General features: G+C 39.3%; 2 protein-coding genes across 4 annotated transcripts; both read right to left on the minus strand.

Annotated features, from left to right (window-relative positions):
* Positions 1–9660: 9660 nt before the first annotated feature.
* On the minus strand, positions 9661–234008 carry UNC79 (unc-79 homolog, NALCN channel complex subunit). 3 transcript variants are annotated; one of them, XM_045561653.1, is made up of 52 exons: positions 233896–234008; positions 198606–198726; positions 191690–191994; positions 188269–188439; positions 179713–179805; positions 172476–172531; positions 171668–171797; positions 147507–147571; positions 142864–142952; positions 142247–142287; positions 139923–139951; positions 134031–134260; positions 132114–132285; positions 130320–130550; positions 124669–124859; positions 123970–124093; positions 121863–122003; positions 119540–119761; positions 117278–117505; positions 115570–115711; positions 113092–113171; positions 112859–113007; positions 107534–107691; positions 104395–104576; positions 102009–102210; positions 101201–101380; positions 99672–99737; positions 91841–92127; positions 89515–89697; positions 88782–88944; positions 86093–86242; positions 84297–85514; positions 77575–77682; positions 74148–74264; positions 71273–71356; positions 67860–67962; positions 65722–65862; positions 63108–63146; positions 56459–56571; positions 56285–56370; positions 55156–55329; positions 52067–52135; positions 48817–48927; positions 39175–39279; positions 32297–32374; positions 28015–28104; positions 25862–26037; positions 24723–24909; positions 23108–23305; positions 20932–21009; positions 11935–11976; positions 9661–10232 (listed from the first exon to the last, which is right to left on the minus strand). In XM_045561653.1, the coding sequence occupies exons 1-52, from the start codon at positions 233915–233917 to the stop codon at positions 10032–10034; spliced, it is 8121 nt and encodes a 2706-aa protein (XP_045417609.1). In that variant the 5' UTR covers positions 233918–234008; the 3' UTR covers positions 9661–10031. The 3 variants fall into 3 exon arrangements, with proteins under 3 accessions (XP_045417609.1, XP_045417617.1, XP_045417626.1); XM_045561661.1 differs by lacking the exon at positions 99672–99737; XM_045561670.1 differs by lacking the exons at positions 86093–86242; positions 99672–99737; positions 191690–191994; positions 198606–198726; positions 233896–234008 and having other exon boundaries at positions 188269–188356.
* Positions 234009–265040: 31032 nt separating this feature from the next.
* Positions 265041–266240, minus strand: LOC123645117 (cytochrome c oxidase subunit 8C, mitochondrial). The gene is made up of 2 exons (XM_045561685.1): positions 265962–266240; positions 265041–265364 (listed from the first exon to the last, which is right to left on the minus strand). Exons 1-2 carry the CDS (start codon positions 266094–266096, stop codon positions 265272–265274), a joined length of 228 nt encoding a protein of 75 aa, XP_045417641.1. The 5' UTR covers positions 266097–266240; the 3' UTR covers positions 265041–265271.
* Positions 266241–288358: the final 22118 nt, after the last annotated feature.

Raw genomic sequence — 288358 nt, forward strand, 5'->3', positions numbered from 1 at the left:
GCACCCACATGTTGGCGGGCAGCACCCCTGCACCCGGGCAGCTGCGTGGAGAGTCGAGGCTGCCCTGCACCCACAAGCAGAGGGGCCCAGAGGGCACAGGGCCCAGCCCAGGCTCACCTGCTTGCTGAAGGCAGTGGCACGTGGGCAACCTGCGAGGCCGTTCTGCCCTTCCGGCCTCACCCTCAGGTAAGCTCCACCAAAGCAACCAACCCCCAGCGCTTCTGGGGCAAAAGCTTCCTGGCCGGTAGGCTGGGCGGGCGGAGGAAGAGAGGGACAGTTGCCCTTGTGGAATTGTCATCCTCATCTTTGGAGTGAGGAAACCGGCCAGGGCTGGACTGCGACAGCCAAGGTCAAGCAGGTACCAGGAGATGGGGGTGGGGCTGGGCTTTGAACCCAGACCTGGGGCCTTCAGTGCCCAGTCACTGGTCACAATCGAGGGGATCCCAGCCCAGACGCTCCCACTGTTGGTGTGTTGCCGGGCCCACCGCCCCTGCCTGGGTCCCCGTGGCTTCAGACTCAGTGAGGGGCAACTAAGAGGGCCCTGTGTGCCGGGCGCTAGAGCAGGTATTGATTGCCCCAATCCTAGCCCACAGCCCACGGGAGGGTCAGCTTGGTGCTGGGACTCAGGGAAGGGCCTGTGTCCCAGGCATCAGGGAAGTGCAGGGGAACCATGGATGTTCTCGCTGAGAGCCAGGAGTCCCTCCTCTAATCCCCTACCGGATGCTATGAGCGGCCATTTATGGAGAACCGCCATTTGCGAGCATACAGTAGGCACTCAGTAGAAGGCAGCTGTCATTACAGTTATTGTCACTGCCATTGTTAATGAAAGCAGTCTGTGCCATCTGGGTGACAGTGAGGGCTCCTCTGCCCACTGGCCACCCATGTGGGTCCTGCCTTGGAGCTGGTGAGGAGTCGGAGGGACCCCTCTGACCTCCTGCACACCCCTGTGCACCCCAGCCTGGGTGTCCTCAGCAGCAACCCCGGAGGTCAGCAGGGGACTCAGCCAGGAGCAGCAGGCCTGTGTGCCAGGCTCTGCCCATTTGTGCAGGCGCCCAGCACGGGGACCGGGGACCAGCCTGGGAGAGGGACGAGGGGACCAGCCAAGCGTACAGGTGCTGGGGAGCTGTCGTCACGGAGCTGCGGGGCCAGAGCCCTCCTAGGTGCCTCCTGCAACTCCCCAAACCAACACAACAAAGTGCGCTCCGGCCACCTGAGAGCCTCATGTCCTGCTCTGGGGTCCTGCTGCTGCCAGCGAGGCGTGAGACACAGTGGGACCTACAGGGCACCCCCGCCTGGCACCCACAGGGGTGGCGGAATCACTGTGTTGGACCCACGGGAGTGGCAGTGGCAGGAACGCTTTCCCTCCTTCCTTCCCTAAAACACGGCATGAGACACACCGAGGCGCCACGTCAGGGAAGATGGTCCTGTGAGGCTGAGCCAGCTGTCGCAGTGGCTCCCAGTGGCAGCTAGCTCACTAATGTGGCCTCACCCTTGGGAACACTCCTCCACCCCACCCGGCTAGGGACGCCCCACTGGACCCCCCACCCCCCCCCTCCTCTGCCACCCCCGCCCTGCCTCCGCCTTAGTAACACGTTGGACGCCCCGTCTCCACCCCCAGCCCCGCGGTGCCCCCAGCCCCGGCTCCAGGCGCCAGTGTCTGCCTTTTTTCTGGTAGCGCCCACTCTGCGAGGCCCCAGCCCCCACCAGTGCCCCCCCCCCCGCCCCCAGGCCGTCCTCACCTCGCCCCTGGGCTGTCTTGGACATGTGACCCCAGGCTCCTGGCTCCAGCTCTCCATCATTTGTTCATTCTCTGATCGGTCAGTCCCCAGATGCTGACGGAGATTCCACTACCTGCCAGGTCCCTCGCCGAACACTGGCTTCGGCTTCCCCCACCCGAGGGCCACAGTAATGTCCCCCTTTTCTGGGAGGCACAGATAGCCCTGAACTCGTAACTGTCACTTCCTACCTCTCCTGGGGATATGTCCTGCCTGTCATCCTCTGCTGCCCAAGCAGGGCAGTCCTTGGAGCCTCTGCCCACCCATCCCGTAAGGGCTGACTGGGGACTTGTGCTCTGTCCCTGGGATACGGAGAGAAACAAGACAGGGCCCCTGCCCTCCAGGGTGACAATGGGCCCACAGTGTGCACAGAATGGTGACACCAGTGTGGAGATGAAGGGACTTCATATACCTTATAGCTTTTAACCCTTCCCTCAGCCTAGGAGGCACAGAGATCACCCCCAGTTTACGGATGAGTAAACTGAGGCTCAGAGAGGTCAAGGAGCTTACCAAGGGTCAAAAATGCGGTAAGTAGCAGAGCTGCAACTCAGACCCAGCTCTGTGTGGCTACAAATTCTAGGTCTTTCCGACGCAGACAGGCCCTCAGATTTCAAACGCTCCATCCCAGCCAGATTTAATGCAACTATCTTCCCAGCCCATAGGAAGAACATAGGAGTTGCAGTCAGGGGTTCACAGACCTAACGCGGATCACTTATATGCAACTTCTGGCTCTTCCCCTCTCAGAGCCTCAGTTTTCTCATCTGTAAAATGGGAGACGATTGCCTGTGGCTCTTTCCCCGATTACCTCCTTGTGGCTTTCTTTGAGCACACCTCATCATTCTCTACAACCTTGGTTTATTTTCCGTAGAGCACTTCTCGCCACCTAAGAACAACCGCTGCCCTGTGCACACGTCTGTCTGTCTCCTCCCATTAGAGTACCAGGGATGTGGGCACAGGGACCTCCTCTGGCTCGTGGTGGTCTTATTCGTGACCAAATCTCCAGCCCTCCGAACATCCCAACATGCTTGGCACAGGAAATATTTGCTGAATAAATTAACAGTGGGTGACAAATTTAACATAATACACAGAGGCAGAAAGAAAAGACTATAGCATTTTATTTCATATAACTGTTTGGAGTCCTCACCCCACCGGGTGTGGCGGGGAGGAGGGAGGAAAAAAACCCTGAATTTGCAAGTTGATGGTATTTTGGCCTCTTCCCCTTTCTCGTGTGTCTCCTGGCTGGCTCAACTCCTTGTGGATAGGTGCTTGGCCTTTGCCCCATCTCCCCTGCACCTGCTCTCTCTAGAAGGCACCTACATGTACCCCGAGCAGATGTCTGTGGCCTGGGGCAGGAGAGCTGGGCTGGACCCCCTGGCGTCTTCTGGGTTCTCACAGATCTACGCTGCAGAGGGGCTGGCCTGGGCTGCTTCCCGGACAGGTGACTGTGGGGCTGTGCCTGGGCCCTTCTCGCCTTTTAGGGTGACCAGCACCACTCCAGGTGCAAACGTCCAGGCTGTAGCAGTCCCATCCTCCTGATGGCAGCCTCTGCCCACGTTCCTGCTCTCTCGGCACCAGACCCGTGGGGACTTCTGAGCTCTGAGCACTCACACGGGAGGGGGGAGGCCTGCAGACACTTCTGGAGGTTTATGTGCCACCATCTTCCGGGGCTCCCTAGTGCATTCCAACGGGGCATCTCTACAACGTCTTCAACGTCCTCAACCCTTCGCAAGGGTGAAGACATGACCACCTTGTCTCCCAACCCCACCCTACATTTATCTCTTTTTCTTGTGCCAGTAATCCCCTGGGGTCCAAAAGAGGTGGGTTCTCGGCTCCCTCATCCTGTCTGACCAGAACTTTCCCTACACACTAAACTCCTCCTGCCCCACGCCGTCCATGGAACTAGACCAGGGCACGTGGTTTCCTGGAGAAGAATAAAGAACATATCCATTTATTATTTGCAAAATATTATCCCCGTTCCAAACCCAGCGGTGTGCTCACACCACGTGAAGTCCCAGTGCCGACAGAACGCGCCGGGAGGAGGAGGATTCCCCAGTTGCTCATTCACACATGGAAACGCGGGGGAGCCTTGAGTCACCACGCGACGCACGGCAGTGTGGGAATGCCACGCTCGAGAATCGGAGCCAAATGCCCAGTGCAAGCTGCGATCTCGTCGCAGCAAAACACCAGCTGTCACGGATCGCTACAATCTGCAGAATCAATGGCAGCGTGAACGCAAGGTGTGCGAGGCAGAGCCGGCGCACAGAGCGGGGAGCACCGCAGCTCTGCTCTCGCTCCCGTCTGGGATTCCCTGTCTGTGCCAAGTCCCCGACAGACAGCCTTTCCTTTAGTCTCACAGGAGAGAGGAACCATCTCCATTCTGCAGCTGATGAAACTGAGGCCTAGTGAGGTTAAGTGACTTGCCCAGGGTCAGAGAGCAGGTCACCGAGAGAGCCCCGAACCCACCCCTGAGAACCCACCTGGCTGCAAAGCCCTGTCCCGTTCCCGTCCACCTGCCTCCCCTGCCTCAGCCCAGCCCCAGGGCAGAAGCTGTCTGCAGACACCTGCTGTCTGCCAGGCCTCCCTCCTCGCCGCACCCGCTGGGCAGTGTGATTGTCCTCACCTGGAGAGTGTTTCTGTCCTTCACGCTTGATTACTTGCCGGTTCCTTTCCTCTCCAAGTGGCCACTTCAAGGAGCGGAAATCAGGACGTCTGCCAGGCAACCCGGGAGGGAGGCTCCCTTCTCCACTGGCCTGCGGGGGCCTGTCTAGGCTGCATAATTAAAAAGCCAGCACTTTGTTCCCAAAACAGCCAAATCCGTGGCTTCCCCAAAGGTCCTGTGCACCCTGCAGGGAAGAGCTGGTGCCAAGGGCTCATCCTGCCCCAGCCCGACCTCAGCTTCCCTGAGTGGGAAGATCCAGTGGTCGGGCAGCTGGGGGCTTGTGGGCTGAGAGAACAGCCCTGGCCTGCCACGGGGTTGGGGCTGACGGGTGGGCGTGCGGAGGGGCAGGTGGGGCAGAGGAGCGAAGCCCAGGAAAGGAGGGCCAATGTGGGGCTGAGAGCATGGCCCCACGTCCTGCTTTGCCAATGGCTTGCTTGCTGCATGATGCTGGGCAAATCCCACCCTCTCTTGGCCCATAAAATGAGAGGGTCAGCCTAACCCGAGGAGCAAGACCACAGGCCTGCAGGGCCAGGCAGTGGAGTGAGCAAAGCACGCTGGGCCTTGGAAACCAGCCCAGAATTTCTACTCCGGGGTTGTTAGGTTGGTTCTTCTTGATGAGGAGGCTGAGGTCAGTGGCAGGAACTGAACAAAACCGGAGCCCGCATGCTCCACCGGAGGTATTCAAACCTAAAGAAGTTAAAAATTCCAGCTCCTCAAATCAAATATGCTGTGGACCATGTTCAGCCAGCAGGCTGCCAGCTGGTCACTTCTGGAGTAAATGATTCTGGGTTACCGTGTCGACCAGACGAGTGGTGAAGGACTCCTATCGTTGAACCATCAGTGTTAGGTGACACAGAGCCCGGGCTGTGGCGGCACACACAGCCACATTCAGAGTTTGCTCTATCACCCAGTGAGTGACTCCTGCCAATATTTAATCTCTCTGAACATCTCTAACGTGGGGTTAATAATAGAAGTGTGTACCTCACACTGTTGTTGTGAAGATTAAATGAGATTATTTATATAGAAAGCACCTGACATGCAGTAAGCCCTCGTATACAGTAGCTATGATTACAATTACTTAGGGTCTGGTCTCCCGAGGGCGGAGTGAACTCTCAACAGAGTTCACCATCACAACCTTCAATTCATATGATTCTATTCTTGTTTCCTAAAGCTGTTATATTAAGTGGGAAACTACATGTGATTTAGTTTGTGACCCAATATTTGTTTCATATAAATGAATTCCCAAAGCAAGGGGAAAACACCTTTGTCAGGTGAAGTGACTCTGGCTTGATCAAAGCTTTGATAGATAATCAATAAACAGAGATGTCCGTAAGATGGAGGCGCTTCAAAGTACGATTTCTTGTGCCACACTGCCGGCACACGTTAGCCAAAAGAGCCTAGAACCAAAAAAGGGAGGAGAAAATAACACCTACCGAGTGACGCTCTGACTTGGAGTCAGATGTCCTCTACTCTAACGCTGCTACTGCCTGTGCATGACCTTGGGTAAGGCTCTTAGCCTCTGGGCCCCCATCGCCTCACCGGCAAAACGGGAATAATAACAACACCTGTCTGATGCAGGGGAGGAGCCGAGGGGTATGTCAAGTGCTTGGTACCTAGCACATGCTCAGTAAGTGCTGGCTACCGTGGTTTCTCTGGGAGCCCCGTCACAAGAGGCTTCCCGCCTGCTCCTAGCCTCTCACTAATAACATATCAGCCGTCTCCCAAAGGGTTCGACTTTCATAAAAACACGGTTTGGTACTGTTCCATTGAGTTCCAACCACTCCCTTCATTCCTCTTAAGAACCCACCGTTACACTCAATTTGCCCAACATACATATTTGCAAATTAATTCTATTAAAAAGTATAAGAGATTATCTGCATTGTCCAATTAATGCCAGAGGCCCTTCCATCCCAGCTCATGAGAGTCTTGGTGGATAACTCATCTTCTCTGATTTAATCCAATCCTATTTGGCCTATCGAAGCTTGGAAATGGAGATGAAGTTGCTGCAACCACTTGGCCTCAGATGAGATTCGTAGGGAAGAGATTTGCTGGAAACATCCCAATGTCGGGCAGAATGACACACTTGCAAAGAGATGGTACACAATGGAGACTGGACCCTCTTGGCTAATGACCATGTTCTGGAGGCCACAGGTCTTGGAGGTCTTGGTTCTGAGGCATTGGCTGAAGGAAAAACCAAATGAGCCTGCAGCTGTGAGTCGTCCCTTTGTGGGGTCTTCATAAGGTAGCAAGTCTTCCCAGAGGTCTGTAGATTCCAGGACAGTCTCCCAAGCACCCCCACAGTCCTCTGCCCATTTGAGCTGTCCATCCCCATGGACAGCTTCACTTTACAGATAAAGAAAAACAGAGGTCCCGAGGGGTTTCATAACCTGCCCGAGGTCACCCGACTAGTAAGAGGCACGCCCATGGTGAAGAATCATCGAGAATGCAATCCACACACTTGGAGACTTGGGCAGTCCCACCCGTGGAAGTGTGCTCTGCTGACTCTAAAGCCAGTAATATTCCATGAGGGGAGGAAAAGTGAGTCTGCCCCTTGGCCCTTCTCCAAGATAATAATGAGTTCTGGTCAAATCTGGACCGGGTCAAATTTTGTTGGGCTCTCTCTGCCTTCTGTTCCACATTCATCGCTGTCACCTGGGCCAGCGTGAGGTGCAGCAGGGATTAACAGGGCAGCAGCCAGGAGCACGATCGTGGGGGTCATGTCCTGGCTCTCTGCCCCTTACCAGAGGTATGACCTTGGACAAGTAGCTTTACCTCTCTAGGCTTAAACATGAGAATAAAAATCATAACCAGTAACTTACGAGTGCTTACCACGTGCCTGGTGTTGCCCTAAGCTCTTGTTTTGCATTCTTTTATCATCTCAACAACGCTATGAGGTAGGACGTGTCATTGTTCCCATTTTACAGATGAGGAAGCACCACTAATGAAAACACAACCCCGCACAGAGGCAGGGAACATGCGTCCCTGGAAGGGCCCCAGCTCAGGGCTGCTCAGTGGTCTCCGCCTGCCCCAGGGGTCAGCACGGTGTTTCCATAAGGGGCAGATGGTGAATAATTTAGGCTTTTCCAGGCCATGTAATCTCTGTGGCAACTCTTCAGCTCTGTCTGCCGTTATAGCACAAAAGCACGCACAGACAATATGTAAATGGCGAGTGGGGTTGTTTCCAATAAAACTTTACAGAAGTAGGCAGCAGGCCCTGTTTGGCCTGTGGGCTACAGTTTGCGGACTCCTGACTTAGGTGAATGGCTTCTCCCTCTAGCTGTCAGAGCCAATCCTGCTGAACTGCTACACGCCCCCTCTCCTCCTGTCTTTTTTTCTTCTACGTGCCGGAGCCCGACTGGCTAGACGGCTGACACAGGTAGCAAAGAAGATGAGGACACTGGATTGTGGGTGCAGTCTGGGCGGGGGTAGCTCACTGGTCTCTATCAGCCCGTGAATCGGCAGGGTGCCAGCAGGGAGAGTATTTGGGTCAGGTTGGCAGGAAAAAGGGTCCCAGTTCTCAAGAGCAAGGAGAGAGATTTGCCTGGGTAGGACCAAGACCCCAGGGAAAAGAAATGGGTCCAGACAGTGGGAAGCGCTACATGGGGGCCCGGCCAAGAGCACCACGGTAAGGGCTTGTTTCCAGCCCTTGCGGGGGAAGCAAACGCAAAAGGAAGTCAAGACGTTCATTCAAAGAACCAGGCAAAGACGACGGGGCTAGAGAAGAACCATGCGTAACTCTGGCCCTTGTCTGCTGGCAGGATGCGGCCGCCACGATCCTGGCTGCCTGGGGCAGGCTGGGCTCAGGACCAGCCAAGAGCCAGGCCCACAGCTGAGCCCGCGTGGGGAAGTCACAGGGGAAGCAGCCAGAGCCGCCTCCTCCAGGAACCCCCCCTGCACAAAAAGACAATGTCATAATTCAGCCCTCGCTGTGCCCACTGGGTAGCTCAGGAAAGACCTGTTGCTTCACTGAATCCATTCAATTCAATACACGTTAATTAAACACGTACTACGTGCCAAACCCCACGGACGCACAAATAGTGCACACCCTCAAAGCTGTCACAGTTTACAAGTGAGATAAATATATGTACAGCTTCACTATAATACAAAACAAAATGTTCACAGAAGCATAGCCAAGCATGACGGGGACCGAGCAGAGTGCTGACCGGGCGAAGGCCTTTCAGAAGAGTTCGTTGGTAAGATACGAAGAACGATCACTTCTATACTTTTAATATAGAGCTGGATTGGTTCCCTGCAAGTTTTCAGAAGAATGAAGACCTGCCACTCTGCCTTTCTAGGACTCATGGGAAACCCTTAAGCCTCCGAGGACTTGTTCTCCCCTGAGAAGCACTAAGATATCAGACGTCCCAGAAGAAAAGGGGAGCCTCTTAAAACCAACGTGAAAAAAAAATGAATGGTCTCACGTCTCACAGTCCTTCCTAGAGAATGGACTTCAAGTGAGTCACGTATTCCTCTCACCAGATGACCTTAAAGAAAGCCTTTTCCTCTTTATAATTGCAGTTTTAAGGGAAGTTAAAAGTTGTACAAGTTTAGAAGACATAGTTGTCAGGAACTAAACTCTAGCTCTAGAAACTGATTTTTAAAAAACCCCAGGCTCACAAAGATAATAAAAAATGCATTTAATAGCATGTCAATATACAGCTTAAATGTGTATTGAGTCTTCTCTTAGTCAGTGCATTACAGGGATAAAGAGGAGAGATTTCATTTGGAATGCACAGTCCAACGCTAGGTGTAAGTGCCAATGAATCTGGGTGCTTGTACACTGTTAAAATCCCATTTTATGAAACATCTCTCCAGGTGCAGTGCTCTGTGCCAGTGTGGGGTTCGTCCGGTCCGGAATGCAAGCTACGGTTTTAAATTGAATTGTATACAAGTATTAACAAAAGGATAAAATTTATTATTCACAAAACTAAAGGGGTTATCAGAAAGCTTACAAGAAAGTACAGCCTGGAACTAATGAGTTGAAAAACTAGTTTTAAAAATAATAAAACTTACTGGACAAGTTTTGGAAAATGATATTATAAAACAAAGAAAACAATTGGCACAGTTTAACCACCTAATTTCTAAGTGCACTTTGTAATGTCCTTGCAAGCTGCCACTTTTCCCAGGATAATGACAAAAAGCTTCAGTCAGGTGTCACTAGCTTATGGTGACGGGTTTTTTTATTGCATTGCCAAGAGTGGATTTTAAGAAAAAACACTACAAAGGTTTCAAAAACCCTATTTATTCTCTATCATCAAAAATAGCAACAGGGGGACTTATACAACTTTTCTGTGAGTACCCACCAGTCTATTTTTTTTTTCTTAAAAAAAATAGAAGTTAGTTAAAGAAAAATGATTTGGTTTTTAAAAAATAATGTAAGGAAACACTTAATCAGATAGCCCAAGGAGTCATCAGAAATATGTGTAGCAAGAAAGCTTCATTGCTTGGCCCTCTCCGGCCTTCGCACGTCTGTTACTAAACTAGAAAGAGAATGTACAGTACCAATATGTTCCCCAACCTGCTCGGATCAAATTGTTTTGTTTTTAAACCCATTATTGCTAAACCAGAGTGTTGACACTGAGCGCCGAGGAGTCCACTCATAGAGGATAAAATTGAGAGGCGGCTTCCGAGGACTGGATTTCCACCTGGGCCATTTTGAACTGGGTGCACTGCAGCCACTTGCGGAGGGCCGCCAGGCCAGCACCGCTCTGGCCCGAGCCCGGCAGCGTCCTTAGGCTGTGGTGGTTCACGTTGTTCTGAATGGCCTGCAGGCGAAGCTGGAGTCCGGCAGATAAGTGCTGTTGAGAAAGGGCAAGACGGTTTAGTTTCCTTCCTCGCCGGCTGTTCACGGGCAACCCAGGGAGTGTGGACCCGGGCTGCCTCTGCAGGCAGAACTTAGCTTAACTCAGGGGCTGTTTGGCCTGAAAAAGACACACTCTCAAATTTGGCAACGCTCAGGGCAGGGGCCTGCACCGTGTTTCTAGAGTCACCCTGGCCCCAATCCATCTGAATAATGACGCGCCCATCACGACTGACTCACTGCAGCGGGAATGGAAGCTGACACAGCAGCAGCTGGGATGACACATAAACTTGTCCCCCAGGAGCTGTGCACCCCACGGGCTGGGTGAGGCGGGATAGTGCCCGGGCTCTGCCCTCAGGCTCCCCGGGTTCAAATCCTGGCTCCTCTATGACCAACTTTGGGAACAAGCTGTTTTGGTCTGTGTTGGGTTTTCCCATGATAGTAACACTCGGAGCTGGGGGAGTGGGGTTGTCAGGACATTCATAGAGTGCTCAGAACAGAACTCGGCACATAGTGAGTGCTTACTGCTTATTACATTCTAATTATTACTTAATCTCTCTGTCTCATGCCAGTGTGCGTGCGAGGTCAGGTTGAAAGCTTCTCTTCTATTTCCAAGCTTCTTATTGAGTCCTGTCGGCCTCCTCGTAGCACTCTGGGCAATGTGAAGTCGCCCCAGATTGCCAAAAAGCCGGGAAAGGGGTGGGAGAGGCCGTGTGGAATGCTTCGAGGCGGGAGTGCAAGCAGCTCACTGTCCACAGGAAAAGCCGGCGCCGAGAGAAGGGTGTCAGCGGTGCCTATGCCCCCGCGGTGGCCACAAGCAGCACCAGCACAGTCATCGGGACTCACAGGCTGCCGTCAGTCACTGCAGACAGCCCCGCCTTTCTCTTTTGGTGTCTGGGTACCCCGAGTCCACACTCTCTTCCTTCCACTAGCATCCCTCCCCCAGGAAATCCCTCCCCAGCTCAGACAGGAGATCCAGCAGGAAAGTTTCCATCCTCTCCCCGCGTCCCCCCAGCACTCCCAGCGCTGTGGACAGGACCAGTTTGGGACGGGGCAGGTAGCTGGCTTGGCCCTCGTAAGGTCAAGTCCAAGAACTGTGCTTGCTAGTCATGGAGTGTGTTTGCGCCTGCAATGACAAAGCGCCACTCAGGAAAGGCCTGGGATTGGGAAATACATTCAGGCAGGGTCTCCCCACTCCAGGCTGTGGGATCCTGTCCAAGTCACTCTTCCTATGGGCCCGACATTTCCTCATGTGTGAAATGAGGGGGCAGGTTTCTTCTGGCACCCAATTCTGCCATTCACTCAATGTTACCCTTTCTTAATAGAATTCCTCCCATGACAGAAAATCAATCTCAGTGGCAGTATCATTGGATGTGCCTGGGACCAGATTCCACGGGTATCTTCCAGAGATAGGGTAGCTTTTTGGCCTGTATTCTAATCAGCGGACTGAGCCTGGCATGGACTCTGGGATGCCCCCTCCAGCTGCATCCTTGTCAACAGTGAGCAGGACAGCGGCTCCTGTGCCACCCTCTGCCGGTAGGGCCCTTCCCTGGCCCACAGGGTCTCCTTATCGGCCCTCCAAGGCCAGGAGCAGGTTGAATTCATCCTGCTCCCTAGTAAGGGAACATCAGCAAGGCCTATGAGTGTCATGATCTTCCCTGGAGGAAACTGAGCTCCCAATCAGCCCGAGGGTGACTTACCTTGATATTTGACTGAATCATAGGCAACCACATAGGTATCAGCTGTGTGGAGAAAGACAGAAGCCTTGTTATTACTGCCCTCCATGCCCCCACGAAAGCTTCGACTCCCACGAGGGACACAGGCCACGCTGAGTCCCTTTCGCATCATGCACGGATGTGGGCCCCGGCTGCAGAGCTACCTGTTATCAGCGGAATGTCTTTCTGAGGCCAGACCCTGCTGAGCTGGCAGCATTTGGACGTTAATAAGTGCCCCATGAGTGCCTGAAATACACACTTTAGAGTAAATGACTGACTGTCTCTTGAAAGCCACCAAGCATGGGAAATTAAATGTGTATTTATTTAATTAAATCCTCACTTTCTTGAAATAGAATTTCCTCTGCGGGAGCTTCAGAACTGAGTCTCCGAGTGGAGTGGTGACTCTATTTGCCTGTAGTCATTAAGAAAATATCACTGGGCAGTGGTCACAACACTTCAGTGATTGAAAAAGACCCCCCCCAGGGTTGCCTGGCTGGGATACGGAAGGTGAAATACAGCAGGACGGGGCCAGGCGTTTGTAGCATGTGGGTGCAAGTCCCTGCCGGGTGACCTGGCCCTCTGCCGCCTCTCTCAGTGCCCCTGAGCTCTCCGATGGGCCCTTCCTTGGAGCTCACAGGGGGCCTGGCTCGGTGCCTCCAGAAGCAGCTCCCCTCACTCTGCTTTGGTCTCTGGGCCACGTGTCAGTCCTTTAGAATATAAGCCGATGTTTATGGCCTTGTAAACCCAGAAGTTGGAAACAGAGTATGGCATTTTCCAAAGCATGTTCCACAGAATTCTAGTCTGGTGAGATTTTAAATGGGGGGTCGGGGGATGATCTAATAAGTTTGGAAATGCTGGTTTCTTTAGTTCAGTCCTTCTCAGATCTTTAATGTGCTAATAAACATCCTATCATTTCACTCCATATTCCTTCCAACCCTCCACTCCGATCAAGGAGTAGCGTTGTTGTGGATTGAATTGTGTCCCCTGAAAATCTATGTTGTAGTCCTAACCTGCACTGCCTCAGAATGTGACCTTATTTGGAAATGGGGTTGTTGACAATGTAATTAGTTAAGATGGGGACATACTGGGGTAAGGGGGGCTCTGCCCTAATCCAACGTAACAGATGTCCTTATAAAAAGAGGCATGTGGACACAGACGCGCACACACACAGGGAGAACGCCGCGTGAAGATGAAGGCAGAGATCTACACGCCAAGGAACACCCAAGACGCCAGCAGCCGGGCGAGAGGGATGGGACAGACCCTCCCTCACAGCCTCAGAAGGAACCAACCCCGCTGACACCTGATCTCAGACTTCTGGCCTCCAGAACCTCGAGAATAAATTTCTGTTGTTTAACCCCCCCAGACTGTAATACTCTGTCATGGCCGTCCTAGGAAACTAATACTAGGGCATTCTCGGATGCAGAGCGAGTATGAAGGCTCAGAGGTGGGAGTGTGCAGAGAGATGAGGGGCCGGAGGACTCACGTGAGGCTGGGGTGTGAGGGTCTTAGGAGAGGCTCATGGAAACCGAGTGCAGAAAAGCAGAGGCCAGGGCCTCTCATCACCAGCCCGCAGATACCCTGACTGCCAAATTAGGGCATTTGGATTTTATTCCGAATTCAGTACCACTCCGAAGGGGGAGCTCCATGCACCATGAGCAGAACTGTGCTCCAGAGAGATGACATGGCACAGTCTGCAGAGCAGGGTGAAGAAGGACACGAGAATGGAGGCAGGGGCCCAATGCTGAGGCTGCCTCGATGGCCCAGGTAAGAACAGGGACAGGCGCTGGGGATGGAGAGACAACCTGTGACAGTCTGAGCATGAGTTTGCTCTTCCGGGTGAGGGGAAGGTCAGAGAAGAGGCCGAGGCTTTCAGCTTGGGCGAACTGGGGGACACACACAAACGAGCAGAGCCAGAGGAGAGAGCCTTTCAGGACAGGGGCAACGAGGACATGGCCTCGCGGTTCACAGTTAGCCACAGCCAGAGGCTGCTGGTCTCACTGAATTCATCACAACATTTGCTTAAAATAAACTTGGGAAAGTGATAAATTGGGTTTCTCTCACTGTTTTTGTTCCCAAGGCTAAATCCGGCCGTTGTTTTACTTGGAGCATTCTGTTGCTGTACACAATTTGCTCCCTTGACTTTCGTCGATGTTTACTCCTAACCACTGCTAAGCAAGGCGTTCATGCTGCCGCCAGCTAACGCTCTGTCTACCATGGCATCGTGTTCAGAAATGGGGTATAGTGTGCACCAGAAGGCGTAATAAGACCAAAACTCAAAATATCAGAAAATGCCACCCTCGCCACGCCTCCTCAGTCCCCCAACTCTCATAACGAAAACCGTGGGATGACAAAGTTGGTGCCAGATAAGGCTACGCCCTCTGACCCTCACCAGGACTGGCTCGTCTATTAGTAGATATTCTGAATGAGGAAAAGTAACTAGTCTCACTGTCTCCCCCCACAATGTCTGTACAGCAAAAAGCAAGCCCTGGATGTCCTAATGCCTACAAACTTTGTTGATCTTTGACTATTTAACATGGAAGTGGGCCCTGTATGCCTCTTCATATTTGGGAAACACCTGAACTAACGTCTTGTTAAGAATTTTGAGGGATCTGGGAAGGGACCGCTGAGTGCACTGACCCTGGAGGGACAGACCCTTTCCTCGTGCTGTCACTGGGCCAAGGGCCCGTGTGTGTGAGGTAAGCAAAGGGCACAGTAACGTTGGTTCAAAAAGGGTTTTTGTTATGTCCCCATTGATGTAACATGTAACTGTGTGATTCTAAAATACACCTGCAAGAGACCTTCAGGTATGTGGTTTACGAATCACATGACTGACAGCATCAGGTTAAAGCTCATTATTACCGGTGGCATTATATAACCCAGCAGTCATCCTACTTCAGGAATGCTAATTTGACTTGTTGAATAACATCCATTTTAGTTCCCTTTTGCTAGTGGCTCCTACAAAGCTGTCAGTTAGAATTAGATGTCATCTATTTCAGGCTCTGTAATGTTATAATAGAGTAAAGTTGGTTGGGCTTTTTTTTCCCCTCTCCAGAAACAATATCCAGAAAACTCAAGGACATTTTTAAAAATAGGTTGTTTTTCACCAAAATAAAAGGGATACCCTTCCTCGTATCTTGGTTTATGCTACAGAATAAATGGAAGACTTCCTGCTTGGTTGGCGTATATTCATTTCACCCCTTCCTGTTCCAGCCCTCAAAATTAAAACTGGTGGTGAAATTTGCTCTTTCAGCCAAGATGGAGTAACAAAGACCAGGTTTACCCTCTTGCCTGGAACAACTAAAAATCCAGGCAAACTATATGCAATAATGATTTTCAGATACTGAACATCAGGCGGTGCAGGACAGAGATCACTGAGGGAGAGGAAAAAAACAAGGTAAGCCCCGCAACTATTCTAGGCACAGGGAAGAGGACCCCAGGTGGAGCCCGGCAGTCTTCCCGAGTGGAGGAGATATAGGTAGGAGTCCAGGGAGGCCAAGGTGGCTACTGCAAGGTAGAATACTGGACAGGGGAGAGCTGCAGAGAGAGACAACTCCAAAGATCTGCAAGGGTTTCCCCTTGAGTCTTCAGCTGAATACTGACCACACACAGGTAAAACAAAACAAAACAAAAAACTCCCTAACACTGAAAAAAAGAACAACTCAAAAATATTAGAAGGAAAATCCCTGGTGATCACATAGGGCCAAGAATAGTTTATGTTCCTACTAGTCAAAGAAGAAAGATCTTGTGATTCATAAAATGCATGAGAATATTCCTAAGGATGGCGATACAGTAGGAGTAGTAATATTAGTCCTAGAAAAAATGCTGCTCCAATCCCACCTAACAAAGCTTAAGTGGTAGCCTCAAAAGGACAAAAATATTTGTAAGTAATGTAATTATATCACAGAATACAGCTTAAAAATATTTATATGAGTACAAAAATATTCAGCACCCAAGAAAGTCGGATTACAATGTCCAATAAAAAATTACCAAGCACGCAAAGAAACAGAAAAATTTGAGCCACAAATGAAGAGAAAAAATCAATCAATAGGGAAGAAAATGACACAGATAACAAAATTAGTAGACAAGGACATTAAAACAGTTATTCTAACTATATTCAATATGGTCAAGGAGGTAAAAGAAAGATTGAGCATGTTGAGTAGAGGCACTGCAGAAAATATTTGAATAAACAATGGATTTGTTTTACTTTTCCAAATCTAATGAAAACTATAAATCCAAAAAGCCAAGAAGCTCACCAAACCCAAGCACAAGAAATATGAAGAAAACTATCTCAAGGTGTATCATCAAGTTGCTTAACAATGTGGCAAAGACAAAATCTTCAAAGCAGCTAAAGAAAAAGATATATTATATACAGATGAGAAAAGATAAGAATGACGGAGATTTCTTGTTGGAAACAATGTAAACAAAAAGACAGTGGAGGAGCAACATCTTCCCAGTACGGGGCGGGGGGTGGGGGGGACCAAAACTGTCCATCTAGAATTCAATACCCAGTGAAATTATCCTTCAAAAATGAAGGCAAAATAAAGTCTTTCTGAGACATACAAAACCTAAAACAATTAATTACCAGCAGACCTACACGGGAAATGTTAAAGAAAGTCCTTTGGGCAGAAGAAAAAGGAAAGATAAAAGATGCAAGTTTAGAGCTATAGAATGGGATGAAGAGCACTGAAAATGGCAAATATAAATACAGCAATAATAGCAAATATAAATGAATATAAACCATGTTTAAAATCTCTTTAAGAGATAATTGACTGTTTAAAGCAAAAACAATAAAAATATATGGTTTGCTCTATAATATATAGAGAAGTATGTCAGGTGTGGTGGCTCCCGCCTATAATCCTAGCTCTTTGGGAGGTCAGGGCAGGAGGATTGCTTGAGGCCAGGAGTTCACAACCAGCCTGGGCAACATAGTGAGGATCTGTCTCTACAAAAAAAAAAATTTAATCGGTCATGGTGGCATGCACCTGTAGTCCCAGCTACTTGGAAGGCTGAGGCAGGAGGATCACATAGCCCAGGAGTTTGAGGCTGCAGTGAGCCATGATCATGCCGCTGCACTCCAGCCTGGGCAATAGAGCAGGACCTCATTTCAAGAAAAAAAAAAAGGTTAGCAGATTGAATTCAGCAAGATATAAAGATATAAAAAGGATAATACTTGGCCAAGTATGATTTGTCTCGGGAATATAGGTTGGTTTAACATTCAAAAATCAGTCAATGGAACTCACCATATTAACAGTCAAAAAAGAAAAGTCACATGATTATCTTAATGAGTGTAGAAAAAGCATTTGAAAATCCAACATCCACTCCTAACAAAAATTCCTAGCAGACTAGGAATGGAAGAGAACCCTACTCAATCTGATAAAGGTTATCTGTGAAAAACTAACAGCTGACATTTATATTGAACAATGAAAGACCGAATGCTTTCTTCCTAAGATCAGGAACAAGGCAGTTTGCTGCTCTCGCCATTTCTATTCAGCTTGTACTGGAGGATCTATCCAGAGTAATGAAATAAGAAAAGGAAATAAAAGGCACAGAGATTGAAAAGGAAGAGATAAAAATGCCCTTATTTGCACATGAAGTGATAATCCACATAGAAAATATAATGAAGTCGACAAGAAAGCTACTGGAACAAATAAATGAGTTTAACAGGTTGCAGGGTAGAAGAGCAATACAAAAATCAGTTGTAATCCTAAATATTATTGATGAACAATCAGAAATAGAAATGTAAAACATATACCATTGACAATAGCATAAAAATATTATATTCTTAGGGTAATAAATATGACACAATTATACTAGGCCTGTATATGACAAACTATAAAATATTGCTGAGAAAACTTAAAGAAGACATAAATAAGCGGAGAGATCTACTGTATCCATGAATCAGAAGACTCAGTATTGTTAAGATTTCAATTCTCCTTAAACTCATCTACAGATTTAATGCAATCTCAGTAAAATTCCCAGCAACCTTTTTGTAGAAATTGGCAAGCTGATTTTAAAATTTATCTAGAAATGCAAAGGACTTAGAATAGCCAAAACAAGTTTGAAAAAGATGAATGAATTTGTAAGACTAACACTACCTGATTTCAAGGCAGATTATAAGACCACAGTAATCCAGACAGTGTGGTATAAAGATAGACAAAGAGATCAATGGAAGAGAATTGAGAATCTAGACATAGAACCATACATACATGGTCAATTGATTTTTGACAAAAGTGCAAAGGCAATGTGATGGAGAAAGGATAGTATTTTTAACAATGATGCTGGAATAACTGGATATCCATACCTCATGCCATATACAAAATTTAACTCAAATGGATTACAGACATAAACCCAGATGAACATAGAAAACACAGGTAGCACCTAGATTAAAACAAAAAGAAAACTCTTTATGAGCTGGAATTAGGCAAAGTTTTTTTTTTTAAGAGACGGGGTCTCACTCTTTTGTCCAGGCTGATCTCAAACTCCTAGGTTCAAGCAATCCACCACCTCAGCCTCCCAAGAGTAGCTGGAACTACAGGCATGTGCCACCATGCCAAGCTTAGGCAAAGAATTTTTAAAAATATGGCCAGGCGCGGTGGCTCACGCCTATAATCCTAGCACTCTGGGAGGCCGAGGCGGGTGGATCGCTCGAGGTCAGGAGTTAGAGACCAGCCTGAGCAAGAGTGAGACCCCGTCTCTACTAAAAATAGAAAGAAATTATCTGGACAACTAAAAATATATATGCAAAAAATTAGCCGGGCATGGTGGCGCATGTCTGTGGTCCCAGCTACTCGGGAGGCTGAGGCAGTGGTATCGCTTAAGCCCGGGAGTTTGAGGTTGCTGTGAGCTAGGCTGACGCCACGGCACTCACTCTAGCCCGGGCAACAGAGTGAGACTCTGTCTCAAAAAAAAAAAAAAAAAAAAAGGAATTTTTAAAAATACAACATAAAATGCATGATCCTTAAAAGAAAAATTTGGTAAATGGTACTTTATCAAAATTAAGAACAGTCTTGTGCCCTTTACAAGACTCCCTGAAGACAATGAAAAGACCAACCACAGAGAAAATCTTTGTAAATCACATAGCTGATAAAGGACTTGTATCTCAAAACTCAATAATCAAGGAAAAAAAACAACACAATAAAAAATGGGCAAACAATTTTAACAGACACTTCACCCACCAGATATATGGATAATAGCAAATAAGCACATGAAAAGATGCTTAACATCATTTGCAAACAGGAAAACACAATTTAAAACCACAATGAAATATGAGTATACAACTTTCAGAATAATTAATATTAAAGACTGACTGTATCAAGTGTTGACAAAGATGTGGAAGAACTAGAGTGCTCATACTCTGCTAGTGTGGATGTAACAGGGTACAACCACTTTAGAAAATGATTTGCCGATTTTTTAAAAAGGTGAATATACACCTATGGCCCAGACCTTCCACTCCTGGGTATTAACTCAACATACATGAAAATATATACATGCATTCTTTATGTTCATGTTCATGTTCATGAATATTCATAGGAGCTTTATTTGTAATAGCTGCAAACTGGAAACATCCCAAACGTCCATCAACTGATGAATGGATAAACAAAATGTGGTATATTTGTACAATAGAATCCTACTCAGAAATAAAAAGTAATGGTCTACTTATACATGCAACAACATGGATTAATCTCAATATCATGAGTGAAAGAAGGCAAAAAAAAAAGTATGTACTGTGTGAATCCATTTGTAGAAAATTCTGGAAAGTGCAAACTAACCTGTAGTGACAGAAAGCTGATCAGTAGTTGCCTGGGGACAGGGAGTTGGGTACAAGAAATGGTGCAGTAGAAGGATTGTAAATGGGTACAAGAAAACTTCTGGAGGTGATGGATATGTTCATTATCTCGATTGTGATGACGGTTTCGTGGGTGTAATATAAGTCAAGACATACCAAACTCTACATTTTAAACATGTACAGTGTATCATATGCAAATTATACTTCAATAAAGCTATAAAAAATAAAATCAAGTATAACCATCTGATTGTCAGTCATAAAGTTTCCCTCATAGTGTTGTCTTTTGCTCTACCAAACTAGATAATGATATATTCGTCTCATTCGAACCAATGATCTTGCACTGTTCTGATAAGTCAAGTTTTTCCTGAAAATGGGTTGCTTTTCTTCAGCATAGTGTGAGTTAATGTGGCAAGTGTCCTTTACTGAAGAGTGGAGTCAACCAAGGAGTGAAATAGTAAGTTATCAGGCTCCAAATGGATACAGTCTGGTGGGGGGTGGTGACACAGTTCAAGATAATAGAAGACAGAAGCAAAAGGTAAAGAAGGAAGATGTACAAGAAGAGGAAAGAAAAAGGATCACTAGGACAAAGAAGTGGAATGACAAGAAAGAAAGGAAAAAGAGGGGAGGTAGAAAGATAAAGGGAGTGAGGAATCAAGTTCTCCTCTGCCCTTCTGTTTGTTAGCACACTAGTGTGTTTCTGATGTCCCTGGGCAGATGACAAATGCTTGAATTACTTTCATACACTGTATAATGATTTAAAATAATATTATTTGAAAGCAAATTAATTTATCTTAGATAAAAGCACCTGATAACAAGTCAAACAATTACAGACTATTTCCCTTGGTTTTCTGGATATCTTTTGCAAGGTGAGGTACCACCAACCAAAGTATATTACTATCAGGTCATTTCCACAGCAGTGTTGCCCAGGAATATTTTAATTACTTGAGTTACCTGCAATCACGGTCTGACATATTTAACCAGGTAGAGTTGGTCACAGCAGGAGAGTAAGAGCAACATTACCACAATAACCATCTGGTAAAGGGTTGTCATGGGAGCCTGAATCCTCCAGCCCGAACTCTGAATGTTAAAACTGAATCATTTTATTTTCCTCTTTACAAAGTACATTCAAAGTAAATCCACATTTGTTTTTAGCAGTAAGAAATAAATGGTCCATAAAAATCATAAGATTTTCCTACCTTGACAAAAATGGTTGAATTGCATTCTTGCAATGCCTCCATTAAACTAATCACATGGAGACACACCATTTCTACCATCTGAAACAACAAACACGAAAGTCAATTCCATTCTCAGTGATTCGGAAACCCTGCAAACTAGTCATCACAGAGGACTGATGTCCCGTGCCCATGAGGTCTTTCTGCATAATGGCCATAGGGGACCACAGGGAGGGGTGTTCATTCACCTCTAAAACTTCAAACCAGAAACAGATTTTAGAAAGCTCCAGAGATTTTATAATCGTCATGCCTTCCTCCCTCGGCTCCAGGCTGCAAAGGAACTCAGGCATCGATCTCACTAATCTGCTCTGCACTGTGACTCACACAAGAGGATAAACGGCTTCTGCTTCCTGCATTTCCAGCTACAGAACTGTTTGGGCTTAGGTCCTTTTTCTCTGTCTTGATCCTTTCTCCACAGTGTCTTCATTGGGAATGGCTGTTTAAATTTACTGCAGATCTGCCTCTGAGGCTTTATTCCCTAAGGAACAAAGTAGCCATGCTTATGACAGTTCAAAAGTACAGGAGGGATGACATCTCTCGTTAGAAATTCCTAAGGCTAGATTTTCAACACTCCAGGGGGATTGTATCAGACAGGCTTATATGGTTTAACAAAATTTTCGGAATAGAATTAATTCAAATTCATTGGTAACATCATTTGTACCAAACTCATTTGTACCACTGGAATATCAAGAGTGATTTGGAGGAGTAGTATTATTGGTATCAAAAAACGAATGATGATAGAATGAAGATTTTAATCTTTAGTGTGAGTTGAAGGTACCAGTTACATTCTCTATAAAATAACAGAATAGAATGCTTGATTCCCGAGTTCTTCAGTCCTAGAATTTGTGACCCAATAAATGCAATTATTTCCATAGCAGTCAGAGCTATTTGCAAACCCTAAAATTTTCACATAAATTTCCCTTAAATTGAACTAAAACAACTCTCTACATATAGAATTGCCTTGTAACATCTGCTTCTCTAAAGAAAAGAGAGTGCTTCACTAAAGGACATATATTATCCCCTTTCCAGTTAGAGCTAAAAGAAAATATTTCTTAGACTAATATTCAATCAATTAAAAAACCATTTCCCGAATGCCTTTTGTGGACAGTGCAGTGTTGGGCTTCTGGCACACTGGAATCATCATCAAGGTGTTCTTCCAGGTCTCCTGCTGCTCACGGACAAGAGCTCTACAAGAACTCTGATGATGCCCCCACAACCAAGACACTGGCTGCAGCTTCCCCAGCACAGAACCTCCTCCAATACAGCAAATAGAACCAAAGGACTCCCTTGTAAATTTCTTCCATACACCCTCAAATCTTGACTCCAGGAGGAGCAATCCAAGCTTGTTCAATGAAGTGGGCTCAGGCTAACACACAGCCTCCTGTGAGGTTTGATCAGCCCCTCTCTTGGTGAGCCATCTACATTACAATGGAGCTGGATTTCACGATTGGGGCGCTTAGGTCCTCATAAGGCAACTCAAAAAGGTGAGGCTCCTTTTAGGCTTTGAGCCCTGAGTGGAATGAACACCTGTGGTCAGACGGCTCTTAAACCACCTCAAATATCTATTACCGAAGTGGCTAAGGTTTCCCAAGTTGCTTTGGAATCCAAAAATAATAGGAATCTCATTTCTAACCCTCTGACTTTATAGCACTGATACAGCACTTAAAGGAAGACTTTTCACATAAAACTCATCTGGCATTAGGCGGAAAAAATAAAACTTGTTTTTACTAAATGTACTTGTTTGCTTTGAGGTTTTTTACAGGTATGATGTACAACATAATATTCTGATACATGTCTACATCATGGAATGGCTAAATCAAGCTGTTTAATATATATATTACCTTATTTTTTGTGTGTGGTGAGAACATTTAAAATCTACTGTCAGCAATTTTCAAGTACACAATCCATTGTTACTAACTGTAGCCACTATGATGTACAATAGATCTCTGGAACTATTATTTGCTTTGCTGTTAATCAAAATTCTTATGCAAGTAGAACGTGCAGTTTATAACTTAATAAATCTCCAATCCGTTGCTATAATCTTACAACTGAGACCTGTAAGAACAGTAGTGTGAGCACTAGGAGGGGTCTAGACATTTTGAGATTCCATCCCAGAGGGGCAACCTCTCTGTAAACTCACCACTTTGTTGTGGGCCATTAGCTGAAGGATGCTGGGTGTCACCCTGCTCCAAAATTCTAGTGCTGTCAGTATCGCTGTGAAGCTGAATTCATTCTGATTTTGGACATTCGTGGCTACGGCGCTTTGCTCACAATACACCGTCCAGAGCTGGGCAAAGACAAATGCGTGGAAGAGGGAGCACATATGCAGCACGGAGGTCTGGAAGGGAAGAAGACAGTGTCGTTGCGTCCTAGGGGGCTGTGGCCCTTCACAGAGCCTGCCCCACGTGGCTTGGGCCTTGCCAGGGAGCACAGCCAAAGCACAAAGGAGTTATCTCAGAGCTACAAACTTGTGACTCCTCACCTTACAACAATCTGCTCTTCACGCAGTCAGTGGGAGTGCGCTCCGAGAACAAAGCCTCTTCTCGAAGAGAGGACACCTTAATTTGTAGAATAAATCTACCCACCCTCTTGCCCTTTAAGGAAACTGACATTCCCATCCCTAAACTAGATTAGGGAGAATAATTATTCTACCACAAATTGGGGATAATTGTAGCATCTTCAAAGGGTTGAGTAAGGAGTAAATGAGGTGATATACATGAGCATACTGCCCAGCACTTAACAGTGACAGCGGAAGCAGCAGTGACAGTCCTCCTTCTAGTGTCAAGCACGTGTGCAGTGAGCACTTGCAACATGCCAGGACATGCCAAAGACTTTTCATAGAACACCTCCACAATTCTCAACTCATGCCCTCCTATGTTTTATAGACGAAAATCTGAAGCTCAGAGAGGTTAAGTAACTTTGCCAAGCTCCCAAAATTCCAAGTACCGTAGTTAGGAATCAGACACAGATCTGGGCTGAAATATTAGGAACTGACCACCTAATTCCTTTTGCAAACATCATTCAGGTCAGTTACACGGGTGCTCTATTGTATCACACAGTCACCCAGCCCTGGCCTAACTCTCAGCTGTCCCCAAACTCACTGTGACCTCCCAGAATCTGCCTAAGCTCTGTGAAGGGTCCTGGGCTCCTCAGGGCTGGTTAGTACCAACGCGTCCGGTCTGCTTGCACAGGCTGGTGACCAATGCCTGCCTTGGGTTCACTTTATTCCCTTAAACACAGCATCTGTCTCTACAATGTACAAAGTTCCTCTGTGTAGGTGATTCCAGTGTGTGCTTTAGTGAGTTCCCAGCTGGGCTTCTTATTTTCATTTTGTATCTTCATGCTTCTCTAGAGACTTGAGTTAAAGAGATAGTGCATGAAGAATTAGATAGAGAATAAATTTTCCTCCATTTTGTCTTTGGTTCTAAAGACTGATCACAGAATTTTGATTATGTTTCTAGCCTTTTATTTCTCTTCATTATTTTGAGATAGAAATGCCTACAAAGCCAACTCTTGCTTGCCTCCATAATTTATCTTCATAAAAGTAAGCCAAAAAACAATTTAAGGGGAAAAAAAGATAGTCTGGGAATTTAAACAACTTTAAATGAGGCATTAGCACAAAGTTGCTTTTCTAACATCCACAGGAGGGCAAGTGATAAGATGCATTTTCTTCTCAAAAGAAATAAAATTGGCTGATAAGGGTTTCCATTAGCAATTTCGATGCATATGGTCTTAATCTTGCAGAAATCACTTACCTTTGATTGCTCTGGAAATCCAATCAGGATAACAATAAGATGGTCTGCAATATGGGAACCTGCATCCAGAGGTATGGGCAGGCAGGGAGAGGAGGCATTTGGACACACCGCATTATGAGTGAGGGAACCCAGAAGCAGCCACGACAACAGACGGATGTGGGAGACACACTCAATGAATTCTTTAGGTCTGTTAGAGAAGGAAGTGATAAAGATGATTTTATGCTTCCTGTTTCACTGGGTACACAACAAATGCTTTTTGAAGGAAGGGATTGAAAGGGTGGTTTTGCAGGCAATCACATAAAATAAAACACAAGGCAACAGAATGTCAACCAAATGATGTATCTGTTTTTCTTGTTTTCCTCTCTAATCCTGAATCTTAGCTTCTTGAGCAAAGAGCAGCCTTTGGTGACACAAGATTAAATAGCATTCTTCCAAAAACCTGGCTGCCTCTCTGACTGGCTTCTTTTTCTAAACTGTTTCCTGTCCTGTCACTAGTAAGTTCTTCTCTGATATCCCCACTGGAGGGGAGGGAGCAGAGGAGGAGACACAGCACAGCTGCCCATTCTCCTGCTCCCCATTCCCTCCCCCTGCTCTCAGCCCCCACTGCCCACCTTTCCTCTGCCCAGGAAGGCCAACTGTGCCCAAGGGTGGGGCTCAGGCCGGCCCTGAGTTCCCAAGAGAACAAGTCCCCATGTGCCTCTCTCTTCCTTGGCCTCCCTAAGCAGCAGGATCAGGCCTTGCACCTCCTTGTGTTCTATTTCACTCCTCCTATAGCTTTTGTTCCAGCTACAATCTAAGCTGCTTGAAGGCAGTGGCCATGTAAGTGCTCAAAACATACCTACTGATTTATCTGAAATCAACAGTTAAAGTGGCAGTTCTAAGCTCTGAGTTTTCATCATCCATTAGGACCATTGAGGGTTTCATAGGAGAGCAAGTTTGTTTTACCAGCAGCATGACACGGAGCGCTCTGGGTCAGCAAGAACCTATGGGGATGGGCCTCAATTTCCATCTTCCTGAAACTAATCATCTTCCACTCTCATAAATTGTCAATGCACTCACTAGGTCTAGCTGAGCCCCAGGAAACTCAGGGATGTCTTCTGCCTTATTTAGCCTCTTTCCTGGAATAAGAGGGGTCTTACCCTTGCTGCATCGCAGAAGGGGGATGATAGAGCCAAGGCAGATAGCGGATCACAGCTTTGTTATCTCTGTGGTTGCCCCGAGAGATTTCCATGGCTGCAATCTGAGCCAGCCCAACTTTGAGATGTCCACCAAAGGTGTCTTCATGCAGAGGCTGGGAACATGTCTTCATGTGGCTCTACAAAACCAAATGGTATTTTGAAACTTTGGCAGATACCTGGAGACATTCTAGGCTACTCTTGAAAAAATCAGGTTGTCATTTCCACCCCTCCTATCACCATTCTGAGCACACAACCCACTTAAACTTCTTCAGTGGCTTCCCATTGTTCTTCGGATACAGGGGGGGAAATTTCCCTAGCATGGCCAACAAAGCCAGGAATGATCTAGCCACTGCAGACCTCTGCATCTTACGCCTTCATCCTGTGGCTCCAGTCTTGCTGGCTCTCTGTGTTCCCTTCCACCGCTGTTCCCTCTGCCTGAAATATTGTTCCTGCCTCTCTTCGTCTAATTGTTCAGATTTTAGCTCAAGTGTCACTTCCTCCAGAAAGCCTTCCCTGGCTAGGTCCATGCTGCTGTCTACCCCTTCTTTGCAGCAATTTTAAGACACATTTTTACTCCAGTTTGTGTGAAATGTTCATTAAATTTGGCCTCCACCACCACACTATAAATTAAATAAGGGCAGCTGCTGTGTCTGTTTATGCTCATCGCAGCAACCCTGATGCCCAGAACAGAGCCAGGCACATTATAAGTCCTCAACAGATATCTGTTGAATTAATTTATAAAGATTTCTTTGTTCAGGGTGGCAAGAGCATCGAACTAGGAATTCAGACCTAGGTTTTAGACCATGTTCTGCCCTACTTAGTCACATGGCCTTGGATAAGCCACCTGTCACTTGACCTTTCTGATCTGTTTCCTAATATGTAAAATCAGAGGGTTAGATTATGTCTGTAGTTCTCAATCTTTTGATCATCATGGATCTTCTTCTTATTTTTTTTTAAAGTATCTGCAAAACAAGCTAAAAATGTTTAGGTAATAACTGTTTCCTCTTCTCATACATCGAAGTCATTTAAGTGTGGGCAACCAGATTTGGCAACCAGTAACCAGCGTACGAGCAAATAAAAGGGAGCTTAATTAGAAATGACTGGGTTTAGATATTATAAGATATTATCAGCATAAATTTTGATTCTACTTTCTACATAAAAACATTTTGATCATCTGAGCAGAGTCTGGAAACATTTCGGTGATGAAGGGACCATATTCTTAACTGACAGACTTCGGGATCACCAGGTTTCCGTTTATCAAGAAGGAATCCTTCAGTGCCAGAGAGCAATCTGGCTGTTTCCTGGACCATGTTTGGGTTCTCTTCTACTCTCTGTCCAGGGCCTTCCTCAAATCTCTCAAACTATTCACTTTTTAGCTCCCTAGTCAAGTCATGGCAGGGACCTGCATCAGCGATTCATTCCACCCTGCAAAATAATCAATAAACTCAACAACTTCGCTGGGATTTTGTACATACACAAATTAAATTTTTTTCTATCCCCTTTTATTTAATTATTTTCTTGAAGAAGATAGCTTCAATGCAGATAAAAATAATAAATAGGTTATGTTTGCATAATGTGCTACAGTTTATGAAAGTCTCTTCACATACATTAGTTTATATCAAACCTTGTAAGTCAGGCAAGGTGAGTAGTATTAGACTTATTCTTCAAATGAGGAAACTAAGGCTCAAAGTAATTAAACCTTGCTATGTGGTATGGAGAAAAGAGAATGAACTAGGAGTCACAACACAAGGTTCAACCTTGACTTCCCACTTAGGAGTACTGTGACTTTGAGCAAAGTACTACACTATGCCAAGCCCTTAGTTTCTACATTTGTAAAATGCAGATAGTATCTTAATCGGGGCATTGTGAGAATTTAATAAATGGCAAAAGTGAAGCTATGCACACAGCTGATGCCATGTGAGTATCCTTTCTTTTCTTCTTTCCCTCTTTGCAGAGGTAGCTCCTGGTTCTTCGGACCCCCAAGACATGGGCTCATTCAACAGGACCACAGCTGCCTCCCCAGGTAGCAATAAATTCCCGTATCGGTCTGCTTAATTCTCTAAAAACGCCTGTGTTTTGTAGACAGATGGAGGAGCAGATGGAAGCCATTCTACCTTCAGTTTGGTCAGTGTGTGCATGTCTGCCATGAAATCCAGCACTTCGTTGATGTATTGCCGTACACACTCCATTGCTGCTGTCCCGCACTGAAAGAAAAGGACACAGCGGGGTCACAGCTTCATTTTTGCCCTGACTGCAATGATTGCCTCACTCTGGTTTCATGCTGCTTACTAATGAGTTGTTTCGTTTTCTGAATTTCTGACTTACTCCATTACTCTCAGCATAGTCTGTGGTTGTCTGCCCACAGTGTGGACAAAAATTGATGGAAGGTTAGTGGTGGAGGGCAACGAAACAGGGTTAAATGCTTTTATCCACTGGGTAATTGAACTGATTTTTGTTTGCTTGTTTTCAAGCTGGTTTGTATACAGATTCAGCCTCTGTAATGCCATCAGCATGAGTCTTTACGACATGAATCGCTCCAAAGCAACAGTAACACATTTATCACTCTAGGGAAGTCTTAGATACACATAAAATAAGTGCCACCAAATTCTACCACCATAATCTTGAATCTTTTTCTATCAAAAAGTATACAAACAAACATTGTGTTTGCTGAAAGAGTAAAAAGTTCTCTTTCAAGTCAGGTCACTTGCAAATTAACTTCTTATACATAGCAGGTACACTACGAAATAGACCAATGTGTTATTGTCAAGTTCTTGCTAGGGATAAATAAAAGAAAGACATGAAATGGTCATCATCCCCACATACTCAAATTGTATTTGAGAAGTTCTAAAGGAAAAGAAAGCAAGCTTGTGTTTTAGGTTATTAAATGGCATGGACCTGCTCTCTCAGGGCAAGGCAGCAAATTTAGGATTATAAGCAAAGCAGAGGAAAATGAACAAACAGGCTGCTACATCAAAGCTGTATGAGGGAACCCACACATCAGGCAGGATATAATGTGGATCAAAAGCAGGCAGTCTTTGAAGCCATGTGAATACTATGCAAAAGGCCTTTCTTGGCTTTCTTTAGGAAAATCTGGAACATTATATACTTAACTAGCTCACCCAGTGGCTCTCATTTTCCCATATTCATGTAAATCTGCACAGCACTGAACTATATCACCTTCTCTCTCTTCTAGAATGTTACGCTTGTCAGTTCTTCTGACAGGATAACAAACAGTAAAATAAGGTCATTGGCAGTCTGTCAGAGTGTTTTCCAAGCATTTCATATGTTCTAAGGTTTTTTCCTTTTAATTTAAATCAAGTGAAGGAATTATAAAAGGTTATTGTGTTTCTGCTTTTGAAATATTAATCCTTTAGTGCAAGAAAGGATTTCCCCCCGATTTATTCCATTTTCTCTGACCTTTCACATGTCATGCAAATAGGAGCAGAGACTATGCTCCTGAATTTCTTGAAAGGGATTTGTTGCTTTCATAGGCAATATTTTATACCCTTTCAACTTGGCAAATGTCACCGAAAATAATTACTAGGAGCATTATTCAATATTTGTCTTTTAAGTTGGAATCTCAAAAAATGAGAGCAAAGAACTTACTATTACCTAGTTACTTTTGTCCTAGAGACAGAAACTACATCAAATAAAAGCCTTAAAATCCACTGTTTGGCCAGGAGAAGCCTAGAGCCACCTATCCTTAGGAAACGAAGTAGAGAATTTCCAATCCTCCCCCTTGACCCAGCTTTTTTTTCACTTTGCAAAGCACAAGTGTAACCTTAGGTATGTTATTTAAAAAAAAAAAAAAAGGAGTCAAGCCCTATTTGTTTCATAAGGCATATATTTATTTTAATGGGAAAACTGATGATAAAGAGTTAAAAACATACTCTAACCTCAAACACATGAATTGAAGCAAATCATATCCAACTCTTCTCCCAAATTTATATCTGATTGTAAAGCTACATTTCTCAGATTACAAAAGTAACACATGTTCAATGTAGAAAATTTGGAAAATATAAATTACTAAAAAGAAAAATTAAAATCATCATAATACTAATTCCTGTCCTCCACCTCTGCGAAAACCACTGTTAATATTTTCTTTCAAGTTTTTTTTTTTTTGGATGCAAACAATATACACATATACATATAATTTTTAATAAATTGAGATAACTTTTTCTAATATGCTTTTTAATTAAATCCATCATTGGCATTTTCCAATTTATTAAATATTCCTCGAAACCTTGATTTGGCAGCCACATAATAGTCTACCTTATGTATGCACCTTATTTTATTTAAGTAATACCCCAGTGTTAGACATTTAATTTGTTTCCATATTTATGCTATTTTAAATGATGCTTTAATAAATATACTTGTACGTAAATATGAGCATATTTATTTTCTCAAACATATTCCTAAAAGAAGATTGTCAAACTGTAGTCCAGCAAGGTTGGTTTCACTACCACTAATACCTTTTTTTTTCTGGGACATGGTCTCACTCTGTCACCCGGCTAGAGTGCAGTGGCATTATCATAGCTCACTGCAATCTCAAACTCCTGGCTGAAGCAATCCTCCTGCTCAGCCTCCCAAATAGCTAGGACTACAGGCATGTGCCACCACATTCTGCTAATTTTCAAATTTTTTTGTCTTGCTATTGCCCAGGCTGGTCTCAAACTCCTGGGCTTAAGCAATCCTCCCGCCTCAAGCAATCCTCCCGCCTCAGCCTTCCAAAGTGCTGGAGTTATAGGTATTAGCCACTGTGACTGGCCGACTAGTAGCATATGAGAATGCTTGTTTCACTTCACCATCAGTAAGTTTAATCATCAAGAAAAATCTCCTGTGGGAGGGAGAAATAGGGAGATATTGATCAAAGGGTACAAAAGTTTCAGTTATGCAAGATGAGTAAGCCCTAGAGATCTATTGTGCAGCATAGTGTCTGTAGTTAGCAATACTATATTATGTACTTGAAAATTTGTACTTGAAAATTATGCACTGCTAAGAGGGTACATTTTATGTACAGTGTTCTTATCACTAATAATTATAATAACTAATAAATAAATAGGTTGGGAGGAAGCCATTGGAGGTGATAGATATGCTCATGGCATAGATTATGGTGCCGGTTTCACATATGTATACTCATCTCCAAATTCAAAAAGTCACACACATTACAGATATGCAGCTTTCTGTATGTCATTCATACCTCAATAAACTGATTTTTTTAAAAAAGAAAAAAATCTGCTCATTTGCCAGCCAACTTTAATTTTTATATTTCCTATTACTTTACAATTCATGGATTGCTTGTGAGAGTTAAAAGGATTATTTTGAATGGCTTACTGGTCATTGGAAAGGGCTCTATATGTGATCCCTGTAAGTGTTGCTTTTTATTGTTGTTGGAATGTTCATATTTTACTTACTGATTTCAATAACCCTTTTATATATGAGGGATGTTATTTTTTAGCTATCACAAAAGTAGCAAATACTGAGTTTTAAAGAATTAAACAGTAAGGAAAGAGTGTGTGTGCAGCAGAGACTGGCTAGCTACTCCCCCAGGCTCATTTGTCTTTTTCCCTAGTGCACAACTAGACCACGTTTCCCATCATCCCTTGCAGTCAGGTGTGGTCATGTGACTGAGTCCTAACCAATGGAATGTGAGTAGAAGAAATATGGACTTCTAGACCTGGCCCATGAAAACCCCATGTGTCATACTCTCTTCTCTTTCTCCAGCCACCAGCTGATTGCAGAGGGGTGCACATGATGGAAGAAACCTGATCCCTGAGCATCCACGTGGAAGTTCTCCTTCCCTTACTAATCAGGATACCTGTTTTTAAACTTCACATGAGCAAATAATAAACTTTTGTGTTAAGTCACTGAGAATTGGGATTTTATCTCATAGCACCTTGCATTACACTATCAAGAACCCTTAAAAAAAAAAACCCATAGCCTAGTAATTCTACTCCCTGAAATCTATTATAAATAAATAGTCTAAAATATGGACAAAGGTTTAAGCACAAAGATGTTCATTGCATATTAATTACAATGGCAGAATATTGAAAATTAAAATATCCAACAAATGGTAACATTTGTTAATATTATTTTTAACAGATAACATTTACTCAGCACTTACTATGTGTCTGCATGTCTGGCGCCACACTAACATGATTTACATGTATTATCTCCCTCGACCCTCAACCTATACACTTAGCCCTATTATACCCCATTCACTGGATGATACGAATCAAAGAATCATAGGTTAAAATACTTTCATAAAACCACACAGGTAGTACACGGCAGGTCTCAAACCCTGGTGCGAGTCTAAGGCCTGCGCTCTTACCACTCTACACTCTTTATATTGTATGAAATATAAAAATGTAGACAATTCATTTGGTCAGGACTTACTCCAGGCACAGAGGCTATCATCTGCTTGCTCAGGATTGTTGACTCAGCTAGTTTGGTTCCAGCATCTGCACAAATAAACTAATAAAAAATTGAAAGCACAATTATTTTTAAGAGTACTTGGACAGTAATAAGTAATTTATAATTTTATTAACTGGGCTTAAATTCATTAGTGTTTACATTCATGACGATCTGCCCTGGGTATATCAGCCTTGCTAATCATGATAGTTCATTCCTATCTGAAACTCAGATTCACAGAACCCATATTAATGCGCAGATTCTTACTTTACCCAGACAGTTAAGTGGCACTGAACTGATCCATTCAATCAAGGAAGAAATAAAAGATGTCAGCATTGTCAGATTTATTCTGAAGTCATTCTATTTATTCTTTAGCACTTTTTGACAGTTACTCTAAGCACATATTCATAGATTTTCGTGATTCCTATCATTATATCATAAATTTAGAAAGAAAACAGAAAAACAGTCAACCACAGAGTGGGTATTCTACCTGTTTATTCCCCTCCGAGGACCCTCAGCATGTCACCTTCCTCCCTCCCACTTCATCCACACCTACACTCTGTGCTGATGATGACACCCACTCCTGCTTTGTGCACCCGCAGGACTTTTCACATTTCCACTGTAACAGTCATCACAGTAGACGGCAGCGACCTACGAGTCTATTTCTCAACCTGCTATGAGATCTTTAAGAACACAGAGCTGAGGCACCTCATTCTCAGCACTAGCTTAGTGCCTGGCATCTCAGAGGGGCTCAGCAAGACTTTATGAAATGAATGGATTTACCAATTATGATTTGAGATCATGATAAAGGATGGGTTTGCCAGATTACAACTTAATTTGCCTCATTACAGATTTTGACAGGTGTGTCCCACTTAATGCAATATTCAACTATTTATTAATTGTTTTAGGAAAAAAGTTAAAGATGAAGTAGGACTTGCTTTGAGGAATTAGCGCCTGTTTAATTTTTCTTTCCTGGCCTCTGGTCAGTGGCCCTAACAACCCTGGCATCCAAAACTGCTGCTGTGCAGAGTTCAGAGACTCCAAAGAAGTTTCGGCACCAATAGCTCCACCTTCTCTCTCATTCCACACATTCCAGAAGGCACAGGGAAGCCGGGTGGATCGAGACCACGAGTTCAGCTGGGAAGGCTTGGTCCCTGTCATGCTGGGGAGAAGTAACAGGAATTGGGGTTGTACAGAAAATCTTAGGGAGGCCTGCTGAGGAGCTATGGAAGAAAGGAGCAGAAACCAGCACATCGTCAGGCTAAACAGGAGTCTGAGCCTAAGCTTTATAAATGGGCAGCAGGTTCCGGCTAACAACGTGGAGCTCTAAGCCAAGGGTCTTCTGAGGCCAAGTTGCCCGTAGACTTCTAGTTCAGGGCCAAGAGCTGGTCTTCAGGTGCAGGAGGTGTGGTCCTTCGTGAAAGGCATTGCAGTGTAGGTAACCGAGCTGGGGGTGACATTCCATGTCCACATTAACATTCTGTCACCCCATTTGCCTCAAATACAGTTACAGAAAGCTGAAGAATCTATTTGGCCATTAACTCAGAATCTGGCAAAGAAAATAGCTGTTGGGAACATCCTGCGAACACCTAAAATTTTCCACTGTTTCATTTAGGTAAGCTCACATCTGCTCACCTAACTTGGACTTATTTCTAACATAAGGAAAAGTACATACATTGGGTTTTTTTTTTTTTTTAAATGTAATGCTTTTAACTTTGGCCAAAACTCGTACATAAAAAAAGTAAAATCTGAAATATTTTAGTGAAAAGAAGGAACACTCCCAGCCCAACCTCCTGGTAGAGATTTGCATGTTTTCCCTTAAAATTTCTTTTCAGGCCGGGTGTGGTGGCTCACGCCTGTAATCCTAGCACTCTGGGAAGCAGAGACAGGAGGATCATTTGACATCAGGTGTTTGAAGCCAGCCTGAGCAAGAGCAAGACCCCATCTCTACTAAAAATAGGAAAAAATTAGCTGGGCGTGGTGGCAAGCACCCGTAGTCCCAGCTACTCGGGAGGCTGAGGCAGGAGGATCACTTGAGCCCAGGAGTCTGAGTTTGCTGTGAGCTATGATGATGCCACTGCACTCCACCCAAGATAGAGTCTCAAAAACAAAACTTTTTTCAAAAGCTAATTGTGCAGTCTAAGATAAACAACTTATAACTAAGTTCCAAAATCTGTTAGGACACCAGCGTTAATTTTCATTATTAATAATTTCTTTACAACGGAAATGAGACTGCAAGGCTAAGAGAGGCCACAGGAAGATAGAGCCATATCTACTGGTGAGCCGAGAGGAGCGCAGAGAGCTGCGTCTTTAAGGATGGTTTACAGTCCTGGACACCCTCAAGTGTGCCGGCATGGCCCGCAGGGGCCCTCGAGGGCAAGATAAGACTTGTGAAGAAGCAAAACTTCAGATGTCTGTATCTCCCTGCGGCAGTTGCCTTTCCAACCTACCACACTCAGCAAAGTGGAACGCGTAGCGAAATATAAGCGCGCTGTCAGCATGTTCAGCAGCTTCGCCCCATCAAGATCTGAGGTCAAATTCAAATGTCTGCTTTGTGATAACTCTTACAAGTCAGAATTAATCAGAAATCACCCTAGAAGTCAACAAGCCTTTCTGTCTCTGTTTTTTATGGCTGCCAACCGTGAACTGAAAAAAAAATCCATCACAATTTTATAAAGCTGCTCAAAGTATAAAGATATAACTAAATTCGGAGAGGGAAACGATGATTGCTGTAGAAGGAAAAGTTCCATACTTTCAGAGAGAGGCATGCCTCTGCAATACGCACTCCCCCATGAATGCACAAGAATACAAGAGAAACGAGATATCCATTAAGTGTCATTACTAAATTCAATATCAAAATGTTACCCAAAATAGTGTCTCTACCTCTCATCTCACAGAGTGATCAGATTATTACTAACTCAACTAATATTAATAACCCCACTCAACAGTAACTCCATGAATTAAAAACAACAGCTGTACCTCTACCATTTCTTTGTCCTCCGGCCCACAACTAACCTATCTTTAAAAGAAAACCTTTCACCAGCACGATTTCTCACACTTTGAATATGTGGGTATATCCCACAGAGTGGGAGCGGTACATGCAAATTAGCAGAATATCTACTCTTGACACATAATAGGAGCTGAGGAAATTCTTTTTGATTTGAACTTAAATAGTCTTTATGGTGGCTTTTAATGAGTTATCACTCCCTTATGAAAACTCTCCTTTAACCCACCTCCAGAACAATTATAATAACCTGTTACACATAAAATATCTACAGCAAGCCAGCAGAAGAGAAAATGCGGAAGCAAAAGCAAAAATGTCAATAGATCTGAATTAATATATAATATAACATGATAGTTATCTGTCCAAAGTGCAGAAGGTCATCTGTGTCCTGGTGGTCAAGAATTTAGGTTCTGAAGAACATAATTATTTTTTCCATTTGGCAAATTCCTTCCTGACTCCATGCCTCCTTTTCCTTGGGAAAAAAAAAATCCAACTGGACATTTAAGGCCACCTGACTTCATACAACATTAAAAACAAATAATAGCCATCATGGCTAGACAACCACAACATAGCAAGCTGGGAGATTCCCCGTGACGCCAGGCCTCCAGGGAGAATTTCTAGGAATTAAAAACAGATTGGTTCCTGTGACTGCCTTGACATGTTTAGAACTTGGGTGACCCCACATTCCTTGAGCAACTGTTCCATTGTCCTTTCAGGGGCCTCTAGAGCATTTGCTAAACAGCAAAGGTATGGTCTGTCAGTGAGATGAGAAGAATATAAATGGTTCCATCTCAGTGAGCTCATCTATCCTCTGAGTGAGTTATTAAATAAGTAGTAGATGAAATACCAGTGGCTCCTTATGGGGTGAAAGAATGAATGGGAAACCCAACATTGCAGCAACTGACTCTCTTTCTTTTCACTAATGGGGCCAGAGTCATTTACAATGGATCGCCTAGGGGTGGGTTTTCTCCCAATTACTACATTCTTCTATGTTTCCAAGTTGCATTTACAGTTAAACAGACCCACCCCACTGCTTTCAGATGATGGTCACTGACATCCATGAAGAAAGTCACTGTCTGCCCCAGACACATCATCTGTCCACACTGTAAGCCTGGTTACACAGGTGCCAGGAGCTGATACTGCCAGTCAGTAAAAGGGAAAGCTTCCTTTTGACGCCAGCCTAAATCCTCTGGCCTAAGAGAAGCTGCCAGAGCACAGACGATGACGTCTGCTGTTCTCCAGAGAACACCTGGAGGGCCCAGGCAGCCAAGGGCAAGAGAGAAGGAACAGAGAAACCCTACAGAAAGATGCACTGTTCATGAAGAGAAACAAAAACGCTTCTCCCTCGTCCTATGTGTGGCCCATGGAGGACTTCTCTCCACAACTTAGGCAGGACGCAGGGCAGAAAAGGAAACTGCTCTGTTTTTTAAGGTAAGCTTCACATTTATTTCTTTCATTAGTAATGAAAATGGTTTACCCTAAGAGTTCATAGAATAAGGATATGTTACTTCACAATGGCATGACATTTAACATCTTGTGTTGGAGAAGGTTGAAACATTATCCATAAAGTTGTTTCTCCTGGGCACGAGCCCAGAATGGCTCCAAAACACTTCTCCAACTTGAGCAATTTTACAACTTGACTTTTTTCAACTTAATGATTCAGTGACAAATATGTCTTTGTTTTAAAAAGATGAAAATGTTATACATTTGGAATGGCAGATGAAAATCCATAAAGCACATTTAGAAGTATCTTTTTGCCTTCTTTCTTCCTAAAACTAATTTGTTTTGTTATTTATTCACCTAACTGTGAGGCAATAATCACTGTTTTCATGGTTTCTTTAAGCACTGGGTAATTTAAACTGTCAGTGTTCCTTTGTGGATTGGTGACAAGTGCTTATTATGGTTGACTAATGTACTTCATAGAAAAGCAGCCCCCGGTAGTCAGAGCATGGGGTGCCAGACCCCAAGAAGATCAGCCGCACAGGCCTGCTCTGCTCAAGACCAAGGGCAATTAGGAGACCACCGTCCAATGCCCACAGGAAAGCACCTTCGGGGCCCTGAAATCTAGATTGCTTTGCGGTGGCACATCCCCAGCAGAAGCACTAACAGAAGCAAGTGACCTCCGGACACTCTCAACCTGCTGACCTTAAATCCCTCCTGGTCTCTTTCACTAAACTCTGTTCACCTGCTCTCTCCTCCAAACCAGCGCAGAGCCCGTTCATCTCCAAGGTCTGTGTGTCAGCGTTGCTTGTACTGAAGGCAGCGTGGCTGCTGATGCATGGCGACGCACTGGGAGGAATTCAAAGTTTGCCCCTCCTTGGGAGCATAGATGCTTTCTGGTTGTGACTTTGCTTCTGTCTCCCTTGGGCTGTCTAGCATCCTGGTGCAATGGGGGCATTTCATTCTGACAGCATCACACCCAACGTCCACTGCCGCCATGTTCCAGCAATCACCGGCGAGCGCCAGTGTGCCCTGGAAAGCTCTTCACAGACCACTCAGACAATTCTTCACTGAACTCACACCAACTTTTTATTAAATCGCAAGCCTTTGAGAGAAACTCAATTCTGGTCCTAATGATTGGTGGGGGAGGAGGGAGACCAGGCAGTGGACGTTAAATGGTAAATGACAAGTGCTTTCCCCCTCTACTCTTCGGGTAAACTCCTGAATCCCTGTGCATTTTTCCAGGTCCACGTGGGCCCTTTTCTACACCACTTCCCAGCTGATACACAGCTCTACTCCTGCACCCTCTGCACCGTGTGGGAATGTTTTGTTTACGTGTCAACTTCACCTACTAAACTGTGAACTCCTGGAAGGACAAGGCCATGGTTTATTCGTCTCTGTTTCCTCAGCATCCTGCACAGCAACTAGGCCATGTTAGCGCTCCTAATGCTTCATGAGCCTTCTTCCATCCCCAGCCTGCTCTTCCTCAACCTCATCCTCATGTCAATATCCCTAAATTTACTCCACTGTCCTCCCTAAGCCTCCACCATTGCTTGAAGCCAGTCGACCTCTGGGCTGAATCTCAATCCTAGGCAAAAACATTTGCCTGCACCCACCAGGCCTTTGTCACTCAGCTCCATCGCCACTTCCTTCATGAAGTCTTCCCTGATTTCATGCCATGCAGGCTGGGATCCTTCCTGCTCTCAACTCTCCCCTAGGACTTTGTTTACCCCTCTCTCTCTCATGGCACTACTCATAGCCCATCTTGGGTCACCAAAACCTGCATGTTTGCCTAAGATGCTGACTTAAGGACATGGGGGATGCAAGGCTGCAGGCCTTCACAAGCTGCCCTGCAACCAAAAGGAGAATCGCTGCCCGTTCTCCAGAGCCTGCTTTATATGAGTTCAAGCTTCCCTGCCTGACTGGTCCCACTCGAGCTGATTCACAGGGTACCCCGACCGTCGTTGACTCAGTGCTCCCTGTCATTTGACCATATCTGACGTGGCTCTGCCTCACCTTCACCTCTGCTTCACAGAGATTTGGTGACCCCCTCCCATACTCATCCAACTCTGCAGTCAGACCTTGGCCTGCTTCCCCGTGTCTGGTGTCAGTAGTCCTGTCTCAGCTGTGCTGAGTGAGCTTCCCTCGACCTACTAGAATTACAAATTTCAGTCTTCTTTCTATCCCTTGCAGAACTAGTTCCACAGTAGGAACAAAAAAAATACTCCTTTTGTGTCTTTGTTAGACAATAGAAATGCCAAGTGCATACTATTAGTTAGATCATGAGCCTAATAAGATACATTATTTCTTACGTCTGGGTGAACATATTTGGTTTTATGTATATGCTCCACACCTCCCTTATTTTTTTCAAACCCACGTGGATTTCATAAGAAGTTGTACGAATAAGGTATAAGCCTACCTGGACAAGCAGAAGGAGGTTTGTATCCGGTAAAGGAGATTTGAGCTTCAGGGCCTGCAGAAGTTCTAGAACAACACTACGAGACAAGTAGAATTTATCCCGCTCCTAAATAACACAAAGTAGAAGAAGGTAAGTGATTTTAAAAATTCAATTAGAGTAGATCTATGTCAAAAGAGCTCCCAAAAGATTCACAGATCAGAAATTAAAAAAAACAGTACTTAAAAGTGCACAGTGGGCCGGGCGCGGTGGCTCACGCCTATAATCCTAGCTCTCTGGGAGGCCGAGGCGGGTGGATCACTTGAGGTCAGGAGTTAGAGACCAGCCTCAGCAAGAGCGAGACCCCATCTCTACTAAAAATAGAAAGAAATTATCTGGACAACTAAAAATATATATAGAAAAAATTAGCCAGGCATGGTGGCACATGCCTGTAGTCCCAGCTACTCGGGAGGCTGAGGCAGGAGGATCGCTTAAGCCCAGGAGTTTGAGGTTGCTGTGAGCTAGGCTGACGCCACGGCACTCACTCTAGCTGGGCAACAGAGCGAGACTCTGTCTCAAAAAAAAAAAAAAGTGCACAGTGAACTGTCCTTAAGAAATAAAATTAAAAGAAAAAAAGCATTTTTGTGTGTGTTATAAATTTACTGAACCATTGAGAACATGTAATTTAATGGATAAGAAAAAAACAGGCTATCTATTAAATACTGAAACCACAGGATTTGGTTCTTATTCACAGGAAACAGGTTCTAAGAACTGCCACAATTAAACAAATCTAAAAGAAATTTTAATATAAAATGACTTAGAGAGACACATGTACAACTGTTTAAAGTGTTCCATGTTCTCTCCAAGGAAGACTATTTCAAGCATACAGAAAAATAGAGAGAATGACATATATTATGTACCTACCGTCTATCTTTGTCAAAGAGTATCATTTTGCTTTATTTGATTCATCTTTTTAAATAATCAATAAAACATTACAGAAACAGTTGAAGCTACATATATAGTGCTCTCTTTTCTTCTTTCCTTCCTCCCTTCCTTGAAGTAGCCACTGTTTGGAATCTGGTGATTATTATTTCATGTATGTTCTTATACTTTGCATATTATGCCTCCATTAATACGCAATGTCATTTTGCATGTTTTTTACACTTTCTGTTATATAATGATACACCGTGCATATTGTCCTGCAACTTATAATTATTCACATTATACTTTTGAAACTAATCCCCATTGATACATGTAGCTCTAGTTCTTTCAACCCAACAACTTAACATTTTATTATATGGACATACAAAAATTCATTGATCAGTCTTCCTATTGATGAAATGTTGGATTGGTTTCAATTTTGTAAGCCTTTCCTTGTGTCAAATATAACACACATGCAATAAAGTACATACAATATAAGTGTACAGTTAAATGGATCAAGGTGCATTGAACACTCATGTAACCCAGGACAAACAACAGCACATTGGGAGCACCTTAGAGGGCCTGTGTGTCTTTTCTCGATTCTTTCATAATCAAGTAACTGGAGTCCCTGTTGGTCTGTAGCCATTGTCTTTTTTTCCTACTCATTTTCACTCATTGTATCCTGCCTGCTCATATGTCTGGTTATCTTTGTGTGCTGGATGCTTTATTTTTTTTTAAAAAATTTGCAGAAATAAATTGTCTGAAATGTTATCTATCTTCAAAGAGCTTTCTGTTTGTTTTTTGCCAGGTGCCTGGAGGCAGCAGCGGATCCAGGTTACCTTAATACAAATGCAAGCCTTGTAATATCTCACTTCGGGCCAGCACAGGGCTTGCCACTGAGCTGTGTCCATGGGAAGGCAAGTTTACTTCTGGGTTTTCTTTACTTTGTGATCCCAGCCAAACGTGTATGGTTGGAGGGTGCAGAGTCAGGGTCCCCACCTTTGGTAGGGTCTGGATTATGACTTTTGTCCCCCTAGCCTCATAGGGCTTCCAAAATTGCAGCTCAGCCTCTCAGTCACATCTTCCAGATTGACAAACACTCCCAGGGCAAAAATGTCCGTCAGTGCTAGGCTCACAACTCTGCATTTCTGGGCTCTCCCAGCTCTTAGCCTCATAATTCTATATTGGATTTGCATTTTGATGCTAAAAGCAAGAAGTTTTCAGAAAATATTTTGTTCATTTTTTTTTTTTCCTTTTTTAGGATAAGTACGAGGATGGGTTCAAATTATCTAGTCTGCCACTATCAGAAGAGAAAGTCAGAAATTTTTATTGGAATTATAGTAAATTTATAGGTTATTCTATGAAAATTAGATATCTTTATTATACTGGGTCCTCATCCACAAACATGAAATATGTCTCCATTTATCTAACATTCTTTAATGTTCTTCAATAAAATTTTCTGGTTATCTCCAAAACGTTATTGCACATTCTTGTCAGATTTATTTTTTTGTCATTATAATAAATGAAATTTTTATTTTAAAGTACATTTTATAATCATGTGTAGCTGAATATTAAAATAGGTGATTTCTAGGTATTTATTTGTATTCCAGCATCCTTACTGAGGTTTCTCGTAAGTTCTCAAAAGGTGTTTATAGATTATCTTTGGTTCATTTGTAATCACATCATCTATGGAAAACAAGAGTGTGTTTTTCTTTTATAATCCTTATACCTTTGATTTCTTCTTCCTGTCTTGCTGAACTGAATAGGACCTCCAGCACCACAATGAATAGAAGAAGTGACAATAGACATCCTTGTCTTATTTATGATTTTAAAGGGATTGCTCGTGGCATTTCACCACTAATATCATGATTGCTAGAGGTTTCTGGAAGACCCCTTTATCAAGTTAAGGAAGTTCCCTTCTATTCCTAGTTTGAGAAGAGTTTTGATAAATGAATGTCAAATTATAAAGAATGCTTTTCTTGCATCTGATGACATAACATTAAAAGTTTTCTCCTTTAATCTGGTAAAATGGTGACATTTATAGATCTTTTAATATTTAAACCATTTACATATTTCACGAAAATTCCAACTGAGTCATGAGGCTCTATTTTTAATGCATTGATTTGCTATTATTCATTCAGAATTTTTGCATCTATGAAGAATACTGACCTATAATTTCCCTTTCCCCTATTGCCCTTGTCTGGTTGGTATCAAGATTCTAGTGGCCTCACAAAATGTGTTGGGAAGTATTCCCTTCTTTCCATCTCATTAATTTGTATAAAGTACAGATCAAACTCTTCCAAAATGTTTAGTAGAATTTGTCTCTAAAGCTGGAATGGTTTTTATGGGTAGATTTTTAACTACTGATTCCATTTTTCATCATTTAAGTCTAGTCAGATTTTTTTTTGATTGTTACATATTACATTTTTCTAGAAAATTGTCCCTATTATCCAAGATGGTATCAAGTAGCTCATTTTTAAATCTCTATTGTGTCTGCAGTTATATTCCCTTTTCACTGCTGATGTTCTTTATCTGTGCTTTCTATCTGCTTTTCTTTATCAGTCTTGCCAAAGGTTTGTCTGTTTTATTAGTCCAGTTAAAGAGCTATCTTTTGGTTTTATTGAACCTCTATGGTATCTATGTTTTCTATTTCATCAATTTCTGCTCTTATATTTACTATTTCCTTCCTTTAAACTTTTTTGTGTTTGTCCTGTTATTCTTATTTTAACATAAATTGACTTGTTTAGCTCATTTAGTTTTTCTTCTTTTCTAATAAAAGTATTTAAGACAACAGGCTGGGCGCGGTGGCTCATGCCTGTAATCCTAGCCCTCTGGGAGGCCGAGGCGGGTGGATCGCTCGAGGTCAGGAGTTCGAGACCAGCCTGAGCGAGACCCCGTCTCTACTAAAAAAAAAAAAAATAGAAATAAATTATCTGGACAACTAAAAATATATATAGAAAAAGTTAGCCCGGCATGGTGGCGCATGCCTGTAGTCCCAGCTACTCGGGAGGCTGAGGCAGAAGGATCGCTTGAGCCCAGGAGTTTGAGGTTGCTGTGAGCTAGGCTGATGTCACGGCACTCACTCTAGCCCGGGCAACAAAGTGAGACTCTGTCTCAAAAAAAAAAAAAAAAATAAGACAACAAATTTTCTACTAAATATCTCTATAGGCTATACCTCTCACATTTTGGAATGTAGTATTTTCATAATTGTTTAGTTCTAAATATTTTTCTAAGTTCTCTTATAATATTTCCTTTGATCTATAAATTATTTAAAAATATATTTTTAATTTCCAAATATAGCGATGCCCAGACACCATTAACCCACAGCACCTTGTATGAATGGGAAAAAGTACGTACACAGACACACACACACACACACACACACACACACACACACACACAAATATACGACTGCAAAACCTGAACAACGTTATGAGTTTTCAGAGCGCCAGCGGTCAACAGCCCTGGCTGCGTGAGTACATGTGCAATCTCACCCACTCACACCTACCCACACTGCCACACATTCACACACTCAACACACACACACCACTGTGCAGGTAAAGTGACTGGGTCAGAATCTGCCAGGGGGACTGGATTCAGACATCTGAGAATAAGGGACAGTCAAGAAAAGAATCTCAAAGGCTCTTCGGGTATAGTTGGGTCAGGGCATAGCCATGTACATCTGTGTGTACCAGTGATGTGTACATGTATACTCTTCTCCATGTTTGCAGGGCCCTACGACCTAGTGTGGCTTTATATGAGGAGAGCCTCTTCCAGCTGTTCTGGGACTTAACCAGGAGGCCCCATATCTCTACACCTGCCTCCATACTCAATAAAATTTAGTATGTCTAACGTGAATTGTGTCCACTTATATGTGAGCCCTTGTTTAGGCCACACTTGGACACCTATATGCAGTCATGGTTTTGTTATGGATTTACAATTTAATTGCATTGTGATTAGAGAACTTAGTCTCCTTGAAACTGACTCGCCAGTATGTGTTAAGACTTACTTTGTGCCCTATTGTCTGCTCTATGCTTTAAAATGTTTCATATTTTTCAATATGTTCTCAGCTGGTGGATTCAAGATTCTTTTTATGTCCATTGGATCTAATTTGCTCATTGTATTGTTCAAACACACCATAGTCTTACTCATTTTTCATCTGTTTGATCTATCAATTACTGAAACTACGATTGTGAATTTTTCAATTCCTCCTTTTAATCCTATTAATTTTTGTTTTATGTATTTGGAGGCTTTATTATTAGCTCTATGGAGTTTTAGAATTATCACATTTTCCTAGTGCATTGTTCCTTTTATCAATATATGGTGACTTACTTTATAAGAATGCTTTTCAATTAACATCAGTTTACTGACTTCAGCTTTCTTTTAATTAGTATTTCCCTGGTATATCTTTTTTCAACCTTTTTCTTTCAAATGTTCTCAGTATTTCAAGCATGTTTTAGATGGGTCTCATAAATAATATGCAGCTTGATTTTTAAAATCCAACCTGACAATCCATAGCAAATCTAACAAACTTATAATTCTTTAAATTACCGGAATATTTCAAATTTATTTCTATCATCTTACTTGGGCTTATTACCACTTGTTCTATGATTCTTTTTGTCTTAATTGAAATTTTCTTCTGTTTTATTCTCTACTTATTTGGGACTCATATACTGTATTTCTGGTCTTTGGAGTTTACATTTAAAACATTTACATGTATCCTTAACAGTTTAAAGTTACTCATTATCTCTGCCCTTCTTGTAAACAATATATAGAATGCTTTAATTCCAATCTCCACCCCCCAGCACACACACACCCTTATCTTATAGGTTATTGTTATCCACTATTTTAGTGCCATTTTGTCTTTATACCCATGTGATTAACATTATTATTATTACTGCTTTATATTGTTAATGATCCCCTAAATTTCCACACTTTACTGATTTTTTTGAGCATCGTTCCTTCCTACATTTCACTCCTTCCTTCATGGCTCAATTTCCTTCTTACCATAATATATCTTTTAGTAGTTGTTTCAGTAAGAAGATGTTAGAAAATTTCTTATTTTCCTGATAGTGTATTTAGCCTTCATTCTTTTTTTTTTTTTTTTTTTGAGACAGAGTCTCACTCTGTTGCCCAGGCTAGAGTGAGTGCCGTGGCATCAGCCTAGCTCACAGCAACCTCAAACTCCTGGGCTTAAGCGATCCTACTGCCTCAGCCTCCCAAGTAGCTGGGACTACAGGCATGTGCCACCATGCCCAGCTAATTTTTTTCTATATATATTTTTAGTTGGCCAGATAATTTCTTTCTATTTTTAGTAGAGACGAGGTCTCGCTCTTGCTCAGGATGGTCTCGAACTCCTGACCTCCAACGATCCACCCGCCTTGGCCTCCCAGAGTGCTAGGATTACAGGCGTGAGCCACTGCACCCGGCCAAGCCTTCACTCTTGAAGGTAACTTAGCTGGTAGAGAATTCCAGGTAGATGATTCCTTTTCCTTATCATTTTAAAGACATTTTTTCCCATTATCTTCTGGCTTCCATTGTGCTATTGGGAAGCTTGTTGTCAGTCTATCTTTAGAGTGTCTTTTCTCTTAGTTGTTCTTAAAATATTTTCTTTGTCTCAGCTGTTCTGCCAAGTTGTACCTACTCAAGTAGACTATGACATGAGAAGGTAAAACTTTATCTGTAAAACTTTTAGGTCTCATTGTGCTTCCTGAATCAAAGAATTAAAAATTAATTAATTGATAAAAAGCCTATTTTCCTTCTCTGAAACACTTATTAGATATATAATATCTAGATCTAACATATAATATGTTAGATCTTTTCTTCATATCCTTTATTTCTTTATCTCGTTTTGCTATATTTGAGGTAATGTCTTCAGATCTATTTTCCATTTCATCAGTTCTCTCTTTGGCTGTGTCTAATTTGCTGCTTAACCTGTTCATTTAGGATTTTTTTATGTCAGTGACTATTTTTCATTTCTAGGATTTCTACTATGTTCAAATCTATCTGGTCTGTCTGTCTGGGTCTGGTTGTTCTTTCTACTTTCTTTCTTTCTTTCTTTTTATTTGAAAGTGACTAGATCTGTTCTTGTGATTTTTATTTATCCTTCATATGTTTATCATGTAAAGTATGGTTTTATAGTCTCTATTGCATAGTTTTAATACTGGAAGTCCTTGGGGGAAATAATCTTGCTGTTGTTGATTTTGCTAACTTAGGTCAAGGTAGGTTATTTCTTCATTTGCTTTGTAATTTTAGATTGTGAGTTTATGTTCATCAAGATTTTAACTGTGGGAATCCTGTTGGGCCTAGGTTGAAGGCATATCCTTCCAGAGAGGTTTGAGGCTTGCCTTTGAGCTTGCTTCTCACAGACACTCCAAAGCTAGTACTTGCTCAGCACTAATATTACTTGACTTTTCAACTTGGGGATTCCCAGAGCATGCAGGTATTATAAATTCAAACTCTAAACCTCTTCAAAGATAGGCTCATGCTTACTAATTCTCAAGAGGTACAACACATCTTTCTCCCAATTCCCAGGCTGAAATAGATACCATTCTTTGCCACTTCCATATAAGAATATATTCTTTCCAAACCACCCTTTTACCTAGTATATAACCCTTCAACAGTTTTGAGCTTCTGCTGGGGTAAGTCAGCTCCAACTACCAGCCTGGATTAGTCCCAAGACTTCATCTCCTTTCCTTGTGTGGGCTTTTAAAACTCAAGCCACTAAGTTACCAAGACCAGCAAACCTCCCACCCCCAGGAATACTTATATGTTTACCACTCTAGTTCTCAATTCTTTCTTCATTTTTGTCCCTTTCATTCTTATAAAATTAGCTACACATTTAAAATCTTGTTTATTACATTTTATCCCACCTTTATAGTATGTTAAGTGGGACGGTTTTCAGGTTATCTAGACTATCATAATTGCCAAAAGGGGGAGTCTCCGAAGCTCCTACCTTTCCATGACTTTTCTTTTAATTATATAGTGAAGAAGTCCCAGTCAGATATAGCTACTTTTTAACTATTTCTTATAGTTTGTCATTATCTATGAGAAAGGTGGGAACACCCTGGATTGAAGCTTTCTACAAGTAATACTCATTTTGTGTTGGAATGAGAAAGTGTAGATGACAGTAAGAAGGGAGAGGCCACTACAGTTATGATGGATTGTGAGGGGGCACCATGTACAACGAACATTCAAACCAAGAATATCTTGAACTCAGAATACTGGAAGGTCCCCTGTAATCGATACCTATAGTGCACAACATAAACAGTACAAACTTATTATGATTCTTCTAAAAAAAGATATAATTTAAACAAATCAAACGTAAAGACAATAAAGAAATAAAATGACTTCTAAAAATAGAATAGCTTTTTATTGTATTTGGTGATGTACCTTATAGGTCTACTTTTTAAGTGAAAAAAGAAAAAGGAAGAAGTTATCTTTCAAGAAGGATTTGAAAAGAGAAAAAAAATGCTGATTATCTTGGTAGTTTGAAAACATATTGCTCCAGGCAGGGTAATAAATAGTTTATAATCAGAAAAACCAAAAAAAATATTACCATGAAACACTTAACATGGCAGAATGGACACAAGTCGGTAAGAAAGGAGACAAGGGCATTTTAAACAGAATAAAAGCCTTAGTATAAAATTAGATTTTTATGAGGAAAATAAAGGGTTTATAGAAGTGGACATGAATAAAGGCACATTCTGAATGTTCAAGAGAGAAAAATAGAAACAGAGACCCCGTTGAAAATAAACTTGGAAAATTTGGACATTGGAAGGGTAACATTTGTACATTGTTCTTAAGGACAGAAATGCTCCCAATTTGTCCTGCCTTCTGATTTTCCATTAGGACAGAATCTACCAGCTCCAGCAAGGCTGCTATGTCCACTGGGCAGGCAGTACTTTTCCACTTTCTCAGTAGGGGGCTGGGGGTGCTAAAGATAATGCAATAGAGAAACTATGATTAAGGCAAGATGACAAAAGATGAGATTACAATCTCAGAGGCCAAGAACTCAGAACTGGGGAGACAGACAAATGATGAGAATGAAGGAGCTATCTATACGCTTTGTAAATGACAAGGCGATATTTTTCTACTTTGAGTATAAAAATGATATGTAGTGATGGTGTGCCTACTAATCATGGGATGGTGAACTTGAAAAGGACCTTAGGAGGTCACAGAGACCATTATCTCATCTCATTCAAAATACCTCTTCTCTCCTAAAGCACACAAACCTCAATTCTCCAAATCTGCACATCTTAGACACAGCTTATGTACATTATGTGTAAAGTGTTTCCTTCTTATGATATTTACTAGATCTCAATAGAATTACTCTTTTTTTTTTTAGAGACAATGTCTCACTTTGTTGTCCAGGCTGAGTGCAGTGGCATGATCATAGCTCACTGCAGCCTCAAACACCTGGGCTCAAGTGATCCTCTTGCCTCAGTCTCTGGAGTAGCTAGGACTACAGGCACACACCACCACACCCAGCTAACTTTTCTTACTTTTTTTTTCTTTTTTAGAGACAAGGTCTTGCTATATTGCCCAGGCTGGCCTTGAACACACAATTCTCCTGCCTCAGCCTCCTTGGTTGCCGGGATTACAGGTGTGAGCCACCATGCCCAACAGAATGACTCATTTTTAACTATATTGAAGCAAATGACCTAAAAGGGATTTGACACTGATTAGAAAGAAAATATTTCTGCCAGGTTTCAGTTTCACGAGAACACACCTGTAGAACCTTACCTTAGTGAAAGCTCGGTAACACAAGCCACATAGCTCTACCAGGTAGGCCAGGGTGAAGACAGCATTCTGAATTACAAAGCTGAGCAGTTTTGAAAATGGTTCCAACAAACTCTGCAATGAGATTGGCACCAAATAAAGTCAATTGCTGACTCTTTCTTTTAAAAAAAAAAAGCATTAAAATCTTATGATACTTTAACTAATGGAATCATATTATTCTTTTTTTATTTAAACTCTGTGGCCAGGTGGCTACTGTAGCAACCTTGTTGGTCTAATAAAAACAGAACTGCACCTTCAATCAATAGCTCAAAGAACATGATTAAATAAATCATTTCATTGCTCAAAGAGAATTCATTTTTCCATGAGGCATACATTTACAAACCTATCTAACTATGATGCTGACTTCATGTCCACCCTGAGCAATTAGGACTCTGTGAGGTTTGCATTAGGATCTTCCATTCTTTCTCTCAGAACCTCTATTATCTATGGAAGGGTTCATCAGATTCATATCTTCTTGAAACCTGTCTTCTCGGTGAAGTAGCGCAAACCACCCTTGTGTGTAAGTGCCAAAAGACTACAGCTTAAATAAAATGCATCACGACGCAGCCTCCTGCCAATGTTTATCAGGAAGGCATCATCCTGCTTTGGTCTTTCCGTGTGAATCCCCCCCACAAAGGGTCAGTTTTAGTTCCACATGCTTTCTTATTTAGAAATATTTATTGAGCAGCTAATGAGTGACAGGCAGAGTTAGATGCTTTCATATAGTTTATCTCATTGAAATTTCTTATAATTATCCTGGGAGACAGCATGTTATAATATAGGTCATGACACAAGTGCTAGAATCTGACACAAGTGTTTTCAAACTCTTGCTCTCTATGACCTTGAATAAGAGATTTAACCACCCTGAGACTTAGTTTTCTCCTCTGTAAAAGAGGGATAATAATGGCTTCCACGTCATTAGGGTTGTTGTAGAAATTAAAGGAGAAAATGTAGTAAAGCACTTGGCAGCAGTCAGGTCTCTCCATCAATGTCAGCTATGATCTTCATCATTAACCCTCTGAAGCTTTAGTGTCCCTCCCTACTCTGCAGCTGAGGCAGTTAAGTAGACAAGCAACTTGCCTAAGGCCATAGAGCTATCAAGTGCAATTCAAACCCAAGTTCTGGGGCAATTTTCCAGAAGTAGAATTGCTTTGTAGAGGAGATAGGATTCTAATTGGATTCCAAAAGACTTCCACACCCTGATTTCCACTACTTCTCAACCTCTATAGTGCTTACTGTCTGGATTATAAAAGTAACACACCCTCAACATGCAAACTCAGGATATTTAGGAAAGTACAGATCACATTTGGTATAGTGATAACATTTTGCTATATTTCCCTTCTTCACTGTATACAAGTTTACTTAGTTGAAATCTTCACATATACAATCCTATATTTGGGTTTTTATGAACTTAATATAACAAATTTCTAGTGCCATTTAATTCTTAATACTCATCCATTTTAATGGCCACAAAAGTCAAATTTACTATAAATAACAACCCAATAAACTCATTTTTGCATAAAATTGCATTTTCATTTTCTTTCTTAGAATAGATTCCCAGAAAAGGAATGACTGAATGAAAGGATATAATCATTTTTGAGGTTCTTTTTCCTTATTGATACAAAAATGAATTCATTACATATTTATGGCCCCTGAGGGTAGGAATTATGTCTTTTACTTGTTTTTGTGCCCCACAGAAAAACATCTTTCCACATACAAACATCTGAAAGAAACTCTTTGAAACAGCATGGTTGGTTCAGTATTCTTTGTTCTGTGTAACTGTTGTTGTCTTGAAACACTGACAATGGATGAGTAGGGACAGGAATGTCTCAAGATGATATATAATGCATCCTTATTGGTCAAAAAGACATACCTGGATTCAAGCCTACATAGAATCTTGCTCTTACATCTATAAGTAATGCAAACCACCCCTGTGTGTAGGTACCAAAGCGCTACAGCTTAGATAAAATTAATCACAACATCATCTCCTGCTGACGTTTATCAGGAAGTCATTGCCTATTTTGGTTTCTCCATCTAAATCCCACCCATAAGGGTCAGTTTTGGTTCCATACGCTCTCTATATACTATTGACTACCAGAAGCATGGTGAGGGAACACTATGGTACAAAAGGAAAACTAAGTAATTTGGACTCAAAGGACCTATGTTCAAGTCTCAAATCTTCTACTAATGAGCTATATACCTTGGCCAAGACACTTCATCTTTCTTAGCCTGTTTCCTTGTCTATAAATGAGCAGATTGAACCAAATAATCCCTTTATAACTTTCTAGCATAAACTATGAGTCTATGAAAGCATAGTCAAGTTAAATATCTGCAAGAGATGGGCATTGTTGATATATTAACTAGTAATTACAAGCTATTGCGATACAAACTGTTGCACCACTACATATATACAATGCAGCCCAGAAATGACGGTAGGAATACAAAAATGAATGAGACACAGTAATGAACTTCATGAAGCTCACAGTCTCATCGGGGAGACTTCAAGACAATGTAAATGCTCAGATAGGGAGCTTGATCAAGTATTGTGGGAGCTATTATAGAAGGAAGTTGCTACAGATAATATAAGCATTTTTCTTTAAATGGGACCTTGAAGAATGAGGAGCCGTTCACCACAGGCGCAAGGTATAAAGCATTTCAGACAAAGGAAATGGCCTTGGCAGAGGCAAAGAGCTATGAAATTGAATAAGTTTATATATGTAAAGCACTAAGCACAATGCCTGTCATATGGTGCACTCAACAAATGGCGGTGGTTATGTTGATGAGGATAATAATGCTGATACTAGGAGAGGGGGCATGAGGATGGGACAAGTAGCCAGAGATTAAAGTGGAAAGGTAGGCTGGCAAGTTACAAAGTAGCTTCTTGTATGTCACGTTAAAGAATTTGAATATTATCCTGAAAGAAATGAAACATCATCAAAGATTTTTAGGCAAGGAACCAACACAATGAGATCTGTGTTTAGAAAGATCACCTAGTTAATAGCATGGGGGATGGATTGCTAGGCATCGCCCAGGACCAGGAGGACCAATTATAAACAATGACATTGCCATGCATTAGAGCTCTTCATACTCGACACTGATGTAGCATGAGTGGTAAGGAGTGTAATTATTTCTTTAGTATTGCTACGTGTCTGTCTTTGTAGGCGAAAAAATAATTGACTGACCAAGTGGTTATGCTTCTCTGAAACATACATACCCGTGTGGCATTGGTAGAGGGGATCTTCAAGAGGCAAATCATAATTCTCAAACTGGAATCTAAAGAACACTGTGAATAAACATGAAAAAAGTTAATGTCAGTTCCTTTCCTAATACGAATATTTTTGCTTCAAATATTTCCTGAAAGCATTTATTTTAGCAAAAAGAAAAAATATGAAATATGGCCACCTCTCTATAGTTTCCTGTACCATATATTAATGTTGAAAACAAATCATTCTCAGGTCAAAACAATTTTAATTAAACAATTAAACAATGCTAAACAATTAAATAAACATAGTTCCTAAACTATTCTTCAAAGATATAGCACTAAAATTAAATCAGAAAGAAAGCTGAATAAAGAGATGAATGGATGCATGGATGGATGGATGGATAAACGAGGGACAGACACATAGATGACAGGTAGATATTACATGTATTCAACTTTAAAGAGGTACACAAATTTGTGAAAGGCAGTATTAGGAAAATATGAGTATCTATGAGTACTAATACTTAGCTCTATTTAAAAACCATTAGTCCAAATAAGAACCAGTTTCACCTGCCCTTTCTCCGCTACGAAAAGACATGACAAAAACCTGGGAAAAAGCAATAAAATTTCTACAAGAGAAAGTCATGTCTTACATATTTATTAGAGTTTTACTTTGGCAAGATTCCACACCAAAATGTATTTTTTAAATTGAGTTCGCTGGGATTGGGGGGAAAATGTTACAGCATGAATACACAATGATGTTATTTAACATTGTAAATATATCACAATAGCAGGCTATAGTTAAATTTCTGCAGCTGTGTGTATTAATTAACCTCTTCAAGATTAAGCCAGTGGTTTTCCAAGCGGAATCCCTCGGCCGGTGGCATCTCTATTACCTGGTTCTGCCCAATACCCATCAGAGCAGATGTGATATTTACATTACTTTAAAAAAGAGTGATTTAAAAATCAGGAAATGCTAGAATGCAAATCCTAGGCCCCACCCCTGCTGAAACAGAAACTCTCTAATCGGGCCCAGTAATCTGTCTTTTAGCAAGTCCTTCAGGGATATGATGCATGCTTAAGTTGGAGGTCTGCTTCTCTAAACCGATCAGAACAAACTGCAGAAGGTTCTTCAATGGCTTATTATTTTTCCCAGAGATTAAAAACAAAGGCATAAGATGATCAGAGGCAGTGCCCAGATCTGCCCGGATCTGCCCTAGCAGGGCAAATTCTTACACAAATCCTGAAAATATTTCACAAGTACCTTTTAAGGGAACCACTGGTCTATTTAATCTGCTCAATACCCATCAGAGTAGATGTGACATTTACATTACTTTAAACCAGAGACTGAAAACTGGCTGCTCATCAGGCCCCCACAGTGATTTAAAAATCAGGAAATGTCATCTTGGAAAAAATAGGGAGATCGACAACATGAGGCCTGTGTTCCCTCATGACAACAAGCAGCAGGAGAGTAGCAGCTGACTCCAGTAGAAGGACTGGTGCATTCCAATTCTCAAGTCTCAATTCTTATTACCTTGTCTCACTCCACCTCACTCATTAACCTTGCAGGCAGAGTCCCTATGGGCAGGGCTGATTGTCACAAATTAGGTAAATCAGTTGTTTGCAGCTGGCAACACTTTCCACGCTCAGTGTTCTAGTTAAATATTTTGATTATCACATCTGCATATAGGCATTGGACTTTGCCATACCTGTCCTACCCCTTCTCTAGAGTGTGTGACTCTGGCCCTGATTGGCTTTCTGGTTCGAGGGAGGCTCTGTGTGTCCATGTTAAATGTAGACTTGATTTCCTACGTGTGTACACGTACGGTAGCTATACACATACACGGTTTCAAAGGGCTAATCTTCCTTGCTTGGATTTATTCAGTTACTCCAGATTTGTGGGCAAACAAGGATCTCAGAATGTGAGAGGTGGTAAGATCCATCCTGTGAACCCCTGCTCCTCTTAGTAACATCAAACTCAAAGCAGCACACACCAAGCTAAGGGTCCCTGAGTTATCTCCCCTTACAGATCCTATGAGTAGTATCTGCTGATTTGGAAAAAGGTATTATCACAGGTGGTTTGTCTTTATCAAGGATTTTTATATACATATAATACTCATTTCAGAAGTGGAGCTACCAACATGTAACATCACTTGTCAGATCAACAAGTGATTTATCTTGTTGTGAGTTAAATATTTCTATATGTGATCTGCACAGAGAAAGCACAAAAAACCTCAAGGAGAAGGTGAGGTTCAAAGCCAGCAGTGCCACTGCCAGCCATCTCCTCTCTCCCTGCTCGAGACGTAAATGCCTTCAACTCATCCCACTTTAAAGGGGCACTCTAGGAGTCTGTTAGTGGAAAGAGCACTGGACTGTGAGTCGGGAGACTTGAGTTCTAATCTCTGCATTATCACCACCAAGCTGTTTCAGCAAGCCACATCATCTCTCTGAATTTTCAGTCCCCTGTTTGGAAAATGGGTGCATTGGAAAGTACGATTCTTGCAGGTTTCTCCCAGCTTCATCAGTATAGGCTTCTTATTTGCATTTACTGGGTTCACGTTGGTAATGACCCTTGGGCCACCAGATTTCCAGCTAGGTAACTGTGTGTTGATTCTTGGGGGATGGTATGGTGTGGGGGGTAAGCAGTCAAACAGAAACATCATCTTGGTCTTGCAAGGACTTTATTGACAAACACACAAGCAAGCATTTCTCTCTATATAATTATCTAAAATTTAAACTTTATATGTCTGGGTTCCTTTTAGACAAAACTATTTATTTCCTTATTTACTTAATATCCACCTGAGAAAAATTTCTAGATAAACACAAGCTACTAATGTCTTCCTGATCCTTCTTAAATCACCTGGAGACATGCAATCACTGATCATATTCATAGAGAGCAAAATGCCCACTCCATATTGCTGTCATTCTAATATTGGCGAGAACAACCTAAATAATTCCCTTCACTCCATGGCTGACAGATTCCTTATAGTTCTTTGGAATACATTAAATCACCCAAGACGCTGCTTCTTGTCTTGTTCTCTGTAAACAAATGGTCTGAAAACGGTAAGAAAGTCATTTAAAACGAGATCCTAAACTCAGCTTACCTTCAGAGGTAAAACACAAGGCAGCTTGGCAAAAAATGTCTGAAACTGGTTGCTGATGGTGGTCCAGAGGCTGCTGGGAGAATCCATGGGCAAAGCTTCCATGAAGGTAGCAATGTTTTCCAAACAGCGTATCATAGCACCCCCTGCTGGTAAATTCTTTTTGTTATTTAGACCCTAAAAACACAAAAGCATAGGCAATCAACTGCTGAAACAGCGCGGGAACTCACACAGCTGTCTGGCGAAGATCAGTTTAAGAAATCACACATTCACGCTATAAACGTGTGTTGAGTGCCTACCAAACAGACCCATCACCGTAACAGACTGGAGCCATACACAGAAAAATCCACCAGTTCGGACGGACTAAGGGGGAAAATTGGGGATCTTTCGCTCAGTGAGAGGTGAAACGAGAGCAAGAAACAGGAAACATCTAAGGATCTGCAGTTGAGTGGTTGGGTGCTAAGAAGACAATGAATGACGTTTGAGGCAAAGCATTCCCCGGGACAAAGACTGGGAGTAAGAATTACAGGAGCAGCGGCTCTCTTTCAGCACTCAGCATCCAAACCCAAGCTCACGGACAAGCGGTGACCCTGAGATTTGAATCCAAGTCTCGCGATACAACACCCCACTACAAATAAGCAGTGGAGCTGACCTTGGACTCCAAGTCTCGCGATACAGGGAATAAATGGCGCGCAGCCTTGAACCCAAGTCTCACGATACAGCGAATAAGCAGTAGCTCTGGGACGCGACTCCAAGTCTCGCGATACAATGCAAACGGCTCTACCCACTCTGTATTTGGAAAACCGGGTAGTTTTGCGGAGGTGAGCGCACTACACTGGTACCCGTGGCTTAGTTGAGAATGTTTAGAAGCTTTAAATGAATAATGAATCCACACAAAACAACAATGTCTGACACTTTCCTATGCCTTGATAGTTTTTTAAATTAACTTGTTAAAATTTAAATTGTTTAAATTTTAGCATTTAAAAGTGAAATTTTAAATATAAAAATTTAGATTTAATTTTTAAATTAAATGACCTTGACCACCTTCCTCAGCAGCACTCTACGGAGTGGCTTAAAGAAACAGGGCATGCCGTTTCGGCTGGGACTTGGGGTATCATTACAGCAAACCTACCTCCAAGAGCTGACTGAGGGCAGCAATAGAGCTCAGCTCATTGAAGTCCATCAAAGACGTGGCTAAGGTCCGTAAAAAAGTCCCATCTGCAAAGTCAACAGTCGGATTTAGTAGTGTTTGGGTTTCAGGGCCTAGCCAAATTTGTGGTGTCTGCATCCTCAACGGATGAATTACCTTTGATGGTGCTTTGGAACAGCTGCGGGAAGATGCCGTTGGGGGCCAGCTGATGGAAGATACAGCGCAGGAACTGCTTGGCCACCCCTGCTGCATTGCCGGGAACCATCATGCTGGGGTTGAACAGGGAGAGAAAAGACAAGAAATCATGGGCCAATGAGCATGGGTTCAGGCATTTATTTATTTAGAGTCAGGCATTTACACACGAGCCCTCCCATAGAATATCTCACTGTCATTTTCATCAGTGAGAAGAAATATTCTGGTCAAACCTAATCCCCATTAACAATATGTTTTCAGAAAGAGAGAACCATGAAATGACAGAGCAGTCCTAGACTTATTCCAGGCCCCCAATATACTGATGACGGTTTTGAAGCCAAGGGAGAAAAGGTGACCTGCAAAGGTCACATGTCCAGAGAATGGCAGAGTCAGGACTAGAACCCTGGATAAGGGTTATCAGCAAGAGCCTCCCAGGAAAGTGTCATTGACTAAGAGAGAGCTGCTCTGAGAAGAAAATGCAGTGAGGGAGATGTTCATTCTCACTGGGACATCTGGGACATTTTCTTTGAGCATCTGAGCTGGTAGTTGTAAAAGGGATAAGACTTTCTTAGGTGCAACTTTTCCTTCACCCATTGTGTACCTCTGCATGTCAAAAAGGAGAGCCAAAAGATCTATTTGTGGCCCTGCTCCTTAAACCAAGGTGCCAAAAAGGATATTTCCTGAGATGGTTATGGGGTAAGTTACCAGAAGGAAGAAAGAGGAAATCCAAGAACCCAAATGGATAAAGGGTGAAAAGTCCTGTTACCTAATTATGCCAGTTATTGCCTCATTGTGCCATGTCTACACTGGAATGCTAGTTCAAATTAGGTCAAAATGTTCTTCAGGGAAAAAAGTAACACCAAATTTACAATAACTTCAGAAAATAGAGGAGAGATCCTCTATGATAAAGCCATTATCAAAATAAATGAAAACAAAGAACAGGGCCAGGCACAATGACTCACGCCTGTAATTCCAGCACTTTGGGAGGCTGTGGCAGGAGGATCGCTTGAGGCCGGGAGTTTGAGACCAGCCTGGGCAACATCGCAAAACCCTGTCTCTACAAAAAATTTTAAAAATTAGCCAGGCATGGTGGCATGGGTCTGTAGTCCTAGCTACTCAGAAGGCTGAAGTAAGAGGATCACCTGAGCCCAGGAGTTCAGGGCTACAATGTGCTATGATGACACCACTGTACTCCAGCCTGGGTGACAGGACATCACCCTATCTCTTAAAAAACACAAAAAAGGAAACAAAAAGAAATGGAAAGAGAAAAAACAGACACAGACCAATAGTCCTCATGGACATTGAACATTGAGTCCAGCTGTAGATTAAAAGAATGATACATCATGACCAAGTAGAGTTTATCCCAAAAATGTAAGAATAGTTTAATACTCAAAAATCAGTCAATGTAATTCAATATATTAAAGGACAAAAACCTTTTGATTATTTCAATAGATGCAGCAAATACATCTCACAAAAGTCAACACACATTCACAATAAAAGTTCAAACTAAAAAAGAAGTATCTCAATTTGCTAAAGGGCATCTATGAAAAACCTGTAGCTAATGTAATTAATAGTGAATATTGAATACTTTCTCTGTAAGATAGGAAACAAAGCAAGGATGCCCACTCTCACACCTCTGTTTTTGTACTGGCAGTCCTAGCTATTGCAATAGGCAATAAAAAAAACAAAGGGCATAAAGATCAGAAAAGAAGTAGTAAAACTGTCACTGTTCACAGAAGGTATTTTTTTGCCATACCAAATCCAATCCTAAGGAATCTACAAAGCAACTACTAGAACTAATAAGTGAATTTAGCTAGGGTACAATGTTAATATATAAAAATTAATTTTTTAATATACAGCAGCAAAAAGTGAAAAATGAAATTTTTAAAAATTTCATCCACATTAGTATCAAAAACCATAAAATTCTTGGGAATAAATTTAACAAAAGATGTGCAAGACTTCTACACTGAAAACCAAAAAACATTGTTGAGAGAAATTAAAGAAGACCTAATCAAATGGAGATATATACCATGTTCACAAATTGGAAGATTCAGTATTTTTTATGATATCAATTAGGCACACATCGATTTATGCTTTCAATACGATCCCAGCATGCTTTTTTGATAAAAAATGAGAAGCTTATTTTAGAATTTATGTGAAAATATAAAGAATCTAGATATCCAAACCAATATTGAAAAAGATGACTAAAATTGGAGGATTCATGCTACCTGACTTTGAGACTTGCTATAAGGCTATTGTAATCAAGTCAGTGTGGTACGAATTTAAGGATCAACATATAGATCAATGGAACAGGATAGGGGATCCAGAAATAGACCCACTCTTACATAGTTTTTTTAGTTTAACAGACACCATAGTGATCCAGTAAGGAAAGCAAACATCTTTTTCAAAAAATGGTGCTGAAATAACTGGATATCCCTGTGGATAAAAAGGAACCCCTTACTTTACACCATACATAAAAATTAATTTGCGATCATATAAAAGCTAAATATAAATACTAAAACCACAAGGCTTTTAGAAGAAAACAGTAGAGAATATCTGCATGACTTGGAAGTAGACAAACATTTCTTAGACAAACAACAGGAAGCAATAATTATATCTATTTTTAAGTTTTAATAAATTAGAACTGATCTAAATTAAAAATTTCTCAACAAAAGATACCATTAAGAAAAGGAATAGGCAAACCCCAGACAGGGTGAAAATATTCTCAAAACATATTTAACAAAGGGCTGATATTCAGGATATATAAAGAAGTCCTATAATAAAGAGATAACAACCCGATTTAAAATATGCAAAGGTTGGAGCAGACACTATACAAAGGAATATATACAAAGCGTCAATGAACACTTGAAAAAAAATCTCATCAGAGAAATTCAAATTAAAACTACAATGAGATACCCATTACACACCCACCAGAATGGCTAAAATTTAAACACCACCACCAAAATTTGGCAAGGATGTAGAACAACCAGAAGTCTCATGCATCGATGATGGGAATATAAAATGGCATAACAACTTTAAGAGAAGTTCTGGCAATGTCTTATAAAATTAAACATACACCTATCCTGCGACCCAACAGTTTCATTCCTAGGTGTTTACCCAAGAGGAATAACATTTGTTTACAAAAAGGCTTATATAAGAATGTTCATTACAGGTATATTTATAATAGCTCCAAACTGGAAATAACCCAGAAGTCCTTCAAGAGGAAAATAAACAAAGACACTATGGGATACTATTCAGCCCTGAAAAAGAAATAAACTACTGATACAAGCAACAATATGGATAATTCTCAAAAATGTTATGTTGTGTAAAAGAAGTTAGACACAAGAGAGCACAAACAGTATGATTCCATTTATATGAAGGTCTAGAATAGGCAAAATTAACCTATGATGGAAAAAACATCACAACAGTGTTTGCCCCTGTGGGGGTGAAAATTAGTTGGAAAAGTACATGAGGGAACTTTCTGGGAGTGATGGTGATGTTCTATGTCTTGACAGGTCTTTGGGTTACACAGACATATACATTTGTCAAAACTCATTGAATGGACATTTAAGATTTCTGTACTTTCCTGTATGTAAATGTTGTGAAACAACCACACTCAATGTACAGCACAGTGACTATAGTGAAAAATAATGTATACTTGAAATTTGATAAGAGAGTAGATTTCAAGTGTTCTTACCAAAAAATCAAAAGGTAACAATATGAGGTGATGAATATGTTAATTAGTGTGACTGTGGTAATCATTTCACAATGTATGCACATATCAAAACATCATGTTGTACACCTTAAATATATAACATTTTTATTTGTCAGTCATACCTCAGTAAAGCTGGAGATGGGGGGAAGAAACAACCATGTATAAAATTGAACTTCAGTTAATGCTAATTTTGCTGATGTAGGGGGAAAAGTATACTAATGTCTGAAATTTACTTTGAAATGCATCTGAAAATAAACTGGAGTGATGGATGAATAGATGTTTGGACACATGATAAAGCAAATAAAATGTTTGTTTAGAATCTAGGTGACAAGAATATGAGTGTTCACTGCAAAATTCTTTCAACTTTGCAGTATGTTTAAAATTTTTCATAAAAGATGTTAAGAAAAGAAGTTTAAAAAAATCCTTCATTGAATAGGGGATGAGAAAAAAAAGAAAACATCCCTCAAACCGTAAGTTACCTAAGTGCCATGTGACAATAATATCTGATGTTTGTAGGACCTGCTACAGTTATGCTATCACATATACTCTACCATGGACCCACAGAATATACCCCTTTAGCACAAGAAAGGCATATATTAGTATCTTTCTTTTTACAGATGAAAAAGCTAAGGCAAAGAGATCAATGTGTCCAAAGTCAAACACAGTATCCATTCCTGCCCTCCTCTGGCCTTTCTCCGCATTGCAGCCAAAGTACCCTTTCTACATGCTATACATATGCATCTCATCGCTTAAAAATCCTTCAATGGCTTTCCACTGCTGCTAGAAGAAAGCCCAAAATATTTAATGTGGTTTATAAGCCCTGCGCAATCTGGCAAGCCAGTCTCAGCAAGAGCTTGCATCTCTGTGCTGTGATCATACTGACTTTTTCATAGTTCCTCCTGCACACTAGGTTCTTTACCACCTCAGGACCTTTGCACATGCTCTTTCCATAACAATTTCCACAATTAAGTTAAACCCTTTTTTTCTTCAGGTCTTAGCTCAAACATCACTTCTTAAGAGGAGCCCTTCCTTCCTTCCCCCCTCCCCTACCACTTCTCAGGCCAGATCAGAACTGCCTGTTTTACCTACTCGTGGCACCAGCTCCCATCTAGGCTTGCTCATCTCAGCAGATGGCACAGCCATCCATCCAGTTGTTCAGGTCAAAACCTGGGAGTCACTCTTGCCTCGTCTCTTTCTCTTGCACCCAGCATCCAATATATCAGCAAATTATGTTGTCTCTACTTTCAAAAATTTTCTGACTGTATCCTGTATCCTCACCACCTTAGACCACTATCCCCTCACCTGAACCACTGACCTGGTCTCCAAACCGGTCCCCTGTTTCCATTCTTACCTCCCGTGACCTACTTTCAACACAGGGACCAGAGTGATCCTTTTTAAAAAAATCCTTTATTTTTTTTAAAAAGAATTATTTTATGTCAGTAAGAACACTTAACATGAGACCCACCCTCTTACATTTTTGTGCGCAATACGTTATTGTTGACTGTGGGCACGATGCTGCACAGCAGATCTCTAAGCCTCATTCATCTTTCTTAACTGAAACTTTATGCCCATTGAGTAGGAACTCCCCGCTTCCCAGTTCACTCTGATGCTGTGATAGGGCTAGAGAGCGATCCTTTCAAGCACAAGCTAAAGCCTGTTGCTCCTCACTCCAGTGGCTCCTTGTTTCATTCATAAAAGCCAGACTCTTCCGATGACCCACAGGGCTCCACCCAGCCTGGCTCCCGCTGCCTCTTCCATCTCCCTCTGACCACTCTTTTCTCTGCTCATTCTGCTCCAGCCCTATTAGTCTGTTCCCCAAATACACGAGGCATTTTCCTGACTTAGAGACTTTGCATTGGCTGCTCCCTCTGCCTGGAATGTTCTTTCCATAAATTGCTGCTTGGATCACTCTCTCGCTCTGTTCAGGTTTTTTTTTTTTTTTTTTTTTTTTTGAGACAGAGTCTCACTTTGTTGCCCGGGCTAGAGTGAGTGCCGTGGCATCAGCCTAGCTCACAGCAACCTCAGACTCCTGGACTTAAGCGATCCTACTGCCTCAGCCTCTCGAGTAGCTGGGACTACAGGCATGCACCACCATGCCCGGCTAATTTTTTTGTATATATATTTTTAGTTGGCCAGATAATTTCTTTCTATTTTTAGTAGAGACGGGGTCTCACTCTTGCTCAGGCTGGTCTCGAACTCCTGACCTCGAGTGATCCACCTGCCTCGGCCTCCCAGAGCTAGGATTACAGGCGTGAGCCACCGCGCCCGGCCTCTGTTCAGGTTTTGTTCAAATATCACTTCCTCAGAAAGGCTGCCCTTGACTGTTCTATCTAAAATACCACCTCCAGTCACTCTCTGTCTGCTTGACTACTTGATTAATTCTCATAGCACTTAGAACTAAGTGATATTAAATTACATCATCAGTTTTCTTATTGGTTAAATTTGCTTATTTTCTCCCTCCTCAAGGAGAATGTAAGTTCCATGAATGGCAGGATTTGCTGTTTTGTTAACCACTGTATTCTCAGTACCTAGTAATCACTCCACAAGTATTTGTTGTATGAATGAATGTTATGTAAGTCTCTCTGTATTTTTTCTTCATAGCACTTAGCAGTTTACAATTACAAATTTCTTATTCATGTTGGCCTCCCCAATAGACTGTAAGCCCCATAAGGGCAGAAATTTTGCCACCAGTTAAGGCCTAAATATCTGGCCACAGAGTGGGCTTAAAATTATTTGTTAGCTAAAATGAGTGAATGAATGAATGAAGGCATGAACAGTAAATGAACAAGTAGTGCTCTCTGGAGCTACAACTGGAACCTAACAATATAATACTTCCATGGACGAACATGCACAGGGGACAAAAAGAAAGTGAGATTTGGGCTCACTTTAGGACCTTACCTTTCTGCTTGATTAGAAAAAGTAGTGCTGGAAGCCAATCTAGGAAATAAAGTAAACAGAGTCACATAAATATCTTAGGTTTTCATGATGAAATGCATCAGTATTGCAGTAGGACCTGTTGCAGCTCAGGTTTAGATGGGGAGACATGTACAACTGTTGACAATTCCCTTGACTAGGGACAGAGGGCCCATGAAGTAGTCAGTCCCCAGGGTGAACTTACTCCCTTAGACCTGTCTGTGTCAAGTCAGGTACTTTCAGGGAGAAGCACACAGTTAAAGTTGGTTTTCTGCCACATGGCCAATCCACACCGCGGCATCTGCAGCCAGGTTACATATTTATCAGAGCAACGTTTGACCGAGCCCATCTCCACAGTAATTCAACTCAGAATTTGTTTCCTTGTATACAACCTCTGAAAGCTAACTACAAACAAACTGCAAATTATAAAAGCCTCTATAAGATGGTAAAATTGATAACAGGAATATTTGTCAGCTAACTGTTGGGTTGAAATGAGGAAAGGGAAATCTCTTATATTGAGAAATCTATTGGTTAAGTAATCGATATAAAATATGTAATTTCTGAAACGTATAATTATACAGTTCTGTATCATGGAAATATTCTATATTACCATGTAGAAAGAGAATGTACTAAGTTGGTTGGTTTAGAAGAACATGTCTTGACCAGTAAGATGCTGAATAAGCAAATAAGGAGAATGCTGCACATTTATTTACTTTATTAAGACTACAAGCATAAGAGTGAACTGAGCCAAGAACCCATTTGGAGAGAAACAGAGGGTCTGGCAACCGCTAACATCAGACACCATTCCCAGATGCTTTGTTTACGGGCCCTCTCATGCTATGGACACTAAAACGAGTAGATAAGCATTGACCAATGAACTAAACAGTAATTAGGGGTGCAGCAAATGTGATCTTAAAGGCTGCATCTTGAAAAAGGGATAGGTAAAGTTTAAGAGGTATCCAGTTAGACAGGAAAGTGCGAGATCACATGAAAAAGCATTGGTGATGAATGAAAGGGTTATGCTGAGCTTACAAACTCCTAGAACACCCTGGGAATGGTTCCTGTGGTCATAACTAGCATAAATAAACTAAGTGTTTGTAAATCCACATCACCTCATCTGTCCTTTGTGGTGGAATTGAAGCATGCAAGGAAGCCCTGAATTAGGTGACTGTTCACTCTGTTTTCTTGGTGCTTTGGTGATTAGGCTGAGGTTGCTTAGAACTGAGGCAGCTTGCATTAAATGCACTACCTGTCTCTTGCTAGTCTTCCCAAAGGAGGGAGAGATTTAAATACATGTGTCGGTAATTACATAAAAATGTATCTGCTACATTTTTCCCTTGCTTTTCTTCAAAGCTCATCTGTTTCCATCCTAATAGTTGACAATGCTTGAACATGGATTACTCTTGCTTATGTTAAAACAAACAAAAAACTAAAACAAATTCCCTATATATCTATAAGAATTTAGGTCAGCTGTTTCAAAGAGATAGTAACAGATCAGAATAATAATTCTACCTGTTCCTAAACTAAAAAGTAATGATGGTAAGAATTGTGACCTTGCATCAATAAAACCCTCAGCTCCCCAAGTATTGCTGACAGCTGATACAACCTTTATTCCACAATTATGATTAGGTCAAAATCAAGGGCTTAAATGAAATAATTCATCTTTTCTTATCTCTCCACCTCCCCATATTCTTCACTTACTTTGTACATTGGCTACTTCAAAGTTTAAAGGTGGAATGGTTAGACTTGCCTTTATACTATTTCTGATGATATGACTCCTAAGGATACTACAAAATAACTAGGAGGGATAAGGGAATCATACACTTTGGGGATGAAGGAGTTTATATTAAATTTTAGCTCCATTAAGATTCATTTTCTTTCCCTTCCTCAGATGCCAGGAATTTGCAGAATCCAGTTCATGTCCTATCTATCTCCTCCTTATAGACTTTTCCTAAGAAATCTTTTCCATCCTAAACTTGTGTATGAGACTTAGCACTCCTACCACTCATTACGGCACTTAATTGTGCCCCGTCTTGCACGGCTCTTCAGTGATTCCATACAGTAACTTTCTTCTTTGGCAACTAAGCCACAGAGTACTTGAGGGCAAGAGTGTAGTCGAATGCCTGCAGCCTAAAGGACTCAATGCTATGTTAGCACAGACTGTAAACTTAATAAATTTATGCATCACTTAATTCAATCCTCCCTTATAAGTTGTGCATGCTAGGACTACAGTTTGTTACTGAATTTGAAGTTTATTCACATCCATGAAATACATCGTTTATCTTCTAATGTCCTACCTACTAAATAAAATTTTCTTAACATGAACACCCTCAAAGCAGCTAAGCTTAATCTCCTCTCAGTCTGGCGGAAGGGTCCTGTTCCCCAAATGTGTACATCCTTCCTTTATCTCCTGCACAGCTGGAGAACTCAATCGCAAGCTCAGTCCAATTGGTTTTCAAAGCTAATCTGAGTTGATCCTATATATAACATGCATCTTCAAGGGGACTGAATGTTTCACTTTTGAACTGGCAGTTGTTACTTTGAGATGTAGATTGAATAAGGAACCTTCCTTCCAAACAAAACAGAAGCTGACACTCACCGCCCCACAGACTGCATGATATCCAGCAGCAGCGGGGCTGCCAAGTCCGGGCTCAAGTGGATGAATGTGGAGAGGACCACGATGGCCAACCCGAGTGTTTCTTCATCGTATTCTTCAAGAATGGCCCCACAGTCATGGCATCTGCAGAGAAAACAGGGCGATGGGTTCCATGAAAGAAACCACAGTTTCAAGACATAACAGACACAGCCATTTCTAGTGAGTCTTGGGAAAGGCTTCAAAAGGAGATGAGTGGCCCCATTCTGACAATAAGTGGGAGACTGCAGTGCCACCATCACCATAGGGGGACACAGAGATAGTCTGGGATCATGAAGTTTCTTTGCCTACTGAAAACGTTCTTCAGTTCACAAGCACCTGGCCTATGCATGAGTTCGTGCTCCCTTTTACAATGAGTGCCAGTTGGATTGACTATGGACTGTGGTTGGATTTTATACATGGGAAATTACTGCTAGGGATAGTCAGTAACTAGATTTTTTTCATTTGTCAAAATTAGAAATGAAAACTGCCTAGATGCAAATGGAAGCTTTCAATAAAATGCTCTATTTGTGGGTGAGAGACAGGGTAGTCAAGTCAACAGAACAATCTAGAAAGCCTGGGGAGTCTGGATGGAGTCTCTTCTCTACCACTATTTTAGATCTTTCTTGTGAACTCACCAGGCCTTCCTACCAAGTGTAATATGTAAAAACACAAACAATGGCCCCTGCTCTCAAGTAACTTACACGTTATTGCTCTTTGTAGTGTCCTAATTTGGATCCATTTACTTCAACTCAACCAAAGCCAGCTTTATAAAGTGAGCAGCTTTATAAAGAAAGGGGGAAGTCTACTGGGCATAGCAAGGGAAACAACTACTACAATTGCTGCTGTGACCTTTCCATCTGAAACTTCCTAAATATAAGCAAAAAAAAAGATAAATTTCTTACAAGTTGACATTTTAAAATATAGGGTTCACATTTGAAATCAAAAAAGAAAGGAAATGGAATGCACACACAGGCACCCGGAAAGACTGGGACTTGGTTGGGTGCAGGTGGCAATTACACCAAAAGAAGAGCCATGGAGAGCCTCCCACAGGCAGCTCAGTGTGTCCCATGTGCACACTGCAAGGCAGCCGTGCAGGACAGACACCTTTACCTCTGTAGCCACGACTGTCAGCTCCTCACTGAATGAGGAGTGAGGGCCAGCTGCATGGACACCCACACTAGCCCCCTCCACCTCACCCTCCTCACCCAGTGTCAATTTGGTCACCGTTACCAAGAAACTTTCCTAGTCCAAGGGGATCTCTCCACACTTGACATCCTACAATGTCTGATTTTTTATCATATTCACTGAATAAGCATCTATGAATCAGACAATATACTGGAAGCTTGGAGCATAAAATATAGAAGAAATGGCCCTAGTTCCTAAGAAGCGCACAAACTGTTACAGAACATGCAAGTATAAACAAATAATTAAAATACAATGTGTTAAGCGCTAGATTAGGGAGATGTACCAAATGCTATGGAAATTCGAACAATGGCATGACTAATTCTGCCTAGTGAAATCACGGAAACTCTGCCTTAAGCCAGGTCTTGAGGCATGAATTGGAGTTCACCAAGCAGAGAAAGTACAAAGAGAAGGGTACGTATGAAATCACAGAAAAGAGAACACATCAGGCATACTCTGGAAAAGGTAGGGGAGCTGGGGAAAGAGCACCTGGTGAGGAGTGGTAAGGCCATACCTTCACAACGTAAAGGGCCTTATCTAATAAGCTAAGGCATTTGGACTTTATCCTAGAAGAAAGCTGGAGATCTTGAAGGCTGCCAGGCTGAGAGGTGACATACCCAATTTGAGATTCAGAGAGCAGATTCTGCTGGCAGGACGGAATAAGAATTGAGGCTCATCCTTATTCCCATCCTAACAGTTTGAAGCTTCTGGCTGAGGGATTTTATTGGTGTGAAATTACTGCTAGGGATAATGAGTAAATGATATTGTTTGCATTTGTCCAAATTAAAAAAGGAAAACGCCTAAGCATAAATGGAAGCTATTCATACAATACGGCATTGTGCACACCAACACTATGGCTACCATGGTGACCAAACTCTAATTCTGTAAACACGGTAAAGAAAATAACCGTGCGAGCTTACTTGTCTGTCATCACCGTGGGCTGTTCATCAGTGAATTCTTCAGGTGCAGGCACAAACATACTGACTATGCTGGGTGCTGACAGCAGGCTGGATTTGGTGGCACCTAGGTAAGCAGCAAAGGGACAACCAGTGAATAAATACCAGCTTCTGGGGGGCAGGAAAGGCCCCGTTCTCTTACAAACCCTCCAAAGATCACATTTCCAGGAATGCAACTTGACATCCCAATTGTATTGTGAAAAACCCTCAATAGCAAAATGAAGTCAAGAAAGATTGTGATTAGTTTCTGTTTATATGCTTTTAAGAGCTAGAATTCTATCTGTCCCTTTGCTTCCTGACTCTGGAAAAATCAGAAAGAGTTCAGGTGTGCCAACGGGGTACAAGGACAAAGATGAAAAACAAAGAGGGAGATCTGCTCAAGGGTACCCTTAAGTGAGTTACAACCCTTATTTTCTAGGCACAAACAGAAGCTGCCCATACAATACTACATTTCTAAAATCACAGATGCATATCAACATTTAAAGTATTGCTAATTGGGGAAGGGAATAAGATCCCAGAACTCCACACACTTACACAAGGGTAAATATTTAAGTTAAGAAATATCAGTGCCATTTTTCTACCCTGGAAATCAATATCAGAAGCACCAAAACAAAAAGACTTCATCTTTCAAACTGAAGTATTTATGAATGAAATATCAAGTGTTTTGAAAGAACCAACCAGTGACTCATTCTGCTTCAGCCAATTGACACCACAGTGTTTACAACTTTGGGTTTTGATGCCTTCAAACACGCTCCAGTGGTGAGTAAATCTGTCTGGAGAGTCAGGAGGGCTGTTCTCCATTAAGACAGCCTCTAGTGCTGGACAGATTCCCCGGGAACTATGGAAATGAGGCACTCCAAGAAGAATCCCAGAGTTACAATCCAGAATAATGCCATGTTCTACAATAACTGAAACTCCAAGTTCTTCAAATAGGAAAGAAGGCAGAAGAACTCAGCGGTCATTAAATAATCTGTTTCTCAGCAAGGAACTGGTAACTTGGTGCTGGGGGGAAAAAAAAGCCTGTATGATCTTTCCTTAAATAGAAGGAAAATGGTTCAGAGGATTGGTTTCTAAAGGAATCAAGATAAAATATTTAGAAACCTAGCCAAGTGGGCAATGTGTTTCAATTTGAGGGGAAAAGTTGTATTAAGTCTTTGAAAAGTCAAGATGCTTCTAATACTGCAGACTCCCTTGCCTGGTCAAAGGTTACAAAATGTATTTCTAAGAAGTAGAAGACCTGCAAACCCAACTGGCAAAGGAAAATATCTTAAAATATCTTTATGTCATTTCCTAAGCTCCCAAAAGGGAATCCAAATTGTCCTACTGTATCTGTCAGCTGTATCTGAGATAACATTCCTGAATATACCTAAGGGTGTCATTGACAAAGATCCCCGATTGTTTCACAGAAATGTTGTTTTGAGTGGAAGCAACAGTATTACAAACATAGGTGTAAAATTATTAATAGTAGAAAAAGCAAGAACTGGGCCAAGATAAATGAAGACACAATTGATTATTAAATAGTATGATAAGCACGATGAAGTTGCTTCCAGAAACCAAAACACAGTTTAAATCCAATACTCCATATGTTTTTGAGCATCGACAGACACATTAACTAGATGTCAAAATGCCTGTGCTAAAAGTGGAAAAGTTAAGCCCATAAGATATATGGTGATGTGTACACAGATTTACTAGAAACCCAAGAAATTTGATTTAAAAAAAAAAAAACCTCTGAGTCAAGGGTTTCAGAAGATTATTGCCAATTACGCTTATAAACGAAACACAGTTAAAGTCAAGGAAAGGGAGGGATTCAAAATCAGTTTAGTGGTTTCAAACCAATTATTACCTAATACGAATGCCAAGAAAGAGGTATTTTTGACAAGAGCACTGTGAAGTTGTTTTTCTGTGTGACGACATGGAACGCATGACGCAGTATTGACGGTGGTCATCTGTGAGGGGAGATGGGTGATGTATCGGGCATTGGCCCCCACGGGGCAACATTAGCTCAGTCAATGGATGCCTAAATACTGCTGCTGACGTGGGAGCACAGAATAGGGACAAGGAGAAGGTGGGAAATGCAAAAAGGAAGCCACAGACCTCAGCCACCTTTTGTTACAGCAGAGTCACGAGTCTACAACGTTAAAGGGAGTCCCCAACATCCCCCGGTTGTTGCCAACACTTCTGATGCCACTGCTACTGGTTCCCCTTTGGAATACCCAGCATGCACCCTGTACGGAACTAGAAGCAGAAACAGAGCGTCTTCTGGAACCTGCATAAGGAAGGGCCCACATCCAAAGCTCCACTTTGAAGCTGGAGATCTTGACAAAATCCCCTTTGAGAGTCTTGGAGATAGAAGAACTGTAAAGGTGTTTGTATCAGTCCCCACCTGCACCAACGGACTCTTCAGTTTACCATGAGAGAGACCAACTTTCCACCTTTGTTCCCATCACCTCACTCCATTTTTGCTGCTACTGAGTCACTAGATCATGAACAAGCACCCAAGATTTGTTCGACTACCCTGACTTCTACTCATCAAAGCTTTTCCTAGCCCCAAAGATGAGAAGAGTCTTACCTCATCTGATACAGGGACTAAAAACTGCTGCTCATTACCAAAGAAGTGTCAGTCAAAGCTGGAGACAAATATCTGCTCATTCCTTAGGAAAATTAGAAGACTGATGTGGTCTAGAAAAATAGGTCTGCTTGATTTAAGAGACTAGCTATGACATGTGATCATAATTCTTTTTTTTTTAACCAACGATAGGTTAACTTGCCTTCTGAATTACAAAAGAACAAAAGTGATGATTAACTAGTTTGGTAGTTAAAATTCATGGGATGAATTCTAAAAATAAATATTCTGATCTTAGAGCAGATTTATGCTCAGCTTGCTTTCATGAGCAGCATAAGGTCAAGTGGATATTTGGAATGTTCACTTCAGATAGCTGAAAAGAGGCTGTTCGCCCATGACCTCAACATTGTAGAAGCAATACAGATAAGTTGGACCAAGCCCAGAAAAGCAGGTACAGGATGACATAGAAAACTGATATGTATTGGGGGGAATACTGAAGGACCCAGGAGTCTACAAAAGACTGAGGGAATTAAGCAATGGGTGGCTATTTTCAAATGTCCAAAAAATTCTGTGCGAAAGACTAGACTTGTTTCGTGTGGCTCCAAGGGTTAGAATGTCACTGTAAGGAAGAACTGTCGGTCATGTTCAAAGATGAGATGTCCTCAGTTCCCAGTCCCTGGAGTGTTTGAGCGAAGGTTGGCCCCACTCACGGAGCTGCTAAGGAAGAGGCTGTAGCAGCTGCTGGGTGACCAGATGGTAGCCATGTCTGGTCTCTCTCAGCTCTTACAGTCTGAGACTCTGTGACTCAACTAACCTCTCATTCTCAACGGCTGTCCCTCCAGGTCAGGGTTTAGGCACGTTGACACATTACATTGACGTTTCCCAGGCTGTATCTGTTCTGTGGATAAATAGAGCATTTCAGTCTTCAGTGTGATCAGCTCAACACAATTCAGAATACAAAGAATTTAACCAGTCATCTCTTACGGCCATTTTGGGGGGGTCATTGTTACTGTTGATTATTAACATTTACAGGACACTTCCTAGATTTTAGGGTAGGGTTGCTTGGGGTTTCGCTACCAACCTGAGGTTCAGTTCTATGAAATGCAACTAAAAGCAAGAGAGCATCTAAAACCATCCCCAAAAAGTCCAGACCACCCTTCCACCCCCCAAAAAGCTCAAATCTCATATCTCCTGATAGAAAATGAAAGGCTAATGTCATGGCCATGAAAGAAATGTTTTATGCAAATCAGTAAATACATAAGTGATCATTTGGAGAAATGGCCAGAAAAGGTCACAGAGAAAACATGTGGGACTGGTAGAAGGAAATGGCAGGCGTTGGACTGCGGGATGGGGGTGAGGGGCAGGGCAGAAATGGAGGAGTGGTGCTTCAAAACCACGTGTTCACACGAAAGATGAGGCAGAGGAGCAAGTCATCCCGATGCACATGGATGGAGGAGAGGCAGGCACGCTATGAGTGAGCTGGCGCACGTGGAGGTGGACAGACCATGACCCATGTTTTGGGCTGCCTTTCTCAGTGTGCCTGCGTGGCCAGATTTGTTCTTGTGGAGACGAGCAAGTCCCTGCACCAACGTGTGGTTTAGAGTGACATGCCACCTGACACTGTGCTGCACAGTCATAGGCTCTCCTCTGGGCTTGCATTTGGCCTTTTTTCATGGCACTAATAAAAATGAGAATATTGAGATGAACTTCTAATAGGACTTGGGGTCTAGAGGACCAACTTGGAGGATGGAAAACAAGCCCAGGAAAACTCAGGTGGGAAGAAATTCAGACAGCACATAAGTGGGAAGTATTAAATGAGAAACCAGGCCAGGCAAGGTATTTCACGCCTGTAATCCTAGCACTCTGGGAGGCCGAGGCAGGAGGATCACTTGAGGTCAGTAGTTTGAGACCAGCCTGAGCAAAAGCAGGACCCCTGTCACTACTAAAAATAGAAAAACTTAGCTGGGCGTGGTGGTATGCACCTGTAGTCCCAGCTACTTGAGAGGCTGAGGCAGGAGGATCTCTTAAGCTCAGATGTTTGAGGTTGCAGTAAGCTACGATAACCCCACTGCACTCTAGCCAGGGTGACAGAGCAAGACTCTGTCTCAAAAAAAATAAATAAATAAAAAATAAAAGAAACTAGGGTGACATGAATAAGATTGAAGTTTGGTTGAAAAGTGAAAAATTCAGTTCAATGGGTTATTTGGCATCGTGTAGATTTTTTTCAGATTCAAATTTGGATTGGAAATTGAGATCAATTTGCTTTTTGATAACTACCAAGTCAATCAAACTAGATTCTAATTATAGTCAGAATCTAAAATGGTTAGCTTAGGCTGAGCTATTTGCTGCAGAAAACAATAGTATGGTAAAATAATCTTCAGAGCCCCAGATCAGCCTAACAGAAGCTGGGCATTTAGTTATCAGAGACGTCACCAAACAAAAGCTGCCATTCTCAGTTCCTCATGTAGCTTCATCTCAGTAAAGAGAGAAGCACGGTCCTCTTGGGTGTGGACAGAAAAACTCTGCTCAAGGCCTATACATTCTTGAGGTTAGCTATTAGTATCAAGTGTCTTTCTCCTCTTTTTTTGCCTGTTGGTTTTTGGTTCTTCACTGCTCACTACTACACATCACTAAAATGAACAGAAAACACTAAACCTTTAAAATGTTAGGAACTCTTATAAAGTCCTGAAGAGTTGAAACTATCTGTTAAATATGAGCTTGGGTGTGGAGTGTGAGATTTAGTTATCTAGGCTAGCACTCTCTCTCTCTTTAAGAATAATGAGAACACATAAGCTGACATACTATGGCTTTGAAAAAAATAACAGTATCACAGGATTTTGGTTTGGTGGACATTGTAATTCATAATCATAAGGAAGAATATTAAAAATCAAAATACTAAGAGCCTGATCCAAGTGTTGCCCCCCAGAGCCTATCACAATAATAAACCCTTGTATTTTCGTAGTGCAAGCATGTTTCAAAGTGCTTTCACATATATAATCTCATAACTCAAATGACCCATTTAATTAAAGAAGAACAAAAAGGAAAGGCAGGCAGTACTACTGGCTTAAGAAGGTAGTACGTGTGCAGAACGTGGTAATAACAGAGTTTACAAAATGCACAGTGGTCATGTTCAAAATAGACACGTCATGGCAGGGCAGTCGATTCTTACTTTAAAGCTGAGGTTAGATGCAGTTCCATCTTATGAGCATGGGGATGCGCCTCTGCTACCTGGTAACCCTGCTGGCTAAAACCCAGAACCCTTACTCCCAAATCTGCTTGCAGATCACAACATCACTAAGCTGACATTTATTATTACTATTATTATTACTATTAATATTCCCTTATTTTGGGGGTACTTTAGAGTTTATAAAACAGAGAATATTGGTAATCTTTTTTTTTTAATTTGCACCATGAAATCATAGTTCCATTCCCTCCTCCCCAGACTGATAGCCTAATACCTGGAATCTGGGTCTTAGAGAGAAGAAGAGTTGGGCCAGCCTAGGTGGAAGAACGTGTCACTCTAGAACACTTGGGAAGTTTAAATAGACTTATTAATTACCTTGTTTTAAAATTATTTGAAGCAAAGAACAGGACAGGAAATCTATTCCTTAACAAGGGAGCAGAGTGGACACAGAGAAAGTGGCATTAGCTAATCTGAGAGATAAAACAAGAAGAAAAACTCGACCCACCAGTGTCCCAGTTGCTGATGTTATGGGGGGCGCTAGACTGATGTTCCAGCTGCCGCTTCATTAACTGGCCCATTGTCAGAACTCCCAGGGATCCCCTTTTCATCTGCCTATACTGAGCTATATGGAGGAAATTAGGAAATGATTACTAGGGGAAATAAATTTCCACAGCACACAAAGGCTCCACACATCCATACAGAATCTTAATTGAACCTTCATTAGCTAGTTATAATTTTCGGTACATTGTACGCTCCTGTCCACATGAAAAACTAAGGCGCTGTGCTGTCCCGGGGCCTCGTTCCCAAAGGGAGGGCAATAACGGTGCCCGTTAGCACTGATCTGTAGTCCAGAAATATTTTTCCCAGTTACAACTAAATAAAATATTATTTTCACTTACTTTTTATCTTATATACTCTGCCGTGTTCCAAAAAGGATTTAAGACAGATAATGCTATTTTGAGTTTATATAATAGCTTAACTTTCTTTAATGGAGCTTGTGCATACATAGTTTCAGTTTTCATCAAATCCCCATGAGGTCCCCACATATGTGTGTATGATGTGTGTGTGTGTGTGTGTGTTTGTGTGTGTGCGTGCTTGTGTATTTTAGAGTAGATGACATATATCAACCCCAATTTTCAGACAGAGAAACTGAGGCAAACGAACTTATGTTACTTGGAACCAACCAGCAACTGAGGTGGTCCTAAAACCAAAATACAGCAACTCCAAAGTCAAGGAGGCTGTTTTCAATCTCTGTATGAGCCTCTGCCTACTGTTTGAAAAATGTGAATCAAATTACATCCCACAAGTATATTCTAGTGCATGTCTTTGTTTTAGAAAACAGTGGCAACATTTTTATCCTACAATTAAGCATTGACAAATATCCCACCAGTGAAATGTCAAGTTATTAGTAGTTCCAAACCAGAAAACAATGAGAAGCGCTTCTGCCAGTAGATGGCTGAGTTAGAAAGCAGCTCTTTGCCTCCTCTGCTCCTACTCTGCCGTGAGTGCTCCACCCACCCCTCCCAACCAGCCCACTGTGAGAGCCAGAACATCACTGATGCAGCTTTTCTACATGACCCCAAAACCCTGGATACTTGACCACTTGTGGTTTTCACTCTCTTGTAAGGACAATTTCAGAACCCAAAGCTATGAACTACATGCCCTAGAAGGGGATGGTAGAAACCGGGGTGACTGTATGGCCCCTGGAAACCCTTCGACGTTATGCACAGGTTTCACAATCATGGTACCAAGGCAGCAACCTGGCGTGATGTGAAATCAATTATAACACCATTTTTAATGTAATTAGCATGCTGTTTGATTAATGGTGGTCAAGGCATGTTTAGCTACAAAATAATCAGCTGATAAACTGATCAAAAGAGAAGAATGTGATGGGAATTCCTGTGTCTTGGAGTGCATATTAATGGAATTCATAGAAATGACAACCTGTTATTAGTCAGCTCTGATTTTTGTTGCCAATTGGTAAAATTTGTAATTTTCTGACTCACTTGAAAAGTGCAGCGTCAAGTAAAATTCAAGAGCAGAAATTTTTTAAAAGATTTGACAAATTTAAAAATTAGCAGCATCTAGCAGACTCAAAGAAGGATTTAAAACTTCTAGTGATTAAATAGTTTCTTCAATTCTCAGTTGTTTTTAAAGACAACAGAATTCCCTGAGAGTAAAAACTCTTAATGTTTAGCTCAGTGTGTAAGGCACCTGGCATTATCCTTCCAAGAGCACACCACCAAGAGCTATAGAATGCATGCTTTTAATGGCGAGGAAGAGAAAAATGGAAATCTAATGATACGCTAAACTAAATCCAGAAAGGCTAGATTCAGTCATGATGTTGGGATCATGATACACTTGATCAATGTACTGTATGGTACATTTAATTAGCACTAGAGTCCTGCCAACTTAATCATCCTATCTCAAATTATACCCCAATTCACTATCTTTTTTTTAGATGACTCATGCAAATTATGAAGAAAAGATACACTTTCATGATTTTAGTACGTAGACTTAAAAATGGGCAGTTGATCATGTTATCAAAGAGATTTTTTATGATAAAAGAAGAACAGTTAGATTCAGAACTAGCTGTTTTTCTTTGCTACTGCGTATAACTGTCACTTGGAAGCTATTTCTTAGAATCTCCATAATCTTTATTACAACTGAATTTTAATTATTCTGAGGCAGTGTGGCACATTAAAAAAGAACAAGGGCTCGAAAGTCTAACAGACCTAGCATCGTTTCCTGTCTCTGTCACTTAGTAGCCATATGACTTTAGGCAAGTCACTAAGCATCTCTGAACCTCAGCTTCCCAGTCTATGAAATGGGGTCAACAATATCTGCCATGCAGTGCTGATGGAAGGACTGAATCAGATAACAATGTGTGTGAGCCACTTAGCACAGTGCCTGACACATGGTAAGTGTCAAATAAATGGCAGCTATAATTACTATTACGACTGCAAACTCCTGGAGAACAAGGGGTGTCTTATTTATTCATCTTTGATCCCCAGTGCCAAGCACAGTGCCTGGCATCCAGCAGACACTTCATAAATGGTGGCTGAATGGATGAATGCATGAATGAATGATGAAGATGATGGTGTTCCATACTACCAGTCCAGCATTTAAGTTAAAATCTTTATCTGGTTTTTCAGGATCATCCTCATTTCAAAAGATGGTCAAATGAAAATTAAATAGCTTTTCAGGCATTGTCCCCATGGAACACAAAATGTGTCAGCACACGTCACAAAGGTTCACAGAAGTTGAACCTCTGTATCTCTGATTCCTGGTAACAATGTCCCAAGCTAAGTCTCTCAATTGACCCCAGAGCCAAGTGGACACCCTTTTGGAACTTCAGTGGAACTCAAGCTACTCGTGGACAAAACCTCGGACCCAGAAACGGAAGGCAGTTGCAAAACACTTGACTCCTATAGGTCCTGTAAAATGTCATGCCATTTTTATTTTCCAATGCAAAAGGGCTAGAGCCAGTCATGATAACATTTATTTTATGATAACCTAGAACAAATTTTATCAATGATAGAGGTGATTCAAATTACATAAGGGTGCTCCATGTAAAATTCTGCCATAAACAATGCTTTTCACGTGTCCCAAAACCAGTTCCATGTTTTATTTTCAGGCTGGTAACATATAATTTTTATTTTATTGAATGATAAAATTCAGTGACGGTTCCTTAACAAATTAGGATTCTTGGCCAATCAGTAACCACAGTGATTTATCAAACATTTGAGATATGAACAAAAGTGGGCCATACTACACCTCAGGGTCTCTGAGAGCATACAATGTAATGTCACCCAGGAAGCTAACACAACATTAAAAAAAAGCAAACCAAGATCGTGAAAATTAACAACAAGGCAGCAGAGAGTGTTCCAAAATCAAGGTACAGGCGCAGTGATCACCAGAGGGAACCTTACTTGATATTGAGGAATGGCTGCTTGTTTCTGGCACACCTGCTTCTAACGTAGGCGCAGATGAGGATTCTCGTGGCATTTCCAAAGTTGAAAGCCCTTTAGTAGAGACATCTACAAACAGAAATATTATTTAAAACTCAGGACATTGATTAAAAACAAGTTCAAGAACCTTTTCCATATCTTTTTCCCTCTTGCCTACTATACCCATTGAAATCTTTATGCACTTTCTGGCTCTAATAATTACTTTCATCGAATTATGTAGACACTGGTTTCAATAGAGAGCTGATCATACGTTACATTCTGCTTGTATGGATATGCCTCTTAGAACTCAATGATAGCCCACTGAGGAGCAAAAGCTCAGCATGCGCACAATGCATATCCTCGAACAAGTCACTTAACTTTTCCATACTGAATTTCTTTTCATTTAATACCTAAAGATGCCTAATAATTAATTCATTCTATCTATCTCCACCTTTGTCTGGCAACTTTCTACTCATCATTTACGCCTCAATTTATAGCAAAAATTCCTCCTCCAGGGAGGCTTCCAGGACCTCCCTCCCTAAAAATATGCAAATAAAAACACGGGATCAGGTGTTCCTTTTATGTAATCACAGATCACCTTGTCTTTAACCTTTCCAAACTTATCACACCATAATGTAATTGTCTATTTACCTGTCTATAACCTTCACTAAACCATAAGTAATTTAAGAGCAGGGACTCTACTTAACTTGGAATAAATATGCATAATTAACTCAGATTTTATATTTTATTATTTGAGCAAAAAAAAGACTATTATTTGTTCTCCTATTTGACAGCTGTTGAGTCTAAGAAGAAATATTTTCTACATATAATATTGTCTTATTAATCTATCAATAATGGGAATCAAGCTGCCCCACATTATTGCAGGTAACTGAAAATTATTTTTTAGGACTTTCTGAAGAGTTTAATGGTTTGCCATAGCAAGCTGCCTAAAATTCTTTACAAAACTTCTTGCCATCTTAAGCAGCGCTATGCAATGTGCACGTGGAACATCTTGATGACTTCAAGTCACCACGTGGGCTTCCATAACTACATTGTGCTGAAATCCAGGGATGCCCACCCTAAATGGCTTTGAGTTCTTAAGCATAATAATGTTTCTGTCTCATCCTTTCCATAGTTTTTTCTTGCCACAGAGAAATCCACCACACAGTCATACGAACACACAATTTAATTATACAGATGCTGTTCTACTATTTGATGATCCTGTTAAACTGATGATCTTGCTAACCTGTCAGAAATAAAAGTAAAATAGATCCTAGGTAAGGGCCTGGGAGAAAAGTTTTTGAGTGTTGATCTTTTGAGTTAGAGCACCTATTTTTGATTCTCAGAGATCTTTCTGAGTAAATATGGCTCCAGATTAATAACTTCTTGAGAACAAAAAAAGGCATAACTGTTGTAAAGTTTCCCAAACTCTCTTAATAAAGCATAAAATAATGACTGATTTTAAATGACTTTAGTCATTAAGGCATTAAAGATTAGGAGTTATTTTTCTCTCAGGTATCCTCCCAAACCACGAGTGAAAAACATGCACAATTATCTCTCTTGCCCTCATCTGCCTGCCTTCTGTGTGTGCTGCAACTACAGCGGCAGGCTCTCACCAGCAATGTGAATGAGGAAGCTTAAAGCTGGTTTTCGAGAATTCTTCCAAAGATTGTTGAGACTTTTAGAGTTTTGGTATGCTTGTTAAAACCCTTGGTGTGTCTTTAATTGTAAAGAAATGTCATTATTTTTAAGTGTAGTTCTTAATATTAAGATAGTTAATAATCATTAGTGTTCCAAGATTCTGTAAGCCAAGCAATTTTTTCTCAGTCCTCCATCATTTTATGAAACCTTTTATTTGTATACAGTTTAAGACAAATATCTGAATAAAGCTATCCAATTAGCTTAAAATATTTGTGTTTTTTTAAAGTGATGTGCAGAAGATGGCATGTCGTCCTTTCATTCATTCATCAAACATTGCCGGCTGTCTACTAGTCTCTTGGGATACAATCAGCGAACAAACCAGACAAAACTCCTTGCCTTGGGGAACCTTTCATTTTTGTGAGGAGAGACAGAAGATAATATGCATAAAATTAAATAAACTATTGTATGGCAGAAGATCAATTCTTTGCAGAAGAGAAAGAGACACCAGGATGCCAGGTTGTGTTGGAGGGTGCACTATAGTTCAGGGCAGGCTTCACTGGGAACCTGCTGTTTGATCAAAGAAATAAAAGAAGTGAGAGAATGAGCCAGACAGATACCTGACAGCTCCATGCTGAGGGAGCAGGCAGCGTAAAGACGCTAAGGTAGGAATATGTAGGGAGTGGTCAGGAAATGGCAAGAGGCCACTATGGCTGAGTAGAAGTGTGGAGAGGGCAGCCCAAATGAAGCCACAGAGCCAGTGAGGACCAGTGCCACATACAGCTTTCCAGGCATTTAAAGAACTTGAGTTTTGGCTGTGAAAGAAACAGAGAGCCACTAGAAGGTTTTAAGCAGAGAAACGGTATAATCCCATGTCTCAGAGGATCACTCTGGCTGTGGTGTTGTGAGGACATGAAAGTGATAAAGGTAGAAGGTGGGACACCAGTTAGGAGGCTGTAGCAGTTAATCCAGGTGAGAGATGTCAGTGGCTCAGACCGGAGTGGAAACAGGAGAGATGAGAGGGCGCCATACTCCTGATACGTTTTGCAGGTAGGTTGCCAGATAAAAGAGAGGACACTCCGTTCAATTTTCATTTCAGGCAAACAACATAATTTTTTAGTATGAGTACATCCCATGCAATATTTGAGAGATGTGGCCCCAACTCTCCACTCTTCCCTGAGTCCATGCCTTTTACCATGTGACTTTGAAGTTCCTCCCACCAAAGAGGCAGAATGAATTTCCCCTCTGGACTTCGATCCAGCCATGTGATTCACTTTGGCTAACAGGATGTTTGTAGGCATAACATGACCAAAGGCTTGAAAAATGTTTGTGCAACTGGGCTCTTGTCGGTCTGCCATCACCATGAGAAGAATGTCCCCAGGCTTCACAGTGCCGCTGAGGTCGGTGGGCATGAGGAACAGAGCCCGGCCACCCAGCCCAAAGTAGCCAATCCCCAGATGACCCATAGACTCTTGAACTAAATAAATACTTATTGATGTATGCTGCTGAGATTTTTGTTACACAGCATTACTCCAGCAATAGGTAACTGAGAGCTGTCTCAGGAAACAGACAATACGTAAAGCCGTAAGACCAGATGAGACCACCAAGAGAGTAAGTGTCCATCAAGAAGAGGAAAGGATCGAGGACAGAGACCCAGGGCACTCCCTCATTAGGGAGATAAGGAGGAACCAACAAAAGAGTCTGAGAGGAGTGACCATTGAATAAGAGGGAGACCAAGAGAGTGTGGTACCCTGGAAGCCAAGTGCAGTAGGAGTAATCAACTGTGCCAGATACTGTAGATATGTCACAAGATGAGACTCAAGAGCTGACAGATTTAGCAGCAAAGGCCACTGGTGACCTTGACAAGTGCAGTTTTGGTGAAGTAGTGAGAATAAAACCTTCATAGAAATGTTCTTTTATTTTTTATTTTTTAGAGATGGGGTCTCGCTATGTTGCCCAGGCTGGAGTGCAGTGACGATTCACAGGTGCAATCGTAGCTCACTGCAGCCTCCCATTCCTGGGCTCAAGTGATGCTCCTGCCTCAGCCTCCCAAGTAGCTGGGACTACGGGTACGTGCCACCACGCCCAGCTTAGGAATGATTTTTAGAAAGAATAGATTAAGAGAAAATTGGAGATAGTGACAGTATAGACAACTCTTCCAAAAGGTTTTGCTATACTGGAAGGAATAAAATATGGTGATATTATAGTTGGGAGAATTGGGATCAAGAACTTTTTTTTTTAAGAGGGAGAAATAAGATTATATTTGTACGCTCAAGTCAAAGGTCCTTTAGGAAAAAAAAAAAAAACTAAGGAAGGAGAGAGAGGGTAGAATTTTTGGTATCTTGTCCACTTGTGGAAAGGTTGGCTATAGACAGGAACGCAGGCTGTTACCTGTAGCCCCAGGTGAACAGGAAGGCTGGGTGTGTAAGTGCAGATGCTGGAAGGTAGGCAGATGAAGTGGTAGGAGGCTGTGGAAATTCCTTCTGGTGGTGTCAGCTGGGAGAGTTATTAAAAGTTTAGGGAGAAAAGTAGCTATGAAGTAGTCATTTAGGAGAATGGAAATGTGAATGGACCAAGAAAATACGATATAATCGCCAGGTAGCTTTAAGGACCTAGCTGACTTTCATGGCCATGAATTTAAAATGAGTCCAGTCAACATTATGTGTTTTCATCCATTCACATTCATCTGACAGGTGCAGGTGCTGGTAGACAAGGAGGTGATTTAACAAGGGCTGTGTTCAGCCATTGCAAGTCTAAAACAGCAAAGGCCGGAGAGGAGTGGCAGGGAGGGATTACACCGGTAGCCAGGAATGCAAGTTGAACAAGGGGAGAAGACATGAAGGAGGGGAGGGACGGGTAAGATAATAGGATCAATACAGTGTCGTCCAGAGAGAGAAATGGTAATCAGAGATGGGGGGACATGAAGTTGAGACCATGGAAGGGTCACAGTTATTGGCAATATCAAGTCTTTGATGGCACCATGGGAATGAGCAGCTGAGCCAAGGTGGAGGATAAAAAAGCAATCGCTGGAGAAGCCAGAGTGTCAGAAGAGTCAACCACACTAATATTGAAATCGACAAGAATCAAGACAGGAATAATGTAGGAAGGAGTAAGAAGAGCCCAGAGTCAAGTCTGTCAACAAATGAGGAGTCAGGGGTTAGTAACGAGGCAGTGATGAAGGTGGGGTGGGTGGTGGGGTCAGATGACAGGAGACTCAGAGTGGGGAGTGTTAGAGACCAGGAGGGAACGCTGGGACAGGGGCAATGGCCATCAAGGAGGAGGCCTGCCCCCACCCAAGCCCAAAGGCACAAGGACTGCAGGGAAAACAACATCCTCGGGGAGAGCTGGGCTCCATCAGACCGAGAAGGCAAAGGAAACAGAACAAAGAAGGCACATAGGGGATTTTGCTCATGAAGGACCATGACTTTCTGACAGCACAGGCGAAGGTTTCAGGAGAAATTAGTGTGTCTGTGGGAGACAGGGCGCTAGAGAGATACAAAATTATGATGACAATATAATACATAGCATAAATATTTAAAAGGTGTATTATCATAATGTCAGATATTTTTCTCTTGTTCTGGTAACAAATGTATGAATACAAAACCAATTTCCTCCCCGGTAGCCTGACTTAAGGACGAATAAAGAAGGCAACACACGTGTACACACAAACATACACACTACAACCTATGTGCAACCTAAGGTCACATATACCCAGTCTGTAGTTCTGATACGGTGTCTTATCTACCCACCCTAAAGACCGCTATAGTTTCTAGGCCAACGCTGTTGTCCATCCATATGCAGCAAGTTTCCTGGCTCCAAACAATAGAAAGGTGTCCCAGTTTCCCTAAAAGTCTTCTTAACTTCTTAAACTCTCGTTATTAACAGTATCTTTTCCCTTTTCCCCCCCGCCTGGCTGGAGCATGACCCTTTCCAAATACACTAACGTTCATTCAACAGATTTTTTTACAGAATATCTTTGAGGTACACAGCTTTGTCCTGTGAGCTAGAGAACAGCTAGAAACCTCTGGAAATGCCTGGGGCAAATAAAAGAGCCGAGTGCATTCTCTTAGAAGTGGCTTTTGTGTGGAATAGCAGAGAAAAGCAGGACTAGACTCAGGCACTGCTTCTGCCCAGCCGTGTGACCTGGGGCAAGGTGTGTCACTCCGCTAAGCCTCAGTATCCTCTTGTGTGAAGTGAGGGGCTAAGCAGGAGGTTTCTCAGGTCTTCGCCAGTTCTCAGTGTTCCATACTCTAAAATAATCGTCCCTGGACAATTACATTTTTTTCCGAAGAGTCACATTAATTTTTTTTAAATATCTGAACTAAGAAATGAAGAGGCGCTCTGATCCGCATTGTAGTAACATCACAGAAGACTGCGTTTTAGGATGCGCTATATACCAGCAGCTTGCCACTTCTCTCAAGTTATCTTGCTTAGAAACAGCGCCTCTAAGGAAACACAAGAAATAGCACTTGTGGCAGGAAATCCACGTGCTCTGAAAACTTCATCATCAGGTGGTGTCCCTGGATTAGGGTCTAGGGCGTAACTGGTATTTTTTGGTTTCTGATATTTGGTGAGTATCTACAATCAGCTGTAGACCCTAAGTGATTCTACAGTCAATTCTTAATCATTCCAAGCACTCTCTGCTTTGTTTTAGGCCTTCACATTTGTTCTTTCTTTGGACTATAACTCACTAAAATAAAGCAGGAAAAAAGAGAAAGCAAAGAATTCAAGTTAATGCATTTTGCTGTTTGAGGAAGGCTAAGATGATATTTGGAATATCCTGATGTGAATTAACCATTGCCTCATATTGCCAAGGGTGATCAAGAATTGACTGTAAAGTTTAGAAACAACAAATACAGAAACATTAATGGAGCCAGTAGGACCACATCTGAATCCAACACAGTCCAGGGAGCAGGAAGGATTCAGAGTGATTGAGAAGCGATTATAATGTCACACCCTGACATTATAAGATTTTGAGTTCGATGCATATTCCGTGCCAATACCCTACCAAGTAAGATGCACAAACTTGAAGGTGAGGCTAAGAGATAGAAGAGAGATGAGCTTACCTGGGTCTTTCTGTTCTCCCAACTTGTCTAGAATGTTGAAGGAAATGTCGAGGTACTCCCTCTGGATAGCACTGACAGCAATCTTTCTCTGTTTCCTCTGCCTGGGAACAATCTGAATCTTAAATTCTGATTCCTCGGCTCCGTCCTCCTCCACCTTCCTTTCAGGATTCTGTTCCGTATCGGATTCGGCACTCGTATCGGGCTTCTCACTTTCTGCTGGATTCTCCGCATCTTCGGGAACTTTGAGGAGGACAGTTTTTGCCCCTGAACTTGGCATCGGCCCATCGGGCTTCTCCTCCTCGGTGCTGGTGTCAGGGTTATCCAGCGACATCTCGGGCAGAGCAGACGACTTCTGAAGGAGGTCTCGTTTCTGTTTCAGGGTTAGCGGGCTGCCGCAGGAGAACTCGGGCAGCTCCCCCGGCTTGGATAGCTCCTCGGAGTCTGCAGGGTCTTCCAGGACTATGAGAGCGGAGTCATTGTCACCGGCCGACCGGTTATTTCCTGAGTCCTTGGTAGAAAAGTCTTTGGAACAATCCTCCACACTGACTTGCACAAGCGGAGTTGCGCTCAGGCTGAGGACGGGGGGCTGGCTGGGAACGGAGGGCGAGGAGGCAGCAGTTTTACCAGAGGTGCCACCATTGCCTTGGTTCATCATCTCCTCCTCTTCGTCACTCTCTACGATTCTGAGAGGTGGAAGAGGCTCAAATACAAGAGAGTCGCTGTCAGATGTGGAGAGTATGGAGTGTTTTTCAGGCCCAGATGTTGAATCTGAGGACAGATCTATCAGATCTAAATCCTCCTTAGGAGCAGGCTTTACGGGAGAGTCAATTTTCACCTCGAACGTCTCCATGCAGTTTAACCTAACTTCTGGTATGACCGGCCTTCGAGCGTCTTGAAAACCCTCCACGGCCGGGTTCTCAGGGATCTCGAGAGTCTCAGGCCTCGTAGCAGAATTCTGTCTAGAGCGTCCGGGGTCATTTTGCCTTTGTGTGATATAAGCAGCTTGGGCAGGAGGCTTCTCTACGTCACACCGGTCTATGCAAGACTTCCTACGATGCTCGTCTAATGTAAACAAGAGGGAGTCTGCATTCCCTATATCAAGAGATTTTTGTTTAAAAGAGCGCAGCTTTTTTTTCTGAATGCTTTCTTCTCTCACACAGTGCAGAAGGCTGTCTTGTAATGCACCCGTTTCTCTATATTCAGCCAGTTCTATTTCACCTGATTAAAACAGAAAAAGCTAGTACTATTTTACTTGGCGATTTCACCATTTTTCCCCTCATACTTGGGCATACAATTGGCATAAATCATAACCACAATCCCAGCTCCACCAGAAGGGAAAAAGAACTTTCTGGCCAAGTTTTTGTAAGGCTCATTCTAATTTCAAAAGCTGGAAAACTTTGGACTGAAAGAACCCAATATGGAAGTTTAAGATCTGATTTCCAAAATCAGGCTTTGGGAAAATTCCTCAGCTCTATTTATTTGTGCACAGGAGAGGGGATCATTTTTTGGCTGAGGCATATCTAAGAAACTGTATTCAAATCGTGTGGAAGAGAAGCAAACATTTGGCAACAAATCAAATCAAGCAATGGCCCTCGAAGACAATTATGACGTTAATGATGTATCTGTCAGTTCACGTATATATATAAATGTGTATATATATACTGTTTGTGCATACATATATATAAAAATCAACGGTATTAAAATGTGTAGTAACATAATAAAATTAAGATTTCACCCCAAACAAACGGTAGAGTACAACATTTCTGCATAAAATTACTAAGAGAAAAAATTCATACTTCTCTGAACATTCATCTCAACCGGCTGATATTTCACCATTTTGCTGCCGCCTATTCTTTTCAATCTTGCAAAAAAAGTTTGAGACTCTTTATTGCAGGGTCCAGTAGGTGTATCATGAATATCAGATTCATCAAAAACACTATCTTCTTCTAATTGGGGAGAGAAAGTCAAAATTACACTTAAGAGGTTATTCTCTCTTAGGCTGTGTCTACACAAGCATTTCAATGAAAGCATTACGGAACAAGGTCTGGGGTGGTTTGTGCACCAGCCCAAGTCTAGCCATGGGTTGGTATTTCATCCGGGCATCAAATTATCCATGCATTGAACAGAGCAACCTGTTACAAGATTGCCCATCATTTTCCATGTGACAATTGGCAGCATTTTTAAGAGAAGTATCTCAGGATTCCAATAGAGCCTTTCTTGGGAAAACCATTCCAGTGCACTTAAAACCAGATGACACACATATGTCAGCTACTTTTGTAGTCTGTGACACTGCTTGAACTTGCCTGCTTTGCACAGCTTTTCAGGCTAATTTGGCAAAAGGGAATTAAACAAAATGAGCGGCTCTGGCCCTTTCCAAAAACTATCTGCCTTCCTGAGATCTGGAGACTGGCATAGACACAGCCTAACAGTACATGCACCTTATACTGTGTGAATGCAAAATACTGTACTCTACATTTGGTAATGAGACACACAACACACAGAAAAAGCTTAGAAAAGCCACTTGTCATCTCAAAAGCTCCACAAATGATTATGGACTGAAAGAGTAAACAAAGGAAAAAGAAAACAGAAAATAACATTTCCTCCTATTAAAGTCAGACTGTTCTCGGAGGAGTTCACCACGTGTAATTGTCATAGATCTCATGAATCCCAGTAAGAACCCTTGACACTTATATTCCTAAAGCTCCGTAAACAAATCGTTCACTTGGAGTGCCTACTGAGCCAGTTTTTATGTCCTCTCTTCTATCCCCATTTGGCCACTTGTCAATCAAAGATAAACCCAAAAACGCATTAATGAGGAAACAGTTGCTATGTTGCAACCCACAAAGTTCACTTATATTTTCTTCTTTCACCCTTTGGAAAGGCCAAAGCCATGTACAAGGTGGCAAAAGAAAAGGCTACTAAAATGCATGTGATACCAATAAATGGAGTTAACCTACTATTTGAGTTGAATATCACGGAAATCGTAATATTTGGTCTGTATTTATGTCTACCTATATGACAAAATGAGGCTCAGATGTGATTATGATTATTCAAGATTTCTTGATTATAAGGGCAGTATATGCATTAAGTTTTAAGGACCCATTCTGTCGTAATGCAGAAGATTCTACAAGTAAATGAAACTTGAAGCAGTAAATTTTAGATGAAATAACCATACTGATCCTTTTAATCAAATACAAAATAAACATTAACGATTAAAAAGAAAAACAACCCAGTGAACTTCCACAAAGACAAGAAAGCCCATCAAATTCCCATGTTTCTGGGGATATATAACACAATGATCTGTCTTCTCTATTTCCTTTTTTAAAAAAAAAAATCCTTTGAAAATGTAGTTTGTTGTGCAAATAGCTATACGACTTCCATTAGGTAACTTTGAAATAATTCTCAAAATGTCCTCAACTATCTAGATTGAGCAACCACAAGATGGCGCCTCCCATCCAGAAAGGTCCATCTGGGATTGACCCAAATACTAAACCCACATTGAGAACATCCATAGATGAAGGGAATCTACTCAATTTCCCAGAGACTAAGACCTAAAGTGGTAGCCAAAATATTCTTCAGGCAGGATCTGAATGGTACCAGAACTTAAAGAAACTAGTTCTCAGAGTTTTGTTTGTAGCCAATCTAGATTCTTGGACCTTTCAGCAATAAACAAACAGTGGCTACAGTTTATCCTACTAAGATAGTTCTAGAGCAGTCCTGGCAAATCAGACTGTACTAGCACCACAAAGGGTCTTTGGATCCTTGGCAGTCTTCCAGGATTAGATCACATGGCATCACCTTTACAAGTCTAGTCACTAGTGACATGTACTAAAGATACACACCTTGGTTCCTGATCTCTCACCTAAAAACATCTGGGCTGTAATTTTAGTCCATCTAAAGTTTCATTCTACTGCCCCCTTTGAGGAAAAGCTATCAATAGAAAAAGTGTTGATATTAGAGATCACTTAAACCTATACAACAAAAAATGTTTCATTTCCCTTTCCTTGAATGACTTCATATTGAATTAAAAGGCTAGGAGAAAGCACTTCAGCTAATTTAGACTCCATTCAAATTCTTTGAGCATAAAGTTGACTGCCAAACTAGAGACCTATGAATGAACGATGGCTCCACTGAGTACCAGCCAAGATTTACTTTACAAGCCAAGAGCAAGATGTTTCCAACATATAAGAAAAGGCTCACTTACAAAGGCTCCTCAATCAAACAGCAGAGAATATTTTATAAAACATTATTTCTTAGGATATAAGCTTAGAAGCATATCAATTACTTCTCTTGAATGCTCAATTAAAATGTTAAAGCAGCAACATTCGTGGGAAGGTTGGAAAATTAACAAAGTAGTAAGTGATTTTTTTTTTAACTCCAGAATGTTATCTGGGGGCACTCCTCTATCTCCTAAGAAACACATTGTCCAGAAATGTATTAGATATTCAAACTAAGTTTGGGATAGAATTCAGATATGGAAAGTACCTTTTTCTTTTTCACTGTATCTGCTTATGTTACTGTTGTCACTGTACAAAGGTCCTGCCGTGGCATGGGGCTTGCAGCTATGATACTGCGCATTGAGGGTATTGACCGTTATGTGAATCAGATGCAGCAGGATCTTGCTGATTTCACAGTCTTGGTACGGATACTGCTCAATAAAATGGAAGGGGGAAAATATAAATAGTTATTTTAAAGGGTAAGTTTTTCCACTTGATCTTGCCAGATAGTCTTCTCAATATCTCTTAGGGATAATAAGAAATATACAGAAAAGTAAACCAGATTCTGATCATGGCCTTATTTTTACAAGGGACCATATTCCTTTCCTCTTGCACCAAACGCATGCCAGTTCATAGTTACAATTCCTTTCAAGAAAAGTATCTGGCATAAACATTGGTGGATGAATACAATTTCAAATATCTTCTTTGTTTTCTGATTTGTTTGGGATTCTGCACATAAATAGCCGTTGTTGACCAATGTCCTACCATTCATCATTTTTTGTTTTAAACACTGTTAGAGCATATGTTGACAGCGCCTCCCATTTCTATTTTCATCCCAGTAGCTCTTTGCTTCTCCACACTAATTGCACATCATGATTCTCCTTCTGAAGGTCAAATATTTATCCTACAAAATTCTCAAATTAGGATTTGGGTGTTCTACTAATGCCATACTCTCTAAGAGAACCATTCCACCCAAAACAGAAGTGACTCCCACAGCTCACCTTATAAAGGATGACAAGCAAGGCCTTCAGCCACATCTGCCGGATGTGAGGCTTTAGGGACCAAAGGGAACAACGAGGTGGCTGTTGGAAATAATGCCGCAGTTGAGGACAAGAACAGTATTTGAGCACCTGAACCACCAAGGGAAGAAGGTGTTTTCCCAAGTTAATGTTATAGTCCATAACCTGAAATAGAAAAAATATTAATAGCTGAAGGAAAACTACGAAGAATATTCAGAAGGTAAAAGGAAAAATTTGAACCATCCCAACAAAAACATGGGCAAAATATTTAACAGACATCTCACAAAATATTCATAGCCATGGGTAGTATACATGAAGGTGGGAAAGTCCGACCTCACAGGAAATTTTAAAAACATGTAAGTGACACATAGTTTTAATCTACTTAATTATCTAATTGTATATTTATCTATTTCATTATCTATTAGAAATAAAATTTTATCTATTAAATTGTATCTATTATCTATTAAATTAATGTTTCTATAGCTATTAAATTATCTATTAAAATGTAATCGAGTTTAATAGAATTAAGAGTCAATGAAGAAAACCTAGTATTGGTAACCATGTGGGGAAATGGGCATTTTTGGACGCCACTGGCAAGAGTGAACTCAGTACAATCTTTCAGGAGAGCAATTTAGCAGTATGTGTTCAGAAGTAAGAAAAAACACATACGCTCCAATACAGCAATTAAATATATCCCAAGGAAATAATCAGATAAGTGTTCCAAAATGCATGTGCAAAGAATTTAAGCATGGCTTTTCTTATAGTCACCCTAAACTGAAAACAACTACCATATTCAACAATATAGGATTAGTTTAATAAAATATTGTTTGTACAGCAACAGAATACTTATGCAGCCCTTAAACAGGATATGATAAAACTTATTTGTATGACATGAACTTCATAATAAATTTTAAGTTTAAAAAGGTTACAGATATATCACTATGTATAATATGATCCTATTATTATAAAAAATGTGTGTATATTCACATGTACATATGTGAGTATGTATGTATGTGATTATATGTGTATGTAGATATGAAAATTTGGAGGCAGCAATATATAACAGAATGTTAGTAAGTTATTTCTGTAGGTTTTCTGGAGCTATAGAAACTCCATATAAAATTTTTTTATTTTTAGCTTATATTTCTAAAGTAATCATGTGTAATGTGGATTGAGAGAAGGAGAAGGGAAGGAGGGAGGGAGGGCTTTATATCTGAAATGGCACATCCTCTCTTCATCAGATAGCTGAGAGTCAGTGGTAATCTATCCACCCAGTGATCAGCCTCAGCAAGAGATGACTACATGCATATTGTTCTCACTTTGCTTATCTGTGTTAATTATATTACAATCTATTTGAGTTAACTGATAATAACAGCTACCATCTATTGAGTTCCTACCATGAAGCAGGCATTGATTACGGTGCTTTGCAACATGTTGCCTCCAATCTCTCAACAAAAGTTTATGTTACCAATGAGCAAGAAAGCAGAGGATGCCTAAGCCACAACAGCTAATAACCGCAGCAAGGCTGAAATTCGTATCTGTTTCTCTAGCCCCACATCTTACACCTTCGCAGACTGGAGAGTGAGATTTGGAGCACTGGTAAAATTAGGCCTACATGTACCCCACGGTCCAGCAATTATTCTCCTGTATCTGTATCTCAAAGGGATAAGGTACACGTACTAGGATGCCTATTGCTGGACTATTCGGGCAGTGAGGAGTTGAGAGCAACATGAGTACCCATCACCAGCGAGCACGTAAGCAAAGTATGGTGGCTGTACACCAGGGCACACGAAATGGCAGTTAGAAGCAGACAAACGGAAAAGCCAATGATGACAGTGGGGCACAAAGTAATCTATATGATTAACTCAACTCTCTCCACTTAAAGCCAAAAATGGAAAGGATTTGAAAAACCACACAAACAAAAAATCCTATACTCCCTTACTGTTTCATGGGTACAGAGTTTCAGTTTAGGATGATGGGAAAGTTTGGGGATGGATAGCAGTGACTACTGTGTAACAACGTAAATGTAATTAATGCCACTGACCTGTACACTTAAAAATAGTTAAAATGGTAAGTTTTATGTTATGTATATTTTACAGAAGGAAAAAACCTCCCACACTAGTAATCTTCAAGGTACTTAGGCTACTGATCCCTACCTGTCTTCATATTCCCCCCAGAGACCCCGGCCTGATATCAAGTAATTCATGCAAACCTTTGCACTCAACCCATGTTGGCTAAACGGAATTTAATGCCTTGCCTCTACTAAAAGCTTAATGGTGTGACTTCTGAAAGCTGCTATTACACTTACTTGGGCAATTCCTGCAATAAATGCATTAAAGCAAGTTGACAGGCGCATTTTTTGAGGCGCAATCATGAAGCAACCTTCCTGTTGGTCATAGCCGAGTAAGACATACAGGTGCCGCTTGACCGTGTTGAAGGCCTTCGCGCTGCTGATGTCCGACTCGGCGCTGCTCTCATCCTTGGCCATGAACTTCATGAGCACTGTAATCAGCTGGTGAACTGTCTGGTGGTCGATCCCAGCATCTTCCGGGAGCAGGTCCTTGATGGTGTTGTCGTTCTCAGGAGATTGTTGTCCTGTCGGTACAAGAAAGACTGTCAGAGGATGGCTCCCCCACAAGTGAGTTGACACAAAAGTCTTACTTAGATATTGATAAAGCCCCATTCTTTCTGTTTCTACCAAATATTTAAAGGTTCTGTTCCAGACAAGAAACTTAAAGACACAATATGGCCTACTAAGCAAAGAATTAGTCCAGGGGTGGAAGATATTGTGTCCATCAACCCGAGTAATTTGGAAGGATTGGGAGATGGAAATAAAAATAGAGCACTATAAAGCAATATTATCCTCAAAAAAGGCAAATACTTAAATGAACTTTGCATTTAGCAAAACTTTTAAGATCTTGGCAAAGTTTTACCCTCAGTGACAGAGAAAAAGTTTCCCTTCCAGCTTTGTAAAATAAGCATGTAAGAATAACCACAAAAATAATAGTCTAAAATCCACTGAGGACAAAACCATCCATTAAGTTCTTTTGTTTAAATTATTACCTCAATTCAGTTACGTTCATGAATCAGCTGGTGCAAAAAAAGTTTTCTTTTCCAAATCCTGAGATATTAGCAATGTGTACTCTTTGAATGAAATAGTCGAAATTATAAATAGCAAATTATAAGCCCTGCTTTATGTAATGAGAAACATACAAGGGATGGGGGGAGACACAGACAGAAAGAGAGAAGCATGAACTTTTAAAAACAGAAAAACACATGAAGGTGAGCTGAAAGTTCACATGGAAAGAAGAAATACCTTAGCCCTTGGCTTCCTATTAACCTAATAAATAATTGTATCTGAACAGCTCCCTGACATTGACTTTCTCTGTTTTTTTTTTCTGAAGTCAGAAATGATAACCTGTCTCCCTTCGCTCTTCTGTCCCTTCTGATCAGGTTTGGTTTAGGACTTTTGGGAAGGAAGAGTGATATTTGCTCTTCTACAATGATGTTTTGGGAAGTATCCAAAATATTCTTGCATTCTCGTCCTTCTTTTGACGAGTAACATTAGAATTTCTAAATTGAAAACAGAGTTTTTTAGCTGGCAGGTTAGATCAGCACACTGGCATTCTCATCTCTCATCCTGCAAGGAAAAGTTCTACTAAATGATGACAAGCTTTGGTTACAACCCATTACAAACCAAGCCTTGGTTACATCCATTATCATTATGGTATAAGGGATGCAGCAAAGAGCTAGGTAGTAATTTATACCCATTAACTCATCAGTTTATTTGGAAAAATCTCCCAATCTTCCAGGATACAGCCAAGAGGAGCAAGCTATAAGAAATGTTTCTGGAGACTGCAGAAATTAGCTGTCTCAAGCGCAAACATTTTTTTCTCTGGGACAGTAGCATGAAGGGCAAATTCAGAATTTACTAGTTTAGACCTGTACATAAGGTAACAAGCTTGGTTGTCTAGTTTCCCCAATCAAAAGAATGTTGGTCTGTTCAAAAGTGATGTACTAAAGAGGGATAGTTGACAATAAGTCACGAGGTGGCAGAACCAACTTAGTCTAAGAGCCTCTAATAAAGAGGAAACCATCTGACATTTCAGTATGATTCTAGGACATTAACATTTTCTATCTCATAGTCTGCCCATGAAGGAATGAATATGTGCAGTGTACTTTAGAGAATTTTTATCAAAAATTATTCAAATAAAACCTATGGATTTATTACAGTGCTTCATGTGCAGGAAGTAATCAATAAATTGTTAATATCATTATTAGGCATGCATCAGAAAAAAATCAATTTTGTGGAACACCCTATTTCAACTAGAGGCTGGAAGTGTGAAGCATCACTGTACATTATAGTTAAACTAAATGTTTGTAATATAGGATTTGCCCAAAAGCAATACCTATGTGAATCCTTGTAAAACAAAATGGAAACACTTTAGAGAACTATCTTTTCAGCATTGAAAAATATTTGCTCCTAGTTTTTTTTTTCCTCCAGAGTATTATTTTACAACTAAAGGACATTATTGCTTTGGACAAGTCTGGGCCAAAAATGTGACAAGTGTGGGAATATAAGTTCCCCGCAGGGTCCAATGTTATTGCAGCAGCAAGTAATGGCTGTTACAATATAGCTTCATTCCTCAATTCCTTTTAGCTGAGGGGTGCAAGGTTTAAGAGAGTATGTATCACTCAGTCCTGCTCAGCCACCTCTGTGTCCAGACTGGTTCAACTTCAAAGTCCCAAAGTTAAAAAATGGAACTGGGAGTGCTCGAGAGGAAGTTGCACCTTTGTTTTATAGCCTCGAGAACTTATAACCTCAACACAGAGGAAAGGGAGCTCCTGACAAGGCCCAACTAGGACACCACCCCCATTTCCTTCCATCTCAATTTCAAGTCTAGAAAACAGACCATCAGACTTCAGCTTAAATACATCAAAACTCTGCTTTCCACTGCAATTGGGGGTGTTTTTTAAAAATGTGTAACCTTAAGTTTTCCCATCAAATCATATTTTCCTGATGACTGTCAGGTATCATTTCATACTGCCCTCGTCTCACTGTAGATTCATCTTCACTGATCTTCAGTGTTTTGGCTTTAAGTTGGCTGCTCTTACTTTTGCTTTCTCTGAAGAGCCAGTAATAAGTGATCTTTAACTAACCATTTAATGTACCGGGAAAAGAACTAGTTAATGGAACTTTTGCATAAAATGAAAAAAAAATCTATTTTCATTCCAATAATTTACTTCTCCAGTTGTGGGCTTTGCAACTCTGCACTTTGTTTACGGTCTCTCTTTAAAATAGAATAAGATTGTGACTGGTACACTCTTCATAAAGACAAATTGCCTTAATCAACTCCCTAAGAAAAATGAGCCTATAGACAAGCTGAAATGTTCTTTATTGATAAAGACAATATTAATGTTTTAGTTATCTATAAAAGGTATGAAATTTCCATTTTAAAACTAAATGCTTATAATATTTTCTCTGAGGTATGACACTTAAAACACAGTTTTGAATTCTAGTCTATGAAATTCCTATATCTGTCTTAACCATAGACATTTAGCATGGTAAGAGGTCTGATTTTATTATTTCTATAAAGAAAAATGTAAGCATCTTTATAATTGTGGAGGCAGAATTATTCCTACCATAACTTTAATGTGGACTGAGTCCATCACAGTATGTCCACAGGGCTGCACAACTGATTGAAACTCCAAAGTGTTATTTATTCAGATGATTTGAAACCAGGCAGGATCAGGATCTGCTTTTCCAGACTTATCTCCTATTATTCCACCCAGAATAAAAGCTGGGCTACTCGTGGATCTCAGAATGCAGCCAACACTCCCCATCTTTGAGCCTTTGCTCATTCAACCCTGCAAGGTGGTCCCCCACACCCCACCCCTATTTCATGCTATGGGTCTGGTCCCCCAAAGCCATTCTTATTACATATGCCCACCCTCCTCTCAGCAATTGGATGTGATCCCTAAATTCTGTGAATTTTCAAAGACAAGAAGGGAGGGAAGGTGGGAGGGAGAAAGGGAAGCATGGAGGAAAAATTCCTTTAGCATTTCCTAACTCTCATGTGGCAAATAACTATTACAAAAGGCAGAACTTGTTATGCATTCATTTGCCTTATTTCCCAGATAAGAATGTAGACTCCTTGAAGGCAAGTACTATATCTTCTCCATTTTTATATCTCTCACACAATATGGGGCAGTATTTCACATATAGTAAGTGCTTTTTTATTCATAAAAGTCTAAGTGCACTAAATTCAAATAAATATTTCAGGTCTTATATTCTATGTCAGAGAAGAATTGATGAAGTTCCCAAAACAGCAGAGAAACAGGAACATTTCTCTGTGTGAACTGGCTCACTGACCCCTCTGTCAAACCAAAACCAACAAGTGACAATCAGGTAGGGGAAGAAAGGATCCCTTCCCCAAGCTTATTCTGCGTTTTGTCCAGAGAAGCCAATGACCAAGCACTATAAATGAGGCTGCATTCCCTTGGTGGTTCTCACTGTACCGCCTCACTGACCTCCCTAGCTCCTCTCCTCAATCTGAAGCTTGCTCACAGCAATTCTGCTGTGCGTGCACACAGGCGCAGGAGGGCTGGAAAGCTGGGCAGTGACTAACTTCATATCCTCATATGTTCTCCATCCCTGCTTTGCCCCTTCCTGTCCCACATCCTGTCATCATGTGTTTACATCCTACCCGCCAATCAAGGCCTGGCTGAAAAGCCACCTGCCCAGGAGACCTTCCCTGATGCCTCCAGCTGGTGGAAAGCTCTTCCCCTTGCACTCGACATTAACCATCCTATGTACTGTCACTTTCACTCAAGATGAGAGTTCACTGACATTCATGCTTTATCTCCCTTACTTGACCACAGGCAGATTAAGAATATAAAAATTTCAGATGCATCTTTGCACAGTTCCTAGTACAGCAGGTGTGCAATACATGTTTGCTGAATAAAAACTGTCATTTCCCCAAATATAACTTCAGACAAGAGCATTCCTATAAAAACAACTGTACTCCTTGATTTATTATATTTTAATGATTAATAGGCATTTTGCAAGTTAGTGAGGAAGCGAATTGTAAGCCATCTGTAGAAAGGAAGAGAGAGCCCAAAGAAAAGTTATTTGGAATTCTAGGCTGGGACACTAAGGAGGAGGCAGGAAGGGTAGATACAAGAGAGCTTACCAATGCTAAATAGCATGGGGCACCTTCTCTGTGGATATATAAATGCAGGCCAAGAGACCTCCAGGTTTTTCTGCAGGCTGAAGTAGAACTTGAGTCTGCAAGTTCCATGAGGGATTAGGGTAATCCACCCGGACCAATCTGGGGTCCTAACTGGGAAGGTTTTCTGGTCTAGACACTCATGGCTTTAAGCCACACTGTAGTAGGCCTGAATGCCCAGGTCAACTCTATAACCAGACTAGTGTCCTCATGTCCCACAGGCAAAAATACCCTAAGACTAGCACATCAAGAGATAACTGTAGTTGGAAAAAAGCAAGTCTCCTGGATGCATGCATCAGTTCTGTCTCTAACTAGTTAATCATATGTGACTTTAAACAAGTCACTTAAGCAGAATTACTTAAACCCTCCATACATCAATTTTCCAGTGCATATGTAAAGTGAAAAAAAAATACTTTGCATACATCCAGAGTTGTTTTAACATCAAAATTAGATGATTTTCACAAAAACACTCTCTATAGCTAAAGAGATATTAAACACATATGAAGTATTATTATTATTATATATCTACTATCGTTTAGTTATTCATCCAAGGGATGAGGAACAAGATATCATTAAGCATGCTGTGTTCCTATGCGGTTGATACCATTTGTTCAGTATTGAGATGATATAACTTAACATAACTGCTGCATTATCTTCAATTAATCTTCAACAGGTATTCTAAATGCCTGAAGACAAAAAATTCCTGGTTCTTACAGCATCACTGAAAATATGCCTCTATCTAATTATTTAAATTTCAGATTAGCATTTTAAGAAATTGTATATTTCATCAGTTGGGATGCAATGAAAGTGCTGAGCTCCTCTTAGCATTTCCATGGCTGTAACAGAGCTCGGGACCACTGGGCTTGAGACCCGGATCTGTCACCAATAAGCTTGTGACATGTGTTCCTTGAATCTCAGTTACTTCTGTAAAATGAGAATGTTAACATATGTATGATGTTTAGTGATAACATTCTATGAATTTTATTTATATTCACAAAGGCCTTTGATTTGACTCATAAAAGTCACAGAGGAATGCAGCACTCTACAAGCCTTGCAGAGGACACGTGCTATAGAAAATAGAATTTCCTATTCTATTTGCTGTGAGTACTATGTAAAGACCAAGATCAGAGAGTCATAAATTGTAAAGCCAATGCCAAAAAGTTCAGCCTAAAGAGCAACTAAAATTAAGTCTTGTTGCATGAGTAATGGGCATCTGCTTTGTTTCAGGCCTAATCAATAAGAGGCCTGCACAGAAGAGCTCATTTCTTGGGCCAAACAAAAGTATGTTCATTAAGTAACAAGTTCTTCAATTTCCACTTAGTTAATAGCTTAAACCATTCTGCACAATCTTATGACTGTTCTGGCATGACTTTGCTTCCAAGTATTCAGTGTCCAATAAATAACAATGCAAAAATGGAACACTATAGTAGTTTGAAATTGCCCTATAAGCTGCGCCAGCTGTTTTCAAATCTAAGCAATGGTGGTATCGTGTAAATTGTCTTTCCAGAAGTGTTAGCTTCATATTTAATTTGAATAATGCTGTTATCTGCCCCCTTTTCATCTGGTCACTTTTGGTGGAATAATTAGATGCCTGAAGGGTTCTTTTTTTTACTGCAACAAACATATGTACATGTTTTCCCACAGAGATGTGAGGGGACTTCTTGATTGGATCATTAAAACGGAAAATAATAATTAAAGGCTAGCTTTTCAGTTAAGCCTTAAGACAAAAAGACAAGCTGGAGTAAAACAAAGATAATTTATGAAATTGCATAAGAACAATCTCAAAAAGGACTAATTGAAGGGGAACGGGATGGATTTCACATTTCTAATGAAGTTCAGGATCAGAAGTTCTTATTTTTATTCTTTTTAAAAAAATCACAGCCCAGTAGAGACACAAGTGATGTGTAGGACAAGGTAGAGGGACTCTGCCAAATGTTTGCTATTCCTTTTATCTCATCAAATCTAAAGTAGAAAATACACCTTGGCCACCATCTGCCATCTGCATTCATGATCTTTGGGGCTCTCTCTTCTTCCCTCCCACTCCTCACTCTCTCTTTCGAGTATCCTTTTTATAACATGTAACACACAGGATCTTGAAAGTCTTCTTACTTTTTTCCTTTTGAGAGTGTGTAGTACCATTCTGAAAAGTTTATCTTAAAACCAGTCTTAGATGAAAGACTAAATGTTCTATAGCATGATACATAGGTAGTAGGCACCAAGTTTGTTTTTGACAAAAAAGCAGGTGTTCAGAACCTGCACGATCTTCCCAGTGAGTCACGGCACCGTTTGTGTGGATAACAGTCAGGCTGTAATTGCCTTCCCAATGTCCCTTCAACCCTTAGGATACTTCATGCTAATTTGTAATATATCGTGGAACATCACTTGATAGTTACACTGTGTCATGCTGAATATGACCCTATGGGCCTCCAAACAACGGAAATCTTCCTTTCTCTGAGAAACAGAAATGCACGTAGAGTTGCAAAAAATCAGGAATGGCTAAAGGGATGAGTAGATGATGGTGGTTCAAATGTATAACCTTTTAAAATGTAAATGAAATGTATGTTTTTCCTATAGCAGATATAGATGAACATAATATTTCTATGTGTAAATACACATACAAATATAAGTACTATGTACAGTTCTAGTTATATTGGCTCTCTGGGGAAAGATGCATACTCAGGTACTATGATGCTTCTTACTGGACCAAAAGTTAATGGGATCAAAAGTCATGTGCTAATATTAAGATGGAAAGAATTGCCACGTTGGGGGCTCAAGCATCTGGGGTAAGACTCTTTTGAGCTTACAGATCCTAAGTATCTCACTCTGGTCCAGTTAGAGACACCTCATTCTTTACCTTGTCCACCTGTGATACACACTTGCCCACAGCCCTTCAATGTCAGAAGTACCCACCTGGCGTCTGTTCAGGTGTCCCACCGAGAGCTGGAGCAGACTGCTCATGCCTGGTCAACCTCATAGCTTAAAAATCAACAACAACTCTATTTAAATAAGCATTACAGACAACTTGAGCCTAGAAAATATTCTCAGTGCTAACTGCATTGGATACTAGGGATAAGTTTAGTTTTCCTATTTGTAATTAACATCACATAAAAGTTGTTTATGTAACAAAAGCTTCGTGGTCGTATTTGAATCTTAAGACCATCTTTCAATGTTACTTCAATTCTTAATCTTCAAAATTGTAATGTGCATCAATTAATAAGAAATAACAACAAATAAACTTTATATCCCAAACTGATCAGTTAGGCTATAAAAGAGCTGGGATACTCATTAAAAAGTGTAATTTATTTAATCTAGGTATAGGTTTCTAGGATCTGAAACAGTTTTACCTGGTACCTGGCACTACTGTAGGTCATTCTTAAATGATCACCTGAGATTATCTTTGCTCCCTGAAAAACGGGGTTATTGATTACTTGAAGGGCTTTCCTTGACTCTTCCAACGTTCAAAATACCATTATTTCCATAGCTTGTCATAAAATAGAGGAAAATGTAATAAATAAAATCAAATCATATATATGATTAAAAATGGTTATGTTATATAAGGCTGTATTCTAATAGATGCCAATGGAAAAGCAAACCATTCAGCTTCTGACAGGACAAAATACGTTTTAGGGTGTTATTTTATTGACTTCATAGCAGTTATGTAAAGATTAAATCATTTAGTAAATTTTACAAGTTAGTAATATATTTAAATATACTCCACTAATATGGTGATTTAGTTATGAATTTTTAATTATTAATCAGCCATTGCTAATCATTAGAGTTTATCTACTCATGTGGTAATTTAAGGAAACTTTTATTCTCTGCAAAAGTGCAATATAAAGACCTTTATAAAACAAATACATATGGTCTTTTTTTTTAATTGGCCATGAAGCTTGTTTTTATTTGTAAATTATCCAGTGAAGTTGGGCAGAAATTCAACTTCTCAGCCTGATTTTTCTTTTTCAAAAGCAACCTGGGGGCTTGTGTGGCTGCTTCTAGCAAGCATGAATAGAAAATGCATTCCAAATTTCAACTCTATCTCCTTAGCTGCCATGGGTCTTGTTGTCTAAGTCTTAACTCAGAAACTCTTAGGTTATAAGGCTGGTGATGCAAACCTGCAGGTTCTAGGGCTTAGGAGCAAATGCTTCTTTTAAGTTTCATGCCATGCCTCAATGGATTTGCTGCCTTCTCCATTTCAAAACAGTCTACTGCTGGATCAGGGCTCTGCTGTGCCTGCAAACTAGAAAAAGCTACCCAAGGAGCTTTTATTCCCCGGGGTGGTTTACACCCCTGGGGTGATTCTCTAGGGAATCTGAAAGCCAAACTTGTTGAACAAGTTCAGTATGCTAAATATGCTACTCTCTGTGAACATTCAACAAGACAAGTCAACCTATGAAAGACATTAAACAGACTTAATGGAAGGATGGAAGAAGATACTCAACGAATTTTGGAGGTCAGGGTCTCAGGGAGGGAGAGCGCCCTCTTGGATTCCACTGGCCCTTTCACACTGTCCCTCAGGGAGCGCACACTCTTCTGGCGGTTTCTTGCAAAGCGAGCCCTCTTGATCTTCCACAAGGCTGCGTCGCTGAGGTTAGCAACATTGGTCCTCACAGCAGTGATGGCTTTGCAAAAGGAATTAAAGGGGTTATCATTTTCCTTTACTGGCTGTGTAATACAGCTAGTTTGAAACAATCCATCCGTGTTTCAATATTAAAATACATCTTTCATGGATGCATATCTCCCTCTATGATGAGTGTTATATTTAAAAATCATGACTATTGCCTGTCATGACTATCACCAATTATTTTTCTGTTGAGACCATAAGATTAAATTATCTAATTTTGTTAACTGAGTAGTTGCGTGAGAAAGTCTTTTCCCCCTCGCTTTAGGGCTGTAGGTAATGGATTAATAAGCATGCAAGAGTGAGTTTGCAAGGTGCAAATATATTTCATAAAATTGCTCATGAATGTTATAAACATAATGATTGAATAGTATTTAGGGAACACACAGTCACAAATGCTTATCATAGATCCTCAAGGAAATGAGAAGAATTCCGATTTTGGAACATCAGAATATACTTAAATCTATGCATTACTATAGTAAATATTCAATAAACGTTTGATGAATTGAGCACATGAAGTCAAGGCATCCTTCATATGAGAAATTAAACTACATGCCAAGTATCTTTGGTTTATTTAGGCAAGCACAATAGAAACTGCAACTTTAGAGCAAGTTCTTTGTTTTACTCACTTGTAGGAAAAGGAAATTCTTTGTTACAATCCAAATGCAGCTGAGCTTCCAAAGAAAGCGTCTCAAATCTATTGACAAAGAACTCCCAGCTCAAAGCAGGAATATCCTGCTTAAGAAAGTGCAAGAGCAATAGCTTGCTCAAAATTGTGGGTCGGTCCTTAACCACAGTGTCAAACTGGAAGTCAAGACAAAGACACAGACCCTGGGAAAGAGGAGGAAAAAACAGTAAGATATAAACATAAGTTACTTCAAAGCCAATATATTTAATACTAGGCTAAGTTGATAAAGTAAAACAATCTCCTCAATCCACACTTACAATGTAGAATGTCCCAACTGAAATCTTTTTTTTATTGGAAATTCGGGTAGGAAAGAAACACATAGAAGAGGAGCTTCTCCAAATTGTAGAATATCTCTTGAATTTTGATTGAGAAATCTGAATTAAATGTACGTTATTGACTTTCTAATGCATTAAATCATAACCACTTAATCCAAATACCCTCAAATCAACGTATCTTTTTTCAGTGTCTGTAGTTTTCATTGAGGAACAGACTTTCAGAGACTTTCAGACATTTTAGAATATACCAAAAGATCGTGGAATTTCTAATTCCCATTCAATCCTATATTTTGTGATTCTAAAAGAAAGTAGTCACCGGGTCTTCTTGGAATGTGAGTGAAATATAGAATGTTAAAAATCAAAGTTGGCATGGATTCAGCATCCATTTCTCTAGTATATGAGTTGACCATTCCCCCTCTTTTTAACTGAATGAAATTTAAAGATTGTAATTCATCCAACCATCCCATTCATTCATTCAACTGTCATTGAATGAGTGTGTCCTGTGTTCCAGGCTCTAAGCAGGGGTAGGAGGACATAGAACTACCTCGTAACACCAAGAGAGAAGGACTATCTAGAAGAGAACTGGGAATTTTACGAGGGAGGATGTGCCACAGGCAGCATAACCCTGTGATTTTTCAGATCCTGCACAATTTGCCCTTGCTTTGTGGTCTTAAAATGCAGGAAGAACTCTTACACTGGATTGGGAGGCAGTGCACACACACACACACAGTTAAGCACATAGACTTTATTATGAGTCAGTCTTGAGTTTCCTATGCTGCTCACTAGCTATGTAACTTTGAAAAAGTAACTTAACCTTTCTAACCCTCAGCTTCTCTATCTGTGAAATGGCCACACACAAAAGGTTATTTGAGGATTAAGTGAGATGATGCATTAATGGGACACTTTTAATACACTGTCCTGACAACACAGTACCTGTTTGGCAAATGTGAGCTCTTGCTATTATTTTTAGTTTACTAAAATAACAACAAAATAATAAATCAGGTGTCAATATGGGAAAAGTAGAGCAGAATTTGGGAGGTTCTAGTCTTGGTTCTCTCACTAATTCGCTGTGTGCCCTTTGATAGGTCACGTTCTCTCTCTGACACTTGGTTTCTCAGCTACAAAATGAGGTACAATCTGTAGCCCATACCACCCTGAACACGCCCAATCTCAAGCATGGTCGGGCCCGGTTAGTGCTTGGATGGGAGACTGAAAATAAGATGCCAAGCGAGATAAATAGACAGCTCTCTCTAGGTCTCATATTCCGTGTCTCTTTGGCTTTAATTTGTGATGTTTCCTTTTGGTAGCATATTTCCCTTCTCATGTTTTACTTTGATTGATATTATAATTCATCTGATTTCTCTTAGCATCTCACCACTAACAGCAGGCCTTCCAGCCCAGGAGCCAGCTAAATGGTAGAAGATAAATCAGCCTAGTTTAAAAATCTTCCCCTGTACATACACAAGTTACACAATAGTTACATCTATCCAAAAGTGATTTCAGCATACGGACAAAGACTTAAAAAAATAAGTATCAACAAATAAAAACAAGAGCTCTTTTAGTAAGATGTGGTTCCTATATGTTTATTCCAACTTAAAAATTTCCATCATCATCATCATTATAATATGTGTTTATGTGATGCTATGTTCTGAATGTTTGTGCCTCCACCCCAAAAAATTCATATGGTGATATTTAATCACGACTGTGATAGTATTAGGAGGTGGGACTTTGAAAGATGATCAGGCCACGTGGGCAGAGCCCTATTGAATGGGATTATTGCCCTTATAAAAGAGGTCCCAGACACAGCAAAAGTCACCATCTACAATCCAGAAAACGGGCCGTCACCAGACACTGAATGTGTTGGTGACTTGATCTTGGACTTCCCAGACTCCAGAACTGTGGCACACAAATTTCTACTGTTCATAAGCTACACTGTTTATGATATTTTGTTACAGCAGACCAAACAGACTAAGATATGTGACAAATAACTCAATGATCTAGTAGTGCTGATTCAGACCATCTGCAGAGCAGATAACACACATCACACATCACCTGCAATGCTGGCCTCTTTATGGTATCAAGCAGGAGACCAGCCCTGGTAGCCACTGCTGGGTTGACATCCTCCACAGCTGTCAGAAAGCAGCAGAAGGCATGCGCCAGGGAGTACTTCAGTAGGTGGTTTTTGGTCACTGAGTGAATATCCAGAAATCTACAAATGACAGCCACTTTTTCCACTGCAATGTAAAATACAGAGGACAAAATATTACTATGTATACACACACACACATACACACACAGTCTGAGAACTGAACTCACAGAGAAAAAGTTAACTCTGGGTCCCCCACTTGATTTATTTTAAATACCAAAAGGAGATTCCAACGCCAGCTTCTTGAGTGTTCCATTTCATCTGTGCACCAGAGAGACCGTTCCTTCTCAGGACAATCCTTTTTTGCCAGACAGCCTTGATTTAGCTCTAGGTTGTCTTTTATATTTTTTGAATGATCTTTCTCTTTGTTTAACTGTCAGCTACACTGCAAACTATTTGAAATGCCTCTCTGCTAATTTCTGTGGCCACTCTGCTGAAGCTCTGCTGACTGCAGAGAGGTGGGAGGTGCCCACGAGGCCTGGCTCTAGATTCTGGGCAGAGTAGATCATGATGCAAAATGACAGATCAAACAGGCACCTCCTGGGGCTACAGAAGCCACGTATTTCTTTCATATTATAAATATACCCTTACTTAACAGATTTCTAATTATTCTGCAAATCTATGTTAAACTATTCCAGCTACTCTGAAAGCATAGCTTTATGGAGAGTTGTAAAAGCTAGTAAAGCAATGTAGTATGATGCAAATTAAGACGTTTCAGTACTTTGCTTAAGTTGTTCCGGCAGCCTAGAATATTCTTTCTACTCATTTTTGCTGATTGCTTTCTCTCATCCTTGAAGGATCTACAGCTGAAATTCTACCTATTCTATAGGGTCCACTCTGACCTCGTGGAGTGACCTTTCCATCACTCATTTACACACTGTGAAATGTTACTCATTTACACACTGTTAATTTAAGTGTGTGCTTATATGTAGCTATATGACATATCTTCTTTTGTGGCCTTAAAATATATTTATGCCTTTCATAGTGTGTTAGCCTCTTACCTGTTTATATTTGGTCTCATCAATTAAATTGGGGCCTCTTGAGAGCAGCAAGCAATCTGCTCTTTTTTTTTTTGAAACAGAGTCTCACTCTGTTGCCCAGGCTACAGTGCCACCATGGCATCAGCCTAGCTCACAGCAACCTCAAACTCCTGGGCTCAAGCGATCCTCCTGCCTCAGCCTTCCGAGTAGCTGGGACTACAGGCATGCGCCACCACACCTGGTTAATTTTTTGTTTCTGTTTTGAGTTGGCCGGCTAATTTTTTCTATTTTTAGTAGAGACGGGGTCTCACTCTTGCTCAGGCTGGTCTCGAACTCCTGACCTCCAGCGATCCTCCTGCCTCAGCCTCCCAGAGTGTTAGGATTACAGGTGTGACCCACCACGCCCAGCCTATACTTCTTTCTATTGCTGCCATAGTGCCTAGTACATATAGCATTTATTCAACAAATTCACTGATTCACTTATTTTAAAAATACATATTAAGCATATGTATATAAACTAAAAAGCTATCTTAGGCACTTGGGGGGAGATGGAAGGAAATGGAAAGATGAATCATTCATAATTTGACTTCAAAGTCAAGTTGACTGAAAGAGATAAGATAGGTACAACTATAACTGAAATGTAATACAAAAAGCTAGAAATGCCTCTAATGAGGTACAAATAAGATGCTATGGGAGGTCAGGAGATAAAGAAACCACTTTCCACCGAGGGGACATAGAAGGTGGAACTCAACGGTGGCGTTGAAGGTAGACTGGATGGAGGTGGCCTTTGAGTAGGGCCTTGAAGGGAGGAGGATGAAAGACGGAGAGCACAGCACGGCCGACGCGTGGGTCACGGGGAGTAGGAAGCGGTGGGAAAACAGCAACGGTATGCGTGGAACGGAGAGCAGGAAGTGAGGCTGCCAACACCTGCAGGTAGCCTGCGGGAAGCTTTGAATGTCAGTTTATAGAATATGAACTTCAGCCTCCAGGCACTGAAAACCCATGAAAATTTTTTGAGTAGAAAAGTAACATAAATCAGAGTTGTAATTCAGAAGATTAATCTGGCAACAATCTAATCCTCAAATTTGAATGAAAGAGCACAGTTAAATATTTATCTGCTTTATTTGTATATAAATACCTATAAAATGTTGCTATCCCATGTAGATTTTTGCTAGAAAATTTTACTCTGATCTATTTCCCTACAACATCCTGTACTATCATAAAAATAAACTAGCCCCTGGGATTTACATGGGCATTAAAAAGCGAGACCTCTTTGAAGTGGCCAGATATATTAGGAAACTGAACCCTTTAAGGTTTAATAGTTAACTTACCTGATGGAACTTCCATTTCTGTGCCAAACTTTTGAGACACTAAAATGTACGGACTGTTCAGATAAGCCAGGCTAAGGCATGCCGACCCTGCTTGCTACCCCATAGCAGGTTGGGGTGGCAGTGTGCCAGCAGATGGCAGGCTAAGGGAACACATCCGGCTTCCTTCCTTACCACGCTGCTCTGAGCACTGCCATTCCACACACTAGGAAATTACACCCGTCACTGCACCAGCCTAGTCCCTGATGCCCCAAGAGTACACAGCAGAAATTCTCACATCTCTCCTTAAAAATCTAGATGCCTGGCTCACCTCCAACCCCATCAAGAGTCTGATTCAGTAGGTCTAGGGTGTACCCTGATAATCTACATTTTAACAAATATTCCCAGTAACTCTGATGCAAATAACCTAATAGGTTGAGCACATGATTTATCATCTAAGCTGGGACACATTTGGTGGTAAACAAGGTGGCAGTTAATAATGACACCTGGATAACAGGCGTGTACTGGGTCCACCCAAGGCAAACCTGGACAGGCGAACCCCACCTAAGGACCACTCTACAAAGTACTTCTGCTCTAGAGAGAAAGCTCAGCTACGCAGAACCCCCACAGAACACCTGCAAGCAGGAGAATGCCCTTTAGAAAGAAGAGAAGAGAAAGGAGGTCCAAAAACAGATGTCACAACTGGACCTGACTCGCCTTGCGACCCAGACAGAATTTTTAAGCTAACACAGAGGTACCTGCTTCAAACCGCATCTTCCAGTCTTTGCTGTTGAAGTTGCCGTTGATGATTGTCCAGAAGATGTCAGCACCATGAGGAAGTGACAGGGCGTGGAGCAGGAGAGGGACGGCCAGCGAAGACAGCTGGGAGAACTCAGACTTGACGACTCTCCACAGGCTGGAACCAAGGAGAAGCAGAGCGGTTACGGCATTGCAGCCTTTCCAGAAAAAAAGTCCTGTGCTCTTAATTTCTGGGAGTGTAGTTAACAGACGGCTGGTAGTGATGCTTCTGGTGAAATTCCACTCACCTGCGAGACCATAATCCTTTGATAAACTTTTCCTACGCTCTGTCCTGCTAATGCTTTAGAGAAAATACTTTCATGTAACACTATAGAAAAACACTTTCCACTTGACATTGCACTCTTTAACATAAAAATTAAAAATAAACCCGTAATATAAATTTAGCTATAAAAATGAACAATAACTTAAATTACAGACAAAGCTGATATTAGCTTTGTTAAAATGATGGGGGTGATACATGATTTTTAAAAGTTTTCATTTTTAAATTTATTTTTATTTTATTTTATTTTTAGAGACAGGGTCTCATTATGCCACCCAGGCTGTTAAAATTTTCTTACAGTGGCCCATCTGGGAAGTTGTGTTGGTTCTGCCTGCCCAGCAGCCCTTTCTGCTTATTAAGGCAAAGAACAACTGTTTTTCTGTTAATAACAGACCCTGCAAGAACTGGCAGGTTGTCAGTCAAGCTGGCTGACTTTCCCTATCCCAAAAGTGGACACGAAACATAGGCTGATCAAAGAACTCCAGCACCCTGGATAGAGTGATTAGTCTAGGAGGGGGTGTGCGACCCAAGCGTGGGAACACCAGAACCCTTTTTGCAGGGACTGATACGGGCTGTAGGAGAGAAAGGTTCTCTCCGCTTCTGAAGTCTCAGGAATGAAGGGCAATATCGGTCTAGGGCTGCAGGTGACCCTCTTTTCCACTGCACAAGGGCAGCCTGCACTCAACCAAGAAGCCAATACTCAGGTCCATCTAAGAAGCCAAGACAGAACTGGGCTAAGAAATGGGGAGGGAAGAGAAGAGGGAGGAGGCAAAGACAGACAGAGCTGTCATCCTTGACGACAGCTTGCAACTTAGCAAGTTTAAGCTAAGGCCCTATCAAGTTCTACCAGAATAATTCCGAATATATTTTTAGTAGCAATATATTATTGGTTTCAAAGTTGTTATTCAATTATTTAAAGTATGCCTTTTGGCTGTTCTTGTTGTTTTGTTTTGTTCTCTATTTGGCTCCAGAGTTACTATCAAACTATTTATGTCTTTGAAACGCCCATAACACACCACTAAGAAATGAGAGAGTGACACACACCATCTCCGTTTTACAGAGAGCATGTTGAGGTTCAAGTCACTAGAGTTGGTTGTTTCTCAGAAGACATACCAGAGCTACAGAATGAAAAGAAGCAATTTTCAAACACCATATGCTTAGTCTGAACAGTGGAAGTCAGACAAATACGGATCTAACCCCAGCCCTGCCATGAATGAGCTGCGCAACCATGTGCAAAGTTCTGAACTGCTCTGAACTTGCGTTTCCTCTGAATGTGGGCTGTGTCAAATGAGATGATGCAGAGCACTTGGCACACGGTGGGTATTTGGAAACCTTGAGCTACTGTCAACCCCACCAGGATAAAAGGGGTGATGCTTCCACAGCACAACCATAGCCCCTAGGAAGAATGCGAAGGAAAAAGAAGACACAATTTGTGCTTCGTGGAACTGTCAATTTAGTTGAAGGAAGCAAACCATGTACAACACTGCGAGAAAGCCATCTCAGTGACAAAAACCCGGGATTGGGACTGTCCCGGTTCTCCAAGGCGGCTCTGTTTGATAAGAGAAAGAGACCCACAGACCCCTGCCGGGTCCATCATGGTTTCCGTGTCAGGGTGGTACTTTGAGAAGAAAACCTGGTACTTTACGGAGAAAACTTCAGCTATGTGCCCCAACGGCCGAGATGGCAGTCCCATGGCACTAGCCATCTGTTTGGCATGGGCACATTTTGGTGGCAGTTGCATTAACAACAACAAAAATGCCCATTTAGCACTCCCACGCTGAATTAATGGAGCGTCTGCCTAACTCCTGTCCCTGTGCATGCTTCTGCCAGGATTTGCTGCTTGGCTCATGCCTCACACTGGTCCTTCCAGATCATTCCTGCTCTTCCCCACATCCAGGTCAGCCATGCCTACCTTCTACCAGCTCCTTCCTCCCACCGCACCTGTGGAATCTCTGTCGTATTATGAAGAGACTCCTGCAGCCTCCATCTTCCCCACGGTTTGCTTCTGTAGTGGGTTCAATGGTGTCCCGCAAAATTCATGTCCACCCAGAACCTCAGTATGTCACCTTATTTGGAAATAGAGTCTTTGTAGACGTAATTAGTTAAGATGAGTTCATATTGGATTAGGGTGGGCCCTAAATAGAATGAGGGGTGCCCTTAGAGGAAGAGGAGGGGACACACAAAGATACACAGGGAAGAAGGCCACGTGGCAGAGACTGGAGTGACACAGCTACACGCCAAGGAACACCAAGAATCTGGGAGACAGGCATGGAAGCCTCCTCCCCTAGAGCCTGCAGAGGGAGCACGGCCCGGCCAGCACCTTGATTTTAGACTTCTGGTCTCTAGAACCGGGAGAGAATAAACTTCTGGTATTTTAAGCCCCTCAGTTTGCAGCAGTTTGTTCCAGCAGCCTAGGGAACCAATACAGCTTCCCCTTCCGCCCTTAGCCGAAACCTGACATTTTCCTGGTAACGCTTTCCCCTCAACCCTGAGAGGGAGTCCTCGCACGCCCCAGACAGTCCTTGCTTCCCACTACTTCCTCCAGGTCTCCTCTTGCTAACCTTGCTTTCGAAGCCCGTGACATCTACACACAGGGCCCTCTCCCCATTCCTTGGGGAACCGGGCACCCGGCTCAGTCTCGCTCCTCACCCAGCCTCTGCCGACACCAGCAGGGGACCAAGCCCTGGTCCCATAGACCTTCCACCTCTACACACAAGGTGGTCTCTGCTCCGCTGGATGAACCACTGGCCTCACTCTAAGACTGGCAGCCTCAGCTCCCCTCTCTGATCCTAACTGACACTCCTTTGCCCTTTTTTCTCTCCTCTTCTCCAAACATCAATTCTTCTTCTGGGTTCATCTTTCTCCGGTCATAGACTGGATCCCGGAGTCCACTGTTTCACCTCACTCTGGAATTCCTTGTCCCTCTTACTTTCCACCATAACCAAATCACTTGTGCCCAACCTAAAATAAACCCCTTGCCTATTCTCTCTCATCCACTCCCAGGCCCCTGAGCACTGGAGGAAAAGAAACCTCAGCTTCTACTAACTTGGTCCACTGCAAGCTGTGCTGGCTAGCGCCAGCTGGGCCCTGAAGCTGACCATCCTTTGATTATTCCTTGTTAACTCCCTGCTGCTTTCTTCTGGGCAGTCCCATGCTTTTTTCCATGTTCCCGAAGCTCCCCACCCAATCTCTGACCTCCCCTCTATCAGGAGAAGACATCAACACCTACGAAGGTTTAAGTCACCTGTTACGAACTTCCCTTAACATTTTCTTTCTCTTTTCCTCAAAATTTATCTCCTTTTAAAGGAAAGAGCATCCCTCTTGTCTTCCACCCAAGCCTTGTCCTTGATTGCACACTCTCCTGCCTTCCAGAACCCAGCTCCACTAACTGTTCCCTTTTTCTGGCCCTTTCTGAAGGTCCTTTCCCACTGACCACAGATACATTCAGATTTTCTTTATCCTAAAAATCCTTTACATCCACTCCCTTTCCCCTCTGAGTATCTGAGGTTTCCCTTCCTTTTCTAACACACTTTTCAGAAGAAAGTTCTGTGTTACATCTTTACATTCCTTAAGCCCTTGCACCATGTTCCTTGCACTCCCTTGAACTTGGGTCGTTTCCTAGGACCTCTCTATTCTCCGTTCTATTAAAGCACAATTCTGACTCTGTCCACTGTTTTAAGATTTTCCATAGATCTCCAAACATCACTAAATAAAGTCCCTATCATCCAGCCCCTTCATACTTGGGTCCCAACCTATTTTTCCAGCCTCATTTTCCAGCACTCCCCTAAATCCACACTACCCAGCAAAACATACAGCCTTGGTGTCACCTAAGTATGCCCTGCTCATTTCTCATCCTTTCTTTCCAACTCTGCCATGTGTTTGCTCTTGACACTTCTGCTTTCCACAGTATCCCCTACCCATCTCAAACCTCTACCCATCAAAACTCCACCATTCTTTTAATGCCTGTTCAAATGCAATCTGCTCCTGCCCCTTCATTATTCATCACTCATCCAAGAATGATCTCTCCCACCTCTGAGCTGTTCACACAATCCTTTATCACGTTCCCTTGGACGGGGAGTGACTTATATATGCATAGACTGACCATGAATCTTAGTTTATCCACAACTGGTCATTTTGCACTTACTGTTTTGGGGTTATTAATATTATGAAGATGGTCTCTCTTCACTCTTAGACACAGACCAATTTGAATAATAAATTATATGTCACCTTCTGTATATAAGCCCTCTTTCCAAACTAGGTTGCAAATTCCCTAAGTAACTGGAACCATAATGGATATTGTAAGTCCTCGCAATATTTGGTGAATGAATGAATAAATAAATGAACAAAATGAGTAAAGACAGATAGAACCTCGCTTGATTGTGTCACCAAGTAAACCTGAATCAGTCTTTTCCCTTTTTACCAACTCATTCTCTTATACATAAAATAAGGATAATATTTCTCTGATTTACTTCCAGGAAGACTTCAAGAGTTATTTTAAGGTTGTCATCAGGAAGAAAAAATACACTGTAAATCTATAGAGTAATGTTTTATTATTATTATTCTCAAAGTGCCTCAGCACTTTCTAAAAAATAACTTATCAGATAATATAGAGAGAGATTTTAGACATCTATTAGCAGTTTATTTCAAGTAAGAAAGCAGGTAGGTCCTTACTTACTTACACTAGTAAATATTAACTTATTGTCTGCTAACATTTTTCTATATTTTCTATATTCTTACACCCTCTAACAAGTGAAAGACATAAAATAATTTTTATTTCACCTTTTATATTTCTACAGTATATGGCAAATGAAAATTACTATGCCTTGTATTGACATACTTAAAAATCAGACTAAATAAAAGAAATAAAAGTGGTTCCCACAGGCAATCAGGCTGTCTTGGCTAAGAAAAATAACCCACATGAGCTAATAAGTTTTAGTCTAATTTTAATGTTCACAAGTAAAGCCTGACATATAAACAAAGGCAATAAACCACTAGGCAGACATACCTTGCAATCAACATATGATCCTGAATGTAGGCTAGAAATTGAGGGTGATCTTTTCTAGCGATGTATAAACACTCTCCATGCAGACAGAGAATCTTCAGGCAATTGAGCATATTAAAAAGAATGTCTGGCTCTTCAAACTTAGCCATTTCCTATGCAAAGAACCACATGGTCATTGAGTTACCCAAAACAGCAATGCTCCCAAACCAAATGTTCAAAGATTTCTGAAAATATACCTGGAAAATGGTATATATTAGTCTCAATGTCACTGGAAGCTGTTGGTAGCAAAATTTTCTTTCAGTATCATTCTTTATTGCTGTGAAGAAATAATTAGACAAAGGTTAGGTTAACTCCTTCTTTCCCTCACCATTCATCATTTGAGCAAGATTATAAAACCAAGAGGAGTTAAAAATAGATACAGAATGCATTTAAAAGTGTTTGTGTAATGTTTTTATTTGTTCTCCAAATTAGCATATATCCCTTCTACGGTGCAAATGCAGGACAGTTTCTAAATCCGGGATTCTCAGCTTCTGTTTTCCACTGTGCAGTCTGCATGTGTTCACATGTCTCTGGAGCCCCGGAGCTGGCCCAGCCCAGTCCTAGGCTACGTGGGCTCCTAAATCTGCAGCTCCTGGAGGGACCTGGAGCCTGGCTGGACGTGCCTCCCTGACTGCAAGGGAGATACCCAATAAGAAAGAGAGGTATTCAAGTCGTATTAGCACCTAAGGACATTTAGCCCATGGACTCTCAGAAAGGGGGGTGTTTTGAAGAAGCTGAGCAGATTCAGATGAGAACAACTACTCATGGTTTCATCTTCTTGTAAGGATCTCTAAAGCCTCTGCCCCCACAGTAGGAGCAGCAGTATATCAGAGATGAGGCAAGGTGGAGAAAAGAATTTGTAAATTAACCAGACGCAGAAACTAGTGTAAAACGTGTCAAAATCACCATTTAAAGTTTGATCATTCCTAGGATCAGAGCCAATGGTAGTCGAACCCTCGTGGGCTAAACAGCAGACAGTTCACTACGAATCTTCCCACTTGAACATATTTTATTTTATTTTTTATTTATTTATTTATTTTATTATTATTATTTTTGAGACAGAGTCTCACTCTGTTGCTCGGGCTACAGTGCAGTGGCATCAGCCTAGCTCATAGCAATCTCAAACTCCTGGGCTCAAGCAATCCTCCTGCCTCAGCCTCCCAAGTAGCTGGGACTACAGGCATGCGCCACCAGGCCCGACTAATTTTTTTTCCATATATATTTTTAGTTGTCCAGCTAATTTCTTTCTATTTTTAGTAGAGACGGGGTCTCACTCTTGCTCAGGCTGGTCTCGAACTCCTGACCTCGAGCGATCCTTCCACCTCAGCCTTCCAGAGTGCTAGGATTACAGGCGTGAGCCACCGCGCCTGGCCTTGAACATATTTTAAACACTTCTTATCAGCACTTGATTGTGTTTCGTTTAACATGAAAATTTTAAATATATTTTTAGTGGCAGACATACCTGACTGCTATAGGAAATAGGGGACAGGCCCCAAAATACAGAAAAAGGAAATGCTCTAGAAGGAAGGAGAAATCCTCAAACATGTGTCGAGAGAGCACCCCTTAGTTCTAGGATGGGGAGCCACAGAAGTCCCGCCTGAAGCTCACAGAGCAGAGGCAGGGCCCAGACTGTGAGCAGCAGGGAACACTGGTCTGGGAAGAGAGCTGCCAGGGCTCCCTCAGAAAACATGCCATAACCATGTCCTGCAAGGCAGCAGAGACCAGAGCAGGTAGACAGGCTGGAGCCATGACAAGAGCCTGAAGGAGTGTTTGGAGGAGAAGAATAGAGCAAATGGAGTTTGCCACAATCCAGCAAGAAGAAGAGTAATGTATAAAAAGAAACTGCTTAATTTTAGCCATTATTCAAATAAAATGTTACTTACAAATAAAAGTGGCAGTTAATTGATTTGTGTCCTATCTTAGGTCTAAAAAATCCACTTGCATGGAAAGAGTACAGGTTGTTGGATTGTAAGTGAAATTCGTGCTTCCCTTAAGCATCAATGCCAGATAAAACTCAACCGTGTGCCTGGGCGGGGGCCAGTGCAGCACCTACAGCAAGTTAGTCAATCCTAAGTATACCAGAAGATGTGGGGTCTAGTCCCAATCCTGCCACTAGCTAGTTGTGCAACATTTGGATTTCCAGTTCCTGGGTTCCCACCCCAGAGATACCCAGTGTAGTGGGTGGGAGAGTGGAGCGCATTTATTTTATGTTTCACCTCCTCAGATGATTCTGATACTCCTTTACAGCTTCGTAACCAAGGCAAATAGCATCAATTGTGAATGTATAATATGAGCTACGTGACCATGGGCATATCATTGAACCCATCCCAGAAACACCACTTTGGCCAAATGCCCTAAGTTGAGATTGTCAGCACCCAGCCTCAGTTCTCAGACTTGTCTACAGGGAACACCATGCATGGTAAGAAGGAAGGTGATGTGTTTATTGAAAACAAGGTCCTGCTGCCAGAAAAATGCTCAGCAAACTGTGTTCTACTAGAACCATAATGGATCGGCTCATTTCATAATCTAGTAGGAAATAGTTCTTCTGTACAAATCTATACTAGAAGTCACATATGAGTTTGCCCAAGTCGATACTAAGCTAAGAAAACAAGGATCTGAACCTTAGGTCCTGTGCTCACCGGGCCCTTCCCTGCCTGCTGTCAGCGTTCACCTACCAGCATGTTCCGCGGGCTCAGTGAGGTTGCCTGGGTTCTCCCCTTGCTTGGCGGCTGGGTTCTCCTCCTCCTCTCCCTCAGGGCCTATAATGAACTCTGGTCTGGAAGAAAGGAGGCTATCCTCGAGGCTGTCTGTGGGCTCCTAGAACAGAGGGGACGAGGAGCTGGTTGAGCAGCACTGGCGGGGTGAAGCAATAGCTGGGCTCAGCCCAGCATAGCTGGACCGCACGGCCACTGCTCCCCGTGCCCCACAAGAGCCTGCAGCTTGTTTCCAGAACAGTGAAAGGAAATCGATACCAGCTGTCACTGATACATTTTCTTTCACTTGAAATAAATATGGAAAAATGTCAAAAACATTGTCAGATCTTCCTGGGCCTGCTCACCCCTCCTCCGCTTTCATCCCCAAGATCAGTGTCCTGCTCACCCATGCACGTTTTGCTCAATAACAGAACTTAATTAGGAAGGAATAACAAGGTGTTCACAGAGCTCTATTAAGGTGCAACTACTGTTTGTCCAGGGAAGTCAAATTTTTAGGAGCAAGAAATTGCTGTAATGTGTGAGTTAAGGAGGGCAAAGTATGGCAACTCAAGTGTCCATCCATAGATGGAGGAATAAACAAAATGTGACACATACCTACAACAGAATATTACTCAGCTTTGAAAAGGAAGGCAATTCTCACACGTGCTACATGAGCCTTAAGGACATAATGCTAAGTGCAATAAGCCAGGCATAGAAAGACAAATACTGCATATTCTCACTTGTAAGTGGACTCTACAACCATTGAATTCAGAGTAGTAGAAAGTAGAATGGTGGTTACCGGAGGCTGGGAAGTGAGGGGAATGGAGAGATGTGACCGTTGTATATTATAGTAAGTAACCAATGACTATGTTAAAAGACCACTCTACAGGGATGTTATGGTGAGCGGTAGGACTAACGAGTTAAATAGGCTGAAACAGAAGAAATGCTTCATTGCTTTTTGTATATTATACTTCAAAACATTTTCTTTAAATAAGTCACTTTCTACCTAGATAAACATTAAGGAAAGGAAAAGAAAAGATGGCAAATACTGGCTTGAATAATTCAGGTTCAACTACCTATGGTGGTGTGAGGGTAGTCTATGATGTGTATATCTTAGATTTAAAAACAGGCTAAATAGGGGATAGCTAATGTATGGAGGAGCCAGAGGATGGCATATAGTAGCTGTTCTCTCTTTAGACAATTCTCCTGGAAAGCAGAAAATGAAAGTAACCAGAAAAAGAAATGAAGGTTTTATTGATTGCTCATGAAGTCAATGGGTTTTACAAAGTGAGGTTACCTAGTCATTCTAGGTGTCCACGTACAATCTACTTGCTTAATATTTCATATGTATACTCTGTAGTATTTCTTGTTATATAAACTTTATGATATAACTTTGTGATGAAACTTCTTTCGAGAACACCAATAATGCTTTATGTTCATGAAACTGTACAAATGGAGGTACCACAGGCCTAATCAAGCCACTCTGCATTTTTTGTGTTGTGGCTCTATCTCATAGCCCTTTCCAGGAACCTGAGTTGGCAGATGCAAGAGGAAAACTTTCTCTTAACACAGTCTCACACATAACCCAGCATGCAGCATAAAATAATAATAGAGGAAGACTCCATTACACCAGCTACTGCCATCTTTATTACTATTATCCATGAGTCATCTCCTTTCTTCAACTGCTTACCACCAGCCGGCTTTCTTCTTTGGGAGCTAGTCTCTCCAGGAGTTCACAAGCAAGCTGATAGCAGAGAATGCTAGACTGACATAAGTTACACTCGATTGCTTTTACTTCCTTCTGGCAGGTGTGGGATCCCCCCCAGGGGGCTTGGAAGACATTGTTTATAATAGAAATAATGTCCTTTGACAAGCTGTGCTCTAAACCCATCGTGATCCCATCATCTTGTAACTCCATCTGAAAGACACCCAAAAAAAGGATAGAAAAAAAAAAAAGAAGAAGGAATTTGATCCTTTTGTCTAATATTCCATTGACACACTCTTTGGGGATAATTTTTACTAACTGACAGCAATATTAAATTATTTAAAGACAATTTAGGCTTCAAGACCATGAATATACATTGCTTTCCACAGATTCTTCTAAAAAGAATATAAACACGAGACAAAGTAATGGGAATTATTTTAAAAATCCTGTATGACATTTAAAAGAGTTGTTTTTTTAAACTCATCATTTTGTTAGATTTTACACATTTTTAAAATGCTGCTCCTCACCTAGTATCCGGATCTTGGTTTCTAAATACCATTTTCCACTAAAAGGAAACAGGGCTCCTTGGAGAAATGGCTGACTCCAGGGCTGGGGCTAGGAAAATATAAGATGAGCCTAGAACATCTCGTCATGCCAGAAATTAAGGAAGTGTTCAAAGAATAATGCAGACATGTCAAAAGAACATAGGAGCCAGCTCGAAGGGACTCCCACTGGCCATATATGGAAAATATGAGCATCAAAATACATAACCATAGTAACAGATTATAACCCACTGAATAAAATTAAAAACCATGGGTACACGTGGGAATAAGTAGATAAATAAATAAATACATGAATGCGAGAGAAGGGAAAACTGTTCCACCAGTAGAATACCAGCTAATAAATTTAGAAGAAATGATGGAATTAGAAAATTATCATTTGGCAGCCATCAGAGCAATCGCTGACTCAGGCACAAATCGACTCAGGCATGAATCATCCATCGATGCTAAAACTAGTGAATGAAAGTCCGATAAGAAACAGGAAATCTCATAGCCTTAAAGTATTTCCCCACAAGTCACTTATTAACTACAAAAGGGAAAATAGTGACCTTATAGTAGAGAAACCTGCCAGAAATCACCTTAACTAAGTCACCAAAGTTATCATCACCAGTAATAGGACATTATTATATCTTGTCCCTCCCAATATGATCCACTACAAAGGACATAACATCATGTTTGTGGTCTTCCTGTCAAAAAGGCATGATCCAAACTAATTCATAAGGAAATATCAGATTGAGGAACTCACAGTGAGGGACATTCTACAAAATAACTGGACTGACCATACTCTTCAAAAATGTCAAGGACATGAAAGATAAAAGACTAAGAAATTATCTTGGATTAAAGGAGACTAAGGAGACAGGAAAAATAATTGCAGTGAGTGATCCTAGATCATTCCTAGATCAAAACCAATTTTTGCTCTCTTGCTATAATGGTGATATTATTATTATACCTATTTTAAAAAATGAATAATTTCTATAAGTTAGCTAATAGTATTATAACAATACTAATTTTCTGATTTTGATAACATACTGTAGTTATGTAAGAGAATGTCCTTATTTTTCAGAAAATACACTCTGAAGTATTTAGAGATAAAGGGGCATCATGTTTGCAACTTACTCTCGAATGATTTATTAAAAAATTCATGCATAAACACAGAGAGAGAGAGAAGTACGTATGGTAAATGTTAACATCTGGAGAATCTGGGGGAGGAGTTCTTTGTACTATTCTTGTAACTTTTCTGCAAATCTGAAACTATTTCAAAATTAAAAGTTAAGAAGAAATGTTCTCCTAATCAAAACCTTTTTAACTTCTCTTTTTAAATTACCTTCTAAAATCAATTTATAAAAGATAGTAAAATTAGCCCCATCACTATAGAGTTGTACCTTGCTCTTCCAAACAATAGTATTATCCAGTTTGTTCATCCAATTTATTCAACAGAATCAATTCTAATGATGCTAGGGTGTTTTTAAAATTCAAATCCATTCTCATATGTCAACATCATTGCAGATATTCACAAAAGTAGTTTTCAGACTCTTTAGGAAATCCCCAAACGAGTTTGCAAAAGGTCTTGAGTGATGTTGCATCATTTCAGTAAGTATGAAGATACCCAACACACAGAAAGAATTACTAGACAATGCTTTCCCTCAATCTTCACTTCTGAACTAAAGGAAGCTCATGCTTCAGCTACCTGCTTCAGGAGAAGATCAAACATGAGGATGAAACAATTTAGATTCATTTCATCATCTTCACAATCAAAGTCAATAGTCCTTCCTCCTGGGTGTCCAAAATTCTTGAAAGGGCTACGAAATGGACTATGCATAGGACTCCGAAATGGACTCTGGAAAGGACTATGAAATGGACTGAGCATATTGTGCTGAACTCGTCGGCCAGGATCAGAGGCAACACTCACCTACAAGAAAGAATGTCGACACATACACGTGAACTCACAGAAGCTCAAATGGCTGCATAAAATAGTTGGGGACTCTATGGGAGGTATTTCCAGCTGTCACATGGATTTCCTTCCTTGGTCAATAGCATTAATACTTCCAAATACTATGGATCCTCTCAAAATATAAAAATAAGAAATAAAACCACCCAAATTTTTGACTAACTGACAGGGAATGAAACATCAGGGATATTCACCCTGAAGAATGAAGGCATTTGCCAATTACATTTTTCATCCCATCAAACATTTCCAATTAGACCAGATTGTCTGAATCTACTGAAAACCATAACCTGAAAAATGCAGATATAAAAAGGTAAAATACTGCAAGGTAAATTTTTAGAAACCTAAGCACAGAATCTCAGATTGACATGATTAATTAAAGAATGGCCTCTGGGGATTATAATTATTAAAATATTATAGGAAAACAATACATGTCAAACCTATTGTACTGGTTATTCTCCATTTGCCCGCCCCAACCCCACCCCAGGCCCTGACTGCCCTTCTCTGCCCTGCTCTATGCCCAAGGATGCCGTGGAGAGTCTCTTCTGGCTCCGCTGCTGCCTGGCTTCCAGCTGGGGTCCGTCAGCGGGAGGCACCAGCAGAAGAGCTGAAGCTGGAGCAGAGAGAGGCAGAAACATTTCTCCCTGCCCTGCCTGCTTTGGGGCTGCATCTCTGGGATTATCCCCATCACTCCACATACAGCTTCTCTTGCCAGCCCTTTCTCTGCAGTTTCAGCTCCCAAATGGCTCCAAGAGCTCTTTTCCTTGTTCCTTCAGCCCTAGGGGTGTAGTGGCTTCCTACTGGACTGTTGCTGGTCCCTGGGTGCCTCACCAACGCCTACTGCCCCCTTAACCTTCCCCATTACCCTATACGCAGCCTCTTCATTAAAGTCTCTTCATTTTAACCATCTGGGATAAATTCTGAATCAGGACACTGATTGACATATCTGTACATCACTCTCAAATCATATTTTTCTCTCTTAAAGATTTTTCTAATAAGTAGAAAGCTACTCCAACATCATTTTAAGGTAAAGAGGAAACGTACCCCATTAAGAATCTGAATACCTAGACATTGATAGTGTTATCCAGGGGAAGTCACTTCACTTCACTGAGCATCAGGTTAGGCAGTTGCAAAGTGAGGGTAATGAGTTCTTCCCCGACTACCTCACACAATTCTGTGATATTATTCATTGTGGACACATCACATAGAATACAGTGCTACACAAAGTAATGTCATTTTAAAGGTTATAGAAGAAAAAATAAAATACAAATGGTTGGCAGCTGGTTTCTCTCAGGCAAAAGAGAAAAGAAGTAGTGATATATTTTTAAAAATGCTAAATACAAACTATGATCCCATGATCATGTCATATTTTCTAATCCTTAGATATCAAGTGGGATACAGTGAGGAAAATTTTGTAGAGAATTGAGAACATTTTTGCCAACCATCAAATGAGAGTCAACCTTTCCAAAACTGATCGTGGTCTGAGAATGTCAGTACATCAGCAGAAACTCTATCAGGGCCTCCACAGGAAAATTAGCAAAACCAGCACGTTTTATATACTTCAGACCAGACTATACGGACTTTTCTCATCTACAAAGGTACAAAGGGATCCACAAAGTGGGCTTAGTTTGTTCACAGTGACAGCATCATTTATAGTCACCATTAGTTGATCATGTCTTCCCAAAACTCAATGGCAAAAAAAAATCATCCAAACTCCTCACCCCCAAAGTGAAGCACTGATCTGCCCAGTAGCTGGTAAAGAATTCTATTCACTAGGAGACCAAAAAAATGAAATGTTGCCCCCAAAAAAACTATTGCTTTTCCTTTCATTAAGGGTGAGAGAGAGCTAAAATTCAAACAGCTTAAAAGGAAATGGTAACTCGGTAACTTGCTGATTACAGACTATAACAAACATATCTTAGGTAAATGTGTTCTTGTTCGGTGAGATAAGATGCAAGATCATTTTTAGAGAAGCTTCTTATGATACTACTTTAAGGCCTGGTGCAACTGACAAGGGTTTTCAAAATCTTAACCAGGAAGACAGGAACAGTGTGGCAATAATTACCCTTCGAGATGCAAGGTTCCCTGCCAGTTCACTGACTCTTGATTTTCTTTGATTTGCCAGTTCTTTGACAGAATTAACTCCATCAGAAAACATGCTTATTAATAGTTGAAGTGGAACCATGATATCTAACTCCGATAATACCTAGGGAAAAAAAGGCACATATCCCCCCCCCAAAAAAAAACACGTAAACTTTAAAACTCAAAAAAAGCTACATTTTTTCCCAAAGCAAACTATTGAACACAAGGACATTTAGCCCTACACATATTCTATCAGCACAATCATCTTCAAATTTTTGTACTAACAAAATCAAATTTATCATTGAACCTTCCCTTTTCCCAATCCCCAATATCCAGTAGGCCACCATGTTCTTTCTATGAAAACTTGTGAGTTTCTCTTGATGCTGCCTCCTCTCCATACCCACTGCTAGCGCCTCAGTTCACCACCTTTCTCCTGGATTAGCACAATCTACGAGCAACCTTCCTCCAGTCCATCCGCACTCTGATCTGAACACCCCAACCCAGCTTGCCCTCTGGTATAAGCTAAATGTCCTTCTGGGTCAAAACAAGCCACCTTATCTGTAATGAATTTTCTGGAAATAGATGCCTCCTTCCTTCAGAACATAATTAATGCATCCCTCTTCTCTGCTTTCTGGTCATTTTAACGCATACCTTTATTAGAGCAATTATCACTTTTTGTTATATTTAATTATCTAACACTATCCTTCCCACTGTAAGCTGCTTGAAGAAAGGAAGTATGATGAAAGGACCGTTTCCGATCCCATTTTTATTCCAGTGCCTATTACAGTTCCTGGCAGATAGGAAGGAGCTCTGTACATGTTTCCACAATTAATTAATAAACAAGTCAACTCTAACCACTGCAGAGTCCACTCCAGCCCCCACATGGTTAGGCCAGGGCTTTAAAACCTCCCTCAACTGCAGCAAACCAAAGCTACAGTGAAGCCTGGTGTGTAAAACATGTAAACTGCAACTGCTGTAGCTTTGGTAGAGACAGAGTTTTACAGCCCTGCTCGTTCACCCCCAGGTGGCACAGCAAAGGGGCGTGTAACTTGGGCAACGTCTAGCCATCTCTAGAAAGACTGACTTTCCAAAAATGAGAACTATCTTATTGAGATCTATTTTGGGATTTAAAAAATTAAAATTCTGGATCCCAAAAGTAACTTTTAAAAGAAACAGTCCCTTTTCACTTTTTCAATTGTGAAAAATATTGTTCCTTAGTTTTGAGCCCAGAAAGGCATCTTCTCAATGTGAAGAGCTTATGGGATCCCATCCTTGCATGACACAGAAATGTAGTTGTACCCACAGCTGATCTAAACATTGATTTTGTCTGAAACTGCCCAAATTTTATATCAGGTACTCAACTCAATTTTAAAAACTTTTATTGAACATCCATTAAACGCATAGAATGTGCCAGATGCTGGAGGAAGGATGAAGAGGGCCGTAAACTCAAAAATGAGACCTGGCCCCTGTGTTCAAGAACCTTATAATCAGGGAAAGAAACAGACAAAACTAACTATAAGACAGAAGTAGAACAGAATTCACACAGAGAACCTGAATAAATCCTGGAGGAAGGAACTCTAATGGGAAGATGGGAATGTGAAGTAGCAGAAAGCTTCACAGAGGAGATGATTTTGGAATTGGGCTTTAAACGGTAGGTTGGAAGTTCACAAATGGAGACAGGACAGAAAGTCATTCTCAGCTGAGGGAACAGCATGAACTACTCCCTAAATTAGCAGTTCCCAACCTTTCCAAGCGAAGGGTCTGTTTCATATCAAAGATTTATCCCACAAAACAGCTATTATATTATCCTTCTGGTATCCACTGATGGAAAACTACATAAGGACCAAAAGCTACTATGAATTCAGTACTACTACTGCATAAATTTGTATTCTATTAACCACAACTAGAACTACATATATCTGAAATTTAGTCATTAATCTATGTATATGAGACATTAGTCTACAGACAGTGCTCAGCAAACACAGGGACTTACAGGCGCTTTGCAATAACTTCCTCCCACTCTACCCAGGGATCTAAACTCATAGGCTAAGAACTATTGTCCAAAATGATCAAAAGTATCATTCACTTACATGAAGCCATAGTAAAGCTTGTTCCTGTACAGAGGACGGGTATCCTGTAAACCGACAACTAATAAAGCCAAACATCTCTTCCATTGAGAAAGGCAGAGGACAGAGCTCAATGTCAAACATTTTGCTAGAAAGCAGAGCAATAACAGTAAATGACCAATGTGCATAGATTAGGATTTACTGATGCCACCAAAGTATCTCTAACTATGCCCTGTTTAGGGAGTCAAACCCTTTAGATGAGTTTGTGTTCTGAACTATTATTAGCATATCTCATTTTACTGTAAGAGAGTAGTTTATATCATTGAAACAGGTATTTTATAAATAATTAGTATTCAGCCTCCTGTTAGGTTTAACAGAAGGAATTGCATCTCTAAGGAATTGGAGTTGCCCCCAGCACCTGAAACCATTCCGCCTTTGCACTTTCCCACCATAACCCCCCAATCACAATTATATTTGAAAATAAGCAAATATGGTGTATCTATTATTCCACAAGAATAAAATCTTTTCTGGACAATGCCAAATCATCTTAGCTCAATTTATGACAGTTATTTCATTTTGAGGCTTCAAATTTCTCCACAGGATTGTTAAAAAAGTAAATGAGATTATATAAAATGCTTAGCAGAGTACCTAGCACGCAGTACATTCTCAATAAATGTTAGATATCACTATAATTACAGTGACTTCATTAAACTACTTACCCACCTTAATACTTCCCTGAATTCTTTTAACTGATTATCTGGGACTTCTGTTCTGATAGCTTCCAGCCATTCCGGCATGATACACTCCCACACAGATTGACTGATCACATTGTAGGGGATCAGGCAGAGGATTCGGTTGAGACCTTCCTTCAGCTGAGTCACTGTGCTGCAGGACTTGTCCCAGTAGCCACCAACCTGACAGGGGTTTCCACAGCCACAGGGAAAATGAATGAAACACACTTGTTAACATTATACTCAAGGACTTCCTAAAAGAAATGGGTCCCAAGAAAGGCCACAATCCGTTACATCTGAGTCCTGGGCCAAGAATCTTCAGTGTGAGATTTATTTGTAAGAATCTACAAACCACCAGCATCCATCACTTACAAAAAGGAAAATATAGTTACAAATACATCCAAATATTGATCACAGATTGAAATTGAACTTTTACTGAAGACTTTCCAAATTGCACATGAATTAAAATTCCAAAGATTTATTCCTAACAAGATGAGCATATTATTGGAGCATTATTATTCCTAAAGTGTGATAAACTCATTATAATATATGCAGTTATACCTGTCCTTCAGAAGAATACAGTTTTCTACTACTGTACACTTTGTATTGCAGATTTTTCATTACAAAAAATATAGTAGTGCAGAGAATGATTTGTCCCTATGCTGCATATTCTGCCATAATTTTTCTTCCTAAGAATGTTCTAAAGCTGGTTAGATCTATGAATAAAAAAGATTGGCTGTTTTACTAATTAAGATAATACATTAATTTTCTAGAGCAGGAAAAAATTAAAACCATGAATTAAAAAATTTAGGTTGTTTATAATCCTGATGTTAAAGATCCTATATTCTTATCATAATCATCAAAGTAATGAAGGAAATCAAAATATTTAACCCTAAAATATATTTCTTTGACATATTTTCGGATGGCCATCAGAGAGCCAGCAAACAGAAGTAGCCCTGCAAAGCTGTCTTTTGCAGTGGGGATTTGCAACTGTAGAGAATATACATGATGCAGCCAGGCCTTTCCTTGTCCAGATCTAGGAAGGATTAACTGAGTCTGACACCCTTAAAGGTCTGAAAGAAATAATTTACCATCTATTCTCTCTGAAGCTACCACCTGTGAGGTTTCAGCTACATGACAAGACCACCTCTGCCAGCCAAGCCTCCTCTTCTCTCCCTCCCATAACCACAGAGTGTCCTGCCACTATAAGCTGACTTACCACCACCATCGTGTTTTTGGCCATGCTCTGAGCCCCTATTCTTTCTAGAACCTCAAGATGCTATAAAAGCTTCTGCACCCCGTTGGGGGTTGAGCAATCACTCTGTGATTCTCTCCATGCACAAATTAATAAATTTTGTATGCCTTTTCTCCAATTAATCTGCCTTTTTTGAATTGATTTTTCAGCAAACCTTCAAAGGGTAAAGGGGACATTTTGCCTTGGACCCAGCAGTAACAAAGGGTTCACTGGTCTTGAGTCTTGACCACGTAACACAAGATTCATGGAAAACTACCTTATTTTAAATGAATTCAATTTTAAGTGTTTATTACATCTAGAATTTCAGATGATACAAAAAAAATCGCTCAATTCTATTTCAAAGCTTGAATATCTATTTGGTGCCATATTGAACAAAATCCTAGATGATTGACTAAATATAGTTGAGGAAGTGACTAGATTTCTGGGATTTCTGTTGTTGTTGTTGTTAGTTACAGGAAGAGAAGAACCAACATTGGTAAAGTTGAGATCCTGAAATGTATTGTGAACTAAACACAAAATCTTAACCTCCGCAGCTGACTGAATGGACCCCCTCTTGGCAAAGGAGACCCCAGAAACCATAAAGCTGAGTTGCTGGCCATGAGAACGTAGGTCAGACATGCCTAGTCATGCCCCTCTCTCTTCTGGGAGATGAAATCCTTCGTAACACGCTTAAGGCTTAAGACAAAACTCAAACCACATCTGCAGCCCATCAATTTACTCAACAGATCACTTGAGTTTCCTAACTGTGGGGTGGCTGGTCTCTGATTAACAGACATCTTTTATCTTAAGTTAAAACATTCCAAGCCTTTAAGCAAAGCTTCATTTCTTTAACCAATTACAATTCAAAGAATCTGATAACTTACAAGGGTGGGTTATAGTTTTCCACTGAAACATAAATTTAAGGTTTCCAAAGGCATACCTGTTCCAAATGTGATTCAAAACCAAAAAGCTTTTCTCTCTACAATCACTTGCATTTTGATCAAAGATAATTAAAGTAAAATTACTTTTCTTTACAAAATCAGACTCATTAAATTTGTCTGATGATTTACACAAGTGCAGTAAAAATAGTAATTGATCACTTAGGGCTTTTTAAAGTTTGCGTTGCCAGAACTTTCATAAGGAATCTTAGATTGTACTTTTAGAAGTCTCTTGATGCTAAAAGCCAAGCTAAGAACTGTTCATCAGACTTTGTCTATAATATGTATAGGTTTGGGTTAATTCCTTTCTTCTTGAGGTCCCCAAAATATTCTAGGATTCCTGGGCCTGACAGGAAATGACTCTCCTTACTTATCTGTAAGGCTGTGAACTCCGTATGCTGGGTACCAGGGCAGTTTTTCCAAGAGGGCTTTGGAAGCACTGGCCCTATAAAGTTAATCTTAGTTCCTAAAGCGGTCTGGTCATATCTGATCCTATACACATTCTCAGATATGACATTCCACAAAGTCTTGGTAATATAACCAAAATTTCCCAATTATTTCCTGTTACAAAGAGAACAGGTTCTTATTGAACTTATGCAAATAACTATAGTGCTATGAAAATAAGAATATTCAATAAGAGTTTCTGAATTCTGGAGGAATCAGGAAGGGAGAGAAAAGACATATGTTTCATTTTTGTTTAAAAAGGCATAATCTACCAAATTGTCTTGAGTTATAGATAGCTTAGGAGAAAGGAGAAAGGGGTTCCTTTTATTCAGAAAATAAAACATTAAACAACCAGCAATATTCCAAACAAAAACCCATAAAGATTATAATTATTCTTTAACAGTTCATTCAGTCCTATGTATTTCAATCTTGCTCTGCTTGATTGAGTTAGCAGTTTTATGAATCCACCTGCTTCTCCACTTACAGATTTTTTGAGATAGAATCACTTTTGAGGTATTTTTCACCTCTTTGTAAACTGGGTTCTACCATTGGCACATTTTGTCAATAATTAACATTTCCAATTTTTCACCCACCCTCCTGATGTGGCATCACTGACAAACTAAAACCTAACTGTCCAGATCATTATGAAGACTCTAGGTTGCCTTGTCCCAAAGTCCTACAAGCTGAAGCTGGACAATTTGATATAAATTTCAAAGGACTTATTACTACAATAGGTTGGGCCACTCAGGAAGTTCACCAAACACCCACATCTTCCATGCTCTGCTCTGGGAAATAAACATGACTGTGACAATGATGTTCTCCCTCTACCAACTGAACACACCTCGAGCCCAACATCTAGAAATCTTCTCAACTTGCTGCCCTCTGGACCCAGAAAGCAGGTTTATAATCTACCCCAACCATTAATCTTTGCTTTTCCTTTTGTTTCCTCATTCTAATCTATGCCGGTTTTCCCCTTGCCTGATCTCTTACCTCACAATTTCTAACCTAAATCTTCTCTCCATAGTAATCAATTTTACTTCTTTTTTCTATGTGTGAAACTTCCAAAGAAGTTTCAGATGGGAGAAATGTTGGAATCTGCTCAAACCCTCAGAATTGGTATAAAGATTATTTTAAAGGGAAAACATTTGAGCTAAAGAAGATGCAGAAAGAGATCTGATCTGAACTTCCATTATCTGACTAAAGCAGAGCCTCCAGAAAATACACCTCCATTAATCCGTCCCCAAAGGGAGTTTCGCATTAATTCAACTGCCATGGAGATAGTTCCTGCCCAGCTCCAGTATCAAAAAGCCCAATAGAACCTTCCATATCTTCTCCCTGAAGCTCTTTAAAAAAACAAAAAAAAACAAAAAAACCAAAAACTTCTGTCAAGTTTAATATCTAAGTCTTTTATCTCTGGCTGTTCAGGAAGTAATTCATCACTGAGATCTCCCACATGTACTCATAACTAAACTTTGTCTTCTCTCCTGTTAATCCATCTATTATCAGTTAATTTGCAGGCCCCCAAACACTGGACCTAAGTTGGAAAAGGAAAAGTTTTCCTCCCAACACAATCATTTCTTCTCATCTTCCAGAATCACATCACACCAATTCTTTACTATTCCAAGAGAAATTACAATAGAAAACATATCAACACAGTCAAAGAATGCCAGGAATTGGGAATTTTCCATTATGCAAAAAATCCATTTTATTAGTTAGTCAGTAGGTGGCACCAAAGAAGAAAGAAGTATATCTTGATAAACACTCGAATCACTCTGAGTCCTGGAAATCCAACAAAAGCTCCTCTTCCAGATGATTTGTGTTCTGTTTTATCCTTAAATGTCCTATTTTAGCACAGTTTTAAACTGCAAACTGCCTCAAGACCTCTTTGAAAGGAAACAAAATATCACAAATAAAAATAAAATTTAGAAAGTACTTTGAAAAAAATTTCACGTATTGCTGCCAAAAACTGATTCTGGACATCCACCTTTCTGGATTAGGCACAAGTTATAATATATCATATTCAAGAAAGATGGGGTCTTTCCTGCTTCAAACCACTGAGGCAGAAGCAAGAGGATAAGCACAGACAAATCCGTTCTATAAGCCAGAGGAATAGGAGCATTTTGGCAGTCCCTGAACCTTTTTAGCATTTTAAATGACAGGGCAGAAACATTTAACATTCATCTCTCGAAATATATGCAAAAACACAGACATTTCCCCTAGTTGAATGGTAGCCTCTCCACAGATTATAAGACAAAAAAAGGACTGGGCTCTAGCAACCTCATAGAAAGGCACTTTTTTTGTCATTGTTTCTTTTTTTTTTTTTTTTTTTGAGACAGAGTCTCACTCTGTTGTCCAGGCTAGAGTGAGTGCCGTGGCGTCAGCCTAGCTCACAGCAACCTCACACTCCTGCGCTCGAGCAATCCTCCTGCCTCAGCCTCCCGAGTAGCTGGGACTACAGGCATGTACCACCATGTCCGGCTAATTTTTTCTATATATATGTTTTTAGCTGTCCGTATAATTTCTTTTCTATTTTTAGTAGAGACGGGGTCTTGCTCTTGCTCAGGCTGGTCTCGAACTCCTGAGCTCAACAATCCACCCACCTTGGCCTCTCAGAGTGCTAGGATTACAGGTGTGAGCCACCGCTCCCGGCCATCATTGTTTCTTAATAAAAAATATTCAGCTTTGCAGCTATTCAGAAGGCTAACACAGGAAGATTGCTTGAGCCCAGGAGTTTGAGGCCAGCCTGGGCAACATAGCAAGACCCCATCTCCAAAATAAAAAAAAGTCAGCAATGTCAAGAAAGAATATTTCCTTAAATTCTTAGATAACTCACAAATTCATCTTGCCATTCTTCCCCATCCCAAATCAACATCAAAGCAGCACATCACCCAGAATGTAGTTACTATACTAAATTCACTTAGGTATGTTAACTAAAATAATCAGAAATGCTCCTCTTCTACAGACACTATAATGCTTCTTCCCAGGTCTTCCTCTCCAGCAAGATTCAAGCTGTGGACCTCCACTTACCCTGGCAAATTCCATGGGTTTGGGAAGAAGGCACATGACCATGACATCAAAACGAACATCGCATACTGTCTTCAACCACTTGGTGACAAACTGTGGCTTCAGTTTTTCCACCAAACTTCCCACTTCATCATCCATCATATATGCTGTGGAGTGAAACCACTGAAACACCATGGCCACCAGCCGGGCCAAGCTTTCCGTAGGCGTGTTCTCACTGGGTGTGCAGAGGCTCACCTGGAGGAAGGCAGACAAGATCCTTGTTCAGCCTCCATTCAAAACTATTATATGCACAGCCCTTCTTAAAAGGGGATTGAGGCGCAGCTGGGAGTGAGGGGACAAGGGACAGGTCCCAGGAACCACACAGACCCTTCCTCACTTTGGACTGCTGCTTCTCTTGGCTCCTCTGCCCCTCTCTGCCCCTGAAAAGCTGCTGGGTGGGGGAGGGAGGGAGGGGAGATTATTTATAAAACCCCTCCCCCAACAACTTCCCAGGGTTTTCTCATTGTCTTTTTTTATCAGGACTTTGTATTGGGATATTAAAAAGATTTATTGGGGGAAAAATTATTATATGTACATATAAGGCAAAAAAAAAATGTCCCAGATAATCCATTTGAAACAGGCAGTTTTATAAATGATTACTCATCCAGAAACTGTGTTCCTCTCTACAGGGATGGATGGATTGCAACAATAATAATTCACCTTCCAATAAACATTTTCTTTCACAGGAAATCGATTACATAACCTGCACTAGATAAACGCTTTTAAAAATTTAGGTCTATGAAGTGATATTTCATCAACATCTTCAGTGAAAAATAGTCTGTATACTAGTTCTAAAATGATTATATTTAGCTAAGAATTTTGTATCAGTAATAATTCTGATACCTTGGAGCCCCCCAATTTGGTGTTATAAATAGACTTTTTAAAACATCATTCATTCAGAAATAATCTTTTATTGAGCACTATAGCAGGGTCTGGGAATACAAAAAATAAATAGAAAACAATCCCCGCCTTCAAGAAATTCACAGTAGTAGCCGTTGTGTCATTAGATAATAAGCTCTAGGAAGCAAGACATGAAAAATTGATAATTAAATTCCAATTTGGTAAAGACTTTTTCAGGAAACTACATGTGACCATAAAAGAGGTACATCACTATGGAGACTTAATACATGTCTCCAATGGGCAAAAACAAAAGCCTGCTTCTCTGCAGAACTGGTAAATAAAGCTCGCCTGGGACTTTAGATCTGTGTGTCTGATCTCTCCTGAATGGATGTTTCGGTTGAGTCAGTCAATAGCAATCACATTCCTTGTGTTAGGCTGTAATTTCTCTCGTGTACACAGACTTGCCGTAAACCACACAGAAAGCTCCGCAGAGCGCTCAAGCAAGACATTTGTGTATGTAGATGATGGGACATGAATTATCCATAAATTATACTGAATCTAGTATTTGACAACACACACTAGCAACTTTCCTGTTTCCCGTGAAAAAGGTGCATTTCAACCATTCTAGGCCCTGGCACTGTATGTTCATGAAAATCAACAACCAGGAGCTCTTTTAAAAAATTCCCAAGATTTTAGGGTGGAATTTGAACACTATTATTTTTTAAAACCTTTCTTAGGCAAATCTAATGTACAGGCCAGGGTGAGAGCTACTGCCCTACTGGAGACAGCCCATTGCTAAGGTTAACTTTTCATTATTTACTATTTTATTGCTTTCAAAAGAATAGGAGAAATTCCTCATCAGTGCAATTTTGGAATGAGAAATCAGAAGATGAAGAATAGTGAACTTCTTTTTCTTACTAAGAACCATATTCCAAATTGACTGAGCAGCCTCTGGTCATGTTTATCATCGTCCTTGTTATCAAAGTCAGCATTATCCAGGGAATGGTGGGAAGAGGAGAGGCCCAGCTGCCGCCGTCGATTCAGTTCATACTCCCGCTGCTCAGCGTGGAACTCGGCTTCCTTCAACAAGCTGCCAAAGAGAGAGGATGTCAAGTTAGACTATGGACAAACACATTCTAGATCATGACCTGCGGACAGCAAGTACTTAATGAGTACTCACACATCTCGATTGCTCTCCTTTGAACTGGTAGGAGTTACTCCAGGAAGCTTAATCCCACCTCCTTACAATTTTATACTCCATTCCCATTTCAGAGGTAAACAAACTGAGGCACAAAGAGGCTACCTCCTCCAATCACGTAGAATCAGGCAGAACTGACCCTTCTGACTCCTGGTTCACCAACAATCCCACTGTAAGTCAGTGTTTCCCCTATATCTACCATGAAACTACGTGAATAGCAAATGTACGATACAAGGAAAGATTGGGGAACTTGTACCCAAATGTCCAAATATTCAATATCTGGAATTCAAAGACATGGAAGTGAAGCCATGACAACTCCTTTTCCAATTTGCTAAACAAGTAACAATTTTAAAAAATACTACTCAATGTTGGCAAGGGTGAAGCAAAAACTAGCAACTTTATATGCGCCGTTGGCATTATAAATTCACATACACGCTTTGAAAAGGAATTTGGTAATGTGTCAAGAATATTAAAATATTCATACCCTTTGAACCAGTCAGCCCACATCTGGTAATCTACCCTAAGAAAATAAAAAATATAGGAACAGCACTGTGCACAAAAATATTTACCAAAGAGTTAGTTATAAAAGTAAAAAACTGGAAGCAATATAAATATATAATGATCCAGGAAAATAAATTATATCTAGATGAATATTAAATATCCACTAAAAATGATAAATATGGAAACTGCACAACATGGAAAAGAGTTACAGTGTAGTGTTATATTGAAAAAATTGTAGCTACATTGTGATTACAATTATATAAATAAAACATGCATATGAATAAAACTAGAATATATGCAAAATTGATGATGATGGTAACTGTATGGATGATTAGTGGGTTTTTTTATTTCCAGACTTTCCATAATGTTTGATATGTTTGATTTAATAAACATTTATTGCATTTCTACTATGTGTCAACCACTGGGCTAAGAGAAACTGAAAAGACTTGGTCTCTATCCTTTAAAACTTACATTCTAATATTATTTCTTTAATTTAAAAAATTCTTGCCGCAATGAATACTAAACAAAAAAAGAGCAAGTCTAGAGGTTATCATGTCAAATGCTACTTTCTCTGTCATGTGATAGAAGGAGAAAAATCTAGCAGCCCGAACCATCACTGCCTGTCTGACTCCACAGGCTCATGGTTTACCCCAGGCCGCATTACCTGGAGTTCAGGGCACCTTGTGGGAGGCAGGTAATTCCTTTATGCAGCCTTTTCCCCTTCCTGACTGGCTAATGCTGCTGTCAGTCAAGCCATGCTTCCCCCCACGCCTCACTCTGATGGGTTCCTCCACCTCATTTCCCAAAGACGCCCTGCTCAATCACTGCGCTCACCAAACCGGACCTCAGTGATGTGCTTATGTTTTTCCAGTCCGGAGGTGAACAACTCAAGGGCAGAAACTGTATTTTATTCCCTTCTATCCCCCGAGTGCCTAGCACAGTGCCTGGTACATAACTGGCATTAGCAAAACCAGTCACTGAATTCATGCATTAAAATAGCATCACTGCAACACCGTGGGAAGGCGAGCTGCTGGGCTAAGGGCATTTGAAGTTGCATTCAATACGCACACAGTGCTAAGGTCTGCTCAAGGTGAAGGTGGGGTTTCCGGGGAAGCTGCTAACAGACTGCGCCTTACCTGATCACGGCCTCCACGGCGCAGACCAGCTCCTCTGCGCCACATTCCCGCGTGTTGATGGGGGGAGGGGAGGTCTGGTAGAGGTGGGTCTCCGCGGAGGCCCCCACTTCACTACTGTGATGATTCGAGTGACACCTTTTACAGTACCGAACAGGCCTGTTTCCGTGACGACCGCAGCACCCGGCTGAAAAGCAGGTGACAACTGCTCTTCTAACATGGGAACTGCAGTTCTAGAAGAAGAAAAAAAGGCGATCAATTAAAATTGACCGCTGAGATAAACTTGGCTAAGAATTGGAATCAATGGAAACGAGGGGCCACCAGAAGTGACAGCACATTCCTAAAGTGCCACTAGTTTCCAAAATGCAAGTTATCCTCTAACAAGTTAGATTTCAGTCACAGGTAAAAATAAGAAAGGAAAATTAGAGCTGTGGTCCAGAGAGAGAGCACATCACAGCACACAAGAGTGGGAAAGGAGTAACTTTAACTCCCGGAATAAACTCTCAAAATGATTTTATCCACCACTCAGAGAGCGCATTTCCACTGCAGCTCATCTGTCCTTGCTGCATCCAAGGACAGGTAGGCATTGTGCAGTGCGGAGGTGACGGCCTCCAGCAGGGGGTGTGCCAAACACAATCAGAATCGTTCACAGAACCCGCTGTGCGCACCAGCTACAGGAAGAGAACAACAAATGAAGCGATGGCAATGAGAAAAGCGGTGTGGCACCAGAGAGGCTCCAAGGTTCAGGGGGGCTGCTGTTCCAGCTGACCTGCCAAGAGGCAAGGGAGTGAGTCAGCATCCTTATGAAGCAATCCGAGGCCCTGTCAGAACACCTTGACAGCTGAAAAAAAAAAAAAAAGTGCCCCAAGCCTGTCAGAGATGCCACCACCACATATTTAACGTCTGTGTCCAAAGCACTTTCTGAGTCTTTCAATAGTGCTTGTACAGAGGTGAATACCCCCCCCACACACACACTGGGTGGAAAACCAGCGGCCTTATGGCCACACGTGACCTTCTAGGTCCTTAAGTGCAGCCTTTTGACTGAATCCAAATTTTACAGAACAAATCGTAGATTTGTTTTAAAAATAAAATAAAAACATAAAAGACAGAAATGCATTAATAAAAATAAAAGGATTTTGTTAAAATAGAAGGCCACAAGTTCCCCACCCCTGCATGAACCTTTGTGAACTCAGAGAGAGTTCTCTCTCTCTTGTGAGAGAGAGAGAAACAGAGGAATGAATTAATCTATATTCAACTAGAATTTAAAGGGAAAATATTGAGCTCAGGACAGTCTTTCTAGCCAGCACAGAGTTCTCAAGGTAAGAAAAAGTTTCAGGGCAAACATTAAATCCGGGGCCCTAGCAGGAAAATGTGGTTTCAGGGAGGAAAATGATGACAAGGACTTGAATATAAAACATTTTGTTAAGAACTCAGAATTTTAATGTGGTATGCCATAGGTTCCTTTAGACACACAAAAGGCCTTCTAAAGATCTAAAGAGCATGCTTCAACATCCTCTTCATTAAACATCAAGGGTTCTAAAAATCTTAAAAGCAATGTTCCCAGCAGCCTCAGAGAGAACACGAGGTTTGGAAAGACTTATCTCAAAGAAGTTTGAGCATTTGACTTGTGTTTAATGACGCAGGTTTATAAATTGATATATAAAAGCCCACAATATTTTTAATGGAATTATACCAATGTGAATTGAAAGAGACAGAGATAGCCCCAAAAAAAAAAAAAAAAAAAAAAGCTCTTGGACTTCCAAACTTCTATGAGCAAAAAGTAAGTTCATAAAACTACATAGCTGTAAACAACAGGCTACTTTGTATGAGAAAGAAAAGATGAGCATCTCCCAGAGGATGGAATCAAGAGCCAAAAAGGTCCACTCCCAGGAGTCAGGACTGACAGCTAACTAAGGAACAAGTGACATGTGCCCCGCTGAATTCCAGATGTCTATGGACCAATGACTACGTGCCTCTCATTCCCTCACTTTTTACAGGTGTGCCTACTGCAGTAATCTTATCCCTCTATCACCATTGGATGTTGGCTGCGTGGGAGGCAGATAACTTATCTCTTTCACTCACAGGTACTCACAGCAAGAGAAAATATCCAAGGAGACAAACCCAAAGAACCTCATCTACACCTGGATCTGATTTCAGACAAGATTGGGCACATTCAGGGTGGTATGGCCGTAGATGGCCTGGACCTGATTTCAATGAGACCTTGGACCTCCAGCCAGGATTTTGCATGTGGGAAGAATGTAAATGATTTGTGACCAGAGGAGGGTCCTCCACTCCTCCCATCAAGAAGTGGGTTTAGTTTCCCTCCCCTTGAACCTGGATGGGCTTCAACCAACAGAGTATGGCAGAAGTGATGCTTATAGAAGGACATGCAGCTTCCACCTGGCTGTCTTGGAATGTTCTCTCTTCAGAAACTTCTTCATCGGATACTCCTCCCAGAACTCTGCCATGATGTCATGAGCAGGCCAAGCCACATGGGGAGGCCACGTTCAGGTCTCTAGTCAACCATACCAACTAAGCCTAATCTTCAAGTCACCCCATCTCAGAGCCCAAGTATATGATCTAGAAGCCTCTAGATCAGCCCCCAGCCATTCAAGTCTTCCCAGATGAGATCCCAAACCTCATCAAGTAGAGACAAGCTATCTCCACTATGCCCTGCCCAAATCTCTGATCCACAGAATCTGTGAACATAATTAAATGGTAGCTGTTTTATAAATCTATGTTTTGAGCAATTTCTTACGGACTATCTGGATATGCTGCATGTAATATTATAGTAGAATACCAACTATAAGTCAACCTGCTCTATTACCATGTGTCATCAATTCTAAACAATATCAGCAATAAAATAATTTCCCAAAAACATGATCCTTGGTTGGTCAAAGTTCTAAATAATTGCTATAAGTTTTAATAGCAATTAATAATTACTGAGTTTTAATAATATATTTCAAAGTCCTCGACCTGGGTGGACTCAGCTATATGTATTCATTTCCAAAGTAAACTAGAGAGATTTCCCTTTGATTCAGATTCAGCTGGGCATGGTTTTCAAATGCTCACTCCAGCCACTGTTACACTGCTTTGAATTTTAAACACATGTAAGTAATTCCAAGGAGCTTCATAGAATGACAGAATTGAAATAAATCAAGGTCTGTCTCTTCATCTCAATCATGATGCTGTCATTGCTTATTTCAAACCTACTGTTCAAATGTAGGAACATAGTACCAAAAAAGGTAGAGACACTAACTGCCCAGAACAAGTTCAAACAATTCTGAACTGTTATGAACTTAATGGAAGTTCTCCAAATTAACTTGCATATAAAATACAATGTTTACTAAAGATGAGCAATAAAAATGTGCTAATTTGAAGCTTACCACTGAAGATAATTTTGTCATATGAAGGACAGAAGTGTTAAAAAACAATCCACTCAGAGTGTCAAATATGTTAGGTTTTTCACCAGAGCCAGGACATGCTGAGTTAGAAAATAAAAATGTTTCAAATCCTAGGCTCTCAAGCTTGTAAAAGATTCTCAAAGTAAGAAATAGGATAAAGATCAAATGAAGAATATGTTGTATGACTGTAAGCTGCTTTGATAAGACTTCAGAAAGATATAGGGTGGTGTCTGATTAAGCCTCTTAGGTAGAACAGGGCTTCTAATAATTTTAAGGGCAGACTGAAATGCCCAAAGTATAGAAAGGACGTCCTCAAAAATAATTATAGATTTGGCTTTGAGAGCACAGAACCCCAATGAGAGTCACTGAAAATCCACAAAGTTTTTAGCAAAGTCTTTAGCAAATGCACCACCAGCTAAAACTAAAGCAGATAGACACAGTTCACAACGAAAAGAGGTCTGTGGGTCTCCAACTTCCATATGCAGGAAGCAAATTGAAAAAGTCACTCAGCTGCAATACGGGCCATTTCTATTTTCTTTTTCTTTTTTAAGACAAGGTCTCGCTCTGTTGCCCAGACTGGAGTGCAATGGTGTCATCATAGCTCACAGCAACCTCAAACTCCTGGGCTCAAGCAAATCCCCCACCTCAGCCTCCAGAGTAGCTGGGACTATAGACGTGTGCCACCACACCTAGCTAATTTTTCTATTTTTTTTAGAGATGGGGTCTGGCTCTTGCTCAGGCTAAGGGCTATTTCTTATTGAAATGGAAAGAGGTCTCAGAGAGTGGAGCCAAAAGCTCGGTGGGACAATAATGAATTAGGGAACTACTCCTAGGAAGCAAACCAGACCCTAATCAAGGCACATTTGTTATCCCTGGAAAGGGAGGACCTGTTGACTTGTTCATGCCTGGTGCTGCTACAGACCAATGACTGCTATCTGCTTCCTCTTCCTCTTTTGGAACAGAGGTCTTTTGCTGTTACCCCCTCCCTATCTCACCATTCTGTCTTGGGTGCATAGGAAGCAGATAACTTTCCTTTTTAGTTAACAGGTCTCTGAATCAAGAGAATTTGTACCTGACAAGTTTAATGAGTGAGATACCAGATTGCAGATCACGAGATATTAGACTTTAAGCCTAAAGCCGTAAGTGAGTAAGACTTTTGGAGGTCTTATAAAGTGGTGAGCATATTTTGCATATGGAAAGAATGTAAAAATATTATGCCCAAAGTGTGGATTTGGGCAGATTAAACAGGACCACAAAATTCTTGCCACTCCTTCTATAACCAGGAGGATCCTATTCCACTACTCTTTGAGTCTGGGCTGGCCTTGGGACCTGCTTCGACCAATGGAATGCATCAGAAGTGATGCTGTGTAACTTCTGAGCTTCAGTCTCAAGGGGCCTTGCAACCTCCTCTCTTGCTCTCTCAAAACACTGCTGCCTTGTGAACAAGTCCAGCCTAGCCTCCTGGAGGATGAGATATTAATACCTTGTGGAAAGAAGGTGGCCCTGACACCCCCATCATCCCAACCGTTGCAGTCATCACAGCTGAGGCCCCAGATATGGGAATGAGACCATCTGGGACCAGCCAATCTCACCAACTGACTGCAAATACATGAGTGAGCCTAGAGTAGTTTATCAAAAGAATTGCCTAACTGAGCATAGGACATAGGACAAATTGCCAATCCACAGAATTATGATCAAATAATTGGTTGTTGTTATTAGCTACTATGTTTTAGGATGGTTTGTTATGCACCAATAGATAACTGAAACAGCCCTCCAAACAGCCCTACCCACTCATGATCAATCTCCCAAAAAGTTTAAATGACTTGTGTAAAGACTACATAGGTAAGAGGAAACTGAGCTGGCCAGAACCCAAGTATCTCAACCAATTAGTCAAAGCTCTCTGTATGACCCACACTAACTTCTCTTGTACTTTTCAGCTACTAAAACAAGAAGAGAAGATGGAAGTGGTTTAGAGAAACTTATAAAAAGTGGCAAAGGGAAATTTTAAAGAAGGAACCCTTAGCTAGATATATCCTTCAACTCACATATAAATGAATATTTGCCATATATAGTCAATCTGGGTATGTTTTTACACGTATAAATTGGACTATTTGCACTCCACTTCAAAACAATAAATATTTTTAGCATATAAGCATTTAGCATACTTTACTAAAGCTTAGGCCCATGAATTGCACTATCATTCAAACTTTTTGTAATTAGATTCCTATCCCAGAATTACACATGGGCTTTTATTTCAGATTACTTAACAAAAACACTGTGCATTAGATGAGTGAGCAAAAGCAGAAATGGAAATAGAAACCATTTGGACATAGCAATCTTGCATGCTAAATTATTTCCTCTCCCCCTTCACAAACACGGTGACATATACATAGTGGGAAACCATGGTGCAGAAATGAGGCAGATGTCGATGAATGAATTTACATACAAACACAACAAATCATGCCCCACCACACAAATGGTTTGCTCTTACCTTTTTCTGACATATAGCAGATATTTCAGCTGTAAGGGGAAGGTACACAAAATATCAACAAAGAAAGAGAGCCTATTTTAAATAAGAGTAGCCATGAAGGGGAATGAAAAAAAAAATCTTAGTAACACAACCTTGGGACATGCCAAAACAGCTTTTAACTTGTCTCATAAATTGTCAACTACTTTTATTGGCTTCTAGTTTCCTCAGAAAGCATGAAATATATTTCTTTTTCATCTGGTGGTGATTTTAGAGTTTATGTTTAAGGGAGTTTAAAACACCTGCATGCTGCAAATATTTCACCTATTCTCACAAGTGATTTGACCTTTTCAGACATGACTTAGGAATCGGATCATGTTAAAGCCAAACAACTTTAATCTTACCTCCCTATTTTACAGAGGACAAAATTGGGGGCCACTATGGTTAGATGAGTTCTTTACGATCACACAGGCTATCGATGCTAGAGGCACAACTAGAGCTCAAGTCTCTGGACTCCTTGTTTGCTGCTCTTTCCATTATACTATGACACTGTGTTGATATGACATATTTACAGCATCACCGTGGGATGGTTTGCTATATCAAAATTGTAGGGAAAACTTACTCACTTGGACTAATGAGAGTTGAATTATCACTTTATACCAGTCTTAAGTAGTGTAAAATCAGTGGTAGGGTTACTGAAAAGACAGTAATTTTCAAACCCTTGGGTAGAACAGCTGGAGCAAGACTATCAAGCTACTATGTACAGGATTGACTTTAATGAATGGATAAGAATTTTATTTAGTGGGCACATCAATTATATTCATGAAAATTGATACTTAAGAGTACTCGAAAATAATTTTTCCAAGAATGTCTCCTACATAGTAAGTGCCCAAAAAAATGGACTGACACTTTATTTATAGTGTAGTCTATGTTGCAATTTATTTAAAAGATCAAAGTAAATGTATCCCAAGCCCTACCTGGAAATTATGAATTAGTGGATGCCAAATGAAATTTACAGCTCAGTTTTAAGAACTCCTTTTGTATATTAATGGTTATTTAACAGTTTGATATCCTAGAGTTTATCTTAAATATTCTGAGGTTAGTGTCATGTTTCTAGATAAATGATGAAAAGTTATTACCAATTTTCTTCCAAAGATGAATATCACTGGACATGAAGACCAGAATTCAGCAACATATCTGATATTTAAAGTGTATTTTAGAATGTCACCATGGGCTTTACCTCAGAACACTGAAAGTTCACTAGTAAAGTAGCCTAATTTAAAGGAAAAAAGTTACCTTTACCCATACAAGCCCAAATCTTTTTACAGATATTCCTAACATAAATTTCTAAAATGTCCCTCCGAAGTATATAGAGGCTGACATTATTGCTCCATTTTACAGATAGAGAGAACTCACTGAATTAATTTCTGTCTTAAGGTTGAGATAACCTAATATGAAAAGTGACATGACAAAGAAATAGTGTAATTATCATCAAGCAAAGGTCTTCAGTTTAAAAAAAATTCACAGAATTTAGTTAACATAAGGTTTTTTACATTTCCTTTTAAATGAGTCTCTTGTATCAATCCTTTTCTTAACCACATCTGAAGCCATGTATCAAGTTCTTCTCGTGTCCCTGATCTGTACTCAAACTCAGTGTGCCCGCAGCTTTTTCTACCTTTTGTCTTTCCTCTGCTTTCCTCGGTGCTTTTCCTCGTCATTTCAGCCTCCAGTTACATGGCTGGAATACCTGCCTCTCCTACGTGCAGAGGAATGCTCTGTCGGGGACCTACCAACTTACAGGGCATAGCTTTCAGAACGCTAACAGATTTCAAGAAGCATTGCAACCTCATCTTTCCATTGAGATGGGTTAGATATACTTTATCCCCATCTTACTGATGAAGAGACTAAGTCTCAGAGTAACTAAATAATTCCCCCCCCAAAACACAGAGCTAGAATAGTGGCAGGGAAATGGTCCGGTATTCAGTTCTCTTCCAGTTAGTGTTCCTTATTCCCTTTCTGACCTGGCACAGCAACATATCACTGGCAGTACCTGTTATAGGTACAGAAAACCCCCTAAGACATAATACAGCAAGGCTTTAGTCACACGAAATCATTAATTCCAACATCTACCCTTAATTTTGGTAGAGAAGATACCACTTCCTTCATTATTAAATGTGTAGGCATATTATAAGCAAGACACGGATATAATGCTTCATATCAATGAATGTTCATAGACTATAATAATTTGGATACTGCCTTTGTAAAATAAAATAGTACAAAAGGAAATAAATCAACCATGTCATTAGTCACGATTACTCATTATTCATCCTCTCAGAAGTAAGCCATACCTTGCGGCAGAAGAACATCAATCAGCCACTCACTGTGGTCCCTATAAAAAAAAAATTGATTTTTGAGCTTCATTGAAATGTTACCCTTCCACATGAATGTTTATAAGCTGCATACTATTGCTGAAAGGCTTTTAATAGAAAGGAAGTATAATTAAGAGCACTATCATAATAAACTCTTAAAATGTCTAATGCATTCCAGCTAAATTATAAATTATAGGCACTTCATCATATTCAGTTATCTTTAAACGATACTTTCCAGATGTTAATTAAGCCAACCAAAATACTGCACGATCTGCACAAAACTGAATGCGATTCTGTGTCACTAACAAGCAAAGAGAACCTATATGATTTGTACGTCATGTTTGGAAACCACAGTTTTTTTACATCTATTTTTCTCTGTGGCCTTTTTAACGTGGTTACTTCAAAATTAGAGCTGCTTTATGAAGTGGAAATGCTTTCTCATGTCACATAGAGAGAAATATTGCAAATTTTCAAAGCTGAAATCTTCCAAATGTTAAATTATCAGACTTGGGTAATGTAACCAATTTAAGTCCAAGTTATTTTTCTTATTTTCTCACTGTGGCCCTATTTCCTTTTCCTCGAGGACTCATACCTACCCTGCAATCCTCTCGCTGCATTCTTCACAGAGATACAATGGGGGTGGTTTATCCCCCAAAGCTACTGACAGGGAAGGGTCTATACACATCTGAAACACATGAAAAGACAGAATGAACCCTCTTGTTCCTGTTTTTCACGTTCCCTATATTCTAAGCACAAATGCTTCTGTAATGACAGATTTTGAAAAACAAAGTGGAATAAATATTTTTAGTAAAACCCTTTCAACCTAGAACTGTTTTTCCTGAACTGGCTGATGAATCCACACTGGGCACTTAAATGTGGCTGCTGTGGTTTTTCATTTCTCCTGTTATTTGCAATTCAAGTAACAAATAGTGTCAAGAAATCCCCCCTCATTCCATAAAGATCAAAAAAGTCATCTTATTCAATAGCTGCTCAAGTTGCCTATAAATTACAGTAATTCTTTCTCTAAAGTGGTAAACACAGTAATCTCTCTTTAGGAAAATGGAAATATGTTATTATAATAAGATTTCAGACTCATAACTGATACCAAAATGCTGGCAGTAGAGAATTTTCCTTCTTAAGACATACCTCATTCAGCAAAGTTAGGATTAAATCTAACACTGAGTGCTTCACTTTTCTTACTCTGAAATCTTAGTTCTATATCCATCACCTTTCATTTTCATGTTTTTTTTCCTACATGTGACCTACAGTTGTCTACCCCCCACTGTCCCTTGTTTATGGCTGGACTTCACTAGTACAAAGATGAAAAGTATTAATTTCACAGATGATCATCAGGATATTTCGAATATCTGGATGCTTTAAATCAAATGAACAAAACATTCAGATAACTAACGGCATTTTGTACTTTGCATAAGTTTACATTTCTATGATTTATTGAAGCCATTTTGAATTCTGTTCTGCCCTTGAAAAAGTAATAAACCATGCTATAGCTGAGTATACAGTTAATATGCCTAATATATAAATTCTTCTGGAACTTTACTCTGTCTTTTCTTCAGTTGTTTTCACTAATTTGAGGTGGAGAAATGACCCAAACTTACAACTCAAATAGCCTATGATTCAAAGTTAAAACCCTGAGGAGTTTCAGTGATCGGGGAACAAGAGTTAGTATTGCTAAGTTTACATAATTACATCATCAAAATTTGTAAATTATATATCTCCTGAGGCTAAAGGCCTAGTGTGAAAGTTTTCCTTGTGTAAGTTTCATGCTTCCTTAGATGCAATGAATAACTACTTTTTGGTGTGTTAAATCAAGGATTGGCAAACTTTTTCTATAAATACTTTGGGCTTTGTGGGCCACAAGGTCTCTGTCACAATTGCTCAACTCCACTATTGTAGCATGAAAGCAGCCATAGACAATATGTAAGTAAATAAGCATAGTTGTGTTCCAATAAAACTTTATTTACAAAAACAGGCAGCAGGTCAGATTTGGCTATGGTCCATAGTTTGCCAAGCCCTGTCTTAGATAATTATCTGGGCTCTGAAATATTTCATATAGTGGACTTCAAATAGAACCAAGTAAAACCAAAAACAGAGTGTGATATAATAAACTATAAGTTCCAACATATTTTTATCTTTAATCCTATCACAACTCTTGGCTCTTGTCTAAAATGTACTTTTTTACAGCCTACTGCAACACAAATAGATAATATTTTCTACTTGACAAATCACTAGTGCCTAGTGGTATAGCTCACCATTCTGGAGATACTAGGCTTTTGGTGAGGACTAATCCACTTCCCCTGAGTCTTTCCCATGCACCCAGTGTATAATAATCTCCTCTCAGTATCATTGCTTTACCCTCTTTTCTAATGAGTGATTGATATCTCTCCCAGGTAACAATATCTTTTCACTCCACTCAAAAAGAGAAACTCTTAGAATGTTAGAACTATAAACAGTCATTAGAGATTTGCTATTTGACCTCTGACCTGTTAAATGACTTAATTAACATAACCCGTCAGATTTGTAGCTAGTCCAGTCAACTGTTCTACTCTGAACAGGTCAGTTTACACCCACACTAATGTGTTCATATCTGACTGTCACATTAAAAATCATTATTTTTCTGTTTATAAATATAACATATGCCTCATGTAGAGGCTTAGAAAAACAGAGAATTGGAAGGAAGAAAATTCAAATAACTTATTAACCCTCCATCTCGAAGCAATCCCTGGTAGCATTATGATGAGTATCACTGGTTGTTTTTCACTATGAATACAAATGTAAGTAATTTTTAAACTAAATTAGCATTATACCATACAATTTCATAACTTCACTTTTCACTTAACATTGTTCTATAAGCTTTGGGTGTTGGATACCCTTGGTTCACATGCCACGGGGTGATGGTGTAGATTTGGAAGCCTTTGCATTGTAAAGAAAGAACACTACTGAGCTAGACCTGCTGCAGCTCAAAAACAGTCCCAGCACAGGAAGCATTGGTGAGAACGTTATCTTTCTAGAAAGTGTAGATTGAAAATAGAAAAGGAAGCTCTGTAGGAAAACTGGAGCTCAGAAAGTAAGATTTCAGGGGTGACGAAAATGTCTTCGAACTTGATAGAGGTGGTGTTGGCAAATACCATGAATGTACTAAATGCCACTGATTTGTTCACTTTAAAATGATCAATTTTGGCCAGGCGTGGTGGCTCACGCCTGTAATCCTAGCACTCTGGGAGGCCGAGGCAGGCGGATTGTTTGAGCTCAGGAGTTCGAGACCAGCCTGAGCAAGAGCAAGACCCTTTCTCTACTAAAAATAGAAAGAAATTATATGGACAGCTAAAAATATATATACAGAAAAAATTAGCCGGGCATGGTGGTGCATGCGTGTAGTCCCAGCTACTCGGGAGGCTGAGGCAGGAGGATCACTTGAGCCCAGGAGTTTGAGGTTGCTGTGAGCTAGGCTGACGCCACGCACTCACTCTCCCGGGCAACAGAGTGCGACTCTGTCTCCAAATAAATAAATAAATAAATAAACAAAATGGTCAATTTTATGGTATGTGACTTTCCCCTCAAAAAATTTAAAAAATGACAGAAAGTAGGATGGTTTGGCCTATCCAGGAAGACTGGCTATTGGGAGAAAATTAAGGCCAAACTGAGAGGAGTGGTCTGGGCTGTTTGCCTGGAATAGAAAGAGAAAATCTATTTCATGATGATTTCTATGAGTAGCAGGCCAGAAAGCATTACTAACTAACCAGGATGGCAGAGGACTCCTGAGAATGCAGCCGAAAATAAAATTCAAAAATAATAATAATAAATGGAGAAACCAGAGAGAAAGAACCTCCTTCCTGTTGAAATCTGGGTCAACCAAAAAACGGAGCCATAACTTAGGCAGGAAGGACAAAGGAAGGACGTAGAAACAAAAGTAAGTGGGAACCATGAAACTCTCATCTCTGTAAAGAGTCAGGCCGAACTCTGTGAATAATTTCTGAACTCATGAATGTAGCTCAAAATATCCTCACACCAAAGAAAAGTACTGTGGAACCCCAAATGTCTACTGACGTTCAGAATGGGAGGGGCCTGTGCTTCCATGCAGGTGACTGCCACCTGCTATGTCTCAACATAAATTCATTCAATTTGCCTTTATAGAAGCAGAGATTTAATATAATAATACAAGGATGCCCTTCATTAGTATGATATATCTAGATGATAATGTTATTATTGGCACTCCTCTGCCACCTTTGGCATAGGAAACACATTTTTGGTTTCTTTTATATTTATTAGATCACATTTTACCTTTTCTATTTTGTTTCTATAAAGTGATAGGGTTTGTTTTCTATTATTGGGTAACCTGTACAGTCTGTCTCTCTCTAGAACAAGGGAAGCAAACTTCCATGACACCAGGTTCATAAAAGTAACTGTGAACTCTACTAACTTCATCTAATTCCCACTCTTCATAATATAAAAATTAACCCTTGCAACCTAGACACAGGTCCATCTAGCCAAGTGTTTTATATCCAACAAATATACCATAAGCAATTTTGTTAAAAGGTGTGATTATTTTTCTTAACATTCAACTTCCAAGATTCAGGGTTATAGCAGGACAGAACCAATTTGAGGTGGTAGAAAGAGAATAAGGCTGGGAGTCAGAATACCTGATTCTATTTCCAGTTCTGATGCTAACTGCTGTGTGCAACCTTAGGAAAGTGACTTGACTCTCTGAACCCCTGTTTCTTACCTCTAATGTAACTTTCCAGGTGTATGCTGTCCAAATACCTCCCAGTCTTTTCCACTAAGTCATATTTCTGGTATGACCAAAGCATTAGCAATTTCATCTATGTCTTGAATTTGCGTTAGCACTCCTGCTTTGTAGCATACCCATGAAAACAGAAGGAAGACACACTTCCCTGAGTTCATTAGCTGAGACAGAATCTAGTTAAGGACTAAGTAAGTGCTAAGTGTTTAACCAGGATTCCTCTGATATTTATCTCAGTGCCACATAGCACTCAGCTTTAAATTGCAGCCAAAACCTGCAGATACCACTACTCATTGCTCTCTCTTGACCAGACTGCCAAAGTACAGTCAGATCGAACGTGGAGGTGTTTGAGATTACTACAGACCACAGGCCTCTGCTTTACGGAGGAGGATGCAATCTGCTCCACTTCATTCAGCAATTTGCTCCTGGTAATTTGACCACTGACAATTCAGTATAGCACCAGACCTAATAAAACTGTACCTTCACAGCTGGTTTGTTGATTGCGTTGTGGCATTCGATGTGCTGGCAGTGGATGGGATTCCAAGCTGTAAAGCAAAGCACAGCTGATAAATACTTTTCATTGAAATTCTTCATGCCCAGTAAAAACAGATACTTCTCTATTTTCTTTTTTCTAAATAGAACCATCACCAGAAAGCATCCTAACAGAATCATTTTCTAATCTATGAAAAATTTTTTTAAATCAGGCAAAGATATCACAGTTCCATCCATTTTCCCAGGGGAGAGACAAGCCAATGTAAGGTGCCATACACAGTATCATATTACCTCACAATGGTATACCATTAACAAGTTCTCAAAGGTTTTTACAACCATGGTTTCACTCGATCCTCCAACAACTCTGTGGGGCAGGTACAGCAGATTATTAATCTCATTTCATATTAGGATAAATTAAAGTTAAAAAGGTTCAGTCGCTTCATGTGATCACAGAGTTAGTAAATGATAAGCTAGGACTAGAACCTATATCTCTTGGTTCCTGACACTCTGCTCTTTCCATGATAGTATACGATACTAAACACCTTTTGGCTCCAGGAAGTGTTTCAAATTGATACCTGAAATGAATGGTCAGGTATCCTCCCATCTCCTACCCCATCCCCATCAAATGTAGAGAAGGGAAAGATGACTTTCTTGCCCACGTGAAATGCATGTCTCTCACACACATGACCCACATACTAAATCTCTGCTAGTTCGCTAATACCCAACTCTTTAACTCAGTATAAACACAGTATGAGGACAAGAACCAAGCAACCTGGAATAAATCAGATCTAGAATCACAATGAGAATTATCATCATCCAGATGATTCTGTAGCCCAAAGCACTTAGCTAACAATATTCCATCATAAAAAATAGATAATAGGTTTATATACTTAAAAGTAGAATATTTTTCTAACATGCCATATTCCCAACTTACATGACTATGATTGGCCTGTTCTTAATACATAGGAATTTGCAGATGAGAGGATATTCTTAGATACATATTCAATTATAATTCAAAAATATTTATCATTAATGATTGACAGTTAATTTATACTCCAAACATTTTAGAAAATTTTCTATCTAGGAGTGTCCCAACTTTAAATCTTCTATCCGATTGTTAAACCATGTATAACATTATGTGTCTGGTTGGGGATTCAGGAAAATATGATTACCAGAGCCATTGACCTTTAAAAATATACAATAGGTCTATTTCTTTTAAAAAGTACACACTAGAGACCACTACTCTAATAACACAGTATAATATTGATTATATTGTTAGAGAGAGAGGAAAGAAGAAATGAATGAGTAAATGAAAGAATGAATGAAGACACAATTTGGGCACAGGCACTTTATAACTATTAGATCTGTTTCCTATATGTGGTAAAGTCAAGATGAATATAAAGAGTGGCAACAAGCTTTCTTGTGCAATTTTAGAGACACTTAGAGAAAAAGACTCCCTTTAACCAGTACATGAATTGCAAATGCATGGGACATCTGCCCCATTCTTCTAATCCCAAACTCATGACAGACATCACTAATCCATTACAGCATTCCTTCCTGCTGAGTCTAGAATTGGCCTTAGAATCCTTCTTACTATCATGCTCCAAGCAGTCACCACTAACCAAAACAGAATTGACACACAAGATGAAATCTGCTAACCATCTCTGAATTAATGTATTATAAGAACGTTTGCAGATTGCTTTATAAGTATAAAGAAGTTGTTGACACTTACAGGCAGAAGTAATATTCAAAATACATAACAACTGCTATGGCACAGGCAAAACAAATCAGAATGCATAGAAGCCACAGTACTTGATCAGAGCTCTAAAGACTCCTGTTCTGTCAGAAATTGTTTTTCATGTGGATAGTGGAGATATCCAGGAGGTCTTCATTTTTCATTCTATTTTTACTGAATGTCACTGAATTAAGGACAAGTTGTAGGATAATCCATTTAAGTTCATCAAAGCCACACTGGATTTAAGCTTACTAGAACAGTGATTCTTAGCTTTTTCTGTATATCAAAAATCACCTGTCAAGTTTTTAAAATATGATGCCTGGAACGTTATGTTAGATCTTCTGAATCAAATGTCTGAGGATAGAACACAGGTACTTGTAATTAGGAAAAGTACTATAATTGATTTTGATATAAGGACAATCAACATAACTTATCTTGTGGCAACTATAGTTATAATACATCACCATTCAAAAATAATTTTTAAAACATAGCATAAAACACAGCATACAAGAATTATCCTTTCAACTATGATGGAATAATTGGTATTAGACTTGCCCTCACACCATAAACAGCTAGAAAACTGAAAAATATATATGAAACACTACTTTCAGAAATTGGACTACAGATAGTATAGGACACTGATCCTTGAGAGAAGAGAAATAATGCAGCGAGCCCCACAATCACCCTGACTTTCTTCCTGGAAGCAATTTCCAGACCTCAGCCATACAAGGGGAAAGATAAGCAGAGTAGGGTGGTTTTGTTGAGTTGAGGAGACAAACTGGAATTTGCAGAGGCATAGTCATTGGAATTTGCGAAGACAGTATTGAGGAAGAGGCTACGCAAAGAAAGAACCCCAGAAATCCAAGTAGGAGTCCTTTGGGGTCTTCAGCTTTATACTAAGTGAAACATGTGTAAGCTAAAACTCCATGAGGCTGGATACAGAAAAACTGTGGGAGTTCTGTAAGCTATACAATTCCTAGGGCTCATATACGGCTGAAAGATATTCAAGTTTCAACCAGCCAGAGTAGAGGATATTCAGTGAACACTTGGAGCAATCAACAGAGATACTAGGAGAGTCATAACTTAGTAATAGAGCTAAACTGACATTAGAGAAAAAGCTACCCTAATCTCATCCTAATAAAGCTTAAGAACAAGCCTGGAAAAGGTCAAGCTGATCCACAACTAACTTGACTGACAAAACAAATTTCAATACACTGTAATGGAAGACAACAGAATCCAGGCATTCAATAATGTAATATTCATGAAATCCAGCATCCAGTCAAAAATTACTTGATATTTGAAAAGGGAGGAAAATGTTACTAATAACCAGAGGAAACACTGATCAACAGAAACAAACCCAGAAATTACAGAGATGAGGTAGTTAGCGAACAATACTTTAAAACAGCTATTATAAACATATTCAAAGGAAAACATAAACATAAGCATAATGAGGATAGGAATGGAAAATATAATTAAAAATGAAATGAGACTTCCAAAAATGAAAAATACAATATTTGGAAATAAAAACTCACTGAGTGGGCTTAATAGCACAATAGACAATTCAAAAGAAAAGATCAGTGAATTAGTAGATATAGCAACAGAAACTACCCAAACTGAACTACTGGAAGAAAAATAAACAGAGCTTCAGTGAACTGTGGAAAAAATTCAGGCAGTATAAAATACATGTGATTTAAAGCACAAAAGAAGCAGAAAGGGGAAATATTTGAAGAAACAATGGGCAAAATTTTTCAAGTTTGATGAAAACTATCAACCCACAGATCCAAGAAGCTCAATGAATCCTAGGCAAGATAAAAAGCAAAGAAAATCACACCAAAATTCATTACAATCAAATTGATGAAAACCAATGATAAGGAGAAAATCTTAAAAACAGCCAAGAAAAAAAAATAGACACATTACTTACAGGGGAACAAAGATAAGAATGATCGCTGATTTCTCGTCAGAAACAATGCAAGCCAGAAGACAATGGAACGACATCTTTAAAAGGCTGAAAGAAAAAAACTGTCAACCTAGAATTCTATACCCAGTGAAAATATCCTTCAAAAATGAATATGAAATAAAGACTATTTGAAGACAAACACTAGATGAAATAAGAGAATTAATTGCCAGCTGAGCTCCACTACAAGAAATGTTAAGGGAATTTCTTCAGGCTGAAGGTAAATTATATCAGATAGAAGCTCATACTTACACAAAGGCATAAAGAGTGCTGGACATGGTAAATGTGGTGAATAACTATAAAAGACGTTTTTTACTCATAATAACATATTGTTAAAAGATGATTGACTATTTAAAACAAAAAACAACAGTAATCAATAGAGGTAAATAACATATACAGAAGTAAAATGTTTGATAACCAGAACAAAAAGGATGTAAGATGGAAAATAAAAATACATAAGGTTCTTATAGTACATGTAAACTAGTATAAGGTTATTTGAAGGTAGATTGCAATGTTAGAGATACGTATTGTAAACCCTAGGGCAATTTTTTTTAAAAAAGTGGTGTACATATAACAATCCAATACATAAATAAAATGGAATACTATAAATATTTAATCCAAAAGAAGGCAAGATATCAAAAAGAAAAGGAAAAAAGAATAGATGGGGCAAATAGAAAACAGGTACAAAATGATAGACTAAAGTCCAATCATATCAATAATTACATTAAATGCAAATGGTCTAAACAATAATTACACTAATGTAAATAGTCTAAAAGGCAGAGATTGTCAAATAGGATTTAAGTTTTAAAAAACCGTGACCAAAGTATAGCTGCCTGTGAAAAATACTCTTGAAATATGAAGACATAGATAAGTTAAAAATAAACAGAAAAAGTTATACCATGCAAACACTAATTATAAGAAAGCTGGAGTGTCTATATAAATATCAGAAAAGTAGATTCCAGAATAAAAAATACTGCCAGAAATAAAGAAGGATCTTTCACAATGATGAAAGGGTCAATTAATTCATAAAACATAATAATAGATATGCATGTATATATTAAGATAACAGAACAAAAAGGAGAAATAATTCCATAATTAGAGTTGTAAATTTCAATAATCCTCTCTCAGCGATTGATAAAACAAGCAGACACAAAATTAGTAAAAATATAAGACCTGAACAACACTGTCAAACAACTTAACCTAATTAATAATGCTAGAAATCTCCACTCAACCACTGTGGAATACACATTGTTTTCAAGTACATATAAAACATTCACTAAAATAGATAATATTCTGGTCCATATAATAAGTATCAAAAATTTAGATGCTGCTGCATCATACAGTATGTTCTCTGGCCACAATGTAATTAAGCTAGAAATCAATAACACAAAAATATTTTGAAAAATCACCAAATATTTGTATATCAAAAAAATATTTCTAAACAATCCACAAATCAAAGGAATATTAGAAAATATCCTATACTGAATGAAAACATAACATACATGAAAAATTTCTGAGAAGCAACCAAAGCAATGCTTAAAGGGAAATTTATAGGTTTAAGCTCTTATATTAAAAAATATAAAGCTCAAAAATAAATGATATATGCTTCTACCTTAAGAAGATAGAAAAAGAATAAAACTCAGCCGGGTGCAGTGGCTCACGCCTGTAATCCTAGCACTTTGGGAGGCCAAGGCAGGAGGATTGCTTGAGCTCAGGAGTTTGAGACTAGCCTGAGCAAGAGTGAGACCCTGTCTCTACTAAAAATAGAAAGAAATTATATGGACAGCTAAAAATATATATATAGAAAAAAATTAGCCAGGCATAATGGTGGATGCCTGTAGTCCCAGCTACCCAGGAGGCTGAGGCAGGAGGATCGCTTGAGCCCAAGAGTTTGAGGTTGCTGTGAGCTAGGCTGATGCCATGGCACTCTAGTCCAGGCAACAGAGTGAGACTCTGTCTCAAAAAAAAAAAAAAGAAAAGAAAAAGAAAGAAAGAAAAAGAACAAAACTCAATGTTAGTAGAAAGAAGGAAATAATAAAGATAGAAGCAGAAATCAATGAAATTGAAACCAGAAGTCAATAGAGAAAAATCAATAAAACCAAAAGGTGGTTCTTTAGAAAATTCAATGAAACTGATAAGCCCCCTAGCCAGCCTGATGAAGAAAAATCACAAATTACCAATGTCAGGAATAAAAGGTACGACATCACTACAGATCCTACAGACATGAGAAGAAATCTGATAACTTGAAGGAAATGTTCACATTCCCCAAAAGACACAGATTACAAAATGTGACTCAATAGACAGTATAGATAATAGCCCCATAACTATGAAAGAAATTACATTCATAACATAAAACCTTCATAAATTCATAACATAAAACTATCCCTCAAAGAAAACCCCACATCCAGATGGCTTCACCAGTGAATTCTACTAACTATTTAAAGAATAAATAATATAAATCCTATATAAACTCTTCTAGAAACTAGAAGAGAAAGAAATACTTCCCAACTCATTTTATGAGGTCAGCATTACTTTGTAAATAGAACCAGACGAAGACATCACAATTAAAGAAAACTAGATCAGTATCTCATAAATGTAGGAGCCAGAACACTTAACAAAAACTTAGAAAATTAAATCTGGCAATATAATACAATATGACAACATGGAATTTATTCCAGGAATGCAAGGTTGGTTTAACATTGCAAAGCAAATCAATGTAATTTACCATATTAACAGAATAATAGGAGAAAATCTTACAATCATCTCAATAGAAATAGAAAATGCATTTGACCAAAATTGACATTCATTCACGAGTAAAACTCCCAGCAAACTAACAACAGACAGTAACTTCCTCTGTCTGACAAAAAAGCATGTATTAAAAACCTACAGCTAACATCATGTTTAATGGTGAAAGTCAAAATACTTTCCCCCACAAACTGGGCAAAAAAACAAGGATCCACTCTCAGAACTTCTATTCAACATTAAACTGGAGACATGAAGAAATGCAATGAAAAAAAGAAGGATGGAAAGGAAGAAGGAAAGGAGAGAAAGAAGGAGGGAAGGAAAAAAGGAAGGAGGGAAGGAAAAGAAAGGAAGAAGGGAAGAAGGGAGGGAAGGAAGGACACAGGTAGAAAGAGAAAGAGGGAAGGAAGAGAGAGAGGCATACAAATTATAAAGGAAGAAGAAAAATTAAAAATTATTTGCAGAGAGCATAATCATGTATTAATATATGGAAAATCTTAAGAAACTTACAAAAATCTACAAAAACTAATATGTGAATTTAGGAAGGTTTTAGGATACAAAGTCAATATACAAAAATCAATTACATTTTTATATAGTATCAACAAACAAGTAAAATATTAAAAGTTTTTAAACATTATTTATAATAGCATCCAAAATCATGAAATATTTAGAAATACCTTTAACAAAATATTAGAAAGATCTGTACACTGAAAACTAGCAAATATTGCTCAGAGAAACTAAAGAAGACCTAAATAAATGGATAGATATGCCATGATCATGGATGAGAATATTCAATATTGTTAAGATGTCAGTTCTCCCCAAATTAAACTATATATTCAATGTAATTCCATTCAAAATCCAAGTAAATTGTTTTGTAGAAATGACAAGCTGATAGTAAAATTTATATGAAAGTGAAAAGGTGCTAAAATAGCCAAATTTTTAAAAATAATAAATCTGAAGGATTTATACCACACAATTTCAAAATATAAAGCTACAGTAGTCAAGATCATGAGATATTGCTGTAAGGATAGACAATGAGACAAAATATAGAGTTTGGAAAGCCATACATATGTGGCCAATTACTTTTCAACAAAAGAGTAAAGTGAATTCAATGTGGAAAGGGTACTCATTTCAACAAATTGAACAGAAACAACTAGATATCCTTATGGGGAAAAAAATTCAACCCTTACCTCCCACCATATGCAAAAATTACTTCCAAATGTATTAGAAACTTAAATGCAAATTCTCAAACTATAAAATTTTTAGAAGCATACGAGAATTCCTTTACCTGAATTTACAACCTTAGGAGAAACTAAAGAAAGAACCATAAGAGAAAAAAATGATAAATTTATCAAAATTTAAAACTCCTGCTCTGTGAAATACCTAAAAAGGAAAGCCCCTGGCTGAGAGAACATATTCACAACATGTTGACAAAAGTCTTCTATTTTGAACATATAGTAAGACAATAAGATAAAAATCCCAATTTAAAAATGGGCAAAAACTTCTTTGATAACTTAATACACACAAAAAAAGACATCCAAGTGACCAATAAGCACCCAAAAAGATGCTCACTATCATTATTCATCAGAGAAATGCAAATTAAACAACATAACACTACTTCATGGCCATCAAAATGTCTAACATTAAGAAACTGATGATCCCAAGTGTTGACAATAATGTAGAACAGCTCCCATACATTGCTGGAGGAAGCGTAAAACAGCACAACCACTTTTGAAGAACTATTTATAAAATTAAACATATACTTACCTTGTGATCCACCATTTTCACTGCTAGGTATTTATCAAGAGAAATAAATACATATCTTCACAAAAACACTTTTACATGAACGTTTATAGTTTCAGTCATAATAGCCAAAAATGCTCATCAAGAGGTGAATGAATAAACTGTGATATGTCCATACTATGCAACAATAAGAAGAAATGAACTAGGCCGGGCGCGGTGGCTCATGCCTGTAATCCTAGCACTCTGGGAGGCCGAGGCGGGTAGATCGCTCGAGGTCAGGAGTTCAAGACCAGCCTGAGCAAGAGTGAGATCCCGTCTCTACCAAAAATAGAAAGAAATGATTTGGACAGCTAAAAATCTATATAGAAAAAAATTAGCTGGGCATGGTGGCGCATGCCTGTAGTCCCAGCTACTCGGGAGGCTGAGGCAGTAGGATCGCTTAAGCCCAGGAGTTTGAGGTTGCTGTGAGCTAGGCTGATGCCACGGCACTCACTCTAGCCTGGGCGACAAAGTGAGACTCTGTCTCAAAAAAAAAAAAAAAAAAAGAAGAAGAAGAAATGAACTACTGATGTGTCAACATGGATAAATCTCAAAAACATTAAGCTGAGTCAAAGAAACAGATACAAAAATGGTACACATCATATGATTCAATTCATATGAAATCCTAGAACAGGCGAAACTAATCTATAATGACAAAAAACAGATTAGTAGATGCTTGCAGGGGGAAGTGTGGTGGATTGATTGAAAAGAGAAACAAGAGATCATTGTAGAGTGAGGGAGATGTTCTATATTTTGATTATAGTGTTATATGTTAGTGCATGCATCTGTCAAAAGTTTCAAACTATGTGCTTAAAATGGGTCATTTTATTGCATAAAAATTATACCTCAATACAATTGATTTTAAAAGGAAAAAACTGAAGGACTACCCAAATATATACTTTTAAGGAAAGGAAACATACTGAAGACTGAGAGGAAACACATGTCTGAAAATGATCTAGTCTGTGAATCAGTAGATTTTAGGAAAGCATGTGGCATCTGCAACATGATGTGAGAACATACAGCCTTGATAAAAGCAGGAGTAGAAAGTCATAGAAATTCAGAGTAAAATAGGAAACTAATGTCATGGGATAAAAACAGATTTGAATAAGATATGTAATAAGTGTTAACAAACTAAGAATAAAATAGCAAAATTAGAAACCCTCATGGAAAGCAACTGATTAGGGGGTGGAGATACCAAGTATGTTATGGGTAAGCCAACCTGAGAAGCTAAGAATATAAAGAGAAAGATAAATATATGAAAATAGTGGTTATAATAGCTACAGAGCACAGAAAACGAAAATCTGACCTAACATTTATAGGTATTCCTGAGGAATATGCCAAAACAATCAGAAGAAAGCAATATATAATAATAATTTAAATAACAATAATTGAAAACTTCATTAGTGAGAAATTTCCTGAAAAAGATTAAAAAAAGATCTGAATGTGCAGATTCAACATGTTCTTCACATTACAGGCAAAAATTAAGGAGAAGAAATTCATATCTAGAAATATTTAGGACAACTTATTTTTAAATAAAATGTCTCCAAGAATCAAGAAAAACAAAGGGATTCCTATAAAAGACAGAATCACACAGGTCTGAAATTTCTCTTCATAACTCTAAATGCCAGAAAGCAAGGAAGCAATATTTACACATTTTTCACAGTGAAGCAGTTTTCTTTCACATGTGAAGCAATAGAAAGACTTTTTAAAGTACGCTTGCATTCACAAAAGTAAACAAATAATGTATATTCCACTGTTGAAAATGTTACAGAAGAAAATCTGGGTTTCATTTCCAGAAATGACAGATAAGATGATCCCAGCTGATTCTCCTACCGACAACAACTAGGAAAACTGGACAAGATCAAAAACAAAACAACAAAAACCAGAAAGCTTTATGGGAGAATCATGGGGCCATGCTCCAAAAAAAGGAGTAAACATTGGGAGGTGGATCTGTCATTTGAGGCCACTCTTCTTCCTTTGCCTATTTTTCTTTCCGCCAATTCTACAAGATGAGCAAGTTTCAACAGACTAGGAACTAGTCTAGGAATTAGGAAAACAAAAATTAGAATTCAGGGACCACCAAGAAGTGGGAGATCTGAAAATCGCCTGAAACTATGGGTCAGGAGGTCCCAAAAGGGCATAACCTAGGAGAAAAGGTGAACCAGAAGTACACCGACCCTCACAGGGCTGAAGGTCAGCCTCAAATCATCTCTGAGCTGCATTAAGGTGACCTGGATTGCCCCTCACCAGAAGCAAAAGCAAATCCTCTCCGAACCTCAAATTAGCTCTATAGTTTTTATATCTAATGTCTTGCACACATGAAAAAATAACCATACACACAAGAAGACAAGAAAACAAATGAAACAACAGACAGTACAATCAGAATTTCCAGGGATCCAGAATATTGAGTTATCAGAAACAGATTTTAAAATAACTATGCTTAGTATGTTCTATAAAGTAAAAGATAAGTTAGAGAATAAGATCAAAAACTGGAATATATATGTATACCTCAAATGGAAATTCTAGAACTAAAAAATATAATATGGGGGATGAGATTGAGGGGATGTTGGTCCAAAGATATAAAATTTAAGGAAAAAAAGGTATATAATAACCAAAATTAAGAATATAATTGGGAAACTAAAGAATTTGTGAATAGGAAGATAAAACAGAAAAAAGATTCATCATTAAACACAGAAAGATGAAATGGGGGAGGGGAATACAAACAATATGCATAGGATACACGAGGGAAAGGTCTAACATGTGTCATTGGAATTCCAGAAAGAGGGATGAGAATATGGCAGAAGCTACTTTTGAAGAGACAAAGGAACTCCCAGTTACAGCCATTGATAGAAAACCTTGCATTGGACTTATCCTTCCACTGGAAAAAAATGTATAAAGCAACTGTTTCAGACACTGGTAATAGATTTTAACACAGGGCTGCAATCCAATCCTTTTAAAAAAGTAAAAGTATACAAGTTAAGTTCTACATTCACCTTGGCTTTCTGCCTGGTGACATTTTCAAACTGCAGCAAAGGGAAATGGAGTTCGATAAGGAATAAGCATTTTTGATGGGTAAAGGAAACAGATTTCCAGTGGGCAGAGAAATCAGAATAAAGCAATGCTAAAGTAGATGAAATTGGTGAGTATGTGCAGAATAGAGGGAAGATGCAGAGAAGAGGTGTCACAAATCTGTGCAAGGGTGTCCCTCAGGTCCTTGGCCTAATCCTAAATTGCATGTGCTCAGAGAAAAATTCTGTAAGGACTGCAGAAAACAGCTGCTCAGTGGTTGAAAGCTGAACAGGTTTTTAGAGGTCACACTGTGCTAGGGATACATTGTATTTCCAATGTTGCCAGAGGGAAGAACTTCGGAGAACACACCGGGAATTCAGGAGATAATAGATAAGTCACACCTTAGGAATGAAGACCATGCTCTAGGCCTATGTTAACAAATTTGTGGCCATAGAGTTGTTCATAGTATTCCTTTATTACCCTTTTAATGTCCATAGGATCAATAATGATGACCTCTATTTCCCTTTTTTTTTTTTCTTTTTGAGACAGGATCTCGCTCTGCCACCCAGGCTGGAGTACAGCGGCATCATCATAGTTCACTGCAACCTTGAACTCCTGGGCTCAAGTGATCCTCCTGCCTCAGCCTCCCGAGTAGCTGGAACGACAGGAGTGCACCACCATGCCGGGCTAACTTTTCTATTTTTTGTAGAGGTGGGGGTCTTGCTCTTGCTCAGGCTGGTCTCAAACTCCTAACCTCAAGCAAGAGATCCTCCTGCCTCAGCCTCCCAGAGTACTAGGATTACAGGCATGAGCCACCACACCTGGCCTCTATTTCATTTCTGATACTTCACATTTGTGCCTTCTCTCTGTTTCTCTTCTTTTTAGGTTAGCCTGGCTAGAAGTTTGTCAGTTGTATTGATATTTTCAAAAAACAGTTTTTGGTTTTGTTGATTTTCTCTATTGTTTTCCTGTTTAAAATGTTACTTAAGTTTTTTCTAGTTTTTGTTATTTCTTTTCTTATGCTTGCTTTAGGCTTATATTGTTCTTCCTTCTCTGGTCTCCTAAGGTAGAAGTATAACTTATTGATTTTAGACATTCCTTCTTTCTAGTCTATTTCTTTAATGCTATAAATATCCCTCTAAACACTGTTATCACTATATACCACAAATTTTGGAGATAATGTTATAGGAGTAATAGTTATGCACTAGGACTAAAGTCAAAACTGAAATATACCTGGCCTAACAAATTGTAAAACTAAGCCCTTGAGAAGGATGTGTAGGTGGGAGGGGTAATAAACAGAATTGGGTTAATAGGTACAAACATACAATTAAATAGAAGGAATAAGTTCATAATGTTTAATAACAGGGTACGGTGACTATAGTTAAAAGCAATGTATTTTATATTTCAAAATAGCCAGAAGAGAGGACTTGAAATGTTCCCGACACATAAAAATGATAAATACTTGAGGTGGACACCCCAAATACCATGAATTGATCTTTACACAGTCTATGCATGTAACAAAATATCATATGCAGTCCATAAATGTGTACAAACAAAAAATTTTTAAAAGACCAGGAGCCAAGAAGATTTCATTTTTCATGAAATCTGAAATGTTAAAATACAAATAAATAAATAAATAATGAAACTAATCCTTGACAGAAGAAGGTGATCCACCAGTAACTTCATTCCAGCAAATACAAAATACAAATGCAATACTTTTTAGAAGAAATGAAATAGTCCAGAGTCTCTACAATATATTCTTCACAATTCCCATCATACAATAAAAAATTTACAAGATATGTGAAAGGGCTAGAAAATGTGCCCCATAATAAAGAGAAACAGAGTCAAAAGAAGATGACCAAGACTCATCTGAAATTAGGAATAAGGATTTTAAAATGTGGTAAACAATATAGAGAAATAGATTAAAACAAAAATTCCAAGAGAGAAATGAAAATTCTAAAAAAGAATAAAAAGAAAATTCTAGAAATAAAAAATAGAATGCTTAAAGTTAGTAATTCATTGGATGATCTTTTTTAAAAAGTTAGATACAACAGAAGGATCAGTGAATTTGAAGACAAGTTAATATTAATCCAAACTAAAGTATAGATAAACTTTTTTTATTAAAAATAATGGAGTATCTGAGACTTCTGGGAAAACATCAAATATTTTTTAAAGTCCCAGAATGAGAAGAGAAAAAGAAAGGGGCAGAATAAACATCTGGAGAGGATAATGTCCCAAATTTTCCCAAAACTAATGAAGAACATGAAACCACAGATTCAAGAAGCTCAGCAAACCCCAAGCAGAATAAATACAAAAACCACCACACTTACGTAGATCCTAATGAAAATAAACATACGGAGGAAATCTTAAAAACAGGCAGAGAAAAATATGTTACATTCAGAGGTGCAGTCATAAGAATTATATATAATTTCCTATCAGAAATAATGAATTGACATCTTTAAAGAGTTACATAAGAAAAGCCTTGTAATATTCCACTAATTACAATGGAATTACAGTAGATATCAAAACAAAAAGATAAATAGAACACAAATATTTGAAAATTAAACCACACTGTCCTTAATAATACAGGCAAAGAAAGATATAGCGATAGAAATGTTTTAATATTTTAAAATAAGTGCTAGTAAAAACACAATGTATCAAAATTTGTGGGATGGAGGTAATGTAGATCTTAGAGGGAAATTGGTAATTTTAAATGGATAATTGGAAAATTTTTAATGTCGAAAATCAACAATCTAAGCTTTCACTCCAAGGAGCTAAAAAAAAAGAGAAATTAAACTCAAGAAAATTAAAGGAAGAAAATAGTAAAGATAAAGGCAGGAAGCAATGATATATATAAAGAATATAAACTTGTATTATTTTTTCTCTGTTTTTTGTTTGTTTTAGTTTACCTAAGTATTTGACAAAATTTAGCACCTACTCAGGATAAAAGCTGTAAGGTAACTGGACATAAGTGAAGCTTCATAAAACTGATAGAAAGGAGATCCACAAAACCCTACAGCTTAACACTCAATGGCAAAATATTCCCTTAAATTAGGAACAAAGCAATGATATTCATTTTTATCAGTTCTGTCAACAGATAGTGAAACAAAGAAAAAAACCAGCAATAAATGGTATAAAGATTGCAAAGGAAGTAGCACAGATGGTACTACTGTCTATATAGATAATCCAACTAATCAACAAACTACTAGAACTAATAATTGAATCTAGCAAATTCATGGGATAAAATATCAATATGTAAAAATCAATTGGATTTCTTTATGCTAGCAATAAACAATTGAAATTTTAATTTTAAAATAATGCCATTTACAATAGCATCAACAAATTCAAACACCTAGGAATTAATTTAATGAAAGAAATGCAAAAAATCTACATTGAAAAGTACAGAGCACTACAGAGAGATATTTTATTACAAAAGACCTAATGGAGAGATATACCATATTCATGGATTAGAAAATGCCATATTGTTAAGATGTCAATTCTTTCTACATGGAACCATAGGTTTAACACAATCCAGATCAAAATCCTAGCAGGATTATTTGTGGCAGAAATTGAAAGCTGATACTAAATTTTTATGGAAATGCAAAGGGCCTAAAATAGCCAAGATGATCAAAGAAAAAGAACAAAGTTAGAGATTTGAACTATCTGATTTCAAAACTGCAAAGCATAACTATTTAACACAGTTTTATTGGTATACAAATAGCGATACAGATTGATGAAACAAAACAGAGACCAGATATAAACTCACATACATATGACCAAGGGACCAATACAATTCGAAGGGGAAAGGATCATCCTTTCAACAAAGGGTGCTGAACAACCCATAAGGAGATGAATAAACCAACCTACCATACACAAAAACTAAACTTAAGAAGGACATAGACCTAAATATGCAAGATAAAAGTACAAAGCTTCTGGAAAGAGAATATCTTTACAATCTTGGAGAAGGCAAAGATTTCTTAGACAGGAAAATAAAGGCACTGACCATAAAAGAAAAAAAATGATAAATTTGATTTTATCAAAAGTAAAAACTTATACTCATCAAAAGACACTGTCAGAAAAGTAAAACAGCAACCCCCCGACTGGAATAAACTATTTGCAATATGTAAGTCTGACAAATGACTCATATCAGACTAAATAAAGAACAACTACATATCACAAAAAAAGACAAAGAACCCAGTTAATAATGGGAAAAAGACGTTATTTGGTATGTTACAAAATAAGATAGCTGAATGACCAATAAGTACATAAAAATGTGCTAAACATAAGTAATCAGAGAAATGTAAATTAAAACCATCAGATACATACCCACTAGAATGGCTAAATTTTTTTTTTTTTTGAGAGAGTCTCATTCTGTCACCCCAGATAGTGCAGTGGCGTCATCAGCTCACTGCAACATTGAACTCCTGGGCTCAAGTGATCCTCCTGCCTCAACCTCCCAAGTAGCTGGGTCTACAGGCACATGTCACCACATCAGCTAATTTTTTCTATTTTTGGTAAGGGCAGTGTCTCACTCAGGCTGGTCAGGCTGGTCTCGAACTCCTGACCTCAAGTGATCCTCCCACCTCAGCCTCCCAAAGTGCTAGGATTACAGACGTGAGCCACTGGGCCTGGCCAGAATGGTTAAAATTAAAAACAGATATAATTGCAAGTGTTAGTCAGAGTGTAGAGCAACTGAAACTCTTATACATTGTTGGATGAAATGTTAAATGGCATAAACACTTCAGAGAATTGTCTAAGAATTTCTTACAAACTCTACAACCCAGCAGTTCCACTCGTAGGTATATACTAAAGAGAAATAAATGCATATGTCCACAAAGACATGTAAGACGTTCATAGAAATTTTATGTATATTGGCCAAAAACTGGAAACAACCCAAATATACATCAATAGGAGCGTCAATAAACAAACTGTGGCATATCCATGCAATGGAATATTTACTTAGTAATAAGAAGAACTAATATTCTCAACAACATGAATTAATCTCAGTAACATTACGTTGACTAAATGAAGTTAGACATGAAAATATACATACTGTTTGATATGCATTTATAGGAATACCTGAATTAGATGAATATATGAATTACGTAGAAACCAGAGTAGTGATTGCCTCGGGGTGGGAGAAGGGAGTGCTGACTGGAAGAGGCGTACTATTACTTTCCAAGGTAGTAGAAACATTCTATTTCCTTTATCTGGATAATGATTACATGAGCATTATACATTTGTCATAACTGACCCAGCTGCACACTTGATACTTGTGCATCTAACTATATACAAAATATACTTTAAGAAAGCACTGTTATCACTAACTAAAGAGAGATAATGCCTGACAATTTTCCAAACTGACAAAAGACATCAAGCCAAAGATTGAGAAATCCTATTAACACCCAAAAAGATAAATATAAATAATATCATAACTAGTTATATCATAATAAAGTTTCCAAAATCATAAATAAAGAGAAAAATTTTAATGAAGAAAAAAGGCAGTTTACTTTCACCAGAGGAATAACTGACAACTGAATTCCCAATAGGAACCAAGAAAATGGAAAGATTATAAAATAACTTCAAATTATGGAAATAAAATGATTTCCAGTCAAGAATTTTACACACCAAGAAAAATCCTTGAGAAATAAAGATAAAACAGACATTTTCAGACAAACACTATGAAAATTTATCCCCAGCAGAATGGCACTAAAGGAAATATAAATGGATGTTATTAAAGAAAAAAATTTTAATCCCAGATAGGAACTTAGAGATACAAAAAAGGAAAAAGAGCAAGAAAAAAGAAAATCTAATGAATACTGACTGCATAGAACAATAATACTTATGTTAATATGTATAATAATATTTATATATATCATAAAGCATAGCATGAAAGTCAGGAAGGAGTAAAAGGAATTAAAATCTTTTGTCACTTTATGGGAAAATGTAAAAGTGCTATTTTATACTGGACACTGATAAGTCAAGAACGCATGGTACAATCTCTAAGGTAATGATAAAAAATATAGTAAAGGACTGAATGACTCACTAGTACAAAGATGGGGTAACGAAATATTTAAATATACTTAGTGTAAAAGAGACAAAAAGGAGAGGAAAAAAGAAACAAACAGAAAAGATAGAAAACAATAAAAAATTGTGGATTTAAAACCAAATATATCAGTAATTACATTACAGGTATACGGCCTAAAAATGATCCAATTAAAAGGCAAAAATTATGAACATTGAGCTTAAAAAAGCATGAACTATATGTCACTTACAAGACACACATGAAATATAAGAATACAAAAAAGTTGAAAATAAAAAGATAGAAAAAGTTATACCATGCAAACACTTGTGAAAGCTGGTGTAGCTATATTAGTTTAAGATAAAGTAGATTTTAACACAAAAAGCCTTATGAAAGATAAAGACACGCATTTCATAATGGTAAATTATCATTTACTAGGAAGAAGGTGCATTCTAAATTCATATTCACTTAATAATGCAATATCAAAATATATACAACAAACGTTGACAGAATTACAAGTAAGACTAGACAAATCCACAATCATAGTAAAAGATTTTAACACTCCACTCTTGGTAATGGATAGAAGAAACAGACAAAAATGCAATGAGGATATAGAAGATTAGAACTACACAATTAACAAATTTGGTTTAATTGACATATAGAGGAGACTGTACAAACAACTGCCAAATACAATTTCTTTTTAGGTACATGTAAGCATTTACAAAGATGACCATATGCTCAACCATAAAGAAAGTGTAAAAAATATCAACAGTAATAAAATAATACAAAATGTTATCTAACCACAGAGGAATCAAGCTACAAATCATTCATCTACGTGATCCATGAGTCAAAGAAGAAACCATGAAGGAATTTAGAAATCAGCATAGCAAAGGAGGTTTTAGCCATTGCGATATGGCAAGAAGATATAAAAGCATTACAGATTGAAAAGGAGACATTAAATTTTTATTACTCAACAATAATATTTTTGTGCACATTAAAATAATTTTTAAATAAAACTGCAATAATTTATTAGAATTAAAAAGTGATTTAGTAAGGTTGCTGAATATAAGACCAATATACTAAAATTAATTGCTTATCTACATACTAGCAACAAAGGGTTAGAAAATGTAATTTTTAAGAGATATATCATTGACAATATCATAAAAAAATAAATACTTAGGATAACTAGATGAGACATATGCAAGACATACGGAAAACTATAAAACAGCATTGAAGGCAACTAAAAAAAAAAGCCTAAATAGATGAAGAAATATATCATGTTCATGCATTGGAAGAATCAATATTATAAAGATGTCATTTCCCCAAATTGACCAAGATTATCCCAACATAGATTCAAGATGATCCCAATCAGAATCCTAGCAATTTGGGTGTGTGTTTGTGTATGCTGAACAAACTCTTTAACTTAGCAGAGGGCTAGGAACAGGCAAGATATTATTGAAAGAGGTGGAAGAAATGCAAGGGAAGGAGAAAGAACAGAAAGAGGAGGAAGTAGGTGAGGACAAGGAAAAGAAAGAGCAGCAACAACAGAAAAGTGGAAGGACTTGCACTGCTGAATATCAAATTTTATTATTAAGCTACAGTAATCCAGACAGTATGGTATTGGTAAAAGTAAGAATATACCAATTGAACTAAATAAAGAATCCAGAAATAGAACCACCCTTAAATAGACACTTGATTTAGGTCTTAAATGGTACTACAGAGCAGTAAGGAAAGAATATTATCAATAAATGATGTTGAGTCAACTGGCTATCCATGAGAGAAAAAAATTGACCATTACCTCACATCACATAGAAAAATTAATTTCAGATGCATCTAAAAGATAACAAACAAAGATTATAGAAGGTAAAAAATATATATATATAATTTGGGGTTAGGAAAGGATTTTCTTAGGATACGTAAAGGACTAAAATGTAAATAAAAGGATTGCTAATCTTATTACACTAAAAATAACAACTTCAGCTGAACAAAAGACATTATTAAGAGAGTATAAAATAAGAGATGTTTGCAACATATACACTTGACAAAGATTATGTAAAGAAGAAACCCAAATGACCAATAAATATATGAAAAAGTGTTCAACTTCATTAGTAATCAGGGAAACACAAATTATAACCACAATAAGATACTTCTACACACCCTTGAAAATGACTAAAATTTTAAAAATTAAGAAAACAAAGTATTGCCAAAAATGTGGAATATAAAACAAAAGAAATCTCATACATTGTTAATGGGAGTACAAACTAGTACAACTATTTTGGAAAGCTGTTTGCCATTATCTATTAATGTTGGATATATGCACACCGTCTGATCCAGCAATTCCACCTTAGGCATATACCTAACAGACATGCATGCATGTGTGCACCAAAGGATATATAGAAGGATGTTCATAGCAACATTATTTATAATAGCCAGAAAGTGGGAACAACCTAAATGTCCATTAGTAACAGTATGGATAGGTAAACTATAGTACATTCATTTGGTAGAATATATACAGCAATAAAAATAAACAAAGTACAGTTATCCTCAACACAAGGAACAAATCTCTCTCTCTCTCTCTGCCTCTGTCTCTCTCTCTCTCTCTCACACACACACACACACACACACACACACACACATAAATAATGGATGATTCTATTTCTAGAAAATTCAAAACCAGACAAAACTAATCTCTGGTGTTGAAAGTTAGGTTACCTTTGGGGCAGAAGAAGGAGGTAATCTTTAGGAGGGAGCACATGGTGGAGGTGTTCCACCTACACTTACAATCTGTGTTTTTCTGCATGTATATAACGCACTAGCAAAAAAGTTTTAAAACATTTCTAATTATGTAGAGATATAATCAAGACAATAAAAAGACATCCAAGAACGCAATACTGGGGAAGTGATAACAAAAGGACTGGTAGACTTTCTTGTACTTGACTTGTATACAAGTCAAAAATCCAACTGCACTAATGTGGGGTTAGATATTTGGTACGCTCGACCAAAGTTTAACCTTGCAGCACATCTTGAGTTAGTCGCTACCTACTTTTGCAAAAATCTCTATCTTGGAAAGATATCTCTTGTGCCACATCTTTTCTGCCATAGTTCAAATGGAAACTAAACAATAACTGGGGCTGTTCTTTCCTAAAAAGGCCAAATCACTTACTAATTGGGACACTGTAACAAGAAAATTGCTAAATAATTTCTTTCTCCCCCAGATAATCAGAGCTGCATAGAACAACATAATGGCTATTTTCATTGTCAAGAAACTTAAGTTATAATTTTTTCCCATCTTTTTTTAACAGGAGAAAAACCATTTTAAGTATGTACATTTGCATGGGAGTCCCACAAAAATATGAGACTCCAATTATTTGCATCTTTAAGACGTATACTTAATGAACAAAACAATTAGAGGAGCTGTTGTTGCTGATGTATACTAATAAACCAAAAAGAGGCAAACATTGTAGATCACCAAATCCTTGTTATTTGATCTTCTTTATATGAGCTGTAAATATTCCTATCGTAGCTATGTTTAAAAAGCAATATGTAATTTATATATATATATATGTATAGTTAAGATTATTGTGAGTTACTAATAACTATTAAATCTACGTGTGTTCATAGTATTATTCTTTAGACATTTCTGTGTTTGACATTTTTTATAATAAAAGGTTGCAGGGGAGCCTTGTATAATTATATACAATATGATCTTAATTTTATTTTAAAATGTGCATCAAAAAACTGAAGAGAAATATATCAAAATGTTAAAAATGGTCATTTCTGAGTGGTAGGGTTTTTTTCTTCCTTACATATTACAAAAATTTTTCTATAAGCGAATTTTCCTTTTATAAAAAAAATTTACTTTTTAAACTGGAAATACTATAAATGACTGTGAAAACGTACAAAAGTTGTTGGTCCCTAAGAAAGCATTTCATTTTGAGCTTCCAAGCCCACAAAATCCTGTCTCCATACAATTTTTATCATTAAGATATTTGGGGCTGTGGTGCCATCTAAATATTATTAATATTAAGAATATTAGGGGTTGTGGTGCCATCTAAATACTGGTGCCTTCATTGTTTTAATAGTGTTATTATTGCCACTTAATAAACCCACTAAGAGCCATCAAAGCCCAAAAAACAGGTATTACTATCTCTAACACTTGACTTAAAATCTTTCATCAGAAACATAGATCAGGCCCATACCCTTTGGTACATCTTTCACTGTGACAGGCATTGCAGGAAAATTCTAATGCTCTAGCTAAAGTTTAATTAAAGAACTGAATTGACAACAGTGATGGAACACTATTAGAGTAGAAAAATGTGGGGTTCAAATTCAAGACGTGCCCCTAAATTACCAGTGTGAATTTAGGCATATTACTTAAACTCTGTGTTTCACCCCTCATCTATAGAACTGAAATGAGAAAACCTATTTCCCAAGATTTTTGTAAGTATTAACTGAGAAAATATCTATAAAACCTAATATGGCACCTGGTCTATAAATTGTGTTCAACTAGGAGAAAACTAAAAAATTAGATGATAAGCAGCTAAACAATGTCTGACAAACAGCTAGAACTGGATAAATAGCAAATACGAATCGGAATGATTTTTTTCCATAATCTTCTGTTTCTTACACAGAATGCCATGGTCTACTAGAAGGGGAGTTCCAAGAGAGTTAGGGCCTAAGACGGTTCCTGGCAGGCGGTAGGCATCGTAACATACTGCTGAAAGAATGGAAGTAGGGACATGGGATCCAAGGATGGACTGAAGAACGAATGCCCTTAGACAGAGACACCTTGGTCAGACAGCCCAGGAGAAGATCAAAGAGTTGCTCTGGCCTTAGGCACAGGCTGAGCTATTTCAGTAAAGACAGATTAGTCTGGCCCTTCCCAGAGGCTATGGCCACAGGGGTCAGTGGAAGCAGCTGTCAGTTTGCTGGGCTTCTGGGATTCTCTGGAGGCAAATTTCATCAAGTGGCTTTTCCATTTAAAACCTGTTTCCCTTTGCTCTTAGGATAAAATCCAAACTCTTTAACAGGCTCTGTCAGCCTTTCTGTTCACCTCTGGCTACTCTTCTCCTCTCACTCCAATGTCTGGCTGCATTTGACTTTTTTCCAGTCCTAAATACTACCATGCTATCTTTTGCCTCCAAGTCTGGACCCAGGCGGTTCCTTCTGCCTCAAACTCATATCTTATCCACTCAGGGCACACTTCCCTTCTGACACCTAGTGAGTACATATCCTTCAGGTATCAGCTTAAACGTCACTCACTGGAGAACCTTCCTTAACAAATACCACCCCCGCAAACCCACCCAGCATCAGCGGGAGGCTAGAGACCCATCCTATGTGTTCCCGCAGCTCTCCGCGTTTGCTCTACCTCAGCACTTACTATGCTGTAAGGCAGTTTCCGGGTCTTTCCCCCACAACTAGAATGTAAGCTCAAAGTTATTAGAATTTAGTCTGTTTTGTTCACTGCTTTACCACCGGTGCCTAGAATAATGTCTGGCTAATAGTGGACACCCATAAATATTTGTTGAATAATATGAGTGAATTTCCATATCTAGATTATGGTACAGTAGTAAGCTCCATGAGGCATGGTTGTGTGTTGGTTCCTGTATCATTAACAAAAAGTACAGTTCCTGGCACATAGTAGTCACTCATCAAATATTTATCAAATACATTTCATTTGACACTGATTACCCATTCATATCTCATTTAAGTGTTCATTTCAGGGATTTAAAGAGAAAGGGTTAGTATCATATATTTTAGTTGTTTTACCTTTTATTCTATTAATGCTTCCAAATTTTTTGCTGCTTTCACATTCAAATTATTCATTAGCAACACTTAAACATTCTCTACTATCAATGGTATAAAACACCAATGATATCAATTTCCAATTTTAAAAAATTTACTTACTATCTATCTTCATTGTCTTATAAATGTATAGTTACCACTTATTCTAAGTTTAGAATAGAATAATCCCAAGGGCCTAAAAGCCCAAACAACAGGTATGAATATCTAAGATTTCATTAGACCTGAAATCTTTCATCAGGAACATAAATCAGACACCTGAATTCAATTAAATCCCCTAGAAACCACCTCACATAACCTTTGTAAAGATGAGTGGTGCCCACAAATAAGTAGATTCTCAAAACATCGGTATACAACCCCACAATAACTTGAATAAAGGCTAACCTTGTAAAAAATACCCACCTCTCCCATTCTCAGAAAAATATGTCTATGATTAAGTGGGGCAAGAAGGTGGGCAGGGCGTCAGAAACTCCATTAACCATGGGTTTCTTCTTTGATTTTATAATATATAAACATAAACAACAACCTAGGACCTCGAGTTTATTTGTTTGTTTGTTTTGCAGGGCCTTTTGGCAGATCTCTGTCATTATATTTAAGGTTAATATTTACTTCTTATTATTAATTACACCAAGATTCATCCCTTGTTGACACTGGCTGAGCAACCAGGCTATCAGTCATTTATTAATAATTTATATTTAGTGCATAATCTGGTAATGTTGAAAGTGCTGTAAGTCTTTTTGTCAGAGCAGAATTAGAAAGTCGGGTTTTTTGCTAAATGATGATCAAACCTGCAGCATCACTCTCACTGCTCATGGGCTCATGCCTTTGCAGGGATTAATGTCAGCAAGACCAAAGACCCCAGGCCAGCTGGATAGCAAATGGGCTTGGAACTTAGGCAATTTGCTCTGATGTCATAAATGCTTTTGAAATTGATTTTAATTAATTCATTTTTAAATCACCTAGTTTTAGAAAGGATTTATGACCATATCTAAAAGCACAGTAAATATAATCCAGCAAGATACTATATGCATATATAAGTAGGGGAGGCAAATGTGGCAGAAGAGAAATAAAGGTGGGGTGTCACAGGGCTCTTCTCTTCTTACCTGTGTACTGCAACCCCCTGTACTCGCTTATTGCCCCAGGAGGTTTTAAATTGGGCCAGTAGTGGAAAAGCATTTGCACAGCTGGAGGTTTCACTTGTGAAGGCCCATAGGCAATCACATACAAAAGATCCTAAAGGGAACAGGAAACATATTTGAACTTAGTATCGTCAAATAAAAATAAAGGTAGCTAATTCAATATTACCAAAGCAGTGAAAATTCCAACGGAGGGGATGAGGTAGGTAATTTCCTGGAATCACATCCAGGTGTTCTTCATAGATTAGATCAAATTAAAACATTATTTATTATTATTTATTTATCTGGTCCTTCCATAAATGAGCCCCCCAGGTGGAGTTCAAAGTATACTATCTCTTAACAAACTCTTCATTAACCAGATTAATGTTAAAGAAAAATTTTAGAATAGAATAATACAGGTTGTCAACATTACATTTTAAAAAATAATTTCCTGATCACATTTCTTAACAATTCACATCTCCTATTTGAAAGAAGACAGATTCTCAAGCGACCTTTCAAATCAAATAAAATTATTTGTCATGCAATATAATAGTCACTTAATCCCAAGAATAAGATATACCCAATTACTTTATTTGTCAAGACACTGTGTTCTTAAAGTATCATTTCTGCTCTAAATGATAAATAATTAACCAGTAAAGAATTATAGGTTCTGCCACATCAAAATAATAAGACATCAATAAATTTGTCTAAACAACAGTTTTAATATGCAAATTATTTTTGCTATATGATACAAATTAAGTTTGTGACTATAGGTTAAATTTGACCCAAAACTTACTTTCCAGACTTCTTGTTTATATTTCATGAGGCATTCCAGTAATTGACAATGATACACTGTAAGAAAGAAAATATAATTTGTACATGAAATGTACATACCCAGACAAAATATCCTTTGAGATATAATAAACTACTTTGGTGTGACTGTTCACTCTAATCATTAAATTATAAATGACTTATCTCCATATATTCATACTTTTCAAAAATCATATAAGCCTTTGACTTTATCAAGCTTTATTCCAATGCCTTTGATAAGTATTTCATGTATCATATTAACAAAGGAAATATTTTTTTAAAGTCCCTAGTAATCATACTTCTATAACATAAACTTGTATCAATGTAATCAAGAACTACATAGGAAAAAAACACTAACCCAACAGGATCATAATAAAAGCTCACATTTATTAAGCATTCATTCTGTGCCAGGTATTGTACTAAGAGCTTTATACTTATTATCTCACAACCACCATATTATACTTAGGAAACTGAGACTTAGTTCCCTATCTTGCGCAAGGTTAGATGGATAGCAAGTGGCAGACTGATGGATTAGAATGGAAGTTTCAGCATTTGATCATCAACTCTATCTTGTAAAGGAATTTTTCAAAACTATACAACAGCAAGCTTCCTTGATTTGCCTATCTTCACTTGGGGAAGAAAGATGCTTTCATCCTAGTTAGATGCCTATTTGATACCTTCCCTAATCTATATTCCAAGCCTATCATGACACTGAAGCAACCTCAATTTATTCATCAATGACCTCCGTGTTGTTCAATCCCATGGACATTTTTCAGACTGCATCTTACTTGACTTTTCGGCAGCATTCAGTACTGCTGACTACTGTCTCCTTTTTAAAACACTCTCTTCCCTTGGCTTCGTGACATGACATGACCCTCTCCTATCACCTGTGGTGGGCACTATTATTGCTACTCAACTGCTATCAACAACCCTTTCATCCTTGTCCATCTGCCAATACACAGACTACAAAAGAAAGACGCTTTCCCAGACTCCTTGGCAGCGAGGGATGGCCATGTGACTCGGTGCTGGAGAGTAAGACCTACGAGACAATCTACTGCAGAGCTCCTGAGACATATATTTTCCTCTCTGGTAAAAAGAAAGGTGCACCAGGAGACCTTTCTCTAATGACACTGCCTGATCCTATTACCTGGTTTTGGATGTGGTCGTATGAGGCTATAACCTCCACCATGGTAGCCACCTTGCAAACATGAGGGGAAGTCCAAGAGAAACACAACATGTCATCTCAGCCCCCTGATGTTGTGGAGCTACCTTTAAGACTTCCTATTAAGTAAACAACAAATGTGCATGTAGTTTACAGCCTCTGTTAGTCAGTCCAAGACATTCTAACAGATACAACCTCTCTATTCCCTTGGCAAGCTCATCCTCTTCCACTGGGCCATTATCTGTTGGAGTTCCCAAAGGCCTGGCCATAGAACCTCCCCATGTTCCATTCTATGCTCTCTCCTAAGCAATCTCACACTCATGTACAACTGCAGTAACCATCTCTATGCAATTCAGTGAAGGTTACTGCACATTTATATGTAGGCCCAAAGTTCATTACCTCTAGTCCAAAGTTGTGTTCTACCTAATTACCATCTCCTTGTAAATGTCTCAAAGACACTTTGGACAACACGTCCAAAATAGGTCTCATGATCTCCCTCAGAAGCCTGACCTTCTTCCAGTGCCTCCTGTGAGTGGAACCATCATGCATCCAGCTGGTGCATCCAGAAGCCCACCATATGCAATACATCATCAAGTGCTATCAATTTTACCTCCTGACTAGCTCTCAGATAGATCCACTCTTCTTAATTTCAATTGCCCCTGCCTTTGACATGCCTAGACAAATGCAGTGACCTCCTCAGTCAATCTATATCCAGGCTGGCTCCTTTTCAATCTGTTCTCAACAGCAACCAAATGGACACACACATCCCACTTGGAGCCCTTCAGTGGCTTCCCATCAGACTTGGGATAAGCACAGGCCCCCAACAGAGTCCACAACATCCTGCACGTTCTGGCCTGTGGAACTCTAAGTCTGATCTCACACCAGCGCCGTCACCCTGAGTTCCACCTGCACTGATCCTGCAGTCCCACCCGCTCGCCAGACCCCCTCCTGACACAAGATTCCTCTGCCCAAAGCACCCCTACCTTGTATGCCTTGTTAATGCTACTCATCCTTCCATCCTCAGACCAAAGTTTAGGTCCTCAGAGAAGCCCCCCGCACACCCATAAAAGCAAAATCCCCTTTTATAGAATTCTTGTAGCATAATGTACTTGAAGCACTTGTAACAACTGAAACTTCACGCTTAATTTGATAACTAGTTGATTAATGTCTCCTCCCATCCCTCAACCATATAATAAGCTTCCTGATGTGAAGGCAGGGGTCAGAACTGTTTCACTAACTGTGGTGCCCCCATGCCTGGCACATAGTAATAGATACTTAGTGACTTTATTGAATAGTCACTCTAGAATTGGAATTTTGTACTTAAGCCATCATTGAGTTCTCAAGTACAGATGGTCCAGGGCACTTTCTCTTACACTTGGGTCTCTATATGAATCTTGTTCAGAGCAGTCCTCTGCCGCCTAAACATACCTGGATGGTCCCTTTGTTTAAACTGCTTCCCCCGCCCACAATGCCCTGTCTACCCTGTCAGTCAAAGCCTGTCCTTTCTTTAAGACCTATCCTTTGCTCAAGTGGCATGAAGTCTTTTCTGATCATTTCAACCCATAGAGTGCTCTCCTTCTGATGAACTAACACTGTCTGTAGTTCTCATTTGCTACTTGCCATGTACTGCTTTACATTGTTAACTAATGATTTATGTGAATATACCTGATCTTCCCAGTTAGATCTAAGCTCCACAGCAAGCCCATATCTTACATTTTGGCATGGTTTTCGCAATGCCTGGCACAGAACATGTGTAGGAGACACTCAGTGAACGCCTACTATTTGAGCAAAGATTATGTTGTATTTTTGACACACAGTCAGTCTCAAGAACCAAGCTGCCACCTGCTGCTTCTCCCAATAAAAATTCAAACAATAGAATGATGCCCCGCCACTTGGTCCCAGAGAGCCCCTGTTAGATGTTGCCTCACTTCACGTTCCCCACATCACAGGACTAGTTTGGGGTCCCAAATGTAATTCTTAGTATGGAGTAGCTGGTTATAAACATTCCGCCCAAATAAATGAAGATATACATTTTGAAATAACAGAAGTAACTTTTATCTGATCACAGTAGTTTTCCAGCGACACATTCAACTCAACATTCAACTCCAAGAAGAAAATGGCAAATTGGAAAGATTAGCATTGCTATTTACTGAGCATTTTTAACGTGTCAGCCACTGTGCTAAGTAAGCACTTTACATGTACTTAACTCATTACACTTTCACAACAACATTTTAAAGTTCTTCCAGAAGAATCATTCTCATTTTATAGATGAGGAAATTTAGTCTTAGGGAGATTAAAGAACTTGCTCAAGGTTACACTAACTGTCAATTTGTAGGTAAGCTCAGATGTGAATCCATCTAATCTCGAAGCACCCTGCTTTTCTGTCCACATAACTTAGAAATTAGGACCAAAGCCTCGGCCAGGTGCAGTGGCTCACGCATGTAATCCTAGCACTCTGGGAGGCTGAGGTGGGAGGATCGCTCAAGGTCAGGAGTTGGAAACCAACCTGAGCAAGAGTGAGACCCCGTCTCTACTAAAAATAGAAAAAATTAGCCAGTCAACTAAAAATAGAAACAAAAAATTAGCCAGGCATGGTGGCTTATGCCTGTAGTCCCAGCTACTCGGGAGGCTGAGGCAGGAGGGTCGCTAGAGCCCAGGAGTGCTGTGAGCTAGGCTGACACCACAGCACTCACTCTAGCCTGGGCAACAAAGCGAGACTCTGTCTCAAAAAAACAGCAAGGACCAAAGCTTCATGATGAGACTTTAATTAATTGAATTCCAAATAAAGGATTTTTCCAAACATAATATATAATAAATATAATGATATTTTGATGGTCCTTTAAGCCAGACAGATAAACAAGATATAACTTCCCCCAAAATATACATTTTATTATATAATTCATATAATAATCATAAGAGGTTTCATACTTAAACAATGCTATAGACTGAATATTTATGCCACCTTAAAATTCATATGTTAAATTCAAGCCCCCCAATGTGATGGTATTAGGAGGTGATTGGAGGGCAGAGACCTCATGAGTGGGATTAGTGTCCTTAGCAAAGAGGCCCCTGAGAAATCCCTTGCCCTTTCTGCCATGTGAGGACACAGCAAAATGACAGCCATTCAGGAACATGGAAGCAGTAGAATCAATCAAGATAAACCATCGAATCTATCAGCACCTTGATCTTAGACCTCCCAGCCTCCAGAACTGTGAGAAATAAATGTACATTGTTTGTAAGCTGCCCAGTTTATGGTATTTTTGTTCTGGTATTTCAAATGGACTGAGAAAATTGGTACCAAGAAGTGGGGTGCTGCTGTGACAAATACCCAAAACTGTGGCAGCAGCTTTGGAACAGGATAACAGGTGGGGCTCAGAAAGAAAAGAAGAAAGCTGTAGAAAAAGCCTCAATCTTCTGAGAGAGCACCTAAGCCATCCGGAACAGAACGTCAGTGGAAACATGGACAGTGAAGACAATGCTGCTGTGGTCTCAGACAGAAATGAGGGACATGTTATTGGACGCTGGAGAAAAGGCCATCCTTGTTATAAAGCAGCAAAACTTTGGCTGAATCGTGTTCATGTCCTAGTGTTTTCGGGAAGGTAGAACTGTGAGTGATCAAACTGGGTATTTGGCTGTGGAAATTTCTTAGTAAAGTGTTGCAGGAGCAGCCTGGTTTCTCCTGACTGCTTATACTGCAGTAAAATGCAGGAGGAGAGAAATGATTTAAAGACAGAATTATTAATCAAAGAGGAAGTAGAACTTGCCTATCTGTATAGAAAGGATGAAAAAGCTTGTTAGAGTAGAACGTTCTAATAGCCAAGCGACCATTTACTAAGGAGAGATTAGTCACCATCTCAACAGAAGCCAGGAGCCATTGTCCGTCCCCAACCCCGACGGTAATTCAGAAATCGTCAGTGCTGCCCCACCCATCATGGGCCCAGGTTGGAAGGGCCCTGGCTGCAAAACAGTTTCAAAGGAGAGGCCCCTGGCACTTTTGGGACCTCGGGGCAGGCCACCCAGCACTTCACATTGTGGGCCCCAGTTCCTACACTCTACTGCCTCACTCCTCAGCTGCCCTGGGCTCAAGTCCTCTCGTCCAGTGCACCCAACAAAGCTATGGAGGTGTAGTTGCCTCCACCTGGATTTCAAAGGATACCTGGGAAAGCCAGTACCTCACCCTGGGAGAGTCATGAGCACAGGACCCCAGTCTGTTGGGGAGGGGCCCAGACAGAGAACCACCATAGGGGCTGGTTCACCAGAGACAGCCCCCACTAGGGCAATGCCCAGTGGGGTCACATAGGAAGGGCCACCCAAAACCACAGGGGCAGGGCCTTGGGGGCCCAACCCCTACCCAGCAAAGCTGTGGGGGCAGGACCACCACCCCAGTGGGTCCAGAAGACAGGATCTCTGCCCCAGTGGGTTTGGAAGGCACAGGATCAAGTCAATGAAGATTATTCTTAAGCCTTAAGGTCTAATGCTGTTGGGTTTGGGACTTACTTGGGACCTGTTACCCCTTTTTTTCTTTCCCATTTTTCCCCTTTGGATGGGAATGTCTATGCTACACCAGTCCCACCACTGTATTTTGAAAGCATATAACTTGATTTCAGAGGCTCATAGGAACTTGCCTCAGAAGGAACCAGACCTTGAGCCTCATCTGTATCTGACTTAGATGATATTTCAATGAGCCGTTAGACTTTGAACTTTTGAGTTGATGCTGGAGTGAGGCAAGACTTTGGGGGCTATTGGGATGGGATGAATGTATTCTGAATGTGAGAAAGACATGAATTTTTTGAGGGCCAGGGGTAGAATGTTATAGACTGAATGTTTGTGTCCCCTCAAAATTCATATGTTCAATCCTAATCCCCAATGTGATGATATTTGGAGGTAGAGCCTTTAGGAAGTAATTGGGTCATGAGGGCAGAGCCCTTATGAATGGAATCATTGCCTTTATATAAAAGGCCCCAGAGAACTTCCTTGCCCTCCCACTACTTAACGACACAGCACAAAGATGCCATCCATGCACCAGGAAGGGGGCCCTCACCAGACACCAGATCTGCTAGCACCTTGAGCTTGGACTTCCTGGCCTTCGGAACTGTGAGAAATAAATGTTTTCTGTTTATAAGCCACTCAGTTTATGGTATTTTTGTTAAGGCATCCCAAACAGACCAAGACAAAAAGATGACGCTCCAGACTAAGAAGCATTAAGATTTTTAAATGAAAAAAAAATTTTTTCTTTATTCTGTGTCAAAAACTCAATTATTATTTATTATGCAGTTAAGTAGAAGATTAAAAACAGTGCCACCAAATTTGTTCACTTTCCAAATTTGAACATGAAAATAAAAACTAAGTTCACATCTTAACACATGACTAACAGCCCTTTTAGGTCAGTTTGCCAAAGTTCATCTGCAATTATCCTGATAAATGAGAACCAAACAGAGTGAATCACATGAAAATCTGTCCAAAATCACAAGTAATCAAAGAACTACAAGTCAAAACTATGAAATATTAATTTTCATCTGTCCAACTCTGTACACATTTTATGATAGTACTCAATGGCAGGTCACAATAAGATAAGTACTTTCATGTACTAGTGGAAATATTGAAAATTCCTCAAGCCCTTTAACTCATTAATCCCTCTTTTGTTAATTTATTCCAAGGAAATCAGAATCAGTGAAAGGTTTATGCTTAAGGATATTTATGTGGCCACAGGGTAGTAAACTTACCAAAATATTAATAATGGTTATCTTTAGTTCTTAGAATTGCAGGTGATTTTTATATTTCTAATTTAACTATTTTTGTATACTTATATCAACCAATTTCCAATCAGTGTTCTAAAATCATGTCCTCAGATATTCCAAAAATATCACTAACCAGCAAGATCACTGCTGATAGCCATAAGCAAGGGAAATTTATTTCAACTCAAAAGCCTGTTCTCTAACACATCTCCAATTGTCTATTCTACCAAGAAAAGTTCTCACATTAGAACATCTAGCCTGCTTGTTTGATGTCTTATTTAATTATTGGTTTTAGAATTAGTGAAGCCACACAAGTTTCCACTTACCTGGGTTGGATGTGTACTGCATTGCAATCATTAGCATGGATGATGCAGAGAGATTAACATGGGCAGGTACACCTTCTCTCCTTGAGGAACCCACTGAAACCAAATGGTTTTTGATTAGACACAATTTAATCTTTATAAATACTTGATACTTTGCACAGAGAATGAATGCTAAGAAGGAACTTTTTTAAAAAGTTCCAATCAAGTCAATGGAAGTTTTGTACAAATAAAACCATAAAATTTGTCCTGGCATACAATTAGCTTTGTTGTCATTATCCACAGTAAAATTTAGTGAGAATCTACAAGAAGAAGAAATAATGCCAGAATGTGATGTCATGGCTTTCTCAGAGTTGTACTTAAACGTGATTTCTACTCCTAAGATGTTTATATCTAGACAGAAAAGAAAGAACAAACAGAATCCTCTATGTGCCCAGATATAAAGACATGCTGAAGGTTATTCCAATAACAAAGTAAAAGTAGAAGGTTTTTAAACCCAACTTGAATGTATTAACTTTTAGAGATGCAGATGAAATAATAGTTTACTTATAATATATATCTTATTAGTTTAGTAACAATACAAATTTTAAATTATGTATATTATTAAAATACATTAATTTAAAAGTTATTTCAACTCTCACATATCATTAAACAGTTTTATCCGAACCTTCACATGTATGTAACTTCATCACCAGTGTCCTCACTACCATGAGAACCACTTTCTTAGTTTTCCAGAGCTTACCATCTTCGTATCCATCTGAGTTGTTTGAACAAAAGCACTTTTTGAATCTGTGAATAACACTGCCGCTGAACATTTCACTCTATGCCAACAAGTATTCAAGCACAAAGCCAAGTCGGCTCCTTCAAAATCCATCTTACAGCTGTATAATCACAGTCTGCACTTACAAACTGAGTTTAAGACATCTTTAAGTGGCTTGTGTATGATGACATCAAACATTATATTAAATTTGTCTCTTTTTTTTAAATAGAGTGTATCAGGTAACTCCTTTAAGTATTCAAAACTAGCGCTGATGGAAGTTGTTTTGGGTAATATGCCGTCTCCCAAGAGGACTTTCTTATTTCAAAGACAATGACTGAGAGAGGATCCACAGTAAGAGAAACTTTATTAGGACTCACTCAAATATCAAGTAAATTCCTCTTTTCTCAGGGACAATTGCAGAAGTACTCTTTGTACTTCAGCTTGTGTAACACACTGTCAATCATGAACAGAAGAGTGTGCAGAGAGTATAAAACTCTCGAAAATCAGTTCTCAATTCCTACCATAATAGAGAGGACCACTGACATGCGCAATAAGAAGAAAGCAGATAACCTCAAAATCTGCTTTATTTTGTTTCACATTAAAGTACAATATCTCACCTACATCCAAAAGGGATAAGACAACTTAAAATAAAACACACATATAATAGAGTCATTAAAAGATTTGTCATATAATAGAGGAGACAAAGAAGATTTAACACGATTTTTTTTTTTTACATAAAGAACTTTGAGCACCATAGAGGACAGTGACCTTTATAACAACTTTACAGAAACAAACAAACAAACAAAATGCATCTATAATTAAGCTCTGTTTACCCAACTTGGCTTGTATTAATCACTTGCAGCTGAGCTGCTGCTGGCCCACCAAGCAGGTGACATTCAGGTGGATGGATTAGTTTGGCTATGCAATATAAACAAGTATTGGGAATTAGACAAAGATGTGGAGATCGGTTCTCTGCTCTTAAATGGTTAAGTTGATTCATAATATATGATTACTCAAGGAAAAAGAACTTTGTGCCAAATTCTAAAGAACAAGATGCAGTTGCTCTCACACTTCAGCCAGGGAGCTTGTCCAAAGCCAGCTTCTTGAGGACCCGTATCTGGAGATGCTATTTCGGTCAGTTTTGGAAGCAGGAAACTATGTGTTTAATTAATAAACACACCACATTATTCTGATGCAACCTGGTATTGGATCTCCTTTTGAAGAGTACTATTAGAGGGATGAGAGATAAGAAATGAAATGCCCAGTAAGGTGTCCAGGGGTGGGAGGAATAGTTGCATGCCCTTGTGCCTTTTGTTTAGAAAAGAAAAAAGAAAGTCTTGTCTCAGATATATTCCAGAAAAAAATTATATATATATATATATATATATATATATATATACACACACACATACACACACACATACACACACACATATACATTCCTTTTGGGACAAGTCCTTTCACCTTTGTTTAAATTCATCTCAAAATTTTTTTCTTATTCCTAGGGAATCAAATTTTTTAATAGTAAGCATTTCTCAACAATGAAAACTACTATTAAGGGAGGCTGAGAGCCACTGTACCTGGAGGCCTTTAACAATGGGAGAGATGCCCAAATGTCTCAGATGATTTAGGTGAAGTCTATTTGGAGAATGGCCCAAATGGCTCAGCCACCTTTGGCTGTCCCTGTGACCCCTACAAATCCATGCTCTCCTTCAAGTATGACCAGCCATAAAGCCAAAAGCATCCCCCTAGCTCAAGCCCTAGGAAATTGGCTCCAATACATATATAAACAGACGGCGCTTTGCAATTTCCTAGCCTTCCAACAGACTGAATAAAATCACCACAATTTTCATTTAATAAACATGCACAGGCACACATCATTTATTGAATCTTGTTAAAAAGGCATGATGTCAACAGATGTACAGCTTGTCCCCATGAGGGTGTGAAAAGCCAAAACTACACACACTAGAAGGGAGAAGATAATTAATCAAAATAAGAAAACTTTACATTTAATACTGTGCTCAGGAAATACAATTAAAAATCTTCGGTCCTATTCCCTATTCCCCCACCACCACCAGAACAGTCATTACCATCATTGCTTCCCTCCATGAATAATAACAATACTTTAATATGTTCCTGCATTTTATAGTTCCTAATGTATTATCACGTACAGCTCTTATATTATTCTCACCCCCCCAAAAAGGAAGCATATGGGAAAAGCCATTTTATAAAAGAGAGATCATTTGCATGAAAGCACCAATCTGATTATCAGGACTACGGTCCAAGTCACCTGACCTCATAAGTAACGAATGCTCTGGTCATTCATCCAGAGTGTTTGTTTTTCAGTATCTCCCAGGTACCAGGCCCTGGGGGCTACAGTGGCAAAGACAGGTGAGTCTCTGTCCTTATGGACTTTAGATGCTAGAGCTGTGTTATCCAGTATGGTGGTCACAGTCACAAGGGACTATTGAAATTTAAATTCATTAAAATCAGATAAAGTTAAAAATTCAGTTCCTCAGTCTCACTAGATGCATTTCAGGTGCTCAGGAGCCACACGGGGCTAGTGGCTCCTTTATTGGGCAGCACAGAATCTTAAATGTTTTTCGAGAACATTTCCGTCATCGTAGGGAGTTCTGTGGACAGTGCTGCTCTACAGGAAAGGGCAAGCAGATACCTGTGGCGAAACAGAAAGCAGAGCAAGGGGACAGACAGAAAGTGATGGGAGGCCTCATTTTAGCCCGAGGGTAAGGAAGGGCATCTCGAAAGATGGGGCTGGTGCGTGAGGTGAGACCTAAAGAAAGTAAGGAAGCAAATCATGGGATTGCTTAGGAGAAGGACATCTGAGACAGAGGATAAAGCAAAGAGTGAGCGCAAAATCTTAGTACCTTTATGAAAATGCAGAATGCTGAGGCTGAGGCTCCTAGAGCAGAGTGAACACAAGGAGACGGTGATAAAAGCAAGAAGGTAGGCAGGGGCCAGATCACAGAGGACCCTGTGGGCCAACCAGGGAAGGATGCTCAGTTTGATTTGTAAGAGTGATGGGAAGCTAGGTGGGTTTGCTGAAGAAAGTGGCATGATCTGATTAACATGTTCAAAGGACAGCTCTGGTTTTCTTTATTTTATTTATTTTAATTTTTTTATTTTTTTCAGAAACTAAGTCTCGCTCTGTCACCCAGGGTGGAGTGCAGTGGCATGATCATAGCTCACTGCAACCTTGAACTCCTGGGCTCAAGTGATCCTCCCACCTCAGCCTTCCAAGTAGGTGTGTGCCACCACACCTGGCTAACTTTTTTAATTTTTTTTTAGAGATGGGGGTCTCCCTATATTGATCAGGCTGGTCTTCAATTCCTGGGCTCACAAGATCCTCCTGCCTCAGCCTCCCAAGTAGCTAGGACCACAGGCATGCACCACTGCACCTGGCCAGCTCTGGCTTTTTGGTAGAGAACAGACAGTAGGAGGCCTAAGAGGGGAAACAGGGAGACCAGTGCAGAAGCTGCTGGACTGGTCTAGATCAGTGGTCCCCAACCTCTTTGGCACCAGGAACTGGTTTCATGGAAGACAATTTTTCCACAGGATGGGGGGGTGCAGGGCACAGCTCAGGTGGCCTAGTTCCTAACAGGCCATGGCCCAGGGGTTGGGCACCACAGGTATAGATGACAGCTGGTGGTAAGAAGTGGTCTGAATTGGTATATAATGAAATAAGCTCCACTGGCCTCATATTTTTCTAAAGGGTGTAGGTAAGGAAGTCATCTGGGAAGCAGAAACATGCTCTCGTGCCAGTTTTACCATATGACAGAACCATTTCCTGTGATTTGCCAGACTGCATTGCCTGGCTTAACAAGTGGTCTCTCCTCTACTCAGGCCTCCTGTTTATGTGAGCAGAGGGAATTGTGTTCCATGAAACCAGGTTTGAGCATAAGATATCCGTGCCTTCAGGAGGGCATATCAGTTAAACATAAAAGGAAGACTAAGACAACATGACCTCAAAGTCTATGCAGCACTAAGTATTTGCAGATTGGTAGATGAGTGAAAAATCAGAGACAGAATGCCCATCAACACTACAGAAGTCTTCTGTCAAGTCTCTATGAGTTTAAAACCTGCTATAATAATTATTGCTATTCTACAAAAAACTCTAGAAGAAGAAAATCTTGAGCCCCAGCACATGGCCTCTTACCTCAAGCAATATATAAGATGACAAAATTTTAAGACAACGTATGAACTTCAACAGAACATTGGAATTAGTTGCAACGTGATTTGACATGTCTATATTTGACTGTGCACTTGGTCTGTTATACACTTGCAAACAGTATTCAAAGGCTATTCCCATATGTTATCTTATGGTCTTCACAACAAATATGGGATGTAGACAGGAAGTTAGGATTATTCACCATCTTACAGCTAAGGAAACTAAAGATGGAAGAGGTTAAGAGACTTGCCAACAGTCGAAGAACTACATCTCGGCTCTTCTAAAACAATCACTAGCTAATAAAATAGATTGTACATATTAACGATTATTTAAGTATGATTAATATTTTTCATTTTTTTACTGTCTTTTTTCCTATGTGTTAGTCTTTGGGAGATTATAGAAACATAACACACATACTCTATAGTAGTAGCAATAGAACAAAAAAATGATCCAGGGCCAATGATCTGGAACCGGATACTCAGTGAAGTTATACAATTGCTTTTAAATCAATGCAAAGATTTGAGCGAACCTTTATTTTTCCTGAGGAAAAGTGACTTTTTGAGAAAATTTAAGTTGGAAAAGAAACCAGATGAGACTGTACACTCCAGGATACGAGGATACACTAGAAACATCTTGAACTGATATAATTGTTCAGTTTTGTTATTATCTTTAAATAATACACCAATTAACGTCCATTTAGAATCAGTTTTTTCTCTTCTCTGCCAAAGCATCATCTGCTAAACATCCACTTTCAATTTGGTCCATAAATCACAAATTCTCTATTGGAAAAAGAGGGGTTTCTATGGTGACATGCAAATGACTTTTTCAATTCTTAGTAACTCCCTTAATGTATTTTTTATAAACAAGCATAAAGCATACTGCACACATTTGGAATAAAGAGAAATACATTTTCTTTATGGAAGGAGTTAAAAAGAAAAGCTGTGTCAAAGGAAAATTTTATAATAAATAAACTAAAGTTTGCTCTGCAGAACCTCAAAGGAGTTATTTAAAAGTAAAAGCCTAGTGCTTGGTTTATTGACAAAGATGGCAAGGAGGACGTATCTGATACACACGCGGGCCTCTTACTCTGCAGGAACTGCAACACCTCATTAGGCCCAGAACTTCATCTTCAAGATCCTAAACGATCAAACCATTTAACACCAGAAAACTGTCCATGTTTTACGTTTGAGCTCATGAATACCACATCAAAGAGATAAAAGCCTTTTTGTCTTAAAGACTTTATCAGGCACTCAGAAAATGCACCATCCTTCATCCTAACAATTCAGTCCTGAAATAAAAATATTCTGGGAGAAGTTAAATGCTCCTGTCTTGTTTTGGTCAGAATTTCTAGACACTGAAACAACTACCAAAAAAAGAAACAACGTGGATAAAATAAACAGACACACATTGTCGCATCGATCCATTTTAATCTGATTTCTCTGGAACCAGATCCCTTCTATCTGTGGATGTGTCTTTGTATCTATCTACCTTGTGCAATAACAACTGCAAAGGGAACGCCTGAATGGCAATAGAATTTGCTGTAAAGGTTGGCACTACAATTTATTTTCAAAGATTTCAAGATGACAAAGATTGGCTACTATTGAACCACGCAAATGGTGATAAGAAAAGAAAGTCAAAACTAAGAGACTAAAACTAGGGCAACAAAATAAACACATGAACCAGACCAATCATTGGATTAGAGGAAGATAATGTGTCTCTTATATAAAATAAGATTGATGTTATTTAAACTAGAATTTACTATGCCAGAAATAATCTTGGGGAGTGAATATTTTTTTTCAAACCCCTCCTTTATGGTTGAAAAAAATGGTGTCTCAGGGACATGAAGCGACTTGTTGATACCTTTAAATGAACATCAAGTTACTTCATTATTCTCCTCAGTTGCCAAGGTTTGTACCTTTACATAAGTAAGGATTCTAACGTGACTACCAGTTGTGTTTTGGGGTCTGTGTTTCTAATTAAGTAGAAATTAATAATCAAGTGTAAAGAAACAAATTGCCAGATGTCACAATACTTGATCGATCTTAAATATAACTTCAGAGGCCTGATGTTTTCAATGCCTCTCCCAAAATTATTAACTTATTCCTAAGAAGTAGGAGTTCAGTAAATTAGATTAATTATTAGAAACATACAGCCTCACCTGCCATTCTTCAAAAAAACAAAAATTTCTATGCCTAAGTTTAACAGTTAACATTAGTTACTTTTAAAAATATTACTATGTAATTCTAAGACTACATCCATAAGTAAGTACTTGTCAGTAAGGTTACACAGAGCAATAAAAAGAGAATGATCAAATATTCTATAACTTGAATGGTATGATCAGTCTGCTAATTTTTTCAGATTGCTATATAATTTAGGCAGAAGTCAGACTCTTTGCTGGAAAGACAAGAAAATTTAAAAAATTATAATTCCATAGCTAAAATTAAACTTGAGCATAAAATAAGCAAATGTAGTTCAGAGCAACAACTTTAATAAGATAAGTACATAAAATTAAAATGGTGAACAATGATCTCTAGGAGTTGAATGCAACCAATAAAGGTATTTTTCTAGAATAAGAGTTGAGGGAAAGAGAGAAAGAGACTAACACATCACATACTAGGCATTCCACTAGCACTTTACCGGTGTTCCAGGTTAATCATCTTAATTATCACAACAACCCCGTGAAGTAGCTATTATTAATTGTCATTCTCACTGAACAGGTAAGAAACAGAAAGTTAAATAACTTGCCTAAAATCACATAGCTATCTGGTGGCTGAGCTGTGATATGAATCTAGATCTGTTTGACTCCTAAACCCACAATCTTTTCAGATTATCCACTGGAACATAGATTGATCCACATCCACTGGAACATAGATTGATCCACAATCCCTTTCTTTAAAAAATAATTTAGAAGGATTTTGGTCATAAAACCACTACTTAACTTTTCTTTTTCTATTTTCTCTCATGTCTGGAAAGCCTACAGAATTAAGTCTATAAAAGTAAAATGAATTCAAATCAGTTCTATGTTTATAACTGTCCCTTGACATGAGTTGCAGGCTTTAGGTTTTTTCAAAGTGTTTCCATAGATTTGGACTCATTTTATCATCACAACACCCCTGCAAGGGAGTGCTGATGGGACTGTCATTCTGCAGATGAGGTTTCAACTGTGTGAGTTGCCCAGCATCTCACAGCAAATTAGGGACAGAGCTGGGACGAGACTCTACACATTGTGACTGTGTCTTGCTCTTTCTGTCACACCTTACTGCCTTCAGATGCAAAAGATAAGAATTTCTACATCTGAGACAACGCTAACTCCGACTTTTTTCTAAAGTGGCAAAAGATACTGTAATTTATACATAGGAAATATAGACCACCTTGATATGTCCTTTCTTCCTATTTTATAAGATCAAACTATGTGAATAAAACAATTCTAAGGTAAAATGGTCTTTCATTTCTTTGATTTTCACCATAATATTCATGCTGAAATGACAAATTTAAATCATAGCACACATATACAGTAAATGCATCCATTATAATCATGAAACTCTAAAAGAGCAAAAGCAATTTCCATTCATACAATTCACAAAAATAGTCTAGTATTAGGTGAGAATGAACTTACATATAGCCATTGGTAGAAAAGATGTGCTAAGATATTCAATAATATCCTTGTGCAGAAATGGAGGAAAGGTAGCTAATGTTGATATCATCGTGTAGGGCAAAGTACTCAGAATATCATCATTGAGAAAGGGTAGCAAACATGTAGTTGTATAAAATATCGACTGTCCAAGATCTACAAAACAAAATTGAGTAATCAGTCACTGAATATTTTGCAATCAACAAAATATGCTAATTTTATATTTTAAGTTTTAATGAACTGGTTTAAATTATAAGCAACTATTGTTTTCTTCCTATTAAGTGTTCTGAAACATACTACTTAGAATAGTGTGCTATGTATACAGTAGCTGGTCAATAAATATTTATATTAAGAAATATAAATATCTATTACACGAGCTTTTCATCCATGCCTTTCAATTTTCAGTAATACTTGGTATTCGTATTACTCCTTGATCTCATAAATTTAAAGCACCTCCCATGTGAAAATGAATTCTGAAATCCTTCCAGCATTTTTACCTGTATTACATTTTACACAAGACAACTGAGGCACGAAGAAGTTAGATTATTTGCCCAATGGAAGTTTTAGAAAAGTCAAGGGCAGGACTAGAAATAAAACAGGCTATTTCTGCTCTATGAACCAAATTGCGACGGTCCTGCATCTGAGTCCTGGGCAATGAGGTCATTTGCAACCTCTAGCAATGCAACAATTCGGCAAGTGCCTAAGAAAGGAAGCCATAAGCTGGTATTCCACGACCCGGGCATCTCGTCATTAGCTGTCATGGAAGTGCTACCTAATAATAATCTTTCTGTCAACATTTTTAAATGGGGATAATAATAATACCTACCTCACTTCATTAGGAGGACTGTTAGGAGATTTAAATGAGATAAATGTAAAGTGCTTAGCATAGCACATAATGTGCGCTCCACAAATATTAGCCACTATTATTAATATTAATAGTTACTATTACCTGTACAAGGAGTAAAAATAGAGGACATTCAAAAAACCATAACTCTTTAGCTTTAGAATGCATGTAGACCAAAGCTCAATACATTGAAGGTACATTGTGATTTTCATGGACCTCCCAAAATATAGGCCATCGGCTAAGACTCAACTTCAACCGTCTTCATATTCATTACTATAGAAAAGGATTAGACTCTTGTTTGCCGTGCAGCAGAGTTACCTTCTTAGCGTTACTTTGATTCCTAATGCTATTTCTGATTATCATTAGAATTAACATGCCATCTTAACATGCACATCAACTGACAACAGAGAAGGTCTGGCCACATCGCACACTGGGGAGCCAGAGTCAGTCAACCTTGGGCTCAAATCGATGAAATGGAAAATCCACAGGTGTTTTACTAAGAATTAAGTGAGGCTGTTTTCACTGAGATTTTTAGCTTAATTACAGAACATTAGCACTGAAAGGGGCCTGAGAGCCCACCTGGAGTATTTTTCTTATAAGGAAACTGAGGTCCAAAGATGGGTAGTGATTGCTCAAGATCACCTCAGAGTTAGTGGTTGAGCTGAGGCAAAAAGGCTGCCTAAGGCTCTCCCCGTGCAACACCCGGCCCAGTAGGAGGACACAGCCTCTAGGCATAGTGCAGTGGTTCTCAAATTCAGTGTGTCCACAGGGAGCTTGCTAAAATTCCAGATCCTCAGGACCCACCCCTTCAGGGATTCTTATTCAAATCCCAGGATGGGACCCACAATTCCATCTTCCAAACTCCCTAAGTGATTCTGAGGTTCTTCAGACCACTCTCAGAGAAACAATATTGCATGTTTCTCTAAACCATTCACTAAAATGGTCTAGTGAGTTTTTCTTTATCTTCTAAGCTCTATTATGCAGAACAAGAACACAATAGCTAAATATAATAACAATGAAGAATAAAGTCACAAAACAGCTGTAGGTGTAACAGCAAAAGTACAAATCTGCTTCCCTGAAATTGTCACAATTTACACATTAATTACAATTATATAGGTTGCAATTTACCAAATCAAATGTCTTTATCTTAATCAACGGCCTTTGAAGATAAAGGGCAGTTGCCCTAACACAGAGGACCAACCCAGGACCAGGCAGGTCCCCAGTGAGCTCAGAACTGTTTGTCACAAAGGAAAGGCACTGACAAGTTCACTGCCAAAGTAAGCTCTGCAGTCTTATGTTCAGAATGCTCTCATTCAAGTTCTGAGCTTGCAGAGGATCACAGTAAAAGTGGCTAGGCTTAAGATGGCTACAGAATCATACAATAAGCAACTTTACAAATTTCTACACTTTTTATATTCACTATAATACATAACTATAAATATATTAAAAAAACAAATTCAATACTCATTATTTCACCAATTTTATCTAAGTAGATTTTTTAAAAAAATTTTAAACTAGGAACACATCATACTAAATAAACCATTAAGCATTCTCTTAGGGGAGTTAAACATAACTAAAAGGCAAAATACCCCCACCACCCACCCATTTTCTAAAATTCCAATTTTTCTGTACAGTGAAACTTTGGTTATCGTACTTCCAGGGAACAAATTATCAGTGCTTTAAAGTTAAGACAACTAATGTGCATTTTCTGCAAAAACCCCCTTTCTTATCGCATGGTTTTCCATTTGATTCTCCCAAATATATATTGATAGTTAAGCAGTAGGATTACTGTAATCCTTTTTATGGACTGAAAGAATTTGGTAAGGAAGCAAGATAATAAAATTGGCTTAGCACACACAGTAGAAAGAGGGAAGAGTTGAGAAAAGAAGCCTGCTCTTAGGCTTCTACTCTAAGCACCACTAATACTGTATCCTGCATACATAATGCATACACATGTAGCACCACTGATACTACAGACTGTACACAGCATATAGCGCCACCATATACTGTGCCAACAATTTGTACAACATTTTGTTACAACTGTTGATGGTTAGTTACATTGGGAAGAGCTCTTAGAGATGACTTCTCATATAACCTTCTGACTTTTACGTCAGGAAAAATAAGTCCCAGAGCGTTTCTGTGATTTGTCCCCCAAAATCACAAAATCAGTCAGTGGATTAGAGTCTGCTTTTCAATCTCCACTTCTTACATGTTCTGGGTGCAAATTTTTAAATCTTAGCTCCCCAATCATAATTTCAACAAGAGTCCCCATGATAAGCCAATCAGGAGAGAAGAGAGAATTTCTTGTTATATTCTTTCTCCTTTCTCCAGCCCATTCTCCCCAGTACTGACCCACTTGGCTAGCATCCCTCTGGAAATACAACAGTGGAAAATGGTAGTATGGGAAACACCATAATCAAGTCTCAGGGTAAGAAAGGCTCTAACCACACAAAGCCCTTACAAGCAATTTATTACAATAACAGTCTCCAAGCCCCTTGCTCAGCATCATACATATTCATAAACATCCATATGTATTCCCAAAGGTTTCAGGGAAGTGCTCACCGTGTTGGCCATGCTGTAGTAAAGGAACTAGATCCAGGAGAGTCACCAAAGTCACGTAGAGGCCTTGGTAGTCCAAAGAAGGGTAGTCTGACAACTGAGCATCACGACTTTGCGGGCCGCGTTCTGAGGGAGCATCTCGCAGGACGCTGTAAAGGAGGGAGCGAGTAACAGTAGGGTTGATGGAACTGACCTGCGGTCTTAGAGATGGGGTGAGTGGGAATGGCACAGGAAAAAGACACATGGTCATGGGCACTGTCAAATTGGAGGCATCTTGGTTTTCCTTCTTCCCTGTGCGGGACAAAATGCTGTTGGGGGGACAAAGAAAAAAAAGAGACAACAAAGACACAAAGAACAGCACATTACATTGAAATGACACTCTAAAACAAATAATAAAACACCAGATACATCCCACATAAGATGCAATTGCTACGCCAGCAGGATCTACCAATCTAGTACTGGTCACATAGCTTCGTGCTCAGAGATACCAATAACACAAGGTTTACTTTGTGGGAGTTTCATTGCATCTCATGTGTTATCTGGTTAGTAAGGAGCAAAAATATAAAAATGCATGTTTCAGTGCCAAACCCATGTTTTGCAGTTTAGCAATTTGGTGAAGGAGAGGTTTCCTGGAAGGAAAAACAATGGCTTTATCTAATGAGTAAGGGCTCTTGTTCCTAATTACAAGGAGCTTTCAAAGGAAAAGACGTTTTAGGCAAGACTGGCTTCATCAGGTAAATAGAAACTTGCAAAATATAGGTATGGCACTTGCAGAAACATGTTTCAGCAAAGAATAAACATGTGTGTTTATTAAGAAAGTCTTAAAAATCACATGTTTATTGCATCAAAATAATGTCTATATGTATATTATGATACTGTTTCATGACATTCTGTCAGTATCATTTGAGATAATGAAGTTTAAACAGGCATATGAATTTAGAAATAATACATATTTCTAAAATGTTAGCTAAACTACATTAGAAAAGCTATAAAATAATATATAGTAGATGGTCCATAGCATATGTTTGTGAACTAATGATAATGGTTATTTATGTGTGTTTTTTTAATTTTGCATGTTGGGGAGGAAACATTTTATTTTATGAATACAAACAGTGGTTTATTAAATAGTTACCTTCAAAATTCTAAAGACTAAGCAAGCAGTACCTGTCATATAGCTGCACATCATAACAGTAAGATCTCATATATTACTACTGCTACTTACGTTATTATTCAACAAAACTCACTAAAAACTAAAGGAAAGATAATTTAGAAAGTTAAAAAAGTTTAATGGGAATAAAAATAAATTCTAAAAATAAATTGGTTTTCTTTTAGCCTTAATTTAAAAATAAAAACCTTTTAGTAAAAGCAATAAAGCAGAAAAGTTGTTAATTTAAAAATAGAATAAACTACTGCTTAGCCAAATGTTTAGGTTTTTTAAAATTAGGTTATACTATTTATCATTAAATACAATAACTATACATTATAATGATAATATCTGCTGCACTTACAAAGTGCTTTTATGTAGTACACTTATATGTTAGTCCAAATAGATAACAGTTTATAAATTTTCATTACATAAAAATAACCTTGTTTTACACTTATTCTATGTGCATAAAACATTACTAAGTTCTTAGTTAATGATATTACACTTACAATTTTACAGTGAAGTGAAGAATTTGTTAGTGTCAAGCATGCTTGCTATGTCAGGTTTACATTTATTTTTATTTACTCTTAGTGCAAAATATGTTAGAATGTAAGAAAAATGACTACATGCTTTTTATTTTCCATGTGCCTAATTTACCTCGATTTCCTTTGTCTTCTGTTACCCAATGTCCAGGGAAAAACAATTGATAATAATAAAAATAATTTCAGAATAGTTATGTAATACTTCTTAGCAATAAATAACTTAATATTTAGTGTATTTTTTTTTTACTTTAAAGGGATTTAATTTACCTTTTTTGAGTGTGATGTATTTGACTTTGTAAGCTTATACTTTACAATGGGATAATATCAACATTCCAGTTACCCCTGCCTGTCTACATCTATTATAAATGTCATCAGATTTTCCACCAGACTTTATATTTTTCTCATATAACTCAATTACTCCTTAGAGTACCACCTTAAAATGTTATATCCTTGATAAACCCAGTCACCAAAAATCTACTTTAATCCTATAGTATTCTAATCACACTGAAAATTCCTTTAGAATCATAATGGATATAAGTCTGATATATTATTTCCCAAACTTCAGCCCTGAATTAGCCTACTACCAGCATTGTTTCAAAATTACAAGATGTAGATCTTATAGAAGTGGTATAAGAAGAGCAACATTTTGCCTTAGAGAATAAAAATATCTGAATATCATAAATTAATGCTATCCTTTAAGTGTAATATTCTCATCAAACTTCTTGGTGGGGGAAATATAACACATTATCTTTTCAAATATACATTAGTTTGATATAATTTAATAAACACTAGTCAAATCAACTTTGGAGACTCTACATTTGATATTTTTCCCTTCCTGTATACATGGGGTTCCCAAATGATAGCAACAACAGCTTCATACATGCAGAAAGGGAAGAATGTCAGCATCAAAACAGTAAAACTTCTCTCTCACTGTCTTTAGATTTAATAATTGGGTGAAGTTGAGGGGGAAAATGGCTGAAAATGAGTTATCCATGAAACCAGTTTTAAATTACCATTCATGTCTCAATGTAAGGAAATGTTTTTATTTGTGGAAGAACTTAAGAAGGGCTCATGAATAAATGTACAATGCATTGTGATTTTATGATGTTTTGTGAAGTTTATCAGAAAAAAAAAAAAACTTATTTCCCCAACCAAACTGTCTAACTTGGGAATGATAAAACCATTTTCCCCATCTGAAATTCTTTCCCAGAGCTCTGTAAACCCAACAAAAAAGAATATTAAGAATGCCCTGCTCAGAAGAGTTCGACCCAGCAGCCAGCTTTTCACCTTTCCTTTTACCCTCCTGAGATCATCTTTATGAAGCATGGCCTTCCATCGTCAAGATGAGACAAGGGAGGAAGACCTCTGCAGGTGTGGGAAAGATGAGAAGTTGCCCCCTGAGGTATTTATAGCACAAAAAATTAATGTCAAATAAACTTTCTGTAAAACTAGGAATTTTGAAATTTGAACTGAATCTATGCATTAAACAAAATTCACTCAATTATGCTATGCTCTAAAGCTACTCCATGGACTTCAAATTAATAATTTGGAGATATATATATATATATATTTCTTCCTAAGCAATGAGAAATTGCAATTCAATTAAGATTATTGGGCTGAGACTAGAATCCCTTTTAAAAGCATATTAAACATTTTCTAAAGAGTTATCAGTAAGCAGCTTTCCCCAAATGTAACGTTTGTTTGTTTTTTAATTTTGCATGCTAACAGCCTGAATGCCACCAGAAGAGAAATCTAGGGGAAGGAATTCCAAAAGAATGTTGGACCTAGGAAGAAGACTGAACGCTCAAATGTTCTGCCAAGTTAAAGGCAAGATCCTTAAAGACCTTAGATGTTGAAAAGGTAGCCAAAGAAGGCTACCAATATAAGATGAACAGACTCCCAGTAACAGTGAAGCAGGGATTAAACTAGATAATCTTGGTAGTTACTTTTAATGCTAAAACCAAACAAAAAGCTAAACTCTGAAGTTATGTGAAAACCATGTGTTCATTGCCAAACTTAGGTACCTGCTACATTAAAATGAGTACAACTCAGCACTCATATGTAATTTTACCCAAGACCCTAGATTACTATGAGATTAAGTTAATGCTCTAGAAGGGTTCCTACATTGGATAAAATTTAGACTACAGTCAGTTCAGTTCAATGAATATTTATTGATCCCTCTGTGGGCCTAATACTACTCGAGGCACAAGGATTAGCAAGCTGAATGACACCCACAACTCACCTTCCACTACTAGAGTTTAAGGAACCTCTGTGAACTCTAATGAGAGTCTAATTATGAGCTAAGTGGACATATATGGATGCTCCAGCTGATTTTATTGTCAACTATAGTAACATAATCTCTCCCCTCCTGTGGATTAAATTAATTAAAGTTAAACATCTAGGCTAATTTCTGCCTTTCAAAATAAGTACAAAACCCGACTGAAATTAGTGAGAGTTGTACATACATGAACACCAGAAGACTATTGCTCTAAAACTGCAATTCTGTCTCAGATGAAGCTGCTGAAGTTTCAAGTTGCTAATTTTAACCAAAAAAAAAAAAAAAAATCATTTTAACTTCATTGAGAATATCCAAATAGAAAGAAAAAGGGTTACTTTGTGAGAATTCATCTCTAATTCTTCTTGTTTCTTTCTAAGGACTGGAGTTCTGAAAGCAAAAAGTGCTTCGGAATATAAAAATTATATTAAATGTGAAGCATTTAATATAGTTATATATTGTTTAGTAACAATATTAAATAATATAATAATTTTTAGTAGAAAAATCTTGTTTGTAATAGATCTTACTGTCAATAATCTTGGACACCAAATACTTAGACCATCTTATTTGTCTTGAACTTTCTAAAAACATAAATAAAATGAAGAAGTACAAAGACAATTGTTATGGATGTATATATCAACAGTTCTATATTTCTGGCTTTAAAAAAAAAGCTGGGCAGGTAAAAAGAAGAAAATGAATGGGGTTCCAGCACAGCAGTTAAACCTGTAAATATTAAAGTCCAAGCTCTGATGTGTGACTTTCCTCAGTGTTTTCTTTCTCACTCATTTCTTGTATGTGTGTCTTGTTCACTATAATCTATCAACTCCGCTCTGACCCTCTGTCTACAATTAATTGCTGGGTGGAAGACATCTGGGAATTGAAATGCTATGCACATCATCTCAGCACAGCTCAATTTTGCTTCCAAAAAGATGACAAATCTTTGTGCTAAGCATTTCCTTTCTTCCTTTCATCTCAAAGGGAGCCAAAACTACTTATAATGGGCACTGGCATTCCCTAAGGCCAAACCAAATTTTTACTAAAAGAAGTATCCTTGGAATATGATAAATAGTAGTACTAAGAAAAAGCAGTGTAGCATAATTGTTGAGAGCATGTACTATGAACTAGGACCATTAGGGTCAAATCCTGGTTCCAACATTTATTAGATAAGTAACTTTGAGCAACTTATTTAACATCTTCTGTGACTTAGTTTCATTATCTGCAAAATGGGTACAACAATACACTGTCTCATAGAACTATTACGAAGGATTACATGAGATGACATTTAAAGTGCTTAGAACAGTGCTTGATATATATAATTACTATTATTTTAATACAATATTGCTATGATAATGATAGCTACTGTTACTATTACCATTAGTAGTAGTTGCTGATGTTGCTTCCCTTTGAAAATGAACTCGGCTCAGTTATATAAAATCTCTTCCAACAGGCCACTTGAACAAAGTACCTTAACACTATTTTTACCATTAAAATGCTATCACCCATGATCATACCCTAATGATCCACTGCCCAAGAAAATGGAATCTTCATGTCTTGCAAACATGACTTCAATATCCTAAATTTCTTAACTTAGATCTTACTAAGATCTAAGCAGCAAGCTCTAAAGTGCCAACTAGGATGTGACAGCTTCTTTGCAAACAGAATTCAGAACTTCCTACCGAAAAGTGACTCTCACTTTGAGAACTTTCAGAATTTGTGATAAAGGAAAGTATTTCCCATTGAGAACCCCAACCTCAATGACAAAAGGAGAATTCAAGAGAATAGAATCAGATGGCTTGGCTCATAAATTTATCTGATTATTATTTTGAAAATTGGACTAGCCTACTGCAATTCGAAAAGAAGGGAAATATCCTATAACAGGGTCATAACCTTACGATTGCAAGTATGATTACCTATGAATCTGCTGAGCGGAATTCCTTCAATATAGAACAGAGACACTAAGGATTCTAAAGGAGAAAAGATTTTTCAAATAATAAGGCGGACAAAGAGATAGGAGAACTGCAAAAAGATTAGTAGCCGACTTGATCACATAAAGCTTCTTTCTACAAAGCATTCAGTCTGGCCATGGCAAAGCCTTAGACGGCCGGAAACTCGAATGCTACTAGTCATTCCGAATTTGTATTCTTCTCCTAAAACCTATCTTACAAAACTTGTGCCGCTATATAGCTAACAGAAACAGTAGCAAGACGATTTATGTGTATTCAAAATCAGATCTGAAGTGAGAAGATCATGGTAATGGAAGAGGCCAAGCCTTAGAATTTAATGGAAAGTAAAATGTTCTTCTGACTTCTTCAATGTTATTTCTCCAAACAATTGAGCCTTTCCTTGAAAAGATCATCTTTGTTTGCTCAGTTTCCCAAATGAGATATGTGAAGTAGATCTCCTGTCTCTACCTTATGGTGAAACTAGACAGTAGAAAAAGAATTCCAATGTTTTATTTCCTTGTCCTCCATAGAATTTCAACACCAGTTGCAAAGCATGTTGAACACTTGAAGTATTACACAGTTTAAAAATAACTGCTATTACCATGTATTACACTTAGGGAAATAGGAAATACTAATGATGAACCTAAAATGCCACATAATTCTGGTTTTCTTTTACATGAAAAATTTTTTCTATTCTTAATTTTAAGCAATATAGGCTCTCCTTTTAATCTCACTCTAGATTAGTGCCAAACATAGAATTTTTATCATTTTATAGATCTTTTGAAAAGGCATTCAACTGAGGAAAGCAGGCAGAGGCCCTGCAACTCATTTTTTTCAGTTAGGCCTGGGATCTGATCTGCTATATACACCCAGAGAACTTGAGTCCAGACTCTTCTGGCAGAGCGCTAGGAAACATAAGGCCCTTAAAAACTTTCAATTCAATAAAGAAAATCCCAAAAAATTCAGCAGTACTACCTAATAATTCTCTCAAAGTAGAGGATATTTTAAAGCTTACCTTAACAAGGTCTGAGAAAAGTATTTCAAGGTGTTTGCAATATCTGTTCCTGATGGTACAGGATAAATGTTGTGAAGAACCCGGTTATGATATTCCTGCAAGTACCGGATCTTGGAAGCAACTAGATAAAAGCAAAAAAAAAACAAAAACAAAAAAAAAAGAGGAAGAATCATCTTGTAATATGTATTAGGCATACAGTTATTTTTAAAAATGATTATGTACAGAAACTTAATCAGCATTTTAAGGAACATATGTAAATTTTTAATGGAATTCCGTGATAAAAACAATTACAAAAAATCTTTTAATTCCTAATTGTATTCGGCACACAGAATTATTATTAGTTATCTGGCTTAATAGCCTATTCACAAATTACCCATTGCTTTTTTTTAATCACTAAGAAAAGCAGTACTACAAATCATTTTCTAATCACCCCAAGTTAGCTTATTATTAGCAAAATAATAATAGATATAAATCTCTGCTGCCGGAGAATTATATTTAATATTGCTTAACTAAAATTGAAGGCAAAAACTTAAAGATCTTCCAACACCACTCTAAAAATCCTAAAATACAGGGAGTCCATTGCACAATGGCATCAACTGAAACCAGATTTTTAATTTAACACGTGATCACGAAAGCACGTTTAGTTAATGCTTGAACTGTGAGAATATATTAAGAGTAGATTAACGTGGTGAGTATTAAGCATACAATGATTGTGTGGTAATAAAAACATCTTTTTTTAAATGTTACATTTTTCTTCCAAAAAATTTCATAAATTAGGAGGCTTCTAATTGCTTTCTGAGCATGGCTGCCCAGATCTTGTCAAGATTCAGGAGGGACTAAAGAGTTTTATTTACCCTCCTAGACCTACCTGGAGTCACCAGCATTGTCCACATTCCTGACCTGACCTTTGACCTGGCTGTAGTGAAGGGCCCCGTTCTAGTCATTCCTCTTTGCAAATCCCAAGGAGCCATGATGATCAACGTCTCTCTGGTCTCCTCTTCCACAGAGTTCTCAATACTGTCCATTTGTCCTTTCAATCTTTAAGGCTCCCAAGGGAGCCTTTTAGGTGGTATGGCTCACTGTCAGCAGTTAACAGAAGACATATCAAGTCCTGGAGAAGCAAGGCCTTACTGTTCCCAATAGCCCAAGGACATAAGCTCCTGGATGCATTCTAACTGAAAGGCCGGTGCAAGCAACTTAAAGAAAATCAAAATGCTCTTCACAGGTGTGGGACATAAAATCATACAATAATAAAATATCAGAACTGGAAGGGCCTTAGAGACCTTTTCCCATAAACACTTCATTTTAAAGATGGGGAAAATGAGGCACACAGGTGGTCAATGGCAGAGCTAGACTAGCATTTAGATTTCCTGACTCCCAATCCAGTGCTCTTTCCACTATGACATTCTCTAGAATACAGTTCTGAAATGAAGCCAACATGCAGATAGTGAATGTTCATTGCATGGCATCAAAGCAATTTTCAGCAGTTATTAGGTTAATAATTGATTCTAAATCCTACCTATTCCATTTATCAGATTTGCCTTTTCTCTCTTCTACCACCTAAACTATTTCCATAATATGGTTAGCATTTTCCCAAAGAAATAATTCTAGATTGTAGATAATACCAGCTTGAGTTCGTCTAGCATGTCAGCTCCCAAGAAATCAGCAGGTTTATAACCATTATCTCCATTAACCCCATAAGTGTTCAGTTATAAATAACTATTTTCCTCACATAAGGTATAAATAGATGATATTGAAAATGTTTCAACGACATAATCTACAAAACTCCATTTCCTTCTCAGTGTTTTTGATCTGCTGTTCATATTTCCTAAATCACTTTACAAGGAGCCCCCACAGTAACACACAGTTCCAAGTTCCAAACATCTGGACTATAGGCCAGCATGTGGCTTCTGCTCACCCACCATCAGAGTAATGCTTTGTGACTGGGACTTTTCTCAAGTTTTAAAATTCAGCAGGTTGCTGTAGAGCGGCAGCAGGAGGCCAGCGAGGGAAGCTGCATCTGTGTTTACAGCTGCTCCCCACCGCTTGCATCACCACCTGAGCTCCGCCTCCTGTCAGATCAGTGGTGGCATTAGATTCTCACAGGACCATGAACCCTACTGTAAACCACACATGTGAGGGATCCAGGTTCCACACTCCTTATGAGAATCTAACACCCCCTCCCTGGTCCATGGAAAAATTGTCTTCCATGAAACCAGTGCCTGGTGCCCAAAAAGGTCAGGGACTGCTGCTGTAGAGTATTTCAGGAATATCATTAATCACTCCATCACCTAAAAAGGGAATTGATGATACTACAGGGTATGGACAATAAGTTCAAATGAGGAAACATAAGTCACAGATCCCACAACTTGATGGTTTGCTCATAATTCAAGAGCTATAAAACTGTCACTACACAATAATTAGAAGCATTCAAAAATGTTTGTGAAATGAATGGATGTTCTTTTTATAGTTCCTTTCGTTGAAATGCAGCAATGGCTCCTTTCAACAGGTATCCAAACATGCATGGGACAGCAGAGACCAAAGTCGCTTCCTTCTTTGAGATCTTTTAATATTTTACTAAAGTCACATTGCATTGTCTTTATTTACTTAACTGTTTATTTTTTATACCAGGTTGTAAATTTCTTGAAGGCAGAAACTATATCTTAACTCATGTCTCTATCCCAAGCCTAACACACTGCCTGGCACTTAGTAAGGACTTGATATATTTGTAGAATTAAATGAACAAATGAATTAAAACTTTAGTACTAGCACTTATCATTTGGGTTTTTGTATATATGTATACACAGTATACATATCTGTACATATGTACACTATTCACAAATATATCTGTATTATATATGTACCATAAATTGTGGACTCTTTATCTCTAGAACCAGACATCTAGGAGGGACTCAATAAATTATTAATGAGCAAAGATGGATAAAAGGAAGAAAAGGGGGGAGAGAAAGAAGAAGAAAGCGGTAAGTAATCATGAAAAACAACATATAGAACAGATGAGAAAAAATGTTTGAGCCTATTTGTGTGTTGCTGAATGCAACAAAATCTTAGCAGTCATAGATTTAACCTTCATGTTTTCAACTATTTGAGAACAGCCAGAAAGGTCCCTGACAAATAGTCATCTGTAATTATGCCAAGGATGTGAATAAACCCCATTTACATTTCAACCTTGTACAGGAGAGATGGTCATTTGGCTGGTTAATAAGCCCACGTGAGCCCCCGGCAGCCTCATCAAAGCACAGAGATCTCATTCTTTACTTCACGCATACACCTGACTGTTGCTGCAACGACTCAGATAATTGGGCAGGATGGATATAAATGAATGGTCTCCAACCTCAACTGACCCTAAGGCTACATTTCTCTAGTAAGCTCTTTCTTCTACTCTCTTCAATTACAGTTACATGCTCTTCCAAATGCCCCACACACTCACCCCTTCCTGATACCTTAAGAAGCCATCTGTTACGGACTGAATTGCATCTCCCTCAAAATTCATATGTCGAAAACTTAACCTCAAAATCCAACTGTCCCTGGAGATAAGGCCTTTTAAAGGGTGATTAAGTTAAAATGAGGCCATTTCGGTGGTGTGCCCTAATCCAATCTGACTTGTGTCCTTTTAAGAAGAGATTAGGACACATAAGAGACACCAGCAATGTGGGAACACAGAGAAGAGGCCGTGCGAGGACACAGAGAGAAGGCAGCCGTCTGCATGACAAGAGAGGCCTCAGGAGAAGCCAAACCTGCCAACACCTTGAACTTGGACTTCAGGCCTCCAGAACTGTAAGACAATAAATTTCTATTGTTTAAGCCACCCAGTCTGCAGCACTTTTATGGCAGCCCGAGCAAACTAATACACCATCATAGAGGAAATCCTGTAAGAGTTAAGAGTGTGAGCTCTGCAATCAAGCAGTTCTGAATTAAGACCTTGGCTCTGTTACCAGCCTCCAAGGAGAGGTTTTCCACGTTCTTGGTGATCGTAGTTGGGAAAAGAATTTCAGGACATACCACGTAAGCCACGCAAGCAACAGTTTTTCATTGAAAGCGAAAGTACACTCTCAGGAAAGAGAGCCAAAAGACAGCAGCTGCACTGGGATGAAATGGTTTTAGATCTTTTGTAATTTTACTAATTGAGGGGAGGAATATTCAAGGTCAAGGGGTTGGCTGGTACTAAGAATTTGGGTAGTAATTCCCAGAATTGGGTTCCCTCCCTTTTTCATACTTTATATTGTTGTCTTGGAACTGTCATGGGGATTTCAAGGGCAGAGAAATTTTAAAACCACAATGTAAATGACAATATAATTAGCCAAAGTTCAGGTAAGGTGGGGAGATAGCTGACAAGCTGGTCAAAACTGGTTCTTGCCTGTGGACCCCCTAGTTAGCTTCTCCCTGAGGGTTGTTTACTTTAACAGCTGCACCCAATCTGCAAGCCCCTGCATATGGCCTCAGCCTTATCTCCTAGTCTCGTATTCTAACAGCTCTATCTCTGCTTAACCCCAGTTTCCTCATTGGTAAAATGGGGATAATTATATCAATTTCATAGGGCTACTGTGAATAATAAATCAGCTACTGTGCAAATCACTTAGCACAGTGCCTAGTACATACTCAACATACAGTAGATATCAAACACCTACTTGCATCTCTTTTCCTTTTCCTTTCAAACACCAATTCTACCACGTGGGCCCTGGATCCATCAGTTATCTCGCCTACATCATTAATCTCTCCCTCTTTACTAAATCATCCCCACCAGCATTCAAACAAACTCTAGCATCTCCCTCGTCAAAGGAAAACAAAAACCTTCCCCCTACTTTCCATTCCCCTCTAGCCACTGGCCTCTGCCTTCAGAGCCATGATTGCTAGGAGTTGCGCACACATTCTCATCTCCCATCACTTCCTATTCTTCCTTCCCCTCACTCCAGTCTGGCTCCCACCTCCACCACTGCACTGAGTCTGCTTTATCCATGATCACCTGGAGCCTCCAGATTTCCAGAGCCAATGGGCACTTTCTGGTAATCACTTTACTAGACCTTTCAGGCACTACCATACAATTGATCCCTCCCTACTTCTTGAAACTCTCTCCCCTTGACTTCTCTGACACCACATCCCCCTGGTTTTCCTCCTCTGGAATGAATCCTTCTCAAAGTGCTTTGCCACCTCCTCCCATTCCTTGAGGTTTAAATGTAGGAATTTGTCAGGGCTCGGCCCTAGGCTCTCAGTTCCTCTCTCTTACTATTCTCTCCAAACCAATCCCATCCATCCATTGGGCTGTCAGCACAGTCTTTGGGCCATCTACTCCTAAACGTCTATCTCTGTCCCACATGGGTATCTCGTTTGAATAACAGACCTCCTCTATTCAATTCCTCCACTTAGGAAACTTATAATCTCAAAGTAAACGTGTCTAACAGTGAACTCTTGTCTAAAAGAAACCTACTCCACCAAGTCACTCGGGCACAGTGTTCTGGAAATCATCCTTGACAGTCCCCATTTCCTCGTCCTCACTCCCCTAATCCAAGCCATCACTAAGTCCCATCCCTGAGTCCCCCCAACGCTGCCACCAAAACCCGTCTCCAAACTGTCCCCTGTTCTTTATCGTCACTGTCATTACTCAGCACCACCATCTCCTGATTGATTCTCCTTAACTCAGCTTCCGGATTCTCTCTTGCCTCTCTCCAGTTCTTCCTCCTCAGAGCAGCTGAAAAGATCTTTTTAAATTATAAACTGCTTCATGTAACCCCCTGCTTACAATCCTTCAGTGACTGTTCATTGCCCTCGGAATGAAATCCCAAATCCTTTACGTAGGATTCAAGGTCCCTGCCTGTCTTCCAACCTCATACCACAAGAGCCAGCCATGCCAGCTCTTCCCCAGTCTTACTTTAACTCACAAAGCCATGTTTTGCCTGAAAACCATTATATGTGCTTGTCCCTCTTCAGAGTGCTTTTCCCTCCACGTATGTTCATACTTCAAGGCTGATTGTAAATGTCACTTCCTTGTGGAAGTCTTTGCTGACTTCCCTGCCTGAATGGATTCCCTGGTCCCTACCCCCATTGTTTTCTGTCCAATGTCCTAGACTGTAGTAAGCACGATTTAATTATGTGTTTATTTGGGTGACTTTACTATCTCTTCCAAGTGGACAGTGAGCTCCAAGACCCATGTCTCTTGTCCACCATGTATACTCCCAGTGCCTAGGAAGTACTGCATTTGCTGAGTTCCTAGTAAGGATAAAAGCAGAAGAGGCAGGCAGGAGAGAGTGGCTTTTTGCAGCAGTTAAACTTTGTTTGTTTATGAAAATAGCCAAGAAAATCAACTGTTAAAGCAGTAATGAAAATGAAAGAAAAACAAAAGGGTCTAGGGAAATGATGAGTTTTACTTGTGCACACACAACTCTAATCTCTGTTCTCTGCTATTTTACTACCTGTCCTACTCCCACCATTTCTTAGAAGCTTTGCTACACTTTGAGAGAAAGAGCCACCAAAGCAAAAATCAGCAATATTGTATCTACTAAAGTTTTGTTAAAAAACTTTAACAAAACTGGGATATGATATATTAAGTTTTAAATCTTTTTTCTTTAAATCTTAGGCATTTTCCTATGTCACTAAATATTTTTAATAGTGATCCATTCCTATTTTTAAAAAATTTAATTATCTATGCTCACTATCATAAAAGCAGAAAATTGAGCAGAGCACGGTGGCTCACACCTATAATCCCCGCACTTTGGGAGGCTGAAGCAAGAGGATCACTTGAGCTCACAAGTTCAAGACCAGCCTGGACAAAAAGCAAGACCCTGTCTCTACAAAAAATAGAAAAACTAGCTGGGCATGGTAGCACACACCTGTAGTCTCAACTACTTGGGATGCTGAGGTGGGAGGATCACTTGAGCCCAGGAGTTCGAGGCTGAAGTGAACTGTGATTGCACCACTGCTCTCTAGCTTGGGCGACAGAGCAAAACCCTTTGTCAAAATAAATTTTTTAAAAAAGCAAAAAATTCAGGTAGGCACAATGAAGAATATAAAAATCACCTAAAGGCTCACCACTTAGAGGCAATTGTGTTAACATTTTGGTGTATTATCCTTCTAGAAAGTTTTCTCTGCATAAACATCCATTTACAAAAATGGGATTAAACTATGCACAGTTTTAGAATCTGTTTTTCTCATTTTCCATATCAAAAATACATTTCTGTATCATTACTTTAATGGGCTTATAATTTCCTTTATGTAAGAGAATCATAATTTATTTTACCAATCAGCTATTTGTGAGATTTTGGGTTAATTTTCCACTATTCTATTCAATGCTGCAAAGAATATCCTTTTAGATACCATATAAACACACATCTTTAATCATTTCCTTAGAATAAATTTTTAGTTGTGGAAAAGCTGAATCAAACAGGAAACACTCATTTTAAGGCTTTTGGTAAGAACTGAGAAATAACCTGTTTACATACCAGCCGAGTATATATATCATTAAACATCAATAATAACATTTCTTGAGTATCCACTATGTATTAGGTACTCTATGTACGTTATTTTTAATCCTCACAACAGCTTTGCAAAGTGTTTATTATCGGTCCCATTTAAAGTTGAATAAACCAAAGCTCAAACACAGTAAGTGACTTGCCCAACGGCACAAAGCTAGTAAGTGGTAGAACAGCTAGCTCAACTGGCTGTAGGCCATGCTTTCCACCAGGCTACATTGTTCTTTAATTATTTTTACTGAGTTAATAATATTCAATCATATGGATACAGTATGAAATATTAATACTTCCCCTGTTCTATTATTTGACATTTAGGTTGTTTCCAATATGTCATTAAGTAACACTGCAGTGGACAGATGAAATATTAAGACTAAATCTGTTTGTTTGTTGTTTGTTTTTTCAGAAAACACAAACCAAAACACATTTACTTTACTAATCCCACCCTTTTATTCTTGAAAAATCAGCTCCCTTTCATCCTTCAAGACCCATCTTAAGAGTCACATCATTCGTGAAGGCTGCTAATTGACTCTAGACATTATCAATAGCTCCCTTTCTGACTACCCAGAGCACTTATTATCTGCCTTCAAAATTTTGTCTCTTCATTATATAAATGTCACTGATTGTAAACTATTCTGGATGGTTTTAAATTAGTTTCATGTTTGCAAATCTAGGTTCCCTGACAACACTCTAAGATCATTGAAGATAGAACTATCTTATATTTTATTTGTAACTCCTCCCTTAGGATTTGTCACACTCTGGGGACACAGCAGACAAAATGAACTGAAAGTTTGAATGTCAACCATCTTACGTCCTATTGATATTCTCTAAAGAAATTCTTTTAAGATTCTAATATCATTTAAACAAATAAGTAATTTCCAGATAAAATTTCCTTGTATAACATGTAAATAATAAAGTACTCTTTTTCATGATTTAGTTATATTTACTTCCATCTGTTATTCCAATAGAACTCCAAAAAAAATTTTATAGGTTCTTCACTATCGTTTGCAGTACTTATTTTTTTTCTGAAAATATTGGCCACTCTGATTTTACTTTTCATGACTTGGACCCCCAAACGCGCTGGGTACGTGTCATGGAGTTGTCATGATGCCCTGCAGAGGGCCCTGGGAGGGAGTGTAGGTTCTCACCTACAGCTATGTGTGACCTCAAGCGAATCATTTGATATCTCTGAGCCTCAGGGGTTCTGGTTTGTTTGTTTTGTTCTGTTCTGTTTTTGCCAAATGAGAAATTAAAGTAATACTTCCCCCACACCCTTTGCAAATGTTGGTGATTAGTGTTGTAGATTTGATAGTGTATGTCCTAATTCCATCTTATTTTTTATTGGTTTCTTCTTGTACTGCATAACATCTGAGACTTTATGGATTTGCTGTCATAGCCCCCTTTTAAACTATTCATCTTCTTTTCAGTCTAATCTTTCATTGAGAAATAATAGACACAAATAAAGAGGCTTTGGACATATATAACTATTCACCACAATGGTTTAGGTAAAAATTATGCCTGATACCTTTTTAATTTCTTTTCTTGATTAGCAGATCAGGAGGGAATCAAATATCCTTCTTAATCACCACTGCACATCTGTCTTTATTCACTACTTTTGTGTCTCTTATGTTCGATAGATCCCACTTCTTGGTCCTATTGGTTCTACCTAGAAATCATCTCTAGGATCTAATCTCTTCTCCATCCACACTGGCATTACTTCAATTCAAGCTTGTGCAATCTCTTTCCTAGATTAACTGCTGTGATATCCAGACTGATGACCACATGACATCCAGAGTAGCGTTTCTAAAATTCAAATCTTCCTCATTTTCTGCTGGTTGCAATCCAAACAGTCAAGTTAGCATACTGAGCCCAGCATGATCAGCTCCCTGCTCTCCTGTCAGGCTTCGTCTTCGGCCTCTTTTCCTTCTGCACCACACGTCAGCCACACTGACTTGCAGAAACTCAACTCATGATGCTCTTCTTTCTCCACGCCTTTGTACACATTCTCTACTACGGGAATGCAAACCATACTTCTCTGCCTGGCCAATGCCTAAGGATTCTTCAAAGCTCAGCTGTGCCCACTTTGACTGTAGATGACTAACCTTCCCCACCACAAGCTGCAGTAGATGCATCTCCTCAGCACTTTAATAGCACACAGGGCTTCCCTCCATCACAGATGGCACTTATCCTGCATGCTAGAATCATGAACTCATTGGCTGTCTCCTCCACTAGGCTATCAGCACCTTGAGATCAGAAATGATCTCTTTTATTTTTGTATACCCAGCATTTAATAAGGTCTGGTCTTAAATAAATGTTTGTTGAATGAATGAATGTATATACATATCTAATGTATACACATACCTAATGGGTGTGGTGTGCACCATCTGGGGGATGGATACACTTGAAGCTCTGACGTGGGTGGGGCAAGGGCAATATGTGTAACCTAAACATTTGTACCCCCGTAATATACTCAAATAAAAAAATTTTTTAAAAGAATGAATGAATGAACAAATGAATGGATGAATGAACATGTCACATGACTCTTGGTACAACAAAGTCATTTCAAATTTAAATTCCTTTCATGGAGCTTTCGGATCTTGGATATGACACTAAAGTTTCCTCTACCTCCTCTTCCTACTACTTATAGAAAGAACACTTTTTATCGCAAGAACTACCTGTATCAATTTCATCCAAAATCCCCCAATTCCACCACTGTCCATATTGGAGTATGGAGCTGGTCTGGCTGACTAAAGAGATGAGGATGGGATTGCATCTGCAAGGACAGTGCAAGAGCAAAAATACCGATTCCAAGAGTCAAAGGAAAAAGCAGACAGCCCCCCTCTAATGAACCAACAGTGTGAGAAGCTATGCATGGCCTCACAGTCAGAGGGTGATATGCACCCCACTCTCACCCTGACCAGCTCAGAGAACAGTTGGAGCAGGGGCACACAAACATTCCTCCTTCTCTGAGTCAGTCTTGACTCAGGATCAGAGCTATGTACCTCTAGGTGCCCTTCACAGAGGCACACCCTTGGGAAGAACCTTTTGAGAAAAATAATTTAGGAGTATGAAAAAAAACAGGGCTTAGCTCAGCTAACATTGGCCTCAGTCTATTTGGAGTGAATTAGGCTCCCATCCTCTGCTAGGTAAGGACCACAGAGAGGAGCCCCTGAGTTCAAAAGGTGCCCAGGCTACCCCAGTGCAGGACACGCATCACCCAGCTTCAACAGTCACCATCTGTCTTCTGCACACTCTCTTTTTTTGCTTGAGTATTTAAAGCAAATCTTATTCATCATATTATTTCACTTCTAAATATTTTAGTATAATCTCTGACTAATAAAGACATTTATAACACAATCACAATACTATGATATTATCATGCTCAGCAACATTAATAAGTAAATCCCTTAATATTAGGAGTCAAACAAGATTTGGGGGGTATTTTCTAAATTCCGTAGGCACCCCCTCCTCATTCCCTTCCAGAGTCACAGCTATCACTTGCACTCACTGTGCTAGGGAAGACCACGAGCATATGGCAAAACGGGCCTCAAGGTTTCTTTATTTTCCTTTCTAGCGCCATGTTCCAGCTTCTCCAAGCCTTTCACCATTCACTTCATTATATACCTGTAATGTGCTGCAGCTACTACAAGAATCACCTCGACCCTCTTTCTCACCCCACCTCCAACAATTAGAGCTTTTCACACACACACAACATCTGTTTTAGAGATAGAAAAATGGAGGAACCAAGAGTTCAAGTCACACAGAAAATTAGAGTCACAACCAAAACTGAAACTGCAGGTGTCATTTGAATACTGGCTCCTCTACTTACTAGCTATGAGAACTTGCTTAAAGTGAACTTCTCTGAGTCTCAGTTTCTTAACCTATAAGATGGGGGTGATAATATCTATCTTACGGGGCTGCTGTAAGGATTTTAAAATATTACATATAAACTACACAGCACAATGACTGGCGCAAAGTAGATAATAAATTACTCCTGTAATTAGCCATTATGTGTGAGTGCCTCTCCTTCCCCTTTCCTAGGCCACCACACTGTCCCTTAAAATGGAGTAACCTGTAGAGTAAGGAAGACACACCAGTGATCTTGCATCAATAAAATTAATAATAACCCCTGCATGTGTGTGCGTGCACACATACACACACACATGTGCACTCTACTACTGCATCTGGTACTAAAATTCAGTTCTATCTTCACAGACTCATCTTTTTAAGAATAATAAATACATGCAGCTAGCAATAAAGATATTCAGAAATGCAGATGTGGGGAGAACGAAGCAACAACGCATTGTTTGGCGAGTTCTATCACAGAAGCCGAGTTCTTTGCAAATCTTTCATCAAAGAATGATACTTCTCCTTTGAGCAAGGTCATCCTCTTTAACTGAAAGCAAAAGCCACATAAAAGACACAAACAAAGAGTGGTGGAAAAGGATACACATAGGTAGAGAGCCGACACAGTCCAAAGGATGTCAGCTACCAAATGGCATTATTAAGCTCTTCCAAACATTTGTATACTTACATACATAGTCTTCGGTCAGTTTTAGTTCCAGGTAGCAAACTTTACCAGGTACTTCCAGCAGACAGGAGAGTCAGCAAAGAACACTCCCACCCTTTGGCAAGTGACTCCAACACTATCATTATCATCATCATCATCATCATCATTATATCATCATACATCACATTTGTATTGCCATTTACATTTTTCAAAGTACTCCCGCATACATTATTCAGTTAAGTTTTTGAGCATTTAACTTGTGAAAGGCAATAAGTCAGGGATTCTGGGGAATTTTAGACATTAAGCAATAAGTTAAGCACTAAAGGTAAACGGAAAGATATCAGTGTTCTTATTCATTCATCAGCCATTGATTGACTAGGTACTTTGAGATGCTAATAAATCAACAATAAAGAAGACACAATCCTCATCCTCTAAGTCACAATAATCACAATATAAAAATTCTAAATTCTGAGTGTTTACTGTGTGCTAGTAAACATAAAAATAATAGCTGTATTGTTATTATTCCCATGTTACAGATGAGAAAACCAAGGCTAAAAGAGGTTAAGTAACTTGCCCAAGATCACGTAGGAGGTAAATTATAGAGCCAGTTTCTGATATGTCAACTATAAAGAGAGACACTTGAATTAGTTGTGGTCCATTGCACATTTTTAGCACCTTTTAAAAATACATAAAGTCATCCAGTTAGCTTTCATGCATTAATTAGTAAGACCTAGCCACTTGCCAATTTGAAAATGTCTAAACATGGAAATACTTCATCTTCCAGAGATGGGGCACTTTTAATAAAGAAAAGAGGGGAAACAATTTATTTAAGTCAAAAGCAGTTGCCATTCTGGTTTCTACTGTACTATTGGTCAGGAGAGTTTGTGCTAGGAACTTCGAAGGTCAAATTCATTTCACGGTATGATGGAGAAAATGATAAAGGCAGTGAATTTCTTCAAGTTGAGTATTTGTTGGATGTTAGTAATACTTTGAAATGGAATATGGAGCTGTATTCTATTGTGATACAACTGGGTTAGGTTATAGAATCTTGTTTTTAAGCTTCCTGAGCAGCTTCCTCAGATCAAGGTTTTGAAATTAAAGAATCTAAAAGGTCAAATTTTAAGCACCTCCCACCCCATCAAAAGAGTGATTCACAAGCTTATACTAAGGGATGGGACAAGATATCTGAATACTGTACTTGAAACTGCAAGGGGAGGAGAGAAACAAGAGCATTACTGATCTTTTCAAGAAAGTCTAAATCCAGATACACGGATTTAGAAAGTGAAAAGTAGAGAATGCTTTAATCTCTCATTGCTAAACTTCACTGAGCACTCTATTAAAAAAGCATCGATTTTTTTAAGAACTGAGGAGCTATTTGGTAGAAATTAAATAATTTCAGGGATATACAGAAGCTGATGACCACAAATCATTCTTTAAGTTTCTACAATTAAGTGCAATACTGAAGACATATCTGAATTATCAACCATCTATCCCATCAATGTGGCTCAGTTCCAAAAGAAAATGATAGTGCTGGAAATAAATTCTACTTCCTAAGAAGACACAGATATCCCAGAGTTGCTTAAATAAGAAGACGAATTGTAGCCAGCACTGTCCTTAAATGTGTGGTTATATGGACAACCTCTGACAAATATCTGGAATCCTACTTTCTTATGGAAGTGCATTAGCTTCCATGACAGTGCTAAAATTCAAGCTGAAATTCGTGATCAACCTGGAGTTAAAATTCAGATGTAGTTTGATTCAGAACATACTAGACAATACTTAAAAACAATCAGTCCATCAAACAACAAAATTTCTTTAACTTGATCAAAATTGAACCATTAAATATAAAATTATAACTCTTTGAGGACTGTTTTCAAGACTCTTAGAAATACAATAACTAGTATTTTTATAGTAGTTACCATGTGCCAGGCATTGTTCTAAGCAGTTTACCCCTTTAACTCGTATAAGCCTCACAACAATCTTACGAGGTAGGTGCTATTTTCATTCCCCTGCCCTTATTTTTTTATAAATGAGAACACTGAGAAAATTGTCATCAATTTAAAAAATTCATGTAGTCCGTGTATAATTTGTTCTTTCACACATTCAGCAAATGTTTATCAAGGGTAAACTATGTGCCAAATACTGAGTATAGAACAGTGCCCAAGATGGCCACAGCCACTGATTCCATGGAGCACACGGGAAAGGATGAAGAGTAAACAAAAAGAACAACATGTATTTTTTAAAGACCCATAAAGATATATACAGGGGCTAAAGTATAGAATATAGAAGCAGTTAGGGAATACCTTTTGTTCATAGGATGGTCTGGGAAGGCCTCTCAGAAGAGATGATATTTAATTAAGGATGAGAAGATGCCAGACATGAAAAAGTAGGAGAAAGAAGTTTTGGATCAAGACTACAAAGTAAGTCATCTAAAGATGGTCATCTAAATCATACACCCCTGAAATGTCACTAAACTACAGTAAAAGAATTTTTTAAAGACAAGAAGAAAGAAAGAATAGGCAAGAAGACACGAAGCAACATAATTTTGGAATCTTGAAAGCCAATAGACAAGTTGACTTGGCAGATCGGAGAAAGTCAGATCCCAGGCCAGTGGGCAGGGAAGCTAAGAACCAACTGAAGAGCATCGCAGGACTCTCAAAAGGCACAGAACTGGCAGCACCAGATACCTCTGGAACTAGAGGTGACAGGCAGAAGGGGGGAGGCCTAAAAAGGAGGGATCGGCTAAAAACTGTTTAAGAGCAACTGAAACCCTAAGTTATCTCCCTTACCTCCCCTCTCTGAGAGAGCACCTCTCCCCACGTCAGCAGAGCTAAAGTTCATGGGCTAGAGAGACTATCCGTTAGAGGGTCTCTGGAGCGGTGGACACGAAATGTAGTTGAAGACAGGGGTAACATACCTGAACCAAGGGAATTTGCTGGCTATATGATATGTAAATGCTGAATACCGAGCTAAGCCAACCTCTGCCCCCTCAACACCCAGCAGCCAGACCCTTGCCCTTCAGGGTGGAGATTGGAAGCCTCTTTTTCTCGACTTCCTTTTGTGAATCTGACCAAAGGGGAAAGGTCTGAAGACAGTGACACCAGGGGTTGCCCATTAAATGGCCCTCCAACCTGCTCAGGTTAGCTTCTTACTTGCAACAATCACAAGGATACAGCAAAGGAAGTTCAGCCCTCTAAAGAAAGCCTCTACTGTGTAAGACAAAACAAAAGGAACAGAAAATCAACTTGGGAAAAAGAGTCTATATAGAAGAAAACCTTAGTTTTGTTTTTTTTTAAACTGTTATTAGTGAGCCATGATTGTACCACTGCACTCCAGCCTGGGCAACAAAACAAGATCCTGTCTAAAAAAAAAAAAAAACACAAAAAAACAAACCTATTATTAATATAAGAAAGATAGGATACTGTACACCATGAATGAATGTAATGTTGATGTACTATTTTTAAAAAAAATAAAAAGAGTTCTTGCATATTAAAAATATAATCCCAGAAATAATCAATAAAAGGGCTAGAAGATACAGTTGAAGAAATTTCCCCAAAGTACAGCAAAAAGACAAGGAGACCAAATCAAAGAGAAACAATATCTGACTATAAGGAGTTCCAGAAAAAGGCAATAGCAAAACCAGAGGAGTTAAAATCATTAACAAAATGAGTTAAGAAAATTTTAGATAATGGCAAATTGAAAGGACCCATCGCAATGAGTAAAAATAGACACATAACAATGCACATCATTGTGAAATGTCAGAAACCGGGGACAAAGAAAAGATTTTACATGCTTCTAGAGATCTTTTAGAATTTCATATCACTTACGAAAGATTAAGAATCAAAATGGCTTTGGATTTCACCAAAGCAATATCGGAAGCAAGACAATGATGAAGCAATGCCTTCAAACCCCTGAAATAAGAAAGTATCCCCAAAGTAGAATTCTATATTCAGGCAAACTACAAATCAGGGGTAAAGGCATGTCTGGACATTCATGGATAAGTCCTTTCTCCAGGGAGAAGGAAGACCCAGTGGTGCATCAGGCACAGAGGGCAACCAGCGAAGATGAGAGCAGTGTGGTGCAAGAGACAGACTGCTGAAGTTGTCATCACCAAGGGCCCCTATTGTGCTTTTGACCCAAGGCAGAATGCCTGCACCAGTGTGTGTGCCAATAAAATTCCTACTCTCCTCCACACCGTCCTTGAGCAGCTAAAGACACTCATCGTGCCCCCACAGAAGTATTCTGCTTTGACCTGCTTCTAAGAGCTGAAGGTAGGTCATGTTGAGTTGTAGCAGAAAATGCAGAGTAACCCATTCCCCAACCACATTTTTGCCAGAGATCCCCTGGCTTCCCCTCCAAGCACTTACCCTACCTGGGGAAGAGCCCTTCTTTCCTGGGACTCAGGCTCAGTGACCTCCCAAGGAGGGGCTCTCAAGGAAGCTGAACTCAGACTGTGTCCCACAAACTCTGTTTAGTGCATCTTCACGATATGAAAGAAGGCATAAAATTATGTATATACTTTCAAAAAATAATAGATGTACACCTGTTTACTCACTACTCAGATTAAACGATAGAACTTTTGCTGTATCTTATCTGTACCTATCTCTGACTTTATCTCCCTCATTCACTACAGACATAAATATTTTTCTAACTTTTCCATTTATCATTCCCTTGATTTTCTTTATAGTTTCATCCACTGAATACATATTACCCAATCACTATGTTATTTAATTTCAAAAAACTGAAGAGCAAGTATAAACCCAGTGGTGTAAGGAAAACACAATACGTATTGCCATTATTGAGAAGGTTCCCATATTTACAAGTTTTGGTCATTGCTCCTTTATAAAGGAAGAAAGGGGCTGCCATGACTTCATTTTGACGCAAAAACAGAGAGTGGGTGGATAGTCACAGATCTGGTTCTAAAGGCAGCAGACATTTATTCAAGAAAAGGATCTTGGCCAGCCATGGTGGCTCATGCCTACAATCCCAGCACTTTGGGAGGCTGAGCTCAGACGGTCACTTGAGCCCAGGAGTTGCAGGTTGCATGGAACCGTGATGACGCCACCACACTCTAGTTGGGGAGACAGGGGGAGACCTTGTCTCAAAAAAAAAAAAAGAAAGAAAGAAAAGGATCTTAAATACTAAAGAGTAGGGTTTAAGCACCCAAACATAGCCAGCATACCTATGCTAAAAGAGGAGGGTGCTGGGAAGAAGGTAATGGCAGCAGCATAATTCCTAAGTCAATCCAAGATAGATAAAGCCAAAATAGATAGATCGATGAGGAGAACAAAACCAAAGACCCACTGACAATCTTTACAACAAAACTAGGTGACAAGGTATTCCCATGGACCAAATGGGAGAGGACAGGGACAAACTGCTGACAACTACACACCCCTACGGTGCCAGCATCCATGTGGGAAGACACAAAAGAAGGCAGTTGAGTCTCTGATGGTCCTCAGGACAGAACTCCCAAAGTATCCAGGGGTGCTCACTGAAACTGTGGTGGCCCAGTCTGAAAATAGCTGTCAGAGCAACGAGGTGGTTCTTCAGGCGATATGATCTGACAATGATGGAACAGGTTGTAAAAACTAACAGGACAAAGGCTACTTTCCTGAAATCAATAGGGGAATTCCACAAGGGAAAAAAACGGAACTCTGAATATCCACATCTCTGACTGATCCTTGAACCACACAAGTACAAAATAGACTCAGAGCAGCCCAGCCAAGGGCGAAAGATCTGAACAGAGTAAGGAAACATTGCATGAGCAACAGAGTCTGCAGTTCAAGCCCAGCCAAGGAAATGACCTACTAAAATAAAGGAAACAATATATTCATCAGTAGGAAATAATAAAATCCAAAGTCTCCATAACTTAACATTCATGATGTCCAGGATACATATCAAACTTATCCAACATAAGAAGATCCAAAAAATGCAATACATTCTCAGAAAAAAAGTCCGCGTAGTCTGAACCTGAAATGAAACAGATGTTGGAACTAACAGACAAGGATTTTAATACAATCACTAAAACTATCCTCAATGAAATAAAATAAAACATGCTTTCAATGCATGAAATTCTCATCAGAAAAATGGGAAGTCTCAGCAGAAATATAATAATAATACAATGAGAATAAGATGAAAATTCTAGAACTGAAAAACATGATTTTGAAATAAAAAATTCACTTTTTGAGCTTAACAGCCAAATGGACATGGCAGAGGAAAGAGTATGTGAACTTGGAAATAAATCAATAGAAAGTATCCAAGGTGAAGAACAGAGAGAAAAAAAGATTGAAAAAAATATGAACAGGCTGGGCACAGTAGCTCACACCTGTAAACCTAGCACTCTGGGAGGCCAGGAGTTTAAGACCAGTTCAGGTGCAAGAGTGAGACCCCGTATCTTCAAACAATAGAAAAATTAGCCAGGCATGATGGCATGTGCCTGTAGTCTCAGCTACTTGGGAGGCTGAGGCAGGAGGATCTCTTGAGCCCAGGGGTTGCAGTGAGCTATGCTGATGCCACTGCACTCTATCTAGCCCAGGTGACAGAGCAAGACTGTCTCAAAAAAAAAAAAAAAAAAAAATGAATAGAGCTTCAGAGGTCTGTTAAATTATATCAAACAGTAAGATGTATATGTAATAAGAATACCAGAAGGAAAAGACAGAAAGAATAGGGCAGAAAAAAATATTTGAAGAAATAATAGCCAAAGATCACTCAGATTTGGTAAAAAGCAGAAGTAAATTTTCAGACCCAAAATGACAAACACTGAGCGGAATACCCAGAATCCATGCCAATAGAAGACCACACTACACAATACTCAAACTGTTGAAAGCCAAAGAAAAAGAGTGTATCTTAAAACCAGCAAAATAATAATTTATATACATTTTCTGAACACATGACAATTAATGGCTGAATCTTCCTCTGATAACATGAGGGCTAGATGCAATTACATCTTTAAAGTACTCAAAGAAAAATCAGAATCGTATATTCAGCAAAAATATTATTCAAGAATAAAAGCAAAATAAAGATACTTTCAGACAAAAGAAATCTAGAAAATTTGGTCACAAGCAGGGCTACACTACAAAAAAAAAAAAAAAAAAAAAAAAAGGCTAGGCCAGGCGCGGTGGCTCACGCCTGTAATCCTAGCACTCTGGGAGGCCGAGGCGGGTGGATCGCTCGAGGTCAGGAGTTCGAGACCAGCCTGAGCAAGAGCGAGACCCCATCTCTACTAAAAATAGGAAGAAATTATCTGGCCAACTAAAAATATATATATAGAAAAAATTAGCCGGGCATGGTGGCGCATGCCTGTAGTCCCAGCTACTCGGGAGGCTGAGGCAGTAGGATCACTTGAGCCCAGGAGTTTGAGGTTGCTGTGAGCTAGGCTGACGCCACGGCACTCACTCTAGCTGGGCAACAGAGCGAGACTCTGTCTCAAAAATAAATAAATAAATAAATAAATGTATATAACACAATAAATGAGCTTCAAAACACACAAAGCAAAAATGGACAGATTTAGAGAAAAAAACAAGTTTCATAATCATAGTTAAAGATTACAATATGCTTTTACCAACAACTGATAGAAAAACAAGACAAAAATAAACAAAGGCATAGAAGATTTCAACATATCACCCAACCATTGCAGAATACATATTCTTTTCAGGTGCACACAGAATGTTTACCAGTATAGACCATATTCAGGGCTATAAAACAAGCCTCAATAAATGTCAAGAGATTGAAAGCATATAGGATGTGTTCTGTAACAAAAATGGAATTAAGTTAGAAATCAAACACAGTAAGATAACCGGGAAAATCCCAAATATTTGGGAATTAAACAACACATTTCTAAAGAAACTTTGGGTCAAAGAAAAAAATTACAAGATAAATTATAGAATATTTTGAACTGAACAATAAAGAAAATACAACCTATCAAAATTTGCAGAAGGCAGCTAGCACGGGGCTTACGAAGAAATTTATGGCTTTAAAGTGCCAATATTAGAAAAGAAGAAAGGTGTCAAACCAATAATATAGCTTTCACTTTAAGAAACTAGAAGAAGAGCCACAAATTAAAGTGAAAGCAAACCAAAGGATGGAAATAATATAGATAAGTGCAGAAATCAATAACATAGAAAGCAGAGAAATAATAGAGAAAATCATCAAAACCAAATGTTGGTCCTTTGAGAAGATCAATGAAATTTATAAACCTCTAACCAGACAGATCATCAAGAAAAAAAGAGACATAAATTACCAATATCAAAAATAAAAGAGGAACATAGCAACAAATTCTACAGATATAAAAATGATAATAAGGGATTATTACAAACAACTTTATAAAAATAAATGGACAACTAGATAAATTTGTTAAATGGACAAATTCCTTGAAGGAGACAAATAACTATAATTGATCCAAGATGACATTTAAAACAAACAAAACCTCGAACAGCTCTATGTCAATTAAAGAAATTGAATTTCAAATGTAAAACCTTCTCACAAAAAAAGAAATAACCTCCAGGCCCTGTTGGCTTCAATGGTGAATTTTATCAAAAATTTAAGGAAAAAATCAATATCAATTCTACAAAAATTCTTTCAGAAAATATAGCAAAGGAAACACTTCCCAACTCATTTTATGAGGCCAATTTTACCCTGATTCTAAAACCAGACAAAAATATCACAAGAAAAGAAAACTACAGACCAACACATCTCATGAACACAAACACACAATATTAGCAAATTGAATTTGACAATTTATTTTTTGTAGACACAGGATCTCATTATATTGCCCAGACTGTTCTTAAACTCCTGGCCTCAAGCGATCCTCCCACCTTCGCCTCCCAAAGTGCTGGAATTACAGGTATAAGCCACCATGCCTGGCCTAACAATATTTTTTAAAGATATACATTATGATCAAATAGGGTTTATTCCAGTAATGCAAGGTTGGTCTAATATTGTGAAAGGTTCAATACTTTCTACCTAAGACCAAGAACAAGGCAAGGACATCCACTATGTCACTTTTATTTAACATTATTCTGGAGGTCCTAGCCAGTGCAACAAGGCAATAAAAAGAAATAAAACGTATACAGATTAGAAGCATAGATGTAAAACTATCTTCATTCACAGATAACATGATTATACATGTGGAAAACCTTAAGTAATAAAAAAAAAAGCTACTACCCTAATACGTGAGTGTAGTAGGGATGCATGACATAAAGCCAAAATACAAAAATCAATTTTACATGTTTATACTAGCAACAAATAATTAGAAAATAAAATTTGAAAAACAAAAATACTTAGGAATAAATTTAATGAAAGATGTGACAACTACAAAACATTGCAAAGGGAATTAAGACCTAAATGAGTATAGCTATATGTCATTCCAAGGATTGGAAGAAATGTTGTTGAAGTAGTAATCTTCTCCAAATTGATCTATAAACTAAATTCCAAATAAGCTTCTTTTAGAAAAAAATGACAAGATTTTAAAACTTATATGGAAATCAAAGGACTTAGAATAGATGAAACAATTCCGAAAAATAAGAACTAAGTTAGAAGACTTACAGTAATAAAGATAGTATGTCATTGACATAAGGACAAATGAATAAACAGGATAGAGTCCACCAATAGACCCACACATATATGGGTGACTGATTTTCAACACAGGTACCAAGATAATTCAATAGAGACAAGACAGTTTTTACAACAAATGGTGCTGGAAAAACTGGATATTGTATATGGAAATAATGAACCTCAAATCTTACCTCACATCATACATAAAAATTAACTCAAAAATGTTCATAGACGTAAATAGAGATAAAACTATTAAACGTCTAGAAGAAAGCATTGAAGAAAATCTTTGTGACATTGGGTTAAACAAAGATTTCTTAAACAAGATGCCAAAAACACAAATGATACAAGAAAATATTGATAAAATGGACTTTGTGATTGAAAAGTTTTGCTTCTCAAAAATCGCAGTTGAGAAAAAAACAAAGATAAGCCACAGATTGGAAGTAAAATTTTTCAAGACAAAGCAGTGGTATATCAGAATACATAAAGAATTCTTACAACTCAATAAAAACAAGACAAAAAAATCCAGTAAAAATAGACAAAAGACTGGAACAGACATTTCCCAAAAGAAGATATACAAATGGTCAACAAGCACATGAAAACATGTTCAGCATCGCTAGTCCTCGGAGAAATGCTTACTAAAACCACAAGATACCACCACCCTGATTGAGTGACTAAAGTTAAAAAGATGATCAATACCAAGTGTTGGTGAGGATGTGAATCAACTACAAGTCTCTCCTACACTGCTGGTGGGAATGTAAAATTTACAGCCGCTTTGCAAGCCAGTATGGCAATACCTTATAACATTACATATTCATTTACTATACTATCAGGCAATTCCACTCCTAGGTATTCAACCTAGAGAAATAAAAACATAAGTCCACATGAAAACATGTATGCAAATATTCACCAGTGTTATTCATAATGGCCAAAACTGGAAATATTCCAAATGTCTATCATAAACAAATTATAAGATACACATGATGGGGACTATTACAGAGCAATAAAAAGAAACAAAATATTAATAAACCAAACAACATGAACGTCTCTCAAAAACATTATGCTAAATAAAAGAAGCCAAACAGAAAAGACTATGTACTGAATGATTCCATTTATTTGAAATTCTATAAAAATCAACACTATAATAATGAAAAGAAGATCAATGTCTGCCTGGGGCTAGGGGTAGAAGAAGGGACCAAGCACAAAGGGCAAAAGGAATCTTTTTAAGGTAAAGATACTGTTCTTTATCTTTACTGTGGTAGTAGTTACATATGTGTGTGTATATATATATACCTAGTAAAATTCATCAATCTGTGCTTTAAAAATAAGTGAATTTTATTATATGTAACTATTTCCATAAAAAACAAAAAGTGGACAAAATAACATGTATTCTAATATGTAGGTACTTGGGCATGTCTACATTAGCAAACATAATGATGTAGTCAGGTACTTGTAATTATTTATAATGAGTAAATTAAATTTATGAGAAATAAAATAATATTCAACTGAATGCTGTTAACTTTTTATTTATATTTGACATTTCAAATTAAGGGCTAAATAAATATATTTCTATATACATGCAGAATCACCACGAATAGGCTAGTTCACATGTAGACTAACAAAGGTATATTGTGTGGATAACACTAAAAAAATTCAAAAGAAATGAAGAAAGAGATTTTTAAAACATTTAATGGAAAGTGATCTATACAGAAGACTAGCAAAAAAGACCCACCATATGTATGATAGAAATTTCAAGGAATAATGCCAAATAATGGAACAAAACAAATATTAAAACTCTATTTCCAGAAACTATATTTCCTAAAATAAAAGATATCTTGAAATAACATATTGAAAGGACACACTGCAATCATTTCAGCATGGCCAAAACAGAATCATATTGTAATTAAAACTACTTTAAAGAAAAATAAAAAATCATTTGGGCAACCAGGCAAAAAGACTAAACCACTGATAAGAGAAAGAAAACAAGACTGTCATCAGACTTTCCACCAATTCTTAATGCCAAAAGAAAATGATATAACAAATTTAAGGTGCATACCCAAGTAAGGGAAACATAAGCCAAGGATTTTACATCTACCCAAATCGACCTTCAAGTTCAAAGCTGCAGACAAACTATTATAAACTTGCCAAAACTCAGAGAATATTGATCCTGTGAGCCCTTCCTAATGCATCTATTAAAACAGGAGATTCAGACAACCAAAAAGACGGAAAGACAGCAAGATAAGAATGAGTGATGAGTATTAAATATAAAGGTACCTGTAGAACAAAGCTGTACCATGTTTATAAGGGACAGAAAATATTAATAGTAGATGTAGTACAATTATCAAAAATTGGGGGGCATGAGAAGTAACGAGTGCATAAGTATGTGATTGTCTAATAGGTATTAATTGTAAATAAAATGATATTATTTTATATTAGATACTGGGATAGAAGGAGAGGAGGGAGAAAAAGGGCTTATAAACTAATTCCAATATTGTTCAATGTAGGGAACCAATTACTTCAAAAAAAAAAAAGTAGACTAGTAGTATTATATAGAGGTATTAGTATAAAGTTAACCAACAGAACAAATGAGCAAATAAAACCCATTGCATAATGAAAGAACTCAGATATAAAAGGCATAAAAATAAAACAATATGACAGAACTGAGGCCAAACATATTAATCATATCAACAGATGTAAATGGGCTTAACTCACCTATTGAAAGAAAAGGATTTTCAGATTGGCTAATAAAGCAAAATCCAACACTATGCAGAATACAAGAGACATACCTAAAACAAAGAGATTCAAAAGAATTAAAAATAAAAGGATGGAAAAAGATATATCAGGCAAACACAAATAAAAAGAAAACAGGGGTCATAATCTTGGTACCTGACAATGTGGAATTCAGACCAAAAAGCATTAAAATAGTTAAAGAAGTACACTTTATAAAGCTGCAGGCTCCAACTCACAATGAAGGTATTAGTTATTAATATTTATGCATCCAGGCCGGCCGCGGTGGCTCGCACCTGTAATCCTAGCACTCTGGGAGGCCGAGGCGGGTGGATCGCTCAAGGTCAGGAGTTCGAGACCAGCCTGAGCAAGAGTGAGACCCTGTCTCTACTAAAAAAATAGAAATAAATTATCTGGCCAACTAAAAACATATATAGAAAAAAAAAAAATTAGCCGGGCATGGTGGCGCATGCCTGTAGTCCCAGCTACTCGGGAGGCTGAGGCAGAAGGATCGCTTAAGCCCAGGAGTTTGAGGTTGCTGTGAGCTAGGCTGACACCACGGCATTCACTCTAGCCCGGGCAACAGAGCGAGACTCTGTCTCAAAAAAAAAAAAAAATATTTATGCATCCAGTAACAGTAATAACATCTATTAAGCAGCAACCTACAGAAGATACAAGGAGAAATAGAAACACACTAATAATAGGAGACTTTAACATACTTCTCACAATCCAAGATCAAGTAGACTAAAGATTAATAAAGGCATAGAAGACCTAAACAACATAAATAAGGTAGATCTTACACATCAAACTCCGATATTATTTTATCGATAACTGCTTTTCAAGTACACACAGAACATTCACAAAAACTGACTAAATTTTAGGACACAGAGAAAACCTCAAAGTGCTAAAGAATAGAAATAATATAAATAGCATCCTCAAACCATAATGCAATAAAATAAGAAATCAATAACAAAATAAAAAAAACAAAGATGCCCTTCCACATGGAAATTTACACACTTTTAAACAACTCTTAGGTCAAATGCAAAAAAAAAAATTCAATTATAGAATTTCTTGAAGACAATAATAATAAAGCCCGACACTATCAGAATCTGTAGGCTACAACTAAAGGAAACGTCAAAGAAAAATGTAATCAGGAATTAATAATGAAAACTGAAATTAATTTAGAAACCCCCAAAAATAGAATTAATAAGTGAATCTAAAAACTAGTTCCTTGGAAAAGAAATTAACAAAATAGACAAACCACAAGCTAACGCAATTTTTTTAAAGGGGGAGAGGGAGAAAACACAAATATACAACATTAAATATAGTCATCCTTCGTATCCATGGAGGATTGGTCCCAAGACACCCCATCCCTGCAGGTACTAAAATCCTCAGACACTCAAGTCCCGTATATAAAATGATATGGTATTTACATATAACCTACACACACCCTCCCATATACTTTAAATTATCTCTAGACTACTTAATAATACCTAATATAATGCAAATGCTATGTAAATAGTTGTTATACTATATTGTATTTTTATTTTTATTTCCATTATTTTTATGTTATATTGTTTTTTATTGGGTCTTTTTACAAATATTTTTGATCTGTGGTTAGTTCAATATGTGGATGCTGATGCCACAGATACAGAGAGTTGACTGTACACAATGTCTGAAATGACAAGCAAAAAATAAACACCAAAACAGGAATTTTTTAAATTTCTAAAAGACTCCTTTGCATAATTCTATGCAAACAATCTGAAAACTTAGATGAAATGCATAATTTTTTAGAGAAATAAAACTTACCAAATTGACCCCAGTAGAAACAGGAAGTCTAAATAGAATAAGTGTCATAGAACAAACAGAGAAAGAAGTTAAACAGTACCACTACCAAAAAAAAAAAAAAAAAAAAAACCCAGCACCAGGCCAGATAGTTTCACAGGGGATATCTAACAAAATTTTAAAGATCAGGTAACTCCAGTGCTACATTAATTATTCCAGAGCATAGAAAAAGAAGGAAAACTTCCAAACTCACTTTACATAGTGAGCATAACATTGTTCCAGATCCTGGTTCGAATTACTCCCAACTCTACCCACCCCCACAAAAAAAACCTGTAGGTCAATCTAACTTATTAATATCAATGTAAAAATTTTGACACCTATTGCAATAATACTGAATAAAGTCTTCTTCACCTTTTAAAAAAATTGTAAGTAAAATATGAGAAAATCTAATTCAGCATATTGATAAAGCTAAGAGAAGAAGTATATGGTCTCCACAGATGCAGATAATGAGCATGGCTCAGTACTCATTCAGGTTAAAAGATAAAATTTGATAAGGTTTGTAGTGGGTTGAACTTTGTCCCCCAAAAAGATGTGTTCAAGTCATAACCCTGGTAGTTGCAAATGTGACCTTATTTGGAAATAGGGTCTTCATATAGGCAAAAAATTTATGAGGTCTTACTGTATTAAGGTGGGCTCTAAATTCAATGACTGGTGTGTTTATAAGAGAGAGAGGGAGGTTTGGATACAGAGACACAGGCTCTGTATAGATAGAAGCAGAGACGGGAGTGATACAGCTACAAGCCAAGGAATGCCAAGGATTGCCGGCCACTATCAGAAGCTAGGAGAGAGGCAAGAAAGGATTCTTTCCTGGAGCCTGCAGAGAGAGCATGGCTCTGCCAACATCTTGATTTCAGACTTCTAGCATGTGGAATCGGAGAATAAACTCCCGTTGTTTTAAGCCACCCAGTTTGCGGTAGTTTGTCGCAACAGCCCTGGGAAACTATTACAGGGTTAAACAAAGTCCTACATCTTTCAACTGCACAGATACAGCACGAAGGAAAACAAGCTTACAGCTATCCTTATAGAAAAGATCTGGCCATTTTAGGAGGCCAGCAGGTTGATGTTATACAAAGATACTACATATTTACATTTTGAAACGGATTCCTGTACTCTGCATTAGAGAGGGTACATAGGAGTCCTTCTGCAAGCACTACATTTTAAGGAGGACCTAAGGAAGAGCTGGAATGCATTTTTAAATGGTGAGGTAGACTGGGCCTGGTGGCTCACACCTATAATTCCAGCACTATGGGAGGCCAAGGTGGGAGGAAGATCTCTTGAGGCTAGGAGTTCAATACCAGCCTGGGCAACACAGCAAGAGCTCACCTCTACAAAAAAATTTTAAACCTAGCTGGGGTGGCTCACGCCTGTAATCCTAGCACTCTGAAAGGCCAAGGTGGGCAGATCGTTTGAGGTCAGAAGTTCGAGACCAGCCTGAGCAAGAGCGAGACCCCATCTCTACTAAAAAAATAGAAAGAAATTAGCTGGACAACTAAAAATATACAGAAAAAATTAGCCGGGCATGGTGGCGAATCCCTGTAGTCCCGGATACTTGGGAGGCTGAGGCAGCAGGATTGCTTGAGCCCAGGAGTTTAAGGTTGCTGTGAGCTAGGCGGATGCCACGGCACTCTTAGCCTAGGCAACAGAGTAAGACTCTGTTTCAAAAAAAAAAAAAATACTAGCTGGGTATGGTGGTGCATACCTGTGGTCTGTAGTCCCAGCTACCTGTGAGGCTGAGGAGGGAGGATCCCTTGAGCCCAGGAGTTCAAGGAGACAGTAAGCTATGACTGCACCACTGCACTCCAGCCTGGGTGACAGAGCAAGATCCTGTCTCTAAAATAATAAGTAAATAAAAATAAAATAAAATGGTGATGTAAAATAGAAAGTAGATGGAAATTTAGTCATGTTATCATTGAACATTTTGAGCAACTGCTCTACATATATGGTATACATTTTAACATCTAGGAAGAGCTCACTCTACTCCCAAAGAGGTGAGGCTCTAATATGGGTCAAAGGCAAAGGGAAGTTACTGAAGTGTTTTAAAGAGGAGAATCTCATAATTGTCTCGTATTTTAGATAGATCTTTCAGGCAGCTACAGGAGGACAGATCTGATGGAGACAAAAGCAGACACAGGGAGATAAATTAAAAGGCTGTTACGATAGAAAGAAGGTAAGGCCCCTAATTAGGATTGTGATGGTAAGAATAAGCAGGAGTTCTGGCTTCAGCAGCACATATGCTAATAACATTGAAATGATACACAGACAGCATGAACCCTATGAAAGGGTGACACAAAATTCGTGAAGCATTCTGCATTAAAAAAAAAAAGAAGAAGAAACAGGAAGTGAGGTATTTGAGGAACATTTAAGAGATAAAACCAGAGTACTAATATAACAATTGTCTCTCAAAGTTATTATGAGAATGTACTAAGCTAATATATACCAAAGTGCCTAGCACACAGTAGGCACAAATAGTAAATATCTAAACTCTCCTTCCTGGAGAGCTTAAGATTCAAATACATATAACTAACATTCTAAATTGTTTATGATTTCCACTTCTGAGACAAGCTCATTTATTCTTAAAATAAAAACAAAATTACATATACATAAATATACATGCATATACACACATATGTGCATGTATATATACATCAATGTTATGTATACACATATACATCCTTTTAATTTCATTCTAGCGTCAGACCAAAGCTCTGAGACATAAGAAAAGGAAAGATATCCTAAAATGCTGAACACCCCTCCAATTTCTATCCCTCATTGAATATTAAATGAGACTCAGATGATAAAATATATACTGTTTTAGAACATTGTTCTTGAAAAGTCCAGAAGGACAAAAAAAATAAGACAGAAATAGAATATATGGATTAAAAGTAGCTAAAAGTTCTAAATGAAATGGTTGAGTTTTCCATGCTACAGAAGCTAGCTTATTGATTAAGAATACATTTTTGCTTAATGTAGTTTTTAATGCAGGAAACATTTCATTTCTAAGCCAATATATGTATTCATTTATGCAGAGCTACTCATATCTTTTCAAAATATAATAAATAAATGCATATGAATTTCCAACATAATAATACTACAAAACAAGACTCCCAACTTAAAGCTTATTTATTGGCTGAGTAATCAATACATAAAACTTGAACAGGATCCAAGTAAAACCACAGCCTGAGGAGTCCCTGGCTTCAGATTTATTGCCACTTTATCTTTTAAAAAAAAACAATTGGCTGTGTGCTGAAATTGCCTACCAATTAGCAGTCATAATTATTGTGCTAAATCAGTAAAAGGAAAAGTTAGCTGAGCAGAGAGAACCAAAACTACAAAGAATGTTCAGGAAAAGCATAACTTGTTATATAAATATTATAACATTTGATTTAGCAAGCATATTTTAAGTACTTTTGACAACTGTAGTATCATTTACCTGTAAATCCATTTTAAAAGCATGCATTTTGTGCAATGTTTAAATTGTATAGAATGCAGAACTTGACATTAACAAAAAGTATAAAATCTTTAAATTAACAGATATCCAAACACTTGATTATGTAATCTTTTCTTATAAGACATTTTATGTAATACTTTCTTATAAGACATTTCATCCACCCTCAATCATTTTTACTTATTCAAAAAACTATTTTTGTGCAAACAGTGTGCACTAGACAATGCGTTGCATGCTGGAGACACAGATGAACACAATACAATCCACACACAAAGTAAATTAGGGCAATTAACAGAAATTATTGACATTATTGAAATATAGTGTAAGCATACAAGTAGGGTATACGGGGGAAAACTGGCAATCAGGCAGGGCTTCCAAGCTAAACATAGAGCAATGAGTAGGCATTAGACAAAAGCAAAGAAGGGGGGCATGGAGGGAAAGAAAGCATTTCAGGTGAAAAGAACATGGCGCATTGGAGGAACTGAAAAAAATAGCCCATTGAAACTAGATCAAAGAAATAGAGCAGAGGTTGAGGTGATGGGCTAGAATCAGCAGGGCTTGGTGATGTGTTGAATAGTTCTGACAGAGAGTAGAAGTTTAGGAAGACTCCCAATTTTTTGACTTCGGGTAATGGAGAAATGGTGGTGCCATTCACTGAAATGACTAATATGAAAATAAGTACAAGTTTGGGACAGAAGACAATGAGTCTGCGTTTATGGTACAAACAAGATGTCTGGATAGAGATAGAAGCCTGTAGTTCCAGAACATATCTGGTCTCGCAAATTGTATGTGGGAGTCATCCACAGAGAGGTGATAAATAATATTATGTGAGTAAATATAGTCAAGAGTCTGTTGGATTAAAAAAAAAGATGATGACCAATGACAGAATCCTATGTAAACCTAATATTTAAAGAGCAGAAGAAGAAGACAGCCCTAAGAAAAAATCTGAGCGGGAACAGCCAGAAAAGAAAGAAGAAAATAAGAGTTTTAAATTACAAATGCTGCAATTAGTGTCAGATGATACAGAGAAGTCACATAAAACAAAGGCGAAAAATCATTGCTCTTTTTGCAACCACGAATATGGTTAACAACAACATTCTAATTTTTGCACATATGAGTAAAACAAGAGTTTTCTCTGTAAGAAGTTAGCAATACTGTTCTGCAAAGATTTCTATGTGACTACAGATTTCAGTGTTATTGAAAGAAGAAGTACTTTTCCAACTTAGTAATGTTACCATATACTGTAAAAAAATAAAGAAAACTATCTACTGATCTCTTCAAACATGGCCCTTAAATATGCATGGGAGGGGGCAAATTCAACGGCAAATCACAGTGCTAATTAGCTATACTCTTTTTTTTTTTTTTGAGATAGAGTCTCACTCTGTTGCCTGGGCTAGAGTGCCATGGAATCAGCCTAGCTCACAGCAACCTCAAACTCCTGGGCTCAAGCAATCCTTCTGCCTCAGCCTCCCGAGTAGCTGGGACTACAGGCATGTGTCACCATGCCTGGCTAATTTTTTCTATATATATTTTTAGTTGTCCAGCTAATTTCTTTCTATTTTTAGTAGAGACCGGGTCTCGCTCTTGCTCAGGCTGGTCTCGAACTCCTGACCTCGAGCAATCCTCCCGCCTCGGCCTCCCAGAATGCTAGGATTACAGGGGTGAGCCACCGTGCCCGCCCTAGCTATACTCTTAAAAGTGTTTGTCTCTGATGTAATCAAAAAGATTTTTAGTTACTGAGCTAAAGATCTTGAGTAGGGTAAATACATTAAAAATAGTATACATTCACATTGCTACACTTAGCTATTTTGAGCTTATATTCAAATTGTCAACAGGTTAATTTCCAAATTTGACAAACATTTTGATAGATATTTATGTCAGGGATTTATGTTTATCAGCTGCTATACTGTCATCATAATACAAAAGGTGATGGATAGGCAGTTCATGCCTTAGAAATGTTCTGTTTAGGTGATCAGTCAGTGCCTTGCTGGACATACCAAGTCAAGGAGAGGCCGTGCTGGAATCCCCTCCCACCCAAAATGGGTTAAGCCGATTGCAGTAGAGGAGGCCTGGAGACAAGGGAAGGAGAATAAAAACTAGTCCAATAGCCCATGCCCCATTTAAATAATATCAAGGCTACTTTTTTTTCTGGCTACACTCAGGGAAACTAGATCCAACTATATAATTATCCTCATTTTGGCAGCAAGCACAAAGTTTCATATTTGATGATGATGATAATAATAAAAGCTAACATTTATTAACTCCTCATTATGTGCCAGGATTCTGTGCTAAGCACTTTTCATGGATCACCTCATTTACTCTTCACAACAAATATTACTATTCCCATTTTATAGATGATGCAATCGGGGCTTAGAGAAGTGAAGTTAACTTATCCAAGGTCACAGAGCCCACAGGGAGCAGAGCCAGGACTCAAACCCAGGCAGCAGTCTAATTCTAGAACCCCAACTCTTAACATCTGCTGTTACCAAAAGCAGAGCTTATATTGAAAGAACACACCCAAAGTACTCCGATTGTTCAATTTTAACACTTAGAAGACAGAGAAAGTTTGGCGTGGGGGAGTTGAACGCCTCTTTAGAATTCCAAATTTTAAAAAACTGTAAAGTCTTACTTTTATCATTCTTGCTTCTATATCAGCTACATAAACATTTTCACTACAGCGAACTTTATGAGAAAAAGAATCATTTGGAGGAAAAAAAAATTAACTCTTGTGCAATCACCTGAGAAATTGCTAAGAAGCTTTCACCTCCTGTTATGAGGCTCTGCAGGTAGCACAAAAAAAAAACCAGACTGAATACTTTAAAACAGGCTCCAAACTGCATTTTTGCTAAAACTAGCCTCTCTCTCATCACTATTACTTATGTCACAAAAGAAAAAGCCACTATCTAAAATTTAAAATCATTTTTCATATCTCTACGATATATAACACTTCAAAAGTAAGTCACATAACCTGTTTGGGTTAAAATGCAAGTACGTTCTCTTGCTGGTTCAACCAAACTATGTCCACCTCCTCTACCAATGGAACCTTTACCTACATCAAGAAACTCCAAGAAAAAGAGTAATAAAAATAACATTTTGACATTATATTAAGCCTAATTCTCCCCCTGGGGTCCTTTGGAAAGTGGTACTGTGCATACTCCTGAATACAGAGGAGAAATGAACTTTCCTGTCCTCTTCTTACTTCGTAGTCTTCACATTCAGTAGAAGAAAAAAAAAAAATCCCCTGGCCCTCCCTTCTTGTGCTCCTTTCCCCTGGCCACATTCCTACAAGATCCAAGGATAAAATACCACCAATCTGCAACATCTCTTTATTACAAAGTATTTATCCTTCACAAACATCAACTGTGCAGCCTTTCATGTTTTGCTCTATTTTCAGTACATAATGTGCACTAGAGTGGCAGTCTCCTCATGTTAGTGCATCTAAGAGAAAAAAAAAAAAAAGAGATTCCTAACTTACCTTCAGTCTAAAAAAAGATACCTAAAAACACTCAAAGCATCCTTATCCTTTTCACAGCCTGCTCCTACTTACCTCCTTTGCCCTCCAAAACCCTTAGGACTAAACAAAGACAGCTACTACTGTTATTCCTTATTTTATGGATGGAAACTCTGAGACACAAAACTATTAAGTTAATTGCCCAATGTCTCACAGTTAATCAGAAGGGCATGCAAAGCTTAAGTCCACATGTTCTGCCTCCAAATATGGTGTCCTTTCCATCCTCTATAGACAAAATAAAATTGTACAAACAAGTCTAAAATAGAATTACACCACCAAGTCCACATCTAGATTTTATTCATCCTGGCATTCACTGCCCAGGAAAGAGACAAGACAAAGCATCCGGTGCATCTCAAAATGTAACAAGAAAGAGAGAACACAGAAAGAGGACTGTAATACTCATTGGCTTTAACCTGAAATTACTTACGTAATATGTAACTATAAAATCAAATGACAGGTGGTGTCTTTTCTTTAAAAACCATACTGTAACAAAAACCACTTGATTTTATTGTAATGTCAGGGTGTGACATCCTCAAGTGGGAAGTTCTACACTGATTCCAACTTTATTACCATTACTCAGAACAGAATGCATCCAATTTTTCTGAAAGTCTCTGTAGAAGCAAAATTTAATCTTAAGGGTATATTTAAATTTTGGAAACATGCAAAAAAAATCACAAGAGAGCTTTCTAACTATTTAGATAAGATGGACTATTTAAGTAGGAAATACTTGTCAGTATCACATTTATTGAGTAAATTCTATGTGCTAGGCTCATTGCTAAACCTTTTCATGTGTATTCTTTCATTTATAGTCACAACAGCCCCAGCAGCATTATTAACCCAGGTTTACAGATGAGAAAATAAAGTTCAAAGAGGTCAGTTATCTTGCTCAAGGTCAAACAGTGGCAGAACTTGGATTCCAGCTCAGATCTTCCAGAATCCATATGGCATTGTAAAGAAGTACAAGCACGGGATGGTAGGTGAGCATACACAGTCTCTAATGAACCATCAGTCTGGGAATTCTGTGAGTCTTCAGTTTATTCAATCTATCCAGTGAGTAAGTGACATACTGCATTTTATCATATACAGGATACTGCCATCAAACTGCTTTGTGTGTCTCATAAACTGGCTTTAACAGCCATTCCAAAAAAGAATTAGAAAGGCAACATTATCAATATAAGTGTGTACTGCTTTGGAAGACCCAAGTCATTTCGATGAATAAGTTCTGGTATATTTGTTACAAATTCAAACTCATTGCTTAACAAAAGCATCGTTTATTTACAATCAAAAGTTTAAACTGCTGGATCCCTCAAGCCCTTCAAGTGCACTCAGGAAAAGGTTCCACATTAATCAACCTACCAAGCACATACTGAAGGCCTACTGGTGTGCACCACACCAAGACAGGCTATAGGGACCACGTTAGAAACTTCCTCCGTCCACAAGGAGTTAGCAGGTTGTTTCCAACCAAGCACACAGGCAGTCATTACAGGGACAGCCCAAATCCTCTTGTGCTATTTGCCATAGTTTGCGCGAGGTGCCCTACAAAGGAAGTCTGCTCTTTGGAAGAACGATTAGATCAATTAGGTCATTCTCCCACAGCCCCTTTCACTTTCTTGTAAGCACCGCATGGCTGTGGTTAGTTTTAGCATTAGTGTGGGCATCAGTGAGTTAATTTTCCTCCTACTGGCTCCAGAATTCTGCCTGGCTCCCTGCTCCCTCCCCCTCGCCTCCCTTTTGGCCTCTTCAACCCGAAGAGGAAACTGCAGACTCGAACTCCCCTATGGCTCCAGCACCAGGAACTGGGCATGCGCAGAAGACCGGGCAGGCTTTGGTTGCCACTGACAGTTCCCCGCCCCTGATTTGCCGCTGCCCCCCTTCCCCCACTCCAACAAGAGATACTGAAATGTTTATCTGAAAGATACGAGGCCTCTTTTTCCCGAGAATGACCCCGTTTTCATTTCATTTCGCAGGGTCTTGCAGTCTTGCGAAACCCCACCACCAGCCGAAGGAAGACCGCATTATTTTTCAGCACCGGGGACAGCGCCGCGTTGCCATTAACGTCCACCCTCCCCCACCTTCTCCTCCACCCTCCACCCCCCCACCCGCCCCAACCTCAGCCCCCACCCCCGCACCAGCACAATGCCAAGGTCTCCCAGCAGCCGCAAACGCCGCAACTGCAATAGCTCCCAGCCGAGGCCGGGCCGGATGCCGGGCCGGCTGCTACTTACACTGCTCCGCTTTGGTGGACATGGTGCTGTCCAGATGGAAAGGCTTTGCCCCAAAATCTGTGTCGTGTGAGCTCCCTCGCTCCGCCAGCGATGTTGCGAGGAAAAGAGCGCATACCCCCCACCCCCCACCCCCTCGCTTTCCCCCTCCCTTAGGCCCGTGTCGCTACCATTCGGACAAAACGCACATCAAATTGCAGAATTCGGTCCCGGAAGGTTAGGAAATCGCCCCCGGAGAAATGGGTGGGATTTAATAGGCGGCCAAAGGCTTCCTGTCCGTCCCCTCCTGGAGCTGCCCGCGCTGATGTGGGCGGGGAGACCGAAAGGAGAGAGCAGGCTGCGGCTCCTGGTGAAATGGGAAAATGGGCTCGACCGGGGGAGGAGTATTTCCATTCATAAGGCGCACGGAGGGGACGGGTGTTTCCCAGAGAAAAGCCTCTTAAAGTGCCGGAGTCCCCGACCATTTGGATCTCCCATTGGCGTTCTCCGGGCCTGTAAATCCTGCTCCCCGAGCAGCCCCCAGCGCCTCAGCGGGGTGACCGGAGAGGGACACAGGTGCGTCCCACGCTTCGTCTCAACCTCCGGGAGGAAGGAGAGGGAGGCGGATCCGGGGCGGGCTGGAGAGAGCCGGGGCCGGAGGGCGAGAGGATGCTCCCGAGGACCGCGAGGAAGGAAATGCACAAGTAACCTCAGCATGGCTTCCCGGCGTGCTGCGGTCCTGCCCTGCGCCTCCCCTCTGGGTGGGCTCTCCTGCGGGGGGTGAGGGGTGGGAGGTCCCACTGCCAGGGGGCTGTGAGCAGACTTTGGAAGTTGGAGCTAGAGGAAGGAGGAGATTTGCACGGGTGGTGAATCTGGAAAGGCCACAGAAAAGGAAGATGAAACCCTGGAGACAGGAAGAACCCAGGTGCGCTCCCTTGCAACCATGCAGGCTGGACATGGGCACGTTAGGAAGCCCCTCCACTGGGAAACCGAAGCCAATGGAAAAGGAAAGCGGTAGAAAAGGCATGATGCATATTCATAGGAAAATGCCCAAAGAATGGACACAGAGTGGAGAGATATTCTGAGCTTGGACTTGAAGTCGGGAAGAAGCAGATTCAAGACTCAGTTTTACCACTTACTCAAGGACCGATCTTTTAGTATCCCTAGCCTCAGGTTCTTTATCTACAAAATGGGAACAATTAACACCTGCTCTGCCACCTGAAGAGTTATTGAGCAGATCAAATGGTATAAGGGATGTGAGTCCCTTTAAAATAAAAGTTCTGTACAATTGCCAACCATTATGACCATTCTTCATTCAGATAGTTTAATTTGTGAACGCTAAAGGGCAATGGTCATAGCAGGTTGATTTACCAAAAGCTATAGGAACAGAACGATAAGTGTCAACCTATGATTTTTAATGCAGATAACTATGGTGACTAAATCAATGTTTTTCCTTCTCACTAAAAAAGAATGATCCCTATTTAGGGAAAAGAATATTAAATTCTGTGTGACATATACAAAATATTCAAAATAAATCTTTGACAATTAGGAAAAACCATTGTGAACAAATATCAAGAAAAGATGTTTCTGAGTAGAAAAAAAAAGTCTACAAATAACAGGGAAGCTGCCCATTATGATGCACACACAGTGGCCAAGTTTCATGATATTTGCAAAAATGTTCCTGAAGTACTAGTGATTTGGCTCTTCGGGATGCATATATGATTGGGCTATATCACCTGCTAATTGGCAGGTAGGTCTGGCTGATCAGGCCATCATCCTATGCCATTGTTCACTCCCAAAACCACATCCCAAAGAGAAGTTCCATTCTTTTGTCAAAAATAAATGATTATGTGAAGAATGATGCTGAAGAGTTCATCTTGGGTAAAAATAAATCAAAATCATTCTAAAGAAAATATGAATACAATGAGCATTTCTGAGAAGATGACAAACATTTTGTGTGATTAAAAGAAAGCTCAATGATTTATTCAGAAATTTCCAGGAAGCTTGAGGCTTTGATAAAGAAAACAGTAATTGAAAATTAACCCCTCCCCCCTAAAAGGTGTCTTGGATAACATACCAAGAAACAAAGGACAAAATTTGTGTTAGAAAACTATTCTCCCTTCATCTGCTTACTAATCCTGCTCTTTGTCATCAATTAAACCTCCCATTACCCTATTGAGAGGGAGTATAATGTTGCTAAAGTCATGGACTTGCTAGTTAGACAGCCTCGGTTTGAATTCCAGCTTTGCCTCTTATGAGCTGTGTGACCTCATGCAAATTACTTACATTCTCTATGCCTCGATTTGCTCACCTGCAAAATGGCCATATCATAGTCACATTAAAGGTTGTTGTCAGGAGTATACATACGAGAATCTAGAACAATACCTGACACATGGTGAGTGACTGCTGCTGTTAGCATTACTGCTCAAGCTGCTCAAATGCACCCAATCAGTAAGGTTAGCTCTCTAACTGTTCTAGTCCCTTCAAAGCCTGAAAGCATTCATATAATTGATACCCTAATCATCAACCTAGGCTCTCACAACTTCAACCTTCTGATGTGCCCATTGGGTTAATTCAGTAACCTACACCATATCCGTTACCAGGTTTCTCCATTCCAACATATGGCCTTACTTAACTACTTCAATGAAACAAATATGAACTCTCTTACCTTTCCTTCTGTCTCCACCTATTTGTCTCAACCTTTCATGCTCTTTCTTCTGTTGCAGAGATAATGCCTCTTCTCATTGCCAAATGGAATGCTTTATTCTTCTTAAATTATGCCTCTAATTATAAACACTCCCGTTTATTCTAAAATTTGCTCTCTTAATTATCTTCTTTCTTCCTGGCATTTTAAGTCCCTATCTTTTCAATGGATTTTTCCATCCTGCTCACAAACATGGATATGTTTGCCATTCTGGAAAAGCTATACCTATTGTCTTACTGAATAAGTGGCCTCCATTTCTCTACCTACTGCCTTCTTTTTCCTCACCACCCTACCTACTATCAAATCCTGGATGAAACAGCTTTTTTCAACAGTCAATAATAATTTCCTAATAGTGAAATACAATTGCTTGATCTCTTGATGACTAATGCCAACATTTGAAATCTCTCCCTATTCCTTTTTGAAACTCCCTCTTCCCTTTACTTCCATATCTTCAAAATCTTCTCCAAACATTTTGCTCCTTCTATTGTTTAATGAAGTACTTCCAACATAGAAATACAAAAATAATATCATGAACACTGATGTTACCACTACCCAATCCCATCAGTTCTTAACATTTTGTGATATTGCATTAGATATTTTACTTTTCACAAATAAAACATTTTAGAGACACTTGAAGCCCACATAGAAAATTATTCTAAATTTGTGGTTATTTCCTTATATTTTATACTATTTGTTCAGCAACTGCTTATTGAGTACTTATTATATGTCAAACACTCTTCTAGGCACAAGGACAATGTAGTGAACAGAAAAGACAAAAATCTCTGCTTCAGGGGGCTAAATTCAAGTGGGAAGACAAAAGAAAGTTATGTAAGTAAAATGTACAGTACATTAAGTACTGATAAGTACTAAAAATAAAAATATTAAACTAAGGAAAAGAAATAGTTTTTATTGAAGGGATTGAAATTTTGGATGAGGTAAAATATTAGATAGGGTAGCTAGATACACATTATATATGTCTATTTCCATAAGCAATATATATTGTTTCACATGTTTTTTAACTTTATATAATTAATACCATACTGTCTATATCTTTTTACAACTTGTGCTTTTTGCTCAACATCACATTTTGGCTTAATCATATTGATTAAACACTATTTGTGAGAGATGACACATAGTGGCTAAAGATTCCAATAGCATACACACAGCCTTTTTGACCTGAAATACCACCAAAGTACATAGTTAAAAATAATCATAGTTGCTAGAAAGCGAGGGGGAACTATGAGAAAGAAAGAGCCACAGTGGAGAAGATATTAACTATGTGCCTCTGCCCAAATCTCCAGCGGATCTCTGAACTACACATGTGCAGGCTACGTGCAGACAACAAGCAGCTAACTAGGTGTAAAAGAACTAAACTGAGATTTGAGCTGCCACCCAAGAGTTAGTTTATAGTTTATATCCCATTAAATGATTTACCTGCTTTTAAATAAATCAACACTCTCCAGAGGAAAATAACAGAATGCAGAGTCTGCACAATGTACCATTCACAATGTCCAGGATATAATCCAAACTTACCTGACATATAAAGAAACAAGAAAATGTGACCCTTTTCATCAAACCCATGCCAACATTTATTGTTTTTTGAGTTTTTAGTAATGACCATTCTGACAGGAGTAAGGTGGTATCTCATTGTGGTTTTCATTTGCATTTCCCCGATGATTAGTAATGTTGAACATTTTTTTTCATGTTTATTGGCCTGAAAATGTACTTTCTACTTGAGAACTCATGCCTTTTTTAATTCTGAAAAACTGCATGTCATTATCTCTTTTATATTTCCTTCTTTACCCTCCCCTCCCTTTTCCTGTTCTAGAACTCCTCTTTAATATTTCAGAACCTCTAATTCTATCCATAACTCTTAATTGCTTGTTCATGTTCCTTATCTTTTTACCCATCATGACACATTCTGAGTGAATTCCTCAGAACTCTCTCTCTCTCAATTCACTGATTCTGTTTGTGTCCAATCTGGTATGTATCCCAACTATTTAATTTTTTATTTCAATGATGTATATATTCATTTTCACATATCTAATTGTATTTTTTATATCTAGCCATCCTCATTTCATATCTTCTTTGTTTTTGTTCATAATTTTTGTTCTTCTTTATGGAGTTTATTCCTTCATTTAATACCAGACATACTTGATTTAAGGTTGACAGCTTGTTCCATAAAAACAATTTTATTAATAGTGAACTCACATTCTCATAGGTTTTTTTTTTTCACTGTTTCCTACAGTGATTAGTTTGTGAGATCTTGGTTTGGATTTATCTTGTGTGACAGTCTTTTGTTCTTATTTTATTTTCTCTCTCTTCTGTTCCTCTGTGCTCACCCTTCCCTCTCTAGCAGTTTGTGGTTTGTTGGTTTCCACCTAACTCCCTGAACAACCAGTCCAGATTCAAATCTTATATACTAGCAGGTAACAGTGTTAAATAGTTCTTGGGCAACTTGATTCATTCTGAATCTGAAACCTATAGCTATATCTTCCTGAATCTCTAGGATTACAGTGTTATGAAGCTGTATGTATCCCAAGAAGGAGCCAATAACAATATTTTTCTGACTCTTTTCTTGAGGTGGAGTGGGGCTGGGGCTAGGGGGAGACTTCAAGCAATAAGTGTTGCTCTAGCTCTTTTCTTATATGAAGCACTTTAATCCCCATTACAGAAACCACATCCAAAATGCCATTGTCTGCTTTCAGCCTGGAGTCCAGAAACTTTGGGCATCAACTCTACTCACAAATTTGCATTTCTGTTCAAGTTTCTGGTACAAATTAATATTTACCTTGTTTTGAGTTCAGCAATGTTTTATCTATCACTGCTATGAGTTCAAGGCCCAATGCATCTTGGACATGTAGGATCTTATGATTCCTTAATCTTCTGCATTCTACCCAAAAAAAAATGTGAGTTGTTTATCAAAGGTTTGCCCTTGGAATTTTTATCTTTCTCTAAGGTATGTGTCTCCTTTGGATATCTTATCCACTCCTACGCTTCAGCTACAACTTACATGTTGAACATTCTCAAATCTTAAAGTTGTTTTTTATACCAGCCCCTCAGCCAAAGTTCAAGCTCACATTTGTAACTATCTGATAGATGTTAATGTCTAGATACTCTATTAATACCTTAAACTCAGCACACATAAGCCATGCATTATTTTCCTACCCCCACCAACTCTTCTTCCTGATTTTATTTCTCATAATGAAGCTATCATTCTCACTGTCACTGTTATCCAGACTTCAAATCTCAATGTTGTCTTATTTTCCCCTAGGCCTCATCCATATAATCTAATCAGGCTTCAAGTCCTGTTTTTCCTCTTTCAGATTCACCCCTGAATTCATTTCTTTCTTTCCATATTTTTTGCCATAACACTAATTCATTTCTTCTTGATCTCATATCTGAATTATTGAAATCTCTTCCTTAGTGGTTCCCTGGATGCTACTCTACACTCTAATCTATTCTTCATGCTGCTCCAAGCATGATTTAGATTAAGCATCCTAAAGCAATATGTACCATAGATTCTAGTGCCCTGTGCTGTAGTCAGATTTATCACTGTGCGTTCCTCATCACTAAGTCTTTATTTATGCCATTCCCTCCCTACATTTCTACCTTTAAAGCTTACCTTTATTCTGCTCAATTACTACCTCAGCCATGAATCCTTTTCTAATAAATTCACTCAGGAGAAATTTCCCCTTCATCTGAACTCTCAGCATGCTCTGCCTGAACCATTCATATGACACTTGTCTACTAACTTATATCATATTTATCTACCTACTGTCAGCCTCCTTGGGGACAGGGGTTATTTACATACCCACATAAGCTTAAAACAAAGTCGTGCCCACAAGAACAGCAAAAAGAATATAAACTTTAAGATAAACTGTCATTTAACTCCTGGCTCTGCCATTGATTGACTTTGAACATATTAAATTTATCTAAGTATTAAACCTGTCAAATACTGTGCCTGATATTCCCTCAGTTTCTTCTCATGTAAATTGTCCCAAAACAGTCCTTGCTGAAAGATCATAAAATGTTCCTCCCAAAAAATATTCTCACTCACAAATATAAACAAAAAAGTAGAAAAGTCAGCTGGCTAGTCCTAGGAAGAGAAGAGTACAGACACACAGAAAGCAAACGGGGATACCTAAGTTGAGTCAATGATCACCACATAGAGATCCATAGACTGTTTCTGAGGTCCCTAAAACTCTGAGGACTATGAATGACCTTCCCATTTCAGGCCTGTCTCAGCCTGTCATGGTTCCCATTCTTCCTGAGGCCCAGTAACTAAACCTTTCCCAGATAACCACTAAGGACAGCTGCTTAACTAAGATCCCTGTATCCTAGACACACACACACACACACACACACACACAAACACACACACACACACACACATATGTAGGGAATCTACACATAGGAGATCTGCAATGCAAAGAAAGACCGCAACTAACATCTGGACTGCCCTCACAATAAACCCTCCACTTCTAGTGATGAATTTTGTTTTGATGACCACAAAAGGGCCCAGTTAAAACTCCCATATCTCTTGTATCCATCAAATGGGTTTAATGGTGACTAGCTAAAAAGGTGAGATGTGAAGATTAAATGAAATCCACATAGAAAGTGCTTAGCATGGTGCCTGGCACATAATAAGGGTCTAATAAAATTAGGCCTCTTTTCTCCTTAAATATAGTAAGAGAAGAATAGAAGGACAATGGGTGAAAAAATAAATGACTGTGCAGAACTGACCTATCATTAATTCATGCTGTCTATGTTGAACAGTGCCCAGAAATCATTTCACTTATTTCTTTTTGATTCCCTAGCGATCTTACATCATTGTGTTCTGGACAATTTCCTATTTTAAAATTTTCTTATTCTCAAATTCTATTTCACCAAGAAATCGGATGTGACCCAAAATGAGTTCCCACATTTAGCCCAACACACACCCCTTTCATTTCTCCCCTCATATCTGTGGGTACATGCTACGATCCTTTAACCTCTTGCCTATCCAACCCCTATCTATCTATTATTCAAAAAGAGCACTTTTCCCTCCTCCATGGAAATATGCCTGGCTACTGCAGCTGTTAGTGATTTCCCTCTCCTCTAACCATTCAGTGTTTATAGACTAAAAAATTCAGAAAAATCCTAAACTGTTTTGGCATTATTCAATGTTTCACTATGCTGTATGCCTTGACAATCAAACTACAAGCAGTTACCCTGAAGCAAATCTGATAAGCTGCAGTGCCTGCCCCACACTGCCCTGGGAACATGTCATGGAAATTATGCAAATAGAGCTCTCTACTCCAGTGTGCTCCTCAGTCTTGAGCCAATCACCTGGGCCTGCTCATATGATTAAGCTCTCCCAATTCCTCTATATATTCTTCTATTCCTGCCCACATCATGCCCTTCCATATTTATGCACCATATTTGTAATCAAGGTTCCAACCTTGCCTCTCCCAGTGTTGCCACTCCTCTAGCCTGAATGCCTGACTTCAACTTTCCTTGGCTTACTCGCCCCCTGGTTGCACTCAGTCTTTTACCCAGGGTAACATCCCACCTGGTTGGCTTATCCCTATCCTGTAGGTAGCACCAAATCACAAGACTCTTGTGACACAACACACACACACACACAAAATCTTATGCTTCTATATACCCATATCATGCAAAACACAGCAGCCAGGCTCTTAATTGTTACTGAGAAGACATCAGTGAAAACAGTGGAGTAAAGACCTCTGAAAATTCTCCTCCATAAAAGCAAAGAGAAAAATGGCAAAAAGAAACAAAAAAATTGTCAAAATCAACTGTTTCCAAACTCTGGAAATTAACTAAGGGCTTGCAGCAATCCAGACAGCATTTATTTACTCAAAAACATTGCTGAATCTTGGAAAGAACAGAATGTCGTGGTGTTTTAATTTGCCCTACTCCCATTCCACACTCTTCAGGTCTACTGTAGCCTTGACAACTAACAGACTGCATTTGCAGTTAAAACTAGCAGATGGTAGCCACTGGAGGGGGCGAACTAGGCTGGGGCTTCTTTACAGCCCCATTCCCAAAGGATTGCCATTATTCGATCTGTCTGATGGTTCCTGGAAAATCTCACTTTCAAGGTAATCTGTATTTTACCTGACTTCAAGTTGGCCCAAGTGCAAATTCGAAAAGGTTTTTCCCAAGGCATTTGTCAAAACAATTAGGGCAAGTGATTAACTTTACAACTGCCTAATGGGGTAGTTGGGGCAAACAATAGACTAACCAAAAAGCTTAAAGGGAAAAAATGAAAAATGAGATGTCCTAGGGTTTTTGAAAAGTTCGAATATATTCCTAGGAATCTAGAAGACCACTTACTTATATAGGGCTGTTCCCATTCCCAGGGATGACCACATGCTAGGAAAACCTGAGAAGGCCTAAGTTCTCCCCTCTGGCTAATCTTGAGGCATTGCATTAGCAGGAAGTGAGGGCTAAGACAGAGTTGTCAATTGCCGGGCTGAGATTTAAAGACATACACAGATACACAGATCCTTGGCAAAGACAGGAAGATTTATTGGCTCTAGGCAGTTAAGAAAATCTTCATCCAATAATTAGCTGATAACTAAGATAAGCGAGCAAAGACTCAAAGAAACAAAGTATGAGCCATAGAATGGAAAAAAACAATGAATAGAAACTGGCTTTAAGAAATCATTGGACTTACTAGACAAAGACTTCAACCAGCTATTTCAAATATGTTCAAAGAACTAAAAGAAACCATATCTAAAGGACTAAGAGAAAGTATGATAACAATACCTCACTAAATAGAAAATATAAGCATAGAGATTAAAATTTTTTAAAAAACCAAAGAGAAATTCTGTATAGATGAAAATGACAATCATTGAAATGAAAAATTCACAAGAAAATCCCAACAGAAAATTTGTTCAGACAGAAGAAAACATCAGTGAATGAACTTGAATACAGGTCAATTGAGAGTGTCTAGTCTGAGGAAGAGGGTAAAAAATGAAGAAAAATGAACAGAGACTTAGAGATATGTGGAACACCTTAAAGCATACCAACATATGCATAATGGAGTCCTAGAAAGGGAGGTGAGAGAGAAAGGTACAGAAAGAATATTTGAAATAATATTGGTCAAAAACTTCCCACATTGGATGCAAAATATTTACATCCAAGAAGGTCAACAAACCCCAAGTAGAATAAATTCAAAAAGATCCATGTCTAGACATATCATAATCAAACTGCCAAAAGACAAAGAGAATTCTGAAAGCAGAAGGAAAGAAACAACTCATCATGTACATATGATGCTCAACAAGATCAACAGCTGATTTTTCATCAGAAACCATAGAGACCAGAAACGGTGGAATGACATATTCAAAGCATTAAAAGAAAAAAAAAAAACTGATGAATTCTATATCCAGCAAAACTATCTTCAAAAATGAAAGCGAAATTAAGACATTCCCAGATAAACAAAAATCTAAAGAATTTCTAAGACCATCCTAAAGTAAACATTGATAGGAGTCCTTCAGAATTAAATGAAAGAGCCCTAGAGAGTAACTCAATCCACAAGAAGAAATAAAAAGCACAGAAAGGTAATTACATAGATAAGTATAAAAGAAAGTAAAAATGTGGTTTTGGTTTGTAACTCTTTTTTTCCTATATAATTTAAAAGACAACTGCATAAAGCAAAAATTGTAAATCTGTGTTGACATGAGGATAAAATGAGTTAATAATGTAAAGCTCTTGGAAAAGTACCTGTCACATGGAAATTACTTAATAATGTTAAGTATCATTATTATTATTTTTAACTATAGTGTATGTATTTTTAACTATAGTCAGTGGGCATAACAGCTTAGCTAAATAAGGCAAATCAAACCTGATAATCAATGTGATAATAGATTTCACAGCCAGATAGCTTTCATTTCCACCCCAGAACATGGTAGGACAATTGACAGAAACTAAGAGTTTGAGAGAAGTTAGTCATGGGTCCTAGGAAATCTGTTTAGGAGACTCCAACCTTGAATGTATGGTGGACTATCCAGATGTCCTAAAGAAATATGACAAAATTAGACTGGAGCTTAAATAGGAGGTAAAAACCTCAAAATTATCATCATAAGAGTGATGGCTAAAATAAAGGGATAATAGTAACTCCCTAAATAAAATATAATTCATAGAGAATAGCAGAATACCAAGGATTGAGACTTTAAAGAAACAAGAACTGGAGAAAGCCAAAAAGCAAAAGCGTAAATATTTTCTCAGGAGAAAATCACACACCAGAAGAAAAAGAATAGTTGAACTTCTAATAGTGATGTGGCTTTTAAAATATTGTTTCAATTTAATTATTCCTATCAAAAAAGTCTAAGGAAAAAACTAAAATAGAAGATGCTACCCAGTCTACCTAGAGGAGTTTCCACATATATTCTTTACTTAACTGTGCTCCTGAGATATAATTTCACCTAGAAAAATGGCAAGAATACTTAAGTAATGCTTTAATATCTTTATCTCTAAATTACTCTTGACAGCTAAAAATTTTGGAAATAAGCCTATATCATTTGGTTCAGTTTGATAAAGAAGGGAATCCTATTTCCTATGTTAATTATGGAGAACTGTAACCTTTATTCTCAATAAAATATTAATGGAAGTCATCAAATACAAGGACCAATTTCTGAAATGAGATCTCTTTAATGACTGAGTCTTAGATTAATTCAAGAAACATTTACTGATTCCTATTACTATGGGTTGAACGTCCCCTCCAAAACTCATGTTGAAATTTAATTCCCAATGTAACAATGTTGGCTGAGCATGGTAGCCCAGGCCCATAATCCTAGCAGTCTAGGAGGCCAAGGCAGGAGGATCACTTGAGGTCAGGAGTTCAAGCCCAGCCAGAGCAAGAGCAAGACCCTGTCTCTACTAAAAATAGAAAAAAATAGCCAAACATGGTGGCCTGTGCCTGTAGTCCCAGTTACTCAGGAGGCTGAGGCAGGAGGATCACTTCAGCCCAGGAATTTGAGATTGCCGTGAGCTAGGCTGACACCACGGCACTCTAGCCCAGGCGACAAAGTAAGACTCTGTCTCAAAAAAATAAAATTAAATAAATATGTAACAATGTTGAGAGGCAGACCTTTAAGAGGTGATTAGAGAATGGATTAATGCTGTTATCGTGGGAATGGGCTAGTTATTAGTATCACAGGAGTGGGCTCCTGCTAAAAGGATAAGTGCAGCCCCCATTTGTTTCTCTATCTTTTGCACCCTTGCCCTCTTTCACAAGTGCTCTCTTGCCATGTGATACCTTCTGCCATGTTATTGATGCAGCAACAAGGCATTTACCAGATGCAGCCCCTCAACCTCAGAATTCCCAGTCTCCAGAACAGTGAACAAAATACACTTCTGTTGTTTATAAATTACCTAGTCTCTGGTGTGGTGTTCTGTTATAGCAGCAGAAAATTGCCTAAGGCACTTACTATGTACAATGGATTCTACTATCCATTCTCTGGAACATCAGAGTTTCTCTCTGCTACCCTGTATGTATAAACCTAACCATAAACTGGCATGCTACTTATTATCTATTTTTCTTCATAGAATACTCATATTTCAAGAAAACCAACATTCTGCCTCTTAATCCTCAATGAAACTGATTCTAACAAATCAAATTTACCAAAGGCCTGGGGGAATATTCCAACATTTTATCTTTTTTTAAAAGATACATACAAAACACATAAATTACAATTATTTTCTCCCAGGTTCTTTAAAGCCATTTATATTGTGAAATATAGCACATACAGGAACATATATAAAATATAAATGTGCAGTTTAATGAATTGTTATTTAAGCAGACACCCATGTAAGCACCACCCAGGACAAGAAATAGAGCATTTACACGCTTGAAGCTCTGATTCGGGGTGGGGGTGGGGGACAAGGGCAATATACGTAACCTAAATTTTGTACCCCCATAATATGCTGAAATAAAAAAAAAAAGAAATGGTGCATTGCCAACTCTACAAAAGCCTTCAATTTGCCCTTCCTAACTAAAACTCTCATCCTCACCCCAAAGGTAACAATTACCTGACTTTGGAGGTAATTGCTTTCATGATTCTTCTTATACAAGGGTGATTTTAAAAGAACATAAAATTATCACAAATTTATTAGTCACTAGACTATATCTGAACACATAGTCAAAACCAATTTTTAAAGGAATTATCATGATTTTTAATAATTTTACTAATGTTCCAAATTAATCCCATAAAATATATCAATCCTGAGGTCTAATTTATCCCGAACCTCTTCTTGTCACCAATGATGAAACTGTGGCCAGAGGAGTCCTTCATTTCTTCAAGAATATATTAGGTGTTATAAACACAGAGTTCTCAATGTATCTCCAGAGATTTGAGTGATCATTCATCCATGGTCAATATTTCAAATAGAATTCCCAGTCCTGTTCCATGTAAGGTGCTTATTAAGGAACCACTGGAAATGTGATGGAAATGAGGTAGAAAATGAAGTTATTTGAGACCTCCTGTGGCTATACGTAGGAAAAAAATTACTTGCTTAGCTTGTTTGAATAGGTGATCCCTGTCATTATGTTTTCCATGAAAAGGGAATGGACCAAAGACTCATTGTGTGAATATTAACAAATATGAGGAGAAATCTATAATTTGATGCATACTACATATCCATATATATAATATAGTTACTATGCAATAAATTTTGAAGTGTTCACTTGTTTTTTAATCACCCTGTACCATTCTCATTAAGCATGTATCCCTAAACACTATACTTTCGGTTTTTTGTTATTTTTTAACCTTATATAAATAAAAGCATATAGTACATATTCTTTTGGTCTTGCTCTATCCTTCAACATTGTTTCTGAAATTCATTCATGTTATCGCATGTAGCTGTCATTTGTTATTTTTCATTACTGTATAGTATCCATTATACAAATATACCAAAAACTTATTTCTCAATTCTTGGTGATAGATGTTTGAGTTATTTCAATTTAAAACTTTCAAATATAATGCTACTATGTGCATTAATACTCATGTCTGCCAACACATCTGTGGATATATTTCAGTTTAGTACATACTCAGGAGAGAAATGTGTTTTTTACCATAATTTTTAAAAGGAGGAAAAAAATGCAGATGAGTCATATCCACACATCACGATCTGGAGAAACGGTTAGTTAGACACGGAAGCATAGAAAAAGGACTGTCACATCAAATATGAGCAAGGATGTGGAACGATTGGTGGAAGTGTAAATTGACACAACAATTTGGCAAACAGTGTAGTACGATGCAGTAGAGTTGAAAATGAGGCATCCTTGTGACCAGCAATTTCTCTCCTGAGTATGTACTAAACTGAAATATGGAGGCCAGGAGTTAGAGACCAGCCTGGGCAGCAGAGCAAAACCCTGTCTCTACAAAAAATTAGCCAGCCATGGTAGCATGTGCCTGTAGTCCCAGCTACTCAGGAGGCTGAGGCAGGAGGACTGCTTGAACCCAGGAGTTGGAGGCTGCAGTGAGCTATGATCAGAGCACTGCACTCCAGCCTGGGTGACAGAGCAAGACCCTGTCTCTAAAATAAATAAATAAATAAATAACCTACAATCTCTCTCTCACAAAAACTATATGGCCACAAGAAAGATCCAAAACTGTCCCAGTATACAGGAGATAATTCTTCTAAGACCTCTTTCAAGACCAGTCCAAATGTCACATCTCCATAAAGGAAGACGTTCTGCTCGATTTTCCCTCCCAGCTCCCAGCTAAATAGTCTTTCTTCAGCCTTTTATATAATAAGCCATTTTATTCCTTGTTCTTTTATAATATTTATCATATTTTATCTTGGATTATTTCTTATATTTTACTTTTTATTCTAAAATTAAAGATGGGAGATTGGACATTCTACCTCATCTAGTCTCCCATTTTATTTTAGGTTAATAACACACTCTGACATACATCTTTGTATCCTCCTGGAGTGTCATGCCTTGTGATACATACAGCAGAAGCACACTCAACACAATATAGACACATATCAGTGGTAGCTCTTTTCATTAACTGATGAGGAGGAAAATAAAATGGATGGAATTTGGAGTCAGAAGACATGGATTCCAGGACTGGCTCTACCACTCACTGAATACGGACCTTGGGCAAGTCACTGAACCTCTCGGAGCCTTAGTCTCTTCATCTGCACATCTTATTCATTTTTATATCCTCAGGTGCTAGACACTTAGAAATACTGAATTAAGCACACAAGTAAATAAAAAATGTATGTGAAAACGACATACAAACTGTTAAGCCCTATTATATATGTATCTATGTGTGTGTGTGTTTGTGTGTGTGTTTATGTATATACACACACACACACATATATATATGAAGGAAGAAAAAGAATATAATAGAAAATCTTCCTTGGAAATATATATATAGTCCCTTTTGCCATATAAGGTGACATTTCACAGGTCTGGGGAATTAGGACCCGGACATCTTTTTGGAGTGAGAGGGCGGGCATTATTCTGTCTACCACATACCCTTACACATTCAGAGTAGAGAGACAGTGTTCTTTTCTTCCCAAAGCTGCTCTGAAGTTCATTTTTAAAACTAAGACATAGAACAGGGTGGGTGGAAACACCTCAGGCACTTTGCAACCTCCTGGGATATATGTGTGACATTTGGCCAATAATGAACCTCCCTGTCAGAGACACATCTATTACATACCTTGTATTATTAAGAGGCAGAAGATAAATACATATAGATACAGACACTGAATTCCAAATTCACAAATTAATATTAATATGTCCAGTCCAGGAGAATTTTAAAAATATATTAACTTCATCTAAAGTTAAAGTTTTCTCTTCCTCCAGAAAGGCAGCGTGTTGGCCTTTTCAGTTTCCAGCCTGGCGTGTCCATTTGTCATCCCTTACTTACCAGGTCACACTCAGCTCCCCCAAGATTGAAAGGGGGAGGCAAGGCCAGGCTGAAAAGAGTTAAGGTGAAAGAAAGGTCTTACTTGACTGGTACTCTTTTGGAAATCTCCCTCTAATGCTCTCTGAGTATGGCAAGAGCCTAAAGCTAACACTTTCTCTATGTCTTTCTTTGACATTCACTCACCAGCAGTTCCCTTGACACATGTAAATATATCTCTTCGGGAATGTTCTCATAGAAAATTCCTCCCTAATGGCATCTGGGAGGATACCTCCTCTTCTTCCTACTGAGGTCTCCTCAGTTCTCCAGATGACTATTTTTAGGCAGACTCTTAAGATAATGCCATGTGTCCCTTGCTCTCCCTCCAGAAGCACTCATCCAGTCTACAGTAACACGCCCCTCACAGCACTACTGCTAAGCCCACCTCTCTTCTCACTGAAAGCCCCTGGCAGGCAGCTCCACACACAGCCTGTCATCCTTCAGGTGATTTAGGTGCAGAAACCCCAAGCTCCAGAATACATACATGAGGCTCCCTGAGGGATTCCATTAAAGCTCCTCTTACTAGCCTTTAAGCAAGTGCCCACACCCTGTCCCTGGGGAGTGGAGGATTCACCATTGCAACATCTGTCTCCAAATAGTCCCTTAACATTTCCGACAATACCTCTGGGCCTCTCTAATTTCTTTTATAGGCTAGAGGTAGTTTGTCTGCTAAAGGTTGCAAAACCAGTTTCCCTTTGCAAATACTGCTTCATGCTCTTGGAACTCACTTTAGAACTGAAATCGGTTAGCACCTTTATCTTGGAGTCTGGGCCAAAACTGAGGCAAAATAACTCAATTTTAACGTTCTATTACATATATTTCTTTGTACAAAATTATTCTGTTTCTTGTATTAAGAATATAATTTCATACAGGCAGGGACCATATTTGTTTTGTTTAAATGACAGGCAATAAATACTAACAAATCAACAAACCTTCCTAACTCTCAAGAACCCCAGAAACTATATTAATTTTTCACATTTGTGTGCTATTTTCAGACTCCTCCAGAATATCTCTGCAGTATGGCTATATTAAAATGCTGGCAAAAACACGAGTATGAGATTCACTAGAAAAATCTATACACTGAATATAATCTAAAGTAAAACATTAAACAAACACCCTTTGTTGAATCCAGCAAATATTTATTGAGTACCTTCTATATGCCAAGTGCTGTGCTTGGTACTGGTATATAGTGACGAGCAAAACAGCCCCAAAACTGGCCTTCGTGGAGCTTATAGTCCAACAGGGGAGGCATACGAAAATACTTACTACAAAATTTCAATTTTGCATAAATATGGTGAAGAAAATGCACAAAGTGTATTGATCAAAAATAACAGAAGAAGGCAGGGAAACCTACTTAAACAGAGTGGTCAAGGAGGGCTTCTCTGAGCAAATAACATTCAAACTGAGCCCTGAAGAGAAGCAGCAGCCCCTGTGGGGTGGGGGAGGGGAGAGGAGAAGGAAGAGTCAGAGCAGAAGCCAAGCCTCTGGGATGACCTTTAGTCTGGGTTGGGGGCAGAAGTGGGATAAGAGATGGGGGGAGGAGGTCTTCATGCTTTTTAGTACATTCATAATCTTCACTGTTTTTAACAAAAAGCTATTTATGTACCATTTCATAATTTTTAAATGTTTACTTTGATTTGGAATTGGATATTATATCTTGGTTCTAATTTTTCCTGAACCTGGAGATAGAAAACCTGTCATGCCGACCCCACCCAACAAGGAGAACAAACCTAACACATGCATCTACAATGTGCTGGGCTCCTTACTTATGTTATATCTTTAATCCTCAAACCAACCCTGTGAAGTTAAATTGAGGAATAGAGAAGTGAAGTAATTTGCCCAAACTTAAAATCCTAAGAAGTGGCAGAACTGAGACTGAAATTCTGTTCTGTATAAACTCTTGCATCATGAGATTTAAAATGTGAAGTAATGTCAATATTTGAGAAGCTCTGAATCACCGATAGCAAGTCTGACATCTTGCATTTAAATTTCTAAAATCTGCCTCTGCAAATTAGAATCCTAAGTAGCCACAACAATTGGTTTAATGGGTGATTTTAAATACAAGTTTTATTTTCAAGTAGGTAGGGATGACAGTGAAGAAATTTTTCAATTTATTAAAGTCTGAAATATACCAAATGATGTACATCATAAATGTCTGCAGGATATAAGGTAATATTTGGGCTTCAGAGTCATAGCCAGGCACAGTGGCTCAAGCCTGCAATCCCAGCACTTTAGGAGGCCAAGGCAGGAGCATCACATGAGCCCACGAGTCTGAGACCAGCCTGGGCAACACAGAGAGACCCCATTTCTTTTTTTTCTTTTTTTTTTTCAAGACAGAGTCTCACTCTGTTGCCTGGGCTAGAGTGCCATGGCGCCAGCTTAGCTCACAGCAACCTCAAAGAGAATATAAAATGATACAGCCTTGTTAGAGATATGGGTTTAGTATCCCGTATCTAAAATGCTTGGGATAAGACATATTTTCTGATTTTGGATTTTTTTTGGATTTTGGAATATTTGCATATACATAATGAGATATGGGACCCAAGTCTAAACATGAAATTCATTTATGTTTCATATATACCTTATTCACATAGGCTGAAGACAATTTTTATTTTTACTTTTTTAGAGGTGGGGTCTCGCCCTGTTGCCCAGGTTGAAGTGCAGTATCCCAGTCATAGTTCATTGCAGCCTCAAACTCCCGGGCTCCTGCCTCTGTCTCCAGAGGAATTACAGGAATGAGCCACTGTGCAAAGCTCCCCTGAGGGCAGTTTTATACAACATTTTAAATAATTTTGTGTGTAAAACAAAGTTTTGACTGCATTTTGACTGTGACCCGACATATGAGGTCAGGTGTGGAATTTTTTGCTTGTAGTGTCGTGTTGGCGCTCAAAAAGTTTTAGATTTTGGAGCATTTCAGATTAGTGATGCTCAAACTGTAGCAGCATATGCTACTCATAAAATCAATGTGGTTACCAGAATTATGTCTCTTCTTTCAGTGTAATATATTCGAGAAGAAGAGAAAACTTAGATACATGGGCTGCATTATATAACAAACAGTGGGAGGTGAATCTCAAAGGCCAGAATGTGGAGCTGGGGAGGCTGCAAGAGGCCCCATGAAAGCCAACTCTAGACAGAGCGGACACTATGAGAAAGCAGAAAATTCTGCAGCAGGAGGAGCAAAAGAGTGTAGGAGCATCATGTTAGCAGCAGAGCAAGAGTGCTAGTTCATGAACTTCCACTGCTTTAAATTTAGACTGCTTCCAGCCCACACCTGTACTTGGGCTTCTGTTTGTGAACATCTACGATATTCTTCCTATTACTCGAGGTATAACCTTTATAAATATCTTTTACATGAACTAGGTGGAATGTGCTTTTGTTAGTTTCCCAAAGAGCCAAACTAAAGCTGGTAGACTTGTAAGTTTGTGAAGGTTAAGAGTTTACACAGGCTATAGATATCCGAAAAAGCCATCTCTACTTAAGCAGGATTTGGTAAATACACTCTATCGCAACTAACCAACTCTGTCATTGTAGCATGAAAGCCACAGTAGACAATTTGTAATTGAATGAGTATGGCTGTGTTTCAATAAAACTTTATTTATAAAAAACAGTCAGTATGCTGGATTTGGCCTTTAGGCCTAGAGAAATTAAAATTTATGTCCACACAAAAACCTGTATATGAAGGATCATGATTGCTGGATCTTACAGTAAAAGTATGTTCAGCTTTGTAATAAACCACAAACTGTCTTCCAAAGTACCCGTACCATTTTGCATTCCTTCCACAATGAATGAGAGTTCCTGTTGCTACAAATCCTTGCCAGCATTTGGTGTTGTCAGTGTTCCGGATTTTGGCCATTCTAATCAGTATTTAGTGAAATCTTATTATTGTTTTAATTTACATTTCCCTAATGACATAAGATGTGGAGCATCTTTTCATATGCTTACTTGCCATCTGTACATCTCCTTTGGTAAGAGGTCTATTAAGGGCTTTGGCCCATTTTTTAAATCAGGTTATTTGCATTCTTATTGTTGAGTTTTAAGAGTTCTTTGTGTATTTGGGATAATGGTCCTTTATCTGATATGTCTTTGGCAAATATTTTCTCCCTGTCTATGGCTTGTCGTTTCTTTCTCCTGACAATGTCTTTCTCAGAGAGGAAAATTTTAATTTCAATGAAATCCAGATTATTGATTCTTTCATGGATCATACATTTGGTGTTATATCTAAAAAGTTATTGCCAAACTCAAGGTCATTTGGATTTTCTCCTTTGTTATTGTATCTCCAGAGAAGCAGAACCAACAGTAGAAATATATACGTCATATATAAATATATAAATATCATATGTATAAAGAGATTTATTATAAGGTTTTGGTTCATGTGATTAGGAAATCCTATGATGTGCCATCTGCAAAGTGGAGATCCAAGAAAGCCAGTGGCATAGTTTTATCTGAAAGCCAGAGAGTAAATGGTGCAGATTGTAGTCTGAGTCTGAAGGCCAGAAAACCAGGAGTGCTGAGGACAGAAGATTTTTTTTTTTTTTTTTTTTGAGACAGAGTCTTACTCTGTTGCCTGGGCTAGAGTGAGTGCCGTGGCATCAGCCTAGCTCACAGCAACCTCAAACACCTGGGCTCAAGCAATCCTCCTGCCTCAGCCTCCCGAGTAGCTGGGACTACAGGCACGTGCCTCCATGCCCAGCTAATTTTTCTATATATATTTTTAGCTGTCCATATAATTTCTTTCTACTTTTAGTAGAGACGGGGTCTCGCTCTTGCTCAGGCTAGTCTTGAACTCCTGAGCTCAAACAATCCGCCCGCCTTGGCCTCCTAGAGTGCTAGGATTATAGGCGTGAGCCACCGCACCCGGCCTCAAAATAATTTTTAAAATACAGATATAATAAAAAGGCAATATTTAATTCATTCCTGACTGCAAAATGAACAAAACTGGAAGAACAGGCCTACAATGGTTCCAGGATGAGTGGTACAGTAGAATCACTCTGAGAAAGGAACAGACAGGAACAACTGAAGGAAGGAGTTTGCACTTTGCATAAACATATAAATCCAAGTCTATGTCACTGAGATGTTGTATCTTACTGACTCTGATCAGGTCATTGTAATAAATCCTGTAGCTATTATATCCACGTTGATTTCTCTTCTAACTATTCCTATCCATAGAATAAATCATGCACTACAGAAAAGCAAATGGTCACTGTCCTGCTGCCTTGAGTAAGAGATGACCAGAGTAAATTAGGCAGCCTGTTACTTAGATTGGTCTACCCGCCCTTACCACTGTCCAGGAGAGCTGTGCTTGCCCAGACAAGACAGTAACAAAGGAGTCAATATGTTTGTTGTAATTACTAATATTTTAAAATTTTTCCCACCTTCATATATTATTTTTCCAATTTACCATTCTTTATTGTTGTTACTCTCTCTTTCCTGCCTTTTCTTAGGGATTCATTTGCTTTTCCATTTTTTTCTCCAATGGTTTGGGAAATATACAGCCTATTTCCATTCTTCTTATAATTACCCTTAGATTTTGAATGAATACCACTTTCTTATTTTTTTTCCACGCACAGTCATCGATGAAGAAATACACTTTCATTTACACATTACCACCTTGGCCAAGAGGATTTCCATCAGCATCAGTATCTGTAGCCTTCCCTGCAGGCTACCATCCGCCATTACCCTAACACTTATCCTATCACCCAAAGGGGTCATCTGAGAGTTCAGTTCCAGATTAAGTTGTTTGACTTAATGAATCCACAATTACTTAGACTTAACTATTTTGTTTGACTGGTGTTCTTTACCACTATTTCCTCTACCTATCTCTTCTTCCTTGGATTTGTTTTATGGGAACAAAGCCTCTAAAAATTATTCTATGGGAGAAAAGTGGGGAAATGGATTTATATCTTCAAATCAAAGTCAGTAGGAAAGCCTCACAGATAAGAGTGAGGGGGTGATGGCTGGGGGGAAAAATAGACTTCTGTGAAAAAAGAGGCTCAGAAATACTGGGCGCCAACTGCTTTCTCTTCCCAGAGAATGTGTGAATGTTGGCTTTTGGTTAAGAATCAGGAGAACTTGGTATTTGTTCACGCTAATGGAAACACATGGATTAAGTTATTTCTGAACTGTGACCTCAGCCCTAAATATAAAAGGTCAAAAGCTCAACAAGACTTGAGTTTCCCCACATCCAACAAGACCTTTCTCTGCCTGGACATCATCTCCAGCAGTTGCACTTTCCATTAAGAACCTGAGGGCTATGAAAAGATGCACTGAGATATGCTGTATTGGATCTGCTCTGTGCAACCAACTCATTTTTAATATTTATATCATAGTTAACTAAATCAGAACTTTGTTTTTAATCTTTGCACGGACAAGGAAGGGGAGGATCATCTTCCATAACCCACAATCCACCTGAAATACCTCAGGTGGTCAACTTTAAGATCTTGCATACCTAAAAAAAAATCTTTATTTTGCCCTCCCACTTACATGTTTCTTTGACTAGGTATTGTATTCTAATCAGTTAAAAAATCATTTCTATACTATCTTTGAAAGTGTCATTTCATTGTCTTCTAAGATTGTGTTACAGTAAGAGATATGATTATTTCTGTGTAGACTACTTCTTTTCTTCTATCTGAAAGCTTTTTAGAATTTTCTCTTTATCCTTTATCTTCTCAAACTTCATCATAATGTATTTAGGTGTAGGCCTTTTATAATTTATTCTTCTTGCACTTGATGGATTGTTCCAATCTGCCTTTTGTCTTTTCCAACTCTGGGAAAATTTTACTTCTTTGACTCTTTTATTTCCTCCCTTCAATTTTCTCTATTCTAGGTAGAATTCCTATTAGACAGATATTGAATTCCTGAATCTATATTCCATGTGCCCTTTTTTCTCACCATTCCTAATTCCTTGATCTTTCCTCTATGTTCTTGAAGAATTTCACAGCTTGCTCTTGCAACTAATTTGCTCTTCGGCTATATCATTCTGTTATTTAGCTCAGATATTGAGTTCTCCAGCTTAACAACCATATTTTTAACTTCCAGTATCTCTGTTTCATAGTCAAGGGTGCAACATTGCCAAATCTTAGGAGAATATATTTGTTTTAAAATCTTTCTCTGCTTCCTATATTAACTCTGATTTGTCAGTACTATTTCTTGAATTTGGTACTTCTTTCTTCGTGGTGTTGATTTTCCTCAAGTATTAATATTTGGTAGTCTGATCACTTTTGTACTTGAGAATTTCTATGCTTGTTTGTGTTTACTGTGACCCGACTCTGGTGCATGCAGCACCTAATAGTGGTTGTAAAAGCTCTCCATTCCTTTGAGAAGTCAGTAGCAGCTACCTGAAGAAAATCCCAACCTCTTTCATCCCAGTACCCACATTTACAAGTTTAGTAAAGAAGCCAATGCTGGGCCGGGCACAGTGGCTCACACCTGTAATCCTAGCACTCTGGGAGACCGAGGTGGGTGGATCATTTGAGCTCAGGAGTTGGAGACCAGCCTGAGCAAGAGCAAGATCTGCCCGCCCCCACCCATCTCTACTAAAAAAATAAAAATAGAAATAGAAATAAATTAGCTGGACAACTAAAAGCATATATAGAAAAAATTAGCTGGGCATGGTGGCACATGCCTGTAGTCCCAGCTACTTGGGAGGCTGAGGTAGTAGGATCTCCTGAGCCCAGGAGTTTGAAGTTGCCGTGAGCTAAGCTGACGCCATGGCACTCTAACCCGGGCAACAGAGTGAGGCTCTGTCTCAAAAAAAGTTTTTTTAACCTGAATTTAGATTATTTTAAATTCTCCTTTCACTTTATATAAGGAGAGATATTCATTTGCTTAACCAAAACTTTAAAAACAGATTATTAAGGACGGGCGCGGTGGCTCAGGCCTGTAATGCTAGCATTCCAGGAGGCTGAGGTAGGAGGATTGCTTGGGCTCAGGAGTGCAAGACCAGCCTGAGCAACAGCGAGACCCCATCTCTACAAAAACTAGAAAAATTAGCTGGACATCGTGTAATGCGCCTATAGTCTCAGCTACCCTCAGGAGGCTGAGGCAGGAGAATGCCTTGAGCCCAGGAGTTTGAGGCTGCAGTGAGCTACAATGATGCCACTGCACTCTACCCAGGGTGACAGAGCAAGACTCTGTCTGAAAAAAACAAACAAAAAAACCAGATTACTAAATATGTAAAAATCTGGACAATCATATCATACAGTGGATTTCTACTTTTGGCAGAACAGGTAAGACCAATATTTCTGCTGAGCAACTAGACAGGTAGAACAAAATACACAAAAATCTCCTTGAAGGTGTTGAAGAACTTCAAAACAGTAAAAACTTACCAGGCCAGAAGTTGGTGAAATACAGAGATCAAGAGAGGGAAGCCCTGCATTTGCTAGTTCTGGAAGAAGTGACCAAGAAGTACTTCTGACAGACTCTCTGGGCTAGGGAAACAGAGACTGCGCCAGAGTCATTGGGCAGGGGCTGGGAGGTTCACACAGCAGGAGGAAGAAACGAGAGAAACGAGGTGAATAGGTGACTCTCCTGTTTGGGTTGGGACCTCAAAAGGCTGCATCCTAGCAGTAAGATTGAACCGGAAGTAGACAGGTTCTTGAAAAGACTATATCTGTTGTAAGAGTAAGCTGAGCATGTCACAGGAACATGTGGGCTGGACCAGTTTCCCAAAGGACACATTTAATCTGAGACTTGAGAAAGGAATAAGAGTAAAAATTACCCAAGCCAAAGTGAAAATTGGAGAGGTAAAGGGTAGAAGAGGAGGAAACACTTTCTATAGATAGTAGCTGTCTACACATAAAGGTTGGAAGCAATCTGAAAACCTCATGTATTGGTAGAACAGGGGCATGAAAATATGAGTAGTTGGATACAAAAAGAGCATAATTAGGAGGACAGTTAAGAGTTGTTAAAAGGTGAAGCTGAAGCTGAGGTGGTTAATGACAGATAAGTTAAAAGTGTAAAATCAGTAAGACTGTGAGATTAGAGATACAGTAAAGAAAAAAGAGTTAGGGTAGCTCCCATATTTATTTCTGGCATATGCAGCTGAAATAGGGACCATGCCACTTTACTTTTGAGATTCAAGGCAAACATGATTCACTTCTCATTACATTTACTTTCATAAGCTTAAATTACTTGGCTTGTTTTTCCAAAACCAGATCTTATCATTTTTCTGTATCAAATCTTTTAATAGCTTTCCTGTACAGGTTGAGTGTCCTTTATCCCAAATGCCTGGGACCAAAAGCATTTTGAATTTTGGATTTTAGAATATTTGCATTATAAAAAAATTTTGGATTTTGGAGCATATTGGATTTCAGATTTTCAAATTAGGGATATTCAATCTGTACTTACAATAAAATTTTAAAAGTCTATAAAATATGGTCTATAAGGCCACTGTGACTGAGCTCTCACCTGCCCCATCATCATCTTACATAATTTTCCCTCTCACCCAAAACCCTTAAGGTTACGTAGCTTTCTTAAATGCTATAAAATGGCAAGATATTGGCCTCCTCAGGGTCTTATATATGATGTTCCTTCTGTCTAAAATTTTAGTTTTCTTATTCCACTCTTCATCTATTTATCTTTCAGGTCAACTTAAATATCATGTTAGAAAATGTATCTTTACACTCTTCTTCTCTCCCCCAAATTAAGTTAGGTTCCCTATTCTTCATACCCTATTTATATGATTATGTATTTAAGGTTACATGTTTGTCTATTTCCCCTTCTAGACTAAGTTATGGCAGTGAGGTTACCTATTTTGTTCCTCAGCATATATCCAGTACCTAGCACAGTATACAGTGGCATACAGGAGGTACTCAAATATTGAATGAATGAATAAATGAATGCAGCTAGGAAGAAGAGGTTTGAGAATAGAAAGATTTCAAGCTTGGATTTTTTTTTTTTTTTTTTTTTTTGAGATAGGGTCTTGCTCTGGCTTGTGCCAGGCTGGAGTGCAGTGGCACAATCATAGCTCACTGCAGCCTCCAACTCCTGGGCTCAAGTGATCCTCTGGCTTCATCCTCTTTAGTATCTGGGACTACAGGCATGTGCCACTACACCCAGCTAACTTTCCTGATTTTTTATAGAGATGGGGTCTCACTATGTTGCCCAGGCTGGTCTTGAACTCCGGGCCTCAAGCAATCCTCCCACCTTGGCCTCCCAAAGTGCTAGGATTACAGGCATGAGCCACCACACCCAACCTGGATTTCTTTAAATCTAAAGTCTTTATACAATATCCAAGAGGAAATGTTAAGCAGACAGAAGTAACTATCTGGATTTCAGGAGAAAGATCTGGGACACAGAGATTGATTTGGGAGTAATCAATAAGTACATGGTAATTGAAGTCATCCACAGGGATGGGAATATATATGGAGAATAAATTTTAAAGCAGAAAAGGAAGGGAGGCTAAGACTAAGAAAGAACAATCAAATTGCTAAGAGGAAAGTAAGAAGCAGGCAAATCCTGGCATGTGATACCACAGAAGAGATGATTTCAAACAGAGTAAACAGTGCCAAAAACCACAAGATAAGCATGGAAAACTACTACATTTAGTGGCAAAACCACTGATGATCTTGGATAGCAGTATCAGTGGAATGACACGAGTAGAAATAAAATTTTGGTTATTTGAAAACTAAATGGGAGGAAAGTTGAGAAGGCTGCCAAAAACTTGGGATGCTTATGTTTAAAGGAGATGGAAGGGCTTTTTTTCTTTTTTAAAGAATGGAAGCTGAGCATGTTTAAATTATCATGAGATGGAATCAGTAAAGAGGGAGAAATTAAAGACAGACAATTGCTAGAGCTTTGTGTCCTACAGGATAGGAAGGAGGTGGGACCTAGAGAACAGGCAAAGGGATTAGCCCTAAACTGGCAATCCTGCTTCCACTGCAACTGGAGGAAAGATGCGGGCACTCAGTTACATTTATGGATAGGAGGGCAATAATTAAGGGATAGTTTCAACTTTCTCTGAGAAGAGGTGAGGGTAGGAGGTCTGCTAAGATTGAATAGAGAGCTAATAGAAAAAGAAGTCAAGAAGACATAAAATTTTAAATAGCCACCACCATCAACAGTGAAGGAAAAGAGAAAGGAATTTCAAGCATTGAAGGCTTATCAGTCTGGAGACAATGAATTTCTAATAGCACTAAGTGTGATTCTGCAATTTCCCTCTGCAGCATTTGCCTATGCCAAAATCAAGGGACTAACAGACTGATCTAGGTTTTGTATTTTGCTGGGCACATGAATAAAAAGATAAAAGAACACAAAAGTTAAAGAACACTCAAATGAAAGTACAGGTGGAAAGGCTAGATAAGCAAAAGGAAAAACAACAGGGTCCTGATGGAGAGGAATACAGTAGAAGTTTCAGCATCAAGTAAAGATGTGGTGGGAACAATGGAGTAAGCAAGTGGAGAAAACTGAAGTGTGACATCATGTATGTGACATCAGAGAAGTGCTTTTCCCCACTGAAGAATGTACACGTGTCATGTCGTATGGGTATGTTTGTGCATATATGCATAAATTTATAAACAGGTTCAATTTACAACAGTACTTGATTTACAAAGTTTAATTCCTACTAGCCACAGGTTACTATACAAAAAAAAATTTTTAAGTGCCCTGCTTACATGGTAAGACATAAAATCTTCCAGTGGTGATATACTGATTTGAATAAAGGATAAAACTAAAACTCAGTGGTCTACATCAATCTGTTAATTTTACAGAAAAGGAAACAGACTTCTAGAATTAATTGATTTACCCAAATTCAGTGACTTGCCATAGCAACAAAACTTTAAAAATAAGTGGAACTTTACAGATAAGTTGAGGAGCATTGTACATTTTTCCTGTATTGAAAAACAGCTCACTCCTGAACCTACTGAATAGAAACATTTCACAATTTTTCTTATATTTGTCACAAAAATTATGTTCATCATGCTTAAAAATTAAATATATAATTTCTAAGTCTTTGACTGAAGACCTGAATTTATAATTTCTAGAATTGTTTCCATTTCTTTCTTTGCCAAAAGTTGTCAAGGAAAAAATGATATGCTGGATCAACATAAAAAGTACATTTTATTTCATTTCTAATTTATTTCTCTGTGGCCCCAAAAGCCTTTAGCAATTCTCAGATTTGAATTTTTTAAATATAAAAACCACCACAATTAATTTGAAAAGTTTTTGAAATGCCAATATAGTCTATCCTCATTTGCAGATTCTGTATCTGCAAATTCACCTACTTGCTAAAACTTATTTGTAACCCCAAAGTCAATACTTGCAGCACTTTCTGGTCATTTGAGGACATGCACAGAGTGGCAAAAATTTGACTCTCCTGATGTACACATTCCCAGCTGAAGTCAAAACAAGGCAATGCTCGGCCTTGTTTCAGCTCTCATACTGAAAACAAGCATCCTTTCCATGGTCTATTTAGTGCCACATTTTTGTACTTTTTGTTGATGATTTCACTGTTTAAACCAACCTCCCCCCAAAAGGGGGGGTTCCCTCCCTCCGACCAAAAATACCGCCCCCAACCAAAGAGTGATGTCTAGTGTTCCAAGTGCAAAAAGGCTGTGATGTGTCCCACAGAGAAAATATGTATATTAGATAAGCTTCATTAGGCATGAGTTATAGTACTGTTGGCCATGAGTCCAATGCTAATTATCAATATCTATAATCAACAATACAGTGACAGTTCACAACTTAGTGATGGTTCAACTTAAAATTTGTGGACTTTACGATGGAGCAAAAGCAATATGCATTCAGTAGAAACCATATTTCAAGTACAACCATTCTGTTTTTCATTTTCAGTACAGTATTAAATAAATTACATAAGATATTCTACAATAATTATAAAATAGGTTTTGTGTTAGATGATTTTGCCCCAACTGTAGGCTATTAAGTGTTGTAAGCACGTTTAAGGTAGGTCAAAGCTAAGTTATGATATTCAGTAGGTTAGATGTATTAAATGCATTTCTACTTACGCTATTTTTAACTTAAAACAGGCTTATTGGGGCTGGATGCAGTGGTTCACGGCTGTAATCCTAGCACTCTGGGAGGCCAAGGCAGGAGGATCATCTGAGCTCAAGAGTTTGAGACCAGTCTGAGCAAGAGTAAGACCCTGTCTCTACTAAAAATAGAAAGAAATTAGTGGGACAACTAAAAATATATAGAAAAAATTAGCTGGGGCCGGGCATGGTGGCTCACGCCTGTAACCCTAGCACTCTAGGAGGCCAAGGTGGGAGGATCACTCTCGGTCAGTAGTTCGAGACCAGCCTGAGCAAGAGCGAGACCCCGTCTCTAATAAAAATAGAAAGAAATGACTTGGACAGCTAAAACTATATATAGAAAAAAAAATTAGCCGGGCATGGTGAAACATACCTGTGGTCCCAGCTACTCAGGAGGCTGAGGCAGGAGGATTGCTTAAGCCCAGGAGTTTGAGGTTGCTGTGAACTAGGCTGATGCCACGGCACTCTAGCCCGGGCAACAGAGTGAGACTCTGTCTCAAAAAAAAAAAAACAAAAAAAAAAACAGGTTTATTGGGAGGGAACTCCATCATAAGTTGAGGAGCATCTTTATATTAAATAAGGCATTTTTAAACAGAAACATACACAAAACAAGTTATGTACTGAGAGACTGACAAAAATGTCATGACCCAAGGCTCACAGGAACTTAACCACATATTTCCCCTAAGAGCAATGGTTCCGTATTCACTAATTCAGCGTTCACAGCAACTTTAGAGAACTGCCCCAAATAATAAGAATCAGCTGTACTTTGAATGACACCTGTATGTATGCAAAATTATGTAAAAAGACAGGGACACAGAGTTCATTTATCAAAATGAGCTACCATTTCCCAACACACAGTATTATTGTATGAGTACTCAATAAATAAATGAGTGTCAAATAAATGATTCAGAAAATTAAGTGATAAAGTTCTATGCAAAAGACTCCTATAGTTCAATATTCTTCCCTAGCCAGGAGGAAAGTAAACTAGTCTTTTGCCATTATTTGGAGCACATGAAGGCAGGCATCAGAAGCAGCTGAAGTACAAAGCCACCAGAGTCACATAAGAAAAAAATAAGTTCAAAATGGGCAGCAGGAGCCAGGTCTTGTTGAATATAAGAAACCATAAGATTGAGTCTGTCTCCTGATAGGCCAGAGTGCATTTCAAGAAACTAAGAGCAGGTTTGCCACTAGTGAACTGAGAAGGTAGATCTTAACAAATTGGTTAAGATTTCGATTAGCCACTGTATTCACACTTTAAATTTTAGGAGTATCACCAATTTTTTTCATGATCTCTCTCTCTGAAACGTTGAATTACCCAATTGTAATGGTTAATTTTATGTATCAACTTGGCTAGGCCACAGTACACACGTGTTTGGTCAAACACTATTCTAGATGTTTCTGGGAAGGCTGAAAGAGATTAACATTTAAATCAGTAGACTTTGAGTAAAGCCGATTGCTCTCCATAGTGCAAGTGGGCCTCATCCAATCAGTTGAAGGCCTTAAGAAAAAGACTGATCTTCCCCAAAAGGGAATTCTGCCAGAATATTGTCTTCAGACTTGAATGTCAACTCTTCGGTGTGTCTCCAGCCTGCCGGCCTACCCTGCAGATTTTAGACCTGTCAGCTTCCACAACCATATGAGCCAATTCCTTAAAATAAACCAATCTTTCTGTACACATGCACACACACACACACACACACACACACACACACTATTCATTCTGTTTCTATGGAGAACCTTTACTAATATACCAATATAAATTTTGAGATATGAAAATATTAAAGTAACAAAATATAAGTCCTCTAAGACTTGCAAGCCTAATAAGGACAGGAGTCTATTTTGGCTTATTAACCTCAGACAATTCTTGGCACATGACAGAAATACAGTATTTGTTGAATGAATATTAGCAAACTTATGTATCCTCTTAACAATAACTTCTATTCATTGACTACTCTGTTTCAGGCACTATGCTGGGAGGTGCTTTATCTTTGCTCGATGTTTTATGCCCCCAATATACCTTCAAGACAGTAATTTTAAGTCCCCATTACAGCGACAAGGAAACCAAGGCTCAGAATTGAACTATGCTGCCCATGGTCACGGGATAATTGGCAGAGCAAGCTAAAATTCAAGGGTGTACATGATTCTCAAAACCTGAATGATGACTAAGAGAAGCTAATAACAAAACCATTAAATTAGGACAGGTACAAATAAAATACACATATACTTCCTCAACAAATCCTGGAATGCAGTCATTTAAGGAGACAAAGATAAATTAAGAAAAAGTTATACTTCTCACAGAAAATAGTAAAGCGTGGAGTGGCAGTACTCATGGAACATAAAAACCATTTAGCTAAACTTATGAATATTACCTTACAGCTATATTCCTAATCTTTTAAGGTTCATGTCACTAGATATGAACATTCACTCCCATAAAATAACTTGATGTCATTCCCTAAGTCACTAGGTCTGACCTTTCATAGCAGTTCTCAGCAAATTTTCAGCTTTCATGATGTTTAGAAAATAATCTGTGACCACACATAATACCATGCATGAATAAGTGTTTCAGTTTTATTTAACAATTAAGCAGAACATTTTTTGTCTACACATCTACATAATGCACAGTAATTAAAAAGTGCAAAATATTTACCATAAACATATGGTTATGGAACTGAAAATCCACAACGGTTACATCATCAACCCAACGGAGCACTTGTGTTCATGTACCGAAGGCAGCTTCTTCTGAAAGCGTTTTGGACGTTAACAGCTGCTCGACAGCATCTTCATTTACTCTCTTCTGAACTGCCTCAGATTGCTTAACACATAGCCACACGGTGTTAAGAAGGCCGAAAAAATTACCACAATTCCAACAGCCACGTCCTGGAAGAGAAGACGAAAAGCGCTGTTAAAGAGTACGGCTTCCTGGACCAGTGACTGGCTGCCTAACAAAAACTGCTTAAGACGTTTTGAGGAATTCGGCAGTTGTCCTGGGAACAAGGGCTTGGAGAAACTTAAAATGCAGAAATTCAATTCATGGATGAACTAACTGAATTTTTTAAAAAACCTCATTTTCCTCTGGTGTTTCTCCAATTCTCACCTTTGCGCTCTGGAACCTCGATGCAGCCCAGGATTTCCACCGTTTGGGGGAGAAATGATAGTTCTTGGCAGTGAAAAGGTAGGTGATAAACTACACTCTGAAGAAACAACAGCTCTGCACCCCTCCCCCGCGGGCTCCATGCTCATAAGGGGTAACCACGAAGGAGGTCCCAGTTCCGGCGCACTCCTCCGGCTTCCTTGCCTCCCCCCACCGCGGCCCTCTCCCTGGACCCTCTCTAATGGCGGGCCCGCCACAGAAGGCCGCACGCAAGCCTCGCGCCTGTCCTCCCCCTCCTCCCCACCCGTCGGGGCGCCCTGCCTCGGCCCGGGCCCCGGCCCGTCGACCGGAGTGTGCCGCCTTGGCGCGTGGCCCCAACCCACCAAGGCCGTCGCGGGCCGCCGGCGCTGGGGCTCCCAGTGGGCGAAGCGATGGGCGAAGCGATGGTCGGGCCGCAGGCAAAGCAGGGCCACGCGGAGGCGGCGGATGAACGGGCAGACCCTACGCAGGGGAGCCATGGCGCGTCCAGTGAGACAAAGCGAGGTGTGGCCAACTCCACAGCACCAACGAGGCGAGGCAAAGCCCGGTGGCTCGAGTTCTCGGGCGGGTGAGGTATCTAGTTTGCGCAGGCGCTTGGGCCACAGACGAAGCTCACCACCCCCCACCTGCTCTGCCCTGCCCCTTCCTGCCCCGCCCCTTCCGCTCAACACTCTTGCTCTGCCCGCCCCTTCCGCTCAGCACTCCCTGCTTAGCCTAACCCAAACCCTCCTACCCTTCACCGCAGTTCCCTCCCCTCATGTGTTCCTTAGGCCTGGCGTTCTACCTGCTCCAAACTCGTGAGCCGAGCCCCCAGACCCCACGCTCAGTAGCGCCTGATTTTCTACTGGGTAAGTTGAGGCACTCAGCATCCCCACGCTCCTTTTTTCTTCCTCCCCAACTGTACCATAATATTAATATATATACCTCTGAACATGCCATGGCTTGTCATTGGATGCGTTATATTAGGTTGGTACAAAAGTAATTGCAGTTTCGGACCGTGAATTTTAAATCATTATAACTAGGCTCAAACACATCTTTATTGATCAAAATAGGAACCATTACAATCAACACATTTTTGCCAATGAGAAATAAGTTTGTTTATTCCTGTACCATAAAAAATCCGTGCTTTGGGATTCAGCAAACTCTTGGAAAACATTTTCTGCACCCTGCTGGTTGTGGAAGCATTTTCCCTGCAAAAAGTTGTCCATATTCTTGAAGAAGTGGTAGTTGGTTGGCGAGAGGTCAGGTGAATGAATATAGCGGATGAGGCAAAACTTTGTAGCCCAATTTGTTCAACTTTTAAAGCCACGGTTGTGCGAGGTGTGGTCGGGCATTGTTATGAAGAATTGGGCCCTATCTGTTGACCAGTGCTGGCTGCAGACTTTGCAGTTTTCAGTGGATCTCATCAATTTGCTGAGCATACTTCTCAGATGGAAGGGTTTTGCCAGGGATTCGGAAAGCTGTACTGGATCAGACCAGCAGCAGACCACCAAACAGTGACCATGACCTTTAGTTGGTGCAAGTTTGGCTTTGGGAAGTGCTTTGGAGCTTTTTCTTGGTACAACCACTGAGCTGATCATCACCGGTTGGCATATAAAATTCACTTTTCATCACATGTCACGGTCTGATCGAAAAATGGTTTGTTGTCGTTGGGTACAAGAAGAGAAGACAACACTTCAAAATGACAATTTTTTTGATTTTCAGTCAGCTCATGAGGCACCCACTTATCAAGCTTTTTCACCTATCCAATTTGCTTCAAATGCCCAACGACCATAGAATGGTAGAATGGTCGACGACATTGAGTTCTTGGGCAGCTTCTTGCATAGTTGTAAGAAGCTCAGCTTCAGTGACTGCTCTCAATTGGTCGTTGCCAACTTCTGATGGCCAGCCACTGCGCTCCTCATCTTCAAAGCTCTTGTCTCCTTTGCAAAACTTCTTGAACCACCACTGCACTGTACATTTGTGAACAGTTGCTGATGTTCCGAGTTGTCTCCGCTGCTTTACAACCTGTTTTGAACTCAAATAAGAAAAATCACTCGAATTTGCTTTTTGTCTAACATCATTTCCATTGTCTAAAATAAATATAAAATAAACAAGTAATAAGTCATTAGTAAAAAAACATAAAGCAAGAAATGCATGTTAAAATGATGTATACAATAACCACATTTAAGAATGTATTCCAGGCCGGGCGCGGTGGCTCATGCCTGTAATCCTAGCACTCTGGGAGGCTGAGGCAGGTGGATCACTTGAGCTCATGAGTTCGAGCCCAGCCTGAGCAAGAGCGAGACCCCGTCTCTACTAAAAATAGAAAGAAATTAGCGGCCCAATTAAAAACATATGTAGAAAAAATTAGCCGGGCATGGTGGTACATGCCTGTAGTCCCAGCTACTAGGGAGGCTGAAGCAGGATTGCTTGACAGGAGTTTGTGGTTGCTGTGAGCTAGGCTGATGCCACGGCACTCTAGCCCGGGCAACAGAGTGAGACTGTCTCAAAAAAAAAAAAAATGTATTCCAGTGGCAAATGGCAAATGTCAGCAATGCCAAAACTGCAATTACTTTTGTACCAACCTAATATTTTGTTCTCTAATGTAAATTAAATTGTCCACAAATTGTCTGTGGCTTAATTCTTAATATCAAAAACCAAGAACAAGTATTTGTGTTCTGGCATGATGTAAAAAATAGCAGGATAAAAGACTGTTTGGACCCAGTAGCAAATGTGAGGTAATTATCTGTCACTAAACTTGTACCTCTTGGAGGAAAAGTAGACTGTTTTTGTGATTTTTGAATTTAATATTATAAAACACCTTTATCTAGTAAGATGATCCATTTTCTTCACACTATTTCTTTTGGGGGCCTATTGCACAAGTAGCATTCTAGGATTTCTTTTGATTTTCCTGTTTCTCCAAACCAATACCTTCCTCTTTCTTAGATTCCTATTTCATTTTGCTGTAGTACATCCTTAAGCAATTCTTTCAGGAGGGGTCTGTGGATGATAAATTTCCTAAGTTTTTGAAAATAAAAAAGTCATTATTTTGCTCCCAACTTAACACGTTAACTGCCACATGAGTTGTATTTAACTCAGAACAGTTTTGAGCCCGGGACCCTGTGAAGCATATGTAATTCATATGTCTCTTTACCTTTACCTTTATGAACTATTTTTTGAGTTGCATATAACTCATGCATAGAAAACAATTTAAAAAATAACAAATTTTTCATTAAATTCTAAAGGATCATTTTGTTTTCGAAGTTTTTATTCTATTTTCGTAATAAAACACCATAGCCCCAGGGAAAAATAAATTTTTTTTCTAGTGTGGCAGTCAATGTGTTAAATGATAATTTGGGTGGTTATAAAACTCTAGGCTCAAAATCATTGACCTTCAGAGATTAAAAAAAAGCATTGTTCCCTTGTTTTCTAGCATCTAGTGAACTGATAAGTGTAATACCAATATAGTTTTCCTTGCTTTGATATAGTCTCTATTTTTTTATTTTTGGAATCTTTTAGGAGTTCCTTTTTGTCCTTTGGAATTGTGAGATTCCTCCAGGATATTGCTAGATATGGGTCTTTTTCATTAACATGGATTAACAGTGGGTAGGACTTTTCAATCTGAAGCCTTGGATCTTTAGCCCTGAGAGATCTACTCCTATCATTTATTTGCTTCTCTCTGTTCTGTCTGAAACTCCTATTAGATAGATGTTGGCCCTTTTTGGTGGGTAATCTATGTCTTTTAACTTTTCTCTCACTTTTCATCTTTTTGTCCTATGCTCTACATTCTGGAAGAGTTCCTTGATTTTTTTTTCTCTTTTTCAAGAGAAATTCCTTCTCTTGAATTTTTCATTTTAGAATTATATTTTTAAAACTTACTATGTTTTGCTTTTTTTAGAGACAACTGTTCGTATTTTATAGATGTACTATCACCTCAAATTTCTCTCAGTATATTCATTTGTACTTTTTAAAATTTCTCTCTGTTCTATGAACTATCTGTGTTTCTTCTAGGGTGAACTCTGTATTTATTTGATTCTTGGCCCTGCTGGTTATGTTCGACTATCATAAGACCCTTGGTTGTCTCTTCATGCTTATGAATATGAGGAATCAGATGAATTACTTGGGTTATTTTCTATTACTGTTTTAATCCCTTCAGGCTGTTGTAATAAAATACCATAGAATTGGCGACTTATGAACAGCAGAAATTTGGCCAGGTGCAGTGACTCCTGCCTGTAATCCAAGTACTTTGGGAGGCCAAGGTGGGAGGATCACTTGAGGCCAGAAGTCTGAGACCAGCCTGGGCAACATAGGAAGACCCTGTCTCTATAAAAAAAAAGTTTAAAAATTAAAATTAAAAAAAAAATTTTATTTCTCACAGTTCTAGAGGCTGAGAAGTCCAAGGTCAAGGTGCTGGCAGACTTAGTGTCTGGTGAGGGCCCATTTCATGGTTCATAGATAGCTGTCTTCTTGCTGTATCCTTATGTGGTGGAAGGGACAAGGCAGTTCTCTGGGGCCTCTTTTATAAGGGCAGTAATCCCATTGATGAGGGCCCCACTTCCTAATACTGTTACACTGAGAGTGTTAGGATTTCAACATTTGAACTCGGAGGACATCTCTCCCTGCAGTGAAAATACTGATTACTTGTTTTATGTCTATGGACTGAGTATGTCAATGGCAGGCAGGAAGGATCCTCTTTCATGCCCAATGCCAAAGTGGGTAAGCTTCTACTCTAGGCTATCCAACCACTGTTTTGCCATCCCAGAAAATAACTCAGGTTCTTTAGAAGACTTTCTCTAGCTTCAGCCTTGGACAAACACTACTAAAACTTGCACATGGTTGGGAGAGGAGAGGAGGAGCAGCTGACTCACACATCCTTTCTATTAACTGTTTTTCCATCAGTTAACTTGAACTTGTGCCTCCTCCCATTCCAAGTTTGATGTAAGTGGCCTAGAAGAAGAGGCTTTGCTACAAAAAGCATCTCTCTTATCCCCTGTAGCCTGTGTGTGCTCAGAGCAATGGCTCCTTCTTCTCTGCTTTACTGGTCCATAAGAACTCATCTACCTTCAGTCCTAGAGAAATTCACCAAAATCTTTGATTTGCTGATATAGCCCTGCTCTTGCACTTCTCATTTCCCTTATGGATTTATGAAAATAAGTAATTCAAAATCTCAGCTGTCAGAACACTAAGTTATTTTGAGCCTTAAAATAATGTTATTATGGAGCCTGAGTAACATGATAGGCAGCTGTAACCTTTCTTTCTCTAATTATAGGTTAACCTTCTTCTTTACCTGCATTGTTTTGTAAAACGTTGTAAATGACTAAAGGGCCCCAGGGAAAACCCCTTCCCTCTTCACTGTTGATCTTCATTATAGATTAACTTCTCTCTTACCTTTCTCACACAAAGCCTTCATGGCTATCACATTGTCTTAAGTTGAAATATACTCTGTTAAGTTGGAAATGAAATGAAAACAAGTCATGTGGAGAGAAAACAAAGTATAAACTAATTGAATTGTTGTAACTCATAAACCAGCCTTGCATAGAAATTGCCATAATCCTGTTAAATGTTGTTGTTTTCTGCCTATATAAGCAAGAACTTAACTCTTAACTTCAAAGCATTCACTCTATTTTTCTAGAGTCTGTGTATGCTGAATGGTCAGTCCCAGCCTTTTACTCAAATACACTCTTTAAAACTGGATTCTGATCCTTTCAGTTATTTCAGGTTGGCGTGTCCATTTCTTCTTGTGCTTCCTTATTGCCATTGTAAAGGATTTTTAGGAAGAAGGTTTAGTAATTGAGCTCCTTCCTCTACCTCAGTGTAGATGCCGCACTTGAATCATTGAAGTTTACTCAATGGGAAGTTTAATCATGGGAATGCACCAGAGGCGCTAAGAAGGAACAATGTGATCTGATTTCTATTTTTCAACCATCACTCTAGGTGCTCTGTGAAGAACAGAAATATGGGGTGAGAGGTTGTATTAATCAGGATTCTCCAGAAAAACAGAACCAATAGGATATATATGTATGAGGAACTGGCTTACATGATTACGGAGGCTGAGAAGTCCCACTATCTGCCATCTTCAAGTGGGAGACCCAGGAAAGCTGGTGGTGTAGTTCTCAAGTCTAAAGACCTGAGAACCAGGGAGCTGGTGATGTAAATCCCAGACTGATGGCAAGATGCGATGAGAAGTCCCAGTTCAGGTAGTGAGGCTGGAAAAGAGGCCAAATTCCTCCTTCCTTCACCTTTTGTTCTATTCAGACCCTCAATGGGTTGGACAGTGCCCACCCACATTGGGGAGGACAATCTGCTGAGTCCACCAGTTTGAATGTTAATCCCATCTAGAAACACACTGACAGACAAACCCAGAAACAATGTCTAATCTGGGCACCCTGTTGCCCATTCAAATTGACACATAGATAACTATCACAGAGGTCATTGCACTAATCAATACCCACTAGTCAATGTGATGTTCAATAAAATCCCCACTAGCCATGTATGGCTTCCAAGTCCTTGAAATGTGGCAAATACCACTAAAGAACTGACTTTTTTTTTGGTGGGGGCAGAAGTTCTCGCTCTTTTGCTGAGGGCTAGAATGCATCGCTCACTACACTGCCAGACTCTTGGCCTCAAGCTATCCTCCCACTTTGGTGTCCCAAAGTGCTAGGATTACACTGAGCCACCACACCCAACCAAGAATTGACTTTTTAATATTATTTCATTTTAATTTAAAAATTGATACTTGATTCAGTTATTGGAGGACTTTTTAAGATAAGCACAATTTTTCAACTATAAATTTTATGAAATTTAAATACAGATCAAGTATTTCTGATGAAAACTTAGCATCCAAAGTCAGATGTGATTGTAATTGCAAAATACAAAGATTTAGTAAGAAAAAAGAAAGCAAAATATCTCATTAATTAAATTATTATACTATATTGATTACATACTGAAATAACAATTTTTTATATATTTGGTTAAAAATAATATACTTTGCAAATTAATTGCAAATTTTTTTTAGTTCTTTTAACATGGCTTTTAGAAAGTTTGCACATGTGGTTCATGTTCAGTTTCTAGTGGGCAGCTCTGCTCTGTACTCTATGCTGACCAGCCAAGGTCCCACATGAACTGTTCCTGGCTACATCGCTAACCTTATCTCTGTATTTTCAGTCTTCCCTTGGCTCATCCTGCCCAGTCAGGTAATAATTAAGTACCTCTGCTTTACATAATGAGTCCTGCAATAATTGAGTGCAGCATCACCCCATTTCCTGACCACTGTTTATTGGTCTAAGGTTGGACTCTTGACTCAAATATTGAACCAAAGATCCTTCTCCAGGGATGTTATGCTTGGGACCAGAGGGATGGAAACCAGTCTCGTTCTTGGGATGGATGATATAACTTGGGAGCCATAGGGTTTTTTTTCTACCCTTGGAGAAAGCCCTTCCATGGTGAGTTAATAATGAAGCCAAGGCCAGGCGTGGTGGCTCACACCTGTAATCCTAGCACTCTGGGAGGCCAAGGCTGGTAGATCATTTGAGCTCAGGAGTTCGAGACCAGCCTGAGCAAAAGCAAGACCCCATCTCTACTAAAAAAATAGAAAGAAATTATATGGACAACTAAAAATATATATAGAAAAAATTAGCCGGGCATGGTGGTGCATGCCTGTAGTCTCAGCTATTCGGGAGGCTGAGGCAGGAGGATTGCTTGAGCCCAGCAGTTTGAGGTTGCTGTGAGCTAGGCTGATGCCACGGCACTCTATCCCGGGCAACAGAGTGAGACTCTGTCTCAGAAAAAAAAAGAAAAGAAAAAATAATGAAGCCAAGCTGCTAAAAGCAGCAGAGTAAGAGCCAGAGGCAACATCCTGACCATGGTGAAATCCCTGGTTCTCCATTCTGAAGCTAGAACGATTTCCTATCCTTGAGTTCTGGGCCACCATGTCAACGGAAAAGAAGCCAAACTCTGTAAAATAATTTTAAAGAGATTTATTCTGAGCCAAATTTGAGTACCATGACCTGGAGCCATGCCCAAGAAGCCTTGAGCAAGAGGACTCGCTGTGGTTGGGTTACAGTTTGATTTTATACATGTCAGGGAGACACGGGTTACAGGTAAAGTCATAAATCGATACATGGAAGGCATACATTGGTTTGGCCCCAAAAGGTGGGCTATCTCAAAGCAGGGGCTTATAGGTTACAGGTGGATTTAAAGATTCTTTGACTTGTAATTGGTTAAAGACATGAAGCTTTGTCTAAAGGCTTGGAATGTTTTAAGATATGGAGTGGTTAATCAGAGGCAAACCACCAGACATATAGTTGTTGTGTAACTTGAGGACCACCAGGTTTGTCTTGCACACCCTTAGGCCTATTAATGGGTTACAAAGGATATCTCCAAGAAGGGGGCGGGACATGATGAGGCATGTCTGACCTCCCTCCTTGTGGCAGGCAATTTAGTTTTAGGATATCCCCTTGGCCAAGAAGGAGTCCATTCAGTCAGCCAGTGGGGGGTGGGGGGTTCAGATTGTATTCTAGTTCATAACTCTTTATATTCTTTAGATAAATCCTACTTTTGGCTTAGAGTAGTCAGAGCTGGATTTCTATCACAACAAAAGAGTCTTAACAAAGACTATGTTAATCAAGTCTTTTTTCTTTGGGTATTATTTCTTTTTTAATTTTTAAAAGGTAACAAAAATACTGAAGTAATCTGAGAAAGAGCTCAATCACAGATGAGTCTGGCTGAATTAATAATCTTGAGAAGTTTAGAACAGAGTGCAGCCAATATGAGAATCAAGCATTTTAGGTCTTTGTGACAAAAGCCTTAAATTACTTTTGACAGTGTCAGTAAATCTGACTCCAAATTCAGCCACAACACAATTAAGCTCCTTACCACCCACCCCCACCCCAGGAGATAGCTCTTTTAGCTGTTCAACTTACTGGTACAAACAACCTTCCTCAGTTTAATTTCTCCAAGTCACAAAAGACTAGAACTGCTAACTCAAACCTCTACAATTTTCAATAAAGGGCTTAGTGGGCCCGGGTTCAATGTATTCTCAGTGACCCACAATGCACAACCTTCCTTCTGCAGTTATATAAGAAAATCTATTTAGAGCTATAGCCTAGAGATCAGATTTTTTTGAGCCCACTTTCCTCTTTTTAATGTGATTTTTATAAATGTTCCTGCTCTAAATAAACTAGTGTTAAGGTTCTAGAAAATTATATAATGAATTAAGACTGCACTACCTAAGGCCCAAATATCTTGAATTTGCTCCTCTCTAGAAAAACACATTTTTTTTTCAGACAGGTTCTCACTCTGTTTACTCAGGCTAGTGGGTACAATGGTGTCATCATAGCTCACTGCAACCTTAAACTCTTGGCCTCAAGAGATTCTCCTGCTTCAGCTTCCCAAGTAGCTGGGACTACAGGCAGGCACCACCACACCTGGATAACTTTTTCTTCTTTTTTATAGAGACAGGTCTCGCTATTGCCCAGACTGGTCTCAAACTCCTGGCCTCAAGTGATTCCCCCCTTTCCTGTCCCCCTTGGCCTTCCAAAGTGCCAGGATTACAGGTGTGAGCCACAGCACCTGGCTAGAAAAACACTTTTAATTGCCATTCAAGGACCAAAGATCTTTGAGGAATGAAGTGCCTTTCTGTATCTCTGTCTGTGTCTGTCTTTACAGTTGCATCACCTCAATGACAGAGAAACTCAGAAAAGCAGGAAACAAGAACAGAAAAGTTGCAAAGGTGGGAAAATATTCAAGTTATGCAACTAGCAACATCAGTAGCACACTTTTGAATTGAAAGCACAATTTTAAGAAGATCCAATAAAATCTGTGCTCCATTATTACAAAGAATCTTGTGAAAGTAATGCCCTTAGGCAGTCCAAAAGATAATCCTGGTGTTCCAAATTCACTGTTTCAGATATGCAACATTATTTTTTTAATCATTTCTTTCTTCAAAAAATCACATATAATGAAAACAGTTTTCTTACATCACATTTTCATTTTTGAATTTAACTTTTCTCGTCTTCTCCTGAACTACAACTAGAAATTCTTCAATGGATTTCTGTTATGCTAACATAAAAATATATTGACAGTCAAGAGCCAAAAGATCAAAGGTCAGATCCCAGCACTATCATTTACTGCTTGCATAGCCTCAGGGAAATGAAGTCAGTATAATAATATTTCTCTTAGAATGTGGATATGAAGATTAAATGAGATAGTATGTATATCAGTTGTGATGACTTTGGATGAATGTTATAGAAAACCTAATAATAAACAAAACTGATTGACTCACATAACTGAAAAGGCCAGAGATTTCAGGTGCAGCTTGAATGATCTGTCACTAGGGACTCCTTTTTCTTTTGTATTCCTGGCTCTGACTTCCACCAAGTCAGCTCCCCTTGGGTAGCAAGATGGTTGCCAAGAACTCCTGGGGCTACGTAATTTTTGAGTCATATTCTGTGGAAAAAAGAGTCTCTTACAGCATCTTCTGTGGAAGAGGAGATTTTCTTTTCCAAAAATGCTAACAAACATTTCACAACATCCTGGCTCTTGACTGGATTACATGTCTTTCTTTGAACCAATCTTTGAGGCAGGGTTATAGCATTTGCTGAAAATCTTAATATAATCAAATAACCAAGTATAAAACATGAGATCAATTCCACCCAAACCACTTGATTAGGAAAAGTGAAGAATTATGAAGAAGAGGTAAGGTATTAGTTAGCTTGGGTTGCCATAACAAAAAACCATATGCTGGGTGGCTTAAACAACAAATATTTATTTTCTCACAGTTCTGGAGGTTAGAAGTCTAAGCTCAAGTTTCCAGTTAATGTGGTTTCTGGTGAGGGCTCTCTTCCTAGCTTGTAGACAGCCGCCTTCTTGTTATGTCCTCACATAGCCTTTTCTTGGTGGTTGTATAGACAGGGGCAGTGAATGGGGGTGGCAGGGGTGGGTTACTGAGAAAAAGCACAAGAAGGAACTCTCTGATGTTTCTTCTTATAAGGATACCAATCCTATCAGATCAAGGCCCTACCCTGATGGTCTCATTGAACCTTACTTATCAATACTTCCTTAAAGGGCCCATCTCCAAATATAGCCACACTAGGCTTAGGGCTTGGATATGTAAATTTTGGGGAAACATAAACATGTAGTCCGTAAGAGAGGGAAATGGGTGAAGGGCCATGACACTGTGTGTAAACATTCCCTGAAGTAGGATATTTAGTATATTGAAGTGAATTCCATCCCTAGTTTTGACATGGGAAACAGATCCTTCCAAAGTATTAGGATTGGTTGGGACCCTTGCCAATTAGAACGCCAGAGTGTTCCCTAGCATCTTAAGTACTTGAGATTGTATCATCAACATTCATCTTTCTTTTCTATATAGTTTAGAGTTCATGTATCTATAAACTAGATGGTTTAGCTTTGCCTGTATTTGAGATACCGTTATTTGATATCTCACTAAGAAAAAAAATGTCAGTTCAATCATGACCCTATGCTAAGAAGTCATCAATGTAAGATACAAGAAATTTCAGCATTGTTAAAAAAATGTGCATCTTAGAATGAATGAAATACAGTGCATGAAATTATTTTGTATAATTACTTTTGTTTCTTGCTTCTTTGGCTTAATATCATGTTTCTAAGATTCATTCAAGTTGTTTATAGCTCAAGTTCATTTAATGCATGCATATACCATATTTTTTATCCCTGCTATTATTGATGGATATTTGAATTGTTACCAGTTTTTGACTCTCATAAACAATGCTCTTATGAAGATTCTCGCTCATATATCCTGGTGCACATGGGGATAAGTTTTCCTATATACCCAATAGTGAAGGGACTGGGCCATAAGCCAAGCCAATTTTTATCTTTCCTAGGTAATGCCAAAACCACTTTCCCAAATGATTTTTCCTATTTTTATTCCTACCAGCAGTGTAGAGAGTTCCTATTAGTTCATGTCCTCATCAATACTTGGAATTGTCTTTTTTTCAGCCAATCTGATGAGTCAGGAGTGTTATTTTTTTGTGGTTCTAATTTGCACTTCCCTTATACTAACATGGTTGACCACCTTCTCATTTGCCTCATTTGGATTTCTTCATTTGTTCAAGTCTTTTGCCATTTTCTATCGTGTATTTTCTTACTAAGTAGTAAGGATTCTTTATGTACATTGAGTATAAGCTCTTTTTGGTTTAATGTATTGTAAATATCTTTTTCCATTGTATGGTTTGTCTTTTCACTCTATCATATATTTTGATGAGCTGAAGTTCATATTTTAAGTGTAGTTGAATCCATGAATCTTGTCTTTATGATTAATTTTTTCTGTGTCTTGCTTAAGAAGTCTTTTCTTTTTAGGAAAAATATCAATGAAGATATTCTCCAATATTATTTTTTAAAATATTTATTAATTTTATTATTTATTAATTTAATAATAAACACTTAATTTAATAATTATTAAACACATTAATTTTTTAATTTATTAAGCACCTATCAGGTGCTTACTGTACTGTACTGGGCACTTTGACACATATGTTTTCAGTCCTTTTCTCCTTTTAGACTCCAGGCAATTCAGAAAAATGCATGAAAACAGTATTGTTACATGTCAAGCAATAGAAGGAAATAAAATTTGTCTTGTCTTCATAATTTCAAAAACCCAGCTCCACACTATATTTCCAGGAAGATGAGCCTGGGAAGGGGCATCAGAGGAAGGTTATGTATGGTAGAAGAGAGGGTACAAAGGAAGGAAGAAACAGGAGTGACAGAAAGTGGAATACACAGTTAGATGTAGATGACTCATGTTTTTAGTTTAGGTGACCACGTGGATGGGGTGCCATTCTCTGATGGGGGAAGCAGGGAGAGGAACAGAATATGAATTTAGTACTCTCAATTCCAAGCAAAAGAAACCCACAATTTTTACCCGTTTCCAACTAGCTTAAGATTAAAAGAGGTGTTAGGACAACTTAATGGCTCCTAATAACTACAAGACCAGGGATGCATTGGTTTCAGGCACAGCTAGGCCCAGGTGTTCAAATGAAGTCATGGCTTCCCTTTCTCTCACTTTCTCTGTTTCTTTCTGTTTATAGTCTGCCTTCTTTCCTACTACAAAGCCTTTATCTTCATAGCCAAGGAATCCAATTTACATTGTCCTTTAAGGTCATAATCACGGAGAATAGGAGTAAGAGAAAATATCTCCTCTGAGAGCCTGAGAGAAGTTTCCAGAAAAGGTTCAGAATGGCCTGTTTGCGTCACATGGCCACACAGGTCTGTCTGACTCTACAACGCATCCTCTTCACCACTACTGAGTACCATTTTAGCACTAGCCTTTTTTAAAAAAATTGTTTTTCATTCTGTCTTCCTATTTAGATTCTAAGCTCCTCAAGGGCAAAGATCCATTTATTTTTTACCCCTAGCTTCTAGCACTGAACTTGGCACTTGGTGTTTTTTTTTTTTGAGACACGGTCTCACTCTGTTGCCCAGGCTAGAGTGCCATGGCATCAGCCTAGTTCATAGCAACCTCAAACTCCTGGGTTCAAGCAATCCTACTGCCTCAGCCTCCCGAGTAGCTGGGACTACAGGCATGCGCCACCATGCCCAGCTAATTTTTTTATATATTTTTAGTTGTCCAGCTAATTTCTTTCTATTTTTTTAGTAGAGACTGGATCTCACTTTTGCTCAGGCTGGTCTCAAACTCCTGAGCTCAAATGATCCTCCCGCCTCGGCCTCCCAGAGTGCTAGGATTATAGGCGTGAACCACCACGCCCAGCCGGCACATGGTATTAAATGCTTTAGAAATAAGTGTTGGGGCTCAGTGCAGTGGGTCATGCCTATAATTCTAGCACTCTGGGAGGCCCAGGCAGGAGGATTGCTTGAGGTCAGGAGTTCAAGACCATACTAAACAAGAGCAAGACCCCATCTCTACAAAAAATAGAAAAATTAGCGGGGCGTGGTGGTGTGTGCCTTTAGTCCCAGCTACTTAGGAGGCTGAGGCAGGAAGATAGCTTGAGCCCAGGGGGTTGAGGTTGCAGTGAGCTATGATGATGCCACTGCACTCTAGCCTGGGGCAACAGAGTGACATCCTGTCTCAAAAAAAAAAAATGTGTTGGACTGAACTAAAATAGAGTAATCCAAACTCTGATGAACAAACATGTAAACTGAGTGAATTCAGGATCTCAAAAGTGCAGCTAAGCAGTATAATGAGAAAACACAAAGTGAATGAATTAAAGGATAGAAAGAATCATGGATCACATATGCATAGTTTCTAGACCCAAATAGTCTCCTAGAGTTCTCCAGATGCGCAGATAGACAAAAGGACAATGTGGAACCAGCAGACCTTATTCTGCTTTTCAAAAAGCCTTACATTTCCACACCAAAGGCTCTTATAAAAATAGCTGTTACTCTCAAACTACTTAGAATGTTATTTTTGTTTGTTTGTTTTTTGTTTTTGAGACAGAGTCTCACTCTGTTGCCTGGGCTAGAGTGCCATGGCATCAGCCCAGCTCACAGCAACCTCAAACTCCTGGGCTTAAGCAATCCTTCTGCCTCAGCCTCCCGAGTAGCTGGGACTACAGGCATGCGCCACCATGCCTGCTTAATTTTTTTTCTATATATTTTTAGTTGTCAAGCTAATTTTTTTCTATTTTCTTTTTAGTAGAGACAGGGGTCTTGCTCCTGCTTAGGCTGGTCTCAAACTCCTGAGCTCAAACGATCCTCCTGCCTCGGCCTCCCAGAGTGCTAGGATTACAGGAGTGAGCCACCACGCCTGGCCTAGAATGTTATTGTTGATATCATTTTGATTTTGTTGTTTAAATTGTGGCTAGGAAACAGAACAAATACCAATTAATGAAGTTGAAGAATAAGTGAAAAAATATGGTGGGGATTGATCCCATTTAACATTTTAATAAATTATCAAGAAGCAGTGTAGACACAGGAATTTTTAGTTTGTTCATCATAGCTCTTTCAGTTAATGCAATACGACAGTCCCTCGGTATATGCAGGGGATTGGTTCCAGGATCCCTGACTACACCAAAATCTGAGTGTATTCTAATCCTGCAGTCCACTCTGCGGAACCCACATATATGTGAAAAGTCTGCCCTCCCTATAGGTGGGTTTTGAATCTGGAGAATACTGAAAAAAATCCGTGTGTAAGTGGACCTGCACAGTTCAAACCCATGTTGTTCAAAGATCAACCATGTTAGGTAATGAAGACAAAGGTAAAATAATGGAAAATAATGGTAAGTGGCTTGAATTTAGATAAGGTTCAATTATACCTTTAGGGGTAGTCTAACAGTGTGGAGGAATAGGAGGTGGGCACTCAGAGCTAGTTGGCTCCAACTACATGGACTTATTTCCCTTGTATTTTTCTCACTTTTCCATGAACTGTTTGTCTATTGCTCACAGCTGTGTGCTCAGTTGAAGAGACCCTTACTAGCTAGAAGGGAATCCTTTTTCAGGCAAGGGACTACTACTCTGTACTACAATCTCCAAACTTTCAAGGATTGGGTAAAGGAGACACGTGGGATGAAAGGAAAAAATGAAGTAATACAATTTGGAAAATCTAGCCTTTCAAAGAAGTAAGTAGGTGATGAATGAGTGGGAGGAAGAAATAACGAATCTGAGGAAAGTCCAGAGAAAACAACGATGATATTCAAAGAGTTAAAGTCATTCCCTTGAAGGATGTGTAAAATAATAAAGCATCAAGAGATGGTTGAAAATACATCAGAAAACTTCAAATTGTTCTTGTTCTTTTAAGCTTAGAGGTAGGTTTGTTAGGTAGATAGCGAGGGATTCCAGGTCTCCTAGGGACATGTGTGTGTGCTGTTGCCCCCTCTTGGTCCTTCCCCACCCTAATTCTCCATTCCTGCAGGAAGAGGGAATACCCTATGAATCGGCCAATCACAACTTAGCATGCCAGCTGCAAGAGAATGCAGAGGACAGTAGCCCACAGGCCAAGCAGCATGGGTACCATAAAGTCTGGAAAGTGATGTAGAACCCATATGCATAGTTAAGGCTCAGGTCATGTGACTCCCAACTGTCCAATCAAAGTGGTTCCATGGTGACCTCTGAGCCATCACGTAGGTCCCTATCCAGGCACTATAAAGTAAGACCCAGACCATAGCCAACCACTCTCTTGCCGCAACAATGGGTCCAATCATCATCTGTGAAGTACGTACCATGCTCTGTAAACCTATATCATCTTGCTCTTGCCTTATAATCCTATCTTTTCCCTCCTCAATAAACTTCATTTTCGTGCTTGCCTAACTTTGGAGTGTCTGGTCATTCTTCATCCATGGGTGCTCCAAGCACCGATATTTTCACACTAAAACCTGACAGTTTGAGCAGAACAGCAAAAAAGACTGACAGAAAATTTGTTTCTCAAAGAGTGGGTAGAGATTAAAAATGCAAATACAGTACTTTTAAATAAATTGCCAGAAGCCAAATACATCATGTAGTGCTAAGGCCTGTCAGAGGACAGTGAGGTGTAATGGTGCCTGGCGACCAGGGTCAGAACGCCTGGATTCTAGTCTTGGCTTGCCTACCAGGTAATGCCTGTGTGTGCCCCTGGGCAAACGACTTAGTAGCTCTTAGCCTGTTTCCTTACCTGTGAAACAGGTGATAATAACACCTACCCCAAGTACCTCAAAGGGTGGTTTTGAACTGTAAGGTGCTCCATAAAATGTTTTTGTTACAGCATCGCTGAAATTATTGCCAACTCCCAAACAAGGCGCATCTAGGGAATAGCGATTTGGCTGTCCCACGTGGCGACTGTGTGCTTTCATCAATCTTGTCCCATTGTTTACTGGGGTATCTTGCTGAGGAAAACTTTTCAATGTCTTTAAGATTTTTTTTTTAACCTGCTATACAACTAGCAGGATGGTTCTCGTAAAAGTACCATGTAGACAAATGCTTAAGATGTACCGCCAAGAAGCAGCCACCCAAGCGCCCAGATTGTCAGAAATTTTCCGCGGAAGCGCAGTTCCCTTTGAGAACGATGCGTTGTGTGTGACCACTCAAGGGACGCTGGCCGCCGAATGGAAACATGAATTGGTAGAACTGGTCGTCCGATTCTGATACATTTACTAATGTGTCACAATTCGCTGGAATAAGCAAGATGCTGAGACAAGTTGCAAACTTCGAGTGACCAGACGCCCAGCGCCCGGCCGACAAGCAAAAATAACGCGCGCGCACTCGGCTCCCACCGCGGCCACGAACGCGCCTCGGCCCTCCCTGGCGCGCGCCGACGTCGGGCCACGTGACCCGAGGCGCGGCGACGGCGGGGGCGGGCGGGGGCCTGGGCAGGCTCCGCAGCGCCGCGCAGGCGCCCCAGGGCCGCGCCGAGCCGAGCCCCTCCTGCTCCCTCTAGGAGTCAAAATGGCGGCGAGGGGGACCTGGAGCAGTCCCGGAGCCTGAGGCACTGACAGGAGAGGAGAGGGCGGCGGCGACGGCAGGAGGAGGATGGCCGGGAGTGCCGGCGCCGGTGCGGATGGCGGTGCTGGTGGCGGCGGCGGCGGGGGCGGCGGCAGCGGTCCCAGCGGCGACAGCAGCAGCAGCAGCAGCGGCGGGAGGAGCCTCCGGGGTGAGTGTCTCTCGGTGTGTCTGAAGCTGTGGAGCCGCGGCGCGGCGCGTCCCGGTGAGGAAGGAGCTGTTCCTGGGCGTGGAGGCGCCGGGGCTGCGGCCCGGCCGCCGCGGGAGGCGCTGGGGCGCCGGCGCGAGGGGGGAGTCGTCCGTCTGCGGCTGAGGCGCGGCGGCGCCCGACTGACCGGTCCCTGTGCGCTCGGAGGGGCGGGCTGGGCAGCGCGCTGTCGCCCCGGGGGTAGAGGCGCGAGGTGTGGCGCTCAGGGTGGGGAGAGCTGCCCGAGGTGGCCGCGGCCGCGACCCAGCCGGCTCCGGGCTCTGAGGGGCGGGACTCGCCGCTCCCAGGACGTGGGGAAACCGCTCCCGAGACTCGGGCGCGTGTTTACCCGGGTACGGGGCTGCGACCGCCCCGGGGCGGGCATCGGAGCGGCCGGCGGGGATGGGGAGGGAGCAGGCCTGTGGTCGGCTACTCCCAAGGGGAGAAGTTAGATTGTCCGGCTAAGTTCCCGTTTCGGGATAAAACTGGAATTGAGCTTTGACAGGTTGGGAGAGAGACAATACCGAGTGTGTGATAAAGATGAGGAGGCTGTGCTTGTTGCAGTATCGAATGGCAAAAAGTGTGCATTTTTCAGTGCCTTATCATTTGCATAACTGTTTACCAGCTTTACCCCAGGATGAGAACTTTCTCATTTTTGGGGAAACTCTGAGGAGTGTTGTTTCTGCTTTGAACTACAATGGCACCTCTTCACATACCAGCACAGATAATAACTACTCTGGAATAGGGCTAATTTACGGAAGCAGCCTTCGTTATCTTCGTTATCGTTGCCAGAGCACTGTTTCCTCTGCTAAAACATCTTACTGTAATGAAGAAATAAACATTTTCACAGAATGCCTTAGCTTTTTCAACTAACAGTCTTTCCTCTCTGAATAGCATCCATTTCTTTTAGATTGGCGAAATTAATTCCTTCCTGAAATGTGGAAGAAAGATTTGAAATTGCTTTACAAGAATCATACACTGTTAACAGCCCTTGTGATTAGGCTTGTCCTGGAATTTTGGAGTCAGAAAAACCTTTAGTGACTGTTGTTTTAGAGCTGAGAAACTAGGCCCAGAGAGGTGAGGGACCACAACCAGGAGCTCTTTTCACTACACTCAGCTTTTTATTCTTCATTGATTGCATTCTTCACCACTACCACCCATCCCCATCCTGAGGTCTTTGAGCAGTAAAGTTGCAAGCAGAAATGAGAGAGCCTCTCTCTAATTCTGAAAGCTACCTCAAGTAACTGATGAAGATTTTTTTCCTAACCTGAATTTAATAAAAACAGATTGATATTTCATTTGGAGTTTTCATGGGCCCATGACTACATTTTGGCCCAATTATAGTTTGGCTCATTCTTGCATGAATTCCATAAAACCCATAGGTCAATATTCTCTTCCACAGAACCTAACTACTGTATTGTTCTGTGTCCCAACACTAGTGTTTAAACAAGTTACTTGTATCAGACTCTAATTTTAGGATTTAAAAAACCTGTATTGTTCTCCAGGTTATACTGCCTAGTTTCCATTGTATCTTCTTTTGATTCACAGTAATTTTATTTATTTTGAAATCCCCTTTAACAGTACAGATTCACAGCAGTTTTATTTGTATTATAGTATATCACAGGTTAACCTTCACAAATGCAACAATGCCAAAATGATTCTGATTTCATATTCTAGTTACTGAAACTCACAGATCCAGAATTACACAGGTGATTATTGAAGCTCTGTTTTATGTTTTGCGTTATTATACTAGGGCTATGGGAAAAAGGAAGGAAATGTAATACATAGACTTTGCTTTCAGGTTCTCATTGGAAAGATCAGATGTACCCACATGAGTCTAGAAGATAATCTAGTGAGTTCTAATACAAAGAATACTATAGGTGTTCAGGGTAGAGAGGGATGAGTTAGGCCTCAGGAGTCTAAAGAATCTGAAACACTTGGGACTTGAGCTGGCCTATGGGAGTTTAGATTTACAAGAGGTTGGAGCAGTTACTTTGTGAAGGAAAAGTAAGAGTATAAAGTAAAGATTATCTTTGGTGGAGGGGAATAGAGGGAAACTAGGATGAGTTGACAACTAAATTTCTTTGGGAGAACGTTTTCCTTAGGAAACATTAGTCATTTGGAAAGATACCCGTCTGTAGAAGAGTTTGAGTGCTAAATTGAGGAGATTTGGATTTTTATCCTCTTATGCAAGATACAGGGAGCCTTTGAAAGTTTGGTGGCCATGAATTAATGTAATAAACCAGCAAAGTGAACTTGTCAATGATCTACAGATTAAGTTAGAAAAAGAAGAAAACAGAATGAACCAGAGAAAACAATAGCTGTTGCAGTTAACTGAGTATGAAAAGGATAGTCAGTAGGAAGAATTACATAGCACGTATACACATGTATGTGCTTATTGTGGTAAAATATACAGAAAATTTATCATCTTAACCATTTTAAGTGTCAAATTCTGTGACATTAAGTACATTTACATCGTGCAACCATCACCACCACTTATCTGCAGAATTCCTTCATCTTTCCAAACTGAAACTCTGTATCCATAAACACTAATTCCCCATTTACCCTTACCCCAAGTCCTTTGCAACCATCATTTTATTGTCTGTTTCTATGAATTTCCCTACTGTAGGTACCACATGTAAGTGGAGTCAGAATATTTGTCCTTTTGTGTCTGGCTTATTTCACTTAGCATAATGTCTTCAAGGTCCATCCATGTTGTAGCATGTGTCAGAATTTTCTCTCTTGTTAAGGCTGAATGATATTGCATTGTATGTATATACCACATTTTGTTTATCCATTCATCCATTGATGGACACTTCAATTGCTTCTACCTTTTGACTATTGTGAATAATGCTGCTGTCAACATGGGTGTAAAAGTATCTGTTCAAGTCCCTGCTTTCTTTTGGGTATATACCCAGAAAATTTTATTTATTTATTTATTTTATTTTGGAAACAGAGTCTCGCTCTGCCCAGGCTAGAGTGCCATGGCATCAGCCTAGCTCACAGCAACCTCAAACTCCTGGGCTTAAATAGTCCTTCTGCCTCAGCCTCCCAAGTAGCTGGGACTACAGGCATGCGCCACCATGCCTGGCTAATTGTTTCTATATATTTTTAGTTGTCCAGCTAATTTCTTTTTATTTTTAGTAGAGATGGGGTCTCTGTCTTGCTCAGGCTGATCTCGAACTCCTGACCTCGAGGTATCCTCCCACCTCAGCCTCCCAGAGTGTTGGATTACAGGCGTGAGCCACCTCACCCGGCCTATACCCAGAAAATTTTATATTCCCACCAGCAATGCACAAGAGTTCTGGTTTCTTTATATCCTCACCAACACTTATTTTCTGGTTTTTGGATAATAGCCATGCTAATGAGTGTGAAGTGGTATCTCATTGTGATTTTGATTTGTATTTTCCCACCTTTTCCTGTGCTTGTTGACCTTTTGTATATATTCTTTGGAGAAAAATCTGTTCAGGTTCTTTCCCCATTTTTAAATCAGGTTGGTTTTTTATTGTTGAGTTGTGGGAGTTCGTTATATATACTGAATACCAATCCCTTATCAGACATACGATTTGCCAGTGTTTTCTTCCATTCTATGGGTTGCCTTTTCACCATGTTGGTATTGTCCTTTGATATAGAAAAGTTTTTAATTTTGATGAAATCCAGCTTACCTAGTTTTTCTTTTGTTGCTTGTGCTTTGGGTATCATGTCCAAGAGATCATAGCCAAATCCTATGTCATGAAGCTTTTCTCCTATCTGAACTATTTTTCAAGTCACATATAACTCACGAACAGAAAACAATAAAAAGTAACAAATTTTTCATTAAATTTGAAAGGATTGTTTTGTTTTCAAAGTTTTTATTCTATTTTCGTAATAAAACACCATGGCCTCAAGGAAAAAAAAAATTTCTAGTGTGGTAGTCAGTGTGTTAATTATCATAGCTTTATAGTAACTTTTGAAATCAAGAAGCCTGAGACTCCACTTTGTTCTTTTTCAAGATTATTTTGTCTGTTCCAGATTCGTTGAGATGACATGTGAATTTTAGGATGTATTTTTCTATTTTTGCAAAAAAGAGAAAATGCTATTGGGATTTTGTTAGGAAATTATATTGAATCTTTAGATTGCTTTGGGTAGTGGTGACATCTTAACAATTTAAGTTTTCCAATCCATGAACATGGGATGTCTTTCCACTTACTTTTGTCTTTTAATTTCTTTCAGCAGTGTTTTTAGTTTTCAATGTAAGTCTTTTGTACCTTTGTTGAGTTTATTCCTAAGTATTTTATTCTCTTTGATGCTATTGTAGATAGGATCTTTTCTTAATTTCTCTTTTGGATTTTCCATTGTTAGTGTGTGAGAATGCAACTCATTTTTGCATGTTGATTTTGTATCCTGCAACTTTGCTGAATTTGTTTATTAGTTCTAACAGTTGTTTTGTGGAATCTTTAGAGTTTTCTATATAGAAAATCCTGTCACATGCAAACAAAATTAATTTACTTCTTCCTTTTCAATTTGGATGCCTTTTATTTCTTTTTCTTACCTAATTTCTCAGATAGGACTTCCAGTCCTATATTGACTAGAAGTGGCAAAAGTGAACATCCTTGTCTTGTTCCTGATCTTAGGAAAAAAGTTTTCGGTCTTTCACCCTTGTATTTATTATTAATAGCATGTGTTTTTCACATATGACCTTTATTATGTTGAGATGGTTTCCCTATATTCCTAGTTTGTTAAATGGTTTAGCAGTTATGTCTTAAGAAAAAAATCATTTGTGGGTACTGAAAAGAGAGAGTTCCTAGCCTGGTGAGTGAGAAAATTCTGGTGTTACTACAGAATGATATATTATTGCCAAGTTGATGCTTTAAGACACATTGCACATTTGCAGTCCCATTTTAGCTGAAGAAAAATATTACTATAGTTATTTAGTGGGGAAGACTGACATTAATCTAATAATCATACAAATAATGTACCTGAATAACTATAGTAGAATTTTGTTCACAATTGTATTTCCAGCATCTGGCATAGTACGTGGCACGTAGGTGCTCACAGAAGTTATTAATTGAAACAAAAAGCGGAAGACTTAGGTTTAACCCAATAAACTTAAAAGCATATCGTTTGTAATTTTTAATGGAAATATATTTATTTTATTTAAAACCATCTTCCTTGTTAACCTAGTCTTGG

The sequence above is a fragment of the Lemur catta genome, chromosome 1, assembly GCF_020740605.2.
Source record: "Lemur catta isolate mLemCat1 chromosome 1, mLemCat1.pri, whole genome shotgun sequence".
NCBI lineage: Eukaryota > Metazoa > Chordata > Mammalia > Primates > Lemuridae > Lemur > Lemur catta.

Coding starts and splice junctions, on each gene's coding strand:
- UNC79 (XM_045561653.1), bottom strand. CDS start 233,917: ATGTCCACCAAAGCGGAGCAGT. Junction 85,515..86,092: donor TGAGATGAATGTTCAGAGAA/GTATGAATTTTT, acceptor TGTTTTAATCAG/GTGAAATAGAACTGGCTGAA. Junction 32,375..39,174: donor ACCTCCTTCTGCTTGTCCAG/GTAGGCTTATAC, acceptor ATTTTTTATTAG/TTTATTTGTGCAGATGCTGG.
- LOC123645117 (XM_045561685.1), bottom strand. CDS start 266,096: ATGGCTCCCCTGCGTAGGGTCTGCCCGTTCATCCGCCGCCTCCGCGTG. Junction 265,365..265,961: donor GGCGGCCCGCGACGGCCTTG/GTGGGTTGGGGC, acceptor CTTCTCTTCCAG/GACGTGGCTGTTGGAATTGT.